This window comes from Oncorhynchus nerka, linkage group LG9a (genome assembly GCF_034236695.1).
Source record: "Oncorhynchus nerka isolate Pitt River linkage group LG9a, Oner_Uvic_2.0, whole genome shotgun sequence".
NCBI lineage: Eukaryota > Metazoa > Chordata > Actinopteri > Salmoniformes > Salmonidae > Oncorhynchus > Oncorhynchus nerka.
In genome coordinates, this window is record NC_088404.1 from 54,437,094 (window position 1) to 54,725,451 (window position 288,358).

Below are 288,358 nucleotides of genomic sequence, written 5' to 3' on the forward strand. Positions count from 1 at the left end.
TGTCCGTGTAGACCAATTTTGGTTTCCAATCTCTCCAAAAGAATGTCATGATCGATGGTGTCAAAAGCAGCACTAAGGTCTAGGAGCACGGGGACAAATGCTGAGCCTTGGTCTGACACCATTAAAAGGTAATTTACCACCTTCACGAGTGCAGTCTCAGTGCTATGATGGGGTCTAAAACCAGACTGAAGCATTTGGTAAATATTGTTGGTCTTCAGGAAGGCAGTGAGAGGAATGGGAGATTTCATATAGGCCGTTAGTTTTTTATATTTTCTTGGTCAAGGTTTGGCTTTTTCAAGAGAGGCTTTATTACTGACACTTTTAGTGAGTTTGGTACACATCCGGTGGATAGGGAGCCGTTTATTATGTAGGTGTATTAAAATAGGTGGGCCAAGCACAGGAAGTAGCTCTTTCAGTAGTTTAGTTGGAATAGGGTGCTGTATGCAGCTTGATGGCTTCGAGGCCATTTTCATTTGAAAAAATAACATTTTCATTCATTAGTGTCAAGAGATATACGATTTAAAAAAACTTGAGTGTCTCCCTTGATCCTAGGTCCTGGCAGTGTTGTGCAGACTCAGGTCAACTGAGCTTTGGAGAAATATGCAGATTTAAAGAGCTGTCCGTAATTTGCTTTCTAATGATGATGATCTTTTCGTCAAAGAAGTGAATGAATTTATCACTGCAGAATTGAAAGCCATCCTCTCTTGGGGAATGCTTTTTAGTTATATTTGCGACAGTATCAAAAATAGCAGTGGAGGCTCTTCGATATTGTACGGTACTGTGTTTCCAAGCTAGTTGGTAGACTTCCAGTTTGGTGTAGCACTATTTCCGTTCCAATTTTCTGGAAGCTTTCTTCAAGGCTCCTGTTTTTTTCTGTATTCCAGGGAGCTAGTTTCTTATGATAAATGTTTTTTTGTTTTTAGGGGTGAGACTGAATCTAGGGTTTTACGCAAGGTAAAATTGAGTTCCTCAGTTAGGGGTTAACCAATTTTTGTACTCCGGCGTCCTTGAGTAGGTGAAGGGAGTCTGGAAGGGCATCCAGGAATCTTTGGGTTGTCCAGGAATTTATAGACGGCTTTTGATGATCCTTGGTTGGGCTCTAAGCAGATTATTTGTTGCGATTGCAAACTTAAAAAATTGGTGGTCCGATAGGCCAGGACTATGAGGAAAAACGTTAAGATCCACAATATTTATTCCACGGGACAAATCTAGGTCCAGAGTATGACTGTGGCAATGAGTAGGTCAGGAGACATGTTGGACAAAACCCACTGAGTCGACCATGACTCCGAAAGCCTTTGGAGTGGGTGTGTAGACTTTTCCATGTGAATATTAAAATTTCCAAAAATGTGAATATTATCTGCCTTAACTACAAGGTCCGATGGGAATTCAGGGAACTCAGTGAGGAACACTGTATACCAAGGCATGAAGCCTGTAAACAGTAGCTATAAAAATGTATTGAGTAGGCTGCATAGATTTCATGACTAGAAGCTCAAAAGAAGAAAAACTGTCTTTTTTTTTTGTAAATTGAAATTTGCTATCGTAAATGTTCGCAACACTAGTATCACTAGTGTAACCAGGAGAAGACGCCTCATTTCACTTGTAAATTCATCAGGCTTAGGCCATGTTTCAGTCAGGCCAGTCAAATCAAGATTATGATCAGTGATTAGTTCATTGACTATAACTGCCTTGGAAGTGAGGGATCTTTTTTGATTGAGTCGCCCTATATTGAGATGTGAGATATCACAATCTCTTTCAATAATGACAACCTATTGAAACATTCTGGTAACCTTAAAAGAAAATATTAAATGTGTTCTGGGAATGTTTTTGTGACATCAGGCAAAAATTTTATACAAACATTGTATAATCATCAGCACGACTTGACAGTTGTTGTGTTACGAGAACATTTGACCGCAACCTAACAAATGTTCTGGGAACAGTGACTATCTGAAGAAGTTCACAGTCCGTATGTTTACGTTCAATGTGATGTCTCGGTCTATTTGTTGAGGCGGTGGGTTCACATCAATCAACATGTTGGACTTTTTATTCTTCATATAAGCATCCTCCTAGGACACACACGGGTTTCTAGGGTTTGCTTTTCAAGGAACAGCCAACAATTATCTCTCTCTTCCATTCGGGCTAGCACTAGCTCCCTGAAAGTTCAGCAATGTGAAGAGGCAGCTTTCACACCCCTGAGACACAACTTCCCTTTTAACCTCACCTCTCCAATCTAGGGTTTAAGCTCAATCAGATGAAGTGCTTTTTGGTGCCAACTCAGAGAATAGAATAGACGTATATGTAATGCTTTATTCTTTCTCTTATGAGGCAACACTCTCAGGCAACCGCATAGCGTGGGTGTTTGCCCAACGGCTGTGTACATGGCGTCACCTCAATCGTCAGATACTAGCTGTTAGATATGCTATTGACTCTGTACTGTGTGTGGGAGGGCTCAGAGGCCGCCGTGGGATCGCCATGCATATTTAACCGGAGGATGAGTACATACACTGGAACCATACCAGACTACTAGTATGACAACGACATATCCTGCATCATATAATACTTTTAGCGGCTTGTAATACGAAGTTCGTCTTAGACAAAGGTAGACAAAGGTACAGTGCCTTCAGAAAGTATTCCTACCCCTTGACTTATTTCACATTTTGTTGTGCTACAGCCTGAATTCTAAATATATTTTTTTCTCACCCACCTACACACAATACCCCATAATGACAAAGTGAAAACATGTATTTGGAAATGTTTGCCAATCAAATGAAAATGAAATGCACAAAGATGTAATTTATGTAAGTATTCACAACTCTGAGTAAATACATGTTAAATTCACAGTTGGCTGCGATTATAGCTGTGATTCTTTCTGGCTAAGTCTCTAAGAGCTTTGCACACCTGGATTGTACATTATTATTTTCAAAATTCTTCAAGCTCTGTCAAATTGGTTGTTGATCATTGCTAGACAACCATTTTCAAGTCTTGCCACATACAGTGGGGCAAAAAAGTATTTGGTCAGCCACCAATTGTGCAAGTTCTCCCACTTAAAAAGATGAGTGAGGCCTGTAATTTTCATCATAGGTACACTTCAACTGTGACAGACAAAATGAGAATTTTTTTTTTCCAGAAGATGACATTGTATGATTTTTTAATGAATTTATTTGCAAACTATGGTGAAAAATAAGTATTTGGTCACCTACAAACAAGCAAGATTTCTGGCTCTCACAGACCTGTAACTTCTTCTTTAAGAGGCTCCTCTGTCCTCCACTCGTTACCTGTATTAATGGCACCTGTTTGAACTTTTTTTATTTTCACCTTTTTTTAACCAGGTAGGCTAGTTGAGAACAAGTTCTCATTTGCAACTGCGACCTGGACAAGATAAAGCATAACAGTGTGAACAGACAACACAGAGTTACACATGGAGTAAACAATTAACAAGTCAATAACACAGTAGAAAAAAAGAGAGTCTATATATATTGTGTGCAAAAGGCATGAGGAGGTAGGCGGATAATTACAATTTTGCAGATTAACACTGGAGTGATAAATGATCAGATGGTCATGTACAGGTAGAGACATTGGTGTGCAAAAGAGCAGAAAAGTAAATAAATATAAACAGTATGGGAATGAGGTAGGTCAAATTGGGTGGGCTATTTACCGATAGACTATGTACAGCTGCAGCAATCGGTTAGCTGCTCAGATAGCAGATGTTTGAAGTTGGTGAGGGAGATAAAAGTCACCAACTTCAGCAATTTTTGCAATTCGTTCCAGTCACAGGCAGCAGAGAACTGGAACAAAAGGCGGCCAAATGATGTGTTGGCTTTAGGGATGATCAGTGAGATACACCTGCTGGAGCGTGTGCTACGGGTGGGTGTTGCCATCGTGACCAGTGAACTGAGAATAAGGCGGAGCTTTACCTAGCATGGACTTGTAGATGACCTGGAGCCAGTGGGTCTGGCGACGAATATGTAGCGAGGGCCAGCTGACTAGAGCATACAGGTCACAGTGGTGGGTGGTATAAGGTGCTTTAGTAACAAAACGGATGGCACTGTGATAAACTGCATCCAGTTTCCTGAGTAGAGTGTTGTAAGCTATTTTGTAGATGACATCGCCGAAGTCGAGGATTGGTAGGATAGTCAGTTTTACTAGGGTAAGTTTGGCGGCATGAGTGAAGGAGGCTTTGTTGCGGAATAGAAAGCCGACTCTAGATTTGATTTTAGATTGGAGATGTTTGATATGAGTCTGGAAGGAGAGTTTACAGTCTAGCCAGACACCTAGGTACTTATAGATGTCCACATATTCTAGGTCGGAACCATCCAGCGAACGGTTGAAAAGCATGCATTTGGTTTTACTAGCGTTTTAAGAGCAGTTGGAGGCCATGGAAGGAGAGTTGTATGGCATTGAAGCTCGTTTGGAGGTTAGATAGCACAGTGTCCAAGGACGTGCCGGAAGTATACAGAATGGTGTCGTCTGCGTACAGGTGGATCAGGGAATCGCCCGCAGCAAGAGCAAAATCATTGATATATACAGAGAAAAGAGTCGGCCCGATAATTGAACCCTGTGGCACCCCCATAGAGACTGCCAGAGGACCGGACAGCATGCCCTCCGATTTGACACACTGAACTCTGTCTGCAAAGTAGTTGGTGAACCAGGCAAGGCAGTCATCAGAAAAACTGAGGCTACTGAGTCTGCAGATAAGAATATGGTGATTGACAGAGTTGAAAGCCTTGGCAAGGTCGATGAAGACGGCTGCACAGTACTGTCTTTTATAGATGGCAGTTATGATATCGTTTAGTACCTTGAGCGTGGCTGAGGTGCACCCGTGACCGGCTCGGAAACCAGATTGCACAGCGGAGAAGGTACGGTGGGATTCGAGATGGTCAGTGACCTGTTTGTTGACTTGGCTTTCGAATACCTTAGATAGGCAGGGCAGGATGGATATGGTCTGTAACAGTTTGGGTCCAGGGTGTCTCCCCCTTTGAAGAGGGTGATGACTGCGGCAGCTTTCCAATCCTTGGGGATCTCAGACGATATGAAAGAGAGGTTGAACAGGCTGGTAATAGGGGTTGCGACAATGGCGGCGGATAGTTTCAGAAATAGAGGGTCCAGATTGTCAAGCCCAGCTGATTTGTACGGGTCCAGGTTTTGCAGCTCTTTCAGAACATCTGCTATCTGGATTTGGGTAAAGGAGAACCTGGAGAGGCTTGGGCGAGCAGCTGCGGGTGGGGGGGGGGGGCGGAGCTGTTGGCCGAGGTTGGAGTAGCCAGGAGGAAGGCATGGCCAGCTGTTGAGAAATGCTTGTTGAAGTTTTCGATAATCATGGATTTATCAGTGGTGACCGTGTTACCTAGCCTCAGTGCAGTGGGCAGCTGGGAGGAGGTGCTCTTGTTCTCCATGGACTTCACAGTGTCCCAGAACTTTTTGGAGTTAGAGCTACAGGATGCAAATTTCTGCCTGAAGAAGCTGGCCTTTGCTTTCCTGACTGACTGCGTGTATTGGTTCCTGACTTCCCCGAACAGTTGCATATCGCGGGGACTATTCGATGCTATTGCAGTCCGCCACAGGATGTTTTTGTGCTGGTCGAGGGCAGTCAGGTCTGGAGTGAACCAAGGGCTATATCTGTTCTTAGTTCTGCATTTTTTTGAACGGAGCATGCTTATCTAAAATGGTGAGGAAGATACTTTTAAAGAATGACCAGGCATCCTCAACTGACGGGATGAGGTCAATATCATTCCAGGATACCCGGGCCAGGTCGATTAGAAAGGCCTGCTCACATAAGTGTTTTAGGGAGCGTTTGACAGTGATGAGGGGTGGTCGTTTGACTGTGGATCCGTAACGGATACAGGCAAAATGAGGCAGTGATCGCTGAGATCCTGGTTGAAGACAGCGGATGTGTATTTGGAGGGCCAGTTGGTCAGGATGACGTCTATGAGGGTGCCCTTGTTTACAGATTTAGGGTTGTACTTGGTGGGTTCCTTGATGATTTGTGTGAGATTGAGGGCATCTAGCTTAGATTGTAGGACTGCCGGGGTGTTAAGCATATCCCAGTTTAGGTCACCTAACAGAACAAACTCTGAAGCTAGATGGGGGGCGATCAATTCACAAATGGTGTCCAGGGCACAGCTGGGAGCTGAGGGGGGTCGGTAGCAGGCAGCAACAGTGAGAGACTTATTTCTGGAGAGAGTAATTTTTTTAATTAGTAGTTTTTATCAGTATAAAAGACACCTGTCCACAACCTCAAACAGTCACACTCCAAACTCGACTATGGCCAAGACCAAAGAGCTGTCAAAGGACACCAGAAACAAAATTGTAGACCTGCACCAGGCTGGGAAGACTGAATCTGCAATAGGTAAGCAGCTTGGTTTGAAAAAATCAACTGTGGGAGCAATTATTAGGAAATGAAAGACATACAAGACCACTGATAATCTCCCTCGATCTGGGGCTCCACGCAAGATCTCACCCCGTGGGGTCAAAATGATCACAAGAACGGTGAGCAAAAATCCCAAAACCACACGGGAGGACCTAGTGAATGACCTGCAGAGAGCTGGGACCAAAGTAACAAAGCCTACCATCAGTAATACATTATGCCGCCAGGGACTCAAATCCTGCAGTGCCAGACGTGTCTCCCTGCTTAAGCCAGAACATGTCTAGGCCCGTCTGAAGTTTGCTAGAGAGCATTTGGATGATCCAGAAGAAGATTGGGAGAATGTCATATGGTCAGATGAAACCAAAATATAACTTTTTGGTAAAAACTCAACTCGTCGTGTTTGGAGGACAAAGAATGCTGAGTTGCATCCAAAGAACACCATACCTACTGTGAAGCATGGGGGTGGAAACATCATGCTTTGGGGCTGTTTTTCTGCAAAGGGACGAGGACGACTGATCCGTGTAAAGGAAAGAATGAATGGGGCCATGTATCGTGAGATTTTGAGTGAAAACCTCCTTCCATCAGCAAGGGCATTGAAGATGAAACGTGGCTGGGTCTTTCAGCATGACAGTGATCCCAAACACACCGCCCGGGCAACGAAGTAGTGGCTTCGTAAGAAGCATTTCAAGGTCCTGGAGTGGCCTAGCCAGTCTCCAGATCTCAACCCCATAGAAAATCTTTGGAGGGAGTCCCAAAAAAAACAGCCCCAAAACATCACTGCTCTAGAGGAGATCTGCAGGAGATCTGAGGAATGGGCCAAAATACCAGCAACAGTGTGTGAAAACCTTGTGAAGACTTACAGAAAACGTTTGACCTCTGTCATTGCCAAATATATAACAAAGTATTGAGATAAACTTTTGTTATTGACTAAATACTTATTTTCCACCATAATTTGCAAATAAATTCATAAAAAATCCTACAATGTGATTTTCTGGATATTTTTTCTCATTTTGTCTGTCATAGTTGAAGTGTACCTATGATGAAAATTACAGTTCTTTCTCATCTTTTTAAGTGGGAGAACTTGCACAATTGGTGGCTGACTAAATACTTTTTTGCCCCACTGTATTTTCATGCAGATTTAAGTCAAAACTGTAACTCGGCCACTCAGGAACATTCACTGTCTTCTTGGTAAGCAACTCCAGTGTAGATTTGGCCTTGTCTTTTAGGTTATTGTCCTGCTGAAGTGTGAATTAATCGCTGTGTCTAGTGGAAAGCAGACTGAACCAGGTTTTCCTCTAGGGTTTTTCCTGTGCCTTGCTCCATTCGGTTTCTTCTTTATCCAGAAAAACATCCCAGTCCTTAACAACTACAAGCATACCCATAACATGATGCCACCAATCTGCTTGCAAATATGGAGAGTGGTACTCCGTGACTCTGTATTGGATTTGCCCCAAACATTTGTATTCAGGACAATAAGTGAATTGCTTTGCCACTTTTTTTGCAGTATTATTTAGTACCTTGTTACATTATACAGGCTTCCTTCTTTTCACTCTGTCAGCTAGGTTAGTATTGTAGAGTAACTACAATGTTGTTGATCCATCCTCAGTTTTCTCCTATCACAGCCATTCAATTTTGTAACTGTTTTAAAGTCACCATTGGCCTCATGGTGAAATCCCTGAAGAGTCATTCAAAAATCATGTTAAACGCTATTATTATAGCACACAGTGAGTCTATGAAACTTATTATGTGACTTGTTAAAAAACCCTAAGGTTGATGTCCGCGCCCCTGTGGAAATCAATTGGCATAATAAAACAATCCCCATACAAATCGGTCAGTTTTGGTATTTGGTATTTTATTAGGATCCCTATTAGCTGTTGCAAAAGCAGCAGCTACTCTTCCTGGAGTCCACACAAAACATGAAACATAATACAGAATTAGACAAGAACAGCTCAAGGACAGACCTACGTACATTTTTAAAAAGCATACACACAAACTATCTAGGTCAAATAGGGGAGAGGCGTTGTTATTTGAGCAATATGAAATGGAACGGAGTTCCATACAACAATGGCTATATAATACTGTACGTTTTCTTGAATTTGTTCTGGATTTGGGGACTATGAAAAGACGCCTGGTGGCATGTTTGGTGGGATAAATGTGTCTATCAGAGCTGTGTGTAAATTGACTATGCAAACAATTTGGGATTTTCAACACATTCATGTTTCTTATTAAAAGAGTGATGCAGTCAGTCTCTCCTCAACTCTTAGTCAAGAGAGACTGGCATGCATAGTGTCGTGACGTTGTATTAGCTGATGTGACGACTGTTGCTCATCGAATGATTACAAGTTTCTAATTGCGGGATTAACTGAATCAAGCAATTATTAACTCATTAACCTGGGGCACCATGGGAAAACCAGTTTTAATTGAGTTTCTATTTCCCAAATTAACTCAAAGAATATCAGAATATCGATTTTACAACAACCGCTAATTAACCAGTTGCCTCTACCAATCTCGTTCTGAACGTCGTATAGCCCGTGAATCTGCAAGGACCCGGGTCCCACCAATGAATTCGTACCACACCAATCTTAGTTGAATATTTATTCACTAAAAATCTAAAATGATGATAAAAGATACACATAGACAAAACACATTATAGGTTATTAATTAGAACTTAGTATAACGGGCCAACACACTATGGCGCGTGTTACCCACAATGAGGATTTCAAAAGAGAGAGAAAAAAGAAAGTACACAAGAGAAATATATATTTGGGTGAATTTGTCAGCTATGCTATTCTAACCCTAGCCTTGCCCCAAACTGCCGCTCTTATGGGTCAGAATATAATGATGTAGTTACGTGGGGATGATCTCCGAGGATTCTTTGCGCGGACTGTTCTGCTGTTCGATGACGCACTTCTCCTGCGCACCTCCCTGCTCGTCCTCCCGATGTCAGTATCCTTTTTGGCTTAGGAGTCTGTTCCCTCACCCTTTGCTCTGGAAGGGGTCTTCTGAGGACAGACAGCTGTAGCTCAGAGCTCACAGCATAGGAATGAAACCCTTTAGATACCACAATTCTATGGGAGATGGAGGCTAGATGGTTCGACTTGAATTCGCCCCCTTAGACACAGCTACTCATCCGTAGCTTGGGTAGAAAAGGTTTTCTTTGTCCTCAAACTTGAGTTGCGTTCTGGGTTCGTTTACTTTTTTAGACCTTGCTGCAGCTGGGGTCACGTAGTCCTCCTGTAAATTCTATACTCACAGGTTTTATACCCTTGGGTCAGAAGTGGGCACAGCCGCATTTAGGGCACTTCTCTGGGCGTACCAAGTTAAGAGCAAGGTCTAGGTTTTATTCAAATACAATTTTAGACAACTAACTTAACATTTCATCTTCCCCAAAACATTCTCTTTGATTTGGATATTTTCCATACAACGTACAATGTATAAACATCAAACATCTACTAGGAAAACTCTTCACGTTACAATGTTTTCGTAATAACGTCATCTATTAACCTTTAATAACAAAACAAAAATGACATACATTTTCATATTCCATCTATCGTCATGACCACCATTGTGGCTGACGGAAACCATTGTTCCAAAGTCCCTGTATTCATGTTTAATGTTCTGAGGTTGGTTCTCCATAGTAACAGGACAAAGGAATTTGTCTGTGGCCTGAGATTTACCAGGGGCGTGAGGGGCCATAAAACCCCCCACATCTTCAGACCCCTAGATCTCTCCTCCTCTGTTGGGGTTGAGAGATAATCTGTAGGGTTGTGGTCTCCTGTAACCTGACCTGGTCAGGACAGTCATGACAATAGTATTTATATTAGACTTCTGATTACAATTAAGAGCAAAACATGCTGCTCTGTTCTGGGCCAGCTGCAGCTTGACTGGACAATAGACAATAGACTGGATTAGACAAAACAAGAGCCTGCAGAACTTGCTTTTTGGAGTGTGGTGTCAAAAAAGCAGATATTATTACGGCTAGACCTCTCCCCATCTTTGCAACCATTGAATCTATATGTTTTGACCATGACAGTATACAATCTAAGGTAACGCCGGTCACAACTTGCCCTCCTATGTTGAACATAATAAACGGCTCTCTATCCACCGGATGTGTACCAAACTCACTAAAAGTGGCAGTAATAAAGCCTCTCTTGAAAAAGCCAAACCTTGACCCATAAAAAAAAAAAACGAATTGCCTATATCGAATCTTCCATTCCTCTCAAAAATTGTAGAAAAGGCTGTTGCGCAGCAACTCACTGCCATCCTGAAGACAAACAATGTTTACGAAATGCTTCAGTCTGGTTTTAGACCCCATCATAGCACTGAGACTGCACTTGTGAAGGTGGTAAATTACCTTTAAATGGCATCAGACCGAGGCTCTGCATCTGTCCTCGTGCTCCTAGACCTTAGTGCTGTTTTTGATACCATCAATCACCACATTCTTTTGGAGAGATTGGAAACCCAAATTGGTATACACGGACAAGTTCTGGCCTGGTTTAGATCTTATCTGTCGGAAAGATATCAGTTTGTCTCTGTGAATGGTTTGTCCTCTGACAAATCAACTGTAAATTTCGGTGTTCCTCAAGGTTCCGTTTTAGGACCACTATTGTTTTCACTATATATTTTACCTCTTGGGGATGTCATTTGAAAACATAATGTTAACTTTCACTGCTATGCGGATGACACACAGCTGTACATTTTAATGAAACATGGTGAAGCCCCAAAATTGCCCTCGCTAGAAGTCTGTGTTTCAGACATAAGGAAGTGGATTGCTGCAAACGTTCTACTTTTAAACTCGGACAAAACAGAGATGCTTGTTCTAGGTCCCAAGAAACAAAGAGATCTTCTGTTGAATCTGACAATTCATCTTAATGGTTGTACAGTCGTCTCAAATAAAACTGTGAAGGACATCGGTATTATTCTGGACCCTGATCTCTCTTTTGACGAACATATCAAGACCGTTTCAAGGGCAGCTTTTTTCCATCTACGTAACGTCCAAAAATTATGCAGAAAAATTGATCCATGCTTTTGTTTACTTCTAGGTTAGACTACTGCAATGCTCTACTTTCCGGCTACCCGGATAAAGCACTAAATAAACTTCAGTTAGTGCTAAATACGGCTGCTAGAATCCTGACTAGAACCAAAAAATGTGATCATATTACTCCAGTGCTAGGCTCCCTACACTGTCAAGGCAATTGCTGATTTCAAGGTTTTACTGCTAATCTACAAAGCATTACATGGGCTTGCTCCTACCTATCTTTCTGATTTGATCCTGCCGTACATACCTACACATACACTATGGTCACAAGACACAGGCCTCCTAATTGTCCCTAGAATTTCTAAGCAAACAGTTGGAGGCAGGGCTTTCTCCTATAGAGCTCAATTTTTATGGAATGGTCTGCCTACCCATGTCAGAGACGCAAACTCGGTCTCAACCTTTAAGTCTTTACTGAAGACTCATCTCTTCAGTGGGTCATATGATTGAGTGTAGTCTGGCCCAGGAGTGGGAAGGTGAACGGAAAGGCTCTGGAGCAACGAACCGCCCTTGCTGTCTCTGCCTGGCCGGTTCCCCTCTTTCCACTGGGATTCTCTGCCTCTAACCCTATTACAGGGGCTGAGTCACTGACTTACTGGGGCTCTCTCATGCCGTCCCTGGAGGGGGTGCATCACTTGAGTGGGTTGAGTCACTGATCTTCCTGTCTGGGTTGGCGCCCCCCCTTGGGTTGTGCCGCTTTGGCAAAGTGGGTGGAGTTATTTACATTTTTACATTTAAGTCATTTAGCAGACGCTCTTATCCAGAGCGACTTACAAATTGGTGCGTTCACCTTAAGACATCCAGTGGAACAGCCACTTTACAATAGTGCATCTAAATCTTTTAAGGGGGGTGAGAAGGATTACTTTATCCTATCCTAGGTATTCCTGAAAGAGGTGGGGTTTCAGGTGTCTCCGGAAGGTGGTGATTGACTCCGCTGTCCTGGCGTCGTGAGGGAGTTTGTTCCACCATTGGGGGGCCAGAGCAGCGAACAGTTTTGACTGGGCTGCGCGGGAACTGTACTTCCTCAGTGGTAGGGAGGCGAGCAGGCCAGAGGTGGATGAACGCAGTGCCCTTGTTTGGGTGTAGGGCCTGATCAGAGCCTGGAGGTACTGAGGTGCCGTTCCCCTCACAGCTCCGTAGGCAAGCACCATGGTCTTGTAGCGGATGCGAGCTTCAACTGGAAGCCAGTGGAGAGAGCGGAGGAGCGGGGTGACGTGAGAGAACTTGGGAAGGTTGAACACCAGACGGGCTGCGGCGTTCTGGATGAGTTGTAGGGGTTTAATGGCACAGGCAGGGAGCCCAGCCAACAGCGAGTTGCAGTAATCCAGACGGGAGATGACAAGTGCCTGGATTAGGACCTGCGCTGCTTCCTGTGTGAGGCAGGGTCGTACTCTGCGGATGTTGTAGAGCATGAACCTACAAGAACGGGCCACCGCCTTGATGTTAGTTGAGAACGACAGGGTGTTGTCCAGGATCACGCCAAGGTTCTTAGCGCTCTGGGAGGAGGACACAATGGAGTTGTCAACCGTGATGGCGAGATCATGGAATGGGCAGTCCTTCCCCGGGAGGAAGAGCAGCTCCGTCTTGCCGAGGTTCAGCTTGAGGTGGTGATCCGTCATCCACACTGATATGTCTGCCAGACATGCAGAGATGCGATTCGCCACCTGGTCATCAGAAGGGGGAAAGGAGAAGATTAATTGTGTGTCGTCTGCATAGCAATGATAGGAGAGACCATGTGAGGTTATGACAGAGCCAAGTGACTTGGTGTATAGCGAGAATAGGAGAGGGCCTAGAACAGAGCCCTGGGGACGCCAGTGGTGAGAGCGCGTGGTGAGGAGACAGATTCTCGCCACGCCACCTGGTAGGAGCGACCTGTCAGGTAGGACGCAATCCAAGCGTGGGCCGCGCCGAGATGCCCAACTCGGAGAGGGTGGAGAGGAGGATCTGATGGTTCAGTATCGAAGGCAGCCGATAGGTCTAGAAGGATGAGAGCAGAGGAGAGAGAGTTAGCTTTAGCAGTGCGGAGGGCCTCCGTGATACAGAGAAGAGCAGTCTCAGTTGAATGACTAGTCTTGAAACCTGACTGATTTGGATCAAGAAGGTCATTCTGAGAGAGATAGCGGGAGAGCTGGCCAAGGACGGCACGTTCGAGAGTTTTGGAGAGAAAAGAAAGAAGGGATACTGGTCTGTAGTTGTTGACATCGGAGGGATCGAGTGTAGGTTTTTTCAGAAGGGTGCAACTCTCGCTCTCTTGAAGACAGAAGGGACGTAGCCAGCGGTCAGGGATGAGTTGATGAGCGAGGTGAGGTAAGGGAGAAGGTCTCCGGAAATGGTCTGGAGAAGAGAGGAGGGAATAGGGTCAAGCGGGCAGGTTGTTGGGCGGCCGGCCGTCACAAGACGCGAGATTTCATCTGGAGAGAGAGGGGAGAAAGAGGTCAGAGCACAGGGTAGGGCAGTGTGAGCAGAACCAGCGGTGTCGTTTGACTTAGCAAACGAGGATCGGATGTCGTCGACCTTCTTTTCAAAATGGTTGACGAAGTCATCTGCAGAGAGGGAGGAGGGGGGAGGGGAGGAGGATTCAGGAGGGAGGAGAAGGTGGCAAAGAGCTTCCTAGGGTTAGAGGCAGATGCTTGGAATTTAGAGTGGTAGAAAGTGGCTTTAGCAGCAGAGACAGAAGAGGAAAATGTAGAGAGGAGGGAGTGAAAGGATGCCAGGTCCGCAGGGAGGCGAGTTTTCCTCCATTTCCGCTCGGCTGCCCGGAGCCCTGTTCTGTGAGCTCGCAATGATTCGTCGAGCCACGGAGCAGGAGGGGAGGACCGAGCCGGCCTGGAGGATAGGGGACATAGAGAATCAAGGGATGCAGAAAGGGAGGAGAGGAGGGTTGAGGAGGCAGAATCAGGAGATAGGTTGGAGAAGGTTTGAGCAGAGGGAAGAGATGATAGGATGGAAGAGGAGAGAGTAGCGGGGGAGAGAGAGCGAAGATTGGGACGGCGCGATACCATCCGAGTAGGTTATATCCTTCCTGTTTGGCCCTGTCCGGGGGTGTCCTCGGATGGGGCCACAGTGTCTCCTGACCCCTCCTGTCTCAGCCTCCAGTATTTATGCTGCAGTAGTTTATGTGTCGGGGGCTGGGGTCAGTTTGTTATATCTGGAGTACTTCTCCTGTCCTATTCGGTGTCCTGTGTGAATCTAAGTGTGCGTTCTCTAATTCTCTCTTTCTTTCTCTCTCTCGGAGGACCTGAGCCCTAGGACCATGCCCCAGGACTACCTGACATGATGACTCCTTGCTGTCCCCAGTCCACCTGGCCATGCTGCTGTTCCAGTTTCAACTGACCTGAGCCCTAGGACCATGCCCCAGGACTACCTGACATGATGACTCCTTGCTGTCCCCAGTCCGCCTGGCCATGCTGCTGCTCCAGTTTCAACTGTTCTGCCTTACTATTATTCGACCATGCTGGTCATTTATGAACATTTGAACATCTTGGCCATGTTCTGTTATAATCTCCACCCGGCACAGCCAGAAGAGGACTGGCCACCCCACATAGCCTGGTTCCTCTCTAGGTTTCTTCCTAGGTTTTGGCCTTTCTAGGGAGTTTTTCCTAGCCACCGTGCTTCTACACCTGCATTGCTTGCTGTTTGGGGTTTTAGGCTGGGTTTCTGTACAGCACTTTGAGATATCAGCTGATGTACGAAGGGCTATATAAATAAATTTGATTTGATTTGATGTTGTCGCAGGTGGACCGCTAGCGATCCGTAATCCCTAAGAGGTTTAAAGTCCCCAGCTATAATACATTTGGCCTCAGGATATGCAGTTTCCAGTTTGCACAAGGTCCAGTGTAGTTCCTTGAGAGTCATCGTGGTTTCGGTTTAAGGGAGAATGTGCACGACTGTGACGATAACCAAAGAAAATGATCTAGGGCGGTAATGCGGTCAGCATTTGATTGTGAAGTATTCTAGGTTGGGTGAGCCAAAGCACTTGAGTTCCTGTACGTTACCACAATATCACCATGAAAAGTTCATCATGAAACATACAGCTCCGCCTTTCTTCTTCACAGAGAGTTCTTTATTTCCTATCTGCACAATGTATTGAAAACCCAGCTAATCCCCCTCGATTGCCAGGCAAGCTCTGGATAGCAGAGATCATTATCCTTCTGTATGACAAACCCTGGCAACTCCCGTTACTCAGGGATCTTCTGACCAAAGCAAACAGACATACTTTCCACCCTTACCCAGAAACTATGGCCCTCTGGGCCTGGTCTGTGAAAAGTTCAATCTGGATGTGACAGGCGTGCCTCTTGGAGTCATTGAGACTATACAGAGTGCCAGGGCTCCTTCTACATGCTCACTGTATGGAATCAGGTGGTGCATTTTTTGAGAAGTGGTGTGACCAAAAACAGATTATTCCTTACCAATGCTCTGTATCAGATTTTTTTTTTGTGCTTTTTGTAGGACCTGATGGACAGAGGGAAGGCTTCTTACACCCCTTGTTATGTTGTTTCATGAAGGGGGTGAGTTGCTGAGTTGCTTAGGTCCAGTTTTCAAGCCTTTAGTCTCGTCTTGGGATTTGTCTATTGTGCTTGAGGCTATTTCACAGCAGCCGTTTGAGCCCCTGGAAAAATGTGGAGATTAAATACATATCCGTTAAGATCGCTTTACTGGTCGCACTTAAGTCCCCGCAAAACGAGTGAGTGAGCTGCATTCATTGTCAGTTCAGCATTCATGCCTACAGTTTGTCCAGGGTTTTTCCAAGGTTTCCTTGTTGCACAACCTCCGCCTTCATGCCTACGGTCAGCAGCAATTACAATTGTATCGCCCTGGAGCTTGTGGCTTCCCATCTACGGCTCTTCCCTTTTATGGAAGAAGAGCGTTTCCATCGTTTATGTCCAGTATGCACATTACACATATACTTGGATAGAACTTGAGATTTGTGCAAGAGCGACCAACTCTGTGTCCTGGGCACCTCCCTGCGAGGGGAGGCCCCTCTCCTGTCAATGGTTTTCACATTGGATTGTGGAAGATATTATATTGGCCTATAATAGCAAGGGGGTCCTTCCTAACTCAGGTGTCGGAGAGGAAGGAAACCGCTCAGAGATTTCACAATGGGGCCAATGGTAACTTTAAAGCAGTTACAGTGTTTATTGGCTGTGATAGGAGAAAACTGAGAATGGATCTGTAATTGCTGCCAAAGGTGCTTCTACAAAATATTGCCTCAAGGGTGTGAATACGTACGTACATTTCTTCTGTATTACATTTTTTTTAAAATGTGCAACAATTTCAAAAATCGTGTTTTCATTTCGTCATTATGGGGTATTGTGTGAGAGAAAAAAAGTATGTGTGAGAAAAAAAAGTATATTTAATCCATTTTGAATTCAGGCTGTAATACTTAAGTCACGGGGTATGAATACTTTCTGAAGGCACTGTAGTCACGGGGTAAGTTGACTAGTCATCAGGATATATGATAAACAGTGAAGCAGCAACAGTGCATTCGCAAAGTATTCAAACTCCTTCCCTTTTCCCACATTTTGTTACGTCCAGCCTTATTCTAAAACTTTTCAAAATAAAGCATATCCCTCATCAATCTACACACAATACCCAATAATGACAAAGCGAAAACATGTTTTTAGACATTTTTGTAAATGTATTGAAAATGAAAAACAGAAATATTAGATTAACATAAGTATTCAGACCCTTTGCTATGAGACTTGAGCTCAGGTGCATCATGTTTCCATTGATCATCCTTAAGATGTTTCTATAACTTGATTGGAGTCCACCTGTGGTAAATTCAATTGATTGGACATGATTTGGAAAGGCACAAACTTGTCTATATAAGGTCCCACAGTTGACAGAGCAAAAACCAAGCAATGAGGTCAAAATAATTGTCTGTAGAGCGCCGAGACAGGATTGTGTTGAGGCACAGATCTGGGGAAGGGTAACAAAAAAAGTCTGCAGCATTGAAGGTCCCCAAGAACACTGTGGCCTCCATCATTCTTAAATTGAAGAAGTTTGGAACCACCAAGACTCTTCATGAAGCTGGTCGCCCAGCCAAACTGAGCGATTGGGTGAGAAGGGTCTTGGTCAGAGAAGTGAACAGGAACCTGATGGTCACTCTGACAGAGCTCCAGAGTTCCTCTATGGAGAAGGGAGGACAACCATCTCCGTGAAGCATGAGTGGCTTCAGGACAAGTCTCTGAATGTCCTTGAGTGGCCCAGCCAGAGCCCGAACTTTAACCCGATCTAACATCTCTGGAGAGACCTGAAAATAGCTGTGCAGCAACGGATGGCACTGTGATAGACTGCGTCCAATTTGCTGAGTAGAGTGTTGGAGGGTATTTTGTAAATGACATCGCCGAAGTCAAGGATCGGTAGGATAGTCCGTTTTACCAGGATATGTTTGGCAGCATGAGTGAATGAGGCTTTGTTGCGAAATAGGAAGCCGATCATAGATTGAATTTTGGATTGGAGATGTTAATATGAGTCTGGAAGGAGAATTTACGGTCTAGCCAGAAACTTAAGTATTTGTAGTTGTCCACATATTCTAAGTCAGAACTGTCAAGAGTAGTGATGCTAGGTGGGCGGGCGGGTGAGGGCAGCAATTGGTTGAAGAGCATGCATTTAGTTTTACTAGTGTTTAAGAGCAGTTGGAGGCCACAGAAGGAGTGTTGTTTGGCATTGAAGCTCGTTTGGAGGTTTGTTAACACAGCATCCAAAGAAGGGCCAGATGTATACAGAATGGTGTCGTCTGCGTACAGGTGGATGAAAGAATCATCCGTAGCAAGAGCGACATCATTGATATATACAGAGAAAAAAGTTGGCCCATAGAGACTGCCAGAGGTCTGGACAACAGGCCCTCCGATTTGACACACTGAACTCTATCTGAGATGTAGTTAGTGAACCAGGGGAGGCAGTCATTAGAGAAACCAAGACTGTTGAGTCTGCCGATAAGAATACGGTGATTGACAGAGTCGAAAGCCTTGGCCAGGTCGATGAAGACAGCTGCACAATACTGTTTTTTTTATTGATGGTGGTTATGATATAGTTTAGGACCTTAGGACCTTGAGCGTGGCTGAGGTGCACCTGTGAACGACTCGGAAACCGGATTGCATAGCGGAGAAGGTACGGTGGGATTAGAGATGGCCGGTGATCTGTTTGTTCACTTGGCTTTCGAAGAAAGGCAGGGCAGGATGGATATAGGTCTGTAACAGTTTGGGTCTAGAGTGTCTCCCCCTTTGAAGAGGGGGATGACCGCGGCCACTTTCCAATCTTTAGGAATCTCAGATGATATGAAAGAGAGGTTGAACAGACTAGTAATAGGGGTTGGCGGGTGTTCATTTTAGGAAGAGAGGGTCCAGATTGTCTGGACAAGGGAGCTAACCGAGTGATGTAGAGCGGGACTCGGGTCTCCGCAGTAAAACAAAACAATGAGAGCTACCCTAAACAACCGTATACAAGGCATATTGACATTAGAAGCATAAAGCAATCACAGGTGTTGATTGGTAAGGCTAAGACAATAACGGGTAAACAGCTAAGACAACAACAATGGGTAAATGGTGATGAATGGGCAGAGAGGGGTCAGTTAGCTACACATAGGGCCTGAGTTCGAGACTGGCGCCGACAGATAAACAAAATGAAGTACCGTGTTAATGAACAGTCAAGTAGGCCTCAGCTGTGTAGCCGAGTGATCATAGGGTCCAATAAGCAGCAATGGATGAAACAGGGAGCCGCTCGGCAGTCGTCACTACGCTTGGCGAGCGGGAGACACGACGCTCAGAGAGTTAGAGGGCCGGGGCTAGTAGCTGGGTCCTTATCAACATCAACGACGCAGAGGCCGGTTGAGAGCACATCTGTCGAATTACGTCGGGGCTCCGTGTCGACAAAGGGTCCAGGCCAATTGGCAAAAGAGGTATTGTAGTTGGTGTACATCGTTTGCTAGCCCGGGGGAATGGGCCTAGCTCGAGGCTAACTGGTGCTTGCTTCTGGACAAAGGTGACAGTCACTCGGTAGCAGCTAGCTAGCTGCGATGATCCGGTGTAATGGTCCAGAGCTTGTGGCAGGAATCCGGTGATGTAGTGGGGGAAAAAGCAGTCCAATATGCTCAGGGCTGATATCGCTCTGTGCAGACTGGCAGATATTATCCGGGCTATCCAGGCTAAATCAGCTGGTGTCTGTGCTAAAGGTAAAGACTGCTAGCAGTGGCTAACAATGACTAAATAGCTAGAAGCTAATTAGCTGGCTAACTTCTGATGGAGGTCCAGTTATAAGGTCTAAAAACCACGTTGGGTGAGGCGGGTTGCAGGAAGGCATATTTCATTTGAAAATGGAAAAAGAGATTGAAATGTTTGCAGAAAAAACGAAAAAACTGAATATTTACATGGGACAAAAACGGGAAAGAAACAAACACGTCTTGCTGCTACGTCATCTTGGAGAATACTTCAAGATGCCCAATGTCTAAAAAACAGTTTTTGCTTTTTCATTATCGGGTATTGTGTGTAGATTGATGAGGGAAAAAAACGATTTAATCCATTTTTAGAATAAGGCTGTAACGTAACAAAATGTAGAAATAGTCAAAGGGTCTGAATATTTTCCGAATAGACTGTATATGACGATTGTATGGAAGTGTGTGTGTGTGCGTGTGCATGTGCGTGTGTGTGTATGTCAGTATAAATGTGTTGCAGGTTATGTGCGTGTGAGCAAATTAAGTGAGTGTGTGTGTGTCGGAGTGTCAGTGTCCGTGAGTGTGTAGAGTCCTGTGAGTGTGCATAGAGACAGCGCAAAAATACAAACAAAATACAAGAGTCAACTCAGATAGTCTGTATAGCCATTTTATTAGCTATTTAGCAGTCTTATGGCTTGGGAACAGAAGCTGTTCAGGAGCCTGTTGATGTCAGACTTGATGCACCGGTAACGCTTGCCATGAAGAAGTAGAGAGAACAGTCTATGGGCTTCGGTGGCTGATGTCTTTTTCACACCGCCTGATATAGATGTCCTGGATGGCAGGGAGCTCGCCCCAGTCACTGGACTGTCCACACCACCATCTGTCGTACCATGCGATTGAGGGCGGTGCTGTTACCAAATCAAGCAGTGATGCAGCCTGTCAACATCCTCTCAGTTGCGTAGCTGTGGAAGTTTTTGAGGATTTGAGGGCCCCTGCCAAACCTTTTCAACCTCCTGAGGGGGAAGAGGCACAGGCATACTTCTTCACGACTGTGCGCTCGTGTGGACGATTTTAAGTCCTTAGTGATTTAGACACAGAGGAACTTGAAGCTCTAGGCCCGTTCCACTGCAGCCCTGTCGATGTGGATGGGGGTGTGACAAGCTTGGAGGGGACAATGGTGATGAACGATGAGTGGTAGTCAATGAACAGCATTCTCACATAGGTATTTCTATAGGTAGGTGAGGGCAGTTTGGAGTGCAATTGAGATTGTGTCGTCTATAGATCTGATGGGGCAGATTGGAGTGGCTCTAGGGTGCCTGGAATGATGGAGTTGATGTGTGCCATAACCAGGCATTCAATTCATTTAGCACTCACATCTGTAATCATGAAATTATTTGAAAGCCTGGTTATGGCACACATCAACTCCATCATTCCAGGCACTCTAGTGCCACTCCAATTTGTCATTGTGGCATGAAGCCTCAGAGTCCTTGGGAACAGGAATGATAGTGGTCAGTTTAAATGTGGGGATTACAGACTGGGACAAGGGGAGGTTGAAAATGACTGTGAACGTGCCTGCCAGCTGTTCTGCGCATGCTCTGAGAACATGCCGTGGAATACCATCGAGCCTCGCGGCCTTGTGAGTGTTGATCTGAATGTTGACCTTATTCACATCGGCCTCTGAGAGCGAGATCATCCAGTCCTCTGGACCGGTGGGGGCTCTCAAGCACGGCACAGTGTTGTTATTGTCGAAGCGTACATAACATTGAGTTTGTCTGGTAGAGAGGCGTCATTGGGCAGATCACGGCTGGGTCTTCCTTTGTAATCCGTAATGGACTGTAGCCCCTGCCACATGCGGCGGACGATGGTGCCTGTGTAATATGATTCCACATTATTCCTATATTGTCCTTTTTCTCGTTTGATGACTTTGCGTAGGTCGATGCAGGACTTCTTGTCTTGTTGCTGTCCTCAGCCGTAGCCTCAGGGTTGTCTGCAATAGCCCTGTGTGCGGTAGCCCAGTCCTTTATTTTAGCGTCAACCTCTGTGTTAATCCAGGGCTTTCGATTGGGGAAGCAGCGAACCTTCGCTATGGGGACAACATCGCCAATGCATTTCCTAATGAAGCCAAGGAGGGAGGTGGTGAGCTCGTCGATGTTATCAGAACTAGCAAAGCAGTCCTTAGCATTATCTCTGATTCTGATGAGCATTTATTGCAGTTACCGTTGGTAGGAAACCCGCGATCAGAGGTCATCCATTTTATTTGTATCATCAAATTACTATACATTGGCCAATAGAATGGAGGGAAGCTGTGGCCGGTTTTCCCTTCGCCTTAATCTCGCCAGGACTCCCTCTCTCTTGCCTCCGTAATGCCGTCGAAAATTTGGGTAATTACAGAACGAGCCCAGGGCAGATGATTCATAGTTGAAGTCGGAATTGAGGTAAGTAACTGACAATCTGTTCAAACGTTTTTACCGGTTATAAGAAATAATAGCAGATACATTTTGTGAAAATAAAGTACAAATAAACGCCAAAAGAATCACCAAAAAATAAAAGTAGGGTATGAGCTCGGAAAAACGGCGGTCATACAATATGGCGCCATCTAACGTTGATATGTTGATAGAACGTAGTGCCTCTGAAAATGACCCACCATTGCACTAACTTTACTAGTCTTTAATTAGTAAAGATGTTAGCATAGAAGGACAAGATGCTAGCATAGAAGGACAAGATGCTAGCATAGAAGGACAAGATGCTAGCATAGAAGGACAAGATGCTAGCATAGAAGTACAAGATGTTAGCACAGAAGGACAAGATGTTAGCACAGAAGGACGATATGCTAGCACAGAAGGACAATATGCTAGCATAGAAGGACAAGATGCTAGCATAGAAGGACAAGATGCTAGCATAGAAGGACAAGATGCCAGCATAGAAGGATCTAACATTCAGTAAGGCATGTGATGGCATTGTCAATCAATCAATCAATCAAATGTATTTATAAAGCCCTTCTTACATCAGCTGATGTCACAAAGTGCTGTACAGAAACCCAGCCTAAAACCCCCAACAGCAATGCAATGCGGTGTAGAAGCACGGTGGCTTGGAAGAACTCCCTAGAAAGGCCGGAACCTAGGAAGAAACCTAGAGAGGAACCAGGCTATGAGGGGTGGCCAGGCCTCTTCTGGCTGTGTCGAGTGGAGATTATAACAGAACATGACCAAGATGTTCAAATGTTCATCGATGACCAGCAGGGTCAGATAATAATAATCACAGTGGTTGTAGAGAGTGCCACAGGTCAGCACAGGAGTAAATGTCAGTTCATTCATTCATGATTATTCAGAGTATCTCTACCTCTGGGACCTCTGGTCTGGACAAGGTAGCACATCTGGTGAACAGATCAGGGTTCCATAGACACAGGCAGAACAGTTGAAACTGGAGCCGCAGCACGACTAGGTGGACTGGGGACAGCAAGGAGTCATCAGGCCAGGTAGTCCTGAGGCATGGTCCTAGGGCTCAGGTCCTCAGAGAGAAAGAGAGAGAAAGAGGGAGAAAAAAAGAGAGAGAGAATTAGAGAGAGCATACTTAGAGAGAGCATACTTAAATTCACACAGGACACCGGATAAGACAGGATAAATACTCCAGATATAACAGACTGACACTAGCCCCCCGACACATAAACTATTGCAGCATAAATTCTGGAGAATGAGACAGGAGGGTTCGGGTCAATTGAGTTAACTTCCAAGAACTCCTGAGAGTTTTCAAGGAAAGTAAAAGATTCTCAAACAGTAAGTGCAGTGAACAAAAATGCTAAAACATTTCCCAGGAGAGGATAATGGCAGGTCAAGCACAGCAATGACACTGGAGAGAAACAGTATCAGAAAAATGACACAAAGCAAGAGAATGCTGGTCAGCAACCATGCTACAGGGGCGATGGAAAACATTCTGCTTGTGACTGCAGATTCAAAAATGAGAAATGCTGTGTCTGTTCTAAAGTTGGACACATAGCCTGTGCATGTAGGAAACGCAGAGCTGGATAGACACCGTATGTTGAAACTACTGAGATTCATAGCTGTTTTGGGGTGTATACAGTTTACACTACCTCCAATGGGAAAAAGGACATTACAGTGAATGTCACTAGATGGAAAGTACTTGGACATGCAGTTAGACACTAAGAGGGGCTGCTGTCTCTCTGGTCTCAGAAGTGTGTTTCCAAGTGCTCTGTCTCAACTCAAATCAAATCAAATTTATTTATATAGCCCTTCGTACATCAGCTGATATCTCAAAGTGCTGTACAGAAACCCAGCCTAAAACCCCAAACAGCAAGCAATGCACGTGTAGAAGCACGGTGGCTAGGAAAAACACTCTAGAAAGGCAGAACATGGCCAAGATGTTCAAATGTTCATAAATGACCAGCATGGTCCAATAACAATAAGGCAGAACAGTTGAAACTGGAGCAGCAGCACGGCCAGGTGGACCTGGGACAGCAAGAAGTCATCATGTCAGGTAGTCCTGAGGCATGGTCCTAGGGCTCAGGTCCTCCGAGAGAGAGAAAGAAAGAGAGAGAAAGAGAGAATTAGAGAGCACACTTAAATTCACACAGGACACCGAATAGGACAGGAGAAGTACTCCAGATATAACAAACTGACCCTAGCCCCCAGACACATAAACTACTGCAGCATAAATACTGGAGGCTGAGACAGGAGGGGTCAGGAGACACTGTGGCCCCATCCGAGGACACCCCCGGACAGGGCCAAACAGGAAGGATATAACCCACCCACTTTGCCAAAGCACAGCCCCCACACCACTAGAGGGATATCTTCAACCACCAACTTACCATCCTGAGACAAGGCCGAGTATAGCCCACAAAGATCTCCGCCACGGCACAACCCAAGGGGGGGCGCCAACCCAGATAGGAAGATCGCATCAGTGACTCAACCCACTCAGGTGAAGCACCCCTCACTCAATCATATGACCTACTGAAGAGATGAGTCTTCAGTAAGGACTTAAAGGTTGAGACCGAGTTTGCGTCTCTTACATGGGTAGGCAGACCATTCCATAAAAATTGAGCTCTATAGGAGAAAGCCCTGCCTCCAGCTGTTTGCTTAGAAATTCTAGGGACAATTAGGAGGCCTGCGTCTTGTGACCGTAGTGTAAGTGTAGGTATGTACAGCAGGACCAAATCAGAGAGATAGGTAGGAGGAAGCCCATGTAATGCTTTGTAGGTTAGCAGTAAAACCTTGAAATCAGCCCTTGCCTTGACAGGAAGCCAGTGTAGGGAGGCTAGCACTGGAGTAATATGATCAAATTTTGGGGTTCTAGTCAGGATTCTAGCAGCCGTATTTAGCACTAACTGAAGTTTATTTAGTGCTTTATCCGGGTAGCCGGAAAGTAGAGCATTGCAGTAGTCTAACCTAGAAGTGACAAAAGCATGGATAAATTTTTCTGCATCATTTTTGGACAGAAAGTTTCTGATTTTTGCAATGTCACGTAGATGGAAAAAAGCTGTCCTTGAAGTGGTCTTGATATGTTCTTCAAAAGAGAGATCAGGGTCCAGAGTAACGCCAAGGTCCTTCACAGTTTTATTTGAGACGACTGTACAACCATTAAGATTAATTGTCAGATTCAACAGAAGATCTCTTTGTTTCTTGGGACCTAGAACAAGCATCTCTGTTTTGTCCGAGTTTAAAAGTAGAAAGTTTGCAGCCATCCACTTCCTTATGTCTGAAACACATGCTTCTAGCGAGGGCAATTTTGTGGCTTTACCATGTTTCATTGAAATGTACAGCTGTGTGTCATCCGCATAGCAGTGAAAGTTAACATTATGTTTTCGAATGACATCCCCAAGTGGTAAAATATATAGTGAAAACAATAGTGGTCCTAAAACGGAACCTTGAGGAACACCTACATTTACAGTTGATTTGTCAGAGGACAAACCATATGTCAACAGCCACTAAAGAAAACGCAGTTACAGCTATTACCCACTTGGGTGAGAAAATCCCTTTGCTAGGTTATGTTAACCCTTGTGTTGTCTTAAGGGTAAAAAATGATATGCCACTATGTTTAACATCAGAGAAACCCCCTAATTTATATTTTTTCAGCTTGAAATTGAATTACTTTTCCTAGAGTGACCCCAACATTGGAAAAAGTGAAACATCGCCTTTGTTCATATTTCCATGAAAGCTATACATCACCAGGGTACAAAGATTCTCTTAGGGTCACTTTTGACCCGGCAGATATAAAATCACACACACACACACACACACACACACACACACACACACACACACACACGCACACGCACGCACGCACGCACGCACGCACGCACGCACGCACGCACGCGCACGCACGCACGCACGCACGCACGCACGCGCACGCACGCACGCAGCTGCACGCCACACGCAGCACGATTCTGGGTTCAAATGCCACCAGAGCTCTGGGTTCAAATCCAGGCTCTGTCGCAGCCGGCCACGACCGAGAGGCCCATTGGGCGGTGAACAATTGGTCCAGCGTCGTCTGGGTTTGGGGGGGGGTTGGCCGGCAAGGATATTCTTGTCTCATCGTGCACTAGTGACTCCTGTGGCGGGCTGGGCGCAATGCACGCTGACCTGGTCGCGTGGCTTCCGGGTTGGATGGGCATTGTGTCAAGAAGCAGTGTGGCTCGCCTCTCCCGAGTCCATACGGGAGTTGTAGCGATGAGACAAGACTGTACCTACTACCAATTTGGGAGAGAAAAAGGGGTGACAAATACAACAACTTTTTTTTTTACCCTTAGGACAAGGGGAGTACACAGAATGTTAACACTACACAAGGGTTAAAGTGCTAATGCAGTGCGGAAAACAAAATGTGACTTTGCCATGGCCATGGTGGACTAAACTTGCACGCTTTCCAGGTTGAAGAACAAGTGCTAGGTTACAACTTCAGAGGGAAAGAGAAATGGATACAGGCGACAGTAATCTGGAGACAGGGAACTGTGACTTATCACATTTAAGACCGACGGAGAAAACGCACTGTTCATGTGGACCACATGTTGCCGTGGAAAGGTGCAACAAGACTACTTACCTGAGGACAGAGAACTGGCGTCCCACGATATCCAACCTCCCAGCCCCTCAGTAACCCGACTGTTAGCAGCGCCATCACCCCAGTTTCCCGGGAATCCCGCTTACCTCCCCCAGAGCGCTTCGATGGATCGCTCTAAGATAGCGTACCTCATCACGGCAGTTGGGGAACAACAGTCGGCCGTATGCTCCAGTCTGGAGGAGTTTCTGGCAGAGGTAAAGAAGGTTTAAGATGCTCCATTGTCTGGGAGAGAGGCTGCCCGGAAGTTACTCCAGCTTCGGCAAGGCTCCTGCATTGTGGCAGACTACGCAGTGGATTTCAGCACATTGGCAGCTGAGAGTGCCTGGAACCCAGAATAACTGTTCGACATGGTTCTGCATGGAGTTTTGAAGGAAGTAAAGGATGAGTTGCTGCCCAGGAACTATCAACAGATCTTGACTTGCTCATCGAATTGACCATTCAGATTGATGGGTGACTATGGGAATGAAAGAGGAGTGGAGATTAGATTTCCCTCACCCGTCCAAAGATTCCACCTCACCTCAGAGGTATACCAGAAGTCCCCGACAGTTCCATTGCCGAAAGAACCAGAGGCTACCTGAGTTCCCCCCGAGAGTCTCCGAAGGCTGCCGATTCACCTCTTCCCTAGCCCATGCAACTAGGCAGAGCTAGGCTGTCTCCAGCTGAACTGCTATATAGGCTTCACACTAAGAGCTGCCTGTATTGCGGAAATACTGGTCATTTTGTCTCCACCTGTCCACTAAAAGACCAGGCTCACCGGTAGGAGTGAGTACCCTAGTGGGCCATACAGATAACTTTTCCTCTCCCCTTACTCTCATCCCTTTTCATGCCATGTTGCTGTGGGGGAACCAGCAGAAATCTCTCCGGGTCTTCATCGACTCTGGGGCCAATGAGAGCTTTATGGACGGTACCCTGGCCCCTTTCTATTCCAATGGACGTTAGGGCACTGGACGGGCACTCTATAGGCTGGGTCACCCGCCGTCGATAAGAGACAATACTGTGCAGCTGTATTCATCGACCTGGCCAAGGCTTTTGACTCTGTCAATCACCACATTCTTATCGGCAGACTCAACAGCCTTGGTTTCTCAAATGACTGCTTTGCCTGATTCACCAACTACTTCTTAGACAGAGTTCAGTTTATCAAATCGGAGGGCCTGTTGTCCGGACCTCTGGCAGTCTCTATGGGGGTGCCACGGGGTTCAATTCTCTGGCCGACTCTTTCCTCTGTATACATCAATGATGTTGCTCATGCTGCTGGTGATTCTCTGATCCACCTCTATGCAGACAATACCATTCTGTATACTGGCCCTTCGTTGGACACTGTGTTAACTAACATTCAGACGAGCTTCAATGCCATACAACACTCCTTCCGTGGCCTCCAACTCCTCTTAAACGCTAGTAAAACTAAATGTATGCTCTTCAACCGGTTGCTGCCAGCACCTGCCCGCCCGTCCAGCATCACTACTCTGGACGGTTCTTATTTGGAATATGTGGACATCTACAAATACCTAGGTGTCTGGTTAGACTGTAAACTCTCCTTCCAGACTCACATTAAGCATCTCCAATCCAAAATTAAATCTTGAATCGGCTTCCTATTTCACAACAAAGCATCCTTCACACATGCTGCCAAACATAGCCTCGTAAAACGATCCTTGACTTCGGTGATGCCATTTACAAAATATCCTCCAACACTCTACTCAGCAAATTGTATGCAGTCTATTCACAGTGCCATCCGTTTTGACACTAAAGTCCCACATACTACCACCACATACAACCTGTATGCTCTCGTTGGTTGGCCCTCGCTTCATGTTCGTCGCCAAACCCACTGGCTCCATGTCATCTACAAGTCTTTGCTAGGTAAAGCCCCGCCATATCTCAGCTCACTGGTCACCATAGCAGCACCCACCCGTAGCACGCGTTCCAGCAGGTATATTTCACGGGTCACTCCCAAAGCCAATTCCTCCTTTGGCCACTTTTCCTTCCAGTTCTCTGCTGCCAATGACTGTAACAAACTGCAAAAATCACTGAAGCTGGAGACTCATATCTCCCTCACTAATGTCAAGCATCAGCTGTCAGAGCAGCTCACAAATCACTGCACCTGTACATTGCCCATCTGTAAATAGCCCATCCAACTACCTCATCCCCATACTGTTATTTATTCTGCTCCTTTGCACCACAGTATCTGTACTTGCACACTCATCTTCTGCACATATGTCACTCCAGTGTTTAATTGCTATATTGTAATTATTTCGCCACTACAGCCTATTTATTGCCTTACCTCTCTTATCCTACCTCATTTGCACACACTCTATATAGACTATTGTATTATTGACTGTACGTTTGTTTATTCCATGTGTAACTTTGTTGTTGTTTGTGTCGCACTGCTTTGCTTTATCTTGGCCAGGTCGCAGTTGTAAATGAGAACTTGTTCTCAACTAGCCTTCCTGGTTAAATAAAGGTGAAATAAAAATAAATAACTAAAAATACCATGCCCCATGAACCTACGTGTGTCAGGGAACTACAGCGAGACGATCCAGTTCCTGCTTATTAAGTCTCCTCAGATTCCCGTGGTATTGGGATTCTAATGGCTCCAGCGACTCAATCCCTCATTGACTGGTCTGCCGGTGCCATCATGGGCTGGATCCTGTTCTGCCACGCCCGTTGCCTGAAGTCAGCGCGGCCTGTCCCGGGACGTCTTCCTGGGGCCTCGGAGGTTGCCCCAGACCTCTCCACCATTCCCTTAGAGTACCAGGACCTCCGGGGGGTGTTCAGAAAGGCCGGGCTCCCTTTCCTGCCGCCGCACCGACTATATGACTGCGGGATTGATCTTCTCCCAGGCACCACTCCGCCCCGGGGATGAATATACTCTCTGTCGTTTCCAGAGACCAAGGATATGGAGACCTACATTGAGGACTCCCTAGCTGCTGGGTTCATCCATATTTCTGCCTCCCCCACCGGCGCAGGGTTATTCTTTGTGTAGAAGAAGGACAAAACCCTACGCCCGTGCATCGACTACGGTGGTCTCAACGACATCATGTGAAGATGCGCTACACGCTAATTCTCATCTCTTCAGCCTTCGAGACGCTCCAGGGGTCCACCGTGTTCTCCAAGCTGGACCTACGGAACACCTACCACCTGGTGCGGATACGGGAAGGGGACGAGTGGAACACTGCCTTCAACGCGGCCACTACGAGTACCTGGTCATGCCCTTTGGCCTTACCAATGCCCCTGCTGTGTTCCTGGCTCTGGATAATGATGTTCTCCATGACATGTTGAGCCGGTTCATCTTCGTCTACCTCGATGACATCCTCGTCTTCTCCTGATCCACCCAAGAACACATGCTCCACGTCCGACAGGTTCTCCACGCCCCTGGAGGACTACATTTTTGTAAAAGCAAAGAAGTGTGAATTATATCGCTCCACCATCCCCTTTCTGGTTTACATCATCGCTGCAGGGAGCATACAGATGGAACCCGGGAAGGTGAGAGCGGTGGTGGATTGACCCCTGCCTACGTCCAGAGTACAGCTGCAGCGGTTCCTGGGTTTCAGCAACTTTTATCACCACTTTATCCGGGGCTACAACACCCTGGCTTCACCGCTTTCTGCACTTACCTCTCCCAAGATTCCGTTCATTCAGGCTTGCCTGCCACCCGGGCTCCCGGTGGACCCTGGCTTTTGTGCGACAACTCTTTTTTTGTCGCCACTTGCACGGTCTGTGCACAGAACAAAACTCCTCGGCAAGCTCCGGCGGGTCTCCTCCAGCCTCTGCCTGTCCCTCACCATCCCTGGTCTCACCTTGTCACGGGTCTCCCTCCGCCTGATGGCAACACCGCCATCCTTACCGTTGTGGATCGGTTTTCCAAAGCCGCCCACTTCATTCCTCTCCTCAAGCTACCCTCTGCCAAGGAGACGGCCCAGCTCATGGTGCAGCACGTCTTCCGAATCCATGGACTGCCCATTGACATGGTTCTGAAAGGCGATCTGCACCCTCATTGGGTCGTCGACCAGCCTGTCCTCCGGGTTCCACCCCCAGTCCAACAGCTAGTCGGAGTGAGCCAACCAGGACCTTGAGACTACTCTGCGCTGCCTGGTCTCCGTCAACCCAACCACCGGGAGCCAGCAGCTTGTGTGGGGTGAATACGCCCACAACACCCTTCCCTGCTCTGCCAGGGGCCTATCACTGTTTTAGTGTTCCCTGGGGTATCAGCCGCTCTTCCCTGAGCAGAAAGAAGAGGTCGGAATACCTTCTTCCCAGATGTTTGTCCACCTCTGTCGTCGTATCTGGAGGAGAGCCTGGTCGGCCCTCCTCCAGACCACCTCCAGGTATCGATGACAAGCAGATCGCCACTGGACCCTGGCTCCTCCGGTATTGTCTCGGGCAACCCGGGGTCTGCCCCTCCGTGTGGAATCCCACAAACTATCCCACCGGTTTATCGGCCCGTTTCCCATCTCCAAAATCATTAGCCCCTCTGCTGTTCGTCTTCTGTTGCCCCGTTCCCTTCGTATAAATCCCATCTTTCAAGTGCCCAGAATGAAACGCATGTTTCACAGCCCTTTGTCTCCTGGTAAAAACAAACAATGTATAATGTGGAGATACATTGTACCATTGAACCCGATGTGACATTTTCTTTTCAATAACCAGAAATATATATTTTTCTGCTGGTTGAAGCTGATGTACAAAACAGAAAGTAAAAGACACAAAAACAAAACTTAAGAACAGGAAGCATAGAAATAATGCACATAGAACAGATTTGCCGCTTCTTATACTTGCTTTCAGTGAGAATGACAGATCTATAACTCACATCTATGCATTTGGTAAGGGTCGCCCAAAAAGTTACATATTGTAGCTTTAAGGGGAAGGAGTGTAATAGATTGGTCTAATAACTATTATTAATTACCTGATTGGTTAATCTTGTGACCTCTTACCTTTGATATGTTGATGAAAAAAACTGTGATGGGTGGTGGTAAAAAGTGGCAATATTTCGAGAATAAACTCAATTTAATTTAGAGAAAATCAACATTTAGAGAATAAAATTGCAATTATATTTCAAGGTTAACGTGGGGGATATGGTTAAATCCATGTCTCTCACCCTCTCCACAATTGAAATACCTGAGTTAGATGACCTCGTGAAACTATACTTTAGAATTGGCTTTAGTAACAAGGAAATCCTATAGCACATAGCCCTATTATTATAAGTAGGTCTATTAGGACCTGGAAGAGGTTGTGCCACAGATTATTTTCAGAAGGAGGAACTGTGGTTACATACATACTGTAGGTAGAGACGGGTGGGTTGTGTGGGCGGTAAAAGTTAGGGGCAAAACAAATAAATGGCCATCAATCAAATGATCTAATACACTCGTTCAAACAGGCGTCACTGTGCACTCACACTTATCATCTTAATGATCTAATAACTCGCACACACACACACACACACGCACCAAGTTCTTCCCTGGCAATTTCAGACTACAGGCATACACTCTTCTAACGGTACGTTATGAGCACAAACAAGAAAACGCCACTGGCACTGTCACTGAATGTGAAGAGAACTGGGATTGAGTCCCTGTCAGTCTGCCCTCCGAATTCACTACAACGTTCTGCTGCTGTGTAGCCAAGGGGAACACCTGCAAAAAATCTTTGCATAATGGAAACATTATCCATGCTGCTTTGCTAACAGTAGTATTTCCCCCTTATGGCAACTATCCTTCTAAAGAATATAGTCTCGTAGGCCAACACTGCTTAGGCTACGTGAGCACACCCGATAAAACAAATTATCTTGGGATCCTGGAGACCAGGGGCTATGAGTCAAGCTGCTCTCCAAATTTGCTACAACACCGCTATTGTGCAGCCCATTTATAAACCTATAGCGGACCACTAGATTGAGTACCCTAACTTCTTGGTGAATTGGGGAGGCAGGTAGCCTAGTGGTTAGTGCGTTGGGCCAGTAACCAAAAGGTTGCTGGATCAAATCCCTTAGCTGACAAGGTAAAAATCTGTCATTCCCTGGTAGGCTGTCATTGTAAAAAAGAATTTGCTCTTAACTGATTTGCCTAGTTAAATAAAGGTTCATTTTACTTTACAGTAAGTGAAAGTAAATTATAGGCCTATTCAATGACTGGGGGAGGAAGGAACAATGAAGCAGGGGTTTTACGCAAGTGTCTGTGGGATGAGAGGCAACTCAAGGACCACTCCTGCATGCACAAACCAGCTAATTTGAGGCACTGCTTGAATATATTGTAGCGAATTCAGGGTTAGCCATGACCAAGACTTGAACCCGGGTCCAGTGACTGTCAAGCCAAAACCTTAACGCCAAGAGGTCCAAACCCCCTGACGCGGTCGCTAGGTGTTGGGTTAAGGTCGCTCATTACCTCCTTCCTTCGGGTGAGCGTGTCCCCACGGTTCTCTACACCAAGTCCCTCAAGTGGACATTCCTCTCTGATTGTCCCACATCCACTTTCTCACTTCTGACACCAATGTAGCGAACTCAGGAGTAGCCCCAGTCTGGACTCGAACCCGATCCAGAAACTGCCAAGCCAACACCTTAAACCGTTACACCAAGAGGTTTGAACCCCTTGACGAGGTTGCTAGGTGATAGGTTAAGGTCACTACAATATTCATGGATAGATTCTCCCTTGAAATAACAATTGATCTAAGATGATTAGATGATGATTGCTGATCTGACATAAATTGGTTGGTAGCCTAGTGTTACACACCTAGTACTGAGACGTGATCAGCAGACAAAAAACCTGTCATATTGCACTTTTGCACATTATATACCTGAATTAACAGGGTAAAATGATGAGACGGAGAAACGTTAGTACTATTCAGTAGTTTTTAAAACATTGTTGGAGGGTTGGTGGCCTGGCGGTTGGGAGCTTGGGCCGGTGGCCGATAGGTCGCTGGTTCGGGTCCCCGTTTTGACTTGGTGGGAGACCTGTCGACATGCCCTTGGGCAGGGCGTTGACCCTGATTGCTTCTGTGGGTTGCTCTGGATAGGAGTCTGTTAGATGACTGAATGTAACGTAAATTGAGCAGCTTCACTTCAGGTAGATTGTATGTTTTAATATTCAATAAAAATCTAATAAAACACAAATAAACAAATGTGCTCCTTTAATGAAAGGGGATGGGGCTAGGTTTGTGTGGAAAGCCCCATGGAGAGCAGAGAGAGATGACTCAAAGTTAACTATACACACTGCGTATCACATTTAAAACTTCTTAAGGCTGCCTCCCGGGTGGCGCAGTGGTCTAGGGCACTGCAACACAGTGCTATCTGTGCCACCAGAGACTCTGGGCTCTGTCGCAGCCGGTCGCGACTGGGAGGTCCATAAGGCGATGTACAATTGGCCTAGTGTCGTCCGGGTTAGGCCGGTAGGGATATCCTTGTCTCATCGCGCACTAGCGGCTCCTGTGGCGGGCGGGGTGCAGTGCACGCTAACCAGGTCGCTAGGTGCACGGTGTTTCCTCCGACACATTGGTGCGGCTGGCTTCCCGGGTTGGATGCGCGCTGTGTTAAGAAGCAGTGCGGCTTGGTTGGGTTGTGTTTCGGAGGACGCATGGCTTTCAACCTTTGTCTCTCCCGAGCCCGTAAGGGAGTTGTAGCGATGAGACAAGATAGTAACTACTAGCAATTGGATACCATGAAAAAGGGGTACAATTTAAAAAACACAAAAACAACTTCTTAGGGCTAGGCCCCTTTTTCTCCACTTCCTGTTTGAATGACGTGTCCAAAGTGAACTGCCTGTTGCTCAGGCCCTGAAGCCAGGATATGCATATAATTGGTACCATTGGAAAGAAAACACTTTGAAGTTTGTAGAAAGGTTAAAATAATGAATATTGAAAATTAGCTCCCTGGATGCAATTCCTAAGGCTTCCACAGGGTGTCAAGTCTATGTTCAATGTTTCAGGCTTGTAACTTTGAAATTCATATCTGCGCGCACCATGAAGACATTACGCACCTCCTAAAATCGGTTTCCTATTGAACATACTTCCTTCCGAAATAAATATTATAGTTTGATTACATTTTAGTGTATCTGAGGAGTAAATAGAAACATATTTTGACTTGTTGAAACAAATTTTAGGGGTAGATTTTCAGAGTCCTTTCTCTGCAGGTTGAACGAGTGGATTACTCAAATCGATGGCGCCAACTAAACAGACTTTTTGGGATATAAAGAAAGATTTTATCTAACAAAACGACACTTCATGTTATAGCTGGGACCCTTTGGATGACAAATCAGAGGAAGATTTTCAAAAATTAAGTGAATATTTTATCGTTATATGTGAATGTATGAAATCTGTGCCGGTGGAAAAACATTTGATGTGGGACACCGTCCTCAAACAATCGCATGGGATGTTTTCGCTGTAATAGCTACTGTAAATCGGACAGTGCAGTTAGATTAACAATAATTTACGCTTTCAGACGATATAAGACACTTCTATGTACCAAAATGTTTAAAATCTATAATATTTATGATTATTTATTTGAATTGCGCGCCCTACAGTTTCACTGGAAGTTGTCCGGCTAGCGGGAAACCAATCCTTAATTAACAAACCAAACATTTAATACCACCATAGAACCAGTCTGTGCATCAATACTACCCAGCCCTAGTTAAAACTCCCTTCAATTGCCTTCAAACATCACAAAACTCATGGACTATTTAGTTAACCATGTTATATCAATATTTCATGAGTCATATTACACTTGTGCACATTTGTAAGTTAACCTTTCGTTTCGACACACAGTACCAGTCAAAAGTTTGGACACACCTACTCATTCAATGGTTTTCTTTATTTTTACTATTTTCTACATTGCAGAATAATAGTCAAGACATCAATAACACATATGGAATCATGTAGTAACCACAAAAGTGTTAGACAAATCAATATGTATTTTATATTTGAGATTCTTCAAAATAGCCACCCTTTGCCTTGGTGACAGCTTTGCACACTCTTGGCATTCTCTCAACCAGCTTCATGAGGAATGCTTTTCCAACTGTCTTGAAGGAGTTCCCACATGCTGAGCACTTGTTGGCTGCTTTTCCTTCACTCTGGAATGTGTACACACACCTGCATACACACCTGCATACACACACAACCCACCTGTCTCTACCTATGTATATAACCACACAGACAGATGAAATCGTACCTCATCGGAGTCCATTTCGTTGGTTATTCCTCCTGAAAATAATCTGTGGTACAACCTCTTCCAGGTCCTAATAGGCCTACTTATAATAATAGGGTTATTATGTGCCAAAAAAGAAAGAATTTCCTTGTTACCAAAGCCATTTCTAAAATATAGTTTCACCAGGTCATCTAACTGCAGGCATTCCAACGGTGGCGCACAGTAACAGGGGGCCAGGAAGTCATGCAGTTAACCAAATCACAGAGTTTATTCTCAAAATATTGCCACTTTATTCTCGAATCATTGCCACTTCATTCACTATTTTTGGGGGAAGACTTTGTTCCATGAAATATTGTCACTTTATTCTTGAAATATTGTCACTTTTTTAAAGTACTATCATGCAACAACAACAAATATTAAAGTACCACCACCCTTCACTGTTTACTTTTGTTTCACTTGGCCTTAATACTCTTCCATAAAAATATCACAAGGATTTGAGTGCACAACAAATGATCAAACTGTGGAGCAACATCATTTACATTTACATTTAAGTCATTTAGCAGACGCTCTTATCCAGAGCGACTTACATACAGTATAAGCATGTTTTCATTGATAAAGCAGAGCCATACTATATTTCTATATAGTATGAACAAGCCTGTGGGGTGTTACAACCCCGCCTGGAAACACCCTCCATTCATCTTTTATGGTAACAAAAACACCCTCATTTGCTGTACACTCTAAAAAGAAAAGGTTCCTAGAGTATCCATTAATGGGTTCTTCAAATGTAAAGTGCTGGGAACCTCTATAAGTTCTTCGAAGAACCCCTTTTAATGGATCCTCAAAGAACCGTTTTAACTACCCCTCTCCTATTATTATAATTAATATCATTAATAATGCGCATAACAATAACACAATATTTTAGTTGTCAGTGTTTATTATGATTTTAATGGCAAAGCAGAATAACATATCCAAATATGAGGTAAACTCTCAGCAGAGCCCTAAGTCCAATGGGTATATCTTCTGGCGTAATGATGTTAATGTGTTGATGTTCTCCGTATCCATAGCCAGAATGATTTTGCAGTGCAGGGTGATCGAACAGGTTTCCTGGTATATTCATCAGATGTGTAGGGAGGGTGAAACCTGTGAATCTAAAGAAATAGTAATTATACAGATGCTTAATAAAACAAACACACGGAAGTATTCATACATAGTTTTTTTGTGGTAAATGTGAATGAAAAAAACTGTCATACACATACCTTGTCCATAATGTAGAGGCCTATGTGATTTTCATTGAAGAGGTAAGGGAGGATGTCACACGTGATCTGCATAACATACCAATTAACATACCTTTGTATGCCTCCTCGTCTGTATACCTGCAGACACAGACACAAAAGTGAGCAATTCAGTCATCTGCACCCAATTCAGCTAGCCTTCAACATATTATTTTAGCATATATACTCTTACCTCTGTTGATTGCTATCCAGTCAATTGTGTCCATTTTCTGTTTTACAGAGATTTGCACGAATATGAAATGATAGATGGTATCATCATAAAACAATATCAATTTAGATCATATAAGGGACAAACCTTACCTTAAATTGAGGAGATCTCTCCTCGGTGCGCGGTGCAGGATGCCATCAAAGGGGATGAACCCGGGGATCAGGAGCGAACCGGTCACGCCAGCTGATGCACGGGAACCTGTCACGCCAGCTGAGGCGCGGGAGCCTGCCGATCCGGCGGAGGCATGAAAGCCTGACGAGCCTCCTGAGGCAGGGGAGCCTGGCAATCCGGCTGAGGCATGAAAGCCCAACGAGCCTCCTGAGGCAGGGGAGCCTGGCGATCTGATCTGGTTGAGGCATGAGAGTCTGTAGCAGTTCCCGGATCCGACGTCATTTACTCTGACACGAAAAACAACAACAAAAACACTCCCTGATGCTTCCCTTAGGTGAGGTGTTATTCTGTAACAAGTGTGCCAAGAGTTGGGAAGCAAGTTCAGGGAGTGAGTGTTTTAATAAAATAAACGGAACATAATACAAAACAAGAAACACTAACAGCACACAGACATGAAACAGAAACAATGGCCTGGGGAAGGAACCAAGGGGAGTGACAGATACAGGGAAGATAATCAAGGAGGTGATGGAGTCCAGGTGAGTGTCATGAGGCCCTGGTGAGCGAGACGATGGTGGCAGGTGTGCCTGATAATCTGCAGCCTGATGACCAAGAGACCAGAGGGGGAGTATGCGTGACACTCTGTGTGTGGAGTAAAGGTGGTCTAGAGTTTTTTCCCCTCTGGCTGCACGTTTAACATGCTGGTTGAAATTTGATTAAAAAGGATTTACATTACCCTGCATTAAATTGTTTGCTTATGGCCGTATACAGCTCATTGAGTGTGGTCTTAGTGCCAGCATCGGTTTGTGGTGGTAAATAGACAGTGCCAAACAACAGATGAAAACTCTTGAGGTAGATAGTGTGGTCTACAGCTCATCATGAGATACTCTACGTCATGCGAGAAAAACCTAGAGATATCGTGCACCAGCTGTTGTTTCCAAATATACATAGACTGACACCCCTTGTATTACCAGAGGCTGCTGTTCCATCCTGCCGATACAGTGTATAACCCACCAGCTGTATGTTATTCATGTTGTCATACAGTTTTTAATGTCCCGTTGGTAGGATATACGTGCTTTTAGTTCATCCGCTTTATTATCCAGTGATTGCCATCGGTACTATTGGCCAGCGTACAAAGGCAGATTAGCCACTCGTCGCTGGATCCTCACAAGGTACCCCAATCTCTTCAGCCCACAGTTCTATGCAAAAGACAAATTGCTGTTCAATATTTTGTTTATCAATACATGATTGAGCTTCTGTTTTGGGACCCACCTGTTTGGCATAGACATTTTTATATATATATAATTATAAAAAAGTGCCCGCTTTGCATGTTTTTCTGGCATTAATACATGTTACATATCAGTTTGCAAACAATGTAAAACTAAATCATTGAGTTAATAAAGCTGCATCAAAAATGCAGGTGTTTCAGCCTAGCTCAGTTTTTTTCTGTGGTGGTGAGGCAGCCAGCAGAAAATACGGAGCGTAGGGGTTGGTAATGTTCTCTAGTTGCACCGTGATTGGCTCCATGTTCTGTCGCTCATGGGGACACTACGTCACCGTAAAGTCTACGGGTAGAGATCAAAAGTTCAAGTCCCTTGGGTGCTGCCATAGACTTCAACGCTGTTTCCTTCCTTGGTGCGGCTGGCTTCCAGGTTAAAGCGAGCAGTGTCAAGAAACAGTGCGGCTTGGCTCTCGACCTTCACCGAGTCCATAGGGGAGTTGAAGCATTGAGACAAGATAGTCATTTCTGGCCCATGGCGTGTAACTGTTTATCCTTTTAAATTATTCTTTTTTTTTTACCCCCTTTTGCTCCCCAATTTCATGATATCCAATTGGTAAAGTGTGATTACATTGGCCATTCTGTCAATCCAGCATGACTTCTGCCGCATTCACAACAACTGGAAACTCGAACTGGGAAATCTCAGACTTCTTTGAGTTCAAGACAACTGAGATTTTTTTTTTTTGCTCTGACTGGTAAAATACGGAAAATTATTCATCCAACTCGTAAATTCCAAGTCGGGAACTCGGGCCTCTTTCTAGAGCCCAAAAGAAGGACCTTCCTGTTGAAGTGAGCACAGCTTAACAAGATGAGTCCAAATATGTCTTGTATGCTGCTGCATAATATTATGCAATATGCCAGGGAGATACAGTGGGGAGATACAGTGGGGAGAACAAGTATTTGATACACTGCCAATTTTGCTGGTTTTCCTACTTACAAAGCATGTAGAGGTCTGTAATTTTTGTCATAGGTACACTTCAACTGTGAGAGACGGAATCAAAAACAAAAATCCAGAAAATCACATGATTTTTAATTAATTAATTAGCATTTTATTGCATGACTTAAGTATTTGATACATCAGAAAAGCAGAACTTCCGTCTCTCACAGTTGAAGTGTTCCTATGATACAAATTACAGACCTCTACATGCTTTGTAAGTAGGAAAACCTGCAAAATCGGCAGTGTATCAAATACTTGTTCTCCCCACTGTATGTAAAATCGCAAGAATAAGTATGTGAACCCTTTGCAATTACCTGGATTTCTGCATAAATTGGTCAAAACATTTGATCCGATCTTCATCTAAGTCACAACAATAGGCAAACACAGTGTGCTTAAACTAATAACACAAAAGTTATTGTATTTTTGTTGTCTATATTGAATACATAATTTAAACATTCACCGTGTTGGTTGGAACCCTTAACACAGTCAGTGTTGTCAGCATAGTCAACTCAGCTAGTCAATGTAGTCAGCTCAGCTATCCCCATTGAGACCGTGTCTGTGCCTCGATCTAGGTTGGGCAAAATGGTGTTCGCTTTAGCATTCTCACTGGAATAAAGACCTCCTCCATTCCTGTCATTATTGAAAGAGATTGTGATATTTCACATCTCAAAATAGGGCAACTCAATGTTAGATTGCTCGCCTCCAGTATTTATGCTGCAGTAGTTTATGTGTCGGGGGGCTAGGGTCAGTTTGTTATATCTGGAGTACTTCTCCTGTCCTATTCGGTGTCCTGTGTGAATCTAAGTGTGCGTTCTCTAATTCTCTCCTTCTCTCTTTCTTTCTCTCTCTCGGAGGACCTGAGCCCTAGGACCATGCCCCAGGACTACCTGACACTCCTTGCTGTCCCCAGTCCACCTGGCCATGCTGCTGCTCCAGTTTCAACTGTTCTGCCTTACTATTATTCAACCATGCTGGTCATTTATGAACATTTGAACATCTTGGCCACGTTCTGTTATAATCTCCACCCGGCACAGCCAGAAGGGGACTGGCCACCCCACATATGCTCTCTCTAATTCTCTCTTTCTTTCTCTCTCTCGGAGGACCTGAGCCCTAGGACCGTGCCCCAGGACTACCTGACATGATGACTCCTTGCTGTCCCCAGTCCACCTGACTGTGCTGCTGCTCCGGTTTCAACTGTTCTGCCTTACTATTATTCAACCATGCTGGTCATTTATGAACATTTGAACATCTTGGTCATGTTCTGTTATAATCTCTACCCGGCACAGCCAGAAGAGGACTGGCCACCCCACATAACCTGGTTCCTCTCTAGGTTTCTTCCTAGGTTTTGGCCTTTCTAGGGAGTTTTTCCTAGCCACCGTGCTTTTACACCTGCATTGTTTGCTGTTTTAGGCTGGGTTTCTGTACAGCACTTTGAGATATCAGCTGATGTACGAAGGGCTATATAAATAAATTTGATTTGATTTATAATCAATTAACTACTCACTGATCATAATCTTGATGTGATTGGCCTGACTGAAACATGGCGTAGGCCTGATAAATTTACTGTGTTAAATGAGGCCTCTTTTCCTGGTTACACTAGTGACCAAATCATCTGCGCATCCCGCAAAGGCGGAGGTGTTGCGAACATTTACGACAGCAGATTTCAATTTACAAAAAAATACTTCTTCTTTTGAGCTTCTAGTCATGAAATCTATGCAGCCTACTCAATACATTTTTATAGCTACTGTTTACAGGCCTCCTGGGCCGTATACAGTGTTCCTCATTGAGTTCCCTGAATTCCTATCAGACCTTGTAGTCATGGCAGATAATATTCACATTTTTGGTGACTTTAATATTCACATGGAAAAGTGCACACACCCACTCCAAAGGCTTTCGGAGCCATCATCGACTCAGTGGGTTTTGTCCAACATGTCTTCTGACCTACTCACTGCCACAGTCATACTCTGGACCTAGTTTTGTCCTGTGGAATAAGTATTGTGGATCTTAAAAGTTGTTATGGCTGCAATCCCGTTAACGGGATAAGTGTCAACAACCGTTGAATAGCATAGCGCTACATTCAATGAGTATTACTAAAAATATTTATATTCATGAAATCACAAGTGCAATATAGGAAAACACAGCTTTTGTTAATCCACCTGTCATGTCAGATTTTGAAATTATGCTTTACAGCGAAAACAATCCAAGCGTTTGTGTAAGTTTATCGATCGCACGACAAAACATTAAGTACACTTAGCATTAAGTAGCTTGGTCACGAAAATCAGAAAAGCAATCAAATTAATCGTTTACCTTTGATGATCTTCGGATGTTTTCACTCACGAGACTCCCAGTTACACAACAAATCTTCCTTTTGTTCCATAAAGATTATTTTTATATCCAAAATACCTTCGTTTGTTTGGCGCGTTATGTTCAGTAGTTTCCATAATGTCCACAGAAACATGTCAAACGTTTTTTATAATCAATCCTCGGGTTGTTTTTAAAATATATAATCGATAATATATCAACCGCAAATGTCTTTCACAGTAGAGGAGGGGAACACAATAGCTGTCCAAACTCTGTTGCGCGGGCAAAACTCATGTGACCACTTGACGCAATGTTATCTTTCTGGCTCATTTTTCAAAATAAAAGCCTGAAACTATGTTTGAAGACTGTTGACACCTTGAGGAAGCGATAGGAAAAGGAATCTGGTTGATATCCCTTTAAAAGGATCAATGGGAGGCTATGGAACATGGAGTTTTCAAAATAGAAGCCACTTCCTGTTTTGATTTTCCTCAGGGTTTCACCTGCAATATCAGTTCTGTTATACTCACAGACAATATTTTGACAGTTTTGGAAACTTTAGAGTGTTTTCTATCCAATATTAATAATAATATGCAGATATTAGCAAAATCTGCTCAATACTGCCCCTGCAGCCATATGAAGTTAATGTCTTTCCTTATAATCCTGGACTATCGGACCATCCAATTCTTTACGTTTGCAATTGCAACAAATAATCTCAGTAGACCCCAACCAAGGATCATCAAAAGCCGTGCTCTAAATTCCCGGACAACCCAAAGATTCCTGGATGCCCTTCCAGACTCCCTTCACCTACCCAAGGATGTCAGAGTACAAAAATCAGTTAAACCCTAACCGATGAACTCAATTTTACCTTGCGTAATACTCTAGATGCAGTCGTACCCCTAAAAACTAAAAACATTTGTCATAAGAAACTAACTCCCTGGAATACAGAAAATATCAGAGCCTTGAAGCAAGCTTCAAAATTGGAACGGAAATGGTGCTCCACCAAACTGGAAGTCTTCTGACTAGTTTGGAAAGACATGCATATCATATACATACCATACAATATCGAAGAGCCTCCACTGCTATTTTTGATACTGTCACAAAGATAACTAAAAAGCATTCCCCAAGAGAGGATTTCTTTCATTTCAGCAGTGATAAATTATTTTTTGAAGTTCTTTGACGAAAAGATAATGATTATGGAATCCTCTTTAAATCTGCATATTTCTCCAAAGCTCAGTTGTCCTGAGTCTACACAACACTGCCATTTCATAGGATCAAGGGAGACACTCAAGTTTTTTAATCCTATATCTCTTGACACTTATAGTGTAATGGTAGTAATGGCCTCTAAACCTCCAAGCTGCATACTGCACCCTATTCCAACTAAACTACTGAAAGAGTTGCTTCCTGTTGTCACGAACCGGCTCAAAGCCCGTAACAAAAGGGAGACAACATGGAGATAAGGAGTAATAAAATATATATTTATTAAATAGGTAACTAAGTATAATATACAATGGTGTCTGTAATCAGTAGTGTGAGTGTTTTGCATGCATGAATGTGATAATGCAGGGTGTTGAAAGATGCTAAAGCAAACAACCAAAAAACCACCAAGAAAACAACCAAATCCATAAAGGTGTCTGCATGGAGAGAGTCTCGTCCATGAATGGGGAAGTGGTGTATTTATCCTGGGAGACACCGGGCCCAGGTGTTTCCCATGTAGCTGACGACCCTCCCAACTCTGCCCACCAGCATCCTAATAAGGAAATAACAGAGAGAATACGGCAGACAGAGTGGGAGGGTCGTCACACTGTGCTTGGCCCATCTATGTTGAACATAATAAATGGCTCTCTATCCACCGGATGTGTACCAAACTCACTAAAAGTGGCAGTAATAAAGCCTCTCTTGAAAAAGCCAAACCTTGACCCAGAAAATATAAAAACTTTTCGGCCTATATCGGATCTCGCATTCCTCTCAAAAATGAAAAAAAAAGCTGTTGCACGGCAACTCACTGCCTTCCTGAAGACAAACAATGTTTACCAAATGCTTCAGTCTGGTTTTAGACCCCATCATAGCACTGAGACTGCACTTGTGAAGGTGGTAAATGACCTTTTAATGTTGTCAGACCAAGGCTCAGCATTTGTCCCCGTGCTCCTAGACCTTTGTGCTGCTTTTGACACCATCGATCATGACATTCTTTTGGAGAGATTGGTCTACACGGACAAGTTCTGGCCTGGTTTAGATCTTATCTGTTGGAAAGATATCAGTTTGTCTCTGTGGATGGTTTATCCTCTGACAAATCAACCGTAAGTTTCTGTTCCTCAAGGTTCTGTTTTAGGACCAGTATTGTTTTCACTATATATTTTACCTCTAGACGATGTCATTTGGAAACATAATGTTAACTTTCACTGCTATGCGGATGATACACAGCTGTACATTTCGATGAAACATGGAGAAGTCCCAAAATTGCCCAGTCTGGAGGCCTGTGTTTCAGACACAAGGACATTTTTTACTTTTAAACTTGGACAAAACAGAGATGCCAGTTTTAGGTCACAAGAAACAAAGAAATCTTCTGTTGGATCTGACAATCTTGATGGTTGTACAGTCGTTGCAAATAAAACTGTGAAGAACCTCTGCGTTACTCTGGACACTGATCTCTCTTTTGACAAACATATCAAGACTGTTTCAAGGACAGCTTTTTTCCATCTTCGTAACATTGCAAAAATCAGAAACTTTGTTAAAAAATGATGCATGCTTTGTCACTTTGAGATTAGACTACTGCAATTCTATACTTTCCGGCTACCTGGATAAAGCACTAAATAAACTTCAGTTAGTGCTAAACGGCTGCTGGAATCTTGACTAGAACCAAAAAATGTGATCAGCGTTAGGCTCAACACCCTGACCTTGACTACATGTCTCTACACTGACTTCCTGTAAAGGCTGGGGTTGATTTCAAGGTTCTACTGATAACCCACAAAGCATTACATGGGCTTGCTCCTACTTATCTTTCTGATTTTGTCCTGCCGTACATACCTACACGTACACTACGGTCACAAGACGCAGGCCTCCTTGTTGTCTCTAGAATTTCTAAGCAAACAGCTGGAGGCAGGGTTTTCTCCTATAGAGCTCCATTTTTATGGAATGGTCTGCCTGTGAGAGATGCAGACTCGGTCTCAACATTTAAGTCTTTATTGAGGACTCATCTCTTCAGTAGGTCCTATGATTGAGTGTAGTCTGGCCCAGGGGTGTGAAGGTGAACGGAAAGGCACTGGAGCAACGAACTGCCTTTGCTGTCTCTGCCTGGCTGGTTCCCCTCTCTCCACCAGGATTCTCTGCCTCTAACCCTATTATGGGGCTGATTCACTGGCTTACTGTTGCTCTTCCATCCTGTCCCTAGGAGAGGTGCATCACTTGAGTGGGTTGAGTCACTGACATGATCTTCCTGTCCGGGTTTGGCGCCCCCATCGGGTTTGTGCCGTGGGGGAGATCTTTCCGGGCTGTACTCAGTCTCGTCTCAGGGTAGTAAGTTGTTGGTTGAAGATATCCCTCTAGTGGTGTGGGGGCTGTGCTTTGGCAAAGTGGGTGGGGTTATATCCTGCCTGGTTGGCCCTGTCCAGGGGTATCGTCGGACGGAGTCACAGTGTTTACCGACCCCTCCTGTCTCAGCCTCCAGTATTTATGCTGCAATAGTTTATGTGTTGGGGGGCTAGGGTCAGTCTGTTATATCTGGAGTATTTCTCCTGTCTTATCCGGTGTCCTGTATGAATTTAAGTGTGCTCCCTCTAATTCTCTCGCCCTCCCTTCCCAGAGGACCTGAGCCCTGGGACCATGCCTCAGGATTACCTGGCCTGATGACTCCTTGCTGTCCCCAGTCCACGTGGTCGTGCTGCTGCTCCAGTTTCAACTGTTCTGCCTGCGGCTATGGAACCCTGACCTGTTCACCGGATGTGCAACCTGTCTCAGACCTGCTGTTTGGGACTCTCTCTCTCTACCGCACCTGCTGTCTCTAACTCTGAATGATCGGCTATGAAAAACCAACTGACATTTACTCTTGAGGTGCTGACCAACAGTTGGCACCTTCTTCAACCACTGTGATTATGTTTATTATTTGACACTGCTGGTCATCTACGAACGTTTGAACATCTTGGCCATGTACTGTTATAATCTCAATCCGGTACAGCCAGAAGAGGACTGGCCATCCTTTAGACCCTGGTTCCTCTAGGTTTCTTCCTAGGTTCCTGCCTTTCTACAGAGTTTTTCCTAGCCACCGCGCTTCTACATCTCCATTGTTTGGGGTTTTAGGTTGGGTTTCTGTATAGCAGTTTGTAACATAGGCTGATGTAAAAAGGGCTTTATAAATACATTTGATTTGAGGGAACAGTCTGGTGGGAACATTGTGGGGACAAAATATATGTTCCAAAAACACAAAAAAATGCTAAGTTGTGCGGATGATTATGCAAAGTTATTTTCAGGGTGAAAAATCTTTAAAAGTTCTTTATACATTTCTTTACATTGTGGGAACATTGGGGGGATATGACAAGAGATAGGTCCCCAAAACACAAAAACTGTCCAATGCTAACATCCAGATAATGTTTGTATCAGGGTGCACAAAACGTTCCTTGTATTTTTTTATTTCACCTTTATTTAACCAGGTAGGCTAGTTGAGAACAAGTTCTTATTTACAACTGCGACCTGGCCAAGATTAAGCAAAGCAGTGAGACACAAACAACACAGAGTTACACATGGAATATCAAAACATACAGTCAATAACACAATAGAAAAAAAGTCTGTATACAGTGTGAGCAAATGAGGTAAGATTAGGGAGGTAAGGCAATGAATAGGCCATAGTGGCAAAATAATAACTATTTAGAAATTAAACACTGGAGTGATAGATATGCAGAAGATGAATGTGCAAGTAGAGATACTGGTGTGCAAAGGAGCAAAAATAAATAAATAACAGTATGGGGATGAGATAGTTGGATGGGCTATTTACAGATGGGCTATGTACAGCTGCAGTGATCTTTCAGCTGCTCTGACAGCTGGTGCTTAAAGTTAGTGAGGACGATATGAGTCTCCAGCTTCAGTGATTTTTGCAATTCGTTCCAGTCATTAGCAGCAGAGAACTGGAAGGAAAGGCAGCCAAATGAGGAATTGGCTTTCGGGGTGACCAGTGAAATATACCTGCTGGAGCGCATGCTACGGGTGAGTGCTGCTATGGTGACCAGTGAGCTGAGATAAGGTGGGGCTTTACCTAGCAAAGACTTGTAGATGACCTGGAGCCAGTGAGTTTGGCAACGAATATGAAGCGAGGACCAGCCAGCAAGAGCATACAGGTCGCAGTGGTGGGTAGTATATGGGGCATATTTTGTGTTTTGGGAATCTCTCTCTTGTAATGTACCCACACTGGAACCTTTAAGAACTCATAAAGGCTTTTCTGTTAACATTCTTGGAACATGAAAGGGATTTTTTGTGCACCTCGATACAAACAATACCCTGAATGTCAGCACTGGACAGTTTTAGTGTCATATCCACAAAATGTTCCTACAACCTAAAGATACATTCTGGAAACCTTGAAAGAACAGATGAAATGTGTTATGGGAACATTCTTGTAACATCAGGTGAATGTTTTTTGCACTCTAAAAGAAACATTGTAGAATCATCCCCACAACTGGACCGTTTTTGTGTTTTGAGAAAACATCTTTTGTGATGTTCCCACAACCTAATGAAACATTCTGGGAACCGTTCAAGAAAGTTCTAGAAACTTTCTTGCAACATGAGGAGAATGTTTTATACAAACATTATATAGTCATCAGCGAGACTGGACAGTTTTCGTGTTATGAGAACATTTTCCTTGACGTAACAAAACATAGCTAGATGATGCATCTATAGTATCAAATTGGCATGGTAAGCCAACTGTAGGGAGGTAACGATCCACTCTCGTACAGAAAGGTATGGGCAGGCATAAGCTACGGACACAATTGCATTTTATCCATGGCAATTTGAATGCAGAGATACTGTGACGAGATCCTGAGGCCCATTGTCGTGCTATTCATCCATCGCCAACAGCTCATGTTTCAGCATGATAATGCACGGCCCATTTCGGAAGGATCTGTACACAATTCCTGGAAGCTGAAAATGTCCCAGTTCTTCAATGACCTAAATACTCACCAGACATGTCACCCATTGAGCATGTTTGGGATGCTCTGGATTGAGGTGTACAAAAGCGTGTTCCAGTTCCCGCCAATATCCAGCAACTTCAAACAGCCATTGAAGAGTGGGACAACATCCCACAGGCCATAATCAACAGCCTGATCAACTCTATGGGAAGGAGATGTCGCGCTGCATGAGGCAAATGGTGGTCACACCAGATACTGACTGGTTTTCTGATCTACGCCCCTACCTTTGTTTTATGCATCTGAACAACAGATGCATATCTGTATTCCCAGTCATGTGAAATGTATAGATTATGGCCCAATTCAATTATTTCAATTGGCTGATATTGACTGTAACTCAGCAGAATCTTTGAAATTGTTACATGTTGTGTTTATATTTTTGTTCAGTGTAGCTCCTACACACCTTCAGCATTTTTCACTCCCTCAGCTTTGGGACACTTGTGCAAATGGAGAGTCGAGTGCGTGATTTTGGAATTAGCTAGCGACTCTTTGCGAGGAAGAGGTAAGAATGACCAGAGGGCGGGCGAGTGGCTCCTTATGAGGGGTGGGGCTCACCTCATTCGCCACTCGGCCCGTCTGTCTCCGACAGACCTGTGTGATTGGTTCTTCGAGCTTATGAGATTCTGCTGAATCAAAACAAATCCTTTTAAGAACCATGCCTACATTAATGATGCATCTGTGGAAATGCATCTATATACTATAAATATACAAACCAGTCATTCTTATTTTGTTTAAATCACACATTTCCTTCTCGGTTACGCATGAGGGAAAAAAAAACGCTAAATATTTATTGGCAAGTAAAACACCACAGCCGGAGGCAAAGACTCCAGTAGCCTACAGTAGGGGTATTCTCTTGAGACTGTGCTCAGGGTAGGTCATTCATTCAGGTACAGGGCTTCCTTCATCCCATCGACTTTCAACAGTGTCTCCATAGCAACCGCTGCGCACCAGGCTGGAGTGTTTGTAAGGCGCTTTTATCTCGAGCCAGTCAGGCTTGGTCACCTGATTTCTCAAAAAGCTGAGAAGAAGCCTGGTATTGAGCTGACAAATCCCCAACTAGACTAAGAAAACAGTGTGGCCCATATCCTTCCATATCCTGGATAGCGTTCCTTTCAAAGCAAACCACTAGCGTGCAGTTCGTCGAATGCCCGAGAAACAGCTCTTACAACTTGGATGGAGAGGAGAATACTGCCGGTAAGCCAGAGCCCCTCTGTGGTCAATGTGCCCTACTGCATCACAAAATGTAAATCACCAGTGCCCAATTGAATAACAATGAAGTTAAAAATGGATAAACGTAGTGGAATTCGGGTAACGCTTTCGATGATGCACACACGCCTTGAAAGTGCATTTACAATGCCTTGTAGTGCATGATAAAAACCTGCTTCATAACAACTCAGAATTAGTAACATCTTGATAATACATCATCCCTATGGTGCATCATAGCTCTACCGGATACATGTATAGGGTAACCAACCCACTGAGTTGGGTAATACAACATTGCAATTGTATGCGTTCACCTATAACAGTATTTTTAAGTTGGATCTATGATGCATTATGCACTTTGGTCCTATAATACATCATAGTGATGTATTGTAAGGAAGTTAGAACTATTTATGAATTATGACAACTTATAAAAAGCGTTAAAATGCACTATAAGTGTGCCTGTAGTTAGTAAGTGTCAGCGAAATGTTTTGGCATGGTGAACAATTTTTTAACACAAGCAAGTACCAGAATGTTGAAAAATAACCTTATAATCTGATAGGTTGGTGCACCTGTGTTTCCCAATAGCAAAACCTATGGTGATCCATGCCCTTTACTTTCCTGTGGGGGGAGACAAGACAGACGGGACAGGAGTGATTGTCTCATAGAAAGGTTTATTTTTTTGCCTAAATGTACAAAGGCAAGTTACAGTATTGTATATAAAAAAAAAGAAGAAATGTGGCAATGTACACTTTACATAAGAGAGAAACCCTTGGGGAAAGGACAGCGGGGGAGGAGAAGAGGTGGGGGATGAACCAAAACAAAACATAGCAATAAAAAAAGAAGAAGCTGTAAACATCTTTCTTTCAAGTACCGATGACTGATACCGAGCCACTGCTCTGGGGGCGGGGCTGAGTGTGATAGAGCAGGGGAGGTTTAGAAGGGTTATGAATAGAGAACAGGAAGAGAACATCCCACACAAGAACATTCCCTCCTCCCCAGGCGGGAGGAACACAAGGATCGACTACCCAAGCACCAGACGACGCCTCAACCATGGCTGCCTGTGGGAGTATGATCAACAAGTCATTTCTCTGGCTGGCGGGTGTCAACGTGCTAAAAAAAAAAAGATCCGCAAAACTAGATTCTCGAAAAATAAAATCAAGTGCTTTTTTCCCCTTCCCCTCATCATTTTTAACAGCCTGCCACCAGCACAGGGTATCTGGTTTAACAATGAGACGTAAACCAGCAGAAAATGACATTATTACTATATGACCTCACCCACCTTCCGTCTCACTCTGTACAGACGGATTAAAACCAAAACACTAACTCCTCCCCCATTGTATTATGGACACATGTCACAACAGAAAAATCTGTGCCAGTATTAATCTGTGCCAGTATCCAATCATGGCTGAGCATTAACAGTCATGTGGTGAGAGAAAATTGCACCTCCCCCCCCCCCCCCCACGTAAAAAAAAAAAAAACTTTTCACGACACTCACCTTGTACTTTAGAAAAAAATGCGCACACCCTTGAAATAACACCCCCATTAAAAGATTACAACCACAAATAATAATAACTGTAGCGACCCGTCTTTATAAACGGGGATATCGACTTCACCACGTTTGCGTCACAGTCGATGTCACGCAGGGCTACGGGCCAGAAGGTTCAGGGTTTTTCCGACCACCACGGACGAGATTCTCCCTGCCGGTCTCATTACACTACAATCAGAGTCCGGCAGACAATGATCAGCTCGGGGGAAATCAGATTTTCAACATTTTGATGCTATAGTTATAGAAAATATATGCAACTAATTTTCCAACAACAGGTTTCTGTGCCAATGCAACCAATAAGCAAAGCATAACTGCACACGGATTACCAATTTCGGGCCCTTCAACATCATGTTTCGTGTTTTCAACACCAAAATGAAATGGATTATGTCAATCTCGACAAATGGAAAACACATCCCTCCCTACGTTGTACCCAGTATCGAAGGCTTGGCTTGACAATCTCCCAATGTTATTAAACATTTGGGTGTTTTGTAACAGATGGCTCTTTCTAGTCCTCAAATGGCCTCCTGAGTGGCGCAGGGGTCTAAGGCACTGCATCTCAGTGCTAGAGGCGTCACTACAGACCCTGGTTCGATTCCAGGGTGTATCACAACCGGCCGTGATTGAGAGTCCAATGGGGCGGCGCACAATTGGCCCAGCATCGTCCGGTTCGGGGGTAGGCCGTCATTGTAAATAAGAATTTGTTCTTACCTGACTTGCCTAGTTAAAGAAAAGGTTCAATTAAATCAAAAATAGCCAGTGCACAGTTCGGATGCCGGAATTATATCAGAGTGGACCGATGTGCAAAGGCAGCCTACGGGAGACCTTTGATGTAGCCTAATCAGATTAAAACTTTGTGACTGGTTGTGTTCATGCCATACATAAAAATGAAATGACAAATATTTAGGCTATATTGAAGCGCTATGGTTTTAGTTGCACGAGGAATAGCCGTTCGGATCAGAGAGGAGGCAGAACGCAGGTTAATCTTTCCGGAATCACTGGGCCTGCTGGGAGCATAGGCCTATGTGGCTACATTATTATAGGACCACTTGGGAGAATGATGATCCGCAACAGACAGCCCATTCGGTATCAGAAGGAAAATGTATAGCTAGACTGGCCTGCTACTGTGCTTTTCTAGATCCACAACTGATCCAAATGGAATGAAAACATTCATATAAATAGGGATTTTGAATAACAGGGTTATTGAAATGACATTTCCACTACAGTTTACAGCCTAGAGTAGAATGGTGTAGTCACTTGAAAACATTAATGCAATTATTCAATGCATTGTGGCGTTGTAGGCTAGTCTAGGGTAGAATCATTGTATTGTTCCTAAACAAGATCTATAGGGGAGCTTCATGTGCTCACTGTTCTTTCATGCACAATGACACACCTGGCCTCTCCACTGCCTATCAGCTATTCCTTTATGTTCTTGTGGATTTATATAGAAAATTGGTGCAGCTCTGAATGATTTTTTTTGGTGTGATATGATTGCTAGTTAACCTATTGCAGATCTGGACAAACAATCCACCTACCACTATTGTCACTATGAATGGTGAATAGAGGGAAGGATCTACTATTAGACTATACCGACCTGTGGTACAGTAGGAAGTTAGCACATGGAAAAACATAGTGTATAAAGGAAGTACCAAAACACCTTGATATAGGGGAGGAGCATGCAAGCAGATGAGGACAATTGGCTCGGATGGAAGAAATGATATAGTAAAACCTGCTAAATGGTCAATGTAAAATACTGTGCCCAGTAAAAAAAAACAATACAAAAACCACTAATCAAATTGATTATTTCAGACTTTCCGTGCTGCGCTCCCGAGCAAGCCGGATCCATGAAGGGTAATAAAAGCATCAGAGCGAATCAGATTGACTGTTTCTAGCGGGCGGGGTGGGCGCTGTGCGGCGGTGTTGGGATCGATGGGCACCATTAAACGGGAGAGGGGTGGACCGGGTGGGAGAATCTGCTGTGTTTTTACCTCTCTATCAAACCTTCTGGACAGCAGCTCTGCTCTCAGCCTGTCTCGCTCCCGTCCTCTACTTCGTCTGTCGCGGCAGAAAGTAATCATGTGCAAACTTCCCCAGCCAACAAACTGCATTCACCATCGGCATCTCGTGGAACCCGAAAAAACAACGACAACAAAGGAGTGAAGGTTACAATGACATGTGACATTGTTTTCCTTGAGGCGGCTTGGGAACGTGCGCGAAGAAGGGATTAAATGGCGTCGTGGGCTTCGAGGGGGGACAACAAGCTTCTGAAGGGGTGAGGTCCAGGGAGGGAGGGGAAAAAATGATCACAACACTTCAATTCTAAAGCTGTTACGTCAGCTACAGTTTGTCATATTATATCAAGAATGTTAGGGAAAAAAAGAGAAGGCTAACAGACCAAAAAAAAAAGAAAAAAGTAGGAAGGACATTTTTTCAATAGCATCGAACAAACCTTTTTAAAATAATTCCTCTGTACACTATATACAGAAAACCACAATAGTGAGTGCGTGTGGGGAAAAAGAGAGAGAGAGAGAGAAGGGCGGGAGGGAGCTGAGCAAACGTGCACACGGCTTGCTCCGCTGGGAAGGACTATGTGTTGGGCTAACGCGTTACAGTGCCGTCTTACACCATGCAGGCACACACACACGACAGAGATAGTTGGAAAGGAGAGAGAGATATGATGGGAGGGGATGTGGGCCCGTAGGAGAGATTCCATTTTGCAATTGCTTTCATTCTCCAAATATAGTACAGGGGCATGTGCCAACTCCCAGTAACACAGCACTCCGTGACTATGAGTATTCTAATAAATATACAGGAGTGAGCTGCCCGTCTCTCCAGCACTACACACTAGATCAGAGGGAGAGCGAGTGCAGCAGCTGCCATATCCACTGAGCATCCATTGACAGCTCTGGAGAGAGCATCCCTCTGTGTTCTTCGATGTCCACTGATGAGGGAGGACTGCAGCCATCCCATGATGCAGTTTGGTGAGAGACTAGCAGCAGTAGCCAGATTGTGGCTTGCAGACAGTTGCCAACTGTTAACATACAAAGTCCTGTGGGTCCCAGACAGCTTCTATGTCCATAAACTGACACTTGGGGCCCACAACAGCCAAAACAAATGCCATATGTACTGTAAGAGCTGGATGGATGGCTCTATGGACCCTCTCTCCTCTTCCAGCCTCTGCAGTGTCCAGTGAGGATGGATGGCTCTATGGACCCTCTCTCCTCTTCCAGCCTCTGCAGTGTCCAGTGAGGATGGATGGCTTGGATAGATGGTTCTATAGAACCAGAGGCCGCATCTGAAGAATCCAGACGGCCTTTCCGATCAGTGCATCTTTCTCCTTCCCTTTCCGGGTCACAGAGCTTGGAGAGCCCCTGAATGGTGCATCTGTACTCCTCTCCTCCCCCTCCGTTCCTCTTCTCTCTCGGAGCCAAAATACCTTCTGGCACAGATATGTCCTCTCCCTCTAAGGCGGGGCCCTCGCTGAGCAGCTGGGAGCTGTAGCCGTAGCGGATGCATTGGTGCTGCTTTGTAAACTGGATGACCCTTTGGAAAAGGAAAACCGCGACACAGCTGCCGCCTCCGACGCCACTGAGAGGCCAGTAGTGTTCGAAGCAGCGGCAAACAGCCAAGGGAGTTTCCTTACTGGGTCAGAGTGAGATGGAAACAAGGTAGTCAAGCCAAGACGTGGAACGAACGCCGCACAAAAGCCTCATACAAAAAAAAAAAGCACAAAAAAAAAACCGAACACGGATATCGTTTACGCTCTGAACAAACTCAAGTAGGCGGATGATGACTTTTCACAAAAAAACAAAAACGTTGTGAACTTGAAAGTTCCTCCCCCTGAAACTGAACAGACAGAGAGGAGGACTGTTTCTGTCAGTGTATGGAGATGAGCAGCTTCGGCTTGCATAGAAAGCCCAGAGTGGTGGAGAGGGATGGGGACACCAGTAGGTCCCTCCTCTGGCCCAAACAACAACCCCCCAATAAAAGACACAACCGAAAAATAAATGGGTCCATTGCAATGAAGGTCTCAAGATGTCCTCAGGGTCAGTGGGTAGGTTGATGGGTGGACGAAACAACCCACTTCCTCAAGTTAAGCTGCAACTCTACTACGCTAAGGCCCAGGATCCGTGAACAATCCATTAAGTCCATATTTCCATGTAGTGATTTCAAACTTAATCCTGTTTGTTTCTGATCAACCTCCTCTCCCTTTTGCACTCTCTAGTTCCAAAATGGCCGTCGATGGGCCTCACCCCATCAGAACGTGCCAGTCTCATCAGGCCTTATTCCGGGCCTTTTAGTCCTTCCTGTGAATGTCTCAGCAGTGCAAAGGAGTCAATGGACTGGCTGGCTGGCTGGTTGGTTGGCCGTGCGGTACCAGAGGAGGTGGGCTCGGTGAGCCCTCAACCAAGCCACAGGAAGCCTTGCTGTGGGGGTGGCCTTCAATGAAGCTGAGGGAGGAGGAACCAGATCAGCCGGAACAACCAGGCAAAATCAACTAAAAGTACAACAAACACCATTGAACTGATGTTTAAAAAACGAGCGCCGCAGCACGCTTCCTTATGTGATCCAGTCACATGGCTCCAGGCAAGGTTGAGGTCAGCCAATCAGGTCTCCCTGTGTGGGGAAAAAAAAGACACAGGGAGAGTTATACAAACAGCAACGGCAAGGATTTAAAAATCCACATTCAACAAGATGATTGGCCTGTATTTAGCATTGCTTAATCAAGCCTATATTGTAGTGTAACGCCCTACAGAGAATCACACATTCTGTTTTCTCGAATGACGCTTGGAATAAAAATGTAGTTGATGTTCGTTCATATTGTGTCCAGCAGAGGGCACCATAGAATGCAATGTATGTTTGTCATCAAACAACTGGAAATCCTTCTAGTAGTCAGTAGCAGCTTTGACTAAGGTACTAGCTTCAGAAAAATGACCATGTTTAAACACCAGGAAGAAGTGTGTGTGTGTGTATGCAGCATTTTTTGTCCTCAGGAGCTGTGAAGGGGAACTGGTTCTTGCTTACCATTCTCACCTCCGTGTAGGGGGGTACATGGAGGGGGCGGAGGCTTGCTGACTGGCAACAATGGCTGATGAGGAGAGACCTGTGAAGGAAGAGCCCAACGTTAGATACGCCTCCATATACTAATAATAACTCAAACTTTTGTCAATACACTCCTACACCAAGTTTGGCTACTCATGGATTGCATGTTATTACTGTACCTATTCTATAGTACCTTAGGTGGGAGAAAAGGGCCTTGCAAAGTTATATAATTTGACAGTGATGTGATTACCATAGAAAAGCGTTCCATTTGAGCAGTTAGCTAATTGAACGCCAAAGGCAGAGAGAGAGATGTGTTCCGTGTGCTTGAGCCCGTTTGTGGGCGTCCATCCGTCCACTCACCTGTGGCATAGGACAGGTCGTACTGCCCCGAGAGAAGCGGGTAGCCCAGGTGGTGATGGGAAGGCAGGATGCGCTGCGAGGTAGAGGAGCGCGGCCGGTCTATGTCTCGGTCTCGTTCGGAAGCGGCACGCTCCCGTTCCCGTTCGTGCAAGGGGGTCTTGTCGCTGACTGTCGGCGACTTGCTCTTGTACTGGCTGGCATGCTGGTGAAGGATGTCCAGGGCCTTGGCCTCTGAGGCGGACTTGCCGCTGACCGTGGGGCTGGCGCGCGACGCCTTCTCACCGCCCTCTTCGCCTGGCCCCATTTTACTGCCGTAGGGAGAGAAGGAGAAGTAGGAACCTGGGGGTGACAGGTGGTTAGACACCATGACATGAGTCGATTCCGAGTTTCCATTTACAATCAAAGCAGGAAATGTCAGGAATTAATACACCAAGTCATTTTTGTACATATCATAGTACAGACTGAAAATACTATTCCATTGGAAGAGTTGTATGTATCCCAAGGCATTAATTCTTACCAGGGTAGTTCTGCATCATGACCGAGGGCATCCCGCGGTAGCCCGGGTGGCTGGGGTCATAGCCCTGGCCGTAGCCGTAGGCTCCGTGCATGTAGGGAATGTAGCCCTGGTGCTGGGCCAGGGGAGAGGAGAACTGCATGTGGGCAGCAGTGGCCCTCGGGTCCTTCACCATCCCCCGGTGCTCCTCAGAGGCCGCCAACGACGACCGGGGCTCAGCCCCCTCTTTGCTCTCCTCCTTGGGGGTGGCGTCTTTGGACCGAGCCCTCTCATCCCTGCCCTCCTTGCCCTTTCGGTCTCTGTCTCGGTCCCGTTCCCTGTCTCGGTTGTCTCGGTCCCTGTCCCTCTCTCGGTCTGCTCGATCTCGGTCTCTTTCCCGTTCCCTGTCGCGTTCCTCTTTCCACCGCTCCTCGTCCTGTGGTTTCTGGGCCTCAGGGTACTTGCTGGGGTAAACGTAAGGCCACAGCCTCGAGTCAGGCTCCTGAAAACACCACAACATATATCTCATTACAGACAATATCTCAACAGTTGTCTTACACATTTAACAAAAATCCACTTTAACATTTCCCAAAATACACAACAACAACAAAATGTATACTGCTAATTTTGAATGGGTGGCTCATTACGTTAAACATCCAATCAAAATCAACAGATTCAAACACAGTTGGGTCATGTTACCTGTCTGTACCACATGCCCTGCTCCATAGCCGAGGGCCTGCCCGACTCCATGCCCGCCTTGAGCTCCTCCCTCTTCCCATGGTGCCCTCCCTCGCTCAGCTTCATCTTCAGCCCCTCGGCCTGCTGGGCCGGCGCCTTGGCATCCTCACCCTTGGGCATGATGACCGATGACTTGGCCTGCTCCAAAGAAGACGGGGGATCTTTGGACAGCTTGCCCTGGGGTGGCCCTCCTTTGCCCAAATCTGTGAGACTGGGGGCCTTGGAGAGGGTGGGGGGCACCGAAGCCTTCTGCTTCCATTCCTCACTCTGCTCCTTCCCCGAGGAGCCCTCTCGATCCCTGTCCTTTCCAGCAGCGTCCGATTTCTTCTCGGCGGCGCGGTGCTGCTCGGCTGCTGCCTGCCGCTGCCTCTCGTCGTACTGCTGCCGGTAGGCTGGGTTGGTGTTCATCAGGTGGTTGTGGTAGGCCTGGTCCGGGTGGTAGGCGTACGGGGGAACGTAGGCATACTGGTTGTAGTAGAGAGGCTGCATGTACATGTTGGAGCGCTGCTGGATGACTGAGGCCTGCTGCTGTTGCCCCGGTCCAGAGGCACCCATCTCGGGCTTACGGTCCTCCTGCAGCTCCTGCTTGACCTTACGGTCCTCATCGCCTGGCTCCTCCTGCTCCTCTTTCTTTACCTTGACCTGGGCCCCCTCCTGCAGTGTGGCCCCACTGACAGACACCCCCGGGCTAGGGTTGGGATTGGCGTAGTTCGGGGAGTAGTAGGTCTCGTAGCCGGGGTAGTAGGGGGACTCCTTGCTGGGCGTTTGGGCGGGGAACAGGGCCTTCTTGGCACTCTCTCGGATAGCCTGCTCCTCGGACTTGATGCCTTTGGCGCCCTCCACCCGACCTTCGCCGTCCTCGCCCGCGTCTGAGATGTCCGAGTAGGCCGGGCTATTGGTCTTCACTGAGGAATTGTCTGCTCCGTTCTGCGTGACCACGTGGAGCGGGGTGAGGGGTTGGGCCATGCCTCCAGCCTCTATCCTGCTGGCCACACCGATGGATGGACTGGGGGCGTTGTCAGTGAAGCTGTAGATCTTGTCCGCCTCTGCCTTGATGCTGGCCAGCCGGCTCTGGTGGGGGTCCGATGAGCCATTCAGGAGTCCATCACCTTTGCTCCCCGGGTCCGAGGATTCAGAGTATGGGCTCTTGCCTTCTTCCGGCTTCCCCCCTTTCCCTAGCCCTTTGGGGCTGTCTCCCTCCTTTCCCGCCTCTTTCTTCTTCTTGTCTTTCTTCTTCTTGTCCTTCGAGCCGCTCAGAGCTGGGTTCACAGACGAGGGGTCTCCCGGGGCCGAGGGCTTGGGCTGGATGGCTTTCAGCTGCGGGCTCTTGGGAATGGACTGAACCACTGAGCCCAAGGCAGGGGTGGAGCCGGGGCTGGCTGCAGGGAAGCCACCGGCCGTCTGTAGGGAGTACAGCTGCTGAGGCGGTATGGCAATGGCGATGGGCCGCGCTGACTTCATGCCCTTCTGGGCCAGCTTGTCCACCTTGGAGCCGCTACCCGTCTTCTTGGCCCTGTCTTTCTTGTCGTCCATGCCGTCATTGCTGGCCTCATCTGTTAGGCAGGGCCCGTCTTCGCAGCCGTCTATGGCCATACCAACTGCCTCCGGGTCGGCCTCGCAGGGCTTCTTTTTACTCTGCTTGGAGCCAAATTTCCCAGAGGAGGGCGATGGAGTCTGGGCCTCGAAGCCCCTGCCCTTGGGTGTGACTGAGCGGGCCGGGGACAAGCAGCCCTTCTGAGAGATGGAGGCACCGTTGCAGCTGCCCGGATCGGGGTGGAGAGTGGAGTCCTCTCCGTACTCACTGTCCCCATCCATGTCCAACTTCATGTCATCGTCGTTGTGGGCGCGGGCCTGGTGGTACTTGAGGCCGTTAATGTGCTTGTATTTCTTGTTGCAGTTGGGGTGCGGGCAGTCGATGAGCACTGGCGAAGGGCAGTTGCGGTCGAGTTGTGGCGGGGGAAGGGGCTCTGCCTTAATGGTGGGAATGCTGGGGAGGACGGTGTGGGGCACTCCTCTGGGGCCGCTGTTGGAGTTGGTGCGCATGCGCTTGCTGCCCTTGGTGTCCTCAGAGCTGGAGTTTGGCTCCATGTCCGAGGCGGGCTTGTTCTTGCGCTTGTTGGCCGACGACGAGCTGGCCTTGACATCCTCCGTGTTGCTGTTGGGCGGTGTGCGGCGCTCCGACGACGTCTGGCTGCCCCGCCGGCTCTTGCTGCTGTTATTGGCGGCGCGCGTCTTGCTGGTGCCGCTGCCCTTGTTGTCTGAGGAGTTGCTGTTCTCATTGACAGGCGTGTTGCCGTTAGGCCTCATCCTCTTCCCCCGGCCCCGGCCGTTCCTCATCTCCAAGTCGCTGGTGGGGGACTCACAGAACCTAAGAGAACCGAAACCAGAGAATTAGACCTATTGGCCCCCCCCTTCCTCCTCCAACCAGAGAACTCACTGCCATCCTGAAATCCCCACCAACAGCCATAAGGAACTGTCACAGTGGATAGTGGATATGAAACAACACAAGCCAAAGGTGTTGAACCAGCGCTCTCAATCCCGTTGCCATTCTCGGTCAGCAGAGAGACACTCAGATGGGAATGCCTCTCTTTCTCTCTCTCGCCCTTTCACTTTTCATGTCCAAACTCAGAATCAAATAGGCTTCCCAAAAATAACATGGTGAATGTTTATTTTGATTGACAATTTCGTGCATTTATCAAAATACCATTAGGTAGCCTGATTTCAGATGTGTCACGTAAACAAGATTATTAGGGAAATCATTATTCTTTAAAAGCTTGTAAACATTGTCAAACTATTACATTAATCTGACTATTCACAATAATCATATTAATGTATGCATACTCAGTACCAGCAGTCTCTATTGGTCAGTTACCGGGAACGGCTCGTAATACCAGCTACAGTACACGATAAAGGCTCAACATTTCTGATACTGACAGAACTTAATCGTCAGACCTAGACCCTGTCACAACGAACGAGCCAAGACGTCCGACAATCATTTACGACCTAAGCATTTGCCCAAGATGCAGAAATGTTGTCTGGGACCGCAAAATCGTGGCATAAGAAAGTCTCTCTCTCACATAAAAAAAAACTATACAGTCAAAAGGTGGTGAACCTGGACGTGTGCCGGATTCTGATCCTCTCGTTATCACCCCCCCCCCCCCCCCCAATCTCGACAGCCCAATGTGTTCTGACAGATGGCCAAGCGCCACGGGGGCACGGACAGATTAGGCCAGGGTGACGAGGCAGCTGATCAGATAGGAAGAGATAACATCCCCCCCTTTACACACCAGCCAACAGGGAACAGAGCGGCAGAGACGGAGAGAGGGAAGAGTCACAGAGCTCTATCAAAAAGACGCGTTGCACGGCAAGAAAAGTGGCTGCAGTGTAGATCTGATCTGGAACGATGGCACGTGAGGCTGTTTTTTTCCCTACATGAACCACTGACAAATCGCAACCTGGATTATGGATGAATACACAGTTAAATGGCACGAGAAGATTACTGCGTGGCACACAAAGCTATGGAGATGAAGGACGATTGCTTACAGCACTATAGCAATTGTTAATCTTACTTAGCAACACATGCTGAAACAATTACCTATCAACTCTTTATATTCCCATATTCACTGTAGGGTTGGGGAATATTATGATAGCATCGTCTATTGACGATGACTGACAGGCATCGTCGATCGTGACGACATCGTGATGCGACAGATGTTGGTTCAGCATTTTGCCCATTCGCTATAGCCTATTTCTTTAAATATGGTATATACAGAACTCAAGAGAGGATTGTAGGCCAGACAGAGTGGAGAATTCCACCAAAGCAGCACAAAATGTCCAGTCCATAAAATATTGTTTCGCTCGCTCTCTGCCGGAGAGAGAGCATCTTGGGCAAATCCTTAGGTCGTAAACGATTGTCGGACGTCTTGGCTCGTTCATTGTGACAGGGTCTAAGGTCTGACGCTTAAGTTCTGGCAGTGTCAGAAATGCTTTGCAAGAAGAACGATTTCCCTAATAACCTGGTTTACATGACACGTCTGAAATCAGGTCACCTGACGGGATTCTGATGAACCCACAAAAATAAACGATCACCGTGTTATTTTTTGGGAAGCTTATTTGATTCGGAGAGATAAAAAGTTGCGCATGGGGAAACTATTTATGAGATGCATATTTGACATGTTCCTCGAACTCACTTCACTCGTGCATAAGCATAGAAGGAGCCTTGCGCTGCTGCTGCTGCTGCTGGCACACAGTCATTGCACGTGTTTAGTCGAAGTCTATGAAAGACTCAGCCAGCAGTATGGTGCCTCTTGACAGGATCGATGGCAGAGGAGAAAAATCTATCCAACCCCTGATGTTGCATTTCAAAACTCCTGTGTCAGCGGGGAGGGGGGGGGGGTTCTGAGACGTTACCCTATGATTCTTCATTCATAACGGCTGACACCCGAGGATAAGAAAAGCTATGGGGGAAAATCTGCCCCCGAGGCCCTTCATACCAATATCTGTCTATTTTCAAGTGTCTGACAGACTGCATGTTCTGTTTGAACGTGTGTGTGTGCACGCGTGGGTTCGTACGTTTTGAGTGAGTGTGTGTGTATTTGAGTTACTGTATGCTTACCTTGGCGGGGCCCAGTCGTGCCTTGTGCAGTCAAGGAGGGTTCCCACATAGGTCTTGTTTCTCCAGGTCACGTTTACCACCAGCATACCTAGGAGGAGGAGGAGGAGAGCACGATGAGTAATGACGATTACAGAGGAATTGCCATCTCATGTCCTCCTCCATCAGCCAAGAGTCTAAACCACCACGCAACACACACACAATAAAACAGGTCATACAAATCGAACCGCTAATTATTAGAAAAAATGCGTATATATTGTACACAGTATAGACTGGTAAACATACAACACCGTACTAAAAATCTGTCATACTAATCATTGGTTTCATATCAACTCCTAAAGCGAAAAAGACGGCACTAAGCAACATTCAGGTCAATCTGAAATGAATGGCATCTCAGAGTATTGAATAAAATAGTGGGGACTGTTTAGCATTCAGCATGCTGCATGCTGGTTTCCCTGTCGGAACTGCTAACCAACACACCTCCCCCCTCCATTAGAACAGAGCAGTTCCTGATTACAACCTAAGAGCAGCACAGTACACTGACAGACGGCCATCCATTTGTATGCAGCTGAGCGAGGGACGAATGAGGAGGGGAAAAAAACAGGGGCATGGTGTCCTCCATCTGACATTACTGCCTGCAGACTGCAGAGGCTCCACAGGAAAAAACAAAAAAAAACAAAAAAAAAAACAACGTATTTTCGTGGCGGGGAAGGAAACAGCCGAGGCATATAAAAGAGTTCCCTGGTCATGAGAGCCCAGGTCTGTCGCCTTCAATTTGTCTCTAGAATGGTTTGCGCATTGGATGGCAGACACTTTGATACTAGAAGAGTGAGGGGGAGTGGAGGGTTGAAGCTCGGCTCATCTGTGCGCTTGGCTGCTGAGAGAAACTGCCATGCTCTCTTGGACCACTAGGGGGCAGTTGGTATCACAGGATGAGCTAACATTGAATCACTACCACACACACACACACTCCATTTCATTGAGACATTCCCCCGGGGCTTGTCTTTCATAATTGACCTGAACTCTGTCAGCCGACCGTTTTGCCTTTGCAGCGTCTCTCATAAATCTCAGTCACAATGATTGTGTTTACACAGGACATTCAAGATAATGTTGCTTAACTCAAGTGTACAATACTGTTTTGGTTTCAAGAAAGGGAATATGCACAATTAACTTGAATGGCTAAACGTTTTACAACCGTTCCGATAGATTTTCACTATTATGCGCCATGCATGGTTTTTGTCAGAGCAGCAAAACGCCAATAGAACAAAAGTTCACTACATTACAATGAGGAAAAACATTGATTTTCAACCAGACAAGCCGTTCAAACAAACAATGATAAATGTGCGCGAGTTTATGTCCAGGCAGACGTTACGCAGAACCGCCTTAGTAGCAATTATCCCATCTGCGATCAGTTAGCATGACATCAGCGCGTTGCTGGAAAGGTAACCATGCAAGACAAACAAAGGCCTCTGTCAATTCCATGTCATTTACTCTGGCGCGCAAATGTTATTTCAAATGGCCTGCAACGCTGATGTGCAACACCGGAGCCTTGTAAAGAAAGTCTGAGCCAAGGAATAGAAAAAATAGAAAATCAGATTCGGTCCATTTCTGAGCTTATTACACACACCATTCATGTAGTCCCTGAAATCACATAAGTGCTTTAAGCAGGTGAGGGAAGTCCCTAAATTCACATACACAATTGTAAAAACACAGGTGTGGGTTGAAGTGTGTGAGTTGCGTGTGTGTGTGTATATGAATAAGTAGAACCTAGCCTATGTTCTTGTAGCCACAGCGTGAGGGAGGAACAAGTGGTAAAAAAGCCCAGACAGCGCTGCTTTTCAGGCCTGAAAGCCTGCAGCTCACGTCGATCCTCTCCCCTGATAGTGACCTCTGTGTGCCAGATTAATCGTCGGTGGTAACCCGAGTCTGCCAGCATTAAAGCTACATGTCTGACAGCGTCTTGAAGACTAATTCCGTTTTTTAAGAAGCTCAGAGAGCTCTCGGCCCCTGCCTCAGTCTCCTTTTTACATTTTTTTTTTAGCTTGGAATGCAGTAGTTGTTGCTGGAAATACTGCCGGTTTCTCGACCTGCAAAGCCATTGTTCTTACCCTGGTCTTTCACTTTAGTGAAGATAGAAACTCATTAGTGTGAAACTGATAAGACACACAAAGCAAAGATGTAAACAAAGTGATCTCCGTACTTCCGCATGTTGAGCTTCGAGGGCTGCTAGGGTTTAGACCGACAGATAATGAGTTTATTCCTCACTGAAGAGATAAGGGCGGGGTTGCGGTGGGGGGGGGGGGGGGCTGGCTGGCGCACTGGACAATGAGAAAATTCAGAAATGACTCGTCTCCATCTGTTGTAGCGTTAGCCTAGCTTTAGTATAATATGCCATTTAGCAAGCGCTTTTACACAAAGCAACATACAGTCATGCGTGCATACATTTGACGTATGGGCAGTCCCAGGGAATGAACCCACTAGCCTGGCGTTATTGGCGCCATGCGCTACCAACTGAGCTATAACGGACCAGGTGACCCACCACACAAGCACTGGGGAGTGTTTCGAATAGAAAACAACAAACAAAAAAAATCACTCACTTCCACACTACACATAACCCCCCCAGGCACTGAACCTTCCCAGAACAGAACAGAGTCTGAACATGGAGGGAGACTACGCAACATTAAGTCTTCTCAGGCTAAACAATACAAATGTGTGTAAGTCTCTCTCTTTCTCTCCGTGTGCAGATGTGTTTCCCCTCCCAGCGAGTCTGCCTGGGGTGTTTAGGGCTTGAATAAGTGAGATAGTCCTGTTGGAGAGTTGCTCATTGTAGAGAGAGAGAGAGAGAGAACGCCTGGCTGTTTTTTTTCATACTTGCGGTGTGGGACTGTCAGAGGCTGTTTTGCATACCTCTCAGCAGACTGCGCCTGCCAAGAGCAGCAAACTGGAGCGGCAGACAAGCCCAAACTCAGACAAAAAGCTCAGCTTGCTGGGGTTTTCACTCATCCAGAGCATGAAGAGCAGATCTCCGGATAGGGTTGGATGATTTGGGGGCAATTCCTTTTCCTTCTTCATGGCTGAGTTGCAAATCTTTCAGGACTTTATAAGGGTGTGTGCGAGTGGATGTGTGAAGGAGTCAAGTAGTCTCTGTGAACTAGGCAACCAACCCCCACTCTGAAATCTCTAAATCCCCCACCTGCTCCATCTTGGTATATCCCCTTCTCACTGTTTGCTAAAAACATCTGCGTTAGCCTGGCACATTTGTATCAAACTGAGGAACCAGAAAGGTCCAGAAAGAGTAAGTAGACTAGAGCAAAAGAGAAAGAGACAAGAGAGATGTAGACAGAAAAGAGCACAAACAAAGTGAAATGGCGAGATGCACTGAGTGAGAAAGAAGCTAGGAGAGACATGAACCGGTTGCCCCCATGTTGATTCTTAAGTGCAGCAGCTAGGAACCTTGTCATTTCACATCCCTTCCCTCCCACTACCCCCGCAGAGCAACAAAGACCACCTCCACCACCACCTCCAGCCCTGCTCCCCTAACCCCTCCTCGCCTCCCCCATCAAAGGCCTCCCTAATGGCAACAAAGAGCTGACAAGCTCCCAGAGGGAGCCTGGAGGTCCGGGGGCCTCTCCTGACTGGGTCACCAGTTTAATAATCTTTACCCCAGTGGACGCCCTTCCATTAATGGGTGGGCATGGCCCCCGTAATCCTCCTCCCTTGAACCCTTGAACCCTTGAGGCCCCCCGGACCCCACGGTGGGTCAAGTCTACAGGTCCTCGGAGGCCCCCAGGGCACTGTGACCCCTGCTACCGGGGGCACCGTTCTCATTTAACTTGTCGTATTATACTTTACCCATTCATCCAACTGCAGGTCAAATAGACTACAGTGGACAAAAGCCATCTATGTAAATGGAGGAAGGGCGAGAAAAGGGCCTGTGTTATTGTCACCCCGCTAGTGCACAGTCCTAGCCAGCCTGAGAGACAATGTTCCCAATGGCTGTCTAAAAGGCATTGTAATGACGGGAGCTGTGTGGGATTATGTAATATCTTTGACAGTGCTGACAAGAGTGGGACAGGATTATGAGTGTTTGATAAAAGGCCTTAATCTCTTTGCTCAAGTGAGGAGGGGAGAAGGAACAGTGGCGATCAACTGCAGGGATAAATGAATAAAATCCCTTTCCTGTTAAATGGTAACTGATAAACTCCACCATCGTGACTCAGCCTTTCTGTGGCATTGGATTACACTCTCCCACACACAAAGCTAGCTGGAACATTATAGCTTTGACTTTGGTGCTTAGAGCTGAAATCTGTGGTGGTGCTGGTCTTTCAAAAGTGTTCATGTTCTCATCTTGTTCCAATAAGGACAAAGCCTTCCCTTACGAAAAAAGATTGAAGTCAGAGTGCAGTTGAACTGCAGTACAATGCAGTATAACTGCAGTTATTCCACAATTACTTTGACCAAAATACCACAGTCGACTGCAGTTACTGCACTTTCCAAACTGCTATATTTTTTTTGTAAGGTTTAACACAATATGGCACTTCAATTAAATGTGTCTCTGTAAACGTGCCAATATGGATACCTCAGGCCACATAGGTGCTTCTCCTATTTTTGTTCAAATAATTGGACGTAGCCTAACAACTGACATTTGGGTAGGTAGACGACGTAAACTTGTTTACCTCAGGAACAAATTCAAATACACCACCTCAGCAAGCGTCGGCAAATGGACGGGGTGAAGTTGCCATACACAACATATGTGACGTCGATAAGGTCTTGATCCTGTGGCGCGGCGGCTACGGCCACTGCCTCCTCTGACGAGCGGGATCACATGACCAGGGTGTGGGGGTCTCCCACTGGAGAGAGCTCTTCTTTTGTAATCACCCCACTAGTCATTCAGCACAACTGAGTGACCCGCTCAATGGGAAGAGGAGAGTGAGAGAAGACCCTTTTTCCCCCCAGGTTCCTTTTGATGGCCTGACCGTCTCCCGCCCGTTCCCCTGTTGTACTAGTCCTTATGAACTGTTCTCATGTGTCTGGCCATTGACCACACACGCGCTGTGTACCTTTAATCTCCATCTCAAAATGTCAACATCTAACTAACACATAAGCCACTGTATTCGCAGAGTTGACCTCCCCACCCCATCTAGCTTTTTTAGTATGCGTATGAAAATCATTTGAGTTGTCAACAATGGAGAGGGGGAGGGGAAATTGTCATCCGGCCAGTGTCAAGTTTGCTTCAAAAACTGTCTAGTGCAGCGGGGCTGGGTTGGAGCTGTGCTGGACTAGGCTGAATATACACTAGGGCTGGCTAGCTGCCTCGCTGCGGGTTGGTCCGAACCCAAGAACGAGTGAGAAAGACCATTGATGGAATGAAGGGAGGTCTAACTGGACAGATGGGGAAGACTGATTGAAAAGGAAAGAGAGAGCTGAGAACGGAGGCCAAAACCACAGCTCTGGGAGAGGCAGAGTGAAAGACTGAGGGGTGTAGTGGATGAGTAGCGAGCACGCTCCGAGCGGGCTTCACTGACACACGAACCACTGAGTGAATAAATGCCAGGGAAACTGCAGAATCCCCTCAGGGCTCCTAGCAGTGTGTGTGTGTGTGCGTGTGCATTTGTCTGTTCAGACCGGCTCGCCTACATAGACAAACTAGACATTCCCAGTTTCCATCATCATTACATTCTTAGTGGACAGGGACAATAGCAAGCAGCGGTACCAGCTGTTCTCTCTGCAGTAACATCTCATGGGACTTTCTGACAAGCCAGGTTGGACCGAGTGACAAGGCTGAATTTTGAGCTCTGAGCTAGAAGGGCTTTCTCAGTTGTGAGGCCCAGAGCCGCCTCTTAGCGGGCTTCGCAACCAATTGTTTCAAACAGCGTGGCAGTGCTCCAACCATAAATATTTCACTCCCCACAGCTCTCTCCACTGCTCAACTCTCCGTTCCCTCCTCCTGCACATTTTTTCACCATTCTTTATCCAAACAACACGAAATTCTTCAGCAAAAAAAAGCTGGCGTGCTTTCAATGTTGACTTAATCCCCAAATCATAACACATTAAATAAAAAATATGGCCGGGTGCAGACGCTCGTAGCCATGGCAATCCCACAGCGGGGGCGTGAGCGTGGGTCTTGGCAGTTTCTCTTAGTTGCTCTCAAACCTCTGACAGAGGTCTGCTGCCGGGTCATTGGTGTGGGCACTGCCTGCACTGTGTTGGCACACTGTCTGCCTGACTTCTCCCTGGCATGTAGCGCCAGCCGGCCCTGCCGTGAGGGGAGTGCTGGTGGGGTGGGAGCTTTTCTGGGCGGCACTTTAAGGGCACTAAACTTTTAGAGCAGTGGTTCCCAAACATTCCCGTACCCCTTCAAACATTCAACCTCGAGCTGCGTACCCCCTCTAGCATCAGGTTCAGCGCACTCTCAAATGTTATTTTTTTGCCATCGTTGTTAGCTTGCTACAAACACACTATACAATACATTTATTAAACATAAGAATGAGGGTGAGTTTTTGTCACAACCCGGCTCGTGGGAAGTGACAAAGAGCTCTTATGGGACCAGGGCACAAATAATAATAATCAATCATTTTGCTCTTTATTTAACCATCGTACATATAAAATCATATTTGTTAATCGAAAATTGTGAATAATTCACCACAGGTTAATAAGAAGGGTGTGCTTGAAATGATGCACATAACTGTGCAATGTTTGGTTGTATTGGAGAGAGTCTCAGTCTTAAATCATTTTCCACAAAGTCTGTGCCTTTATTTAGTTTTAGTGACGGCCGAGAATCCACTCTCACATTGGTACGTGGTTGCAAAGGGCATCAGTGTCTTAACAGCGCGATTTGCCAAGGCAGGATACTCTGAGCGCAGCCCAATCCAGAAATCTGGCAGTGGCTTCTAATTAAATTAAATTTTCATAGACCCGCTTGTCGCAATTTCGACGAGGCTCTCTTGTTCAGATATCGGTAAGTGGACTAGAGGCAGGGCATGGAAGGGATAACGAATCCAGTTGTTTTTGTCATCCGTTTTGGGAAAGTACCTGCGTAATTGCGCACCCAACTCACACAGGTGCTTCGCTATATCACATTTGACATTGTCCGTAAGCTTGAGTTAATTTGCACACAAAACATAATACAATGATGGAAAGACCTGTGTGTTGTCCTTGTTAGTGCAGACAGAGAAGAGCTCCAACTTCTTAATCATAGCCTCAATTTTGTCCCGCACATTGAATATAGTTGCGGAGAGTCCCTGTAATCTTAGAATCAGATCATTCAGGCGAGAAAAAACATCACTCAGATAGGGCAGTCGTGTGAGAAACTGTGAAAATTATGGTCAGTAAAGAAAACTTTAAGCTTGTCTCTCAATGTAAAAAAACGTGTCAATATTTTGCCCATTGATAATCAGCTCACTTCTGTATGTTGTAAAAGTGTGACATGGTCACTGCCCATATCATTGCATAATGCAGGAGGTACACGAGAGTTCAGGGGCCTTACTTTAACAAAGTAAACCATTTTCACTGTACTGTCCAAAACGTCTTTCAAGCTGTCAGGCATTCCCTTGGCAACAAGAGCCTCTCGGTGGATGCTGCAGTGTACGTACCCAAGTGGCGTCGGTAGCAACTGCTTGCACACGCGTTACCACTCCACTATGTCTCCGTGTCATGGCTTTTGCGCCATCAGTACAGATAGCAACATGAGCAGCAGCTACGTTTGGCTACATACGGACCGTTAGTGGAATTCCTGAGTGAGAGTAACGGTTAATGTGATTGGTTGTTAATTATTTGACTAGGCTACCTGTATTTGACATTGTGTTGGTTATTTCGTTGGGCACTAGATGGTTTCATTTTATTTTTGGAAGTGAAACAAGACAACTCAGGCGAGAGAAAAACCTCACCCAAATGTATAGCCCCGTTGGGAAATATAAACGGACTGTTTGAAAATGTGAAGAAAAACCCCTGACATTTTAGAATCATCAGCAGCAGTATGTGGGGGGACTGGAATGGGCTGACGACACTACAACAGCGAGCATGACCCCCGGTGGTCAGGGTCCAATCCCAGCAGGATTTTCATTATTTCCGTCCCAGCATTGCCGCCAAATGCCACACCTCTCTACCTGCCGAATTTCTCGCTCTTCCCAGCAAGCAGAGATGTGTGAGTGTGGAATCCCTGGCTGCTTTGACTGACGGTGTGTCTGTGTGTTTGTGCTTAACCCATAAGAGTCTAAGCTGCGGGAAGGGGGGGGAGGATCTACTAAGCTCTATGAAATTGTTTTAAGAAGGACATACCAAGTATCATTTTGCTATTTGATAAAACATTAAGAGCCCTTGAAGTACCCCCCCCCAAAAAAAAAATTATGATTTTTTTTTATTTTGGCCTTAGTCTCTATGAACGCATTGAATAACAGATCCAAAGGAATTTTGTTCTGAAGTTATACATTTTAGTGTGTAGCCATAACTGTTTGGGAGCTACAGACAAAAGTTGGCAGATCGGCTGTACCGACTTCAGACGAGTCGCAAAATGGAGAACACCGTCGTGTTTGTGAGAGTCTCATCTTTCCATAAGGGCCATAATAGTTTTGTAGGCCAAACCGTTCAGACGCTGCAGACGATTTTGTGAGAAAAGCGATTTTCGGGATGTCTCATGGTCTGACAAACACGCTCTAACTCTTCTTTCACTGCAGGGAAGTGTGACATAGAAGGATTGATATGCATTTTTGGTATGCCAAAAATACTGATATCTCCAGCTTATTATCTATCCGTGGAAGACCATTTCCAATGAACTGCCAGCTGCCTGAATTGTTCCGTTTTTTTGTTGTTCTTCTTAAAGCGACTTGGAGATTCTGTATTAGAAATGCTAGCTATATAAAGCAAATCTATTATTGTTATTATTAGTCATATGAATGTGTTTTGCTATTTTTATGATAAATAATATGAAAAACAAGGTAGTGTTAGAGGGCGCTTCTCGTCTAAGGTCATTTTAATGGCATGAGCTATTTTTTTATTACGCAAATTAGATTTCCAAGGGGGCACAAACATCGACCTTAGGGGGTTAAACGAGCATGTGTGGGCTGGCTGCTCATTGATCTACATGGCAAAATAAAATAAATACTGCACAGCTAAGAAGGTCAGCATTCAGTAATCAAATATCCCTAGCAAAGGTTGGTGTCCTTTATTAGAGAACGAATAAAACAAGGCGACCCACTTTAATTAAGGAAGCTGGGGATATGGAGCTGACGAGCTGAGCGATGTGCAATTGCACCAACAAGGGGGAAAATACGCAGAATATATTGACTAACAACGCGTATTAAATCGGCAGCCTCTAGCGTCTTAGAAATCCGTAAAGAGGCAGATGACGTCACAGAGTGGGAGGGGGGGTAACCTTGCCTTGCCTGCTCTCCTTCCACACTCCTTGCGTCTCTCTCCTGCTCTAAAGCAGATGCTGTTGAGCCTCTGATGTCGATGGCCTATTGTTTATCCGAGAGGCTGCTCCCAGTGCTTACTCTCTGCGTTCGTCGGGCGGGGGGGGGCTGCTGCTGCGGTAGGAAGAGTCCTGGGGGGGGCAGCTAACGCCGCATGAGCCACACGGCGACCGCCTCAAACGAACCACTGAATAAATACTAGAGGGAGAGGAGGAAGAAGGGCGGGAGACATAGGAGAGAGGGGAGGATGGGATGAGGAGGAGAGTCGCTCTCTCTCAGCAACCGCCACAGGGTGAACTGTGAGTTAAGCCGAAATCGCACAGAGAAAAGCTGTCAACTGCGTCAAAATGTGTATGCGCGAGTCAACCGACGTACACTGCCTCGCGCGTGCCAATGTTATTGTCATGCCAATCCATAATAAACCGTTGTATTTGTTTTGTTCGCTATGTAGCCCTTGTGAATTATTGTTGTGTGTTCCTTTTGACTCACCTTGTACGTCCTACGGGAGCGTCCGTACCTGCCTGTGTGAGGAGATTTGTAGCTAAGACACCCGAGCAGTTTAATAAAGAATTTAGCGAGTCTCGTTCTTTCTACATAACAGTATTCTCTTTTGAAAGCGGGAGTTTCTCCAGTCTCCCAGCCGTGAAAGATATGCCTGTGATCAAAATCCACACAGATGGGCAGAGCGTCCCCCAAAAAAAAACATGTATTGTTGGCACTGGCAGTTAAACTTATCAACACTAAATAGTCACTTTTTAACTATACATGTCACAATTCCAGATGTAACAATGCATAGTCTATTTTATGGCAATTTATTTGCTCATTTGACCAGCATTGCTTTATAAACAACCAAGTCTCGTTCTTCTACATACAGTAAACAGTATTCTCTTGAGTCCTTGAGTTTTCCAGCCGTTGAAATCAACACAGGTCGGATGCAATTGTTTTCAAATATACATAGCCTATTTGACTGATAAACCTTAGCTTACAGCCCAATACATTTGAAACTACATCTTTAGTCTACTTCGTATAGGGAAGATCATAACGATTCCTCTAATTCCTTTTCTACAAACGACACATGCAATTGATCAGCTCATTTGACCAGCATTGCTCTGCGTAGAAGTGAGGAAAATAGACTTGCTTTCTAATTTGACACGCTATGATGCCATAGACGCTCACTGCCCGTCTGTCTTCTCTCATTCAGTCAGATGCATTCTATGTCCGGCGTGAGCACGGGTCATTCGCGTACTGTGTTGTCACACCATGGCAGCGGGGGTGATGGAATGCGCGAGAGAATGCGGGCGAAGTGCCTCCTGACAACGTTCCGCTTGCCGGTAAATCACGGCCATTTGAATACGCTGCTGCGAGTCTGACCAGGGCCATTAGCGGGGGAATAAACGACCGGCCCGACGCTAGCCACCCTCGGGATCCTCTCTGTTGATGCATTTCCCGATAAAGCTCCAGATACTCCGGAGCCCTGATTTATTCATGGCCCTTAAAGAGGTTGGGAGTAAGTGGCTTGCAGATAGCACCACCTCACTCAGTATCAAGATGGGGGGTGCGTTGCTTTTTCCCCCTTCCTCCGGAATCGGATAGGTTTGTAAGCGACTGTAAACAACACTGTGGATGCGCCATGTGTTCTACCACCCCTGCGCTGAATCATTAAAAGGCAGTCTGGTGTGCTGAGTAGTCCTTCACTTTAAACACATTAGCGGCCCTGTGGGGGAAGAGCATGTCGGAGAAGGCGTGCTAGCTGTTCCTGCGCCCGGGGAATTGCTCCCCGACGAGAGACCTGAAGCTTTTGTGAAATGAGGTTTCAAATCTGTAACGGCTAAGTGCTGCCGTGGTGATGAAAAAGAGGAGGCGGCTGAGGCAATTTCTCGTCGAGTCGTCGACTGCCTCTGCTTCCTTTCTCCATTACCAAGCGAGGGAAGAGGAGCAAAGTACTGAGAGTAGACCGGCTCACTGGGAGAACACACAATAAAGCAGACAAGACCCTTGGCCCTCAGAATGCTGATAAGCTAGCTCCAATTGTAGGTGATGGTGTAACTACAATAACCGCCTAATGCACCTCTTTGAAGAATGTCTCTTCTGCATTAATCAATGAATTATTCATCCAAAGAGGGCTTACAGTTATCATACCAGATGAAGCCTATTTATGGCAGAGGACAAACGAAAACATCTTGCTTTTCCCCTCCATCTTGGACCTTTAATCGGGACGTCCTACATAAAATATAGGCCGAAGGATTTCAGTGGGTGAGCACACACTTAAACCACTGAACTAGGGTTCATCATTCAATAAATCCCAGCCAACACTTCCTTTTTCCACAAAAAAATAAAAATAATCCATACACATTGTTTATCCCTGTATTCCCTTTGCCCGGAGATCAGTCCTTACCGTCCTCGGTCTCCTGCCAGACAATGCCCTCCAGGTTGACGCTGGTCCCGGGCTCGCAGGGCCCCAGGCACTCGGGATCAGTGGCCAGGGCCACGTCCGTCGTGTTGGACGCCACTGAGCGAGTGCGCACCATGATCTGCTCACAGGGCGAGGCGATGCTTTCGTTGCGGTTGCCCACCGGCGCCAGGAGATGGAGGGGTGGAGGGCTGGGTGTGGAGACCAGAGACTCCATCTGCACCGGGAGAAAGGAGAAATTTTGATTAGAGATAAAATGATAAACAAAGCTGACATCGATATGCTTAACGTGGGCTATGTCCACACAAAGGAGGCCGGCCTACATTACGATAGGCACAACGAAATGTGTAGGGTGGCAAGAAATGATTAGGCTAGATGCTCTGATACAGTGGTAGTCAGTAGCAGTCATTGCTTGTTGTTGGCAGCAGCTGCTGCGTCTCCCCTGCTGTGTCAATGTTGCCCATTGAAGATGAGGGTCATAGAGATTGAAACCCCCCTGCGGAGCCTCCCCCCCCCCCCTTCTCTTCTGCATACTGGCTCAGCTGCAGCACTGACAGTGCTGCTTCCCCTTCAGACCTGAGCTCTCAGCCTCTCCCAAACCCACTGAAACCCGCCTGGATGCCTGGGTTATTTGAAAGGGAAATTTCATCCTGGGGGAATCTGGATGTTTTGATCATGTCCATGGGTCACTCATTGCAACCCGCTATTGGGACAAGAGAATCGGCTAGAGTCACCTCATCTAAAGAGTTGGCTTTATGGGGGTCTAGCTAGGATGCCTTCTCTCCTGCTGTGTGAGCTAGTCAGCCATATTCAGAGAGCCGTGGTGGAAGTAGTACTCCGCTAGCTTATTTAACCTTGACGGTGGGGATCATTACCATCCTCCATGATTATTATTCATGGCTGAGGACATTTAAGTGCACCGAATCATTAAAACATAAGCTACGGCTGTAATAAAGCACCCTTTTCCCCGTTTCTTTTTCTCAGCTGTAGCTTCTGAAGCCATTTGATTTCGAAAATGTTATTGCTAGTTCTCGCTCAGGGTTGAGCGGGAGGGGGGGGGCAACTTGGCAATCTAATTAGTGGTGTTTATTGACTCGCCCCACACATGAAAGTGCAGCATTTAGTAAGAGATCTCTTTTACCGTGAAATCAAACCCAAGCATAGCGGGGGAGAACAACAGACTGACATAGCGGTACTAGGCTTGTGTTCCAAACAGCGACATTACCAAAACCAAACACCAAAGAAAACAGAAAACAGTGCAGTAGATCAATCCGTACGTTGTTAGAAACGTCAACAATGAGGCCATACTTTATGTAATGAGGTCTTTCCTATTTACTTAACAGTAGCTGCCATTCCGTGAGGTAAGGGAAAATATGTACAAGTAAGACTACACCTAAAACTACACTCATCATATAATTGCTATTTCAACAAGAGTATTGATGGGACTTTAGGGAGAATTGTTTAAGACATCGCAATTGCTTGGTTTTTACTTACAATGCAGAGAGAAAGGTGCATGTACGGTGGCAGGTAGCCTAGCGGTTAGAGCATTGTGCCAGTAACCGAAAGGTTGGCTAGTTCGAATCCCGAGCCGACAAAAAGGTGAAACATCTGCTGGTGTGGCCTTGAGCGAGGCACTTAACCCTAATTTCGCCAGGGTCACCGGTGACAATGGCTGAACCTGGCCGTGACACCACTCTCCGAGGGTGTCTTAGTGGGAGTTGGATATGCAAAACACATTTCCAATTCACACGTGTATAACACACACTTGTACATGTGTGAAATAAGACAAATATAAGCACCCACCAAATGATTATGATCACAAGCGGAGACTCCCTGATCCACTTCAGTCAACCTGGTTTCAATTTACAGCCTTTGGGAAAAGCCTGTGTGTTAAGCGCTTCAAGAGAAAGGTTGAACACACGATAATACTACTTGGAGAAACCAGGCGAAGGTCGAGCTGTGACAGATTCCTGATTCCAGACGCCAACATAATAAATCCTGGAGCCGTTTCACACCGCTGAAAAGCAGGGCTAATCAACGAGGATGTGTTCAATCAAGGCCAATCTGCAGATGGCCTCCCTCGCACCACTGTAGAGAGAAAATAGGGCTTGCCCTTTGTTCCCACCACTATCCCAGGGGGGCAACGACCTGTGAACAAACATTGCAATAAGCCCTGGAGCTAGTGGAGCAGGGTGCTGAAAACTACTGGGGCAGTCAGTCAACCGAACCGCTAGTAAATATACCAGTGTGTATTAATGGAAACCATAGCCAGTATCCCACAGCACTCATTTCTCGAGAATGTACGCCCTTATCGTAGGCAAACCCCTGTGACGGCACTACTTACGTTGTCAACTTCTCAGAGCACACCTGGGATTGTGGAGTACTGTTTGTACTCTAGAGGCTAAAGCGATGTGAAGGTTGACTTGTATGTTTGGAAGGTGGCGTGTAGGCTACAGTGAGTTGTCATGAGCTTCGGCCTAATTTACACAACAACAGATGTGCTGCGAGTATGAGAGTACTGATGAGCTTGACTCTACATCATACCCTCATTAGGCTACAAACAAACCCCCATGACAGCGTTGCTTACTGACTGACGAGCCTAATTCATTTGAATAAAAACCAACCCAGGTCAAATAAAACACAATTGAAGAAGAGGCAAACACTGACTCCACAAGAATTGAAGCGTCTTAAAGCTTTGTATTAAAGGAGATTTTGTGAATACAAGCCATTATTTGAGCGACAGAAAAGTCCTACGTTGAAAAGAACACTTCACACCAACGTGGGGGATGTTTGAAACGCTGCCACCACGGACGGGGCAACAACGCGATAAAACCACCATTAATGACTTCCACACCTAGGTGGTGGATGACACGAGGTATTTACATAACCGCTTCTGCTTGACTCTCGCAGGTGGCAGCCCACTCGGCAAAGAGGCTCTATTGTGAGCGAGCATACGAGAAAGGGGAGTTGTCGAAACTAGAGAGAGAGGGGTGTAGCCGAGGACGGTCACAAAAGGACTTTTTAGGGGCCGTTTGTTGGGATTGTTGCTCTCGCCGCGTGTTTCGGCGGTAAGCAACAAGCTCCCTAATGAATTGAGCCGAGAAAAGTGGAGCCTTTAATTGGAGCGCCAGGCAGCGGCAGCTGGTGCCTTCAGCAGCCCAGGGAGCTCTGGGACCGCCTCTTAAAGGCCCTTGTCGTCAAGGATATCATTGAGCCCTCTGAATATCAGAGATGGCGCTGCAGATGACTGCGGAGTGCATCATATAGACTGGAGGGGAGGGGGGGGGCATTTGAAATGCATTTGGATAGGCTTGTCTTTTCAGAATTTAGATAGTGATTGTTGCTGTGGCGCTACTGTAATTGAGCCAGTCGTGAATGTTGTTGCAGCAAGGCTGGCAGGCTGACACACAAGAAGGGCTCGTCTATGATTAGCATCCAAGAGAGCACAACTTCATCAGTCAAAGCCAAATCCTCCAGTCTGGGGAAACTCCTGTGGTTGTGTGATCACTCACTCAGTGGTTGTCCTTCGATGCTAAATTCAATGTCTCTCTCTCATTCGCTCCATCACCGTGCTGGTCACGACTGCAGCTCCCTGGATTTACAGTCTGGCTGCTAAAAAAAAAAATCAGACGACCACACTGTTTGCGAGGGCTCTGTGCGAAGTCACGCTCTCCCATTCCTGGGGTCTGGCGAGAACCGTACCGTCTGAGTGACTCATCACCCCACACCTTGCAGGGGAAGAGTTCATTCTGCCAATTCTGAGATGAAACTTCATTTTATACTCTGGCATGAGGCAAGACTTCACTCTCTCCACCTTTATAAAGACTACAGAATCACAGGGCGAATCGCTCAAACCTAAACCTGTTGCCCTTCAGAACCTGAAGACTGAGCCCACTTGCAAAGCGGCAGCCCGTCTGCAGGACGTGAACCTCAGTCATATCTCCCTGTTTAATCAGGCTGGGGAGAAGTAAGTGAGCCCATGGCCTTAGACAGGATTACTGGGGGATTACAGTCAGGGCATCATGCTCAGCCACCTGTCCTCCTCGTGCTGCTCTCATGAAACTGATGCTTGTAAAGACAAACCACATTTTTCAATGCCAGAGGCTCAGAACACAGTCAAGTATTTATTTGCTGTTGTCGGCTAACAAGACGATGCGTATGGAAAAACAAGTGACGCTTTATCATAAGCTAACGGCTAACGCTTATTTGCAAGTGTAGGCTCCATAGAGACGAAAGTGAACCTGAAAACAGCAGTGGTCGAAGAGGAATTCTTCCAACCGTCGACCAAAAGCATGCTTACATACCCTAGCGTCAGATCCTTCCAAACCAAAGATGCTTACGACTGGCTCGAGAGACCACCAAACACAAACCGAAAGCTTAAGTGGAGACACCAGGAAAAGACGGCCAAACAGAAACCCTGCCTATGCATACACTATTTCTTTGCAGAAAAAAAAGAAGGGAGGCCCAGTCTCTAGCCCGGGGGAAGCAGAAATCTAAATGGATACAAAACCTCAGTGGCAGCTCCAGCCCGAAGCCTACAACAAAAACATCCAGTATTCCTGGACCGGTTTCTCCTTTTGGGGGCTGAAGTGCACTATTAGTGGTCGTTTGTCTCTGCAAAAGTTTTCACTTCGCCAAGCCTGAGCACGGACACACACAAACACAACACACACACGCAAACACAACACACACACACACGCAAACACACACACACACACACACACACACACCCACACACACCCACACACACACACAATGTGCTTTGCCCACACCCTGCAACCGGCACTCGGAAGATGTAAACGGATTGCGTCTGTCCAACGACAGTTTAATCCCAAACATAAACCGTTTATGGGCTTCTTTTTACTGTTCAGCATATGATTTAAGTATTGCAAATGCAAATTGTTGCAGTGTGCCATGTTTACGAAAAGACTGCTGTGGAGATGTGGGGCTACTAGGTAAAAAGCATTTGAGATTGATCGACAAGGGACATCATTTACGTGCCCATAATAGGCATAGGTTCCAATAGAACCACATCGCTGTTCAGTCGATAAATATAGTCTTTATATCAATATACAGCTTCACGAAGCTAATAAGGCCATATACCAAAATGGAAAAAAGTGACCGGTCCTTTACTTTATAAGCCTTTTAAGGGGTAACACCCCTGCTCATGACTGTTTTTCCACATGTCATTTTGCTGGCTGCAAAAGACCAGACCCTTGGTCTGCTAAGCCCCTGGGCATTATCTTAAGGGTCCCCACAATCCAGTGGTCTGGAAAGCATCAAACAACCATATCCACTTTCACCCTGGCAGAGTGAGGAGAATCAATGTTCCCTTAGACAGCCTTTCAGAGGCGGAAAACAATCACTTAAAAACAAGGGGAAGGGGGGAAAAGAGGTATGGAAAAGGTCTGTGGCAAACGACGACTGGTATAATAGGAATGGAATCCCCCCTCTCCACGGAACAAAAAATTAGGTTTTGGCAGGCGAGTGTGTTACAGCCTCAATTCCATCGAGTTCCCAGAACATTCCTCTGCGCCCCCACGCCCTCCTTTCCGCTGCCGGGTAAGTGTTTCAGGTTCAGGAACAGATCCCCGAGGCCCCCGGGTGGGTGATGTCACCTTCCCAACATCCCTCTCAGAGGGGGGTGACCCGTCCCTGCTGGGGAGGTCGGAGTCAGGCAGTGGTGAGGGAGCAGAGTTCAGGCCGTGTCAAGAGTCTCCAGTAACATCAGGAGAGGGGAAATACATCTGCCATACAAGTCCCCCTTCCTTCATAACGACAGGGGAGAGAAGTGCCCTCTGCCTAGAAACAAAAACAGAGAGAGCGATGGGGGAAAACGATAGGGATGGGGGGAGGGTTGATGCCACAATATTATTTTGGACAATATTATATAGATGGCCAATTGAGATATTACACAAAGACTGCGTCAACATTATTCTAAGTATTAGAAACTAAATAAAAAAAGGAAAATATATGACTTGACGCAAATTAGAAGTGAACAAGAATAGGAAATTAAGCAACAATTCTCAATCATTTCTTTGAGAGTACATTTGTCTTGGTCCACTGGCCTCTAGGCTAATTTGAACTGATTGGAGACATTCTCGTGTTTCTACAGGCTTAAATTAAAATCAGTGTCACCCACTCACCTTCCACTGACCTTCCCCTTCTCTGACCCCACCATTGACTGATGCAGGTAGTAAAACACCTGTTGACATAAACGTGGCAACGTGCCTGGGATGCCTTACTACCAGAATGTTAAGCAACACTAATATATTCAAGGACCTTACTCCTCCCACCCACCCTCGAGGACAGTATTTTAAACACCTAACTGAAACGAGACACCCCGCTTAATCTTCGCAAAGGTGTAGAAATAGCACTGGCATTGAGAGATCAAAGTGCATCTTTCATCAATCACTCGCAACCTTTCAACTGAACCCTGTTGGTGTTGACAAAGTTGAACTAATGTCACGCTATGTTTAGATGGACCTCTCTCTGAGCAGCCTTTCAGGTTAGGAGCTCTAATCCCAACTGTGTAAACAAGCAGGCAGTGAGGACTTAAAAAGCAATTCAAAAGAGGACGACTTCCAGGCATTTCTCTTTGGATCTAGACATCCCCAAAACGGCCCTTGTCACTTTGATGCAGATCATAAAAAGGCTTGATAACGTTCCCATTTCGGAAACTGGCAGGAAAAGGAAGACTTCTCTTCAACAAGTTTAACAGTCAAGGCATTAAAAAAATGAAATAAAGACCTTGGACTATAACTTCTCGCCATAAAAGCAATACTTTCACACCACCAGTCATAACAGTCATTGGCCTAATGGGGGGAGGGGAGGGGGGGGTTATTGACTTAGCAGACGCCCTTGGTTAACTAAGTGTGTCAATTGACTTCAGCTTCGTAGCCTAAAGTCCACCATTGAACCAAAACCCGGGAACACCGTGCAAAGAACATGGAGTGTGTTCGAGTTGGCATGCCGAACGGCTTCCCTGTGCATGTCAAACATTATAAATGTAGGTTACATCATTTTAACGAGCTTGCCTCCAGATCAAAGGTTACCACAATTTATTCACTGCACTAGCAGTACCAGAGAGTTTTGAAAATCTGGTGGTGGTGGGGGGGGGATGGATGGGGCGGCCATTTCACACAGAAGCTGTCCTTTGCAGGACACAGTGCAATTAATCACCGTGCTGTGGTGATACTGTGTAAATCTGTGCCCATTACCCAACACGCCTCCCTTCACCCACACTGGGTCCACTGAGCATGCCCGCACCAGCACTTGGGGGAGAAGTGATGAGTCATGCACAGATGATAGGGCTAGAGGGCTGCTCAACACCTGACACACTGACATAGCTCCTATTAGACACGATTCACACAGCCACTCAACATGACTCGGAATAGCATATGACAAACACACAACCCAGAGATCTGGACAGGACAGATTCAAACTAATATCGTGGGGGTGTCCGATCTCTAAAACAGACCTCGACCACGGAACGTAACCAGAAGTAGCACATTTTGCATTTCTCATATGCCCAGAAACAACAGTCAATACTGTTACCGCCATTGTTCCTCCGATAAGAAGAGTCTAAATATTGATCTCTCAGTGTCAGAGGAATCAATACGGTCAGTAGCCTTAGAAAGTGGTCTGTAAAAACCCACTACTTTCCCAACAAGTCTGCGCAGAAAGGGGAATAAGTAGTCCGTGTTAATGTTGTGAGTGGTTACACAGTTTATGTTGAGCTAGCCGGCACCGGGCCAGAACATTCTGAAGAAGGCCATACCACGGGGCCCGTAAAACAAATCGGGCACTAACTGCCCATGCCTATAATTAGGGAGGAGGATTGATTGAAAATCTGATTCGTGGAAACACAAGGCTGCCTGTAATTTGAGTTTCCCTGGGCCCTGGTAGCCGCTCTGGTGACCACACTGGAGGCACCAAATTGAGTGGTCGGGAGAGTCTTCTCCAGGCACTTTCAACCAGCCTTCCAAGACACTCTCAGCCAGCTCTGCCCCCTCCCTAGTCTCTCATGGAACAGGCCTAACAGCACTGTCAAAACAAAACGACACAGGAGAACGCCTGCCAGTTTCCTGTGACCAAATGTGGTCTTTTAAATGACATGCTGCGTTGTCTGGGCTGAAAACCTCAGAGAGACAGAGAAGTGGAAAATGACTAAACGCTAGCATGAGAAAAAAACTTCATGAAAAAAAGAAAGAAAACCAGCAAAAGCCCACAGAGTCGAAAGTGAAAAGCAGCGATGGGGTGGGGGTTCTGTTTCTTGTCTCCAAGCAACTCTCTAAGCCCGAGAACAAGCCTCCAACTGAAGAGCGAGAAAGAGAGAGGGGAGAAGAAGAAAAACAACAAAAGACAGCCACCACTTTAATAGCCCCACTGAGTAGACCAGGCATGGCTACACTGAACCCTCCCCCTTGTAACCTAGATTCATGGAGGAGGCAGTTTGTTCATAATTGCCCGGTGTCTCATTAGAGGACAGAAAACATCTTCAAGAGAAGACGCTGCTTGCCAGCATCTGGCTGCCAGCTAAAAGTACGTCTCCTCAAACATGCATCCCACAATTACATACAACAGGCCTTTGACCATTTTGTCTCCCTCCTTCCCCTTTGAGAGGAATGAAACCAAACGGACATGTTTTCCCGGGCACTCTACAACGGATGATGAAAGTGACTTAAAATGGGACTGCAGACACAGCAGAGAGACTGCCATGTAAAAAAAAAAAAAGGCACGGTTTAACAGAAACAACGTTATCCCACAAAAGACTTGAAGCCCCATTTGTTGAACAACCCACTTCTTTAAAATACCATATAAGGTTTGTATAATTGGCTAGGCCTTTTTTTTGTGAGGTAGTGATCGAGACTCCCCAGTTGGTGTTTAGCATGTGAGCGTGGGAGGGCTTACTGCGGGTGACAGCAGACACACCACAGAAAGTGACAGGTAAAAGGAAGGTGTGAGAGAACTGCGGGCAGAAATGGCTGACGGAGTCGTGCAAGTCCAGGGCACTACAGAAACCTTTGTTTTACAGTTCACACGCAGAGCCTCGTGCTAGTCAACAGCAAGAGCTGAGCCCTGGCTAATTCAAATCACACCACCTCCCACATTGAAAGACAAAGGGTCAACATCCACCTCAACAGACCCCTTTAACCATTATTGACACAACTCAAAGAGAAGTCTAATGAGAGCGTTGGACATCAATTAAAACTGCCCAGCAAAATAGATTTCAACAGGCAAACGGCATCACAATAAGTCCGACTCTGAATACCTTGCCATCGGGTATTCTTTCCAATATGTAGCAAAGTATTATTTCTACAATGCACAAAAGGGCGGCAGGTAACTTAGCGGTTAGAGCGTTGGGCCTGTAACCCGAAAGGTGAAAAATATGTCGATGTGCTCTTGAGCAAGGCACTTAACCCTAACTTGCTCCAGGGGTGCCATACTACTACGGCTGACACTAGAAAATTTCACTGTGACAATAAAACATTTATTTTTATTTTTTAAAGGACCAAGCAGCATGTTCAATGACTAGGAAGAACTGGTATTCTTCGGTGACCCATTTTATGCTGAGGGGAGGAGGGTGGGTTTGCCAAACAGCCCCCCCACCACCACCAAGGGAGAGGCAGATTGAGGCGGTGCCTTCAGAACAGCTCAGAGAATCCAGCCTCCCTCCCTCATCTCCGGGCCCTTAGCAACAGCCTCAGCCAGCTATTCACCTGTTGCTAAGAGGAAAGAGACTACGCCAAGCCCTCTCACATCCTAACAACGTCAACGAGGCAGTGAAACCAAAATAGAACCGTTACTGTACCGAACTAAATGAAACACAATCAAATCAAAGTCTCCAGCCTTTTAAATCAAGCAGCTCTTGAGAAAGGGAAACTAGAACAGACAATAAAAATAAGAAAATTCAATAAAGAGGTCAAGTTGATATTCGCTATGATTCTATGGTAAACGAAAGCAGCTTTGATTTAAAAGAGAATAATTGTTGGCAAGGCCTTACCTGAAGAGGCCATTCACTGGATTCCTGCTGCCACAGAAGGTGCTTAACAAAAGAGATGCCTTTCTTTGACAATTCAATTGTAGTTGTGTATGTGTGTGTGTGTGTGTGTATGTGCGTACACGAAAGAGCGAGACAGGGAGAGTGTGAGAGAGATAGTGGCTGTGAGGAAGCAAGGACTGGTGGTAACCCCGACAACACCTGTACTTTGCAAGCAGCCAATAGCCTGGTCTCGACAATTCAGCAGAGGCCTTGACTGAGTAGGAGGCACTTGACAACAGAGCAGAGGGGGGGCATTGTTCAATGTTGAGCTACAGAAGGCCTATAGCCAATGGCTGAACAAAAATGACTGTCAATTATAGATCACATGGCAAATTACTGGTTCAACAAAACAGTTGAACGCAGCGGCTTGTTAGTGAGAGAACGCTAGCCCTAGACGTTATGCAATTAAACCGTTATTGTCACTGCGGCTAGGAATAGTCATTACGACAGCTCTCGTTTGCTCTGATGCATTCAACTGTATGAAGCTACCTTCGTCAATTTCCGCTACTCTTGGGTGTCTCTGTGGTTAGGCGGCTAGGCATTTTAGCCTCTTCTCTGTGGGTTGAGGCTGCATGATTGGAGACACAGCCTAGAAGCACACTCGGCTAACACAGACATCAGACAACAATGGGCTCTGTTCAGAGTTGAAAGCCGAGGCACCGAAGCACGGCGCAGGCTGCCTGATTACGAGTGTGCACTCAGGCAACAACCAGAAACAACAACAACAACAAAAACAAGGAAATGGAAGCAAACCCTTGATTTAATGCTCTCGGCCCCCCGGCTAAACGGCGTTGTTGCAGGACTCGAGTTTTCACGAGACATTGTCGACGCCTACATTATGCCCGTTTAGAAATGAACGTGGAAAAGGCGCTGTGTGTGCAGGGCAGGGGAGTCACCAGCTACTCCGCCGAGCGTACAAAGGCAGTGTCTCTACTTACTGAGAGGCTGTGCTCTTTGGTTTAGCCTGCCGTTTAGGTTACATTTCCCTTTGCTCGCCCTAGTTTCAGCATTGATGGATCACTGCCAGCTCCACCTCCGATGCCTCTTTGCTTTTGAGCCCATGCGTGAAAACAGAATCTGAGAAAGGGAGAGAGGACAGAGTACAAGAGAGAGAGAGAGCGAGTAGACACACTGAGAAGTGTTTGTGTTCCCTGAGAACACAGCCCGGACTACTGGGTGTAATATGACCAGAGACAGCGGGGAGGAAAAGCTTTTCTACCGACGGCATAACAAGCAAAATAGTGTTTCACAGAGAGAGGGGAGAGAGAGGGGGGGGGAGAGAGAGAGGGGGAGAGAGAGAGAGAGAGGGGGAGCGAGAGAGAGAGAGAGAGAGAGAGGGGGAGATAGGTAGGGAGAAAGAGAGGGGGAGAGAGAGAGAGGGGGGAGAGAGAGGGGGGAGAGAGAGAGAGAGAGGGATAGGGAGGGAGGAGGGGAGGGAGGAGGGGGGGGAGAGAGAGGGAGGGAGAGAGGGAGGGAGAGAGAGAGAGGTAGAGAGGGAAGGAGGGGGAAAGAGGGAATGGGAGCGAGAGAGTGAGAAAGAGCCAGAGTGAGTGAGCGAGAGAGGGGGAGAGAGAAAGCCTTCCGGCTTATCAGTATTCAGGGACAGGAGCCTGCATGAAACCAGAAGGTAGCAAAGCAAGCTGAAAAAGACCTTAGATTGCCTGATAACTGAACTAGAGTTTCACGAATGGCTTGACGTCTTTATTCAGTTCACACGGAAGGGCATACAAGGCTTTGTGCACAGCAACTCTGACTACATATGCAGAGAGAGGAAAAAAATAGTTGACACCCCTTCTGCCTCCCACTTGCCTGTCTCTTTCCTCTTGCGGAGAGCCAATTGAGAATTTGCTGCTACCTGAGAGAGTTAGTACTTGGGGGAACTGGCAGCTCAGTGGTGTATTAAGAAAAGGGACACGGTTGACTACAGCAGTACCTTCCTGTCTGAGAACTGTCTGGCTGGCTGGAACCCAGCAGGTTTTTGCTCCTCTTTTCTCTCAGTCTAGCTGATGACCTTCCCCCCCTCCCCGCCTGCCTGTTGCCCTACCCCTCCCCCTTCAACTAGGACGGTGGCTGGCTGGCTTGGGGCCTCTGCCTGTAATTGTGTGCTGGTGGTAATGGGAGGAGACTAAACTCAAAAGCCCCCCCCCCCCCCCCAAAGCATGGCCACTTGAAATCTTCACACATCCCGTTCACAAGGGTGTAATTTCACATTAGTTCCGATCTCCGTACTGTACAACATCCCCACCGAGTAACAAAATGAACAGAGCACTTACATTTTGAGATGAGCTGGAGATTCTTGATAAAAAATAAAAAAACCTGTTTGAAAGGGTTGTTAGCTTTGTTGCCGGGGAGTTAATTAAGCCAAAGGAATGCCAGTCACACACAGTGCGCCTCAGTCAAGCCCCATCCCAAAAACACAACTCCCAGGCTTTCCTTGAACAAATCCAGATGGTAGACTGGGTAGACTGGGAAAAACAACATGGCTGTTGCTGGAGCGGTGAAGTAGTAGTAGTAGTAAACAGTTCTGGGACACCAAACTGAGAGGCCAATCTGCTGCTCTCACCCGACCGGTCTCCCCGCGACATGTTTCAACAAAGTCCCATCTGTGCTATGGAAAATACCGGAAATCCCCCTTGCACCCTCCCTTCCCTCCCTCTTCCCTCTCTCCCTACTTCCCGCCTCCTCCCTACCTCCCTCCCCTCCTGACCTCCGGCCATTCCACCAGAGCGGTATTTATTACAATAATAATCCAACATTCTTGTCAAGGTCACCCACCGGAGAGCTCAGTCAGAGGGGCGGGCCGGGCCTTGGAGCACAAAGATCCAGATAAGCAGTGCAGGGCCTCTGACGATCCCCCCCCCCCCCCCCTCTCTTCTCTCGCTCTGTCCACTGCTTAGTCATGCCCTTATCTCTGCAGTCCTGAGACAGCCCGCTGAGCCCTCGACAAACAACAGCTCAGCACCTCTTCACCTCCGTCAGGGGAGAACACACGGTAAACAACGCCCTGCTGGGATTACTTACCCACACAACAACAGCCACGGCAGTACACAGCGCTGGGCTGGGCCAGAGGGTTTCATACAGATACGATTACCAAACACATCACAGCCAAGGTAACATGCTTTCAGCAGCCAATGTTGAAATGAAAAACCCTACCAGAAGGGGTGGGAACAAAGCGAGAGTGCTGAATGCAAAAATAAAGAAAATATGCAGGCATTTGATTCAAGAACACTCCCAACGTTGACTGTTAGAACTGTACACAAAGTTATGAAAAGATCCAAAAGTAATTGTGTAACAGACTCTTACCTTGGGGCTCCAGTTCAAATGACATCTAGCCTAATTAAATACATGTTTCTCTCAATTCTAGAGGACACAATTATATTTGTAGTTTGGGAGTGAAAATGGGCATGGGAGGAGAAAACAGAGAAGACAGTAGTGGGGAAGAGAGGGACAAAGAGTTAGAGAAGGGGATAGCAGGGAAGAACGACTGCCCCCTCTTATTAAAGCCACGCAGTTCAAGGCCGACCGTAGTACTGCAGGCATTGTTTGTTAAAAACAGGATCCCCCATTGTAGTGAATGGGAAAATGGCAATCTTCGTGGTCAATCTTTGTGTAAATAAAATACAAATTCTTAGACAATCGGGGTACCTATAATTGCTTCTATTACACCAGATGCACGTCCTTGAACCGATTATTTTATAAATCGCACATAGAAAAAATTACAATGTAAATGTAAAATTGAGTTGCTATTCAGCCTGCAGTACCCCGGTCGGCCTTCAGCTGGAGTTACTTAATGAGAGGGGGCAGCACTGAGCTAGCCTGCAACGCCACTTCCTGGTGTAGCTCAAACTGTGCATGTTATGTCTCCATGAGATGACATCTGACTTATTTTTGCGCTATTGAGTCTTCACATAGGAATGAATGGTGTTACGTGATAGATGGCTTTGTCCATTCGTATACAGTCATTGGGGGACTGAGAGAGGGGCCCAGAGTGGAGGAGAAAAGAGGACTGTCTCGCATTCCAAGCTGTGGCGAGACGACGGCCATCATGCTCCACTGCAGTCCCTGTCCAACTGTAAGACCTTACATCACGCTAGCACTGCACTGCAATCAGACACACAGCCAGCCATTTATCGGTCTCCTGAATTCCTCTCAGCTCTGCACATCACGAAGCCCCCAAAACACACGTTTCTTTCCCTCCTCTCCTCTCTCTCGTTTACTCCAGCTACCTTTTGGAGGGTCACCGAAGGCCGTTTGGCTGGCTGGCTGATACCGCTCTTCTCGTGTAAAGGGAGATGCCACTATAGTACACAATAAAGTAGACAGGCGACACTCCTCCGACAAGTCCATTTTCATTGCATATCGAGTCCAATGCCATAAAAAGATGCTTTCTCAAGGTGAGTCCTGTTCATCACTGAGCTCCTTGTGTGAACTGAACCCATCCAGCCTCTTGTCACTGCCCTCTCCCAGAGATGGAAGAGGAGGAGGAGGAGGAGAGAAGAGAGCAGGGAGGCCCGTGGGCCCTGGCGACAGGACAAAAGCGGTTTTAACTGCATGTTCGAATCAAGAGAACGTGCTGCCTCTCTTGCCTGTGCCACCTCCCAGGAGAGCCCCAGATGCCCGCCACCTGGTTATTTATAGACGGCATGGGTTTGTTCAGTCTTCGCCTGCGGTTCCTGTTGTTGCAGCAAGCCCCTGGAGGGAGGGGCTGCCCGACAGAGTCAAAACCTCCCCCAGCCCCTTGTGAAACACCCCCTCCTCACCTCGCAGTTTCAAACCGCAAGAGAGATTCTTCTGAAAGGGTAGCCAGGCGGCGGCCATCTTTGAAATGTGTGAAGCCAAGAGAGCACAGTCAAGAATATAGTTATATGGACTGGCAGTCTGGTACTTAAAAAAAACATTTGTGAAATCAGTGAAATCAATAAAACGAATTAGCTTCTGTAAAAAACAAAACAAAGGATGTCATATTAACCGAGTATCATATTATCCAAAGTGGCTTTGGTCATTCTTCAGTGTAAGCAGTCTTACCACAGATAAAGCGCTCTATGCATTCCAAGACTTACACAGCCACTACGACAGCATTACGGCACAAAATGTCCACCAGCTCATGAAAACTCACTCATGAGGACGGGGACTGGGGAATGCATAAAGCTGACGCTAATCATTTATCTACGGTCTCCATTTCCACAGGGAGTCAGTGAGCCCAGGGGCTGTAAGGAGAGCTGCCGGTCCATGCAATGCCAGGGCCAGGGTCAGACGGGGGGCTGGCACGGGGCCACCTTATTTCAGTGTCTGTCAGGTTGATACCAGCCAGCCAGAGCCGCCGCTCCCCAGCTCCCTTTTAATGACCTGGCGTATCCATGGAGACTACCTGGCTATCAAGCAGGGGGTTGTCACTCAACGTTAACCATGGCAATGCGCTCCACAGCATGGCTCAGAAAGGGGAGGGGGGAGGCTAGTGGGAAATGGGAACACTGGGGCCCAACAGCATTAGTTTAGCTGCTCCTCTTGCTCTTTGATATTCCGGCTCTTCCGACGCCTTGTCTACAACAAAAGCCAGGCACAGCCACTAATAAACACTGCACACACCGGGGGACATAATTCTAATGAACTTTGTTCATACATAGCTGTGTTAAATAGCTAGCTATGATGAGCTGTTTGGGTGAGCCGGGCGAGGACGACAGCGGACTAAATGGGATGTAGTTTAAAATATTGATGCACCGATATGACATTTTTGGCCGATACCGATATCCGATATTTTCCTTGCCAAAAAAACAAACACACCATCGATCGACCGATATTTAACATTTTAGCTGCCTTTTAAGCATTCTAGTACAGATAAATAGTTAACACACACACATGGACGCAGCGGTCTAAGGCACTGCATCTCAATGCAAGAGGCGTCACTACAGTCCCTGGTTCGAATCCAGGCTGTATCACATCCGGCCGTGTTTGGGAGTCCCATAGGGGGGCGGTGCACAATTGTCTAGGGTAGGCCTTCATTGTAAATAAGAATTTGTTCTTAACTGACTTGCCTACTTAAATAAAGGTCACACACACACACACACACACACAAAAAGTTATTTTGTTGGCATTTACGTATGTCCCCATTACCAGTAAAACATCATCAAAACCTATTTCTTTCACTTACTTGCTGTGCTGTTTCATTGTTCAGTAGTTTCATTCTTAACCAGAATTTCATCATACATGTCAAACAGTGAAGTTTCAGCTCTGTCTCTTCGTGGTCGCTCTTCCTCAGTGCGAAATGTCACTGTGTTCGTTTCCGTCTTATCCAGCTGTGTATGTAACATTTCACGTAAACCCTGTTTCTTGTCTGCATCGACGTAGCGGTCCTTTTACATTGCATCGAGCATGGTGGCGACACATTAAAGAGAGAATGCCACCGAATCGCTTGTTCACAACCTGTATCAGCAGTGTTGTTGAGCAGGCGTTTCAATGCCATGACCGAGGGTATCATGTCTGCTGCAGACGCAGTTGATGAGCTTATTTCTCCAGTCAGTTGTTCGAATGGAGCTAGCTAGTGAGTTCATGTTACCAAGTTTCAAACATGTTCTCAAATGCCATTGAAATGGCAGCAGCGGTATGACAACCAGCACATTCATGAGCATGAAATGACTTTCTTCAGTACGAAATCCTCGAGGGCTGATATCGCTGGTCCAAATGTCAGTCGTGAAGCTAATAGCAGTGACGATATTACTGTGTGACTCCGGTAAGGCAACATCTGAAAAATAGCGCACTTCGTAGTGTGTATCGGTGCTCGACCAGTCGGCGAAAGCCAACATCACCCACTACAGAGAGCGGTTGATTGTCAAGGACAATGAATTCCATTATCTTGGCGTTGAGTTGTCTCGCTGAAATGTTCTTAGTCTTTCAAATGACCAGCTCGACTTGTTGACTGCTCGATCCACACAGCAGACATTGTGGGCCAGGTTAGGAATGCTGTGTTGCATGTGTTGCACGTGTGCATTTTAATGTGGCGCCATTACGTCATCTACCTTATAAAGGTGTGCACGTCAGCTTTGACATCGGTTTTGCACATCGGCGTTAAACTAGACACCGGGGTCGATGTCGGCATGGTCCGATTCCGATATCTCACCGATATCTCATGCATCCCTAGTTTAAAATGAGAGTGGACAAGAATAGGGGCTGAAATGGACAACTGCGGAGCAGAAATGAAAAGACCTTAAGATTCCAGCCAGCCTCTCTCCTCTGTGCTGCTGCTGTGATGGCGATGACAAGTCGACTGCTCATACTCACTATGCAAGTCCCCGCTGTCTATCAGGCTTTAACGTGTCACTCCAGCCTCCTTTTCATCTAATTTAGCACCTGATTTACTTAACAAAAAAGGCACATCTCAATAGGAGGCCCAGGTAAGTCATGACATAGCACAAGTAGGGGGGTGGGTCTTTGCTCTTTTGTTCTCTATTGCTCCTCCATTGTTACTCAAACAAGGGGGAGGGACGATGACATCACGACTTCCTATCAGACCTATCCTATCAGGCCTACCACTTCAATTTCACAGTTGTCTTTTTTAAAAATATATATATATTTTTTAACCTTTTAGTGTGTGTACTTTAACGTATTTATATTTGGGATATCGCTTTTCAACAGTAAAATAAATACAAAAAATTGCTGGAGGATGACTAAGGACAGCGGCACTTTTTCTCTCTCTCCCCCTTGCTCTCACCCACTGAGTGACAGGTGAGAACAGGGGAGGATGGAGGAACGGAAGGAGCGAAAGAGAGGAGACCCACGGTAACTGTCTGATTAAAACACGAGACGTGACCGAGATACAGTAAGCAGACAGCGGGAGCCGAGGAGCCCCCTCCCCCTTCCTAAAACCCACAAAGCCTCTCTCCTGAGTGTCCTTCAGCATATGGGGCTACACAATGAGAATGGGGTGGAGGGAGGGATGGCGGTAGGGAGATGGAGAGGAATTCTAAACTCTTCCCTTCCTTTTTCTCTTCCTTCCTTAGCCTCTGGCAGTCCTGGCCCTCTCCTTGCCTGAGTGTAGCATCATACTTTGATGACCTCGTTAGTTCAAGCACAAAAAACGGCTAATGTCCAGATACAAATAAACAGTGCAGTGGGGGCAGGGATGTGTGTCTGGCTATGGTGGGCACTCAGAAAGGCTTGTTGGCCTGGTAACATTACAGCATAGTTGTACATTACACTGAACATGGCCAAGACATAGGCTAAATGGAACTTACACTAGATTATTTCTAACATATTTTGCCTATTTATTTGATGATCAAGAAGAAGAAAAAAAACCTGTGCTATGTTCACCATTTAGGGTAGCCAAAACAACTAAGGCCCTTAGGACAGAAGTAGTCTTCACGTGGTTGGACACGGGAGTGGTCGGGTCACCTTGCATCAAACTGCGGGCCCCACTGTGGTATTCAGCGTAACCCAAGATCCTCAAAAAGCTCAGCGCTCAGTCTTGCTTTTCTTCTCCACTTCCTGTTTTTGATTCATGTTAGCTAATCGAATCCCATTGGGGCTCATGTTTCCAGCACGCTGCGTTTTCAACACCCACCATCTCAGATTGTTCTAAAATAGTAACTGATACGATTAGCATTCCTGAATTTTTGGGGGGTTGAAGTATAATTTTATCTGAGAAATGTAGCTAATTGATTAAGACAAAATTTGACATTTTTTGACAAAATTTGAAAATATTTTACCCAACATCCAACGTGGACCAAACTTCTTCCTACGAATTAGTAAAACGTGATGAATCCCCCCCCCCCCCCAAAAAAAAATCTAAAGACACCCACGGCCCCTCCCACCCCAACAACCAATATACAGTATCAGAACTCTATGTCTGACATAGTAATGCATAGTATTAAGCTGCGGCTTGGAGTATTGCTTCTTCATACATGCAATGTATTCCCTGTGAATCTGATGGTTATTTTCCCCTGTTCAGAAATTTGTCATTGGAGTCGCTTGCATTATTTACCATAAATGAGTGTGAAAGTACCAAGTTTTGCTTCATGATATTTTCTTCATTTTGCTGGTCTTTTGTGTTTATTCAACAGATCACAAGATTTCCTTTGCAATTTTAGGTAGAGACCAATAGCTTTTGCTCATGATGAAAATACATTGTGTGGTCGTCCTCACAATTCAAACCAGTCCACCATGAAAGCAATTCAGTTTGTCTTTCTCTTACACTTAATCTGTGTTCAGGAAATGGCCCCTTTGTGTGTGGTTTATTCCCTACAAAAAAAGATCTGGATTAGTTACTGTTAGACCATTCCTGGTGAACAAGCAAACCAAAAGGCTATAGTAGTTCTAATGGTTTCAATGATAAAAGTCCCAAAACGCACCCTAGATAGTGTTTTACAATGGTACATTTATTGGGTTGGGTTTAATGGTAAATGTCACTAATCACATTAAATAGAGCTGTTTTATAATAATTTTATTGACAAACATAAGACTGTCATGTAATGGTTTATAATATAATTGTATTATGGTTTCCACAACACTTTATTCCTTTAGGTCACTTTAGGTCCTGACATGATGACTCCTTGCTGTCCCCAGTCCACCTGGCCATGCTGCTGCTCCAGTTTCAACTGTTCTGCCTTACTATTATTCAACCATGCTGGTCATTTATGAACATTTGAACATCTTGGCCACGTTCTGTTATAATTCACAGCCAGAAGAGGACTGGCCACATATGCTCTTCTAATTCTCTTTCATTTTTCTCTCTCTCGGAAAATTATTAATAGGACCTGAGCCCTAGGACCGTGCCCCAGGACTACCTGACATGATGACTCCTTGCTGTCCCCAGTCCACCTGACTGTGCTGCTGCTCCAGTTTCAACTGTTCTGCCTTATTATTATTCGACCATGCTGGTCATTTATGAACATTTTAACATCTTGGTCATGTTCTGTTATAATCTCTACCCGGCACAGCCAGAAGAGGACTGGCCACCCCACATAGCCTGGTTCCTCTCTAGGTTTCTTCCTAGGTTTTGGCCTTTCTAGGGAGTTTTTCCTAGCCACCGTGCTTTTACACCTGCATTGTTTGCTGTTTGGGGTTTTAGGCTGGGTTTCTGTACAGCACTTTGAGATATCAGCTGATGTACGAAGGGCTATATAAATAAATTTGATTTGATTTGATTTATTCCCTAGCCCATTTTTCCATCAAGTTTTGGGCTTGTAGGAAAATTATTAATATGAGAATTGCACCATAGGGATAGCCCTCTCAGCGAGCTGCCACTTTATGGACTATTCAGGGAGAGTTGGGCTGAAGCATTAGGTTGCTAAGAGGAGGACAAACTGAATGGCTTGGCCACAATAATAAAAAAATAATGCAAGCAACTTCAATGCCAAAATTCTCTGAATAGGGGATACTAACTATCACCAGATTCACAGGGAATAAATGACATAGGCTGAAGAAGCAATACTCCAAGCCGCAGCGCCATACTACTTGTCAGACTTAGAGAACTGCTAATGTATACTGATTGTTGGGGTGGGATCAGCGTATAGTGGCTTTTCACCATTTTATTGGATTCCTCATGTCTCATTGGTAGGAAAATGTTTGGTCCAAATTTGATGTTGGGTACAATATTTATTGAACATTAAATGAATCGTATGAATTAAAATGGCCAATTTGGGTGCACCAACATGCTCAATTATCTCAGAGATCGATATAAATTACAACAAAGTAATTCAGGACTGCCAATCTTTACCTGTTTCAAACTACAGAAATTATTTCAGAACAATCAGATGGTGAGTGTCATGGCTTTCTGAAATGATATGGAACGACTAATCACGCTTACCTAAGACCCATCAAACACACACACAGTTACACACACACTTGCACCCACCAGCGTAATCAGCGACTGCTCTCTGTGAGAAATGGCCGCCGCCTCTGGAGCTGATGACCTCTGGTATTAGTCACGCTGGGAGCGCAGGCGCGTCGGCTGCAGTGAGTGCGTGGGTTTAAACACTGCTCTTCTGCCCATGCTTTCTCTCTCTCTCTCGCTCCCGACACCGCCAATTTCCTCTAATGCTAGTCCTTATGAGGAACAGCGGCAGTCTGTTTATACTGCAGTTAAGCCATTTCACTTTGAGCCAGAGGATCAATTTGCAGGGCGCAGAGACAAAAGGAAATGAGAACCTGCTTTCTCTCTCTCTCACTCCCTCCCCCCTCTTTCTTTCTCTTTTCTTTCTCTTCTTTCTGCAGAGAAGGGGCCAGTGAGTGAGCACAAGATTGAGAGAGAGAGGGCGGTCACTTATCCTTGTTCGGGCCTTGTCCAGACAGCCCCTTTAACACCGCCTGCTTTGATGGAGCTCTCCTAAGCCCAGAGTTCAGCAGTGGCCATGGAATGCTCTTCAGCGCTGGTTGTTTTAAAGCCCCGCTGTGCTGTTCACACCGTCGCTCCACTCACACCGAGTTCCATTTCTGTAGGCCCTGTTAGAAGGCAAGCCTCAGCTTCTCCAACATGTACTAGGCTCTGTTGAACTCATTACTAATCACAGAGCACACATATTCTAAACGCTTTCTCACAAACTGCTCGGTTGTTTTTCCTCCCAGTGATGGTGACAACAATGAAGATAGTTATGACGTCACTCTGACTCAGGCATAGGGTTGTCAAATTCCGGTAATCTTCCCAAAAATGCCCTGGTTTTCCAGAAATTCGGGATGGGATATTCCAGATGTACTGCTTGTTCCCTCCTGATTTCAGGGAACCTTCCAAACAGGATTTCTGGAAAACTAGGGATTTTTGGGAAAGTTACCCAAATGTTGCAACCCTACTCAGGCATTACGCATGCCCAGCAAGGTAATGAGAAAACAGTCTGTGATTGAAGGGGTGGGTTTTGACTGGTCCCAAGTCCTTTTTGCCTTGAAAATTCGGCCACTCAAAGTACAGGGAACAAAGACCGAAGAGGAGGGCCAGAGTTCATCGTTTGCAGAAGCCTTTCAGCCTGTTTACTGAAAGGACTAATTGGATGGGCAACTGCCTGGAGGCCTAGCTAGTCCCCCCCTCCCTCCCACACACACACACACACACACACACACACACACACACACACACACACACACACACACACACACACACACGAAGCAGCAACTAACTGGCAGTCGAGCTCGGTGGGCCATTAGCCGCCCCTGTGAGGGCGATTCGCAAAAGGGCGATAAATCTGTCGAAGGGGATCCTAGCGACAGCTGAAACTCTGCACGGAAACAGGCACCGCGCTGCTCCAACCAAGCACTTTTCAAAGGCCTCGGCAAAGAAAGAGAAAAAAAAAAGGAAAGGCGAGAGGAAGAAAAATAAAGACGACCTCTCTGCCAGTCAGTTCATCCATCCTCTCCTCACTCCCACCGTTCCCCTCCTTTCCTCTCATGGCAGGTAGTGTAGTCGGAGAATGTGAGTCATGGGATGATTTAGGCGCGGAGCCTCAGACAATGTCGGCAAGGATGGCGTGCTGATGTAAGAGCCACTCGTGGCACTTCTCTGTGCCAATGACGAGCCGGGACAAATCAGGCAGGCAGGGGCCCTCTCCTTTTGATTAATCACCGGATTTATACCGCCACCGCCGTGCTGGAGAGAAGAGGAGCGGGATAGGGGGAAGAGAGGAGGGTGGGGAGGGGAGTTCAATCCATCAGTAGAGAAAAAAAGGGGGGGTGGAGAAGAGAGAGAGCTCCTCTGGTCAAGTCAGAGTCTTTATTAGGAGAGAGTATCCAGCAGAAGTGGAGATCATAAAGTGATGGAGACGCCCTTATGACGCTTCAGGGAAAATGGAACACCCAGCCTTTCCTCAAGGGACAGACGGTGAAACATCATCGCTGAAATAAATCATGTGTTTGTCAAATTCGGCATCTTAGACATATTTGTAATTAATCCCGGATAAAGCGAGATGACAGATATAAAAAAATCCATTGATTTCCCTTTTGCTCCGGTTTGTGCTTTGTGTTTGTTAAAACTGCACGATTACGCGCAAAGCGGTCGGCGTGGTGAAATGACCCTGAACTTCTGTCAAACGCAAGTGCCTGTCAAGACCTTCACATTGCCAGAGGAACGAAGGGAAAATTGGAAAAACAGTAGGCCTACATATAGACGCACTCAAAAAAACATGTCTCCTCTCCCAGGCCTTTGGCTTTCTACACCAAGTGCAGTCCACCAGAGGGATACAAGCTGCCTGGCCTCGCCGATGAAACTGAGGAATGCTCAAAATGAGCAGGAGGTGACCCTTTTATTTTTTTCCATAACCATCCAAAATACACTCTCCAAATATCTGGGAATTGTGTCTTCCTTCAAGGCAGAGAGAAGAAGGTTTAGTAATTTGTGAGTTGACCCCGACCCCCCCTCCCCCTCCCACTCTCTTCCTTGGAATGAGGCCCAGGCTATGCTTCCTAGAATGGCTCTGTGGTCTGAACTGTGGAGGGAAGGAGAAAGGGGGAGGGGTGGGTCTTCCCCAGAAATCCACAACAAGTCATGCTCTGTGCCAGTCAAGAGGGGCTACACACCAGGAGATAGGAGGGGGCAGAAGGAAAGGGAGGTCTACCCTCCTTTCTCTCTCTCTGTACCATTTGGCTGAGTTGTAACACTGGGGGAATTAGCCCTTTCTCCCACTTATGCGGGCCCTGATGGTAACCATGGCTACTGCAGCTCAATAGAGGCTCTTCAAAGCAAAGGTTTTCGCTGTTTCAACATCCTCCGACTGGAGTCAAGACTATTCTCAAAATTGCTCCAAGAGCCCCGGAAAAAAAAGGCAGTCAATTATGAAGCCGCTTACTTTGGCTAATGAACAGGTCATGCTTGGAACTCAAGTAGATTTTTCCCCCCTCACTCACTCACTCTCTCCCTTTCTACTCCATCTCATTTTTCGCTCTCGCTCTCTCCGAGGTCTGTTGAATCACAGCTCGTTTTTCCCAAAGCCCCTGATAGAGTGGACTGACGGATGGCTGAATGAACATGTCACGTTTTAAAGGACGGGGAGAAAGCTGCTTCCAGGAAACCCCTGTGAATTCCAGTGTGCTCAGCCTGGGTGCCAGAGGGACCCTTCTCCATCCCACATGATGTCCAACAAGCTCCCCCACTCCAAACAGCTACAATCCCACATTGTGCCCTCCCTTCCACTTCCTCGGTGGCTGCCACCAGTCTGGATCATTAGGAATGTTGGCCATCACCCCCCCCCCAAGGACGACAGTGTTCCCTGTGATTTCCCTTCACAGTGAAGTAATCCCCTCTTTGGAAAGAAGTCCTTTTAGGGTGAATTAGAGAGGGCTCTATTCAAAGGGGTGAGTGTCAGGGCGGTGGTGGAGAGGGGGGGGTAACACCAGTCACATGGGCCATAGCTGTCCGTGTGGATTAGCCTGGAAACGAGGAGGTGCCTTTCATCTCCGACCCAGCCTTGCAGTGTTAAAACACAAGCCATGTTGCCAGTACTAACGTGCGGCTGTGTGTCTTACAGACCGCGGCCCTTCATAAACGCTAATATCGAAGTATTGGCTTCTTCAAAAGGTTCAAAAGGCACTGCAACATATGTGGCAACTTTAGGGAAGGGCGTAAGAGGCCATAAAAAAAATGTGCCGGCTTGCGGGAGGGCATGCTGCATATTGAACAGAACACACGCCGGCAAACTCTCTCACACCATTAAGATAGGCCGGTATCAGGCGTAGATGCTGGGAGGGGGCAGTCGGCATAGCGTAATACAACACACAGTCGCAGAACTGCTACATCGTGAAGTGCTTTAGGAAGAGCGTATGATCGTAGCATCAAAATGTGGCCTACGCACTGACAGCAAGGCTATAAAATGAACCAAGTCAAGAGTAGGTATGAATACACACAGGCTATTGGCTCTATCTAAGCAGTCCTTAGATGAGCACCACACACCCTGTGACAGTAACATCCAGGATACGGATCAACTCTGACCCATAAACACATTCCACACCTAATGAGGCTCCAGTCAGGCCCTGAGACAGGATGAGTTTACAACAAGTCGACCTCACTCGGAGGGAGAGGGAGGGAGCGGAGGGAGGCCAGAGGGGGGGCGTTTGGACAAACATCTAATAAATCTACAGTACCTCTACCACCCTCCTCCCTCTCTCCCCTTTCCTCCCAGTAGCCTTGACCCTCTCCGGCACCTGGATTTGTGCTGACAAAATACTGCAAAATAGACACTGTCGAACAGACCAGCAGAGGAGGAAATAGTTGGACATGGTTCAATAGATTTGCTCCAGTGACTAATTTGGAGTATGCGAAGGACCCATGGCTCACACACACGCCAATGTACTCGGATTTCAATACCTCACCCTCTCACACATGTTCACATCGACACACACACACACACACACACACACACACACACACACACACACACACACACACACACACACATCCATCTGTTGTCAGAAAAGCTCCTTCACATGCCAGAGTGCTTAAGATGACAAGTAGCTTGCTATTTACCATACACACACACACTCAACACCGATAGCAAACATATTTGTCCGAATATATCTGAAAGGAAGATTAAGAGAGAAAAGGAACACAGAGAGAGAGGGCCGTTTTTAAATTAGGGCTGTCAAAGTTCCCGCGTTCGGTCTTGGTGGGGCTGTCTCTATTGTGGTGCACTGTGCGCACAGCTTTGAGCAACAATTAAGGAAAACACATATACATTTTACAGTTCCAATGCGAATTTCCTGCAATTCTACACGTTGCCAAGACTTATGCCTTAGTTATAATGCTATTTGAGTGACTCAAACACTAGAACAAAAACAAAATGGGGGCCACATGCAATGACATTTTTGGAATTTCAGTTTCTCCCCGACCGTCTAGTTTTTATTTTGGTGATTGTTAGTTCTCAAAGATGATCTTTATAAAAAAGATATAATCTCCATGATCTTTTCTACATACTTTATTTGGTTTTAGTAGTTTAAGGTTACACCGAAAATGGTTTTACTATCACAAAAAAATTATGTTTTTGTTCCTACAGTCAACTGTCCAATCAGAAATTGGGAGAACAATCTCTTAGCATGCCTGAAGATTTAACAGTACTTGAGTGAATGTGTGTGTGCGATTCATCACAATGAACTAATGTCATTAACTCGATAAATTTTAAATCGTTTGACAGCCCTAGTTTAAATAAATACATATGGTGTAGAAACAGGGGAGGTTGAAGCCAAACCACCCAGAGAATACCTTCTGTAACCAGAGAGAGGGGCCTGTAGAGGAAGCAGAACCTGATTAGTTCACCAGTCCCCTCTAACTATCCCTCCTGTGTGTACTACACATGGGTTGTGTTCATTAGGGCATACAACGGAAAACATTTTACAATGTTTTGCTACGAAAAAATGTAATGGGATTTTCTTATTCAGGAAGTACAGGAAGTTCTTCCCTGTTTCGGCCTGTTTTCTTCCATTTGGTACCTAATGAACACCAAACCCAGGCCTAGGTCTATGTAATGCAGTGCAACAGCAAAGTGCTCTAAGGCCTCAGTCAAATAAAACCCTCAGAGCATGCTGTTAATACACAAACAGACAGGCAGGTCTATGTTTACAGTGCCCTACTGTACTTTGGGTGGAAAATGTTCTCCTCACAGCAATAGCCTTTACAGTGCCTTCAGAAACAATTAAAGCCCACTGAATTTTTCCACATTTTGTTGTTACAAACCCTGAATTTAAAATAGATGAAATGTCAATTAAATGTCAATTTCTTTGTCACACCCCATAATGTCAAAGTGGAATAATATATATATATATATATATTTTTTTAACAATTTAATACAAAATGAAGAGCTGAAATGTCTTATGTTGATAAGTATTCAACCCCTTTATTATGGCAAGCCTAAATAAGTTCAGAAGTACAAATGTGCTTAACAAGTCACATAAGTTATATGGACTTACTTTGTATGCAATAATAGTGTTTAACGCAATCTTTTTTATGACATCCCTGTACCCCACACATACAATTATTTGTAAGGTCCCTCACTCTTAGCAGTGAATTTCAAACAAAGATTCAACCACAAAGACCAAGGAGGTTTTCCAATGCCTCGCAAAAAGGGCACCAATTGGTAGATGGGTAAAAAAAAAAAAAATGTAATACAAAAATGAAAGGAGACATTGAATATCCCTTTGAGCATGGTGAAGTTATTAACTACACTTTGGATGGTGTATCAATACACCCAGTCACTACAAAAGATAAAGGAGTCCTTCCTAACTCCGGAAACCGCTCAGGGGTTTCACCATGAGGCCAATGGTGACTTTAAAACAGTTACAGAGTTGAATGGCTGTGATAGGAGAAAACTGAGGATTGATCAACAACATTATAGTTACTCCACAATACTAACCTAAATGACAGAGTGAAAAGAAGGAAGCCTGTACAGGACAATAATATTCTAAAACATGCATTCAGTTTGCAACAAGGCACTAAAGTAAAAAATGAACTTTGTCCTGAATACAAAGTGTTATGTGCATATCCAATACAACACATTACTGAGTACTACTCTCCATACTTTCAAGCATAATGGTGGCTGCATCATGTTATGGATATGCTTGTAATCATCAAGGACTGGGGAGTTTTTCAGGATAAAGAAGAAATGGAATGAAGTTGAGCACAGGCAAAATTCTAGAGGAAAATCTGGTTGAGTCTGCTTTCCACCAGACACTGGGTGATCAATTCACCTTTCAGCAGGACAATAACCTAAAGCATAAGGCCAAATCTATGCTGGAGTTGTGTTTTATTAGATTTATTTAACAAAAACAATGTTTACCTTTATTTAACTATTTTCAATGACGTCCTAGGAACAGTGGGTTAACTGCCTTGTTCAGGGGTAGAACGACAGATTTTTACCTTGTCAGCTCAGGGATTTGATCTTGTAACCTTTCGGTTACTAGTCCAATGCTCCCACTACTAGGCTACCTGCCGCCCCAGTGAATGTTCCCGAGTGGCCGAGTTACAGTTGACTTAAATCTGCTTGAAAATCTATGGCAAGATCTGAAAATTCGCCACTATTGGCCTATTTATTGCCTTACCTCCTTACTTCATTTGCACACACTGTATACAGATTTTTCAATTGTGTTATTGACTCTACATTTGTTTAGCCCACGTGTAACTCTGTGTTGTTTTTGTTGCACTGCTTTGCTTTATCTTGGCCAGGTCGCAGCTGTAAATGAGAACTTGTTCTCAACTGGCCTACCTGGTTAAATAAATCAATTTTAAAAAAGTAAATAAAAAGATGGGCGAGAAAAACCCCAATTCTATTTAATCCATTTTAAATTCAGGCTGTAACAAAATGTGGATCAAATCAAGGCAGAATGAATACTTTCTGAAGGCACTGCGTCTTTATTTATTCTGTCCGTCCTCCGTGGTTGGTAAGATGAGCTTCGTATACTGTGCGATGCAGAGTGACGTTTTAATACTAGTAGCCTGGTATGGTTCCAGTGGATGTACTCATCCTCCGGTTAAATATGCATGGCGATCCCCCGGCGGCCTATGAGCCCTCCTACACACAGTACAGAGTCAATAGCATATCTAACAGATACTACCAATGGCAAGATTCTTCTTCTTTTTTTTTTTTTTGTAAAAGCAGTACGTTGCTCTCTCTGGCTTGGGATTGTTCTGTGTGCGTTGTCGAGATCTACTAAAGTTTCAGATGCGGTGATGTCGTGAGAGGTCAGGAGCAACACATAACCAACCCTCTTGAAGCTCTAACCCGAAAAAGGCACGCACTTTAAAATGTACGGCTGGTGCATTTTTAACGGCTCCGATATAAAATAGAAATGACTCACTTGTTTTCCCTCTCTCACTTTCTCTTGCTTTCTGGGAGGCTGAAAAGGGGTCAGGCTGAGCACACCTGGGGAAGGCCCTCCACAGTGTGCAGTGAAACGAGATTAGGACGGGAACAACAGTTGGCCGGTCAGCTCTCTCAACATGACAAGAGGGGTTTCTCCTTCCCTCATTCTCTGTTCATCTGACTCACTCTCCCCCTCTCTGTATTTCTCTACAACCACATTTCTCTATACTTTTTCCACATACATTATTTTCCCCTCCCTCCCTCCCTCCCTCCCTCGGTCCCGGAGGTGTTGTGCAGCTGCAGCGCTCTCCTAATCTCATTAAAAAGGCGCCCTTCCATGTGACACTGACCTCATCAGAGTGGGACCAACTCGGACCACAAAGCCACCCTGCATGCCTGTTAACCTGTCACCTTTCTGACACGGCCACAAGAGAACCTGCTCACCCCCCTCATTCCTCCCCACGCAGCAGCTGTCGCGTTCACTCGCTGCCGCAAAGAGCCAGAGTAACAAGAGCACAATTTGCAATCACACAAACACCACTTAGAAAATTGTCCTTGAGTGATACAAGTAGTTATCACTTTACGCAGGTCTGTGCCACTAAGAAAACAATCCTTGACCAGATACAAGTGGCTATATTATCACCTTACATAGGTCTGCAGCACAAACACTACTAAGAAAGGGTCTTGGAGTGTTATCAGTAGCTACATTAGGGTTGGGCGATATTACAATAGTATCGGATATCGAAGATGGACAGCCATCGCCAATGGTGACGACGTCGTGATATGACAGACGATGTATAGCCTATTTAAACTTGACTGGCACCGCGCAGTAAAGAGCTGACCCGGGCAGCCCACAGCAGAGCCATGCCAAGTGGCCTGTTCCTTTGCTATAACCTGCATAATCTATTGAAATAAATATGTTATAAACAATTTACAGAATGCAAGAGAATAAATGTCGACAGAGCTAAGATTTCCGCCAAAGCAGCACAAAATATCCAGTCAGAAAATATATATATTTTCTCTCATTGTCGGATGACCTGGGCCATATAGCTGAACACTCCAGTGTCTGCTATTATTTTAAAGGCCTCATTTTGTCTTTCCTCTCCATTTGATATGAATACGACTTTTGTTTTTATGCTGGCTTTCCCCTGACGTGATACCTCATGATCAAACAATGAATTTAACTAACAGAGTTCTCCGAAAGTTTGAAGTTGTTTTTGAATATCCTAAAAACATGATAGGTCTAAGGTAATAATGAGAGAGGTAGAATTAACAACAGCGAGGTAGAAAAATCCAACAAGTAAATTTGAACAAACCTTACCGTTGAGCAGAGCTTCGTGTAAAAAAAAAATGACGCATGCATCCCTCCTTGCCGTTGCGAACCAAATAGCCAAAAGCCAAACACTCCTAATTAAAATAGCCTATCAAAAGCACTAAGACAAGTTAAAGTTATGAAGAGTATTTCCCAAATAAGCTATTCTAATAAAGTGTTTGACCTAAAGACGCAGCTTTCAAATGGGAACAAGTGTGAACGTCAGAGTCTAGAGGCTATTCTCTACCACAGCTTTATTCTGAAAGAGAACAAAATACAGGCAACAAGAAGTGAATTTGAGCAAACAATATCATGATGGAAAAATCCAATGAGAAGTCAAAGGAAAAAACGTACAACGGAGCAAAGCTTATGAAATAAATGATGTGTAGAGTAGGCCTAAACGATGCCATCGTATATCACACTGTTTAATGGGTACTTAATACGATAGGAGGAATGTCTGGAGTCAAGAAGTATTCAACACCTTTGTTATGGGAAGCCTAAATAACTTCAGGTAATAAGTTGCATGAACTAACTCAGTGTGCAATAATGGTTAACATATATATTTTTTTTTTGACTACCTCATCTCTGTACCCCACACATACAATTATCTGTAAGGTTCCTCAGTCGAGCATGGTGATGTTATTAATTACACTTTGGATGGTGTATCAATACACCCAGTCACTACAAAGACACAGGCGTCCTTCCTAACTCAGTTGACGGAGAGGAAGGAAACCGCTCAGGGATTTCACCATGACTAATGGTGATTTTTAAACCAGAGTTAAATGGCTTTGATAGGAGAAAACTGAGGATGGATCAACAACATTGTAGCTACTCCACAATGCTAACCTAAATGACAGAGTGCACCCTGTTTGCAATAAGGCACTAAAGCAATACTGCAAATAAATGAACTGAATACATAGCATTATGTTGGGGGCAAGTACAACACAACACTCACTGAGTATCTTTCTTCATAATTCCAAGCATGGTGGTGGCAGGATCATGTTATGGGTATGCTTGTCATCGGCAAGGACTAGGGAGTGTTGGGGGGGGGAAAAAAGAAAAGGAAGAAAATTCTAGAGGAAAACCTGATTCAGTCTGCTTTCAAACAGACACAAATCCACTTTTCAGCAGGACAACAACCTAAAGTGCACGGCCAATTATACACTGGAGTTACTTACCAAGATGGCATTGCATGTTCCTGAGTGGCCTCGTTACAGTTTTGAGTTAAATCGTCTTGAAAATCTATTGCAAGACTTGAAAATGGCTGTCCAGCAAAGACCAACAACCAACTTGACAGAGCTGGAAGAATTGAAAAAAAGAATCAAATGGGCAAATATTTCACAATCCAGGTTTGCAAAGCTCTTATAGACTTACCCCAGAAAGACTCAAATAGGTGTAATCGCTGCCAAAGGGGATTTTAACGTGTATTGACTCAGGGCGTTGAATACTTATCTAATCAAAATGCATGATATATGTAGATCATTGACAAAAAAAAAACAGACAATTAAAATCCCTTTTAATCACACCTTGAGACAACAAAATGTGGGAAAAGTCAAGGGGAGTGAATTCATTCTGAAGGCACTGCAGAAGGATGGTGATAATCGTCGCTGCTCAGCAATCATCACTGCAGGCTTGGGCTAAAAGGAAGGGATCAGGAAGAGATACTACCAACTGCTAGCCAAGGGCCTTGGAGCTATTTTAAGACCATTGTGCTGGCTCTACTCTGGTTGACGAGTATTACTCCATTATAGGGGCAATAACACTATCCTTCTACACAGCCAAATTGGATAATAGAATCAGATAGATACATGACTGAATAAAGAGCACTGTGGTTTGCTACAGCCTTGACCTTGCTTAACGCCACAGGCCACTGTTTACACACAACAGTAGCGTGAGGGTTGAAAGAAGAGGAGAAGAGGATAGGATAGGACAAAGGCGAGACAGTAGACCTGGCAAGGGGATTCACATCTCAACTAGGCGACAAAAAACGTTCACTCAAAAGAAAGGCCAGCTATTCAGCTCACAGAATCATATGGCAATCTTGTACACTTGTCTCCAGTCTCGAGTCGACAGTCAGGCTAACCGTTAACTGAATAATAGCCTGAGTGAGTGAGATATTTATTCCACTGTTGTTGTAGCTTAGCGCAGAGGCAGGTCTTGAAAGACTGCAGGTAAACCATCAGTTTGATGTTTCCGGCCTAACTGCCACTTCCTTGGCTCTCACCAGACACCCTGTAATACCAGCTATTTCTCTAGACAAAACCTCAATAGAGCTCAGGAGAGGCTCATAAAATTAGATCCACAGCACATAGCTGTCAAGATGCCGGACTGTTTTCTAGCTAAGTAGTCGGCGAAGCAGTCGTCCAACGCAATGAATAGCAGAGCGTTTCTCTTCACCTTATGTCTTTTTCACTCACAGTTGATAAAACAGAGAGTGAAAAAACAGGGAACATTTAATGGCTGCTCTTGGGTCAGAGGTCCTTTCAAGCTCGGACCAGATCCTCTCCAATATCCCATCTTTAAGGTCTGATCCCAGGTCAGTTGAAGTTAAATCCGCCCCAAAAAGAGAAAGAGCCGTGTGAGACTGTGGAACTTGTTTTGAGAATGGGTCAACATTCCTTAAAGGAAAACTTCACTCAAAAACAACATTTTGGTATTTGTTTCATTAGTCCATTGTTGACATAGTCCCTAAACGTTTTGCTTGTCAGCAATCAAGTTTTCACGATATCTAACTTTCAAAATACAGAAATCAGCCCCGTATGATGCATTTTGGAATCACACTGTAGGTCTAAGGAATGTGATTTCACCCAATAGTATGGTCATATATGAGCAAATTAACCCTGACACTGTATGTATCAAATTACATTTTAACACAGTTTAGATGTAATTGTACAATTATTTTGCATGCTCCGAGTCTCAGATGTGGTTTTACATAAGGACAATTTAAGACAGTCTTCTCTTAGACTGAAAAACAGATTCTTATCTCCAGGCCATCAGACTTAAATACTCACCGTTTGCCAGCCTCCGCCCAGTGCCCTGCCCTGAACTTTAGTCACTATTACTTGCCGGCTACCACCCGGTACTCAACCCTGCACCTTAAGAGACTGGTGTCCTATGTATTGGTCACTTTAATAATAATGTTTACATACTTTATTCCTATATAACTACATCCCCACACATCTTTTCATATACTGTCCATAATGTCTATACACACACACATCATCATTGCTCGTTCTAATAGTTCTATATCTCTTAATTCCTTTCTTTTACTTTTTGGGATATGGGTGTATTGTTTTGTATTACTGTACTGTTAGAGCTAAGAACATACGCATATCGCTACACCTGCGATAACATCTGCAAAATATGTGTATGTGAGCAAAACATGGTGCTTTATTGTTCTTTTGTTTTTTTTAATATAGATATTTCATTACTTGTTATTTTAGTTGTTCTACCAGTTAGCAACATATTCTTCAATTAAAAATGTAGCCAAGTGGTTATTCTGTGACTTTAGCTAATTAGCTTTCTTTTCTTTGCCGTAGTATTGTTTTGGTATCGGGTATTGTTTTGGTATCGGGTATTGTTTTGGTATGGTATCGGGTATTGTTTTGGTATCGGGTATTGTTTTGGTATGGTATCGGGTATTGTTTTGGTATCGGGTATTGTTTTGGTATCGGGTATTGTTTTGGTATCGGGTATTGTTTTGGTATCGGGTATTGTTTTGGTGTTGAGTGTCGTGAAACTAAATGTGCTATCAAAGTCAACATTCTGACAACACTTGTATGTTTCGAAGTTTGGATAGCACAGTACAGCGAGTAAAGCACAGTAGAGTATAGTGCAATACAGTACTGAGTACAGTAATAGTACAGCACTGTACAGTGAGTAGAGCACAGTAGATTACATATTTGTACTGCACTGTACTCTACTGAGTCCAAACTTGTGAAACATGGGGAGAATGACATCAATATCCATATTTATGCATTTCTGTACAGATCAGGAATCCATGATGTAATTCCGTTATCAATATCCACTTCACTTACTGGAAAATGTGGTCGCATAAAAACCTGAGGGAGATTTTACCGTAACTCCGTTACCAAAGTTTGAATCAACACAGTTTTCCCACTATATTTGTTTTAGTACATTTTTCAGTAGAAATTGTTAAAAGTTTTCGTTGTGCGTATGGTTTGTTAAACTTTGAAATCATAGTTTTTTGTTTGGCATACATTTTAAAGTAAAGAATCTGAGTCAAAGCGTAATTCTGTTAGTGTGGAATTGCCCACAGCAGGCTGGAAAAGCTAACATTAGTAGGCTAGTCTGGCTAACGTTAGCATGCTACTTGGCTAGCATCCTTGCAAGCCGATTTGTCCCAAACTCATAATGTATTTGCTTGTAGGTTGGCTGACATTTTAACTGAACGAATTGGTTTAATTTGAAGTTACACTTTTGAAGTTATTTCTGTTGGTGTTTACATTATAGGGAATATGCTGGCTTGCCGGGTCCTCCGTATAACGTCACACCCAGCAAAAAACATTTTTTTCCGACATATCTTCCGCATTCTTTAGAATTCTGATTTGTTTTATGTATGTAGAAAAATGTTAAAGTGAGGCATAATTTGCATTGGGACTTTTGATCCATATACTAATGCAAATCCATATGTTACATGTGGTTACGTTTATGCTACCTACCCTTTAAAATACCCTCAGGCCTCCAGTGTTCACAAACTGAGGTGGTGAGAGCAAATTAACTGCCTGACATTTCCTGGGCTGAAAACGTTATGGGCCGGACAACATTAGTCTACTGTACATTCAGGAACAAAGGGACACCGAGGAGGTGGCAAACAAATCACTGCCTCAGCCCTCGTGTAAACATGAGGGAGAAAACGATCCACACGCACACACACAACCTGGAACATCTCCTTCCTGTGTCAGAGCAACAGCAGGGAGGAAATGTTTGGGCTGTCCCAAATGGAGAGCTGATCAAGGGGGAAGCGTCACAGAAACCCTTCACAGAAACTCTCCATGAAGCTCCCTTCTCCGGTTCACCCCAGCCAGATACCAGGAAAAAGGAGGGAACTCGACCACCCCTCTCAGGTAAAAAGCCCCCCCCCTACACTTCCTTATCTTCTTACTGTGATAGCTTTAATCTGACAATGCACACGCTCTGAGGGTTCAGTCAGCATTTGAACTGCCTCACTGCGCTGCGAGTCGATTGGACTGGCTTTGTTACGTTTGAAGCTCCAGTTTTTCTATCCGTGTCTGTCTGTCTTGTCTGTCTGTCTGTCTGTCTGTCTGGGTCTCTAGCACTATCAATGCTATTTCCCTGTTCCAATATCAATCTCTCCCTCTTTCGATAAACCAGTACTTATTTTTCAGAGGCAGAAAGGGAGAGATGAATAAAGGAACAGAGGGCTCTTTCTATCCCCCCTTCTCTTTCCATCTACACCTCTCCTGCTGCTTCTAAAGTCTCTTCTTTCCTACAGCTGAGAAAGCTTTGAGCAAAGCACAGGCAGCTTCAAACGTCTCATCCATTTATACACAGAGCTCTGGCATCCCTCTCGCCTCCTCCTTTCCCTCAGCTGCCTGCCCCCCCTCTCCTTCCTTCCTTTCCCCCTCAAGTGCTCTCTCCTTCAGGCAGAGGCTGCAACAGCATGGCTGCCTCTCTCACAGGCAGGCAAATCAGACACACACACACACACACACACACACACACACACACACACACACGTTATATACTGACCCCCTCTGCCCATTGCAGGCCCACTGTAGTAGCCCGAGCTCTCACTGATAGTCAGTCCCAGATCCAGGCCTTCCTCTCCTCTCCTATGTAGGGTTGTTCAGTCCTGTTTTCCTCTCCTCCCCCACCTCCTCCACTTTCTTGCTACTCACGCGTCGAGGCGAAATGAGGCGCGCTGGAAATGTGCTGGGGCTGACAATGGAATATGGCTGCTCTGAATGCACAAGACTTTAATGGGCTGAATTAGCAGTGCGAGTGAGTCTCTCCCTTTCGCTCCCTCCCTTTCTCTCGATCTCTCTGCCTAGCTCGGTCGTCCCCTCCCCCACGCCTTGCTGCACAGCCATTCCAGACACACACGCTGCTTACAAAGCTGAGAGACAGAGAGGGAAGGGCCAGCCGGCCATGAAAGTGCTTTGTTTCTCCCAGCTCTGGGATCGTTTCCACAGGCCTGCTCTGCTGTGCCCCCTCAGGATTCCTCCCTGTTACACATACTGACTCACAGTCTTTCCACAGGGCTTTAGGGGGTGCACTTGTGTACACTAAACATTTATTCATCCCAATCGCTTCGATTACAGACATTATTATGAGGTAGTCATTTCACAGTTCAAGCTCGTGAACAAAGATTGAGATTTTTTTTAAAGAAAAAAAAGCCTGATAAAAAATGATGGGGATGGGGATAGTAAAATACCCAGCATGCAATTAATTTCCCTGCTGTGTTAACAAATCAAAGTAGATCAGAGAAAAACACGATTTAAATGAATTAATGTTGTCACATTAAGTGAGCGTATGCTTTGACTGACTACATTAGCCCCTATACCCACGTCGGCCATTACAAAAACGAAGAACGTTTTCAGAGGCGAGTCGCTCGTGGCTGCCTGGTCTTCTCCCAACCCAAACCCACACACACCCACACTGCTAAATAGAGACAGAGCTAATCCTGTTTCAGCATGGCAGGACGGGATTATAACATACTAGGAGTTTATACAGCCCCGGCGATGGCTCTGTGCGATGAGGAAGAGATGACCTCTGGGAAGAACGTGTTCCTTCAAATAATTAAGTGTTATGTGAGAAATGACATCTTACAGCACAGCTGTTTACCAGAGATCGGCCCCCCAGGAGGAAATGTGTGAAGCCACCGCGGCGAGCTCAAATAAGGACGCGAGCGGGCCGTAGAATTCCGCAATCATCTCAGCTAGCTGGCTGCCTATATTGCTTCTCTGTCTTAACCAGTGTTGCAACACGCTGCAGGCGTCCCTCGAAGGTGGGTAATCCGTACAAAGCCCTGTACTGGATGAAGGAAACAGACCAAGGACTTGTGTAGTACTTTTTCATCTGTTGAAAAGAAAAAAACACAAACACCTACAGGGCTAGGCAATTTGTTATTGTGCATTTAAATCGCTATGGTAATATGGACGTGTACGACATCAACATCACCACGTTTCAGCATCCTGTACAGGTCTAGCCTATTTGTCCACATGGTACAGCCCTGACAGCCCGTCGCAGTCTTTTGGTCAGACGGGATTCCAGAAATGGCTGCACCTGCCCGAAAGATACACTGAACACTACCTAGGTGACGAAGTGAGCCCACCACATTATCATAAAAACTGAAGAGACAGGAGGACACATGGCGTATCCTACGGCCAATTCCAAGGTCATTGGCTTTAATCATATACGTGGTCATAAGTAATCTTCCTGTCAAAAACAAGTGCTCCGCAGTGGAAGACAGAGCCCTGAGAAAACCACTATGTAAAGTCCATACCAAAACAGTAAACAAGTGTTATGTCCGCGTAAGTGCAGCAACTAGACGTAAATCCCCCCCCCCCGGGTCACGCACCACAATAGCTCCTTTGATGCTTAACAAATGTTTGGGAAATGGGGGGGCTAACCAGAGCCAGCAGCACACTGAAGGTCAAGGAGACGACCAGATGTTGGAAAACAGAGTTTATGTGGCCAGCATGGATCCCGATATGAAATATTTCCACAAGGCACAACCACAGCTCTCGACAGGGTTTTCCTGTATCGCCGTCCAACAGGACTATAAACTTAGCAGCTCTCGCCACTGTGACCCATAAGCCTGCACACTACGCTGACCTCCGGACAACATGCGCTCGCGTCTATAATGTGTACGCCCTACATAGGCCTGCTGTGAGTGACTGTACATAGATCTGTAAACAGAAAATGGCGTTCTGAACTAAGGAATCAGCGTACCTCCTCCCCATACTTCTATTTAATTCCAATATCAATATGCCTTTTACTACCTTCCACACAAGACGGACGGAAAACAAGGAGGCTTTTAAAGAAGGAATGATTTCGAAACGCTTTGCAGTATGCCATCTTGATTCATGGTACTCTACGCTCCATCTGTCAGGAGGCAGAAGGCATTGTGTGTGTGTGTGTGTGTGTGTGTGGGGGGGGGGGCTGTCTAGAACAAACAAACAAGCCCAGTCGTCTAAAAAAAAGTGGTCTTCTGAAACCGAGGGAAATGTGGAGAGAGAGAACAAGCTCTCGCCACCACAGCCAATGTGTTCGGCGAGCACGAGGGCAGTGGTAAGACTGAAACACAATACCCACCCCACACAGCTGTGTATTGCGTCCAGCCTGCAGTAAACATAGGCCTACATTTAAGAAATTGACCGGACCCATATGCCTTGGGTGCGTAACCTGATTAGGACGTCAAGGATAGAACGGTGTGTCCTTCTTACGAAACTCAAATGTGCAATTTGAACTTGTTTAAATAACTGTCCACATTTACTTTTCCTCAGCCAACAAGACGATTAATAAACTGCAAAATCACTAGCCTATGTCAATCTACTATACCCCATAGTACTATACTATACCCCATAGTAGAAAAGTTTCCTATTCTATTGGTCAGCTTGTCGTTCTGTGCGAGAAAGAAATCCCCTATTCCAAAACAGACTCTGGGACAGTTGTGGGAAGATAGATCCTAAATTCATACAAACGGTAGGCCTACGCTACACCCGAAAAACTTAAAAAGCAACAAGTCTGATGCACCATGTCAACACATTTAGCTTAAAATGTTGATCATCTATTATTTCTACAAATGTTAAGTGCAGCAATGAACGCACAAGGCACCTTTTGACAACGGTGTTTTCCCAATAATTGCATTATGTAACAAACGTTTGCGTAGCCTACTGCCTTGTGCGTTCATTGCTGCACTTAACATTTGTAGAAATAATAGATGATCAACATTTCATGAAATAGAGAGGGAAGATCTAAAGATGCAACAATTAGCATGGGTTACTAATAGACTAGGATTGTGCCTTTGGCTACTGGACAGAAAAAAAGGTGATTTGAAAACCAATAGAACATGAGAAAAAAAGGCTACTTGTTTCAATGGCATATGGAAGTCTTTATAATTGCCTGCATGTCTGGTTGGATTTTGGCAGGGCTCATTTGAAGCATGGTAAGACATGCCTCATATGTAGTAAAATGTAAAGGGTTGAAACAATTCAGTATATGCTTTAAAAATGCTTACTGCCTCCAGCTCATTGCAAAGTGGCGTGTTATGCACTGAAGCCTGCCCAGTTGCCTATGCACTTGAATGGCGAATGGAAAGTGCACTTCAATTACCAGGTGAGAAATAAAAATAGTAGCTCTTTAATCGTGGCCATCAAAACTATTTATGATTTTTCTATTCAGATTGCAATTAGATGCAGAAAAAGCAGCAGCTACTCTTCTTGGGGTCCACACAAAACACAGAAAAGGACAAAATACAGAACACCAATGGACAGGAACAGCGACACAAATCCAAACTAAGAACACCACGGCCAAAGAGCAAGACGACAACTTAACAAAAATAATAATAAATTAAAAATACCAAAATATGATGGGTGTGTTTAGAGTTCGTCAAATTAAATTAAATGGTATTAATCACATGCTTAATAGACAACAGGTGTAGACTAACAGTGAAATGCTTACTTAAGGCTCCTTCTCAATACACAATGATTGCATGTCTTTTGGGGTATATATGGGTTTTTGGGCTGTGCTTTAACTGGCTGAATAGAGAATTTGGTACTTTCAGCACGTCAATACTTCTTACAAAGACCAGTGGTGACGCAGTCAATCTCTCCTCAAATTTGAACCAGGAGAGACTGACATGCATTTTAAATGACATTGGCCCTCTGTGTACATTTGAGGGTCAGACATGCTGCTCTATTATGGTCCAGCTGCAGCTTTTTTTTATGTCATTGTTTTTGCTGCACCTGACCATACAACTGGGCAATAGCCAAGATTTGGGCATGTTCAGAACCAGCTCATTCCTCAGAATCAACCGCGAGAGCCACTGCGTTTTCAAGGAAACAGACAGCGGTGCTCTCAATAGGGAGTCCGGTGAATAGATAAGTAGCAAATTAATTCAGAATAACGGCACAGAGACATACGAACACTACATAGACAACATCAGCGAGTAAACAGAACACACTTTCAACAACACTCTTCAGACTCTCGAGACAAGAACAATGGCTGGCAACTACCAGCACCTAAAAAGAAAAACAACTAAATCAACGCAGTGAAGTCTTCAGTCTTAACTGCCGACACAACAGGGTTATGGCAGAATCGAGGCTACCTTTTTCTTAGAAACACACGCGATAGATAGGTAGACTGAGCTAAGCATTCCCCTTGCTTTGTTCCCTTGATTTTGGTTCACTATAGAGTGGAGGCAGAGGGGGGGACAGAGGGGCAGACATGTGGAAAACAATTAGTGTGGAGTGTTTTTACTGGAGTCCTGCGGGGCAGGGGTGCTTCAAAAGGGCCCAGCGGCAGCAACCCAGGAACTAGAGCCTGGACAAAAACACGGCCGACCGACACTTCGCCAGCTAACCCCTCCAACCTAACAAAACACATCTCTCTCTGCTCAGACAATCCCAGGCGTTCAGCTATGTGAGCTATCCACCAGAGTAAACTCTGGGCTGGGAGAAGAATTCCACTCTGGCGAAAGCAGCGGACAGCCGTAATGCTGCAAAATGACTAGATAATTCACTGCCCTCATGGAAGCTTACCAGCGGTGCACTCCTCTTGGCACATTTCCCAAGATGGCATCTAAAAAGGTAAATATTGTGTTGCCATCTGGTGTATATTTACATTTTTGACCTGGTCAAGAACACTGACAGTGAACTACCTAAATAAGAGGCCTTATCACTCCAGAGATATCAATAGAAGCAGTGCCGTGATCCCGGCTCAGTTGGTAGAGCAGGGCGCTTGCAACGGCAGGGTTGTGGATTCGTTTCCCACGGGGGACCAGTACAAAAAACTCAATACTGTGAGTTTCTCTGGATAAAAACATCTGCTAAATTACCAAAATGTAAGGCCCTAATTTCTCATACTCAACACAACCTAAGATAAGACATTAGGAGCTCAGCAGAAAGATAGGAATGAGGAGTGAGATTAAGATGCTGCAAATCGGCATGTGGAAACTGTTTATTACTGTTAGCAAAACAATGTCCACACAGGGTAGAACGCTTTTACAATACAAGATGAAACCAGTAGCTTCAAGCTTTAATTTTATTTTAACTTTCCTTGCTACCGTACAGCTGAATTCACTACCCGAGTACTTTGTTTGTGATAATATGCTAACCATAACGCAAAATATGCGAATACCAAAGCTGATTTTCACCAAAAACATTATTAATTCACTCTGTCTCCCTTGCCAAAAACAAATGAACTTAGTCTCCCTCGCCTCCCATCTGGTTTCCACTAGATTCCCATAGGCACATTCTGTGTCACGGATGACATCATTACTTTCTTAAAGAGACGGCGCAAATTTTTATAAAATAAGAAATTGCTTCTTCTATGCAAACGTTGTTGATCAGTAAATTGAAATATGTTCTCCTAGCAGTTGCCAATAAAATACGTTCTAAATGGAAGGTATTGTTTGTCATCTGTAGCCTAATGAAATCGGCAACAAAAACAACAACTCAATGCATGCACGCGCAAACACAAACACCGACACACACACACCTATTGAATAAAACGGATTCACCTGGAATTTGAATAGAATAGACCTAGGCTACATCTTGATTTACACAGTTTATCAATAGAAATGTACCATTCAAATACAGTTGAAGTCAGAAGTTTACATACACTTAGGTTGGTGTCATTAAAACTTGTTTTTCAACCACTCCACACATTTCTTGTTAACAAACTATAGTTTTGGCAAGTCGGTTAGGACATCTACTTTGTGCATGACACAAGTCATTTTTCCAACAATTGTTTACAGATTATTTCACTTATAATTCACTGTATCACAATTCCAGTGGGTCAGAAGTTTACATATACTAATTTGACTGAGCCTTTAAACAGCATGGAAAATTCCAGAAAATCATATTATGGCTTTAGAAGCTTCTGATAGGCTAATTGACATCATTTGAGCCAATTAGAGGTGTCCCTGTGGATGTATTTCAAGGCCTACCTTCAAACTCAGTGCTTCTTTGCTTGACATCATGGGAATATTTAAAGAAATCAGCCAAGACCTCAGAAAAAAAATTGTAGACCACAAGTCTGGTTCATCTTTGGGAGCAATTTCCAAACGCCTGAAGGTACCACATTCATTCTGTACAAACAATAGTAGGCAAGTATAAAGACCATGGGACCACGCAGCCACCATACCGCTCAGGAAGGAGACACGTTCTGTCTCCTAGAGATGAACATACTTTGGTGCGAAAAGTGCAAATCAATCCTAGAACAGCAGCAAAGGACCTTGTGAAGATGCTGAAGGAAACAGGTACAAAAGTATCTATATCCACAGTAAAACGAGTCCTATATCGACATAACCTGAAAGGCCGCTCAGCAAGGAAGAAGCCCCTGCTCCTAAACCGCCATAAAAAAGCCAGAATACGGTTTGCAACTGCACATGGAGATCGTACTTTTTGGAGAAATGTCCTCTGGTCTGATGACACAAAAATAGAACTGTTTGGCCATAATGACCATCTTTATGTTTGGAGGAAAAAGGGGGATGCTTGCAAGCCGAAGAACACCATCCCAACCGTTAAGCACAGGGGTGGCAGCATCATGTTGTGGGGGTGCTTTGCTGCACGAGGGACTGGTGCACTTCACAAAATATATGGCATCATGAGGTTGGAAAATTATGTGGATATATTGAAGCAACATCAAGACAGGAAGTTAAAGCTTGGTTGCAAATGGGTTTTCCAAATGGACAATGACCCCAAGCATACTTACAAAGTTGTGTCAAAATGGCTTAAGGACAACAAAGTCAAGGTATTGGAGTGGCCATCACAAAGCCCTGACCTCAGTTCTATGGAGAATTTGTGACCAGAACTGAAAAGCGTGTGCGAGTAAGGAGGCCTACAAACCTACATCAGCTCTGAATGTCAGGAGGAATGGGCCAAAATTCTCCCAATTTATTGTGGGAAGCTTGTGGAAGGCTACCCAAAACATTTGACCCAAGTTAAACAATTTAAAGGCAATGCTACCAAATACAAACTGAGTGTATGTAAACTTCTGACCCACTGGGAATGTGATGAAAAAAATAAAAGCTGAAATAAAATCACTCTACTATTATTCTGACAATTCACATTCTTAAAATAAAGCGGTGATCCTAACCGACCTAAGACAGGGAATTTGTACGAGGATTAAATGTCAGTAATTGTGAAAAACTGAGTTTAAATGTATTTGGCTATGTAAACTTCCGACTTCAACTGTAAATGATTACCATTTTGTTGTTAGATTGTTTTTAGCAAAGTCAAATCGATTGTATGATTGTATAATGGAGTCATAATGCATACATTGTGGTCTGTAAAAAATTGACAAACATTTTCAAATTTAATGATATTGAACTCAAAATATGCCCAACAATTGAACTGAAGCAAAACTTACAGTACCTTCAGAAAGTATTCACACCCTTTTCCTTTTTTCCATATTTCGTTGCATTACACCCTGAATTTAAAATGGATTAAATTGAGATTTTTGAATCACTGGCCTACACACAATAATACCCCATAATGTTAAAGTGGAATTGTGTTTTTCAATTTTTTTAAAATAATTGTATTCATGCCATTTTTGATGGAAAGCCTAAATAAGTTCAGGAGAAAAAAATTGCAAGGACTCACTATGTCAAATAATAGTGTTTAACATCTCTGTACCCCCCCCCCCACACACACACTCCCTCAGTCGAGCAGTGAATTTCAAACAGATTCAACCACAAAGACCAGGGAGGTTTTCCAATGCCTCTCAAAGAAGGGCACCGATTGGTAGATGGGTACAAAAAAAAAGTAAAAAGCAGACACTGAATATCCTTTTTGAGTATGGTGAAGTTATTAATTACACTTTGGATGGTGTATCAATACAGCCAGTCTGCAACGTTACAGGCCTCCTTCCTAACTCAGATGCCGGAGAAAAAGGAAACCACTCAGGGATTTTACCATGAGGCCAATGGTGAAATGTGGGTGTATGCTATACTGCTTCTCATGGCCCCTTGAAAGTTTCCACAAATTGTGTGAGGGGTAGGAATGGGCGTATTTCTCCATCCCCTGCTCCATCCATTGTATTGGGCAGTACAATGGAGAGAAATGGCTCAGTCCCTGGAGCACAAACCTTGTGATATCCAGGAGCACGAGTATAGGAATAAGCTCCTCCCAAACGTTTTAAACCTGCATCTTTCATTGTTAATGTGGGATTCAATGACTTTATGAAGAGCAGCTCAGAACAGCTGAAGATGGATTTTAAAGAACTTATTGGGGCTCTACTCGACACCTACAAACTCCCCATAATATCTGGCCCTGTGCACTCCCTAAATCGTAGCATTGAACGTCAGCAAACTCTTAGCCCTCTATAACTGGCTACATGATCATTGTAACATTTACTGACAATAGCTTGTTTTATAAGGAGGATGGGATCCACCCAAATAATCTGGGTTCCTGCATTGTGTCGCTGAGTTGTCATAATGCTTCAGCAAATGTACACTAATGTTAAAAAGTTTGGGATCACTTAGAAATGTCCTTGTTTTTGAAAGAAAAGCACATTTTCTGTCCATTAAAATAACATCAAATTGATCAGAAATACAGTGTAGACATTGTTAATGTTGTAAAAGACTACTGTAGCTGGAAACGGCAGATTTTTTTATGGAATATCTACAAAGGCGTACAGAGGCCCATTATCAGCAACCGTCACTCCTGTGTTCTAATGTCACGTTGTGTTAGCGAATCCAAGTTTATCATTTTAAAAGGCTAATTGATCATTAGAAAACATTTTTGCAACCATGTTAGCACAGCTGAAAAGTGTTGTGCTGATTAAAGAAGCAATTAAACTGGCCTTCTTTAGACTAGTTGAGTATCTGGAGCATCAGCATTTGTGGGTTCAATTACAAGCTCAAAATGGCCAGAAATAAAGAATTTTCTTCTGGCACTCGTCAGTCTATTCTTGTTCTTTGAAATGAAGGCTATTCCATGCGAGAAATTGCCAAGAAACTGAAGATCTCGTACAACGCTGGGTACTACTCCCTTCAAAGAACAGTGCAAACTAGCTTTAAACAGAATAGAAAGAGGAGTGGGAGGCCCCGGTGCACAACTAAGTAAGAGGACAAGTACATTAGTGTCTAGTTTGAGAAACAGACTGTCGTCAACTGGCAGCTTCATTAAATAGTATCTGCAAAACACCAGTCTCAACGTCAACAGTGAAGAGGCGACTCCGGGATGCTGGCCTTCTAGGCAGAGTTGCAAAGAAAATGTAATATCTCAGACTGGCCAATAAAAATTAAAAAATGGGCAAAAGAACAGACACTAGACAGAGGAACTATGCCTTGAAGGCCAGTATCCCGGAGTCACCTATTCACTGTTGACGTTGACACTGAGTTTGCTTTAAAGCGGCATCCAAATCCATCGAATGTATTGATCACAAAACAGTAGCCATATCTAGGAATACCAACGTTCCAAAGATTGGGCCTCATATTGTGGATGAGAGGTCATACAATAAGTTTTGTAGTGATTCCTATGTTGTTGATGGAAAGAATATTTGTTGGTCTGTGGTGTGTAATGAGGAGCAACCAGACGCTGCACTTGACACATTTATGAAATTGCTTATTCCAGTTACTTATAAGCATGCACCCAATATGAAAATGACTGTAAAAACAGTTAAATCCCCGTGGATTGATGATGAATTTAAAAAATGTATGGTTGAAAGGGATGAGACGAAAGGAATGGCAAATAAGTCTGGCTGCACAACCGATTGGCAAACGTACTGCACATTGAGAAACCATGTGACTAAACGGAATAAAAACAAAGATAAACTATACTATGAAACAAAAATAAATTATATAAAGAACGACAGTAAAAAGCTTTGGAGCACCTTCAATTATTATAAAAAAAATTTTTTTTTACAAAAAGGTAAACTCAGCTCTATCATTGATTGAATCAGATGGCCCATTGATCACAAAAGCCACTGATTTTTTCATTGGCAAGATTAGCAAATTTAGGCATGACATGCAAGCAACAAACGCTGAAACTACACATCCAAGTATAAAGACAAGCATTGTAATTTTGAATTCCGTAAAGTGAGTGTGGAGGATGTGAAAAAAATGTGTTCTCTATCAACAAGCCACCGGGGTCTGACAACTTGGATGGAAAATGACTGCGGATAATAGAGGATGATATTGCCACATCTTCAATCTAAACCTAATAGAAAGTGAGTGCCCTCAGGCCTGGATGGAAGAAAAAGTAATTCCACTACCCTAGAATAGTAAATCCCCCTTTACTGGCTCAAATAGCCAACCAATCAGCCTGTTTAAAATAAAAAATGAAGTTGTCAACCAAAAATTGCATTTGACCAGACACAATGATATTTTACTGTAAACTAATTGACAGACTTTCAGCACGCTTATAGGGAAGGACATTCAACAAGCACAGCACTTACACAAATGACTTCAGTGTGACTTTTGACATTATCGATCATAGTCTGCTGATGAAAAAACTTGTGTTACGGCTTTACACCCCCTGCTATATTGTGGATAAAGAGTTACCTGTCTAACAGAACAAATAAAGTGTTCTTTACCTCTCCAACATAATCCAGGTAGAATCAGGACTTCCCCAGGGTAGCCGTCTAGGCCCCTTACTTCTTAAAATATTTTCATGCCGCTTGCCTTGAGTAAACCCAGTGTGTCAATGTTTGCGGATGACTCAACACTAAACATGTCAGCTACCACAGCGAGTGAAATCCCTGCAACACTTAAAGAGCTGCATTTAGTTTGAGAATGGGTGGCAAGGAATAAGTTAGTCCTAAAGTCCTAAATATTTCAAAAACTAAAAGCATTGTATTTGAGACAAATCTTTCACTGAACCCTAAACCTCAACTACATATTGTAATGAATATTGTGGAAATTGTCCACCAGACACTGGGAGATTAATGAACCTTTCAGCCAGGGTTTCCGTTAGCCGGTCAGATGGATTTTGGCCTATAGAGAAATTGAAAAGCCTATAAATAAAATTGGTAACGGCCAATTGTCTTGGAGAAGACGCTTTTTTGCCTATTCATTGATGGAAATACCAGGTCGATGAAAATACATTTGACTGGTACTGCTTATCGGTCTATAGGTTAATTTGCATTATTTAGTTGATTTCAATCGGTCGGCTACAGTATATTCATTATGCATCTTACTTATCACATGCATACAGCATACAGAAACAGTCTGAGCAAAACATCTGTCAGACAGCTCGAAAGAAGCTACCGCTGTAGCATCTAAAACGGCAACGGAAGATAGGCTTCATCAGCGCTTCACACACCAATTTGCAATGAGCTGGTGGCTGTAGGCTACAATTTTGGAAAAGTCTACTTAATTGTTTGAAACCTTGACATTTGAATACATATTTTTTTATGTAGCCTTAATGGGCTAGGCTACTTCTTCCTCGACAAGCTGACCAATAGAATAGGTCAACTTCTCTACTATGCAGGATAGTAGTTTGACATATGGAGGACCAAACCTGCCATAATTTGAATTAAATGACTGAATAAATAAATGCACCTATAAATAGATGAATAAATCCAAACATAAATAAATATACGAGCAGGAAAATACAAAAACACTGACAAATTCATTTATTTTCTCTACATATTCATTTATTTTCTCTACATATTCATTTATTTTCTCTACATGGCGGCTGGTAGCTTAGTGGTTAGAGCGTTGGGACTTAAAAATGTTGTTCTGCCCCTGAACAAGGCAGTTAACCCACTATTCCTAGGCCGTCAATGAAAATAAGAATTTGTTAGGCTGATACCCCATTTCATGGACCCAAGATCCATTGGTAAGGCTGTACATTGCAATATGAATGATCAATACACATAGGCTTACTGGTGAGCTAATGTGGCTCATTTCACAGTGGTGTCAAGGTCCTGCAATATGGGCTATGATGCTAATATTTGTGTAAACTCTTCACGGCTGTGTTCTGTGGGTGTCAGTGAGGAGGCTGATACCCAATTTAAATGGACCCAAGATCCATAGGTGTACAACAAAATAATAATTTAAAAAATGCCTGTACATGTGACTTTACCCACAGTCCCCTTAGACAACTGAAAAGGGGAGAAAGCTATCACAGCTTCCTGGTTTCCACCAATCAGAGTGCCTGAAAGCACATTTGGACTCTGACCCCCTCCCACTGCAGGTCAGAGTGGCTATCTTTGTCGGCAGATAAAGATGCAAGTTGTCTGTGTGATTAATGTTTAGTGGAGGAAACAGTGGAGCATGTGTAGATTTTTTGTGAACTGCATGACGTAGATAGGGAGAGATTTTGTGAAAGGGTTAGAGAGGCTTGGACGGGGTTGAGGTTTGTTGGTGTAGTGGGGGGAGGAAAGGGAAAGTTAGTGGTGTCTAGGGCTTTATTTCACTTTCTTAGAGGAACAGGACAAATGAAGAGAATTTAATCTGGGTAGGCCATGACAGCCTCACATCTGTAGCTGTATAGTACTGCTGCAGTTTACGTATATTTCAGACACGTTTATAAGTGCCTGTATTGCATTAGGTGTTATTGTTTAGAGATGGTTCATTCCTATAGCCTGTACGCGCACTTTACCGCTGCATTTATTATGATCATATATGAAAAATGATGATGGCACCGGAGAGGATGGCTACTGTTGGCTCTTAACCAACCGTGCTAGTTTTTCCGCATTGTTTGTAACTTATTTTGTACATAATGTTGTTGCTACTGTCTCCTATGACTGAAAGGATCTTCAGGACAGCGATTAACTCACCTCGAATTAGACAAATCATTTTAATTTAATGAGTCGGACGGGAAGGATATACTCCATACAGCTGAACAGGTCGTCATCCCTGTCATTCACAGGAGAAAGAAACTGAGATTTTGCGAAAGGAGATCGGGGTGCCTTGTGAGGATCAGACGACGATTGGCTAATCTGCCTTTGCCATCCGTACTATTAGCCAACCTTTAATCGCTGGAAAATAAACGGGACGAAATAAAAGCACGTATATCCTACCAATGGGACATTAATAACTGTAACATATGTTTCACAGAGTCGTGGGTGAGTGATGACATTAATAACACATTAATAACTTGCAGCTGGCGGGTTATACACTATCCGCAGAACAGAACAGCAGCCTCTAGTAAGACACGGGGTGGCGGCCTATGTACATTTGTAAACAGCTGTTGCACGATATCCAAGGAAGTCTCTAGGTTTTGCTCACCTGAGGTAGAGTATATCATGATAAGCTGTAGACCACCACAGAGTACCAAGAGAGTTGTCATCTGTATCTTTTCGTAGCAGTCTACACACCACCACAGACTGATGCTGGAACTAAGACCACACTTGATGAGCTGTAAACCGCCATAAGCAAACAGGAAAACACTCATACAGAGGTGGCGCTCCTAGTGGCCGGGGACTTTAATGCAGGGAAACTTAAATCAGTTTAACTGATTTCCATCAGCATGTTAAAATGTGCAAGCAGAGAAAAAAAAAAGTTGAGACCATCTTACTCCACACACAGAGACGAGTACAAAGCTCTCCCTCGCCCACCATTTGACATATGTGACCATAATTATATTCTCCTGATTCTCTGCTTACAAGCCAAAATTAAAGCAGAAAGGACCAGTGACTCGGTCTATAAAGAAGTGGTGAGATGAAGCAAATGCTGAACTACAGGACTGATTTGTTAGCACAGACTGGAATATGTTCCAGAAATCTTCTGATGGCATTGAGGAGTACACCACATCAGTCACTCTCTTCATCAATGATGACGTCGTCCCCACAATGACTGTACGTACATACCCCAACCAAAAGCTATGGATTACAGGCAACATTCGCACTGAGCTAAAGGTAAGAGCTGCCACTATCAAGGAGCAGGACTCTAACCTGGAAGCTTATGAGAAATCCCGCTATGCCCTCAGACAAAACATCAAACAGGACTAAGACCGAATTGTACGACACCGGCTCCAACGCTTGTCGGATGTGGCGGGGCTTGCAAACTACTACAGACTACAAAAGGAAGCACAACTGAGAGCTGCCCAGTAACACAAGCCTATCAGACGAGCTAAATCATTTCTATGCTCGCTTCGAGGCAAGTAACACTGAAACATGCATGAGAGCATCAGCTGTTCCGGACAACTGTGTGATCACGCACTCCGCAGCCGATATGAGTGAGACCTTTAAACAGGTCAGCATTCACAAGGCTGCAGGGCCAGACAGATTACCAGGACATGTACTCAACCTCTCCCGGTCTGAATCTGTAATTCCAACATGTTTCAAGCAGACCACCATAGTCCCTGTGCTCAAGAACACTAAGGTAACCTGCCCAAATGACTACCGACCCATAGCACTCACATCTGTAGCCATGAAATGCTTTGAAAGGCTGGTCATGGCTCACATCAACACCATTATCCCAGAAACCTTTGACCCACTTAAATTTGCATACAGATCCACAAATGATGCAATCTCTATTGCACTCCACACTGCCCTTTCACACCTGGACAAAAGGAACACCTATGTGAGAATGCTATTCATTGACTACAGCTCAGTGTTCAATACCATAAAGCCCTCAAAGCTCATCACTAAGCTAAGGACCCTGGGACTAAACACCTCTGTCTGCAACTGGATCTTGGACTTCCCGACAGGCCGCCCCCAGTTGGTAAGGGTAGGTAACAACACATCCGCCACGCTGATCCCCAACACGGGGGCCCCTCAGGGGTGCGTGCACAGTCCTCTTCTGTACTCCCTGTTCTCTCAGGACTGCCAGGCAAGACTACAACACGATCATTAAGTTTGCCGATGACACAACAGTGATAGGCCTGATCACCGACAACGATGAGACAGCCTATAGGGAGGTCAGACATCTGACCGTGTGGTGCAAGGACAACAAACTCTCCCTCAACGTGATCAAGACAAAGGAGATGATTGTGGACTCCAGGAAAAAAAGAGGACCGAGCACGCCCCCATTCTCATCGACGGGGCTGCAGTGGAGCAGGTTGGAAGCTTCAAGTTCCTTGTTGTCCATATCACCAACAAACTAACATAGTCCAAGCACACCAAGACATTCGTAAAGAGGGCATGACAAAACCTATTCCCCCTCGGGACACTGAAAAGATTTGACAAGGGTCCTCACATCCTCAAAAGGTTTACAGCTGCACCATCGAGAGCATCCTGACGGGTTGCATCACTGCCTGGTATGGCAACTGCTCGGCCTCCGACCGCAAGGCACTACAGAGGGTAGTGCGTATGGCCCGGTACATCACCAACAACAAGCTTCCTGCCACCCAGGACCTCTATACCAGGCGGTGTCAGAGGAAGGCCCTAACAATTGTCAAAGACTCCAGGCACCCTCGTCATAAGACTGTTCTCTCTGCTACCGTACAGCAAGCGGTACCGGAGCACCAAGTCTAGGTCAAACAGGCTTCTAAACAGCTTCTACCCCCGAGCCATAAGACTCATGAACATCTAATCAAATGGCTACCCAGACTATTTGCATTGCCCACCCCTTCTATGCTACTGCTACTCTCTGTTATTATCTATGCATAGTCACTTTAATAACTCTACCTACATGTACATATTACCTCGACTAACCGGTGCCCCCGCACATAGACTCTGTACAGGTACCCCCTGTATATTTTACTGCTGCTCTTTAATTATTTGTTACTTTTATCTCTTACTTTTTTGATATTTACTTAAACTGCATTGTTGGTTAAGGGCTTGTAAGTAAGCATTTCACTGTAAGGTCTACTACACCTGTTGTATTCGGCGCGTGTGACAAATACAATTTGATGTGATTTTCATAGTTCACGCTACTGTTAAGCCATGGCGAGAGATTCTAGATGTTTCATAGATGGTCCTCAGCGCTCCCGCCTGCCCCCGCAGTACAATTTATGACTCTGTGGCACTAGACACAGATCAGATATCCACCAGTTCTGAGAGAGGGCCATAAATCTTGCCTGTCTTGATTAGTTCTCTCTCTCTCCATGATTTGTTTATACATATAGTGCTCTAAATGTGTATGCTGTAATTTGAATATCCCTGTATAGATGCTATGCCATTCTTTCCTGTGTAGATATTCCTATTGGATAGCTTACAACATTGTAGATTTGTTCTTACCTTTCAGAACCTCATCCTATGCAAACTGGAGATGTCTGTGTGAGTGTGAATACTATAGTGTGTGGTGGTGATGGTGATAATAAAAGTCCTGGACTAACAAGCATCTGTACTGTTCTTGCCGGACAGCCTGTAGCGAGTCAGAACCAATTGCATCACATGAATTACTAGCGGGTGAGGGCATTCCCAACCGACCGCTCAGACAGCTCCAGCTAGCCATTTTTTACAATAGGTAAGGCTGTACATTGCATTGTACGGGGCCTTTATTTTAAAGGTGAACCGCAAAAATGTGTGTGCTTAGCTTTACATACAGTGCCGGCCGATACTGAAAACAGATTACCTGCTTTCCGTGTGGAGGTATGCATCGAAAACTTGGGTCAGCTAGCTGCTAGCTATTCATCTTATTGATAAAGTTCCATTAAGCAGCTATCTTGAAATGGCTGGGGGAAAACTAGCTAACGTTAGCTTACCCCCACCAACTGAGTTCACCGTAGATAGCAAGCTAAGTGGACTCAAGCTAGGTTTCTAGAAAATAACTAGCTATATAATTGCTAGCTTTATTGGTAGCTAGTTACTGACTATTTTAACAGTTTTTGTCAAACTACTTTGTTCCCCTGCCTGTTTGTTTATGCTTTAATGACTGAAAGTTGGCAGGAGAAATGCTCCTCCTAAATTTTACTGTTGTTTTCATATAATTTGACTGATTAGGGGGCTTGTGCATATTTAAAATGACTAAATTACTGACTGAGCTAATTCTTGTTCATGTTTTTGTTGTTGCATTTCAGGTGGAGTGGCATTGCTGACAGGCCAGGGACCATAATCACAAAGAATCTCACGAGTAGTACTGATTTTAGGATACGTATTGCCTTCACATTGACAAGGGGGAGGTTATCCTAGACCACTATCCCTAGGAGGGAGACGCTTTGTGAATATAGGCCCTGGAAGAAAGCTGTTACACAATATCTTGCACAGCAGTCATTTTACAGGCAATTTAGTTTAAACTCGGCACAACAACAGGCTCAGTTCAGCCACTTTTTCTCAAAACATTCTTGAACCGACAGATACTTTTGCTCCAATCGGTGGGTGTGCTGGGGTGTGGCTTGAAGCAATGAGTTTAGTATTTAAAGGGCAGCGGTGCATTTTGAACACACAACCCAACCCCTCCCCATTTTTCAACGAGTCGTTCAGTACAGCACCGTTTCTGTTCAATTGAACATTCTTTTACATTTGTATGTACTGAATACAGCCCTGAACTAATTGATCAGTTGAGTGATTGCCTAAATTCAAAACAACCAGTTTTCTAGGTCGGTTAAATCAAAAACATGAAGTGCCTGCGGCACTCCAGGACCAGGGTTGCCTATCCCTGCCCTAGAGGTATTAGTCAATGCTTATTAACTGAATATTGTACGTGAATTTCCATAAATCAATGACACTAACAAAAGGGTTGAATTGTTCAGCGACATTTGCAATAAATGCTAACACGACTTCGGTGATGAAAGGTACATAATGCATTTATTGTCATTTCCCTATCAGGCCACTGCATGCTGTGACATGGGCCTGGATGGTGACACATCTTCAAGCTGCCGGACTGAAGACTGTGGCCTTCATTTGTACCAGAAGCAAGGGCCTTACCTGGGAATACAGCAACAGTCTCCCTCTCGATCTCACAGCCTTTCTGTCAACAAGTATGTAACCACTCAAATTCATACCAACAGCTACGGACACAAGCACAGACTTTTATTCACTTGTTTTTACTTGTCGCAGTCTTCAATCTTGTCTGGGATATATATTTTAGTTGCCAAACCTGTGTGATGTCTGATATACATAAACAATGTATTCACCCTGGACATGAGAATTGTATTTACTTTAGACCTTTTGAATCATCAAGTGTCGTCTTTGTGTTTAAGCTACAACAGAAGTTAGTCAAAGCTGATGTGACAAACATGCATGTAAAAATTGTTTTGTAATCTAACAATACAATTAAATTGAGTTTATACAAATCTATATTGCATTTGGTCACCACCTAAATGTGGGTTAGGGCTAGGGTTAGGGTTAAAGCCTTGATAGTTGCATCCTTCCTCAGTGAACTGTCTGCGGATAGCAGACAAACTCACCTGGGGATAGGGGGATGGACGTGTTAGTTTTGTCTGGGAGACTGCGAGTCTTTTACAGGGAGAAGATAGCATGAGTTTTGGCATAAGTACAGTGAACCCAATGCAACCAGTGGCTCTGGATAATATGTGACCCACCACCTGGTTTCGGTCCTATGAAGCAAAATCTGAAATGGTGTTGTTTACATTGGATAAAAGTAAAGACTCAGAGCTAGAAAATTGTATATCATGCACTGCAGTTGAGGAACAATGGGAAAGTAATTCTGCTTTGAAAGTTGATAAACTTCTAACGCCACTTTTGAGAAAATGGCCTGTGAACGTGTTGGTACACGTACTGGAGAGCTCTTCTTTGTCTACACCCATTCAGCATCGTTCACACCCTCTTAAGCATTAGCCCCACCCATCTCTAAGGATTCGCAGTGTAGCAAACAACCAAAGATTAAGATTAAAAGTAGTAGCAAAAAGTAGTAGTACAAATGAACTTTATCTAGTCCCTGGCCTATCTCCTAATTTGATTTTGGTGCAGGTCATGTTGTTCTTCTCATTACCATCTCTGGTAAACACACACACTATATTAAATAAAATCAAAGTTTATTTTTCACATGCACAGGATACAGAAGGTGTAAACGGTACAGTGAAATAAATGGTTACTTGCATAGTGGATTATTTTGTTTAGACGTGTAGCTAGCTAGCTAAACAATGAACCAAAATCCCAACTCTAATGCCGCGTTTAAAACAACAGGGAACTCGGAAATCTCAGACTTCAGTGCGTTCAAAACAACGCAAAAAAAAAAAAAAGGAGCTCGGAATGGGGAATTTTCTTAAATATTTTTTTAATTTTTTTAAATCGGTCATCCAACTCAGAATTCCAACTCATCAACTTGGGCATCTTTCTAAAGCTACGACTTTCCAACTTAAAGATCACTGATGTCATGATTTGACCTCGTATTCTTCAGAGTTCTCAGTTGTTTTGACTGCGGCAATACTACCATGCATGAATCCGCAGGTAGTTAGAGCTAACCAACTAGGTTCAATGTTAGCTAGCTAGCTAACATTAGGCTATTACTAGCAATGCAAATGGTTTCTGATATACAAATATTATTACTACACAGATCATCTGTAACGTTAGCTAGCTAGCCAGCTAACTTTAGCTAGCTAACAGTACGCTTTAACATGCAATGAAAGCAACCTTCTGACAAAATTTGAAATGTATAATATCTGAAAATGTAGCTAGTCTCTTACCTGTATAACATGGATGAACGCTTCTCCCTCTGTCATGTATACAATGTTTGCCCATAGTTTGAATATGTAGAAAGCACCTGTCTCCGGATTACAACAGCCTTCTGTGTTCTATTTAGGACTCTTCGCATTTGGCAACCATCTCTCTGCTTCCACTGTGCATTCTACTGATTTCAAAACTCTCAACTTCTTCGATGACACCCCCACCACTGTCATCAGAAGCCTCTACAATGTCTGGTTCAATTAACATGTTTTTACCTAAATCAGGGATTTCCTCATTGTCTGATTCATTTTCAGAATCAGAGAGTCAGCGTGGCACGATCGTTCTCCAGAAAGTAGTCCAGGAACACGTTTTCAGTGCTTCATGATATCAAAAAAAAAAGCCTTGGTAGAAAGGATTAATCCACACATACTAAGCAGCTTATGTTATAGACAGAAGCATGCTACATGGCAGACCAATCCAAACTCATTTGTCGGCATGTCCAGCCCATTATCTCTGCCAATCATGGCTAGTGGGAAGGCTCCTGTATTTTTCCGTGGCTAAACCAACTGGGCTCATAATTTAAGAATTTTATTTGTATTTACAGATGGCATACAAGTTTGTTATTAAGGTGCATGAAAGATCACATTTTCCAGAAGACATTTCTGGCAAAAATGCCTCTCCTGTGAAATAGTGACGTGAGACATACGCCTAGCTTCTTAAAATGGGTCACATATGCCATGTCATCAAACAGGTAGACTGCCATAGTGAAGGAGGTTTACATGGTGCATCAAGTATTCTATTATGAGTGTAGCTTACTGCTCTGGAGAGATTGCAGGTAGTTGGTCAGAAGGCTCTGGAGGTCCTTGGCCCATTCTGTCTCTGCAGCAGTTGTAGAGAGATGGATAGAGGTAGTGAGCACTAGAATGAGAGAGCACCCTCACCCCTGACCTCCCACTGGCCTCCTGCCTAGTATCATGTAAAGGAAAACAATAATATCATGACTTACTGACAGAGTGCTCCATATTCCTGCTGGTAGCAAGCCTCAACCTGGATGCAGAGAAATGTCCTGCCTTGTAGTATGGTTGCATCCATCTCCGCCAGGCTCCAATAAATCGGATGACAAACCTGCAGTGATTAACACGAAAATGGTACCTGTACTTAGGATTCCTATATTAGTACGACTATTTCACATTAATGTCTGTAAATGACAATAGATCTGATTATAAGTATGCATGCCATTTTGTGATAATGGCTATGACAAATTACATGGCATACATGTGAATTTATAGCTACCTAAGATATTATTTATATTTTATTGCACCATCTCACTAACAATTGCTAAGGCGACCAGTAAATTCCACTATCGTGGCTAAACCGTACTGTGGCAAGCTTCTCATAGGTGATTTACTCCATCATGACAACATGCTCCTCTTTACTTGGCTGTAGTTAGCTAGCTGCTAGCTTATTAATTAAGTATCCACTCTATTGCTTAATGAGTGATCTAGTTAACGTGAGCTAGCCAACATGCATTGCTTCTGACATGTCACGATTCTGCTTGCTTTACATCCGACAGATAATTATCTACCAAGATAATAATGGTTTCTGATAATTGCAATTAGTTCATTATCTAGCTAGTTAACTACGTGTAAAACCAAGTCTGGCTGTAAAACGCAGCTAAGCTAGCCAACTCGACTTTATAGCCAAGCTAGCTAGCTTGATACTCGGTAACTTACCATGCTTTTCTGGACAACTGGACATTTCTCTCGCCGATCCCAGTCGACTCCTTCTTGCAACTCCTTGTCCCTTGGTCTTCTTCTAGGTTCAAAACTATATGGCTGTCCGATGCCTTATTGTCAAAAGCAACCCACTCGTAACACAGCCAAAACTGTTCACCACTATCTACGTCAAGCAAGGACAATGTTCCATTTGTTCTTTTTATGGTACACGTGAGGCACATTTATTTTGAAATGTAATATTTATTTAACTAGGCAAGTCAGTTTAGAACAAATTCTTATATACAATGACGGCCTAAACACAGGGACAAACCCGGACAACGCTGGGTCAACTGTGCGCCGCCCTATGGGACTCCCAATGATGCAGCCTGGATCCGAACCAGGTACTACAGTGATTCCTCTTGCACTGAGATGCAGTGTCTTAGACCACTGCGCCACTCAGGAGACCAGCATATAATAGTTTTGATAAAAAATTTGCCACAAAAAAAAAAAAAGATACATCGTATTGAGACATATGTGCTAGACATTATTGTTTGGGGGGGGGGGTCAATGTGAAATAATGTCCTTTAAACACGTTCTGTCATACGGAACGCAGCCCAGGCAAATGCAAACGATCAACCAATGGTGTGTTAGATAGCACCCACATACGTTTGACACCTCAAGATTATTGGAGGAAGAAATACAGAAATAAATATTAGAAATAGCAATGCATGGAATGAAAAGTGGGATTAATCATTTAATAATCATCTACTTCTGTGCAATCATTTATCCATTTATTTTTCTATTTGTGCATTCATTTATCCATTTACACTGCATTCGGAAAGTATTCAGACCCCTTCACTTTTTTCACATTTTGTTTAGTTACAGCCTTATTCTAAAATTCATTAAATAGTTTTTTCCACTCAATCTACACACAATACCCCATAATGACAAAATACATGAAAAAAAAACATTTACATAAGTATTCAGACCCTTTACTCAGTACTTTCTTGAAGCACCTTTGGCAGCTATTACAGTCTTCTTGGGTTTGACGCTACAAGCTTAGAGCACCTGTATTTGGGGAGTTTCTCCCATTCTTCTCTGCAGATCCTCTCAAGCTGTCAGGTTGGATGGGGTCGCGACACTGCACATCTATTTTTGATGTTCAATAGGGTTCAAGTCTGGACTCTGGCTGGGTCACTCAAGGACATTCAGAGACTTGTCCCGAAGTCACTCCTGCGTTGTCTTGGCTGTGTGCTTAGGGTCGTTGTCCCATTGGAAGGTGAACCTTCAACCTGATCTGTGGTCCTGAGCTTTCTGGAGCAGGTTTTCATCAAGGATCTCTCTGTACTTTGCTTCACTCAGCTTTTCCTTGATCCTGACTAGTCTCCCAGTCCCTGAAAAACATCCCCACAGAATGATGGGCGGCCAGCTCCAGGAAGAGTCTTGGTGGTTCCACTCTTCTTCCATTAAAGAATGCTGGAGGCCCCTGTGTTCTTGGGGACCAATCAAATCATGTCCAATGAATTGAATTTACCACAGGTGGACTCCAATCAAGTTCTAAAAACATCAAGGATGATCAATTGAACAGGATGCACCAGACCTCAATTTCGAGACTCATAGCATGAATACTTATGTAAATAAGATATGTATTTTTTTTTAAATATATATACATTTCCAAAATAAAATAAAACATTTATATAATGTTCAGTTTGTCATTATGGGGTATTGTGTGTAGATTGAGGGAAAAAATGTGTTTTTATCTATTTTAGAATATGGCTGTAATGTAGCAAAATTTGGAAAAAGTCAAGGTGTCTGAATACTTTCCGAATGCACTGTATGTGTGCATTTATGTATTTATTCATTTAATTCTAATTATGGCAGCTTTGTTCCTCCATATTGATATAGGCCAGTGATTTTGTTGTTCGTTATTCTAACTAGGCTTGGGCGGTGTACCGTATATACAGTATACAGGGGTATTTAGAAAAGGCCAGGGGACAACTGCGAGAGACCGGAGCCTTGTGAGTCACTCACTGTTGTGCAGCACGCGCCAGGTGATCTAATTACAGTATGGAATTCACAAATGTTTGCTAGCTAGTTCCTTGTAACTATTAAGTTAACTGTTTAAAATGTGCTAAATGCATTGCAGTTGTGCATTTGGTTTGCTAATTTAGTAGCTAGTTCTTTATCTAGCGAAATGGTTGGCTTATTCCAATATCAAGCATTCACTATGTAGCATTTTTTTGTTACTTTTATAGTTCAGGTCAGACACCGTCTAAAATGTTCACAATGTGATCATTAACATTTAGTTAGCATTCTCTATGGGATTTTACATGTGCTTATTAGCATTGCTCACCTCCGGTTTTACACAGTACCAGTGGGGATTGAAAACGGCGCCCTTGAGTTCAGTGCCGGTATTACCGAATATCCCAGTGTGGCACAATTCTACCATCTTTTTCAAAGTGCTAATGAGAATTCAGTAAGAAGGACCGCACATTGTTGCATCCTTGACTTGCATGTTCTTTTAATATTAATTACCATAATCTAAATGAGATTTCTGTCATTCTGAGCACCGTGGGTGCCCGCCCTAATCAGGTTACGAACCCAATGCATATGGGTCCGGTAGATTTCTCAAATGTCCGTTAAATTAAAATGTTGCCGGTAAAATGTACGGGCCACATTTTCCTAATGGAAACCCTGCTTTCAGCAGCACAATAACCGAAAATACAAGGCCAAATCTACACTGTACTTGCTTACCAAGAAGACAGGGAATGTTCCTGAGTGGCCGAGTTTTACTTAAATCTACTTGACAGTCTATTGTAAGACCTGAAAATGGTTGTCTAGCAATGATCAACAACCATTTTGACAGAGCTTGAAGTATTATGAAAATAATAAAATGGGCAAATGTTGCACAATCCAGGTGCAACATCTTAGAGACTTTCCCAGAAAGAATCACAGCTATAAATCATCCCAACTGTGCTTCTACAAAAATACTGACTCAGGGCGGTGAATATTTATGTAAATTAGATATTTGATATAATGAGATATTTCATTTTCAATAAATTAGCAAAACATGTTTTCACTTTGTCATTATGGGATGTTGTGTGTAGATGGGTGAGAAAAAAATGAATGTTATCAATTTTGAATTCAGGCTGTAATACAACACAATGTGAAATAAGTCAAGGGGTATGAATACTTTCTGAAGGCACTGTATCTGTCTGGATCAAGTGTCATTCTGTGACTTTTTTTAGTTCTGGTATCATTTTGGTATTGAGTATCGTGATTGTAATTGAGTATTGTGATACTAAACCTGGTATCGTTATTGAAGTAAAAAATTCTGGCATCGTGACAACACTAAGTCTGTCTTGGCAGCATCTTGTAGATACTGCACAGCCAAACTCATTTTCAAATAGACAAAAAGAAACACTGCTCTAAAACAAGCAACTACTTCTCCTTGGGGCAGAGAGCTAGCTTTGGTGTTTTCCCATTTCTTTTTTCAGAAAGGCTGTTTGATGAAATCAATCTAGAATCCATTTTAAGCTGCAAAGGCCAACTGAGGCAAGTATTTGTTTTTATCTGGCAGACTTAAAATGCTAACGTTATTTTGACCAAAACGACTGATGTGTAGAAATGACGAAATGCTGAAAGAATCGCAGCTATGGATGTGATCCATGTCTAATGCAGAGCAGCTGACTGCTGGTTCGATCTTGAGTGGACCATGGCATGGTTGGAAAGTTGATTGAAACGGTTCCATCAACGAGAGCAGCTCGCCAGAAAAGGAGAACTTGGCACAGGCCCTGCTTTTTCTTTATGTGTTTTCAATTATCCGCCACCCCGTTTCAAAGGAAGTCACAAACACTCAACTTCAAGACAGGCATCCACTTCAATGATTCCGATTTGGGGCTGAACTGTGTTACACAAAAAAGGGAGACAGCCTGCACCGATCACAATGAGGCCGTTTTACATTCTCTGAAAAGGGACTGCGATGGTGGTGGCACTATAGCTTGTGATCTGTGGGTAGGAAAGGCTGCTTATCGTCTTAAAATGACACTGAACATGACAAACGGAAACGTCTCCCATGGAGTCTGACGAGAGAAATGTGCGTCTACTTCTCCCGTTTGACTTCGACAGCTATGAATGCAAGGCTGTATAAAAGCCCGATGTGAGAGCCGGAGCTAGCCGTTAGCTGATGGAGAGGAATCGCTGTTCCACTACAGCCAGACAGGGGGAAGGCACTGCCCTTCCAGTAGACGCGTGGGGTGGCCATTTGAGAGCTCAACGAGATTGGAACATAAGAGGCGAGCTTTGTCTGCCCAGTTTGCTGCCTAGTTTTCTGCAGTAATCAGAATGTTACTCAGGCATCTCGGGAACAGATGGCTGGAAAACGAATGGTGGGTCTGATCTCTAGACACAACCCCCGTCTTTGGGATTTACACACCTTGACAGAGGAGCGGAGGAGAGGGAGTCTGGACTGGAAGAGAAACACGAGTCAGAGGCTGTTCTAATGTGAGGGCTAACCCTACTAGATCACAAGGGAGATTTCAGAACAAAAAGGGTTCATTTGCTCTGAGGGCGTGTGCGTGAATGAGAGAGATAGTGTGTCCCTGCTACGCTGAGTTCAAGTGTACTAGTGCTGGTGGGTGTGTGCCTAGGTTTATACTATTTTTGTCTGTCTCCCTGCTCCTCCGTGAGCAAAAATACAATTTCAGTTGGTGTTAGTTATTAGTTAAGCTAGTTATTGTTCGGCTCTGTTCTCAAAGCTATGGCTGTGGCTCTGTCTGATGGTGCAGGCCAGAGGTCTGTGCGGGACTGATTTATTCATGCCGCATCCCGCAGCTTCTCATAACGCACCCGCTCACACTTGCTGGCTTTCTGTCAGACTCTCACCCGCTACTGCAAGAACCGGTCCTGAACACCAGTCCCACAATGTTATTTTAGGCATTCAGTACAAGTCAAAAGTTGACACACCTTTTTTTTGACTATTTTCAACATTGTATAATAATAATGAAGACATCCCAACTATGAAATAACACATATGGAATAATGTAGCAACCAAGTGTTATACAAATCAAAATATATTTGACAATTCTTCAAAGTAGCCACCCTTTGCCTTGATGACAGCTTTGCAAACTCAACCAGCTTCGTGAGGTAGTCACTGGGAATGCATTTCAATTAACATGTGTGCCTTGTTAAAAGTACATTTGTGGCATTTCTTTTCTTAATGTGTTAGAGTCAATCAGTTGTGACAAGTTAGGGGTGGTATTACAAAAGATGGCCCTATTTGGTAAAAGACCAAGTCCATATTATGGCAAGAACAGCTCAAATAAGCAAAGAGAAACAACAGTCCATCATTACTTTAAGACATGAAGGTCAGTCAATGCGGAACATGTCAAGAAATTTGAAAGTTTCTTCAAGAGCAGTTGCAAAAACCATCAAGTGCTATGATGAAAATGGCTCTCATGAGGACCGCCACAGGAAAGGGAGACCCAGAGTTACCTCTGCTGCAGAGGATATGTTCATTAGACTTACCAGCCTCAGACATTACAGCCCAAATAAATGCTTCACAGAGTTCAAGTAACAGGCACATCTCAACATCAACTGTTCAGAGGAAACTGCATGAATCAGGCCTTCATGATCGGATTGCTGCAAAGAAACCACTACTAAAGGACGTCATTATGAATAACAGACTTGCTTGGGCCAAGAAACACAAGCAGTGGACATTAAATCAGTGGAAATCTGTCCTTTGGTATGATCAGTCCAAATTTGAGATTTTTGGTTTCAACCGCCATGCCTTTGTGAGACGCAGAGTAGATGAACGGATGATCTCTGCATGTGTGGTTCCCACCGTGAAGCATGGAGGTGGTGGTGTGATGGTGCTTTGCTAGTGACACTGTCTGTGACTTATTTAGAATTCAAGGCACACTTAGCCAGCATGGCTGCCACAACATAAAAAGCGGAGAAAGCGGACACGTTTTGCATATAGGATATATCCTACTTTTTAGGAGGACGATTAGCAGACAGAGACAAATAAATGGGTCATCAATATTTATTGAAAATCAAAAATGCGCAAAGCTCCCTCACCATGGTAGCCTATTCACGCGGTACGCCTTTACCTTTTCAATTACGATTTTTGATTGCACCTCGACGAATGCTGGTTGACCTCACTCCACTTTCCATTATCAATATTTATTGACAGGCACTGTAGTATAGTTTACAGTTGAATCATATTTACTTTCATTTCCTTGGAAAGATAACGGACACGTGATTCTCCAACCACGTATGGGCAGCCTACTCTATTTAATTGAGACCGCACATATACTAGGCACACTTGTTCTCACACGCCCAACGAGGAAGAGAGCTAGGCAACCGAACGTAAAGCAGCGAATTCTGAGTGTGTGTCAATAACGCAACAAAGGTGTGCTTTTAATACAATAGGTAGGCTAACGCCATACAAAGCAGAAAGATGGCCGTTCACAAATAATCTGCCGAACAACAAACATTTTAAATCACAAAATTGTCTGCCTGACCACCCACTCCCAAACGCATCATGAAACATGTCAACCCCATCGCAATGATCTCTGTTCAGTCCCAAAAGAGATCATTGCGGTGGGGTTGACATTTTTCATGATGCAGGCCTCTAGTGCAGGCATGCACTCCACTGGAGCTCTGCTATATGCCGTTACTGTGGAGAAGGAAACAAGGGTTGTGGTACAGCACCACCATTCCCCGTCTGGGTAGCATAGAAAATACACACACGTACACAATGGCTGAAAACTAGGGTTTAACTTCTTATGGCAGGGGGCAGTATTGAGTAGCTTGAATGAATAAGGTGCCCAGAGGTGCCCAGAGTAAACTGCCTGCTACTCAGTCCCAGTTGCTAATATATGCATATTATTATTATATTTGGATATAAAACTCTGACGTTTCTAAAACTGTTTGAATGATGTCTGTGAGTATAACAGAACTCATATGGCAGGCAAAAAAACGGAGAAAAAATCCAACCAGGAAGTGGGAAATCTGAGGTTGGTCGTTGTTCCAACTCATTCCCTATTGAAGATACAATGGGATATTGGTCATGTTGCACTTCTAAGGCTTCCACTAGATGTCAACAGTCTTCAGAACCTTGTTTGATGCTTCTACTGTAAAGGAGGGGCTCATAAGGGCTCTTTGAGTCAGTGGTCTGGCAGAGTGCCACAAGTATGTGACACTCATTCACATGAGAGTTAGCTCACGTTCCATTGCATTTCTGAAGACAATTGAAGATTTATGTTAAAATCATCCTAAACATTGATTCTATACATCGTTTGATAAGTTTCTACAGACTATAACGGAACTTTTTGACATTTCGTCTGCTCCTAGTGAACGCGCTTCGTGAGTTTGGATTTGTTTACAAAAAGTAGCTATTTGGACATAAATTATGGACATTATCGAACACATCAAACATTTATTGTGGAACTGGGATTCCTGGGAGTGCATTCTGATGAAGATCATCAAAGATAAGTGAATATTTCTAATGTTATTTCTGACTTCTGTTGACTGCACAATATGGCAGATATATTTTTGGCTTGTTTGGTCTCTGAGCGCCGTACTCAGATTATTGCATGGTTTGCTTTTTCCGTAAAGCTTTTTTGAAATCTGACACAGCGGTTGCATTAAGGAGAAGTGTATCTAAAGTTCTATGCATAACACTTGTATTTTCATCAACATTTCTGTAAATTCATGTGGCTCTCTGCAAAATCACTGGATGTTTTTGAACTACTGAACATAACGCGTATACTGAGATTTAAAAAAATATAAATATGAACTTTATAGAACAAAACATACATGTATTGTGTAACATGAAGTCCTATGAGTGTCATCTGATGAAGATCATCAAAGGTTAGTGATTAAACCCAGAACCCGTATTCCGATAAGGTCGCCGGGATGCAGAGAAAACAGAAAGATTGCAAAACCAGTCCCCCCGGCCACCTGATAGGAGGGATCCAGAGAAACCGACACGGAAATGGGAGAGAGTCCAAGTTGTGTCTCTCCCTGTGCCACCCCTCCTCCCCGTTTGCACAGCCCTGACTAACCCTGAGTTGTAATACAATAGCACCAGTCATAAGTCACCATGGGCAGTGAGAGAGTGAAAGAGAAAAAAATAAATATGAAACTATCGAGAAGAGAAGGGCTGCTCCCAGGTGCACAGGAGACCTCCCGTCACGCTATAAGGCCCTGGATTTGACTGTGAGAGCGCTGGAGCCTGACATTTCACAGGCGCTGCTTACACCCAGACACATTCCCTACAGAATACTCCACACTCGAGAGAAAGAAGTGGGAAAAGAGAGAGAAAGAGATCCAAAAATACCTATTCATTAAAACCACTGCTCCAGGAGTTAATTCAAGGAGTGAAAATATAGACAGTCTAATAAAGACTGGATGAGAAACCTGAGCCCTGACTGACTATCAATCAAACTTTGCAGCGGAATAAGAAAGTAAAATTGTTTGAAATTTGTCTAAATAAATCATGTCTGGATTCAATGCTGAGAGAGGAATGCTAGAAAGCTTTAAACCCCTTGTGCATACAGCACTTTCGCTACAGTAGAGTCCATTGATCTCTATGCAGGTTACGGTAACTGGCAGTGAGGAAGGTGACTGGTGCTGATTCAAAATGAAGGCTCATTCTTTGTGAGCTTGGCATTTAGCTGGGAAATTACAGAAACCGCTTGCATTTGCTAATTAATGAGGAGGTAGCCTATTGGCAACAGAAGCTCACTTGACTTCCAGAAATCAAACTTCAACTCCTGAACTTTAAGGAAAGGCCAACTAGCACGGGCCACAGTCAATTTTAAATGCCCTGTTTAGAGCATGGTGCAAGCAAATGCAGAACTTTTTGTGGTAGAATGAACCTCATTTTACAGCAGGGCGCTTAGTAGGAAAAAGGACAAAGAACAGTTTCTAAAACTGCATATCTAAGGCTCTGGTCTGTCCAAGAAGTAAGGGTAGACAGTTCTCTGCTATCCACTTAACATATTAATTATTATTTTGGGGTATAGGGAAGGGTCAGTTGGGGAGGGACAGTTGTCTTTTTTGCATGCATTTAGGGAGGGTTCAGAAAAAAAAAAAAAAATGGAGGGCCATCCATTTTAATTTCAGACAGGTCCGATTTTCTCCATCTCACCCTTATTATAAATAATGCTCACTCTCTTATACGAGTATGATTATGCCTTTGACTGCAGTACAATACAATAATTGATTTTTTAAAACCAAGGTAAGACATGCTTCATCAAATGACATAAAACGTCTGAGTTTTAAACAATTAAATGTATGGTTGAATAGTTTCAAAATGCTGACCACCGCCGCTCAGATTCAAGGTCGGTGATGTGCGGTGCGCAATATTTCTGTAATTAAAAAAGTCTAATTAAAGTTTGTCTACATTTTCGGTTTGGACATGAGTCTGTAATATGCAGAACTTTTTGTGGTAGAATGATTCCCATTTTACAGCAGGGCGCTTAGTAGGAAAAAGTGTAATCACGTAAGTGATGAGGTTTTTATGACAGCCTATATTGTCTAAAGAGATGAGACAGACTGTAGACAACCAGGAGACATTAAAATAATCGTCAAAAGCGGATTACGAGGGATTTCAAAAAGAGAGTCTCTCATTCACCTCAAGTAATTCCATCTCTGACACAGTGGAAACATGCAATCACCATCACTGAGGTTAATGCCTGTACAGGGCACTGCAAATTCCCTGTGTTGTCCAAACAGGAAAGGCATGTGAAGGTCATGTAGAATGGGTGCCGTTAGCCAGTGTCAGCTGCTGACAACTACATAATGTCAGAAATGGCCTATTGATGAGATCTTAAGGGCCACACAGGATGATACCATGTTTTTTTTGCTAAAGAATAGTGTAATTTTAATGCGACCAAGCCTTTAATGTGTCTAAACAAAGGATTACTTATTGACCCTAGACAGACGACAGAGATATCTTGTCCTTTAGTCGCAGGATTTCCTGGCCTGCCGGCATGATCCTCACAGAGGGAGTAAACTGCTTCCTCTCCTCCTCCCCCACCCAAGACAGACACAGCGAGAATGAGTTGAACTGAATGTCCCCTACCATTGAATGATAGAGGTTTAAAATGGAGCAAGATGACACATGAAACCTCCCGCCACAGAGTTCAGCACTCCCCAAGCTCCGGAGATAAGCAGAAAACCCTCTCAATGGAATACGGATGGATGTCCTATTCTATACAGCAGAAGCAGCTATCACACAGCTCATAGCGAAAGAAACTTTGATACCTTTTCCTGACGATCTTACAAAGTTCCATCCGATGAAGACTTTGAAAAGCATACTATCAAGATGACATGGAGAAGAGTAGCCAGTAATTATGTCTAATGGGTAACTCTACCCTGAAAGTGTCCCCCAGCTAACTAACTGCAGGCTGGAAAATGCAGAGGCTATTCAACCCCCCCCCCCCCCACACCCCCAAAAAATCTGCTGCCAGAACATGACGTCCAACACTGCCCCTGGAGCTTCACTTTTGTCTCAGCGTATGGCGGTGACATATGGCTGACAATTGTAACTGATCTCCTGGTGCAAAGCCTCTTCTAGAGATGGCTTGTCAATACTCTCCAGCGTCTCTGTCAGAAACCTTATCAGAGAGCAGCAGCACTCAGGTTTGTCACATCTTTGGCATCCGACACGCTGAAGCCTTCCACCACCACCCTCTCCTCCCCCCACTATGTCGACAAGCAACTTGTGTAAAAACAAGACTGCCCATTTGAGTGCCTGAGAACATCTTCTAGAAGGTTCGAAAACGGGTGCCTGTGTTACTGCTCAGGCCTTTTACTAATGGCAGTGAAGGGTCTGAGCAGTAACCCATTGTTGAAATGACTGGCATACATAAAAGGACAGGCATCTGCAATATGTAGTGGTACAGACTGACGCTTATGTTGGGTCTTGCATAACATACTTCACTTGTTTCTGGGCTATGGGGTGAGTACAGCAGTGTGAAAGTCCCCTGAGGAGCCATTAGTGTTAAGATGGAGCCTCATGCACTACTTAACACACCCATCAAATTCAGTGATTACATGAGAGGTTTCGAGACAGTACAAAGCTCTTATCCCCCACACAGAGAACCAGATTACGTCTGTAGCTCACTCAATTTGAAAGCAAAGTGCTACATTAAAATGTAATAAATCACTTGTCAAGGCGAGCTAGATATGCTAATATTCCAGCAGCAAACAAACAGACAGCATCTGCTATAGTTCAAAGCAGTTGATTTAACAGCAGCCAAGCACAAAATCGAAGACAAGACAGCTTGTTACTTACCTTTTCACTTTTCACTTTCTTCAGGTTTCTGCATTCACTGTTGTCCATCTCTTCTGGATCACTTTTAATGGCTAACGGTGGTACAGCAATCCCTGTGGAATCCAGGGCGATATTCCCAAGTGGTTCGGCCACAGCCAAGTCTGTATTTTGCGTACCATCAAATGGGACGCTACGAGGGCCCCCCAAAGGCAGATTTGGGGCACCTATCTCCTTCTCAGTATTAGCCACTCCTGTAGCAACAACTTCACTTTTCTCCTTCTTACTTTTCCCAGAGCCCACCTCCTTGTCTTTCTTTCCACTAGGAACATTACGGGAGGCTTTGCTGCTCTTCTCAGCACCCTTTCCAGAGTTGGTGTTTGTTGTGGGACCTGTGCCAATGCCAGATCCCATAACCTCGCCCTGGGTTCGCACCTGGGCGTCTTTCTTGGCCCCGTCTGTAACCGAGGCCTTGCCACTTTCCTTTGAGTTCTTACTTCGCTTGGATTTGGGTTTACTCTCTTTGCCTTGAGCAGCGGGTACGGGGCTAACAAATTTGATGTTGTCGGGTAGAGCTGCTACAGCGCTGGGAGGGGCAGCCATGCCCCCACCGTCTTTAGTGCCAGACATCTCAAGTTTGTCCTTTTCTAGGTCTGCGTCAAGGTCAATGATCAGATTGCCAACACCTATATCCCATTCATCACCGCTGTCATAAGTGTCCACCGCATTAGAGTCCACACCTTTCCCGCCTGCAGTGCCACTGCTTAGGGACATCTTAGTGCCAGCGGCCCAGGCGCACCACAGTTAAGTCTGACCTTCTCAGACTACTGGAGGCAGTGGGAGAAGGGTTACAGCAGCTTTAGGGTCTTCTCGGTATCCCCTTCCCAGTAACCCACATTGTTGCCCTGTAAAGAGAAGAGAAAATGTGTGAAAATCCTGCAGTCAGAAGCTCTTAACATACCAGGATAAACTATAATGAGATCATTAGAGATTTGAATCTTGCCACACAGGAAAGTATAGCAGGAAAGAAATCAGGGCTTGACATTAACTTTTGAGAGGCCATTTGCCCCCCCCCCCCCTAAAAAAGGTCTGCGACACCATTATTACAACATTGTACGATGCCACTTCACAACATAAAATGCATTACTATGTTTTTTACCATAGAGAATCAGAAGAACATGTAGGCTACACTGTCTGTTCGCTTCTTTGCATATTCAAGCCAGTCTCAAAATACAACACTCCTTTTTAGGCTCTCTTGGTAGGATGGTTGCCCCCCCCTTGATAGCCTATAAAGTTTTGCAACACGACTAAATACTTTTTATGTCTTTATAAAACAATTCCCTACAGTTCTCGAAATTAAGGGCGTCCCGTCGTCCCAGGGACGATAAAAAATATTTATGCGGTTCAAAACCGACAGTTCTAGGACCACAGACCAAAACTCATACAACCACTGCACATTCAAAAATGTTTTTAAAAAAGCAAAGAGGCCGATGCAACAGATCTGACCATTTATCTTAAAAATGTTGACAACGTTTTATTTCTTCATATTATAAGCTCAACAATGCGCATATGGCTGAAGGCTACACACGAATGTTTCAAATTGCAATTAGCGGTAAAACGCCGTTCTCAAAAGCACACCGCACGTGTGACATAGATGAAAATATCCATTAGATATTAAGAAAAAGCAGCACTCTAAAGATGCATCAACTTGCATGGGTTAGGCATGGATTGAAATGTACACAATGGATACCTGCAGGAAAATGGGGGTCATGTTTTTTAAATTCCAGTCCAGGGCAAGGTTTAATATTGTTTCAATCTAGTCCAAGGGAGGGTCATGTAATTTGTAATTGATGAAATGTCAATATTTTCCAGTGTTTCAGAATGAGTTGCTCATTAGGCTACATATCGATGTGTGCCCGCTGCCGACCCTCATCTCTGATTCTCAATACCAAGTGCACCTATAGGCTATTTAGTGGGGTCTCAATCAAATAATCCATAACCTATAGGCTAGAGTTTCTCAAACTCAGTCCTCGGACCACAAGGGGTGCACGTTTTGTTTTTCGTCCTAGCAGTACACAGCTGATTCCAATAATGAACTCCTCAACAAGCGTGGATTATTTGAATCAGCTGTGTAGTGTTAGGGCAAAATACAAAACGTGCCCCCATTGAGATCCCCAGAACAGAGTTTGGAGAAACGCTGCTATAGGCTTCGAAGCACAGAGCAAAGTCATATTTTCTAAGATAGCTTTATTTACACCATCCCAGCAGCTAAGCTTCATTACATACCACAATGGATATTGCAACCCTGAGCCCTGGCCTGCTCTTGCTGATCAAATACTTTTATTGTGTGCTGCCTAACCAATGGCCGTGGTACAATCGATCGGATATGGTGCTGAAAGTAAGCAAATTCGAGTAGGCATAAATCATTAAAAACTGTCTTCATTTGAATTAGACTTTACGAAACAACAAGAGGGCTTTGTGTTGGAGCCTATTTGTCCCCATTTAAGAACTAAGGTAGTAAGTAGGCTAACCTGTTTGACAGACAAAATGAGGCTATAGGCTGCTATATCCATAGATTTGTCAGTCAATTCCTCAATTTGCACTGTTTTGATGGGGTATGCCATAGGCCTACTTTTTTATTAACCTACCCCTTATTAGCTTAAGTTAAGAAAATAAAACAGATCTGATTATATAAGGTGAACTATAAAGAGCGCTTTGGCACGTAATGCTTTATGATAGAAACAAGTTGTAAAATGATCGGGAAAGAAGTGGCTCCCGATGCATATGGGGGTTTCATTGTTTAATTTACATGACATTCAGAGGCTGAGCTACAACCCACTATAGCAGGGAAACAAAAAATGGACTTTGCTTGGGATGTAGTCGAATTCTTTCACTATCAATTGATTAAGCTATTCACTTTCTGTACAATAGAAAATGTTTAAACCCAGACAGCTTTTAGGGAAACAATTGTGACCGTCTCTCGTTGGATTAAGCCACGGAAGAAGAGTAGCCATTAGTTAAAGCTTACATTTTAATGTGTCGGTAGGCCTTCTCTCTCTGGGGTGGAAAGGTAGGCCTAATATTTGAAAGTACCATGATCAGATTCCTAATGACGTCTCGGATTAAATTATTTGTAAACAGGGACAGCTTCGTTGCAAACAAGACAGACTGATTTGACAAATATGATAAGATGAGCACATAGGCCTCTCTGTCCATTTTTAGCCAGTAATTTGTGTGGTATAAAAAATTACTCAGGTAAAATGACGTTGAATTGAATTACATATTTTATAAAAGGCTATTTTTTTCTCGGCCCTGCAAATACGATGATAGATTTATGCTTTTTCTATAAATTATATATTTCCAACCATACTCGTCCACAGTGGACTGCGAACGCACAACCTTGTGGCCTGTAGCCTTTTGCAATACCAAAATTCCTGCGTTGCCATGTAATGCTTACAGGACGAAGAACCGTTTCTGAAACTGCATATCTAAGGCTCTGGTCTGTCCAAGAAGTGAGGGTAGACAGTTCTCTGCTATCCACTTTACATATTAATTATTATTTTGAGGTATAGGGAAGGGTCAGTTGGGGAGGGACAGTTGTCTTTTTTCAAGCATTTAGGGAGGGTTCAGGTAAAAAAAAAAAAAAAAAATGGAGGGCCATCCATTTTCATTTCAGACAGGTCCGATTTTCTCCATCTCACCCTTATTATAAATAATGTTCACTCTCTTATATGAGTACGATTATGCCTTTGGCTGCAGTACAATACAATAATAGATTTTTTAAAACCAAGGTAAGACATGCTTCATCGAATGACATAAAACGTCTGAGTTTTAAACAATTAAATGTATGGTTGAATAGTTTCAAAATGCTGACCACCGCCGCTCAGATTCAAGGTCGGTGATGTGCGGTGCGCAATATTTCTGTAATTAAAAAAGTCTCATTAAAGTTTGTCTACATTTTCTGGCGCATCCCTCATGTTAGGATCGGTTTGGACATGAGTCTGTAATATGCAAGTGGGCTTTTTCATTTATGTAGCCTACATGATAAAAATAGATTTTAATATTATTCCATGTTAACCACTCGGATCCAATTCTTATCAGAAGAATTGTTTGATATTGTGACGTGATGATTTATTTTTTAACTTATCCATTCATAAAACTTAAATCTATATTCTTCTTGACCGACTTTTTCTTGCCCGAGACATCAGGACAAGCATTCATTTCGAGCCCTGGAAAGTATCCACTTTCAGAAAGTATTGTAGACATTTGCCAAACCTCCAAATCAAATTCAGACAATGTTAACATACAGAGAATCTGTAGAAACTAGGAGAATAGAAAGATTCAAAACTTTTGTGAAACATCACAGCACAGTTGAAAAATATATGGCAGAGCTAGAAATCAAAACTGGATGGTCCTCAGAGATAGATGGGAGGGGTTGAGGGTAGCTGAAGGCTGGGACCAAAAATAAACACAAGATAACTAATGTAAAATATACTGTGTCTGTAAAAAGTATGAAATATGTATAAGCTGGAAGTAGAAGACTAAGTATTGTTTGCCATTAGTTTACTCCAATTAGGGAAGGGGTGGTAAGGTTAGGGGAAAAGAATAAAGAAAGAAAATACATAAACAATATATACAGTCAAAAGTTTGGACACACCTACTTATTCAAGGGTCTTTATTTTTACTATGTTCTACATTGTAGAATAATAGTGAAGACAAAACTATGAAATAACATATGGAATCATGTTGCAACCACAAAAGTGTTAAAACAAATCAAAATATTTTTTATATGAGATTCTTAAAAGTAGCCCCCCCTTTGCCTTGATGACAGCTTTGTACACTCTTGGCATTCTCTCAACCAGCTTCATGAGGTAAACACCTGGAATGCATTTCAATTAACAGGTGTGCCTTGTTAAAAATTATTTTGTGGAATTTATTTCCTTAATGCATTTCATACAATCAGTTGTGTTGTGACAAGATAGGAGTGGTATACAGAAGATAGCCCTATTTGGTAAAAGACCAAGTCCATATTATGGCAAAAACAGCTCAAATAAGCATCATTAATTTAAGACATGAAGGTCAGTCAATTAGGAACATTTCAAGAACTTTGAAAGTTTCTTCAAGTGCAGTTGCAAAAACCATCAAGCGCTATGATGAAACTGGTTCTCATGAGGACCGTCACAGGAAAGGAAGACCCCGAGTTACCTCTGCTGCAGAGGATAAGTTCATTAGACTTACCAGCCCCAGAAATTGCAGCCCAAATAAATGCTTCAGAGTTCAAGTAACAGACATCTCAACATCAACTGTTCAGAGGAGACTGTGTGAATCAGGCTGAATCATACTAAAAGAACACCAATAACAACAAGAGACTTGCTTCGGCCAATGGACATTAGACTGGTGGAAATCTGTTGTTTGGTCTGATGACTCCAAATGTGATATTTTTGGTTCCAACTGCTGTGTCTTTGTGAGACGCAGAGTAGGTGAATGGATGATCTCTGCATGTGTCAACAAGTGCTCAGCATATGTGGGAAGAGAAAGCCAAGAGTGTGCAAAGCTGTCTTCAAGGCAAAGGGTGGCTACTTTGAAGAATCTAAAATATATTTTGATTTAACACTTTTTTGGTTAGTACATGATTCCATATGTGTTATTTCATAGTTTTGATGTCTTCACTATTATTCTACAATGTAGAAAGGAGTCAAAATAAAGAAAAACCCTTGAGTGAGTAGGTATGCCCAAACTTTTGACTGGTACTGTATATATTTACAAAAAAATGTAATATTGGAAATGATGCAGTTGCATTGATAGAAGCCAAAATCTGCTATATTAAAGCTGATGTACAGAGAATACTTTCTAAACAGTCTCGTTGACTTAAAGGGTCGCACACAACCCACCGAACGTGGATCTCCGGTTGGTCTACAGATCGTTCCGAGCACTGTTGACGTCTGACTGTCAACATTTTCACATGATTCTACGTGTAAAGTGTACGGTCTTTGCAACAGCTTTGCTCATCATAAACTGTACCATTCCTGACAAAGAAAAAACAAAAAAACAAGCTTTCTCGATGCACTCAAGTTCAAGGAGAAAGCTGCCTTTGGGTTTATAAGCCACATGTATGCCAACAGTGAGCTGGGCTTTGCCAGGGAGGGTGAGGTTTCCACAAACCCCAAACACATATGGAGTCCATTTCCTCTTTCACCAGCAGGTTGACGTCAGGCAGGACTAAAGAGACCTCTGAAATCAAAGCCACAAGCCCTGACCCAGAGATCAATCTCCTTTCTCCTCACCAGAGCTCCCCCGCCACAGGATATTTAGTCTAATTAACACCCTGACATATCAATCCAAAGAGGTCAACAACAGCACGAAAACAAGGTTGACTTCTACTGCTGGCGTCAAAGCCTGCAAGCCCTCTTCGCTCTCGATCTCGAGTCTGAATGAGCCATAGCCCTAAGACTTAAGCTAATGGAAGAGAATGAACAATATGTCAACATTAATGAAGGTCTTAATGGAGGCAACCACGCTCTTATTAGGCCTACTTCTCCATTGTGAGACATGTAATGTAACACAAAGAGATTTGCACTCATATCAGTAGGGGTGGGAGGTCCTGACTTACAAAGGACACACTAACACTGACATTGTTCTTGGTTAGGAAGTTCTGGTTGATCTTAGTCAGCCTGTGCCATCAAACAGAAAGACACAGTCTTCATAACCAGTTTGCTCTGAGCTATTGGTATTCCTCACCCTAGCCTGTTTACATGTGACAGACCCATAAAGAGCGAAACAAGACCCAGGCGTTTTATGGGCCCTGACACAAAGCCTCCATTGAGGCAAATCACAGCCCTTTGCCGCTTTCGCTTTCCTAACACTGGGTCAAAAACAACTTGTGTGCAGGAATAGGAGCATCTCTTTCACAAGCCTCCTTTTCAAGGCACTTATCATATGAAAGCATTGGTGTAACCGCTTCGCCCCCCCATGACAATGGAAGGCTTTTCACACACACAGAGAGAGAGAGAGACCGAGAGAGAGAGACAGAGAGAGAGCTGTCTCTCTGGATGAGGGGCCAGATTCCCCACCATAGCCTACAGTTTAGGGCTACTGTAAGGATTAAAAGTAGGGCCCTATAAAATCAGCGTTGCAGAGGACACGGACGGAATCAAGACTATAAAACGGAATTCAACAATAGATATATTTTTTATTGAACTTGATAGAAAATTCATGAACTTGCCTAAGTTTATCATCAGACATGAACCAAACGCATCACTGATTTGTATTTTCCTTGAACTTTCTGAAATGGGACAGGAATGCCCCTGTCTGTGTTTGCGGTGCGCGCATATGTTTACACTTTGTATAGCCGTTAAAGATGATGCTAATGATAACCGTCTTCTGGTAGAGATGGAAAGGCTTTCCCAAATGAAATGTTTAACTACAAAGTAGAATATGCCTACCCCTAATGCCATCATGATTATTTGCATCAATCCAGTGGTCATTTGTTTTGCACGAGTGCAACAGAAACATCACTAACGAAACAGGTCTCTTGGTGGTGCACACTTGGATTAAAGGGTAACTACACCCCAAAATCCAAATTTCTTCTATTTTTCCGAGACCTCAAAAGTGGTCTCCTGATGTGGTTTAAGCATTGTTGTGGATTTTGAACAGGGATGGTAAACTCCAATCCTCGGGGGGGCCTGATCGGTGTCACACTTTGTCCCAGCCCCAGCTAACACACCTGACACCAATAATCACTAATCATTATCTTCAGTTTAGAATGCAATTAGTTTAAAATCAGCAGTGTTTGCTAAGGATGGGGGAAAGTGTGACATCACTCCATCCCCCGAGGTCTGGAGTTGCCCATCCCTGATTCAGAGCATCGGTTGTTGTTGTTTTTCCTATTAAAAGGTGTGATTTGAGAGTGAAAACCTGGGTGGGGGATGGAAAAACTGAAACCTGGGAAAATAAAACAGATTTTATAGGACCCTATAAAAAGTATGTCATGCCATTATTGACTTATCACAGATGCTAATTAAACCCCTGGCTATGTGTCAGAAAATAAAGCTCAGATTCACTTCTCCTTCTCGCACTTGGGATGTTTGTATAGAATGATAGAGATGCATGCCGCATACTGAAAAGAAAGTCGATTTGTCAAAGGCTGACAATTGAATCATAACACACAAAATCCTCCAGGGATCCTACAGGAAAAATAAGATAGTCAGTGGATAGGTATCCATCCATATAGCCACTATTTGCAGCTAGGTCAGCATTGGATCCTTGCTCTATCTAGCTCTGGCTGTGTTGCCGAGTGCTCAGCTGAACTCTGACACGCTTGGTCAGAGGCAGGTTCAAATGCTCTGTTGGAGCTTGATTGGCTGTGTGGCTAGATGGTCAGACAGGGGCGATAAAAACTCTCAAATAGTCTGGTCTAATCCTTTAGTCACAGGGCTTGAGCCTGATGAGAGCTGCTAGCATTCAAATAAAATAAAATCCCAACACAAAGACCTAAGAGGCCACAAGAACCAGGAGGAATCTTGTCACAAAAAAGACAGCAAAACATAACTGCACAAATTGATGGGTTCTATTTGATTAACACGTAGGCCACAAACTGCAGTCAGTTAAGAAAACATTCTTATTTACAATGACGGCCAAGGAACAGTAGGTTAACTGCCTTGTTAAATGGGCAGAACGACAGATTTTTACCTTGTCAGCTCGGGGATTCTATCCTGCAACCTTTCGGGTTACTGGCCCAACGCTCTACCAACTAGGCTACCTGCCACCCCAGTTGCCAAATCTTTTTGCCCATATCGTGGCAGTGCGGATAATATGTGTGAAATGCTTGATATTGTATGTGATATCAACAGAGAGGTATATTTTCTGGGTGATATAAATATTGACTGGCTTTCATAAAGCTGCCCACTCAAGCAAAAGCTTCAAACTATAACCAGTGACTGCAACCTGGTTCAGGTTATCAGTCAACCAACCAGGGTAATTACAAACAGCACAGGAATGACATCAGCAACATGTATTGATCACATCTTTACTAATGCTGCAGAAATTTGCTTTAATGTAGTTTCCAAATCCATCGGATGTAGTGATCACAAAACAGTAGCCATATCTAGGAAAACCAAAGTTCCAAAGACTGGGCCTCATATTGTGTATGAGAGGTCATACAATAAGTTTTGTTGTGATTCCTATGTTGACGATGTAAATATTTGCCGGTCTGTGGTGTGTAAAGAGGAGCAAACAGACGCTGCACTTGACACATTTATAAAATTGCTTAATCCAGTTACTAATAAGCATGCACCTATTAAGAAAATGATTGTAAAAGTATTACATTCCGGTGGATTGATGAGAAATTAACATTTGTATGATTGAGAGGGATGAGGCAAAAGAAATGGCAAATAAGTCTGGCTGCACAACCGATTGGCAAACATACTGCAAATTGAGAAATTATGTGACTAAACTGAACAAAGAAGAACAAGAAACTGTACTATGAAACAATGATAAATTATATAAAGAATTATGCTAAAAAGGCTTAGGAGCACCTCAAATGAAATTTTGGGCAACAAGGCAAACTCTGCTCCATCATTTATTTAATCAGATGGCTAATTAAATCACTAAATCACAAAAATATTGCCAATTACTTTACCGATTTTGTCATTGGCAAGACACGGCAGCAACAAAAGCTGACATTACACATTCAATTGACAACTGACTTTCACCATACTAATAGTTGAAGGACATTCAAGAAGTACAGCAAATTACTGACAATTGGCTGAGAGAAACTGATGACAAAAAAGATTGTGGAAGCTGTTTTGTTAGGCTTCAGTGCGGCTTTTGACATTATCGATCATAGATCACGCTGCTGGAAAAACTTGTGTTATGGCTTTACACCTCCTGCTATATTGTGGATAAAGAGTTACCTGTCTAACAGAAGACAGAGGGTGTTATTTAATGGAAGCCTCTCTAACATAATCCAGGGAGAATCAGGAATTCCCCTGGGCAGCTGTCTAGGCCACTTACTTTTTTCAATCTTTACTAACAATTATTGTAGATATGTAGTGGTGTAGTAATATTATATGATGTACTGCTAATGGGGATCAGTAATGAATACAAATGCCCCACAATTAGGAAGTGAAAACATTTTAGCAAATGTTTTGAAAATTAAATAGAGAAATACCTAATTTACATGAGTATTCACACCCGAATCAGTACTTTGTAGAAGTATCTTTGGCAGCGATGACAGCTGAGCCTTTCTGGGTTAGTCTCTAAGATATTTCCACACCTAGATTATGCAACATTTGCCCATTATTCTTTTCAAAATTCTTCAAGCTCTGTCAAGTTGGTTGCTGATCATTGCAAGACAACCATTTGCAGGTCTTGCCATAGATTTCCAAGTAGACTTAAAAACCGTAACTCAGGCACTCAGGAACATTCACTGTTGTCTTAGTAAGCCAATGAAGTGTAGATTTTGCCTTGTGTTTTAGGTTATTGTCCTGCTAAAAGGTGAATTCCTCTTCCAGTGTCTAGTGGAAAGCAGTTTTGATGTCTTCACTATTATTGTACAATGTAGAAATGAGTAAAAATAAAGAAAAACCCTTACATGAGTAGGTGTTCCCAAACTTTTGACTGGTACTTTATATAAAAGGAGTATACCTGCAAGAGTGGTGTTAAATAAAGGACTGTTTGAAACGGGGTCATGTAAACATTACTGTATGCTCTTTTACAGGTAATACAACATTTTCTGTCTGAAATGGGTAATAGCTTGATAGTAGTGATGTGGAGGGAAAAAAAACTATAGTTACATCGCAATATTGTTTTGGACGATATTCTATCGATACTTGCGCTTTTACGTATCAAGCATCAAATCGATATCTGTACGACTTTTCTTTCTTTTTCTGTTCCTGACGAGAAAAAACATTTGTCGGGAGAGATTTTCTTCTGCACTGTTAAACCAATCCAGTAAAGATGGAGCATTGCCTTGTTAACGTCCAGGGGCTTTTTTAATTTCCCCTGAAAACGCAAAGGGTGGCTACCGCTCGTCGGCTGTACCTGCACACCTCCAGGCTGTGTAAGGGCTATTTGACCAAGGAGAGTGATGAGTGCTGCATCATATGACCTGGCCTTCACAATCACCTGACCTCAACCCAATTTAGATGGTTTGGGATGAGTGAACCACAGAGTGAAGGAAAAGCAGCCAACAATTGCTCAGCATATGTCGGACAACCTTCAAGACTGTTGGAAAAGCATTCCAAGTGAAGCTTGTTGAGAGAACGCCAAGAGTGTGCAAAGCTGTCAAAGGGTGGCTACTTTGAATAATCTAAAATATATTGTGATTTGTTTAACACTTTTTTAGTTACTACATGATTCCATGTGTGTTATTTCATAGTTTTGATGTCTTCACTATTATTCTACAATGTAGAAAATATAAAAACATCTAGAAAAACCCTGGAATGAGTAGGTGTGTTTAAACTTTTGATTGGTACTGTATCAGTGGGTAACTGGCAAATTGGAAGTGGTGGGGGTTGGAGGGTGTTGTTAAACCATTGGCTTGTTTGCATTTCAAATTAGGGAGGTGTTAAATAATGGAAGTGTTAAAGGGATACTTCTAGATTTTTCAGCATGCTAGCTAATACCCATAGACTTCAGGTCATTATGCTAATGCAAAACTATCTCCAAATTCCTTCATACTGGAGACACAGTATCTCATAGAAAATAGCCTACGTGGCATTGAGTCAGAAACATCTATTCTAGTGTCAAAATGTACTACGAAGTGTAAATAGGATAATTTTGATCGTAAAGTCAGTCTCGTCCAAAATTGAGTTTTGCAAGTGAGTTCGTCACAACATGTAGCCTACACCTTAGTAGTAGAGGTCGACCGATTATGATTTTTCCACGCCGATACCGTTTATTGGAGAACCCAAAAAAAGCAGATGTCGATTAATCGGCCGATTTAAGGTTTTAGGTTGTAGTTAATATAGTATTTATAGGACTATTTCTCTCTATACCATTTGTATTTCATATACCTTTGACTATTGGATGTTCTTATACGCACTATAGTATTGCCAGTGTAACAGTATAGCTTCCGTCCCCCTCCTCGCCCCTCCCTGGGCTCGAACCAGGAACACATCGACAACAGCCACACTCGAAGCATCGTTACCCATCGCTCCACAAAAGCCGCGGCCCTTGCAGCGCAAGGGGAATAACTACTCCAAATCTAAAAGCGAGTGACGTTTGAAACAGTATTAGCACACACCCAGCTAACTAGCTAGCCATTTCACATTGGATACACCCAGCCATTAGGCTGATAGGCTTGAAGTAATAAACAGCGCTGTGCTTGCGAAGAGCTGCTGGCAAAACGCACGAAAGTGCTGTTTGAATGAATGATTACGGGCCTGCTGCTGCTTAGTCAGACTGCTCTATCAAATCAGACTTAATTATAACATAATAACACACAGAAATACGAGCCTTTGGTCATTAATATGATCGAATCCGGAAACTATCATTTCGAAAACAAAACGTTTATTATTTAGGTGAAATACGGAACCGTTCGGTATTTCATCTAACGGGTGGCATCCCGAAGTCTAAATATTCTTGTTACATTGCACAACCTTCAATCTATGTCATAATTATGTAAAATTCTGGCAAATTAGTTCGCAATGAGCCAGGCAGCCCAAACTTGCAAATACCCTGACTCTGCGTGCAATGAACGCAAGAGAAATGACACAATTTCACCTGGTTAATATTGCCTGCTAAACTGGATTAGTAGTTATAACTAGTGATTATGATTGATTGTTTTTTATAAGATAAGTTTAATGCTAGCTAGAAATTTACCTTGGCTTCTACTGCATTCGCGTAACTGGCAGATTACTCGTGGAGTGCAATGGTTAGAGCGTTGGACTAGTTAACTGTGCAAGATTGGAACCACTGAGCTGACAAGGTGAAAATCTGTCGTTCTGCCCCTGAACAAGGCAGTTAACCCACAGTTCCTAGGCAGTCATTGAAAATAAGAATGTGTTCTTAACTGACTTGTCTAGTTAAATAAAAGGTATCAAATAAAAAATTAATTAAATTTAAATTAAAAAAATAATCTGAAATCGGCACCCAAAAATACTGATTTACGATTGTTATGAAAACTTGAAATCGGCCCTAATTAATTGGCCATTCCGATTAATCGGTCGACCTCTAATTAGTAGTTCTGGGATTTGTCCCCTGGGAAATATCTAACAGCGGACATAAGGAGAGACGAAACTACCCAGTTATAGAATAATGTGTTGTAGGACAGCTGAGCTGACTCAAGACCGGGCATTCAACTCAGTTTATAACATTTCCATGGTAACATGTAAACCCAAAGACAACTTTCATTCACATTAACAACTGACTGCAGCGGCAATGACAACACTCACCTACGCATCAGCCGGGCAGCCTCAACCATGGCCAGCCTAAATATAATTTGGAAACAACTCTATAATCTGAAAACAAAATTTAGCATGATCATCTCCATCCTGATGTACGGATCAGTCATGGACCCTCACCCTGGACTTCATGTCATCTGGATGCCTTTGACTCCAAGTGCCTCCGCCACATAATGGCATCATAGGGCACGGCCACATCCCAAACTCCACAATACTGCAAAACACGGAACAACTCCATCTCCTCCCTGGTCAGAGCCTCCTGACACTGACTGTCAACCGGTCCAATCAAACCCACCTCTGGAGGCTGCCCTTATCCTCTGGAGGCTGCCCTTAATTGAGCCCTTAATTGAGCCCAACTGGCCATGCCCAAGAGGAAGACTGAGGGCCAGGTGGTCCGACCTACACAACCTGGGACTCAACACCACATCAGCCTGGGACCTGGCCCAGAATAGGAAAGTACCTATGCTCCAAGGAGCGAGTGAAGATGAGTGAGTGAGAGAGAGGGCCTCTGTCATTTCTTAATGACCACGCATCAAAACAAAGCCAAATCAGGAAGCTCAGTCCACATTTAATGAATTTACCTTAAAAAAAAAAGCAGAGAACTATTCACACAGACCTACTACCTGTAGTTTGGTAATTTTTCCACGCCGATACAGATTATTGGAGGACCAAAAAAATCTGATAATTACACGAAATAAACACTTATTTTAACTTAATACAATACAACAATAAAAATCGATTTAGTCTCAAATAAATAATGAAACAATTCAATTTCAATTTGTTCAATTTGGTTTAAATAATGCAAAAGCAAAGTGTTGGAGAAGAAAGTAAAAGTGCAATATGTGCCATGTAAAAAAGCTCATGTTTAAGTTCCTTGCTCAGAACATGAGAACATATGAAAGCTGGTGGTTCCTTTTACCATGAATCTTCAATATTCCCAGTTAAGACGTTTTAGTTTGTAATTATTATAGGACTATTTCTCTCTATACCATTTGTATTTCATATACCTTTGACTATTGGATGTTCTTATAGGCACTATGGTATTGCCGGCATAATCTCGGGAATTGATAGGCTTGAAGTCATAAACAGCTCTGGGCTTCAAGCATTGCGAAGAGCTGCTGGCAAACGCAGGAAAGTGCTGTTTGAATGAATGCTTACGAGCCTGCTGCAGCCTACCGCTCAGTCAGACTGCTCTATCAAATATCAAATCATAGACTTAGCTATAATAAACACACAGAAATACAAGCCTTTGGTCATTAATATGGTCAGATCCGGAAACTATAATTTAGAAAACAAAACGTTTATTCTTTCAGTGAAATACGGAACCGTTCCGTATTTTATCGAACGGGTGGCATCCATAAGTCTACATATTGCTGTTACATTGCACAACCTTTAATGTTATGTCATAATTATGTAAAATTCTGGCGAATTAATTACGTTTTTTGTTAGGAAGAAATGGTCTTCACATAGTTCGCAACGAGCCAGGCAGCCCAAAAAGAGAAGTGACACAATTTCCCTAGTTAATATTCCATGCTAGCATTAATTTATTTTAACTAAATATGCAAAAAAACAATATACTTGTGTATTCATTTTAAGAAAGGCATTGATGTTTATGGTTAGGTACATTGGTGCAACAACAGTGTTTGTTTCGCGAATGCGCATGTTAAATCACCCATTTGGCAAAGTAGGATGTTGATGATAAATTAACAGCCACCGCATTGATTATATGCAACGCAGGACAAGCTAGTTGAAGTAGTAATATCATCAACCAGTGTTAACTAGTGATTATGTTAAGATTGATTGTTTTTTATAAGATAAATTTAATCCTAGCTAGCAATTTACCTTGGCTCCTTGCTGCACTCGTGTAACAGGTTGTCAGCCTGCCACACAGTCTCCTCGTGGAGTGCAATGTCGATTAATCGGTCGACCTCTATTCCAGGGTCTGTTAAAATGCAGGACTCATGTCTAGGTATTTGGTGGGTTTTAATTTACCATGTTTTTTTTACAGCCCAACTCTTTCAGATAAACAGAAATGCAGGCAAAAAAAAAACAGGCATGGTAAATTAGTGGGAATATTGTGTGAGAAAGAGTAATACCATTCTAAGAACTCCATTATGCAAGGTCAGGATTTTGAAAATACAGTATTCAGAAGGTAACAAAATCTAAAAACTATTTGTGCTGCTTGAAATGACCCAGTAGATTATCCCGTGGCATGCAGAATGCCAGAGCTATTCTAAGAACTGCCTTTCGGGTGAACTGCCTCTAATTCCACGCTTACAGTAATTAAACTAACCATAGTGTCAGGCCTTCAGCAGGATGACACATGATTACAAAAAGTCCACTCACCGCACTCTCTTCATTGTCATTCAGTAACACTCTCTTCATATGGAAAGTGTTCCAAAAGAATCCCACAGTGAACCCGGTTATTTCCATGTAAAAGGACCATGAACACCAACATGTCAAATTGGGTGTCAAATGAAAGCTAAGAGTCTATATAACCAACATTGACAGACAAGCGGTCTTCATCAGGTTATTCAATTATTGCATCTGAGCTCCTAGAGCATTTTTTTTTTCTCTCCTTTTCTTTTTCAAGTGTTCTACTCTGCTAGCCAGCACTTCGCCTAAACAGGTGTGCGTTTCTTTCGCCTCCAGAAGACCGTTGCCAACTAATAAACACATATTTATACTGAACAAAAATATAAAAACGCAACATGCAACTATTTCAATGATTTTACTGAGTTACAGTTCATATAAGGAAATCTGTCAATTAAAATACTTTCAACTAGGCCCTAATCTATGGATTTCTCATGACTGGGCAGTGGGTCAGTCATGGGTGGGTCTGGGAGGGCATAGGCCAACACACTTGGGAGCCAGACGCAGCCAATCAGAATGAGTTTTTCCCCACGAAAAGGGCTTTATTACAGACAGGTTGCTGGTCTCAGACGATCCCGCAGGTGAAGAAGCCGTACGTGGAGGCCCTGGGCTGCTGTGGTTACATGTGGTCTGCGATTGTGAGGCCGGTTGGAGGTACAGTCAAATTCTCTAAAACAACGTTGGATGCAGATTATGGTAGAGAAATGAACATCGAATTATTTGGCAACAGCTCTGTTGGACATTCATGCAGTCAGCATGCCAATTTTGTATTTTTATTTAACCATTATTTAAAATAGGCAAGTTAGTTAAGAACAAATTCTTATTTACAATGACGGCCAAGGAACAGTGTGTTAACTGCCTTGTTAAGGGGCAGAACGACAGATTTTTACCTTGTCAGCTTGAGGATTTAATCCACCAACCTTTCGGTTACTGGCTCAATGCTCTAACCACTAGGCTATCTGTCGCCCCAATTGCACGCTCACTCAGAACTTGAGACATTTGTGGCATTGTGTTGTGTGACAAAACTGCACATTTAGAGTGGCCTTTTATTGTCCCCTGCACAAGGTGCACCTGTGCAATGATCATTCAGTTTAATCAGCTTCTTGATATGCCACATCTGTCATCTGTGCATATGGAACATTTCTGGGATCTTTTATTTCAGCTCATGAAACATGGGACCAACACTTTACATGCTGTGTTTATATTTTTGTTCAGTATAGTTTTGGAGAAAAGATTTGCCTTCTGTAAGTTTAAGAAACATTGCTTTGTGCCTTGTAACTCTGTTAAAAAACCCCCACATCTTTTAAGATATTTTCACATTTCTCTCCCTCGTGAGGGAGAATAATGAAAGTTCACAGAAGTAACAAGTAAAGGTGGACCTACTAATTAGGAATGTTGTACTAATATACATTTTAATTAATTATCGTTTGATTAAAATTGGCAAAATAATTATCTTTTTTCCTCAAAATCTGTAATGGAATTACTGCAATTGAATTGGTTACATACAATGGGAAAGTATTCAGAAACCACAGTTGGGTCACCTGCTACTGTCCTTCCTTCCAGCTCATAACAGTTTTATTTTAATTACGTCGTCTGGTGGCCAAAGCGAGTGAGAAAACAATCTGGACTACATCAAAGCAAACATACATTTTCTTATCACTCCACTATCAAACAAACCCATTGTAGCCCATTAAAGCCAGACTCAGTAACTGTCAGTTTGGTCATTTAGTTTACATTTTATATATATTTTTTGCCGAGTCAACAAAACAAACCCAGGCAATACTTCATAACATGCTCTAGAGTCTAGGCAGGGTAGCCTAGTGGTTAGAGTGTTGGACTAGTAACCGAAAGGTTGCAAGTTTGAATCCCCGAGCTGACATGGTACAAATCTGTCGTTCTGCCCCTGACCAGGCAGTTAACCCACTGTTCCTATGCAGTCATTGAAAATAAGAATTTGTTCTTAACTGACTTGCCTAGTTAAATAAAGGTAACTAGGCCCTGCTACGAATCATCAGCTAACAGACTGACTACTTCTCTGTGGATTTTATCACAGATTACATTTCAAAAAGGTGTAGACAGAAAATAGTGATATATACGAACCGTTACCAGACGAATTTGTCAGATAAATTGCACTTGTATTCTGTACCCCAACTCTAATTTATAATTAGTTATTTATTATCAGAGGGATATAGATAGGCTTAATTGTATTGTTGATGTGTTGCTGTAGTCGTGGATGGATCAGAACAGATTCTATTGATAGAATGTGCCTGAGAAACGGTGTCATCATTTTCTGGAGAAATCTGACCTGCAATTTGTAAACAAAGCTTATTTTATCACTTTGAAGTGACCCAAATGGTAAATTAAGATATATTAAACTAAATGAAATAGTGATATTTATTTGGCACTTACTCGGTCTGGCTTAGAGGCTACTACCTCAGATTTGATAAAACAAGGCTAGTTAATCAACATTCATAAAGACCATGCCCTTTCCCGAACAGTCACCTGAAAGCATTCCTATTATTGTGTACATGGGGGTTGAGGGGGATGTCTTAAATAATATACATTTTTCATCCCTTGCCAGATACCTCGATTTTCCCCACCCAATCCATTACGTTTTGTATTTGCGGTCATTACTGTGGCAACATGGGAAGATCCTGATTGACAGACACGGGGGCAAACTGTTCCAAGTGATTCTCTCGCTCTCGCCACTTCTCTCTCCGTTGGGGATTGTGAGCAGCAACAGTTAGCCATTTCAAAACCACAGGGTCATGGTAAGGAGAGACACAGCTTGCCGTCACATAACTCTAATGCGCCATCGTTTCCAAAGGCTTAGAATTCCACAGGCTATCATTCTGCTGGAAATGCTCCTTCAATTTGAGATAATGGCTTCATACTAGTCCTGAACTATCTGAAGTCAAGTCCAATACCATAGCAACTTAGTAGACTACTCCCACGGTTTCCCAGAAGACTAAGATTCAGGATATGAGGTGAAAATCTGACAGACAGATGTTGTTCTTGGCAATAGAAAGGGGGGGAAAGGAATACTCTTTACTCAACTGTCAGTGGACTGGTGACTGCTTGGAGATAGACTGTTGACTACAGCAGTGTGGAGAGGGTTGGCTTCTAACACTCCATGAACATGCCATCTCTATTTTACTACAAGGTCCATGTTCATGTGCGCTGGTGCAAACATTAAAATTGGGCTATGCTCAAGAGTTTTCACAAGCATATGGCGCGCACACGCGCTTCATTCCACTGATCGTGCCACATCAAACATATTCCTTGTTTAATACGTCCCTATTCAGAGAAATCATTCCTGTTTCGATTTCGCAGCACCTCCATGGAAAGTATTATTCCAGTAAACATCTTGATGTGGCAAAAGCAAGGCTCCCATTAAATAGAGACGCAGTTGCTGCGATTGCTTCCCTGCTCGATGGTTAGCCTAGCTAGCTCCGGCACACTGTGTACTGAGTGTACTCTCATGGCTCTGCAGTGCTCTACTGTTAGCCCCAGAAAAGGTTGTCCTCTCCCCTCCAGTCAGTCACACATAAACCCTTGTGGCTCGTTCTGCTGCAACTGGTGCCCTTCCAGCGGCTGTAAATAACGTCTCTAAACTAATTTTGCTTTCCCTGCCACATGCCAGTGAGCCTTGGGAGTGCGCAGGGAGGAGAGGCACCAGTGAATCTGGGCAGACAAGCCAGCCCCTCCTGCCGCACTACAAGGGCCTGATTAATACAGGCATTTGTAACGGACGCCTCTGCTGATGAGAAACGTGAAGGGAAAATGAAGCAGGCACAGGGCAGGGACGCCTCTCACAGCGCGATGACAGACTGAGGGATCAGATCGATTCCAACCGCGGTTCTGTCAGGGCCCTCTTTGGTGCTTTCAACGCGGGGGAGGAAACATCCAACACGGCGGATGACAAAAAAAAAAAAAAAAAAAAGAGCGAGGAGGAAAACAAGGGCACGAGATTACATAACAGAACCTCTGACCTGATTGTGGAGAGCTCTGCCTCCATCTGCAGTGCCGCCTTTCATTTTTAATTCCCCCTTCCCTGCAGAGTAAATGAGGATCTCTAATAAAGAATGGGTCTCAAAGCCTGCTGGCGCAGAAAGAAAGTGACAGGCTCTGTGTGAATCACAGAGAGTTCTCTGAAGAGGTTCGGGCGGGAGGTGGTGGGGGGGGAGAGAAGAAGTGCAGTGCAGGCAGAAGCACTTCCCCTTGGTTAGATTAGGTGCGTTGCATCAGATGAAAGAGCCGCTCTGGTTTTCATCTTCCTTTTTGTTTCACTCGTTAAAGCTAGTGTAGAGATCACTAGAAGATAGAGCCTCTCCAATGTGACAGGCCGGGGGTGGATTTATCGAGCCTTTGCTCAAAGATGACACAATGAGCGATTCAGACGGACCTATTGCTTTTGCAGACCCGGAACCTGCTCTGCTCAGCTCTCAGTCAGCTCTGCACTAGGCAGGCATTGATTACTCGGCTATTGACGGGCTTGCTAGCTGAGCGTGCTCGGCAGCTTGCTGCTGCCGCCCCGACCTGGGAGCCTCGCCTGCCTGCATTATTCAGCTCTCATTAACAGGGACATGCGGATCCCCAATGTCCGCCGGGCTTCGTCTGCCAGGCTCATAACTCACCGGTTTCACATTCAGCCCTTTACAGACAGTGGCCACCACCAGAAGCCACATTAGTACCATCACCCACGAGAGGATACTCACTGAGGAAGAGGGCACGGGGTTGTCCTGTCTGGTAGGGTTGAGAGGGGGCTGGAAACCCAGTGTGTACTCGACTTACCGCGTTGCCCTTACCAGTAAAGCACTGTAAGCGGTTTTAACATCCCACGCCAGGTTAAATACAGTCCAATCGGATGAAAGTCGCTCATCAAATCAATCTCCTGGGGTTAAAACACAAAGATTATTCCTACCTGCCAAAGGGAATCTGTCAATTCGCATGACCTCATTCGCAAATTATTTTGTAGTCTACCATCTTGGCCTAAAGCTTTTTCACCTCAAGTGTTTTCATATCTTAATAATGGGTTTGTATTTACTGAGCCAGTGTGCATTTCCTCCCACTGTAGTGTAGTTAAGTACTGAGGGATTAAAGGAAAAATCTGAAAAGGCAATGTTCCAGTATATAATTTTCCAATCCATCCACAACATTCTGTTTTCACCATTCTCAAACATCTCTCATTTAATCAATATTTCCTGAATAAAAGAGCAGCAGACCATTTCCCTCAGGGTTGGAGAGTGGGTTCCAACTGCAATTTGTCATTTCAATAACGCTCGGCAACCCCCCGTTTGCACAGCGTATCCATGGCAACAGGTGAATGAAAAATTCCATTTTTGATACCAATTTCACAACATGCCAGTGGTGATGAAAGCCGGCACGATAGAGGGTGGATAAAAATTGACCCGGTCTTGATAACACAGCCCCTGGATCAGAGAGCTTTCACCTCTGTGGCTGGCACCTTTAGCCCAAATTTTTTTAACACTGAGGAATAACAACTCAATAAGGACTTCAATTACATGTGCAGGACCTGGCTAATGAGTCATTTCAGTGGGCCCGCTGGTGAGGGACAGGTATTCCGTGCAGGGATCCACGCCGAGGCTGGCCCGTGTAATTGGATTGTGTGCTTGAGCTGCTGACTAAAATAGAAATGTCCCGGCCAGCCTCCAGGTGATGGGAATCATCAGTACCCAGGGAGGTCAGCCAAGCTCCATCTCAGCTAAATGTCAGAAGGGTGGCTTCAGCCACCTCAGAGAGTGCAGGACTTAAAAGGTACTCAGTCCCTCATGCGTACTGTTTGGGTGCCGTGTCTAAGACGGTGTTGAAATCGGTCAGCCCTAAACGTATAAGTACGAGTCTCTATTTTCTGGTTGTGGCTTTTTAGTTCAGCTGGACCACTCTGCTCTAGTCGCTGCACATTGTGTGAAGTCTCCACAGAGAAACACTTTGACAATACCCTTTGTGCTTCCAGATAAGCCACGGCAGAAGCAGAAATGAAACATTTCCTATTGCTTTCATCTCCATTCCTATGGCACATACATATGAATAAAGCAGGGCAGTCTGGCTGCATCAGATTTCACTCCATCATGATCGGTGGCTGAATCCAAAGAAGAGTGGAGAGAGAGAAAAAACGATTTGGCAGGCAGGGGGATGAGAGCTCCTCTGGGTAATAGGTTCACAGAGGGAGCGCGTGCCGCCCCAGCCACCATGTCACAGATCACTTCCAGGCCATTTACACACGGCCCAGAAACCATGCACTGCCGATGCCTCTGGCCAAACAGAGGTCCCCCACCTTCACAGACCTGACAAGTTGCCAGATTGATAACCCCCAGAAGTGTGAAGTGCAGCTATGGAGTATGTGTAGGAGGCTCCATTAGAGATCACTAAAATGTCCCCGTATCAACCCAGTGACCAGAAGGGTCCAGGTGGACACGGAGACAATCCTCAACCTCAAGGACAGTGGGCCATTTTCTCCTGTGAGTTCAGACAGCCTCCAACAGCTCCATTGATCATTACACGACAGCGGAGAGTCCCACTGTGCAACTTATCAGTAGCCTAGTGACACTTCTGGGATCTCTGAAGCACAATGCAATCAAGTGTGTCATGTTTTACTAGTCTCCGAGACTTGACTCGAGCAGTGTTGATTACAATTAAGTCTGAACGTGCAGCTAGCCGAGACAGGGCTGCATTTCTGCACCAGTTGTATATCACCAGATTTATTACGCAGGCTAATTTGTCAGTTGAAATAAAAATGTTACAGCACTAGAAGCAGACTAGAACGTTCCTGACACTAGCTATCAACCACACAGCTACCACTGCAAAGCTTCAGATGTAGGCCAAGGAGTGGTGAGATAAGTGGCCTTACAATTTTCTTTTACCCCTCACATGTTCAGGTATAATTCTTCTTCCATGTTCTATTAAATTGCCATATTGTGAATTCCGATCTGTCAGAGGTTGAAAAGCCATAACACATACTTTTTTATCAACCTTAGGTTATGGTCAATAATATCAAAGGCTGCACTGAAATCTAACAGTACAGCTCCCAGAATCTTATTACTATCAATTTCTTTTAACCAATCATCAGTCATTTGTGTCAGTGCAGTACCAGTTAATTGCTCTTCTCTATAAGCATGCTGAAAGTATGTTGTTAATTTGTTTACACATCTTTTCCTACAGTTTGCTAAGGACCTGGCAGCAAGCTTATAGGTCTACTGTTAGAACCAGTAAAGGCCGCTTTACCACACTTGGGTAGCAGAATTACTTTGGCTTCCCTCCAGGCCGGAAGACAAACACCTTCGAGACTCAAACTAAAGATATGACAGAGGATTGTGGCCATAGAGTCAGCTATGAACCTCAGTATCTTTCCATCTAAATGGTCAATGCCAGGCAGTTTGTCATTATCGATCGATAACGATAATTTCTCCACCTCTCCCTCACTAACTTTACAAAAATCAAACTGACATTGCTTTTCTTTATTTGTTTTTTTAATGCATGATGAAGTTTGCCCACTTTGCCAATGAAGTAACCATTAAAGTAACCATTAAAATAATTGGCAACGTCAAATAGTTTTGTGACGAATAAGCCATCTGATTCAATAGAAGATGGAGGTGAATGTCTTTCTGCCTACAATGTCATTTAAAGTACTCACGTTTTTTCCATCATTCTTTCCATCATTGATCTTGGCTTCATAATACAGTTTCTTCGTCTTTTTGTTGAGTTTAGTCACATAATTTCTCAATTTGCAGTAAGTCAGTCAGATGTGCAGCAAGACTTGTGAACCACACCCTTTGCCCCATCTCTTTCAACCATAGAGTTTTTCAATTCCTCATCTATGGAGCCTTATCAGTTCTAACAGTCAGTATGTGACCCCCCCAAAAAAATCTAGAATAAATTATAACACACACATTTAAGCCATCTCTAATTATACACTGTTCTGTAGTTTTTTTTTTGTCTGCCTGACTTAATATTTTTATAGTTTACATTTATTGTTAGCAGAATTACAAGTACGTTAAAGGAAACTAGTATTTAAAATAACAGGCCTAACCATCCCCTTTCTTAGCACTGAAATTGCATCGGGCAAGTTTCAGGTAGTCAAACTGTGCCAATGGATGTACAGAATGATTGGATTGTGCAAAAGTGTCATATTGTTACAACTCAATAAAAATAAGATACTGCTAATGGGGAATGAAGTGGCTGCTTCCCATAGAGACCGTGATATTAAACTTGCAGTGCTGCCATGGAGAGTTAAGACAATTGTAAAATATGCATTGATACATATGCAAATATGTTGCTGCTGTAAACCTTATATCGTGAGATAGTTAAATTACAAACAAATTGAGGACTAGAGTGCTATGCAATTTTTTTTATGGCAGTTCGGAAATCATTATGATAAAGATCCCTCTTCTCTTTATCTAAACAGTGCATTAGCCTATCCATTACATTTGGCCGGGGCAAACTCCCTAGTTTCCCAGGCATGCAGGGAATGACCAAAGTACTTTAATATTTAAGAGGCAAATTCCTCTGATGAGATTAGGGGTTCGTTAATGGTGCTTTTCTTAGGGCCTCCCGAGTGGATGGCGCTGTGTTAAGAGGCTTGGTTGGGTTGTGTATCGGAGGACGCAACCCAACCTTCATCTCCCCCGAGTCCATACGGGAGTTGTAGCGATGAGACAAGATAGTAGCTACTAAACAACTGGATACCACGAATTTGGGAAGAAAAGGGGGTAAATGTATTTATTTTTTAAATATTTTTAAAATGCTGCTTTTCTTAACAGGCCCCCTCTCAACTATGACTTTTGTACCTCCCATGTGAGAGTTTCCAAAGGCATTGGACTGTACAGGGCATTTCCATGTGAAAAGCCCCATGAGCACCAACATCTGTAGTTAATAGGAGCAAATCAAATTTGGTGTAAAATGAAAGCAAAGAGTCTTTATTCTAGAGAAATAAGGCATATATATATTATTCAACCAAAGCAAAGGCTTTGATCTCTGGTCAAACAGATGGGAAAGCACTAAGAAAACATCTAGCAGAAAAAAAATAATCTTAAAAAGTAGCCTATAAGAGGGGCCTCCCAAGTGGCACAGTGGTCTAAGGCACTGCCTTGCAGTGCTGATGCGCCACTATAGCATGCGGTTCGATTGATGCGGCTGTGACCGGGAGCCCATAACCCCTAATTATTTAACACACAAGAACACACATACACACAAAATTTACAATTTTCTACATTGTAGAATAATAGTGAAGACATCAAAACAATGAAACAATAACAAATAATCATGTAGTAAGCAACTCTTGGCTGTCTCTCAACCAGCGTCACCTGGAATGCTTTTCCAACAGTCTTGAAGGAGTTCCCATATACGCGGAGCACTTGTTGCTTGTTGGCTGCTTTTAGTTCACTCTGCAGTCCAATTCATCCCAAACCATCTCAATTGGGTTGAGTTTGGGTGAATGTGGAGGCCAGGTCATCTGATGCAGCACTCCATCACTCTCCTTCTTGGGAGGTGTGTTGGGTCATTGTCCTGTTGAAAAAGAAATGATAGTGGGACTAAGTGCAAACCAGATGGGATGGCAAATCGCTGCAGAATGCTGTGGTAGCCATGCTGGTTAAGTGTTCCTTGTCACCAGCACCACACCATCACACCTCCTGCTTCACGTTGGGAATCACACATGCCGAGATCATTCGTTCACCTACTCTGCGTCTCACAATGACACAGCGATTGAAATCAAAAATCTCTAATTTGGACTGATCAGACCAAAGGAGAGATTTCCATCGGTCTAATGTCCATTGATCATTTTCCTTGACCCAAACAATCTCTTCTTATTTTTGGTGTCCTTTAATAGTGGTTTCTTTGCAGCAAATCGACCATGAAGGCCTGATTCACGCAGTCTCCTCTGAACAGTTGATGTTGAGATGTGTCTGTTACTGTTACTCTGTGAAGCATTTATTATTTGGGCTGAGGTGCAGTTAACTCTAATGAAATCATCCTCTGCAGCAGAGGTAACTCTGGGTCTTCCATTCCTGTGACGTTTCTCATGAGAGCCAGTTTCATCATAGCGCTTGATGGTTTTTGTGACTGCACTTGAAGAAACTTTCAAAGTTCTTGACATTTTCTAGATTGACTGACCTTCATGTCTTAAAAGTAATGATGGACGGTTATTTCTCTTTGCTTATTTGAGCTGTTCTTGCCATGATATGGACTTATTTACAGTTTTGATGTCGTCAGTATTATTCTTCAATGTAGAAAATAGTTTTTTTTTTAAAGAAAAACCCTGGAATGAGTAGGTGTCCAAACTTTTGACTGGTACTGTATATACGGTGCCTTCGGAAAGTAATCAGCCTTATTCTAAAATGGATTAAATTGTTTTTACACACATCATCCCACAATGACAAAGCAAAAACAGGTTAAGAAATGTTTCCAAATGTATTAAAAATAAAAAAACTAATATTAAAGAAGTATTCAGACCCTTTACTCACTACTTCGTTGAAGCACCTTTGGCAGCGATTACAGCATTCAGTCTTCTTGGGTATGGCACTACAAGCTTGGCACATGCGTATTTGGGGACTTTCTCCCATTCTTCTCTGCAGATCCTCTCAAGCGCTGTCGGTTTGGATGGGGAGCGTTGCTGCACAGCTATTTTCAGGTCTCTCCAGAGATTTTCGGGCTCTGGCAGCCCCACCCGAGGACACCCCACTCGAAGCCACTCCCGCGTTGTCTTGGCTGTGTGCTTAAGGTTGTTGTCCTGTTGGAAGGTGAACCTTCACCCCTAGTCTGAGGACCTGAGCACTCTGGATTAGGTTTTCATCAAGGATCTCTGTACTTTGCGCCGTTCAACTTTGCCTCGATCCTGACTAGCCTCCCAGTCCCTGCTACTGAAAAACATCCCCACAGCATGATGCTGCCACCACCATGCTTCACCGTAGGGATGGTGCCATGTTTTCTCCAGATGTGACACTTGGCAATCAGGACAAAGACTTCAATCTTGGTTTCATCAGACCAGAGAATCTTGTTTCTCTAGTCTTTAGGTGCCTTTTGGCAAACTGCAGGCTGTCATGTGCCTTTTACTGAGGAGTGGCTTCCGCCTGGCCATTCTACCATAACGGCCTGATTGGTGGAGTGCTGCAGTTCCTCTGTTGTGTTACCTTCGGTACCTCTGTCAAATATGTCTCACGGATCAAGTCTGTATACCAGCGCAGTCAATGTCCCACGGAGCGCACCATGCCTGCTCCACATACTCACTGCTAGCCTGCACTGAGAGTCTGGGCTGTATCATGTTTAGCTCCCCACTCATGCTGCACAGGAGTTAACACACTTGATAATATGACACGACATGTAGATATATTGAAACGGTTAATTACCGTTTGTGAAACAATGTCCATACAGGCTACAATTTACAATGCAAGAAGATACCTGTAGCTTCCAGCTTTGTTGGCTAAATTCCTTGCTAGCTTACAGCTGAAACTAACATCAATTCACTACTAACGAGTATCGTGATGATACAGTTTTTTTGATACAAAACCTGGTATCGAAGTCAAAATTCTGGTCTTGTGAAAACACTCATCTTTAAGATATGTTCTCATTTCTGTCTCTAAATGAGGGAGGATAATGTAAGTTCACATTAGTAACAAGTAAATATAGACCTACCAATAAATAAGTTAGTGAGTTTACTGATACATTTCGTTTATGATTTATTAAGTGATTAAAACATGTCATTCTGCTACCAAATCGGAACACAATGACCAAAAAATCTTTTAACGGAACGACTGCAGCTGAATTGGCTACAAATAGGACTATCACAAACCAGTTGGATCACCTGTTACTTTCCTCCCTTCCACTGGCATACTGTTATGTTCAGCTCATTCTGTTTTATTTCTCTTTCTGTTCCGTGGATGGTGAAAGGAAGAGCGTGAAAAGAGTCTGGACAACCCCTTCCTCTCCCTCTCCCGGTCTCTCTCATCTCTCTACAGTTAAATGTCAACTCTCCCGGTTTACGGACACCTACCCATGATCACCCCTCCCTTTCCATTTACTGTAACCAGCCCACTGAGCACCAGCACAGTACAGTAAAGGAAAGTAGAGTTTAGTTCAGTTTAATAATGTACAGAGTAGAGTTTAGAACAGTACAGTAGAGCACACTAGAATAGAGTACAGTATAATTGAACTACTGAACTATACTCTACAGTGCTGTACTGTACTCTGTGTTGTGCTGTACTGTGATCTCCAAACTTGTGAAACATAAACGCACGCCTATGATTGGTACAGATTTGGTCCGGTCTGGACCAACCCAATTCGGTCTTGTTGGCACATGCGTATTTTTTCTACATTTGTGTACATATTCAGGATACATCACCGTGAAGAGAATGACATTTATAATTATGCATTTCTGTATAGTACAGATCAGGGACCCATTATGACATTCTGTTATCATTCTGTTACCGGGTGTTAATCCACTTCACCGTGTCATATAATAGCGGACAAACCATTCTTTCTGCAGACATATTCTAATCTTAATTCAGAGTAGACATTTAACAGAGTTTTGGGAAAACATGGTCATATAAACTGAGGGAGATTTTACTGTCATTCTGTTACCAAACTTTACATCTGCACACTGCACTGTTCTTCGATTAAAGGTGTGTTTAACATGTTCAGGGAAAATTGTTAAAACAGTACATGCATAGAGTTGAATGGTTTGTTTAACTTGGCAATCAATGGTTTTTGTTTGGCATACTTCTAAAGTGAAATCTCAGCGTCATTGTGTTACCGTGGAATTGCCCTACACCAACCTAGGTTAATCAAGGCACGACAGCTATGAAGGATGTGTCATGGATGCGCTGGGGAGTTCAATGCACTCCTAAGACAACAGTTATTAATAGACCCGGGGTCAATGTTCAACAACTTACCTTCAGTCATAAACTTAAGACTAGAGAACTATTTTTCTTACCTACATAAGAGTAGCCAGCCAAATAGAAAAAGTAGCTAGGCCTTTCCGGGCTCCAATTTTATTTTGCCAAACAAGCTCTATTTTGGGTGTCTCTGGTACATTCTAATGCCTTGATTCCATCCGAAATACACAGCGAAATCATTTAATACTTTATCGAGTTTACCTCCTAGATTGGTCAAATTTGTTGTAGTATTGTGTAGGGATGGGTATTTGAAATCATTTCACTATTCAAATGATATATCATTCTATTTTTTGGGATATCCGGATAATGGAAATACACTAAGTGTCCAAAACATTAAGAACACCTGCTCTTTCCATCACATAGACTGATCAGGGTTAAGGCTATGATCTCGTATTGATGTCAGTTGTTAAATCCACTTCAAATCAGTTTAAGTGAAGGGGAGGAGACAGGTTCAAGAATGATTTTTAAGCCTCGGGACAATTGAGACATGGGTTGTGTACATGTTCCATTCAGAGGGTGAATGTGCAAGACAGAAGATTGAAGTGCCTTAGAACAGTAGTAGGGGCCAGGCGCACCGGTTTGTCTATCATAACATCTGGTATTGCCGGTCTTGACTGCCTCACATCATTGTAAAGAAGCTAGCTAGCTGCAGTAGGTAGCTAAGTTAGCCAGCTTGCTAGCTAACGTAGCAAGGCTAAATGAGGCTAGATTGAGGTGTCCTTGTCTACAACTCCATTGATATGAAACAACAGTTTACCTGACGGTTGATCATTGTATTCCACTCATCATTTAGCTGAATTAATTCAGTCATTTTTATTGCATTCATTATAAATCTCTCAATTCACTTGCTAAACATAGAGCCTCTAGCACTGCTTTGATTGACCGACAACAGCAAGCTACACTTGTGAAATGTGTGTAAGCTACTGGTGTGTCTTTATGGGGCGCACCAGTAATGTCATAAAACTGTTGTTTTATAAACATTTCAAATATAAATGGTCCATCATTGTAGGCTATGTAGCGATATTAAAATATAAAAAAATAAAAAATGTTTTGATAAAGCCTCCCCCATTCTCAAAAAGAATACTCTCCTAAGTAATTGAATATTAACGTCCATGTGCATATTCGAATAACCGTGCCCATCCCTAGTATTATGTAGAATGACATGATTTTACAATTTAAGTTATCGAAAATGTATTTTGGATAATGTCTTGGCATATATGATCAGGACTATATGTGGAGAACATCAAACCTTTAACAGTAAACATGAAGTCTTATTTACAGTTTTACAGTAAAATATGAATTACCACAATGTTTGTTCTTCAAATTATATATTTAATAAATAAAAAAATAAGAAAAGGTCAAATATTATAGCTATGTTACTGATTTTACATACATTAATTTAAAATTATTATCAGAGCAGAATTGTCTATCTATTGTTCCTGCAGTGTGGATTCACAATCTTCATTGAATGATTTCATAATTTATCTGCAGATAATTGCCCAAAAGCCTGAACGGCTCCCTGACGAGTCACTCGCACGTCACTGTATGGCAAGTCCTGATTTGGACTTCATATTCTAGGAAAATACAAACGGGATCTTTGGTTTAAATACTTGTCCCGGTGCGATACCATGCACATATAAGTATGTTATATGACTTATGAATTGCAAAGGGATACAGTCAATTTGACACCTTTTACAAAACACTTGCTGTTCGGCTGTCAATCAAAGCACAGTAAACAGCCTAAGCGCCGCGTCACACCTCTGTGGCTGGCTATAGGAGACACGCAAAATAAAATAAATGAATGTGCCAGAAAACAATAATTCGGCTAAGTGTATTTTGACAGTTACCACTTACTCAACATTGGATGATTAGCGAACTGAACATTTTATGAATAGCGAATTGAAACTTTTAAATAAAAAGTAGCAGTTAATTTGAGGTGGAAAAAGTAGCCGGCTTAAAATAAGTCTGTCACCGGCTGTTTAGCCAAGGGCCGGTGCTGAGGAAAAACACTGCTAGGGTCTACGTTTCTCTAACATATTCACTCCACGACTGTCCAGCCAGACCTATTGCTAAACACGGGATTTTGCCAAACGGATCCAGAGCAAAGATCTATCAGTTAGGCCTAAGTGAGAGATTCCAGTAATTGGTTATATAAAGAACAAGCGGCAGTTGTCGGGGGGGAATTAAGACAGTCAGTCAACATGAGAGGTGCGCTTTACACTCCGATACACACGATTAGGAGTGCAGGAGGCAGACAGAGAGACGGCCTTCCCATAGATCCTGTTAGCCTGGCTTCCTCCACTGTAAATCTACTGGTCTGCAGCTCACACTTCAGTTCACTTTAACCCCAGCTCTCTAAATCACTAGGCTCGGTTTTGTTTTGCTTGCAAACATTATTAAGCAATTAAACACTTAAATGAAGTCAAGTGCAGCATGCCTCGGTCCTAAAGGACCAGTTTAGGCCGCCACTGATTTCCAAAAGACCGTAATTCAATAAATCACCTTTAATAACTAGGGCCCATCCCCCGCACACCAGCTGTTGCTGTAGGAACAGCATAGAGCACAGCTCCTCTTGGCTGGCTCGCACTGGGAAAGCTTAGCATTTAAGTCACACCCAGGAGAGAGAGTTAAGTTCAGAAGTGGTTTCTTGTGGAATTTCTGGCATTTAAAATCAGCACAAAACTGCCTCCTTGTCTTGATTGCATGTTATTGATGCAAGCTAAAGTCAACCATGAGCAGGTGTTGAAATCATGCTGTGAACTTAGTCCTGTGCAATGATTTTCCAGTGCCTGATGACAAGGACAAGGGATGAACTGACAAGGATGTTGTCACAATGGTGAAGTTGCCAGCCTTAATGAATAAACTGAAAGAAATGTCCACAAATACCCCGTTGAACAGTGAAGTCAAACATTCCAAACGGCCAAGAAATGACATCCCTGACAACAAAAACCACCCAGTTCTAATCACGTTGGATTATGACTTGGCTAGTATACTGTAATTGCAACCACAATTATTTATTTGGCGATTCCCCACTCAAAAATACCCTGAAGTCAAGTTGCCTTCCAGGTGGTGATTTTATTGAAGTTCATCTAAATTTGTACACTTTTCCCCAAACCCAAAAAAATCCACCATGAATATTAATCTACCACCAGCGATATTCATACGCTCTCCAACCCCGATCCCCGCTATAATGCTTTACACGCCTGATCATGTAACAATGGGTGGTTTCCAGACGTGCAAGACATGAAAATGAGAGCCAGCTGCCTGCATACCCAGCCTCGTCCAAGCCAGTCTTTCCATGACCAAATGGCACAGGAGAACATACAGGCCCATGTCTGAGAGCATACGGCACTCATTAACCCAGCAAGCCTCCCTGCTGAACCGACCCATTCCAAACACTTCTCGTCATTGCTTAAAAACGTCCCTTTTGGTCCAACGGAGGCCCACAAAGTCAGTTTGGAGGCATGAGAGCATGAGCTCTGAATGCAGTTATTCTCCAAGTACAACAGAAATCTGATCCCAGTCATTGACAACAACAAAAAATGTTTAAAAAAAATATTAATAATAAAAATTGCCTAATAGAAACACATTAGGTATAACGGTTGAAACTATAATTCTCGATCAACAAAACATTGTATCCAACTGTCAAAATAAATGTCAGAAATAAAGTTGAAAGGCACCCAAATATTTTCTCCTCCATCAAACTCTGGAAACAATATTAAGATCGCTAAGTAAACCTACACTCTGCTATTAAAAACACACAATTAAACTGTTTTGTAGAGGTCTGTTGTATGAACCTAGGTTGCTAGGACACAAATGTATATTAGCTAGTAAGTTACATACCTAGCATCATCAGGTTCCAAGAAAATCAACTGTTGGCTAAGGATCATGAATTCCACCAATTCATGGAAATATGACTTGACTAGCTACTACCATCCACTTTGTTTGACAAGGGTGATGGAATGGAACTGAAGTGACATATGAAGAGGGTAATATACTTTTTGTTGACAGAGGGTGGAAGTGGAGACTTATGTGAATAACCAGTCATTCAAAACACATCTATTGTCAACTCAGAGTCATAAGGTTGACCACACATTACAAGTACATTTACTTTACAGATGTATTAAATGACATGTTTATCGTGTTTGTGCACACTGAACAAGAATATAAACGTAACGTGTAAAAAGAGTTGGTCCCATGTTTCATGAGCTGAAATAAATGATCCTACAAATGTTCCATACACACAAGAAGCTTATTTCTCTCAAATTCAGTGCACACCTTTGTTTACATCCCTGTGATTGAGTATTTCTCCTTTGCCAAGATAATCCATCCACCTGACAGGTGTGGCATATCATTACACAGGTGCACCTTGTGATGGGGACAATAAAAGGCCACTCTTAAATGTGGAGTTTAGTCACACAACACAATGCTACAGATGTCTCAAGTTGAGGGAGCACACAATGGGCATAGTGACTGCACGAATGTCCACCAGAGCTGTTGCCAGAAAATGGAATGTTAATTTCTCTACCATAATCCACCTCCAACGTTGTTTTAGAGAATTTGCCAGCACGTCCAACTAGCCTCACACCTACAGACCACATGCATGGCATCATGTGGGCGAGCGGTTTGCTGATGTCAACGATGTGAACAGAGTGCCCCATGGTGGTGGTGGGGTTAGGGTATTGGTAGGCATAAGCTATGGACAATGAAAACAATTACATTTTATCGATGACAATTTGAATGCACAGAGATACTATGACGAGACCCTGAGGCCCATTGTCGTGCCATTCATCACCCCATCTTACACCATGATAAATATATTGACACGTCGCAAGGATATGTACACATTTTCTGGAAGTTGAACATGTCCCAGTTCTTCCATGGCCTGCATACTCACCAGACATGTCACCCTTTGAGCATGTTTGGGATGCTCTGGACCGTCGGGTACGCCAGCGTGTTCCAGTTCCCGCCAATATCCAGCAACTTCACACAGCCATTGAAGAGGAGTGGGACAACATTCCACAGGCCACAATCAACAGCCTGATCAACTTTATACAAAGGAGATGTGAATTGCTGCGTGAGGCAAATGATGGTCACATCAAATGACTGGTTTTCTGATCCACACCCCTACCTTTTTTTCAATGTATATGTGACCAACAGATGCATATCTGTATTCCCAGTCATGTGAAATCCATTGATTAGGGCCCAATTTATTTATTTCAATTGACTGATTTTCTTATATGAACTGTAACTCAGCAGAATCTTTGAAATTGTTGCATGTTGCATTTATTTTTTTGTTTAGCATAGTTATCTAAATCCTTTGTTAATGTTTTCAGAAAACTAAAAACAATCAATGCTCCATAATTGGTTGCCCATTACTACCATCCCAAACATCAGCCAGGTCAATAAAATAAGTGTGCACGTACCAAGTTCCCTTACATGTTCTTCTAAAAACTGTTTCAATGAGAGAATATAGTTTGTAGGGTGAGAACTTAAACATTTGTACAAAAACATTTTTCAAATCGTACGTGAAAAGTTTTAGACTTGCATTTAATTAGGCTGCATTTGAAATTGAGCATTATTTTATAACAACTGTGAAATGTCGGCTAAGCAGTAAATAGCTAAGCAACTTGAACAGATTCAGTAAGATAATTTGAAAGCAAAGTCTGATTGTTTAACTTCACATCATTCACATAATAATTTTGGGCCTAATGCATTGGCAATCCTCATCGTTTCACCCAATAACAATAATGTGATAAATCGGATGACTTTGCATGCCAGGTTGCTAATATTTAAGCATCAAATAGGCTAACAAGTTAATCTGAAATGATAGCTTGGCAATCATGTAAAAAACCTGAACCAAAAGCATCAAAGAAACTCTCAATGGAATATCAGTAACCCTTTCAGATATCAAAATGTGCCACTGAACAAATTCGGTTTGGTGTAAATGTATGAAATTTGGTGTTAAAATAATTAGTACAAGTGTCTACACAGGCCACATTGAAATTTTACCATTGACACTGGAAGTATGATAGATAATGACGAGAAAATGTGGATAATTATTTTTATTAAAATGACTTCAACATATGTGTCATGACGTTGCCCTCTTTGGGTATAGCAAGCCCCATCCCCCTCCCCCTTGCCTCTTTCAACTAGGCTGCTGTGGTCAGAGAGAGGTCGTAAATTCCTGAGAAGACCCTGCCACATGGCCACATAGTATAAGAGGCAGAGTAAATTTTCATAGAGCACAAAGGAATTTCTTCCACCTCACAGAACTTGAAGTACGAACAAATGTCATGTTCCGGAGAAAGTATAAAAGATCGGCGAAGGATACAGCTACGAACTGGTCCGTTTGTTACAACTTGGGGAAGCTCATGGAAGATGGTGTGGCCACATTACCATAACGCTGTTTATATAATAGCCTCAGATATTAGGTTTACATCTAATTGTTGTATAAGATGAATGAGTGAGTATGATACTGTTTGTAAAATTATGTAATATGATTTTGGACTGTTTAATGAAGGAAAATACAATTCCCTTTAAATTTGAACTAAATCAGAGGACCGCCCCTGAGCCCAGTTAGAGTCAGGCATCCTGGGACAGCCCCTTTTCTGCAATTCCGAATAAAACCCAACATTGGGAAATTATCACCAGACCATGTTTTCTCCATTAGGAGAGGACAAAGGTTGTAGACCATTGCTAAATCTTTTAACCATACCACATGGTTAAACTCTTAGACTATCGATACCGACAGAATAAGAACAAGTCTTTGATATTAATTACTAGTCTGCAGCTAGGAATTCGGTATCATTGAACGCGAAGAACGACAACTGCCGAAACATCCATTCTATGACAAATGAATGAATGTCACTCTGAACGAACCCCTCTAACCAAGACAGAGAGAGAGGACGAAACTCTCCAACAGAAACAAACTTTTCACCAGCGATCAAGACGACACACTGAGCGTAAATATATTGATTGATTGCAATTGTTCCCGAATGAATGATCGTTCATGTGCAAAGGATTAGCATTTCAATTGTTATAATTATCACTCTGTAGTGACTTCTTAGTCGACCCCCACTTCCCCTTTTGTCTAACAAGCCGCCATGCCGGTTTAACCCACTTGGGCACATTCTCCTATCATTTCTTGTAACCACATTTACCTTGTTTGTTTGTTTATGCATTCCTGTGAATTACCTAGTAAGTAATAAATAAATGATTTAAGACAATTGATGTATGGGTGACTCCTAGTGAAGACTGGGTTCGTGCAGATAACCAACCATTTACGACGTTTGGAATGAGACTCACGTGAGGTAAAGTAAATAATTCATTAATTCGAAGACTAATTGATCAGATAAAATATCTGAAAAGTTATTTTAGGAAATTATAACTTTGTAATCTGAATATTTTTCCTAGTTAATTACAGTTACATGATTAAGCAGTTGATCACGTAATACTAATTACAGAGACTCTTTGATAAAAACTATAAGTCTTCAATTAAATGATAGTGAAGACACGACATGTGTATTTTGAAATACTTTTCACAATTACATTGTTTAAGCATAAAGTATTGTTATTTGACCTGTTCAAATATATGATGCAACTCATAATCGTTTGAACTACAGCCGTTGCTGTATCGTACGATATTTAGTCTATGGACACATGGGGTTCGTTTCTTCCGCATTTCACAAATCAAGTCATGTAAATACACAGTGCATTTGGAAAGTATTTGAGACACGTTCACGTTTTCCACTCTGTTGCATTACAGCATTGTTCTAAAATGGATTCAATTGTTTTTTTCCCCTCCTCAATCTACACACAATACCCCATAATGACAAAGCAAAACAGCCTGGAGTGTTCTTGGGTACGACTCTACAAACTTGGTGCACCTGTATTTTTTGGGAGTTTCTCCCATTGTTCTCTGCAGATCAAGCTCTGTCAGGTTGGATGGGGAGCGTTGCTGCACAGCTATTTTCAAGTCTCTCCAGATATGTTGGATCGTGTTCAAGTCCGGGCTACGGCTGGCCCACTCAAGGACATTCAGAGACTTGTCCCAAAGCCATTCCTGCGTTGTCTTTGCTGTGTGCTTAGGGTCATTGTTCTGTTGGAAGGAGAACCTTAGGTCCTGAGCGCTCTGGAGAAGGTTTTCATCAATGATCTCATTTTACTTTACTCTGTTCATCTTTTCTCTCAATCCTGACTAGTCTCCCAGTCCCTGCCGCTGAAAAACATCCCCTCAGCATGATGCTGCCATCACCATGCTTCACCGTAGGGATGGTGCTAGTGTTCCTCCAGACGTGAAGTTTGGAATTCAGTGCAAAGAGTTCAGTCTTGGTTTCATCAGACCATACTGTGTTGTTGGGGACCTTGAATGCTGCAGACATTTTTTGGGTCCCTTCCCCAGATCTGTGCCTTGACACAATCCTGTGCCTCGACACAAATCTTTGCTCGGACATGCATTGTCAACTGTGGGAACTTACATAGACATTTGTGTGCCTTTCCAAATCATGGCCACTCAATTTAATTCACCACGTGGACTCCAATCAATTTGTAGAAACATCAAGGATGATCAATGGAAACAGGATGCACCGGAGCTCAATTTCGAGTCTCATAGCAATGGGTCTGAATACTTATGTAAATAAGGTATTTCTGTTTTTTATTTGTTACAAATTTGCTAAAATGTCTAAAAATCTATTTTCACTTCATCATTATGGGTTATTGTCTGCAGATTGCTGAAGATATTTTGAAATTATTGAATCCATTTTAGAATAAGGCTGTAATGTAACAAAATGTGGAAAAGATCAATGGGTCTGAATACTTACTAATGAAAGCACTGTATATATTGTTCTGGACAATCTATAAACAAAATGTATTAAGATCTGATCGTTTGAACATGTATTTACAAGACTTGATTCATGATATGTAAATAAAAAATTTAAAAATACAGTAAACCTGTGTCCAAAGACACAGATAGTACAATATCAAAAACTCACATTGTAGACAAACGCTTTGGCCGATTAAAACATTATCTTCACATTTGTCCATCAGTAAGCTCAAAGAACAAGTGTACTAAAGGAAATTATACATTTCCGTTAGAGACAGGAATGGGTTAAGGTTCAAAATGATTTTAGATTCAGAAATTCCAATAAAATTGTCCACATACACAGTCATAGGCAAGACTGGTAGGCTGCCAGTCAAGATTGCCATGTCAAGAGAAGAATGGATCCAATAACAGGAGTAACTCTTGACATTAGCCACACATGTCAACCAGGGGCACACAGCACAGGGTGCATTAGGCCTCAGTGCAAGAGGCAGTCCTGTTCAAAGGCCTCCTGGTCTTTCACGTCTCCCCAGAGTAGTTGAAAAAATCACAGCGGTCTCGGCCTTCCCAACACCACATTATCCCAGCATGAGCTGCTTTCACAAAATGCAACAGAAAAAAAGGTCAGTGCTGAAAGCTTTCTAAGCTGCTTGGCAAGACTGTTGAGGGACAAGCGGGTTTCCAAAGAAATGCAAACAAGTCACTAGTATGGAGTAGAAATGTTGGAATTTACTCTAACTTGCTATTCATCATTAGCCAGGGTTTATTCAATATAAAACGCAAAGTAAAGTGTTGGTTACAAGTGGTGCACTTTGTGCTGGGGTCAATAAAAATCACTCAAATGTGCAATTTTGTCACACCCCACAAGGCCACGTCTCAAGTTGAGGGAGCGTGCAAGTGGCATGCTAACTACAGGAATTTCCACGAGAGCTGTTGCCAGAGAATTTAATACTAATTTCTCCAACATACGCCACCTCCAACATTGTTTTAGAGAATTTGGCAGTATGTCCAACCAGCCTCAAAAACAGCATGACCGTGTGTTACCACCCAGGCACATGACTTCCAGATCCGGCTTCTTCACCTGCGGGATCGCCTGAGACCAGCAAGCTGGACAGCTTATGAAACTGTGGGTTACCATGATGAGATCCTGAGGCCCATTGTCATGCCATTCATCCGCCACCTCATGTTTCAGCATGAAAATGCACAGCCCCAATTCACAAGGATCTGTACACAATTCCTGGAAGCTGAAAATGTCCCACTTCTTCCATGGCTTTCTTCCTCACCAGATATGTCACCCATTGAGCATGTTTGGGATGCTCTGGATAGACGGGTACGACAGCGTGTTCCAGTTCCCACCAATATCCCGTCAATTCGCACAGCTATTGAAGAGGAGTGGGACAACATTCCACAAGACACAATCAACAGCCTGATCTGATGTGAAGGAGATGGGTCTCGCCGAATGAGACAAATGGTGGGTTTCTAATCCACACCCCTACCTTTTTTGGGGCATATGTGAACAACAGATGCATATCTGTATTCCCAGTCATGTGAAATGTATAGATTAGGGCCTAATGAATTAATTTAAATTGACTGATTTCCTTATATGAACTGTAACTCAAATATCTTTGAACAAAAATATAAACGCAACATGCAACTATTTCATTGTAGATGAGACCGTTCAAGATCCCTGTTCTGCTCTGTGAGCGTCAATATTTTGAAGGGTCTTTGCAGAGGCCATTATGATAAGCTGCAAAATTGGTTTGAATCAAACAAAACAAATTGGAGTTACTACAACTTTAGAAAAAGGCCATGTTCATTTGAGAACACAGACAAATTACAGGCATATCCCCTTCCCCTCTTTAGTGTAGAATTGTGATCTGTGATTACTCAACATAGATACCAGTTCATCTTGAATAATAGTTTCAAGTTAAAAACAAGTTGAAATACTTCACTTCAGGTATTTGAGGGCGATGGCATTGTGGACAGCCCAGACACCATAATGAGCCCCAAGGACCCATCATCTCTGTCTCAGAGCCCTCCGTCTCACCCCAAATAACTGGTGTTGTTCAGATGTTGGAAAACATGTTTTCTTTCTTTGCTTTTGTTCTTATTCACATGTTAGGGTGGTGAGTAATTTACTTGGGGGGGGTTCTCGCAAAAGGTCTGCAAATTTCTGTCTGGTTATTTGTACTTGTGGCAGAAAATATTACTGTTCTTAAATCAGTCACTCAGTAAACTTGCACTGCTTTGTACATGAGATTGTCATCTTGGGGGTATGCCCTTATTGTCTACAACTAGACAGTTATTCTCACCCATGTACCATTGCAGGAAGGTCCTCATTGAAATGTTGAAAGGCCACTACACAACACAAGATTGTATATGGACATGTAGATTAGTTGTGAAATGTAAAATAAAAAAGATCAAACTAAAACACCACAAGGATGAAGAGAGTGTCATTATGGTACTCCTTATATGGGCTCTGTGTTTTGGTCCCCGGCCAGCACTCCAGCCTTGGTAGCCGAACTTGCTGCGCGAAAAGATGTTCCGCATCTTCCTCCTAACCATATGCGCCCACATCGATCATAGTGAAGCGCTTACTTTGCATCACAAACTGCCACCAGGCCCATTGAGAAAAGGCCTGTGTAATTGTAGTACTCCCTGCAAGAGTTTGAAGGAGATCAGATCTGACTATGTTTTCCATCAACAGTATCTGCACAAAACTGATAATTCCAAGGATACCAAAACTCTGGCAATTTCGGCCCATTTTGCTACAAAGGGTTACACAATGAATTCTTCCTTCAGGACAAGCCTGGCACACTTCTGTGACAATGGCACAAACTGTAGAGTTCCCTTGTTCATAACTTGCAGTGATACTTTGGTGTGTGCTGCCACTGGCCAAAAACCGATAGGGTCGAAGTCAGCCAGCCTTTTGGCAAGCTCATCCCTCTTGTAATGTTTGTTTGTTTTTATTTCTCTTCCTGAGTACTAAGAGCAGTTCAAAGTCTTCCAATTCGCAGAGACATGTTTGCTTCTGCAGCTAGTTAAATCCTTAAAAAGTAGCATTGAAAAGCATAGAACACCATACTAGCCAGACATGTAGCTAGCTAGCTAGTATTTGCAAACAAAAGGTGTGCAATACAGGATCCAAAAGTTAAAATGTCGTCACTAGTTACAGTCAGAGTGCCTCTGACCCTCTTGCTTGGTAAGCTAATCTGACACCTCAAGCCCCTTAGTGGATATACTACAAGGCGGAACGCAATGACAACGTGGACAAAAGCACGCACTGCTCCCCCCAAAAAGTCTGATTCTGCCCATGCACCCACGTCGATTGACGGCATGATGTCTGTAGAGCCCGTTGACCCACCCATATCTTAAGAATTCACGTGAACCCGTGTGACTGTGACCATGTACTAAAGCAGTGAGGAAGCTCTTAAAAAAACACAGAAAGCATTTCTAGATTAAAATATTTTATTAACTTCAAGTGCTAGCCCACAAGTAGGAAAAACTTAACACACACAAACAAATTAAGGCTTGGGTAAAAACATGACCTAGACCTATGCTTATGAGATCCTTTGAGTGACTTTGGTTCAGGTTATGTTATGATATGAACAAAGGAATCTACCCTGGCAGCCTATTTATTTCCTGCCCTTTTGGACCAGGACATGGAATGTTCATGGCCTTTTTATTGCAAAAGTAATGATCTTCTCAAAAATATGTGCTTGCCAGATTGTGTCCAGTCCAGTGGATGCTTGCACATATCTGGGAGAAAGGACATCAACACTGCAAAGCAGCTGAAATCTGGTTCCATCTGAGTGAAAGCTCCTTGGCCACAACAACTAGTCTGTTGACTCGCACTAAATTATACAGACAAAATACCTGAAAGTAGGATAGGGAAATTAATTCTAGCCACCAGCCAAATGCTAGTAGATTTTGGCATCTGTTGTCACACAGAGCATTTGGGAGCATTTTCTTTCTCTTTAGTATACTGTAAATGAATGGTATCCTTTCAGTTGAGCGTACTCTGTCTACCGGAAGTTGATGCTGCTGCTATGCAACCTCTTGCTAGCTTGTTAGCATAACAATAATTACTAGCTAAACTTCGGGTGTGTTCGTAAATTCAATCTGGAGTGGAGCGTTCGTAAATTCAGGGCGTGGTCAGATTATCTGTTTGTAAATTAAGAGCGCACAGTGGACACTCTGGCCGAGGAATAGGGTTGATCCGAGCGTTCTGACCCCATAACGGCAGTCAAGCACCCAAGTTAACTGGCTAACTACTTCCAGACACAAATGAGACACCTCACTGACCATTTTACTTGCCCTAGCAGAGCTGGTTAGGCAGTGTTCATGTTATCCAGAGCATTAGTAACTGTAACTGTGCTGCTGGCAACAACTTAATTACACTTTTTATGCCGACGTTTACTGACACCGGCCACATTCAACGGGTGTCGAGTGTTCGTAAATTCATCAGTTAGTCTGCGCTCTGGCACAGTCAGACGAGTGTCTTCTGAAATCAGAGTAGATAGCCCGTGCAAATTTACGAACACACCCGAAACAACTACACCACTTAGCTAAGCTATGAATGACGTGAATAATCAAGTAAATAAACGTTGGGTAGTTAGATAGCATAAAGTAAATATACTGGCAAGTTCTATGTATTAGTAGCCAACTAAAGTTACAGTAGGTAGCTAACATACCTGGTATGTTATGCGGTATGTTATGCTATGCGGTTCGTAAGGATAACGTTGCTAACAAATTGTCAGCCAACATAACGTATAAAGTAACTTATTTGAAGTCATTACTTTATTACATTGCTTAACATTTTCTAAACATTTGTCATAATTAGTTAATGCAACGAATTTGTATCCACTCTCGGACTTCGGCTGCATATTTTCTGCCTTTTTCTTCAAATCTGAAAACGTGAAGCCACTCACATTTTATGAAGAATTGCATTATGGGCCTAAAACCATGGAAATAGTGTCCATTGCTTGTATACATTGTATTTTGGCGAATATAGTATGACATCCGGGAACTTTTGGCATAGTAACTATATCCATACTATGACTAATAAGCATACTACATACTCAATTTATGTCACAAATAGTATGGTTCGTGCGGTTAGTATGAGTATTCAAACACAGCGCATGTATCAATTGTCTCGAGGCTTAAAAATGATTTTTTAACCTGTCTCCCCTTCACTTACACTGATTGAAGTGGATTTAACAAGTGACATCAATAAGGGATCATAGTTAAACCAAATCACTCGCACATTCAAAAAACGCAATTTAGGGCAGAAAATGGTTGACATGCCAAGAGATTGAAAGGCCTTGTGGGATAATTCTAACACAATCTGAGTCATTACAGGTCATCATAACAGCCTGATTAAGCCATTAGTAAGACAAACGATACTGACAAAAGCTATCCCTAAATAAACACTGTCATCTTTTTTCCCCTCCATTGACGACCTTCTGAAATCGACACCTTTTGAGATAAATATGCATTTCACAAAACAATCCCCCCTGCTAAGTGTAAAGGTGTAAATCATGAGAAGATCCCGGTCTGTAGAGTACAACGGAGGCAGATCAATGGGGAAAGGAGCGCAGTGTGGCGCCATTACACTTGCCTTTTTGTCTGCCTGGTTAGTCATTCAAAGTGTGTTTGCTGCTAGAGATCTCCAAGACAGCTGTGTGCCATTAGTAATGGAGAGAAAAGCACCTTATGATGACATCGTATTATCATGATAGAATAGCCTATATCATCAGGAAGGTAAATAAAGACAGTTGACACAGGTGATTCTCTGCATTGATAGAATATGTTATTAGCCTAGGCTTATTGATGTCAAAATAAAGGTTTCCTGTTTGAAAGATGGAAAAGTTTCAAATTACATTGCAAACTATAAACAGAAGGCAAAGTTGATCATGCTTAGACTACTTCGCTTCACACTGCCGGAGCTATTTTCAATCTCATTCAGCAATTCTATTAAGAAGCAGTGTTTTTCCCCTATAGGGTAATTCCATTTGAATTCAATCACTTTTTGACAGCATCCCTTACGATTTAAAAAAACTTTCCATACATGTTTGCCCATGGAAAAAGTGGTCAAAGTATAGTTTTGGAGATAAAGTTAACCCATTTTGTATACCCCACCATACCATGAGAGATCCATGTCTTCATCACTGGAAAAGATAAACTGTTGAGTTGGATGTCATTTAAAAGCTTACAAACATTGTTGTCAAACTACTTCATCTTTGAATGTATTAAAATGCCCAAAATATATATTTTTAAAACTTTAACGTCAATTATAAACATGTGAACTCCAATTCTTTTCATTTCACATCAAGGTTGTGTTGTGACAGCCATCGGTTGAGACATAACATGCTCTAGAATTCTATTTCTATTAATTTCAATAATAGAAAAATAGAATTCATAGACTGGATCCATCCCTTCAGACCACTGCAATTTAGCTAGTAAACCATTGGCATTTTCATTGAATGTTTACTACTAATTACTACCACAAAGATGATTGCCGGTCCACCCATCGTCAAATGTCATCTTAAAATGGTCATTTCTATTCTATACAGTGCCTTCAGAAAGTACTCACACCCAGCCTGAATTTAAAATTGATTACATGTAGAATACCCCACAATGACAGTGTGGAATTGTTTTTTATTATTTATTTATTTTATAAATTAGTAAAAAATGAAAAGCTGAAATGTCTTGAGTCAATAAGTATTCAACCCCTTTGTTATGGGAAGCCTAAATACCTTCAGGTAATAAGTTGCATGAACTAACTCTGTGTGCAATAATGGTGTTTAACATTCATCTCTGTACCCCACACATACAATTATCTGTAAGGTCCCTCTGTCAAGCAGTTAATTTCAAACACAGATTCAACTACAAAGACCAGGGAGGTTTTCCAATGCCTCGCAAAGGGCACATATTGGTAAGATGTGTAAAAATAAAAGCAAACAGTGAATATCCCATTGAGCATGGTTATTAATTACACTTTGAATGGTGTATCAATACACCCAGTCACTACAAAGATACAGGCGTCCTTCCTAACTCAGTTGACGGAGAGGAAGGAAACCACTCGTGGTTTTCACCATGAGGCCAATGGTGATTTTAAACCAGTTACAGAGTTAAATGGCTGTGATAGGAGAAAACTGAGAATGGATCAACAACAACATTGTAGTTACTCCACAATACTAACCTAAATGGCAGAGTTAAGCGGAGGAAGTCTGTACAGAATAAAAATATTCCAAAACAATCATCCTGTTTGCAATTAAGGCACTAAATTAATACTGCAAAAAAATGTGGCAAAGAAATACTTTTTTTTATCCTGAATAGAAAGCATTATGTTAGGGGCAAATCCAACACATCACTGAGTACCACTCTTCATATTTTCAAGCATGATGGTGGCAGCATCATGTTATGGGTATGCTTGTCATGGGCAAGGAACTAGGGTGTTTTGTAGGATAAAAAGAAAAGGAATAGAGCTAAGCACAAAGTCCTAGAGGAAAACATGATTTCAATAGGTTTCCTATAGAGGATTGACAGTACAATTTAAAACAGATATTCCCATTCACGTCAACATTCTCTGAAGTGTGTACCTCCAACCATCTTTCTGGTACCATTTGAAAGGTGAAATGTATTCCCTCCCATTCCAGTACATTTATCAGTGGGAATGCACAAACATTTTTGTGCAGGACACCTCGTTTCCATATGTCGGGTTCATTTGTAATCCATTCTTTTTCTGGGTGGGTGAGTAACATGGGTCTGAATTTGATAAGAACCATCTCCTTTTTGGCGATGCAATAAGTGGTGTTAAATTTCATTACCTCTAGCTCAGTTAGCTCAGCCTGTTGACCGGCTTGGGCTGGCACCAGTTGCCTGTCAAATGCGTCTGCGTCTGGTAGTACACTAGTGGTGTTGCTCCAGCCCCGATTCATTTGTCCTGGCACTTGTGCTTTTGGCTTAAATTATGTTTTAGAAACGACTCGTGCTTTAGGAGGCTTCAGCCAGAAGCAAAATAAGTCTTCCCTGCTGCCATTACTACACTTTCAACAGTTCTCACAGAACATTGTGTTCCTAGTTTTGTCTTCTCTGGTTCTGAAATTGAGATCTGTGACATTCCAGCCAACACAGACAGGACCTGGGAATATTTTTGAAAATCAATACCCAATCTGATTCAGATCCCAGGTGGACTTGATTCTGACCCAAAATATGTCTGAGACGAGGGAGAATCAGATCCAAATTAGGTTGTGTCTGTATTGGACCCAAATGCATCAGAAAAAAAAATAATAATAATAATGCAGCTGTATTGCTAAAAGTAAAATTGTTTTAACTTGTCGGGATGGTAGTAAATGTTAACGTTTCACATGCATTTCCTGATGTAGGCCTAGCTAAAATAATTGAGTTATGCAACTTAGTATTATCCTAAAAGACATCCCTAATTAAAAATGTTGACACAAGAAGAAGGGAATTGTGTGACACCAGAATGAGCCCTCTCTCCTGCGAATTCATGCACATTCATGGTGTGAATAGTTTGCCTCAGATTTTTTTTTTATAGTTGGCTAGAGGACACATAGTACCTGGCCTGTGCATAAATGTAGGCCTATACAAGTTCCCAATTTGGGATGTCTGATAGTAAGCCCATTTCTGATTGTCTTAACCCACCAACTCTCTCTATTTTCTTCGTCACCTCACACAAAAAGTCAAGAGTGTTTTACATCCTTTGCGAATGACAATAGTTCCTCACTGTATTTGAAAATCTTTCCAAGACTACTTTTCCATAGGCCTAAGTAACCACCACACATTGCTGATCCCATATCTCATAAATTAGGCTACCTGAACACTTCTCCCTTGTGCAAAGTGCAGCGGTGTCTGTTCAGAGCTCATTGGCGCAAGAAACGAGTTGAAACAATGTTGCAAGCTCACTATAAGGAGAGCTCAACCCAGACAGAAAGAGGCAGACAGAGAGATGAATGCTATTGACTGAACCAACTGCCATTCGTAGGCAAATGTGACTAATAGGGGATATTTATATTCATCCGGATATTTTCTCCAAATATGCTATAATTTTTGATCCGATCGGTATTTCACATACTTTCAGACAGATCCTAGGTCCATGGCCACCGAGTGTGATCTGATCAGGGATCTGAGGGTCAACTACAGAATTTTGGATCCAACCCATTCGGATACCTGGTCAGATCGCGGGTAATCGAGTTTGGGTCGATCTGTGAAGACCTCTACTCCTTAGCCCCTTCAATTTGCAAAGTAACCCCTCTCGAAATAACCCTTTCTTTTTCTGAGAAGGTGGATCGGTAGCAGCATCTCTGACATTGTCCTCATATTCCTCAGGTTGATCATTTTAGTTTTTTTGTTGTTAAAGAAAGCTTAAAATTCCACCGTGTTTCGTTGTCATTCTAGCTAGCTCGCTAGCTAATGCCATATAGCTGACAGGAAGGGGGAACGTTTCACAGTACCGAGGGAAAGTTTACACAAAAAGGGATCGGTCGTGCCTGGTTTAATTAGATATTTAAAAAAAAACATTTGTCACATTATGATTGGTTATGATTTGTAAACAAAGTACACGTGCTTCCAAAATAATAGTACTGGTCACACAGCAAAATGTTAAGCTATACATTACAGCCCTGATTACAAGGTGAAAGCTGTCAAAGTGAGTCAAATTATTGGGATATGTTAATTTCACGTTTTCTCATTTTGGAAAGGATCGACAGTTTCTATACGGGCATTTCTAACTAAAACGTTGCATGAGCACCGACAAGAAGTTCATAGGAGCATGTCAAATTTCGGGTCAAATTAACCTCTTGCTCCTACCTGAGACGCTTGTGTCCCATCCAGAGCTCTGGAAATGCAAATGCGCTACGCTAAATGCTAATAATATTAGTTAAAACTCAAACGTTCATTAAAATACACATGCAGGGTATTGAATTAAAGCTACACTCGTTGTGAATCCAGGCAACAAGTCAGATTTTTAAAATGCTTTTCGGCGAAAGCATGAGAAGCTATTATCTGATAGCATGTAACACCACAAAAGACCCGCAGGGGACGTAAACAAAATAATTAGCATATTCGGCGCTACACAAACCGCACAATAAAATAGAAAACATTCATTACCTTTGAGCATCTTCTTTGTTGGCACTCCTAGATGTCCCATAATCACTATTGGGTCTTTTTTTCGATTAAATCGGTCCATATATAGCCTAGATATCGTTATATGTAGACTGTGTGATCAACGAAAAAAAACAGCGTTTCATAACGTAACGTCATTTTTTTAAATTCAAAAAGTCGACGATAAACTTTCACAAAACACTTCGAAATACTTTTGTAATGCAACTTTAGGTATTAGTAAACGTTAATAAGCGATCAAATTAATCACAAGACGAAGTATATTCTATAGCTGTCCGTCTGGAAAAATGTTCGGCTGGAAACTCAACCAAAATATCCGGTCCTAGACCTGAAGAACTGCGCTGCCTTGAATCTGTTTGACCAAGAAACAAATCGTAGGCAAATGACAAGACTCTAGACACCGTGTGGAAGCTGTAGGTACTGCAACCTCAGCCTCATTAATTGTGGTTCACCTTTATCAATGGGTTCAAGTCGCGCAGCAATATATTTTTCCATTTTCAGTGATCAGGTTTTCCTGCGCTTTCCGATGAAACGCACGTTATGTTATAGCCACAGCCGTGATTTAACCAGTTTTATAAACGTCTGAGTGTTTTCTATCCACACATACTAATCATATGCATATACTATATTCCTGGCATGAGTAGCAGGGCGCTGAAATGTTGCGCGATTTTTAACAGAATGTTCAAAAAAGTAGGGGGTAGGAAGGAGTAACAGGTTAAAGCCAAAAGTCTGTATTTTTTAAATAAGAAAAGGCTTTGATTTCTGAGATAGAAATAGGGAACTTAGAAAACATCTACCAGAAAAAGTCTTAAAAAGGTATTAGAAATACATCAAAACACAATAATGTTTAAGACCCCAACCAACTAATATCAACACTTATATTTATATTTTGAGAAATTATTGCCTTCTGTAAATTTAAAAGCATTGCCTTATAATTCTGTTACCAAAACACACATACTGTATCTTTAAGTTAAGATATTTTCTCTCCCTCATGAGGGAGGATAAGGAAAGTTCACAGTAAGTTAAGGTAGACTTACTAATTAGGCCTAGTTAGTGTTTTTTCTGATATCAAGATTAGGATTTATTAAGTGATTAAACTCGTAATCAGTACCATCTTTACATTTACTATAACAAGCATCCTCACCTACTGAGCACCGACCGACACCGGACAGCCATTGACACTGAAATTTGGTCAGTCCGCCCTGGCTGGACCAAATCTAAACCAATCATAGATGTCTATGTTTCACAAGTTTGGACAGCACATTAGAGAACAGAGCAGTACAGTGCAGTGAAGTAAAGAAAAGTAGAGTACAGTAGAGTTCAGTACTGTACAGTATAATGCACTGTATTTTACTATACACCTACTGTCAAAAATATTTCTATGATTGTTTCAGATTTGGTCTGGATCAACCAACTGTGGTCTTGTTTGGGGACAGAGATCATTACAATAATAGCCAGTGTGTAGAACAATACCCAAATATGCAAAATAAGGATATTGTACACTTCTACCTTTGTATTCATGAATATCACTCTCTTCGTTGTGATATCCTATCTATAATTATGCATTTCTGTATAGTACAGATCAGAGACCCATGATGTAATTCCGTTACCGAATGTAAATCCATTTCACATACTGTAGTACAACAGCCCAAATATTTTATTTTCAAACTCGAGGTGTAATTGTCATAGCTAACACCCAATTCTTTCTGCAGATATATTTGAAGCAGATATTTAACTTCTTCGGGGTAGGGGTCAGTATTCGGAAGTTTGGATGACTGAGGTGCCCAAAGTAAACTGCCTGCTACTCAGGCCTAGAAGCTAGGATATGCATATAATTGGTAGTATTTGATAGGAAACACTCTGAAGTTTCTAGAACTGTTTGAATGATGTCTGAGTATAACATAACTTATTTGGCAGGTGAAACCCCGAGCACAATCCATCCAGGGAAATAGTTTTTGAGGTAAATCTGTTTTCCATTAGTTTTCTATGGCAAGCCCATTTTAATAGAAACATGCTTGCAGTTCCTATAGCTTCTACTGGATGTCAACAGTCTTTAGAAATTGGTTGAGGTTTTTCCTTTGCGTAATGAAGAAGTAGCCCTGTTCCGAACGAGGGTAGAGTGAAGTGTACTGTTTGATAGAGGCGCATGACCTGAAAGCTCGCTAGACTTTGTTTTCCAACCTGGATTTAACACAGTTTATCCCGTCTTAAATTTTATAGATTATTTACGTAAAAAAATAACTAAAGTTTTATTAGGAAAGTTGTTTGAAATGTTTGGACAAAGATTACAGGTAACTTATTAGGTATTTTGTAGTTATGTTGCGTGAGTTGGAACCGGTGTTTTTCTGGATCAAACGTGTCAAATAAATGGACATTTAACGACAGGAATTAATCGAAAGGGCTAGCCCTGAATACTGCCCCTTCTGGAGGAATTCGGCACCCATATAAACCATGATAAATTTTTGTCAAAAGTTGCTAATATATGCAATTAAAAATTGTTATCGAATAGGAAACACTCTAAAGCTTATAAAACCGTTTAAATTTTGTCTCTAGCTAAAGCAGAACTCTCAGGGCATGCATTCTCCCAAAGTCTCTCTTGTAATGGGAAAAGTTGCCCTCACTTTGACGTCATTGTTTACACACTTCCCAAAGAGCTATAACCATGGAAACACGTTCTATGTCTTCAGCGTGAAGCCTGCTTTCGATGGGAGGCCTGTAACTGCGAGAATCACGTGCTCACGAGACGTTCAGCGTGACCAAACGTCCCGGTGACGCACAAAAATTCACCAATGGGAGACTGAAGATTTCTCTCTTTCTTCAACGTGTGCTAATCTGTTCGCCCTCACGATTGCTGTAGACCTTTATAACATGCTAAGGCTTAATTATAAACATAGTTTGATAAGTTTACTCGAAATATAATGTATACTGACGTTTTGGTGCGCAGCCACTTGAAATTTGCATACATTTCGACCGAAAAGTGTCTAGTTTGAGAACGGAAAGACACAGACTTGCAAACTGAACGCTAACTTGGTGAGTATTAACCCTTCCACGTCTTCTGAAGCAAGAACAGCCATGGTAAGGGAATATTTACGTCTTCATTTTGGGTTTCTGCCGACTCCATGATAGAGGAGTCAGCATGCTAACTGAGAGCGCCGACTCTCTATTATAGCCTAGTAAACGCCAAATGTAACGTTAAAAATAATTGTAACATAGCAATTGCATTTAGAAGAAGTTTATCTTGCCATACATATGTAAAACATGCATATTTAGTCAAAGTTTATGATGTGTATTCCTTGTTTGCTGACGTTATCTGCCGGAGCTATTTATTTCTCCTGACATTGGAGTAGCATTTTTGAACGATGCATAATTGTAAACAGATATTTATGGATATATATTGCATATTATTGAAAAAAAATGAATGTACTGTGTAACATGTTATATTACTGTCATCTGATGAAGATTTCAAAAGGTTAGTGAAATTATTTTTCTTTTAATCCTGCGTTTGTTGATTGCATATTTTTTCCTACTTGGCTAAGCTAATGAAGTATGTATGCAGTGGTGGTTGGACATAAATATGTGCTATGTTTTCGCCGTAAAACATTTTAGAAATCTGACTTGCTGGGTAGATAAATAACTTCTTTATCTTTCATTTGAGCCATTTTTCAAGCGATTCTGTGGAGGTTAAATATTTTTAGGATTATTTCTTGCGTTCCCTGCGCCACATTACAGCTCAGGGGGGGTGGGGTGAGTTCCCAAAGGGGAACTAGTAGCCCTAACAGGTTTTAACAAGAAGTCACGCTTTAATTTGACATGTGTATTTTCAAGTATGTTAAATATTTACAATGCTGTAGTTTGAATTTCGTGCTCTGCAATTTCACTGAATGTTGGCCAGGGGGGACGCTACCGTCCCACGTACCCTAGAGAGGTTAAGCGAGTTTTTGGAAAATGTGGTTGCATAAAAAAAAACTTACTTCTGTTATCAAACTTTTACATCGGCACAGTTCTTCCAGTAAATGTGTTTTTGTACGTTATGTTTAAATTAAATGCAGTCGTTGTGCATAGAGTTGTATAGTTTGCTAAACTTTGAAATCTTCGGTTTTTGTTTGGCATACATTTTAAAGTGAAAGATCAAAGTCAAAGTGTAATTCTGTTGCTGTGGAATTGCCCTTGTGTAATTTCACTTGGGGTAACTATAAGTACTCCTTTATATCACTATGTCAAGTGAAGTACAAGCATCGACTCCAGTACTTAATTGGCTCATGACGTCCTCAAGTGTCTCATCTCATTGTAGAACTAAGATCCTCCAATTAGCACTGAGTACACATGATGTTTACACCTTTTTTAACAAGATGGCGGTATCGTGACGCGACACTTCCCAATACAAAATATCCCATTCATTGGAATCCATTCAAAACTGACAAGATAATTTTACGTCAATGACTTTAGCTAACTAGCATCAGGCCTATTAGCATAGTTTGTTAGGCCTGGTTTAACAAATGCACACTAATTGTTAGCTGATGGGGTTGACTAGTCAGTAAATAATGCACCTGAACAAACTCCATAGAAGGTACAAAAGTATTTTTTTTTAAATACAAAATACAAAAATTACATTTTAAAAGGAAAAGGTGAATTGCAGAGGGGTCGGACATTTTCCAAATGCGAATATTCCTCAGAAGAAATGTATATAAAAGCAACGCACGCACCAATAAAGCACTTTGAGGTGCAGCAAAAACAATTGATAACTGAAAAGGAAAACTAAGCATCTAAATATATTACAAAGATATGTCAAATCAGGTAATGCCAAATTCCAGTCTGAAGGATGTATGCTTTGAATTAATTTCCCTCAATCATTAGTTGCTTTTTACGTCACATTCCCTTCTAACGAGTTCTTGTGAGCATCGGAGTAAAACAGAAGGCATACTCGTGTTCCTGAGAAGCTTTCAGGAATGGGGTCATAATATTTTGAAGCTGAAACCATTCAAACGCCAAAGCCAAATTCAAATGAAGAAAAAAATGATCAACAGGTCACAGAGGCACTAGAAACTGCTTAAACCCACTCAAATCACAATAGTGCTTGTCATTTTGCCACTGAACGTCAGATTTTGGCAGGGACTTTTTCCCCCGATCTTTTAGTAAAATGTTAAGAATGGATCAAAGGGCCATTCTAAATTAATAAAACAGGCCAGTTCTGGCCATCAGGCCACCAGTTGAATAGCCCTGCTCTATAGCCTAGCTCTTTTCTACTGCTATCATTTGCAGGCCATATGTTATCCTTCAGACACTTGTGTAATTGTTCAGTGAGTGTGTGTAAACGCCATGGGGACTAGAATTTGGTTAACCCATACTTTTGAATGCAAATGAGTAGACTGAAAAGACACTGTTTGCACAATTGCAATTTTGCCTAGCACGAAAAAGTTTTGTTCTATCGATCAAAGTCATCCTAGCCAGGGACATTACCAAAATAATCCAGAGTCCCAAATTAAACTGTAAACAAAGCTACTTCTCTGTCTAGAGGGCACTCAATCTTATTGATTCATTCAGCTGCCTGATCGCTCTCTCAGTATCTTCGGGGTGTCTAACTCAAAAACACTTTATCACATCAGCCTAAGGAACAAAGCTGCTTATTATGGAGAAACTGTATTAACGGGGGAGAGCAGGACAATATTTATTGCCACAGTGCTGATGTGCACTAAAAAGGAACATCGGTCTGACAAACTCTTAAAAAGACAAGTAATCTAGGGGAGAAATAGCCTACAGTCCAACGCTGTCAAACGCTCAAGGGTGAACACACTGGAGGGTGAACACACGGGAGGGTGAACAGAAAATGAGAGCGGTCAGTTCCGTGGATTGTCAATCAAAAATGAAAAAAGGTCATGACTCCCAGTGTTAACCACAGACCAGAATAACATCATAGGGCCTGGGCTTACATCATCACCCACCTGCCAGCCATCACAGAAAATCCCAGAAGGGTCTTGCTTGGCTACGGCGATGAAACCGCAGCATTGTGACATACCCTACGCGGACCATTGTTGATGGGACTGCAAGGTGGCAGATGAGATACTGCAAGTGTCCGGACTCCTGTCACAGGTCTGTACTGTCACAGAAAGGCTTGGCATCTCGCTTTCATTCTCTCTCCCCATCTCCCTTCTTCCTCAACACTGTATTCTCCAAAAGAAGATGCAGGGTTCAGCAGGCAGGCAGGCAGGAGAAGTAGAAGAACACTTTCAATTAATTCCCCAGGAGCTGAGGAGTACAGCCAGCCTTCAAAACGCAACTCTATTTAAAAGGCTTAAAACAGATATAAATGAGTGGGTGGAGGAGAAAACCAAATAAGTCCTCCGGTTATGCTCAGAGAGTTACAGTAAGGCAGACAAGCAATATTGTAGAATTTGTAGACTGGTCTACCAAGGCAAGCAGAATAATGAGTGCTCTTAATTTCCTAGCATTACCAGGGATGGGTAAAAGTGTCCATCACGGACAGCTTTAATAGTTGAACCAGAAGTATCAGACAGACCTCACATTTTTTTTTGTCACTTGCACAGTAGTACCATTATGCTTTCAGAAAGGACTCTTAAAGCTCTCCTAGGCCACTTTAGAAGGTTATGTTAGGGACACTGAATAGATTGAAACACAACGCTTCATTAGGGGCCAATTTATTCAAAGGCTGTTCTTACCAGACCCCTGAGGATGAACACAATCATTATGTGATTGTCCCGTGAGCTCAAGACCAATTGTTTGGCAAATTATTTCAATGTGTAGGCAAAAGGAAGTCCCGTGCTAGCCGACAAGCGATTCACCCCCACCTATTCCGGACTATGAAAACCTATTGGTTTTGTCAAGAGCTGTGCTATGCAAAGGTATGTTGCAAGCAGGGATCTACACACATTTTTTCCACTAGTGATTTGGTTGGACCAATTAAAAAATATATATATTGATAATGACCTGGCCTGTCCCATAATCTGCCTGCATTCCATACAGAACCAGGCTAGTAATGATTTTTATTACTATTTATTACAAAAAAATACAAAAAACACAAGGAAGTGGTAGGGGGCAGCATTCTGAATTTTGGATGAAAAGCATGCCCAAATTAAACGGCCTGCTACTCGGGCCCAGAAGATATGATATGCATATAACTGGTAGATTTGGATCGAAAACACTCTAAATTTCCGAAACTGTTAAAATAGTGTCTGTGAGTATAACAGAACTGTTTTGGCTGGCGAAAACCTGAGAAAAATCCATTCAGGAAGTAGGTTTTTTGGGGGGTTTTCTAGTCAATGCCATTACAGTATCCATGGACTTAGGACTCAAATTGCAGTTCCTATGCCTTCCACTATATGTCAACAGTCTTTAGAAATTGTTTCAGGCTTGTATTCTGATAAATGAGGGAGTAAGACCAGTCTGAATGAGTGGACCCTGACGTGTCACAGAGCTTTTTCATGCGTGCGACCAGAGAGAGTGCCTTTCTTGTTTACCTTTCATATTGACGATGTTATTGTCCGGTTGAAATATTATAGATAATTTAAGCTAAAAACAACCTGAGGCTTTAATACAAACGTCGTTTGACATGTTTCTATGAACTTTACGGATACAATTGGGATTTTTTTGTCTGCCTGTTTTGACTGCGTTTGAGCCTGTGGATTTCTGAAGAAAATGTGCAAACAAAAGAGGTTTTTGGATATAAAGAGACTTTATCGAACAAAAGGAACATTTATTGAGTAAATGAATGTCTTCTGAGTGCAACCATATGAAGATCATCAAAGATAAGGGATTAATTTTATCTATATGTCTGACTTGTGTAACTCTTCTACTTGGCTGGTTACTGTTTGTAATGATTTGTCTGCTGGGCTATGTTCTCAAATAATTGTACGGTATGTTTTCGCCGTAATGCCTTTTTAAAATCTGACACCGTGGCTGGATTCACAAGAAGTTCATCTTTAAACCTATGTAAAATATGTTTTGTTTTCTTAATTCTGTATTTGAATTTGGCGCTCTGCAATCTCACTGGATGTTGGCCAGGTGGGACGCTAGCTTCCCACATACCCTAGAGAGATTACAGTATTAGAAGATGAAGGACAAACAATACAGCATCAAGACACTATCAAACATGGATCAGTCTTTCCGCAACAGAGCCATCCTTGTGTGGGAGGGTGCTTGTGCATGATAGTGATATAAAATATGTCATTAGTTTCCATTTTCATGATCACAATCTTGTGAAACCCGAACCCTCCAAGATCCACCCACAGTTCCCCAATAGCTGTCCCTCAACCATTCGAGACCCTTCGCACAGCCCCCCCCCCCCCCCGAGGAAAACAATTACAAATACAATCAATTCCATTCCCCACCCCCAAGAACCCCCCAATGCACCAACAACCAAGATAATTAACTAAAGAGAAAAAGGGAAAAGACCGGAAAAAAAAAGCAAACAACAATGCAACATTTAGTCTTTAACCTCTTCAGTCGACCCTCTACTTTTTTGAACATTTTGTTAAAAATCGCGCAACATTTCAGCGCCCTGCTACTCATGCCAGGAATATAGTACGTTCATATGGTTAGAATGTGTGGATAGGAAACCCTCGGACGTTTTTAAAACTGGTTAAATCACGACTGTGGCTATTACATAACGTGCGTTACATCGGAAAGCGCAGGAAAACCTGATCACAGAAAATGGAAATAAATATCCTTGCGCCACTTCCAGCAATTGTTAACAGTGAGCCGAATTAGATAAGACCGAGCATTCAACTCCCACAGCATCCCCATGTTGTCGAGTATCTTGTGAATTTAATCATCTTTGATTCTTGGTTGAACCGAAAGAGGGGCACCGCTTACCTCCGGTCTCCGCCCAGATCATTCCGGAAGAGCTCTCTCCTGAAATTTTTTCCAAGACGACAGCTAATGATATTTACATCGCCTACGGATGATTTTTATCGCTTATTAACGTTTACTAATACCTAAAGTAGCATTACAAACGTATTTCGAAGTGTTTTGTGAAAGTTTATCGTCTACTTTTTGAATTTTAAAAATGACGTTACGTTGTGAAATCGCTTTTTTTTTTCGTTTATCACACAGTCTACATATAACGATATCTTGGCTTTATATGGCCCGATTTAATCGAAATAAAGACCCAATAGTGTTTATGGGACATCTAGGAGTGCCAACAAAGAAGATGGTGAAAGGTAATGACTGTTTTCTATTTTATTGTGCGGTTTGTGTAACGCCGAAATGCTAATTATTTTGTTTACATCCCCTGCTGTGCTTTTCTGTTGTAGTGTATTGGTGCATGCTATCAGATAATAGCTTCTCATGCTGTCGCCGAAAAGCATTTTAAAAATCGGACTTGTTGCCTGGATTCACAACGAGTGTAGCTTTAATTTGATACCCTGCATGTGTATTTTAATGAACTTTTGAGTTTTAACTAATACTATTAGCATTTAGCGTAGCGCATTTGCATTTCCAGAGCTCTAGTTGGGACGCAAGCGTCCCAAGTAGAGGCAACAGGTTAAATAATACATTTAAAACAAAGGACATCAAAGACAACTGCAATCATAACAGCAATGCCTACTTTATATGTTTGTGTGCATGTCTGGCACTATTACATGTATAGTGTGTTCTAAAGCAGTTATTTTGACTGCTCACAATTATTATTTTTTTACATGCCCCCCCCTCCGTCCTTGGCTTTTCCTAATTATGTCGGTGTTCAAATTTTAATATCAACAGAATTGGAGTTATAACCAGTTTTAGGAGGGCATGTCATTTTTTAAACGGTTTTCCCCCCGTTGCACCTCCTCCCAACAGTAGGGTCTGCGGCACTCCTTCTGACAGTTGAAAGTGCAGTGCCCAGCTGATAATTACCCCAATAATTGCCTCAAAACTGAACTTAAACTATACTGACACTAATTTCACACATATAACAGATGAGATAAATTAAGTAAAGTATGATGGGGAGAAATGGGTGAACGGGGGAATTGATTAGTGAGGGGAAGCGAACGATGCATAATTATGTAATCACCAATTGTGAATGAAGAACAGGGCCAGCCATTCTATTGTATTGGTATATTCTAATTATAATCTCAAAATCGTATGTACCATATATCAATCCACCTAATCCAAACAGTTTTATCAGTCTACGATGGCCTACTTGAAGTAGGTAACAAAGTGAAAGCGTGCGTAATTGTAATGCTGAACGACTGTCAATATCTGGGAAAAGATCCACATCGGGCAGCAGGTGAGCAAGTGTCAGAATGTGGTGATGAGGCTTGTGGAACCTTCAATTGGCAAGGGGAGAATTGTCACCATGGACAATTTCTTCACCGTCATTAGCCTACACCATGAACAAAGTGAGACGGAAGCTCCCTCCCTCTGTGCAAAATAAGGCACCTGCACAGCCGTTGTACTCCACAATGGTGCTGAAGAATGATAAGAAGACAGGGACACAATAAAAGGGAAACCGGAGACTATTGCGCACTACAACCAATCAAAACTATGTCAAAGTGCGTCAATCAAGTGCAGGTTAAAGATTTGTGTCAGCTAAATTAAATCCAACTGATAGCATTATGTGAAGATGCATACAATGTAAGCACGAGCTGACAATAAATTTACTATTTGCCTGATGTCACATAAACACATTTAATTATAATGCCATTATTGCTTTTTTGTGCTGATTTGTATTATTTATCAAGGCCACGTGGCACTTATAATGATGTTTAGGCTACTGATGTTTTCATAATTTGAATGTCTTGCTGACTGTGCATCTTGGTGGTTGGGGGGATATTGATTTTTATGTCATTATAAAAAAGAAACTGTTACCGTGTTACAACTATGAAACATAAAGCATGTGTTGAAACAAAGGCACTCCACGAATAAAAGATATTGAATACTTGAATGTGCTTTTGTTTTTACATATAGCCTACAGTAACAAACTAATGAAAATGCTATTGTGTTATTTGAAATAAAATAAAAATCATATTGTAATGTCACCCAATGCCTTTATAAACACAACCAAATGATTGTTTTTGCAACAGCATATAGGCAATTTATTAATTACAATGTTGCAGTCAGAATGACTGCTCATTAGCTTGAAGAGGTGTCCCTCGAGGCCCAGAGGTTCTAGTGTTAAACCACATGAGGAGAACATTTTTGAGGTCTGGGAACAATAATTTAAAAAACTGTGGAGGGTGTAGTTGCCTTTAAATTCAAGTAGTCACCTATCAAGAGCTCGTTGTTTGGCTCGCAGTGTTTTTGTACTGTACAATGTAGGCTCCATGTGATTGCAGTTACAAAACAGCCCTATGGGACTCCTATTCATGGCTGGAAGTCATACAGCCTGAAATCGAAACCAGCAACTGTAGTGACACCTCTTGCACTGAGATGCAGTGCCTTAGACCTCTGCGCCACTCGGGAGCCCTTAATGACATATCATCCCTCCCAAAAAATCTGTTCTGACTTCAGAAATCTGATCGGTTCCGATCAGATTTACGTAATAAATACAAAAATAGAAAAGTAAGTTTTAACTTTGCATTGGTACTTTTGATGCATTAACTAACGCAAATCCATATGTTATAACTGGTTATGTTAATGTTACCTTCCCTTCAAGCGCAGGGGCATACAGGTCAGCACTGCTAAGGCAAGAGCGAGAGAGCTCCAGACTAAAATAGTGGGCTATTTAAAGCACAAAGGAAACAAGTTTCAGACACCTAGATGGCAAGGATGTAATTGTGATATAGTTTAGTAAAACGTTACAAAAATGGTTTGTCCAAAGTACTCAAACAAGAACAACCACAGAATATGGGGAAATAGCCTAGGCCTAAATGACCCAGAAAGTTTCATCCATTCCATAAAAAGAAAGCCTTGCCAAGTCCTTAAAATCAATAGGCGTTTGCAGCTTTAAGATAAAAGCATAAGTCTGTTTTCACAAAGTCCTCTTTAAAGGACCGGTTTCAGTCCTCTTTAAAGTGAACTCTGAGGTAAAAAAATCAAATCAAATAAAATAAAAAGTTAAATAACTTTGTTCTCTTTGTATTCACACTTGAATTTAACACAGGTGGACTCCAAGTTGTAGAAACATCTCAAGGATGATCAATGGAAACAGGATTCACCTGAGCTCAATTTCGAGTCTCATAGCAAAGGGTCTGAATACTTATGTAAATAAGGTATTTCTGTTATTTATTGTTAATAAATTAGCCTTTTTTTAAACTATTGTTTTTGCTTTGTTGTTATGGGGTATTGTGTATAGCCTGATGAGTGAAAAAATTGATTCAATCAATTTTAGAATAAGACTGTAACGTAACAAAATGTGGAAAAGAGGAAGGGGTCTGAATACTTTCCGAATGCAATGTAGTCTACTGTCCCTTTAGGAGCTAGAATTGATTTTGTACCATATGTTGTGTTTCTCATCAAATATGTTGTCTTTAACACTATTCAAACCCCACAATGGAATAAACATCTTATGAAGCTCTCTTAGCCTATAGATCACATATTGCAAACAAATAATCTGAACTAAAACCTGCACACATATTTTGGCATTTCTGTGCATCCTTTACAATCGCTAATCAATATCCAAAAACAGTACACATTTTTCCATTAACTTGCACATTATCATCTTCTCTATTTTGTGGCACCAATTTGACAGTTTATGGCAGGGGAAACAATGTTGCAGTAGTCTAGTATGTGGTAAGGGAATAATGACAAGCGAACCTGGGGAACATTGGTTTCACATTGCCCTAAAAAAAAGGGAACTGGACGGCGGAATTCAAGTGAATCGAAGTCAGGGTGTTTTCACATATAGTCCTCTTTAAAAAGAAGCACTCTCAGTCAGTGAACACTGGGGTGAACAAAAAGCAAAAACTCAGGTCTCTTTGTATTCACACTGCTCTAGCCTTTGAATCAGGACTCAGCTCTATTGCCAGTTCACTTTAAAATGTTTGTGGTCCGAGTTGTCTTTGCATCCACATTGCCATGTTTAGAAAATAACCAATATCCTTTTTCCAACATTTACTCAATGCACTTCGGGTAAATACATGCACATTGCAGGACAAGCCATACTATCAGAACCGGTTATCGGACAGCCAGGGATGTCACGACATACATTTTGACAGCTAATAGTTAGCATTTTGTTACAAAATAAGATATTAATTATAAATCAAATATAATATTTACATGTAAAAAAAATAAATAAAAAAAAGGAAAAAAAGGAAAACAGGATAAATGGCTAAATAATAATTGCAGATTAAATAATGCTTTAATTATACTCAAAATTGTACCGCCAACCTGCACATCATCTTTTTTTAGTTCATGGCTACGGCAAGGGAAGCGGTGTTAGAGTAGCTTATAGTACTTGGTGTGGAAATAATGATAAAAAGAACCTGGAGAGCAGTGTTCTCATTGCACTAAAAAAGGGAAACGAATCACAGACTCCTGAGATGTCTCAGTTCGGGTTCGTGTCGGTACTCGAGGGGTCCGAGTCCCTTTGGCGTGTTCACACTACACAAACAATTAAGCGACCTGCAAAAATTGGCTGAAAGGGAACAAGTGTGAAAACACCCTGAAAACACAGAAAGAACACACAACTATGTGTTCATTTGGCATTGCAGCATCTCTTTAGTCTTCTAAATTACTAATCTAAAGCCTGGTAAGAACAAAAATGAACAATAATGCTATTTCGAATGTGTGCAATGTATAATCTTACCGTAACCTTTTAATACACGTAAGAAACCAGACTGAAATAAGACCTAGCTTAAATTATGAATGAATGCACAGGCCTAGCCAAATTAATAATGACACAGAAAGCCGACGCATCCTATAGGCTACTGCTCAACGGGCTCTCTTTTCTTTATGGCTCAGATATTACATCAAAATGTCACCGCCTTGCACACGTCATAACACATGATTTGTTCTACATCATGCAGAACACATCATGAAATCATGTCATAATTATGCCTCAGCTTTATATCCGCTTTAGGGATGCTTTATGAACTGTCACACTTAACGGGCATCGTGAACATTCCGAGTTGGGTTTAAGTTGTGGCTCGCTTTAAGTACTACCTCAGCTCTTGCCCTTTCTGGGATCTCAGGCAGTCAGTCGCCCTGTGCACATAGATCCTATCTTGTTTGATGGCTCATTCCAGTGCAACTGATCTTCTGTGAAGGTATACTGGTCAGTAGCACAGTTTAGTACTCAGTACCAACGACATGTAGAGGCACGACACTTAATACATTCCTGATTATGTCCTTCTCGATCTACGTCTATGTAGGGGCGTAGCATGGGGTTAAAAAGAGCCATGTTCAAATCAACAACATAAAAATTATTCAATTTGTGACCAAGACAGAACATACCACTTGGCAAATTTATCAGAAGGGAAACCGTTAGGGGACCAGCATTCTACCATCCTCTTAAAGCCCTAGTTAAACCTTATTTAGCCTACTGAATCAATTCAAACATCCAAAAATGTCTCCATCATTTAGCCTCAAGCATTTTCTAGGTTAGGACTTGGCCTAGACAGAAAACCTTGTAGGCCTAAGACAGGACTGAAAATTCCCATAAAAACACTTCCTCTTTGTAGGCCTACATAGCCTATAGTAGACAAAATACCAATTTTATTGGTCCATATTATTGAAAAATATTGATTATTGTCTCGTTCTTTTTATTGGTGAGAAAGGGTTTTGGAGCTGGGAGGCCATGGAGGTGTTGAGGTGCAAAACTGCTGGCGCACCTCAACCTTTTTTATAACCCATATAGACCTAATGCTTCTTTGAGTGTAAACTTCTATCAAAGTCAAATGGCAAATACAATAAAATGGTGAGGCCCATACAAAAAAATAACCACAGTCCCATGGGCCATTAGCATACAATGTAATGCACGGCTGTCATAACAAGTAGAGAACTTTTAATGCTGTTAGCGTGAGGCAAGGCCTACATTCTGTCATGTAAACAACGTTTTAAATTCTCTGTTCACTGGGGAAGTCCTGTGGGAAATGGAAGCTTGCTTTTTGTTCAAGTGTTTGTAAATGAAAGCTTCACAAATAGAATTGTTTATCCTCAATCCTAGGTTGTATAGGAATTGCCAGTCTGATTGCATGCACTGGATGATTTCTCAACTAGGTTTGCGGTGAGAAAATGTGTCACGCCATGGGAATGCCAGTTTCTAGGCTTTTTAAGAGTCAACAACTCCTTCCAGTATGCTGCTTTGCAAATCATCTGGAAATTTATCTGCAATTGATTGCATATCAGCCTACATATCCTAGTCACTTCAATAGAGCTTCATCTAGGCTTTCTCAACAGCCTTTTTCCTTTCTGTAGCCTACTCCAATAGAGGCTCAGAGAAAAGAGTATGCAGAATTTAGGCTGCACCCCACTCTCCAGTTAGCTCGGCTCTGCAGTGAAAACAACTTAGTCTTTCAAATAAGGTCTTCTGAAAAAGGCCTTTGTGGCATTGGCAATTGAAATGCTAGTCTGATTACACAGATATATGTATCCTTCTCATCCTAAATTCAATTTGCTGTGACTAATGGATTGGAGATACACAAGCCCGGGGTTGCTTTTTTCAGAGCCGTTTTCTACCTCAGGTAACCCAAAAGGGAACGGATATCTGGTACAATCTCCTTGCCTCGTTCAGAGCCAGTCAGGGAATTGTTTTTGACAAGAGAACAGAATTTCAGAGCTAAGAACACCAGGGCTTAGCAGGGAAATTTGGGTAGCAGAAGCCCTTATGGACCCACTAAAACTTTGAGCTGACAGGCAGATCCCAGATAACAAAACTAGAGACAAAAGGAGGCTCAGCACTGGCCCGCCATTCCAAAACATTAGTGGCTTGTTCTTTGGTCTCCCTATCAGAATGGGGGCCAACAGATATGCCCTGATATTGGGCAAATTCAGTTTCCTTGTTCCTCTGTCAACAAATCTCCTCTTCCAGAGGCCACTTGGGTCTTAGCCAAGAGGCAGCATGTCAAAGGGAGTGACTTAGCAGACCTTCATCCTAACATCACCTCAGGCATCAGAGGCCTCGTTTTCCACGACTTGAGTGATTTAATCAGATCATAGGCCTCAACTCAAATAAATGAGGTCATGAACTGCCACAATAATAACAGAACATGATAACAGCGTAATGTAGCCCATCATATGTCTGGTGACACCTCAAGACTTAATTTTCAACATCTCCAATGCCCAATGTTGATCATGATATTTTTACTCATGCAATCAATCAATGTTGCATGCAATGGTCATGGCTTAGCCACATGAAAATGCATGTATTAAGGATTTTTCTACCTGGATATGAGTCAGGAGGTAGAGCTGGGAATTGCAAGGGACCTCACGATACGACATTAGGGTCAGTTTGTTATATCTGGAGTACTTCTCCTGTCCTATTCAGTGTCCTGTGTGAATTTAAGTGTGCTCTCTCTAATTCTCTCTTGCTCTCTTTCTTTCTCTCTCTCGGAGGACCTGAGCCCTAGGACCATGCCTCAGGACTACCTGACATGATGACTCCTTGAAAATAAGAACAATCCGAAATTCCTTTTTGATACTGTCGCAAAGCTAACTAAAAAGCAGCATTCCCCAAGAGAGGATGACTTTCACTTTAGCAGTGATAAATTCATGAACTTCTTTGAGGAAAAGATTATGATTATTAGAAAGCAAATTACGGACTCCTCTTTAAACCTGCGTATTCCTCCAAACCTCAGTTGTCCTGAGTCTGCACAACTCTGCCAGGACCTAGGATCAAGAGAGACGCTCAAGTCTTTTAGTACTATATCTCTTGACACAATGATGAAAATAATCATGGCCTCTAAACCTTCAAGCTGCATACTGGACCCTATTCCAACTAAACTACTGAAAGAGCTGCTTCCTGTGCTTGGCCCTCCTATGTTGAACATAATAAACGGCTCTCTATCCACTGGATGTGTACCAAACTCACTAAAAGTGGCAGTAATAAAGCCTCTCTTGAAAAAGCCAAACCTTGACCCAGAAAATATAAAAAACTATCGGCCTATATCGAATCTTCCATTCCTCTCAAAAATTTTAGAGAAGTCTGTTGCGCAGCAACTCACTGCCTTCCTGAAGACAAACAATGTATACGAAATGCTTCAGTCTGGTTTTAGACCCCATCATAGCACTGAGACGGCACTTGTGAAGGTGGTAAATGACATTTTAATGGCAACGGACCGAGGCTCTGCATCTGTCCTCGTGCTCCTAGACCTTAGTGCTGCTTTTGATACCATCGATCACCACATTCTTTTGGAGAGATTGGAAACCCAAATTGGTCTACACGGACATGTTCTGGCCTGGTTTAGATCTTATCTGTCGGAAAGATATCAGTTTGTCTCTGTGAATGGTTTGTCCTCTGACAAATCAACTGTAAATTTCGGTGTTCCTCAAGGTTCTGTTTTAGGACCACTATTGTTTTCACTATATATTTTACCTCTTGGGGATGTTATTCGAAAACATAATGTTAACTTTCACTGCTATGCGGATGACACACAGCTGTACATTTCAATGAAACATGGTGAAGCCCCAAAATTGCCCTCGCTAGAAGCATGTGTTTCAGACATAAGGAAGTGGATGGCTGCAAACTTTCTACTATTAAACTCGGACAAAACAGAGATGCTTGTTCTAGGTCCCAAGAAACAAAGAGATCTTCTGTTGAATCTGACAATTAATCTTAATGGTTGTACAGTCGTCTCAAATAAAACTGAAGGACCTCGGCGTTACTCTGGACCCTGATCTCTCTTTTGAAGAACATATCAAGACCATTTCGAGGACAGCTTTTTTCCATCTACGTAACATTGCAAAAATCAGAAACTTTCTGTCCAAAAATGATGCAGAAAAATTAATCCATGCGTTTGTCACTTCTAGGTTAGACTACTGCAATGCTCTATTTTCCGGCTACCCGGATAAAGCACTAAATAAACTTCAGTTAGTGCTGAATACGGCTGCTAGAATCCTGACTAGAACCAAAAAATTTGATCATATTACTCCAGTGCTAGCCTCTCTACACTGGCTTCCTGTCAAAGCAAGGGCTGATTTCAAGGTTTTACTGCTAACCTACAAAGCATTACATGGGCTTGCTCCTACCTATCTCTCTGATTTGGTCCTGCCGTACATACCTACACGTACGCTACGGTCACAAGACGAGGCCTCCTAATTGTCCCTAGAATTTCTAAGCAAACAGCTGGAGGCAGGGCTTTCTCCTATAGAGCTCCATTTTTATGGAACGGTCTGCCTACCCATGTCAGAGACGCAAACTCGGTCTCAACCTTTAAGTCTTTACTGAAGACTCATCTCTTCAGTGGGTCATATGATTGAGTGTAGTCTGGCCCAGGAGTGGGAAGGTGAACGGAAAGGCTCTGGAGCAACGAACCGCCCTTGCTGTCTCTGCCTGGCCGATTCCCCTCTTTCCACTGGGATTCTCTGCCTCTACCCTGTTACGGGGCTGAGTCACTGGCTTACTGGGGCTCTCTCATGCCGTCCCTGGGGGGTGCGTCACCTGGGTGGGTTGATTCACTGTTGTGGTCGGCCTGTCTGGGTTGGCGCCCCCCTTGGGTTGTGCCGTGGCGGAGATCTTTGTGGGCTATACTCGGCCTTGTCTCAGGATGGTAAGTTGGTGGTTGAAGATATCCCTCTAGTGGTGTGGGGGCTGTGCTTTGGCAAAGTGGGTGGGGTTATATCCTTCCTGTTTGGCCCTGTCCGGGGTGTCCTCGGATGGGGCCACAGTGTCTCCTGACCCCTCCTGTCTCAGCCTCCAGTATTTATGCTGCATTAGTTTATGTGTCGGGGGCTAGGGTCAGTTTGTTATATCTGGAGTACTTCTCCTGTCCTATTCGGTGTCCTGTGTGAATCTAAGTGTGCGTTCTCTAATTCTCTCCTTCTCTCTTTCTTTCTCTCTCTCGGAGGACCTGAGCCCTAGGACCATGCCCCAGGACTACCTGACATGATGACTCCTTGCTGTCCCCAGTCCACCTGGCCATGCTGCTGCTCCAGTTTCAACTGGCCTGGGCCCTAGGACCATGTCCCAGGACTACCTGACATGATGACTCCTTGCTGTCCCCAGTCCACCTGGCCATGCTGCTGCTCCAGTTTCAACTGTTCTGCCTTACTATTATTCAACCATGCTGGTCATTTATGAACATTTGAACATCTTGGCCACGTTCTGTTATAATCTCCACCCGGCACAGCCAGAAGAGGACTGGCCACCCCACATATGCTCTCTCTAATTCTCTCTTTCTTTTCTCTCTCGGAGGACCTGAGCCCTAGGACCGTGCCCCAGGACTACCTGACATGATGACTCCTTGCTGTCCCCAGTCCACCTGACTGTGCTGCTGCTCCAGTTTCAACTGTTCTGCCTTATTATTATTCGACCATGCTGGTCATTTATGAACATTTGAACATCTTGGTCATGTTCTGTTATAATCTCTACCCGGCACAGCCAGAAGAGGACTGGCCACCCCACATAGCCTGGTTCCTCTCTAGGTTTCTTCCTAGGTTTTGGCCTTTCTAGGGAGTTTTTCCTAGCCACCGTGCTTTTACACCTGCATTGTTTGCTGTTTGGGGTTTTAGGCTGGGTTTCTGTACAGCACTTTGAGATATCAGCTGATGTACGAAGGGCTATATAAATAAATTTGATTTGATTTGATTTGATTTGCTGTCCCCAGTCCACCTGGTCATGCTGCTGCCTTATTGTGCTGCTGGCCGTGCTGCTGCCTTATTACTATTGGACCATGCTGGTCATTTATGAACATTTGAACATCTTGGCCATGTTCTGTTATCCACCCGGCACAGCCAGAAGAGGACTGGCCACCCCACATAGCCTGGTTCCTCTCTAGGTTTCTTCCTATGTTTTGGCCTTTCTAGGGAGTTTTTCCTAGCCACCATGCTTCTACACCTGCATTGCTTGCTGTTTGGGATTTTAGGCTGGGTTTCTGTACAGCACTTTGAGATATCAGCTGATGTACGAAGGGCTATATAAAAAAATATTTGATGATTAGCACAACACTTAGGTCCTGATGCAATATGGTTTACAATTCTCACGATTCTATATGTATTGCGATTCGATAATGCGATTTTATAGCAATTTGATGTTCCAAACAGTAAAAGTTCTGAAAACATGTTGGATCACTATTTAAAAAGAAGATGTACCAGCTATAGGATGAAAAATACTGGAGTTTTGGCACAGGTACTAGCGCTAGTTAACACTACCTACAGTAGAAAAATACAATTATACAAATCGATACTTTGATTCAAATATCGATATATATCGTGCAAAAATAATATTGCAATATGTAACTGCACATTTCTCTCCCATTACTATCTAGGGGGTGAACAAATATTAGCCAAACGATATTTACTTTAACTTCTTGGTGAGAGGGGGACAGTATTAAGTAGCTTGAATGAATAAGGTGCCCAGAGTAAACTGCCTGCTACTCTGTCCCAGATGCTAATATATGCATATTATTAGTAGTATTGGATAGAAAACACTCTGAAGTTTCTAAAACTATTTGAATGATGTCTGTGAGTATAACAGAACTCATATGGCAGGCGAAAACCTGAGAAAAATCCAACCAGGAAGTGGGAAATCTGAGGTTTGTAGCTTTTCAAAGCTTGGCCTATACATTGAGATATGGATGAAGTTGCACTTCCTACGGCTTCCACGAGATGTCAACCGCCTTTTGAAACTTGAATGAGGATTCTACTGTAAATGAGGGGCTCATGAGACCTATGAGTCAGTGGTCTGGCAGAGAGCCTTGGTCTAATGACATGCGCTCCCAACAGAATTACTTGGCGATCCAGTGCTTTTTCTGAGGACAAAAGAATTCTCCGGGTTGGAACATTATTGATGTTTTATGTTAAAAACACCCTAACGATTGATTCCATACATCCTTTGACATGTTTCTAAAGGACTGTAACGGACTGTAACGGAACTTTGAGTTTTTGTCTGGATGAAATGCTCGCGCCTCATGAAGATGAGTGATTACTGGGCTGAACACGCTAACAACAAGTGGCTATTTGGACATAAATGATGGAACTTTATGGAACAAATCAGTCATTTATTGTCAAACTGGGATTCCCGGGAGTGCCTTCTGATGAAGATCATCAAAGGTAAGTGAATATTTATGGTGTTGTTTCTAACTTTGTTGATTCGAAAATGGCGGACATTCCTCTGGCTGTTTTGGGCTCTGCGCCGTTCTCAGATTATGCTTTTTCCGTTATGTTTTTTTTAAATCTGACACAGCGGTTACATTAAGAAGTCTCTTTAATTCTGTGAATAACACTAGTATCTTTTATCAATGTTTATTATGAGTATTTCTGCAAAATCACCGGATGTTTTAGAATCAAAACATTACTGCACGTAAAAATGGCTGTGTGTTTTTTCAACTTGTCGTTGAACTAACAATCATATGTTGTGCTTTAGCTGTAAAGCATTTTTTTTAATCGGACACGATGGGTAGAATAACAAGATGTTTCTTTCATTTGCTGTATTGGACTTGTTAAAGTGTGAAAGTTACACATTTCTCAAAAATATTTTTTAATTTCGCACGCTGCCTTTTGAGCGGAATGTTGTCGAGGGTTCCGCTAGAAAGGTTAAAAACACAAGTGTCATTGTTCGGTGATGATTCATGTTTTCTTTTAAATCCACACTTAGAATCCCTCCACAGCCTCAGAGGATCGAGATACCAAATTATGTGTACTATATTACGTATTGCATCACAAAAAAATACAACTTTCACATTATCGTGTAGTTTACCAATAAAATGGTCTGACAAGGATGTGGACATACTCGGTATACGTATCCCGAAAGAAAGCAATTCTCTCACTCCAATACATTTTTATTTTAGATTTAGCAAAAATAAATAAGAACTTGCTACCATGGAAAGGAAAATACCTGTCTTTTTGTGGAAAAATCACCCTGATTAACTCTTTAGTCATATCACAGTTGACCTATTTGCTTATGGTTTTGCCTACACTCAGCGACCAGTTATTGTAATTATATGAGCAAAAATATAATATTTTTTATTTGGAATGGCAAGCCAGACAAGATTAAAAGGGCCTATTTATATAATGAATATGAATTTGGAGTGCGGAAATTAACGAAATATTAAAGCATTAGACCTATCACTAAAAGGCATCAGTCATTCAAAAAAGTTACCCTAAAATTCAAAATGGTTCTCTAGTAAATTAGTAGGAATGTCTCACCTCCATGTTCAAGAATTTCCCTTTATACCGATTACAAAACGCACAATTTTGGTTATTTGAAAACGAAATCTCAAAAAGAGCATTCTTTTTTAAACAAGCCATAGAAAGTTGGTTACAATTTCAGTTTAATCCACCTGAAAAGACAGAACAAAATAGTGGATAAACAAAAAAAAAAAACTATTTTTCGATAACATTTTTTTTAAGGGATAATCTTTGTAAATGATATCACAAATAGGATTGGTGGAGTTATGTCACACATATGGAAATGTTGAACTGTCTGCTCTACCCAAAATTACAACCAACTAACTGCAGCATTACCGCAAAAATGGAAGAGGTAAGTGGAAGGGACATGTCTGTCGGCCCTGCATTAAAGACAAAAAATGGTTAAAAGAAAATTGTGATCAATAAAAATATATACCAGTTTCATTTAAGGACCAAAAAATGACAGCTGTGCCATATAAATTGCAAAATAGTTGGGTAGAGATTTTTTATTTACTTTTGTGAAATAGCAGTTACAAATATATGGCAAATAAAAATACATACATACTGATAACAAGTTCAAACAGGTGCCATTAATACAGGTAACGAGTGGAGGACAGAGGAGCCTCTTAACCTCATAGTCCGCCCCATCCCGCATGCGGTATCGTTACTACAGCCTCAAGCTCATTACCATAACGCAACGTTAGCGATTTCTAAAAATCGCAAATGAAATGAAATAAATATGCCTGCTCTCAAGCTTATCCTTTTCTTAACAATCCTGTCGTCTCAGATTTTCAAAATATGCTTTTGAACCAGAGAAAATCAATAATTTGTGTAAGAGTGGTGATAGCTAGCTTAGCATTTAGCGTTAGCATTTAGCACGCAACATATTCACAAAAACCAGCCAAGGAATCAAATAAAATAATTTACCTTTGAAGAACTTCAGATGTTTCAATGAGGAGACTCTCAGTTACATAGCAGATGTCCAGTTTTTCCTGAAAGATTCTTGTGTAGGACACATCGTTCCGTTTTGTTACTATGCATTTGGCTACCGAAACTAACCGAAAATTCAGTCACCTACACGTCAAACTTTTTTCCGAAATAACTCCATAATATCGACTGAAACATGGAAAACGTTGTTTGAATCAATCCTGAAGGTGGTTTGTCATATATCTCTCCATTGAAACCCCAGTCCTTGAAGCAAGCTTTGTTCTCTGATTCGAATGGAAAAATACTGGGAGCTGACTTTTGAGCACCAATTGCCACGCAGACACCAAGCGGGACACTTGGCAATTGTAGTCTCTTATGGTCAATCTTCCAATGATATGCCTACAAATACGTCACAATGCTGCAGAGACCTTGGGGAAACAAGAGAAAGTGTCCGTTCATTCCTGTCGCATTCACAGCCATATAAGGCGATCATGGAAAACGTAGCCTCAGAAATCCTGTTCATTTCCTGGTCGGTCAAACATCTTGGTTTTGCCTGAAGCATTTGTTCTAGGGGACTCACAGTGAAAATCTTTGCAGTTCTGGAAACGTAAGAGTGTCTTCTTTCCAAAACTATCAATTCCAAGCATATTCGAGCATCTTTTCGTGACAAAATATTGCGCTTAAAACGGGCACGTCTTTTTATCCAAAAATGAAATACTGCCCCTATAGGACTAACAGGTTAAAGAAGAAGTTACAGGTCTGTGAGAGCCAGAAATCTTGCTTGGTTTGTAGGTGACCAAATACTTATTTTCCACCATAATTTGCAAATAAATTCATTAAAAATCCTACAAATGTGATTTTCTGGATTTTTTTCCCTCATTTTGTCTGTCATAGTTGAAGTGTACCTATGATGAAAATGACAGGCCTCTCTCATCTTTTTAAGTGGGAGAACTTGCACAATTGGTGGCTGACTAAATACTTTTTTGCCCCACTGTATGTCATGCAATAAAATGCTAATTAATTAATGGATTTTTGTTTTAGATTCCGTCTCTCACAGTTGAAGTGTACCTATGATAACAATGACAGACCTCTACATGCTTTGTAAGTAGGAAAACCTGCAAAAACAGCAGTGTATCAAATACTTGTTCTCCCCACTGTATGTATGTATGTATGTATGTATGTATGTATGTAAATATATATTTACCCCAAAAATATATGGGGGATTGGAAATGCAGAAAATTACATTATAATTTATTTGTATAAAAAAAATATACAAACATTAGGCTGTGTTCGTGAATTATTGTGCTGTTGCAATGGTTCCATTTGTAAGTGAGAAGTGTTTAGACCCTTTGACAAAGACCATCATAAACAAGAGGAAAAAGAGTGAAAACATAGGCAACTATGATGTACTTTCATAAATGTCTTGAATTCAAAGTGTCTCTGAAATGGTTTTCAAACAACAGCAAGGCGAGGAGCCTAGGGAAATAGGCTACTCCTGCATTACTTTGAAATCTATTCAGCTTAGGGCCTACATCTAGGTATAGGCCTAAGGGTTGCGGTTCACCCTCTGAGAATAAAGTCTGCTTTCACTTTGAGGATGGATACGGTGGAGAATACATTTCTACAATGACAGAAATAGCCCTAAAGGACTTAAGTTACTCTCTTTTCACTGATGATCTCCGACTACAACAAATAAGTTAATATCCATGTCCAAGAATAATAATTAGGAAATGGTTTAGAACTCAATACCTACATGTGTGGGCCCTCATACCTACACATGTGGGCTTTTTATTCTCCATTCAAACAGGATTGCAAACTCACAGCAACATCTCAACAATGAGAGGTGTGAGTGGGCGGTATCACACTTCACGGTAAACAAATAGACAAGTCGCCTAGTAAGCAAACATCTGCCTTTTCCTTCAACTCCACTTAGCACAGATGATCCAGGAGGTAATTGGACATACATCAGTTCAAAGACAAATACTTTTGGAAGTTTTTATTTAGTCTGGAACTTGATCTGCCATTGCAAGCAATTGAGCATAACAATGTTTTAAAGGTCATTATGGTGATGTTATTTTGCATCAACAAAATATGCCTCGTGTCACTTCATTCAAACATTGTTTGACTTGGGAAATAACAAATTGCAACATGAAGAACAAATCAAGTTTTTCTCAAAACTTTACAATAATTGTATTGAATTGTGTGTCTGCTGTTGATGTCGACTAGGCTGAATGGATTCTCCACACATATGTAGTAAAAAATAAGAAATAAATGAATATCCTAGAATTACCAGCTCAGAGCCATTGAACAGCTGCAGGGAGAATGAAAATAACAGAGTGGGCCAAGAGAGCAAACAAAACATTTCACTTTTTATATAGTGATATGTCATTTAGAAGACTTATCCGAAGCGACTTACAGTCACGTGTGCATATATTTTACATACGGGTGGTCCCGGGAATCGAACCCACTATTGTGGCATTGCAAGCGCCATGCTCTACCAACTGAGCTACAGAAGACCACAAGTAGACAATACTCAGTGATGTGTATTCATGGATGCCAGGCTTCCCCCAAAAGAAATGACCAAGAATAAAGGAAAACATTTGTCTCTGTATATGTAGTCAATCCATCTCATGCTGTCTGATCAAAAAGAGTAAGACATTGTTGCCCGCCCGTAGCATTAAATGAAAAGACAGCGAGCATTTGGCCTGCCTTGATAAAAATATAGAAAAAATAAATAGCTAAACTGAGTTAGCTAAACTGAGTTAGCGCAACTGCGAATGGTCCAAGAGCACCAATAAAAAAGGGTCAATGGAAGCCAGTTTGGATTTGGCTTCACACCAATCGCATCAAAAGCAAAACATAATTGACATAATTGCATCCCGTTGTGTGGTTGTCCTCTGGTGGATAGCTTCTTTTTTTTTAAATACAATCTACCTGCAGTAAAGCCACTCAACATGTACATTACATTCAGTCATCTAGCAGACACTCCGATCCAGAGCGACCTACAAGAGCAACCAGGGCACAAACAGATCTCCCACCAAGTTAAAGCGACCTCTCGGCCACCGGTCCAAGCTTACAACCACCAACCATCCAGACCCATTTACTTTTTCCACATTTTGTTACATTACAGCCTTATTCTAAAATAAAGCTGTAATGTGCGTGCATATAAATCAACATAATGAAAAAGCGAAAACAGATTTTAAATTTTTGCAAATGTATGAAAAATAAAAACAGATACCTTTTGCTATGGACTCGAAATTGAGCTCAGGTGCATCCTGTTTCCACTGACCATCCTTGAGATGTTTCTACAACTTGGAGTCCACCTGTGGTAAATTCAATTGATTGGACACAATTTGGATAGGCACACACCTGTATATATAAGCTCTGCATTGCTTGTTTGAAAACTAGATACTTTGAACAAGATTTCATTTTCAATTAACCAGTTATGCATTAGGGGGCGCTATTAAAATTTTGGGATGAAAAACGCTCCTGTTTTAACCTCTTGCTTCTACCCTCTACTTTTTTGAACATTCTGTTAAAAATCGCGCAACATTTCAGCGCCCTGCTACTCATGCCAGGAATATAGTATTTGCATATGATTAGTATGTGTGGATAGAAAACACTCAGACGTTTATAAAACTGGTTAAATCACGGCTGTGGCTATAACATAACGTGCGTTTCATCGGAAAGCGCAGGAAAAACTGATCACTGAAAATGGAAAAATATATTGCTGCGCTACTTGAACCCATTGATAAAGGTGAACCACAATTAATGAGCTGAGGTTGCAGTACCTACAGCTTCCACACGGTGTCTAGAGTCTTGTCATTTGCCTACGAGTTGTTTCTTGGTCAAACACATGCAAGGCAGCGCATTTCTTCAGGTCTAGGACCGGATATTTTGGTTGAGTTTCTAGCCTGACATTTTTCCAGACGGACAGCTATAGAAGATACTTCGTCTTGTGATTAATTTGATCGCTTATTAACGTTTACTAATACCTAAAGTTGCATTACAAAAGTATTTCGAAGTGTTTTGTGAAAGTTTATCGTCGACTTTTTGAATTTTAAAAAATTACGTTACGTTATGAAACACTGTTTTTTTTCATTGATCACACAGTCTACATATAACGATATCTAGGCTATATATGGACCGATTTAATCGATAAAAAGACCCAATAGTGTTTATGGGACATCTAGGAGTGCCAACAAAGAAGATGCTCAAAGGTAATGAATGTTTTCTATTTTATTGTGCGGTTTTTGTGTAGCGCCGAATATGCTAATTATTTTGTTTACGTCCCATGCGGGTCTTTTGTGGTGTTACATGCTATCAGATAATAGCTTCTCATGCTTTCGCCGAAAAGCATTTTAAAAATCTGACTTGTTGCCTGGATTCACAACTAGTGTAGCTTTAATTCAATACCCTGCATGTGTATTTTAATGAACGTTTGAGTTTTAACTAATACTATTAGCATTTAGCGTAGCGCATTTGCATTTCCAGAGCTCTAGTTTGGACGCAAGCGTCCCGAGTAGAAGCAAGAGGTTAAACAAGATATTTTGTCACGAAAAGATGCTCGACTATGCATATAATTGACAGCTTTGGAAAGAAAACACTCTGACGTTTCCAAATCTGCAAAGATATTATCTGTGAGTGCCACAGAACTGATGCTACAGGCGAAACCAAGATGAAATTTCAAAACAGGAAATGCCCCAGATTTTGAATGCGCTTTGTTCCAATGTCTCCTTATATGGCTGTGAATGCGCAAGGAATGAGCCTACACTTTCTGTCGTTTCCCCAAGGTGTCTGCAGCATTGTGACGTATTTGTAGGCATATCATTGGAAGATTGACCATAAGAGACTACATTTACCAGGTGTCCGCTTGGTGTCCCCCGTCGAAATTATTGCGTAATCTCCAGCTGCATGCATTTTTCCATGTGGTTTAGAGGAGAAACCAAACTTCCACGAATGATATATCATCGAATAGATATGTGAAAAACACCTTGAGGATTGAGTCTAAACAACGTTTGCCATGTTTCTGTCGATATTATGGAGTTAATTTGGAAAAAAGTTTGGCGTTATAATGACTGAATTTTCAGGGTTTTTTCTTAGCCAAACGTGATGAACAAAACGGAGCGATTTCTCCTACACAAATAACCTTTTTGGAAAAACTGAACATTTGCTATCTAACTGGGAGTCTCCTCATTAAAAACATCTGAAGTTCTTCAAATGTAAATTATTTAATTTGAATGCTTTTCTTGTTTTTGTGAAAATGTTGCCTGCTGAATGCTAGGCTTAATGCTATGCTAGCTATCAATACTCTTACACAAATGCTTGTTTAGCTATGGTTGAAAAGCATATTTTGACAATCTGAGATGACAGTGTTGTTAACAAAAGGCTAAGCTTGAGAGCCAATATATTTATTTCATTTCATTTGCGATTTTCATGAATAGAAAAAGTTGCGTTATGCTAATGCATTATAGTTGAAGTATTTTTCTGTCGATTTCTCAGCCAAGCAGGATGAACAAACATGACGTTTTTCGCCTACAAAAATATTATTTTTGGGAAAAAGGAACATTTGCTATCTAACTGGGAGTCTCCTGAGTGAAAGCATCTGAAGTTCTTCAAAGGTAAATTATTTAATTTGGTTGCTTTTCTTATTTTTGTGAAAATGTTGCCTGCTACCAGCACAGCCTAGCATAGCATTATGCCATGCTAAACTTACACAAATGCTTGTCTAGCGTTGGCTGTAACGCATATTTTGAAACGTTGCGTTATGGTAATGTCCTTGAGGCTATGGTTACGCTCCCGGATACGTCATTGCTCGTCGCTAGAGGTTAAACAGGTCAACATTCACAAGGCCGCATGGACATACAGATTACCAGGACATGTACAGTGATCATGCGCTGACCAACTGGCAAGTGTCACTGACATTTTCAACCTCTCCCTGTCCGAGTCTGTAATACCAACATGTTATAAGCAGACCGCCATAGTGCCTGTGCCAAAGAACACCAAGGTAACCCGCCTAAATGACTACCGACCAGTAGCACTCACATCTGTAGCCATGAAATGCTTTGAAAAGGCTGGTCATGACTCACATCAACACCATTATCCCAGAAACCCTAGACCCACTCCAACTTGCATATCGCCCCAACAGATCCACAGATGATGGAATCTCTATTGCACTCCACACTGCCCTTTCGCACCTGGACAAAAGGAACACCTATGTGAGAACGCTATTCATTGATTACAGCTCAGCGTTCAACACCATAGTGCCCTCAAAGCTCATCACTAAGCTAAATACCCTGGGAACAAACGCCTCCCTCCGCAACTGAATCCTGGACTTCATGATGGGCCACCCCCAGGTGGTAAGGGTAGGTAACAACATATCTGTCACGCTGATCCTCAACACAGGGGCCCCTCAGGGGTGCGTGCTCAGTCCCCTCCTGCACTCCCTGCTCACTCATGACTGCACGGTCATGCACGACTCCAACACCATCATTAAGTTTGCTGATGACACAACAGTAGTAGGCCTGATCACTGACAACGATGAGACAGCCTATAGGGAAGAGGTCAGAGACCTGGCCGCGTGGTGCCAGGTCAACAAACTCTAACTCAACAAAGGAGAGGATTGTGGACTACAAGAAAAACAGGACCGAGCACACCCCCATTCTCATCGACGGGGCAGCAGTGGAGCAGGTTGAGAGCTTCAAGTTCCTTGGTTTCCATATCACCAACAAACTAACATGGTCCATGCACACCAAGACAGTCTTGAAGAGGGCACGACAAAACCTATTCCCCCTCAGGAGACTGAAAAGATTTGGCATGGGTCCTCAGATCCTCAAAAGGTTCTACAGCTGTACCCCCGAGAGCATCCTGGTGGCATCACTGCCTGGTATGGCAACTGCTTGGCCTCCAACCAAAAGGCACTACAGAGGGTGGCGCGAACAGCCCAGTACATCACTGGGGCCAAGCTTCCTGCCATCTAGGACCTCTATACCAGGCAGTGTCAGTGGAAGGCCCTAAACATTGTCCTAGACTCCAGCCACCCTAGTCATAGACTGTTTTCTCTGCTACCGCACGGCAAGCGGTACCTGAGCGCAAAGTCTAGGTCCAAGAGGCTTCTAAACAGCTGCAAACCCCAAAGCATAAGAGTCCTGAACATCTAATCAAATGGCTACCCAGACTATTTGCATTGCTCCCACCTCACCTCAACTAACCAGTGCTCCCGCATATTGACTCTGTACCGGTACCCCCCGGTATATAGTCTCGCTATTGATGTTTTACTGCTGCTCTTAAATTACCTATTACTTTCCTCTTATTCTTGTCCATATTTTTTGGAACTGCATTGTTGGTTGGGGGCTCGTAAGTAAGCATTTCACTGTTGTAATCGGCGTATGTGACTAATAAAATTGGATTTTCCAGACTGAAAGGATTTAATATCCTCAAAGTTATTCAGAGTCAGTATATGTGTAGTAGATCGGAGTAGGTTGATGTGTGTGATATTGGATGTGATTTAGTTCAAGTTTAGTGTCTGGATAAGAGCAAGACTATAATGTGCAAATAAATAAGAACCCAGACAATTTGCATGGTTGAGTGTCCGTATGTAACATGAAGGAGGTGTAGTCTTAATATTCAGGATGATAATTGTAATCCATATTGTATCAACATCATAGTTGCATTAAACATCATTATCATAGAAAAACACAACCCAGTATTTCCATAGTAATTGAGGTTTTACATGATTATGAAACTGAGATCCCGTAAGATGTTATTATTCCCCAACATCCCTGTTCTGCCATCTTCCTATTGCTTGTTGGAAACATAGATAAACATGTAGACCAAGATACACAAAAACATATTGAATTATAGGAAGTTCTTGACGGTAGAGAGATCTATTCTGTATGCGTGACTGTAAGTGAGTGTAATTGAGTGTGTGAGTGTCCGGTGGATAGCTAGCTAGTTAAATTGTTCCCTTTCCTAAATTAGCCATGTATGGATATGGGGATTTGGACTTGTGGTTTTACTTAATTCTCTGTGTTGGTCAAAGATTATAACAGTGATTCTGATCCAACCATAAATTCATACATTGTGCCCCTCCAACATGTAGCTAGATGTAGTATGCTAATGTTGACTAGCCGGCTCATCACTGACCATGACAGGAAGTTAGGCTAGCGAGCAAGCATTTTAACCAGGTAGCCTAGGACAACAAAAACTACAAGTGTGTACTGTATGAGAGTCACAGACCGTTTCGTCAACATGAAAGAGAGGAGGATGGCATTGGCGTTTCTCTACAAGTAGTCTACATGTTTTTTTTCTACTTGAACGAGAACACGCACACATAGAAATCAGAACCATGGACAGCCACATCATATTTTGCTTATGTTGATTGGACTAAATCGTTTTTGGTAGCTTTTAGTTGTCACTGTATTAGACAAGGCATAGGTGATTTTATGGTGTTGAAGTTGAAATGGTGCTGAAATAGTGGAGGCAGCTCCTGTTTTTGTTGTTGCTATAACTGTGGTTCTAAATCAATAGCTGTTTAGGAGTCTGAAAATGTCTGAAACGTTAACTTGCTTGACCATGCTGTGGAGGTCATATAACTGAGATATAAACATTTTGTGGACTTATAACCAGACAGATGTTGCTCTGTTTTTTTGATGAAATATAGGTGTGGTTTAATTTTTTCTGCCACTGTGTCTTCTTATTGTCTCAGCCTTAGGCCTATATATATCATAGTGGCAAGGCATATGAACTAACAGGTTCTAGAGCAAACACAATTACCACAACACATAGGTTGTGATATGGCATTTTCCCCCCTGGCTTCCCCAGTGATTCTACCCACGCACCGCTATACTGTAACAATCCAGGGGACACGGTGAGTGCCACGAACCCGAGCAGCCATGGCCAATGGTACAAAAAAAAACAGTCATATTATTGGGGGAACAGTCATTGGTCACTCTTATCGATGTCAGCTTTGTTACACTAACCCCACCAAAATACGTCTATGAGTGTGGCTCAAACTCAGGACAGCAAATCTGCAACCATAAACACTGCTTACAAGGAAGCTAGTTCCCTTGGGAGAGCCAGGACTGTAACAATAACCAGATTGCCTTGCATTGTTATCACAAAAATATAGCATTGAATAAAATGTGATGGTTAATTGCGATTTCACTACGCCTCTTGACTTGAGTCATCCAATCAAATATAGAGAAGTCTGAAGGCGACTAAAAGGAACATGTTAAGTAGTCTCGGAACCCACTTACCCTGGCCCTTCTAGCGTCAGGTGGCATGGCTGTCCAGGCAAATACTGTGACATATGCTCTCGCACACTGCATATCATTAAGTTCTTTGCAAAAGGCTGAGCTAACCTACTAAAAACACACACTAGCTTCGTTTATGACAGACACCCTGTTAGCCAACTAATGTTGGATAGCAATATCATCAAGTCACTTCCTAGGGAAACAGAGGACAAGTGTACAAGCATTGGCATAGAATAGCCATACTAGCAAATTGAAAGGATCAGGATATATGGTGCTAAAGTTAACAATTAACGTTACTCTTTAAAACGGCTTGTTAAATGGCTACGATGAAAATAGAAGGCGGTTAAACGTTATTCCCTAAAATGCACACATTGCATTAGGGCATTTCCTAAATGTCCACTTCTTATGATAATTTGCTAGCTATGGCTAACGTTAGCTAATACCATTTTAGGACAAGAGCCGAATAACTCATGGGTGCTTGTGTTGAAATAGCTGCTCCTCCTGGGTCTTCAGACAAAGAGGGGTTCGCGAAAGCAGTTGTTAGCCAGATAAGCTAAGTGTTAGCTAGCTATAGCGCCCTTTCCAGGTTAGCATTAGCTAAGGACGCTAGCTCGCGCGCTAGTTACGTCCCGCGTTTCTAAAGTAACGTTATCGAAAACATTCCTACACTCGTATAAACTTAATGTTGTTAACTTACCCCACTTGCCAACACCAATCCAACGAATGTTTATGTACACTCCATAGATCCTGATAGTAAAGGTAAAAGCACTTTGATGACCCCCAACGTGCTAAAATTCACAGACAAATCAATCAACGCGCTCCCAAGAAATCCCAACAGCAGAGAAAAGGAAATGCCAATTCACTGGACTGCAGCCATCACACACGTTGAGATCCTGTTAAAAAATTGAAATATACCGGTTACGATGGGCATTTCAAATTAAGTTTCAAGCCTGGTTGGAAATATAGCACATCCTTTCTGTAGTCCGAATTGTAAATTCCGATATTCCGGTGGTTTCCACCAGTTTTATTACTGGACTTGATTTCGCTGAATCTCTAATATCTTAATGGCTGTTTATCTTGCAATGCTGAGGGGAGCGAATACAATGTAACCAACAAGCAGAACGAGTCATTTGCAAATTCAGGAGTAAAAGAGCCTTTGTGGACTGAACCGCTAGGGGAGGTACACTACTAGCTGAGAAGAACCGGAACTGGATTTTAAAGGGGATTGGGGATGTTGGTGAATGACTCTCGATGCCTAGGATAATTTAATTATTGGCATGACCGGAACAAAATGGTTATATATATATGGTAAATACGTAGCAGCAAAAAGAGACACAGCTACATTATTGATATTTGGCTGTCAAAATGCACACGTGTATGTTGTGCTTGATATGAGATAACAAGGCAACTCCACTAAATATTTAGTTGAAATACAAATAACAAGAAATAAAATAAAAAAATATTGATGCCTGATTTTATATAACTTTATACAATATTATCCACATAGTTTGTTTCAAATAAATTCACAAAAAAAAAAAATCTGAATTCTGTTTCAACTTTATAGATTTTACTCAGAGTGCAATTGTGTCTTTATGTTTATTTCCTCGGGTTGATAGTACAACTATGGATACCAAGGATTGTGTAAAATACCAAAAACAGTACAAATCAAATCACATTTTATTTGTCACATGCGTTATAACAACAGGTGTAGACTAACAGTGAAATGCTTACTTAATTAAGGGACCCTTCCCAACAATGCAGAGACTGAAAAACAAGTGAAATAATAGAAAAATAATAACACAAGGAATAAATACACAATGAGTAACAACAACTTGGCTATATACAGGAGTACCAGTTCTGAGCCAAAGTGCAGGGTTGGGTATATGTAAACAGACCATAAATGTCTCCATTTTGGTTTTCTAGGAAAGCTGTGAGTTTTATTATATGATACAATATCAGTACTTGTTGCATTTAGATCTTGTCTAAGTCATATCATCAACTGATTTTAGCCAGTGTATGGCTGTGGATTTACTGCATTGTTTGAATGGAATGTTGGCATATTGGCAGTTAATTTGAAAAATGTATAATAATAATAATAATAATCATCATAATTGATTTAATTTGTAAAGCACTTTTCTTTACAGTTTCATTACAAAGCTCTACTGAGAAAAATATATATATATATACAATAAAAACAACATACATTTAGAATCAAGGCATGTAAAATAGCGGTAACACTCGACTTGACACCCAGCTTCATAACACGTTATGACACGGTCATAACCATGTCATAACATCTGACATAACTTGTCAGAGCCTGTCATAATATGCTCATAACACTGTCATGGCACATATATTTACACCTGTTGTGACATATATTGTTATTTTATGGCTGGTTATGACACCTACATAAGAGTGTCAAACCCATAATTTATTCAAATGTATTTTTTCCCTGCCTAGAAGTTTCTTAAGTCCTTTGTTGTTGAAATGAATTCTTTACAGTCATGTTTGTTTTCATCATAAATAACTTTATGACACTTTCAAGAAGCATTATGACCGTCCCATGTCATTATCACGTACTTACCCTTATGTCAGTCATCAGTCAAATAGAGGGTGTCTTGTCCTGCACCTGAAATCTGCTCCTCCATTCACCCAGTTATAAGAAACAAAGCATTTGAGGTAGGTGCATGTCTGACATAAATGTGTGCACAATTACAATGATAATTTAATATGGTCAATATCAGAAAATGTTATATAACATTAACATACTGTTGACAAATAGGCTATGGTGTAATTGAATGTTTTGCTTTGTGTGGTAGGTTTTGGGGGTTTTGACACTCTTATGTAGGTGTCATAACCAGCCATAAAATAACGCAATATATGTCACAACAGGTCTAAATATTTGTATCATGACAGTGTTATAACCATATTATGACCGTTATGACAAGTTATGTCAGCTGTTATGATATATTATGACATGGTTATGGCACTGGGTGTCAAGTAAAGGGTTACCAAAATAGCAATAGTGGGCTAGGTGCTAAATCCATTTTAGATTGGGGCTAGGACTACGAAAATTACAGTCTGTAGAAGTGGATTTTAAGGCCGGTTTTAAAAGTTCAATGTGGTGGAGCGGCTCTCAGATGGTCAGGAAGAGCATTCTATAGGCGAGTGGTAGAAGGCTCAGTCCCCCATAGTTTGGAGATGTGTCTTGGGGACTTGAAACAGTAGGGAGTGGCGAGCAGAGAGTGCGGGGTGGTTTGCTGATTGAGATTAAGTCGCTGATGTAGATGGGGCTCAATCCATTCCAGGCTTTAAATACAAGCATGAGAATTTTGAAGTTGATCCTGTAGTTGACCGGTAGCCAGTGGAGCTGGGCCTGGATCGGGGTGATGTGGTCTGGCCAAGACCCTAGCAGCACTGCTCTGGATTAGTTGGAGCCTCTATAGTGATTTGGCTGGGAGGCCCCCAAACAGGGCATTGCCATAGTCAATCCCAGAGGAGATGAGGGTGTGGATGAGTTTCTCTGCATATGGCTGGGAGAGTGATGGTATGACCCGGGCAATGTTAATAAGATGGAACAATTCTGTTTTAAATATTTGTTTTATTTGGGCATCGAAGGACAGAGAAGGATCCAACTTGACTCCTGGGTTGGAGATTAAACAGGACAGGTGGATGGCCTGGTTGTTGATTGTAGGGCAGATGTTTCCAGCACTGATTACCTGCTTGGGTGTCATACGAAACATAGCATTAGTCTTGCTGCTGTTCAACTAGAATTATCATTCAGCCATGCCTCGATGCCCTCCAGACAGCTACTGAGTTTTGCTAGGGCAGAGATAATGTCTGGATTGATGTTAATGTAGACATGGGTATCGTCAGCATAGCAGTGGAAATTTATGTTATAATCTCTGAGGATTTGGCCGAGAAGGAAGCATGCAAGTTTAAAACAGTATAGGCCCCAGCACTGACCCCTGTGGGACACCACATGTGACTGCAGACTCCTCCGATCTGGACTCTACAATAGTGATGTATTGCTTCCTGTTGGAGAGGTAGGAGGAGAACCAGTTTAGAGCTGTTCCAGAGACAACAGTGTGCTCTCTGAGACGCAGCAGGAGGATTATGTGGTTTACGGTGTCAAAGGCAGCACTGAGATCTAAGAGGAGGTGAATGCTAGAAGATCCTGACAAAGCAGCTATTTGTAGGTTGTTGGTAACTTTATCCAGAGCTGTTTTGGGGATGTGCAAGGGCCGGAAGCCAGACTGGAAAACCACGTACAACTTATTGGATAACAGATGCGATTGAAGCTGGTTTGCAACCACTTTCCCTTTTTTTATGAATGACAATGGATTCATTCCTCTGACTAGCTAGCTAACAAACATATAGTGCAGATACATTCTTAAAATAAATAATTATTATTACATAATATCTTTTCACAGCACTGGCAAACCATAGTTGACCAACTCCCTATCCAAAATGGCTGACCTTTATCCCATTATAAGAAGGTTCATGTGCATTCTAGTATTCAAATTCCTAATTCTATGGGGAATCATCTCTGCAGCTCTCCAAGGCAGAGGGCACAGGGAGGCCAGGCGAAACTGAATTAATGGGATAATTTTCACACAGTGAGGGCGGCAGTCAGGGCCGGCACTCCATCTTCTCATCGTCTCCTCCGCTCTGTGCACACTGCACTCATGCTGGTTTACGATTCATCTACACACACAGGAACAGCTTCCATTTTGAAGAAGGCAGGGCTAGTTTTTTTCTTTCTCTCGCATTCTGCCTTTTTTTCTCCTCTCTCATCATCACACCTTTCTCTCTCGCCTTTCTCTCTCCATCTCTCTCTCTCTCTCTCTCTCTCTCTCCCCCCATCTCTCCTCTTACCTTGGTTTGAGTGCTGAACAGCAGACTACACAGTAAGGGAACAGAGATCGGAGGCTTCAAGCCGCGCTGTCTGTCAGGCACACAGGGCTGCAGCACTAAATTAACTGGCTGTATCAGGAACACACATTTCCCTTGCTTACAGTTGTAAATCAGTCATTAGGATGACAGATCTATGAGCTTGATTCAAGACCACAACGGCTCAGATGCTTGAATGTGACACATTGTACCTGGTGGGGAGAACGGAATCAGATAAATCAACAAGCTTATCAAAGAAAAGCAGCCACTTGGATCACCTGTGTGTGTGCATGTGCAAGTAGATCAAACATGTTGACTCACCCTACTTGTAGAGAAACGTCAATGACATGCCCCTCTCTTTCATGTTGCCGAAATGGTCTGTGACTCTGTCGTATAGTACACGCTTTTACTTTTTGTTGTCCTAGGCTACCTGGCTAAAATGCTTGCTCGCAAGCCTAACTTCCTTTCATGGGCAACAATGTGCCGGACCAACTACTTAACATTAACCTAATACATCTAGCTACATATTGAACTTCCATCCTCTCAGGCCAGGGGCACAATGTATGAATTTATGATTGGATCAGAATCGCTGTTATAATCATTGGCCAGTATGGAGAATTAAGTAAAACCACAAGTCTGAATCCCTATCTCCATCATTGGTTAATTTAGGAAAGGGCCAATTTTAGCTAGCTAGCCATCCACTAGAGGACAAAGAGAAAAATATATTTTTTCTGTAAATTATGTTATTTATGTGATTGGTGTGAAGCCAAATCCAAACTGGCTTCCTTGAACACTTTTTTTGTTGTTGCACCAGGACCATTCACAGTTGAGTTCACTCAGTTTAGCTCAACGCAGATTGTCTATTATGTATTTATTTGTCATCAAGGGAGGCGAAAGAAATTGCGCCTCGTGCGAAATGAAGGAAAATTATGAAACATAAACCAAATTTTGTTTTGTGAAGATTGGCTTCCCTTGGCATATATGTATCACGTTTATGTAAGACGCAGATGCAGACGGTGTCGAAGTAACAACCACCTGGGCAGGCAAATGACAGGTCAAGGCAGGCAGGAGTCAGTAATCCAGAAGGGTGTAAAGGGTCCTGAACGTCAGGCAGTCTCAGGGCAGAGATGGATCAATAATCCAGAATGGCGGGGTAAGGTACAAAACGGCAGGCAGTCTCAGGGTCAGTGCAGGCTGAACGGTCAAAACCGGAAAACAGGACCAGGAAAACAGGCAGGAGCAGGGAAACAAACGTCGGTAGGTTTTATGATCAAAACGTATTGGCAACAGACAAACAAATAACACAGGTATGGTGTGACAATATGAGTACACACCACTGAAGGTTTCGGTAACAGTTTTCTCCATGAAGTTAAACTCAGACGTCTCAGAATTCACAAAGTCAAATACAGACGGCGCATCTCGCCCACTTGACACTTCAAAGTAGCCCAAGGAATGTTCCTGAATAAAGCCCTGATCATCCACATACATGATGTCTGTGGTTTCATCCATTTGCCATGCAGAAACATTTGCTGCGTCAACCTCTCTTTTAATCTAATTTTTAATGGATGATGGAATGGACGCTATCAAATCATTCTGAATTGATTTCGGCACCCCAGAGAAGACAGTAGAAACATCCATAAGTAAAGCATCGTAACGTGCAATTACCTCTGCAAGCTCCTGTAGTCGACCTTGTTAATTTTAAACAATGAGCCATTGTTAACAATTACAATTCTCAGGACGAAGCAACGTGCCCCCTAGTAAAAGCTCTTACATGCCCCAAAATGCAGTTTCCCTGTTTTTTCTTACCTTTTCGTTGTGTTGTGCAGTTTGAATAAGCAGACTGTTCGTCCATTATATGATCGATGTTGGCTTTTACCCAGACGTTTGTGCAATGAACGGGGTTATTCAACAAAAAAAATCACTATGTTGTTGTTAGCATTAGCTAGCAGTGTTGACAATTTAGCAACTTTGTTGCTATATTTAGCTATACTTAACAAAAATATAAATGAGCTGAAATAAAAAATACCAGAAATGTTCCAGATGCACAAAAAGCTTCTCACAAATTAGTTTACATCCCTCTCAGTGAGCATTTCTCCTTTGCAAAGATCCTACATCCACCTGACAGGTGTGGCATATCAAGAAGCTGATTTAACAGCATGATCATTACCACTCTAAAATGTGCAGTTTTGTTACACAACACAATGTGACAGATGTCTCAAGTTGAGGGAGCGTGCAATTGGCATGCTGACTACAGGAATGTCCACTAGAGCTGTTGCCAGATAATTTAAAATGAATTTCTCTACCATAAGCCACAACCAATGTCATTTTAGAAAAGGGGGTCAGTACGTCCAACTGGGTTCACAACCGCAGACCACGTGTGACCACGCCAGCCCCTCATGAGGCCCATTATTGTGCCAGTCATCTGCCACCATCACCTCATGATTCAGCATGATAATGCACGGCCCCATGTCGCAAGGACCTGTACACAATTCCTGGATGCTGAAAATGTCCCAGGTCTTCCATAGGCTGCATACTCACCAGACATGTCACCCATTGAGCATGTTTGGGATGCTCTGGACTGACGTGTACGACAGCGTGTTCCAGTTCCCGCCAATATCCAACAACTTCATACAGCCATGGAAGAGGAATGGGACAACATTCCACAGGCCACAATCAACAGCCTGATCAACTTAAAAACTTTATCAACCTTAAAAACTGTAAAAATGTTCTCTCAGTCCCATGACAAAATGTGTAAAATTGCAGGAAACTTTTAAAACAGAAAAATTATGTCTCTGAGGCCTAGAGGGCCTCTAAAACTGTGTCTTTGGCCACGCCTACTACCATCCTAGGGGAAACACTGTTCTGAGTATCATGGTTAGCTCTTTTCATCTCCTTTTCAATTCCCTCTTACCTATTCTACCCCATTCATTTAATCTAGCCTATAAGCGTAGTCTTGGAATTGTAGGCCTACCTCCAAGAACGTTCACCATTCCCAAGACGGACTAAAAGGAGCATCAAGGAGGGACAAGGCAGGGACATCATAAATCAAGTTGGGGGACAGGGTGGGGTGAGAAAAGTCTAAATCTATTCAAATGTAAATATGACTGAAGATGAGCCTCTGCTCTCAATACTCTGCTTTGCTCTAAGACACAACCACCCAAGATAGCTCTCAGTGATTTATTAGACATTATAAATCCCAATGGTCTCTACAGGTGTATGAAGTCTTTTGACTGTAATGACACTTTTGAAACGCAGTATATTTGTCCAACATGCCAGTATTTCTTTGGAAGGGAGGGAAGTGCCAGATCATTGCATATCATGTGCTTGCCTCCCTGGGGAAATGCCATCTCTTGTCAAGAGTTGATCAGTGTTCATGAAATTGTCAGTCAAAAAACAACTCGAGGAAATAGTTATCAGACCCCAAATTCTGCAAAGAACTTGAATATAAATATTCTAGGTCCAAGAGCAGCCCAGATAGTATAGATTACATTTACTGTATAATGGTGCACTATACAAGTCGATAGATGCCCGTAAGGACACTGATTTAATTAACCTTTCACTCTCATGGAATTTGGAAGGCGTTCCAATATTCAAGACCTCTCCCTTTCACATATTGCCCCTACAGGTCACAGTTAATGAACTGCCCCCGAACTTAAGAACGAAGCACATCCGTCTTGTGGGGCTGTGGTTTGGGCCAAAAAGCCCCGCAATGAATTATTTCCTTCAGCCCTTTGTGGATTGGTGTGTTTCACTTGAGGGGGAGGGCTTGACATGCCAGTTGAGAGGGACACCCACAAATGTACATGTGTACAGTTTACTATGTATTTGCAATTGCCCTGCTCGCTGCCAAGTACAGAATATCAAATAATTCAATGGTGACCATGGGTGCAACTGGTGTTATCACAAAGGAGAAGTGGTAGAAAAGGGTAATGGATTCAGTAGAGTGTATCCGCTTGAGAGCGAGCCAGAGCCACGTACAGACACTAAACACCACAGAGAGGTTGCCTAGTTGGTGGAGTCAGGGAATATCATACATGGTGTTAAGGATGCATCTTCTTTAATGTTGCAAGGTTTGCTTTTGATGACATGCACGGCATCTTACTTGGTCCAAATATCACCCTTTGAGTCCTGGAAGAGAAATAGAGCGCATGAAAAAAAGATCGCTTGCCACAAAACCACCTGTAAATATGACAAGACCAATTAATTTACTCAAATATTGGAAAGCCACAGAGTTCCCGACACTTCCTGCTGTTCTATAGCCTCTCTGTTTAAATGGGATTTTACCCAGGCAGTACTTACACCATTTGCTGCTACTGGTGCAGGGTACCTATTGTGTACTGAATGACACGGTTAGCTCTCATGACATTGATATGGCTTAGATGTTCTTTCAAGAATGTGTTATTATGTTTGAACAATTGTATGCGAAATGTCATGTCAGCTACAACGTCCCCATACTTTTGCATGTACCTACATTTGTCCGAAACTGGGGATCTGTGGGCTCAAAGTGCATTCATCTTTGAAAGTAGTTATTTGAGACTCGGTAAACTCTTCCATGGCACTCAAGGTTTACCAGGACAAATAGTGGAAATGTTCACTATCTACCAACACATCCCGAGACAACTCACTATTACATTCAGCACAGAATGAAACCAAGCTATAGCAAAAGGTTTGTTGAAGAAATGTTAAGGGGCTACAAACTAGCTAACGAATGTGAAAAAAGAAGAGTGTATTTTTAATAGGGTATCCTGTTGCATGGAACCCTACATCAAGGGAGGCTTTTCTCCTTGGAAAGTCAGACGTTACTTACAAAGAACCATGTCAATTTCACCATAGAGTGATCGTTAATGGGAATCGCATTCATCCCAAAACAGGAAGTACCTTATCGAAACGAGTAAACCATGTAGTGGTCACACAACATGAGTCAGTGAGGATGGTCAGGTCTTTTGTTGACGTTGGCAGTGAAGTCTGCTATAGACCCAGTGATGAGAACAAGATGCACAATAAGAGACCTAGAGACAGGAGGCACTGCCTCTGGGATTCTTAATGAGATTGGCATTTCAAATTAGGTTCAGTTAATCAAATGCACAGACATCCGTACCACCTGTGTTTACCTGAAAGACATCCCAGGTGTACAAGGGAACTACATATGTTTACAGCCCAACAAGTGGGAGGTAGACTGAGAAAAGGTTGAACAGTTTACTTAGTCATTTATTGCATTTCTCACATCTGCTGAGTTTAACTGTCTGATAATGAACTATATTTCAAAAGTCTATTTTCTCTGTTGTCACAACATACTATATCTCAAATCCTGCAGTTAGCTTGAAATTTCCGTATCCTGCAGGAATATCAAAATCCTGCAGGTTTTGGTCCTGCAGGATTCCTGCAGGAATGTACTTGGTCCTGCAGGCATTGCCATATCCTGTACGCAGTGGTGTAAAGTACTTAAGTAAAAACACTTGAAAGTACTACTTAAGAAGTTTTGGGGGGTATCTGTACTTTACTTTACTATTTATAATTTGGACAACTTTTACTTCACTACATTCCTAAAGAATATAATGTACTTTTTACTCCATACATTTTCCCTGACACCCAAAAGTACTCGTTACATTTTGAATGCTTAGCAGGACAGGAAAATGGTCCAATTCACTCGCTTATCAAGAGAACATCCCTGGTCATCCCTACCGCCTCTGATCTGGTGGACTTGTTAAACACACATGCTTCATTTGTAAATTATGTCTGAGCGTTGGAGTGTGCCCCTGGCTTTCCGAAAGAAAATGGGGGGAAAAATAGCACCATCTTTTTTTGCTTAATATAAGGAATTTTAAATTATTTGTACTTTTACTTTTGATACTTAAGTATATTTAAAACCAACATTTTTTAGACATTTACGCAAGTAATATTTTACTGGTTGACTTTCACTTTTACTTGAGTCATTTGATATTATAAGATATCTTTACTTTTATTCAAGTATGACAGTTTTCTGTTCGCAGGTACTGAAGAGGTTGCCACACGCAGAGTGGACACTGTGGTGACTGACAGGCCTCGACAGCCACTGAGCGTTTTGAAGCACCAACACCAGGAGATTTGGTTAAAAGGTTGCAGCCATTCTCATAATGCGGTGGCTAACAACTCGTACATAGGGTCCGACCTTTTTGTTTGTGACTCGGATACCAACATCAACCACTGGTGTGGGTGTCCCGAGCCACAAAAGGGGGGAATAGTAGCCCAGACCCATGATGAGCCTCATCGAGGCTGCTGGGGGGGTCGAGAGACTACATGCAACACCGTACGAGGCCGCCAGAGCAGAAAACAAATCTAGTTGTAAACTCCCCTATGAGAACAGAGTGAGGAGCAGACAGGCCCTTAGACGGGGATAATCTTAGAACACATCGAAGACATTACTGAGGTGTACCACACTGGTCGTAAAGGAAGTCCAGTGGACTTCCACCTCAAACAAATGGCAAAAATAGTCATGCCTTGCCATGTGTAGTTTTAACTACAATACAACTAGTAAAGTGCTCTAGTCATGTGTTCCGGTGTGTATGTATATACTATATATATATATATATAAATAATATTTGAGAATAAATAGGTAGGACAACTGGTCCCCTTGAGTACCAGTACCAATGCCAGCACAGTCAGTCCAGCAACAGTCAGTAAGCGGATTCGAGACGTCACAAGTCAAATCGCTATTGATAATAGAGACAGAGGAGTTAGTAGTCACTCAGATTTCAACACGTGTAGGGGAATCTCCAGAACACTCTTATGATGGTCAACACACATGCCACTAATAAATAGAACCCTCCATTCAGGGGGAAAGTTATTAGAAGTCATGAACCATAATCCTCCGCATACGACTGGTTTAGTGCTTCCGTCATGAGTACTTCCGTCATGAGGTTAGCTCCTCTGTGGATAACATAGCTATGAAATATACTCCTTCATACCTATAAACGCTACAATGGTGTAAGACACAGTGACGTGTAGTTAAACTACTGCAGGTCCCCTTAATACGTCTTGAGGTCGACATCAAGTCTTACTGACCTCCAGTCATCGACCTGGAAATGATCTGATGACGTCAAACTCATTCTAAACAAGTTGTAACCTACCAGGATACTTGGTTCTTTCCCTTGGCATGTGCGCTTATGTAAGCATAAGAACACACGTACAATGGAACATTTATGAGGATTTATGCTCGGATCACTTACGGGTCCGAACAAAATACCAGCCTTAGTAAAGTGGAACATTTACTCTTCGGCCTTTTTGACTCTACAGGTACAGTACTCACCAGTTTCTCCACAGAGGTCCATAGGTCATCCCTGTAGACTTCCCGAAGCTGGTGCCTTGCAGCTGTAGACTTATCATGTAGTTATCAACTTAGGATAGTGCCCGAAGCAACACACTGCAAAATTCAACTGCCTGCTACTCATCCCCAGAAGATAATATTAGCATATTATTAGTATATTTGGATAGAAAACACTCTGAAGTTTCTAAAACTGTTTGAATCATATCTGTGAGTATAACATAACTTATTTAGCAGGCGAAACCCTGAGGACAAACCATTCAGATTTTGTTTTGAGGTCACTCTCTTTTCAATTTGATTTCATTGAGAATCCAGATTTCTAAGGGACCTTCTTGCAGTTCCTACCGCTTCCACTGGATGTCACCAGTCTTTAGAAATTGGTTGAGGTTTTTACTTTGTGTGATGAAGAAGTATCTTGAACGAGGGTCACTTGAAGTGTACTGTTAGATAGAGACGCGTAACCAGAAAGCTAGCTAGTTTGTTTTCCTTCAGAATTGAACACAGATCATCCCGTCTTCAATTTTATCGATGATTTACATTAAAAAATACCTAAAGTTGTCTTACAAAAGTAGTTTGAAATGTTTTGGCAAAGTTTACAGGTAATTGTTGAGATACTTTGTAGTCACGTTGAGCAAGTTGGAACCGGTGTTATTTCTGGATCAAACGCGCCAAATAAATGGGCATTTTGGATGTATAGCGATGGAATTAATCGAACAAAAGGACCATGTGTGATGTTTATGGGACATATTGGAGTGCCAACAAATGAAGCTTGTCAAAGGTAAGGCATGAATTATATTTTTATTTCTGCGTTTTGTGTCGCGTCTGCAAGGTTGAAATACGCTTTCTCCCTTTGTTTACGGAGGTGCTACCCTCAGATAATAGCATCGTTTGCTTTTGCCGAAAAGCCTTTTTGAAATCTGTTGGCTGGATTCACAACAATAGCTGTAATTTGGTGTCTTACATGTGTGATTTCATGAAAGTTGGATTTTTTTCGTAATTTATTTAAATTTGGCGCTCTGTATTTTCACTGGCGTTTGGCCAGGTGCGTCCCACATATCCCAGAGAGGTTTAAGAGTGGATTCGGGAGATAGCCGCTCTATATAAACTAATGCTTCTGTGGTGCCCCAGGTTATTAATGGTTTAATTGTTGCATGGTTTAATTCAAACCCGTAATCAATTAAACATTAGGTAATCAATTTGAAAATAGCATGTCATCTCATTTAACCATATCAGAGACAAAACATCCTTCACAAAGGGTAAAATTCCTGCAGGATTACTGTAGGATTTTTTTGTAAGGGTATAGAAAACACTATATAAAGCTACTACATGTAAATGAATAAGGGAGTTCCAAATAGTTTTTTTTATAAGCCCTAATACAATGTATAAAATTAACAAAGAAATATCTGCTTCGTGTTGGAGGCAGTGTGGACAAATAGGTATACCCCCTTTTTCTCCCCAATTTTCGATCTTGTCTCATCACTGCAACTCCCCATCGGGCTCATGAGAAGCAAAGGTGGAATCATGCATCCTCCGAAACATGACCCGCCTAACTGCCCTCCAGCTTAACCCGGAAGCCAGTTTCACCAATGTGTCGGAGGAAACACCGTTCAACTGGAGAACGGGGTCAGCCCGCAGGCACCCAGCCCGCCACAAGGAGTGGCTAGAGCACGATGAGCCAAGTAAAGCCCCACCGGCCAAACTCTCCCCTAACCTGGATGACGCTGGGCCAATTGTGCACCGTCCTATGGGACTCCCAGCCACGGCTGGTTGTGGCACAGCCCGGGAATGAACCCGGGTCTGTAGTAACACCTCTAACACTGCAATGCAGTGCCTTAGACTGCTGTGACACTTTTTGGTCTGAAATTCTACATGTTATACATGACATCACAGGTATTATTATTCAACCAGAACCATGTCATCTCCTTATAAGTATTGTTCTTGTGGATACACTCCAATCCTCTCCACTGAAATTAATAGGTTATCTTTCAGCAGCAGCAAGGCAATGTGTAACAAAATGCCAGAAAAATGAACATACACCCTCAAAAGATATATGGTTAGGTCTATGCGGGGAGTTTGTTGACGTGGAGAGAATTACATCAATCTTGCAACATAGACGGCATAGGTATGAATATGTCTGGTCAGAGTTCCTGACATATCATACTATAGTCTTATTCTGTAACTTCTGGGTTTTGGTTTCTGTCATTTTTTTTATGTGGCCTTATCCATAGTATGTTTGCTCTATACCGTCAAAATATGCCCTTATGAGAATTGGGCAGGTGCAGATTATTATTTTTGACCCGTGCTACAGATAGCTATATCGGTCCACAAATACAGGACTAGTAAAGGCCCAGTGCATTACTCTAGTGAAGAAAATTCTTATGTTTTACCCTCAGCATCCCTACTTCAGCTATGTCTGCAACATCCTGGACTTCCTGACGGGACGCCTCCAGGTGGTGAGGGTAGGCAACAACACATTCACCACGCTGACCCTCAACATGGGGCCCCCTCAAGGGTGTGTGCTTAGTCCCCTCTTGTACTCCCTATTCACAGACGACTGCGTGGTCGTGCATGACTCCAACATCATCATTAAGTTTCCCGACGACATGGTGGGAGGCCTGATTACCGACGACGATTAGACAGCCTATAGGGAGGAAGTCAGTTACCTGGCAGTGTGGTGCCAGAACAACAATCTCCCCTTCAATGTCAGCAAGAAAAAGGAGCTGATCGTGGACTACAGGAAATGGAGGGCCGAGCACACCCCCAATCACATAGCCAGCGGTGTAGTGAAGTATCCACATCAGTTAGGATCTATCATGGTCCAAATATACCAATACAGTTGTTAAGAGAGCAAGACAACGCCTCTTTCCCTTCAGGGGGCTGAAAAGATTTGGCATGGGCCCTCAATCAGTTGCTCAAATATGGCAACTGCTTGGCATCCGACCGCAAGCCACTACAGAAGGAAGTGCAGACATCCCAGTACATCACTGTCAAAGACTCCAGCCACCCAAGTCATAGACTGTTCTTTCTGCTGCTGCACTGCAAGCGGTACCGATGCACCAAATCTGGAACCAACAGGACCCTGAACAGCTTCTACCCCCAAGCCATTAGAGTGCTAAATGGCTAGTTAAATAGTTCACCAAATAGCTACCCGAACTATCTGCATTGACCCTTTTTGACTCATTACATACGTTGCTGCTACTGTTTACTACCTGTCACATTAATCCTTGTTATATATGTACATATATACCTAAATTCCCTCGTACCCCTGCACATTGGCTCGGTACTGGTACCCCTTGTATATAGCCAAGTTATTGTTACTAATTGTGTATCTATTATCACTTACTATGTGTTTAACTTTTCTAATATTTCTCTATTTTCTTTCACTTTGCATTGTTGGGAAGGGCCCATAAGAAAGCAGACCACACCTGTTGTTTACGAAGCATGTGACAAACACAGTTTAATTTGATATCCCTTATTGGGACAGTGGTTACGGTGTTGGTTATTAGTGCTGGTGGCCTGGGTTCAACACAGGCTAAGGGAGTTACCCTACTCTCACACAGTGGATCAGTGGTTATCCAATCAGGGCCTTGATTGGGTTGGCAAGAGTTGTAATTAATTTTTCTTTTGACACAAATGTTCTTGCAGCGTTCCCATGAAAACGTGTCTAGAAAATGTATACCTTATATTTTGAGAACATGGCAACCATGTTCTGTGTATGTTTGGTGGGACGTTGATGGAATATTCTCCTAAACCCACAGAAAACTGGACACATGGATGTTCTTGCAACGTTCTTATTTATAGTGCCTAGAACATTAATATCTTATATTCTGAGAACATGGTAACCACATTCTGGGTAAATACTATTTGACATTAAGGGAATGGTCTCTTGGAAACATTCCCTGCACATCATAGGAACATTCTTTTGGAAACGCTAGTTAATGACCTAATGAGACTCTTAAGTCTCTTAAGAATTGGCCCCTTTCAATTTTTGCCTAAAATGACATACCCAAATCTAACTTCCTGCAGCTCAGGCCCTGAAGCAAGGATATGCATATTCTTGGTACAATTTGAAAGGAAACATTTTGAAGTTTGTGGAAATGTTAAATGAATGTAGGAGAATATAACACATTAGATATGGTGAAAAATAATACGAAGAAAAAAATAAAATAATAAATTATATTGTTTTTGTACCATAATCTTTGAAAGGCCACAATGTATTATGCCAGGCCAGATGCAATTTAGATTCTGGCCAATAGATGGCATCAGTATGTGTGCAAAGTGTTTGACTGTTCCAAGGAACCATTGCATTTCTGTTCAAAATGTTGTATCAAGACTGCCCAAAAGTGCCTAATTGGTTTATTAATAACTTGCCATGTTCAAAACTGTGCACTCTCCTCAAACAATAGCATGGCATTCTTTCACTGTAATAGCTACTGTAAATTGGACAGTGCAGTTAGATTAACAAGAATTAAATCTTTCTGCCAATATCAGATATGTCTATGTCCTGGGAAATTTTCTTGTTACTTACAACCTCATAATAACCGCATTAGCCTACATTAGCTCAACCGTCCCACAGGGAACCCACCAATCCTGAAGAAGTTTTAAGGGAACATTCTCTAAACGTTTGTAGTTAGCTGGGAACTCTCTCCTGATATGAAATTAAGCCATGTCTCATGTTCCCGCTCATCCCCTGGCACATTGAATGTTTCCTCTTCAAGCACTGTGAGTAGGCCTGTTAATTTTCTCTCATTACTGTATGTAGAGTCCATAGACTTCTGAATTAGAATACTAGATGGGACATTAACCTTTTTATGATGGAATAAAGGTCAGCCATTTTGGTCAGGGAGTTGGTCGACCATGGTTTGCCAGTGCTGTGATAAGATCAAATCAAATAATGAATTTGAAGAATTTATCTGCACTAATTTTAATTTAATAGGATCTCTATGGCAGAGTCAATTTGGACTAACTCATTCTCAGCTCTTTTGTATAACTGTGTAATTCTTTTTGTCTTCCCAGTCAAATCCTGTCCTGCCATCAGTGGAAGAGTTGTGCTCTTCTCCAACACATCCACCATGATGATTCTGTCCTGCACCGAAGCCTCTGAACACCTCAACCTCTTTCCTGCACTGAAGTCAAGCCTCTGAACACCTCAACTCATGCCTCATACCCTCATTCAATCGCTGTTGTGATCCCTTCTCAACACCATGCAAGTAGCCTTCCCCATAATATTTTACTATAAATGTCTTTATTAAATGTTTTAGGTTAAAATGATTTGTCCCTGATGATTTCTGAAACGCTTTGTCGTCTCTGTGCGGTCCGCACCTATAACGTAGGGTCGCCCAGTCACCAGCCTCCACGTGTCTGTGTGTGTGTGTGTATGTGCAGCCGCGGATTGGCTATCTGGCAATTCTGGCAAATGCCAGATGGGCTGGACCATTTTTTTAGTTGGGTGGGTTGGTCGAAATTGACACACACATAATAATCCTCTAACCTTCATTTTTACAGTTGACATAGCCGCTGAAGTGAGGGCAGATCTTGCCAGTTTTAATGCCAGCAGAAAAGCCTTATTAATGAGCAGGCTGTCCAAGGTCTACCCATGCCTCAGCGATAGTGTTAGTGCTCACTCAGTGTGTGTTAGAGGCTAATGGCGGGGGCAGCACACTGTTATTAGAGAGACCCCAACCAACAGCTGCAGGAAAGGGAGAACCAGTGCATATTACAGCAAACGTGTCATGCTATTTGTCACACAGCAGCGCAGAGATAACCTCTCGTGTTTACTCTCCTTCTGTAAGGTGGGAGGAAAAGCAGGAAGGAGGAGGGATGATACTCGCTCTTCCCACTCCACAGAGGCATTCTGAGCTGGTTATCCGGGCAACAAGGATATGATCATGTTGCCTTTAACATGACAGAGGGAATCATCTTGTCGGCTCTGCGAGGCAGTGGGCACAGGGAGGCCAGGGGAAACTGAATTAATGGGATCATTTTCACATAGTGAGGCCTGCAGTCAGGGTCAACACTCCATTTTCTCATCGCCTCTTCCGCTCTGTGCACACTGCACTCACACTGAGTTACGATTCGTCCACACACAGGAACAGCTTCCATTTTGAAGCAGGCAGGACTCGTTTTTTTCTTTCTCTCTCGTTCTGCCTTTCTGTCTGCTCTCTCTCATTCAAATGCTAAGCTATATCTGTCTGCTCTCTCTCTCTCGCTCCCTCTCGCTCTCTCTCGCTCTCTCTCTCGCGCTCTCTCTCGCGCTCTCTCGGTCTCTCCCCATGTCTCCTCTCCCTGGTTTGAGTGGTAAACAGCAGACGGCCCAGTGAGGGAACAGAGCACTGTTAATTTGCTCTCAGAGCCACGCTGTCTGTCATGCAAACATGGCTGCAGTCCTAAATTAACTGGCTGTATCAGGAACACACATTTCCCTTGCTTACAGTTGTAATTCAGTCATTATGATGACAGATCTATGAGCTTGACTCAAGACCACAACGGCTCAGATGCTTGAATGTATGTCACGACTTCCACCGAAGTCGGCTCCTCTCCTTGTTTGGGCGGCGTTCGGCGATCGACATCACCGGCCTTCTAGCCATCGCCGCTCCACTTTTCATTGTTCCATGTGTTTTGTCTTGTTCCCCCGCACACCTGGTTTACATTCCCTAATCACACTACATATATATTCCCTCTGTTCCCCCCATGTCTTTGTGTGGAATTGTTTGTGTTATGTATTTTGTGTGACGCGCCAGGCTGTTTTTTTCTCTGGGTACCATGTTCAACCAGTAGTATGTTTAATTGTTAAACATTTTGCATCTTTGTGACTTTGTTGAGCTTTTCACTTTTGCCTTTGGCTGGAGGTTTGTTGGACACTGTTGTGTCCGTCTGTTGTTTGCTTCTGCTAAATAAAGTGTGCGCCTGATCACAACTCTCTGCTCTCCTGCACCTGACTTCTACACCAGTGGCGCACAACCTGACAATGTGACACATTATGCCTAGTGGGGAGAACGGGATCAGATAAATCAACATGCTTATTAAAGAAAAGAAGCTTCTCGGATCACCTGTGTGGGAGAATGTGTGTGGTGTGTGTGTGTGTGTGTGTGTGTGTGTGTGTGTGTGTGTGTGTGTGTGTGTGTGTGTGTGTGTGTGTGTGTGTGTGTGTGTGTGTGTGTGTGTGTGTGCGTTGGGATCCGATATTATTGACACCCTTGATGAAGATTAGCAAAAATGATTGTATAAAATAAATAATTCAAATGCTAAGCTATATTGTATGCTCCGAAAAATGGGGAAATTATATTATTTAATAGTAATACTATTGCTCAAATAAACATTTTGTTAACAAGTAATATATATATATTTGTTAAGGTAGGTTTACAAAATGATTGACACCCCTGTTTTCAATACCTTTCAATAACTCACCTTTCGAGGAGAACGACACTGAACCTTTTTCTAAAATATTTTATGAGTTGGAGAAAACAACTCATAAAATTTACAGAATCCTTCCAGATCCTTGAAATCCTTCGTCTGCTCTTTTGGAATACCATCTTCAATTCAAACCACAGATTTTCAATGGGTTTCAAGTCGGGAAACTGAGATGGCCATTGCAAATAGTTTCTTTGTGTATTTTGATGGGTGATTGGGGTTATTGTCTTGCTGGAAGATCCACTTTTGGCCAAGTTTCAGCCTCCTGGCAGAGGCAACCAGGTTTTTGGCTATAATGTCCTGGTACTGGGTAAAATTCATGATGTCATTGACATGTTACTGGTGTGACGAATCCCCCTTGATTACTATGCATGCTTCAGACCAGACATGGCATCTCTGCTTCTAGCTCCTAAGCAACTTTGCAGTATATACAGTAGCAGTCAAAAGTTTGGACACACCTACTCATTCAAGGGTTTTTCTTTATTTTTTAAATGTTCTACATTGTAGAATAATAGTGAAGACATCAAAACTATTAGTAACCAAAAAAGTGTGAAATGTATTTTCTATTTGAGATTCTTCAAAGTAGCCACCCTTTGCCTTGATTACAGCTTTGCACACTCTTGGCATTCTCTCAACCAGCTTCACAAGGAATGCTTTTCCAAGGAGTTTCCACATATGCTTAGCACTTGTTGGCTGTTTTTCCTTCACTCTGCCGTCCAACTTATCCCAAAACCTAACAATTGGGTTGAGGTCGTGATTGAACTCCATTCTGCTCCTCTCTTCCTGTAGGCAGAAACTCAAACACGAAGGTCTATTCAATGCTGGTTTGACCAATCCATGCTTCACGATTGTTTGATCGCGCTGACTGGGATATGTTCCGGGTTGCGTCTGTGAATAACATTGACGTATACACTGACACGGTGACTGAGTTCATCAGGGAGACAATAGGGAATGTTGCTCTTATTGTGAATATTAACTCCTTAAGGATCCCGTAGGATCGGTGTCCCTATACCATGACGGTTCTTGCTAATGTGTGCTAATGTGACTAGAATGACATTGCAAGTAACAGCAAACTTTCCAGAACATAGACATGTCTTATATGGGCAGTAAGCTTAAATTATTTTAATCTAACTCCACTGTCCAATTTACAGTAGCTATTACAGTGGAAAAATACCATGCTAGTGTTTGAGGAGAGTACACAACACCCAAAAACTTTTATCACAGCAACTGGTTTGATACATTCCCCTGAAGGTAAATAAATAAAATAAAGTAAATTATTTGTGCGCCGAATACAACAGGTGCAAACCTTAAGTGGAATGCTTACTTACGATCCCCTAACCAATGCAAATGCAAATAGTCTGGGTAGCCATCTGATTAGGTGTTCAGGAGTCTTATAGGCTTGGGGGTAGAAGCTATTTAGAAGTCTCTTTGACCTAGACTTGATGCTCCGGTACTGCTTGCTGTGTGGTAGCTGAGAGAGCAGTCTATGACTAGGCTGGCTGGAGTCTTTGATCATTTCTAGGGCCTTCCTCTGACACCGCCTGGTATAGAGGTCCTGGATGGCGGGAAGCTTGGCCCCAGTGATGTATGGGGCCGTACGCACTACCCTATGTAGTGCAGTTTCCATTCCAGGCAGTGATGCAATCCGTCAATATGCTCTCGATGGTGCGGCTGTAAAACCTTTTGAGGATCTGAGGACCTATGCCAAATCTTTTCAGTCTCCTGAGGGGGAATAGGTTTTGTCGTGCCCTCTTCACAACTGTCTTGGTGTGCATGGACCATGTTAGTTTGTTGGTGAGGTGGACACTAGGGAACTTGAAGCTCTCAACCTGCTCCACTGCAGCCTGTCGATGAGAATGGGGTTGTGCTCGGTCCTCTTTTTCCTGTAGTCCACAATCATCTCCTTTGTCTTGATCATGCTGAGGGAGAGGTTGTTGTCCTGGCACCACAAGGCCAGGTCTCTGACCTCTTCCCTATATTCTATTTCTTCATTGTAGGTGATCAGGCCTACCACTGTTGTGTCATCAGTCAGGAACTCCAAGATCCAGTTGCAGAGGGAGAAGTTTAGTCCCAGGGTCCTTAGCTTATTGATGACCTTTGAGAGCACTATGGTGTTGAACACTGAGTTGTAGTCAATGAATAGCATTCTCACATAGGTGTTCCTTTTGGGAAAATGCAGTGTGGAGTATAATAGAGATTGCATCATCTGTGGATCTGTTGGGGCGGTATGCAAATTGGAGGGGGTCTAGGGTTTCTGGGATAATGGTGTTGATGTGAGCCATGGCCAGCCTTTCAAAGCACTTCACGGCTACAGACTTGAGTGCTACGGGTTGGTAGTCATTTAGGCAGGTTACCTTGGTGTTTGTGGGCACAAGCACTATGGTGGTCTGCTTAAAACATGTTGGTATTACAGATTCGGACAGGGAGAGGTTGAAAATGTCAGTGAAGAAACTTGCCAGTTGGTCAGCGCATGCTCGCAGTACACGTTTTGTTTATCCTTCTGGCCTCGTGGCCTTGTGAATGTTGACCTGTTTAAAGGTCTTACTCACATCGGCTGCAGAGAGCGTGATCACTCAGTCTTCCGGAACAGCTGGTGCTCTCATGCATGTTTCAGTGCTATTTGCCTCGAAGCGAGCATAGAAATTATTTAGCTCGTCTGGTAGGCTCGTGTCACTGGTCAACTCTCGGCCGTGCTTCCCTTTGTAGTCTGCAACGGTTTGCAAGCCCTGCCACATCCGACAAGAGTCAGAGCCGGTGTAGTACGATTCGATCTTAGTTCTGTATTGACGCTTTGCCTGTTTGATGGTTTGTCGGAGGGCATAGCGGGATTTCTTATAAGCTTCAGGGTTATACCCTGACTACTCCGCTCACGTCACGTGCTCGAGCATTGCAAAATACATATAGGAATCTATGTTATTCAATTATTGCACCCACACTGCTCGCGCGTGCCAATGAGTGTCTGCGTTGCCAAGGGCTAAAATAGAAGTCATTCCTATTTCTGACGCAGATCGCGCTGCAAGTCCTGCCTCTCCCATCTCCTCATTGGTTTATAGAAGCAAGTACCCACGTGCCATCTCCTCATTGGTTATACCCACTTGGGTGATTGAAAGACTAAATGTTTTGCCGGTTGTCGTGGTAATAATAGGAAAGTGTAGATGCCAAATACCATATAAGTTCAAAGATGAAAAAGACTGGAAGGAGGAGAGATGACTAGAAACGATTCGGCTGACCGTTTTATGTGTGGATGAATTGTAGAGGACCTTGTGCATTTCAGGTAAAATAACAACTCTATGTTTATATCCCAGGACAAATTAGCTAGCAACAGCAAGCTAGCTGAATATGACAAATTAGCTAGCAAGTGCAAGCTAACTAGCTATATTGCAATACATGTTTAATGCTTTTCGACCTGTCCCCAAGTTAATGTCATTGTTTCAGAGTTTGTTTTGATATTTTAACCTGCGTGGCGTGATCGCGTTTGGTGTAGGGGGACAAAATAAATGTATGCACGATAGCGCACAATGTCACACACGTGCAGCCGGTTTGGGTTCTGTCTTAGAGTCCCGCTACTTGAAAGCGGCAGCTCTAGGTTTTTAAAACCTATCCAAACCAAAAACCGTAGATCGATGGCAGCATTCGCACAAAACTGAAAGTGCAAACCACCTCATTTAACTACGGCAAGGTGACTGGGAGTATGGTTTAATACAAATAGTGCAGTTATACCCTCCATAAGGCAATCAAACAGACAAAACATCAGCACAGAGACAAAGTCACAATTCAATGGCTCAGACACGAGACGTATGTAGCAGGGACTGCAAGCAATCACAGATTACAAAGGGAAAACAATCCACGTCGCAGACACCAATATTTTTCTCCCGGACAAACTAAACACCTTCTTCGCCCGCTTTGAGGATAACACAGTGCCACAGATGCAAACTGCTCCTGAGGACAGTGGGCTCTAGTTCTCAGGAGGCTGAAGAAATTATGCTTGGCCCCTCAGACCCTCACAAACTTCTGTGTCGTCTGCCCAATGCATCACCGGGGGCGCACTGCCTGCCCTCCAGGACACCTACAGCACCCGATGTCACAGGAAGGCCAAAAAGATCATCAAGGACATCAACCACCCGAGCCACAGTCTGTTCACCCCTTTATCATCCAGAAGGCAAGGTCAGTACAGGTGCTTCACAGCTGGGACCGAGAAACTGAAAAACAGCTTCTATCTCAAGGCCATCAGACTGTTAAATAGCCATCACTCGCCGGCCTCCACCCAGTACCCTGCCCTGAACTTAGTCACAGTCGCTAGCCGGCTATAACCCGGTTACTCAACCCTGCACCTTAGAGGCTGCGGCCCTATGTACATAGACATGGAAACACCGGTCACTTTAATAATGGAAAACTGGTCACTTTAATAATGTTCACATACTGTTTTATTCATACAATATGTATATACTGTATTCTACTGTATTTTAATCAATGCCACACAGACATTGCTCTTCCTAATATTTATATATTTCTTAATTCCATTCTTTTACTTTGAGATATGTCTATTGTTGTGAATTGTTAGACATTACTGCACTGTTGGAGCTAGGAACACAATAATTTCTCTACACCCACAATCTGCTAAATATGTGTATTTGAGAAATAACATTTGATTTGAACAATTTAATGGCTTATTTGCTACATGTGGCTTATTTGATTGAGTAGACGTTTCGTAATGTTTAGGTTGTTACGAGTATACTGAAATATGTAGATGTTTTGTAATGTTTAGGTTGTTACGAGTGTACTGAAATAAGTAGATGTTTTGTAATGTTTAGGTTGTTACGAGTGTACTGAAATAAGTAGATGTTTTGTAAAGTTTAGGTTGTTACGAGTGTACTGAAATAAGTAGACATTTTGTCATGTTTAGGTTGTTACGAGTATACTGAAATAAGTAGATGTTTTGTAATGTTTAGGTTGTTACGAGTGTACTGAAATAAGTAGATGTTTTGTAATATTTAGGTTGTTACGAGTATACTGAGTGTACTGAAATAAGTAGATGTTTTGTAATGTTTAGGTTGTTACGAGTATACTGAAATAAGTAGATGTTTTGTAATGTTTAGGTTGTTACGAGTATACTGAAATAAGTAGATGTTTTGTAATGTTTAGGTTGTTACGAGTATACTGAGTGTACTGAAATATGTTGACATCCCGACAACTTTCCTGTCTAACGTTAGCTTGCTAGCATACAAACGGTGCTCAAATTCAAATCAACTTTGCTTACCTTATTAAATTGAAAAATAACATGTTTATTGGTAGGGTATTTGCAACCACGTACTCTTGCGTCTTCATGCTGGAATGGCAGTTGGTGCCTGGTGGACCTTTAGAATTTGAGAATTTGAATTGACCAAAAAGGCTTCTATCTAGCATTTATACTGAACAAAGGTGGACCAAGGTGCAGCGTTGTACGTGTTCATAATTCATTTATTAAATACGAAAATTACAAAAAGAATAACCGAAACAGTTCTGTCTGGTACAGATACGAAACAGAAAACAACTACCCACAAACACAGGTGGGAACAGGATACCTAAGTATGGTTCTCAATCAGAGACAACAATTGACAGCTGCTTCTGATTGGGAACCATACCAGGCCAAACACATAGAAGTACAAAACCTAGAACAAAACATGGAATGCCCACCCCAACTCACGCCCTGACCAAACAAAATAGAGACATAAAAAATAAACTTAGGTCAGGACGTGACACTAGTTAAGTTTCATTTAAGAGTTTGATGTGACTGTTAGCTTTATTTAGCTGTTGTTGGCTAAAATCCATTATACATTATACTCTGTGGTAGTGATAGAATCCACAAGGTTATTTGCCTTCATTAGATTAACATAGGGAACCCATCCAAAGTACAGAAAGGTTAAATATAGAAACCCAAATAACCCTTTTTTTAAGAGAGTAGGGTTGTGTAGTCAGATCTACAGTACTGAATTGTGTGTAGTCACAGCCACTATCGGCCAGAGTGTGACATTAGTATTAAATATAATTTCCAATTTTTTTGGTGCATACAATATAGCTCAGTATTTTCATTTTTTTTATATATATACAGTCATTTTTGCTAACCTTCATCAATGGTGTAAATAATTTCAGACCCCACCGTATGTGTGTACGTGTGTGTGCGAATACATGCATCCAAGGCAGCGTGTGTGTGTGTGTCTTACCCCTGATTACATGTTTAATCAATGCCCGTCTCATCGCGAGCTAGGGAAGTGAGGAGCGGAATTTACATTTTCATTTGATTCCCCTCTCTGGTCCGTCTGGCGCTCGCTATGCTAATTAATCAGTCATTCTAATGAGCTGTTAAAGGGAGATGGGGAAGAGTAATGAGGGGGGATAAAGGGAAAGCCAGCCTCTTGGTTTTCTCCCTGCCTTTGTGTCATCTGTGCCGCATTGTCATGGTAAACCGACATTGCAGTGTACGGAGCTAGCGCTTCCTTAGCTTGCTTCACATTGCAGATGTTCCTTTTCTCTTATCTCTGTGGACAGCCTAATTTCACAGAGAAGGGCAACAAAGAACAGGATGCGAGAAATGGCGTGTGATTTGCAATGGGGAAAGACAAGAAGGGCTGCGTTCCAAATGGCACTCCATTCTCTTTATAGTGCACTACATTTGACCAGGGCCCTAAGGCAAGAAGACAAGCATGAAGCCGTGCATCAAATGGGGGTCTCCGGCAGTGAGGGCTCTAGGCTTTGGTGTTGTTGTCATGCCTTTTGTCACGTATAAAAGAGAAACTGATGTCACAAACGAAAGAGGAGCTTCTCATACAACCTGTCTGCTGGAATAGATTGGCGCTACATACGCACCGTTATGCATAGTTTACACATTCACGTACTCTTCAGACATACGTACGTACGTACGTACACACACACACACACACACACACACACACACACACACACACACACACACACACACACACACACACACACACACACACACACACACACACACACACACACACACTAGTATGACAAAAACATAAACACCTCCTGGCACACACTGCCATTTTCTGCCCTCTCATGCATGTTAAATACAGTACCCCCCCCCCCCCCACACACACACACACACAGCTCCTCTGCTCCACCCCACCCCCCCTGTCACCATGATGCACTACCACTACCCCTTCAGGTCAGAGAGTGATGAGCGTAATGCGCCTGCAGCCGTTGTGGCAGAGGAGTGCTTACCATCCTGTTCCCTCGTTCATCATACTTGGAGTAAATCCCCTGTAATAAATGTCCACGGAAACGTGCAGGGAGCCCACTTAAGCGATTAGAAAGGTGGGTCTCCTACTTTATCTCTGCACGATGCACCAGGGTAGTGTCCCAAATGGCACCCTATAACCTCTTTGGTGCACTACTTTTGAGCAAGGCCAATAGGGCTCAAGTGCACTAAATGGGGCTCTGGTCAAAAGTGGGGAATAGGGTGCCATTTTGCGACGCAGCCCTGGTGTATCATGCTGAGCTAAAGTTGGAGACCCTCCTTGTGGACTTATCTGTGCCACCATGTAAAAAAATGAAGTTAAAATAAGTAACATACAGTATATATTTTTTAAACACACAATCACACACACACACCCAGTGAACACACACAACTGATCTGTTCACTATTGAAAATTCAATTACTAGGATAATTCTAGAAAAAAATACTGAAATGAAATAATTCATTTGCACTTTATCACTGGGTTTGCTACATTATTTGTTATCATTTAAGGTTTTTGATGGCAGAAAATGGCAGTTACAGCTGTTCAAAAACACACAAATCTCTGAGTCCGAAGGGGTGCACAGCCACACTCTTGGCCTTCCCATCAACTGACTCACCAGCATCACCTTGCAAAACTATTTTGGGGAGAACCATGTTTGTAGTGGGACCATGTGGTCTGTTTTAGCACTGGAGAGGGAGAGGAAGAGGAGGATAGGGGGGAGAGGAGGTGTATGAACACAGGCAGTGTTATTTTATCCCATTGATTTAATCACTTGACCTTTCTTATTCACTGTAAAGAGCGAGAGTCGTTTGGTCAAGGTAGTACGCCCGCAGCATGTAAACGTAGAGCGTTTGTTTTCCTTCTCCGGCTGTGGCAAGCAAGTCTAGCGTGAAGGGAAATGACTTTTGCCTGGTGCCTGCGGCCCCACAGTGTGGTGTCTCCTCCTTCCGGTGCAGTGTTTACAGTACCCTGGCCCACATGACCAATAGCAGCGCAGCGTTCTGCCCTGAAGTGATGACAGGCGGGCTCTCTGGTTTGACAAATAGCAGCTGCCCTTGACAGGCAGACCCGTCTACTCAACAGCTGGCGGCACTCAAAGCTAGCTCCACCGCCGAGGCCCTGAGTACAGGCTCACACTCACATATACACTATACACATGCGTGCGCGCACGCACACACACACACACACACACACACACACACACACACACACACACACACACACACACACACACACACACACACACACACACACACACACACACACACACACACACACACATTCAATAGTAAAACTTAGCAGAATGTCCCATACCCTGTCCCTGCTCTGAGAGAGCTGTCAACAGAGGTGTCCAAGTATGTCAACAGCACAGGTGTCTAATGGTCCTCTCTCTCCCACAACACACTCAGGCCATGGTCGGGAGTCCTAACAAGCATGAACATGTGCACTGACACACAAAGGAGTTTGTTGAATGTCTCTTCACCATAACATATGGATGGGGTGGCAGAGAGATAAAGAGAGAGAGAGAGAGATTGTGTGATATCCACACTAAAGCCACCAGCTTGGAGGAACGGGACATTCAAAAGTTCATGCACTTTCAGCTTCCCATCAGAGAGCCGCCAACATACCAACAGTCATCCACTAGCACAATAATAGCAAGACCAACCCAGGCGGTGAGGGTGGACACTCCCCTGTGGCAAGGGTCAGGCACGGTTGATAAACCCATGCTGTTGATTTGGTTGTTCCATACATTGGGAAGATAGGCTTGGGAAGTGGGAACAGCAGTTTGTGAAAAGTGAATGTTGTTTTTGTGTCATTCAATAAAAGCAAGGTCACAGGGATATGTTTCTGCCTCAAAGTGTTTGTTTCAATTAGATTACGCTATTATGTTATTACACTACTGCATCTGAACACATTATCAGTATTTGTCTGTTGAGAGTATGACATTGGCATACCATATTTATTCTGAATACAAATGAGGAATTTGTGGAATTGTGGAATGAGGAACAGCATGTGAAAACATTTTAATCTGCGTCCCAAATGAAACCCTATTCCCTTTATAGAGCACTACTTTTGACCCAAATATAGGGAATAGGGTGCCATTTGGGATGTAGAATATATATCAACGTGACAGTCATACAGGAGACTGAGAAGAAAAAGGAATCCTGAAAATGTGCCACATACAGTACTCAAACAGTGGGGAATCGAAAACAGATCAGCCAGTGTCTGTGTTTTCACTAGCCTCTCTGGACCTCCTCAGAGGCGGAAAATATTGGACATATGAGGAAGAGAGGAGAGCGACTTCATATCCTTTGAAGGATCCGATATTAACACATCAAACAGCTTCTCTCTTCTTCAAGCTCTCTTTTAGTAGCCTGGCAGCAAATGTTACGCAAGCTGTAAAACTATTTCCAATCGCAAATTCTACTCACTCTTTTCTTCCCCCACCAAGCTAACTCAATTTCCACATATTTAATGCTCGCAGTAGGAGGTGAAAATACCTTTTGGGATTTCTTCTCTCCCACTTCTTCCAAACCTAATCCCAGTGTATTGGAGACATTTCCTGCTGTACAACTCGGGTTGACATTTTGACCGCATACTTCAGGCCTCACTCTATCTCTCTCCCTCTGTCCCTCCCTCTTTCTCTCAGAATCTGGCTATAGCAGCACGGGGTAGGGGGTGGGCAGGAGAGCGGGGAGTGGAGCAGAGGGGGGTTGTCAGAAGCAGACTCGGTATGACTGAAGTAGAGTAGGGTTTCTTTTACCCCATCACTCGACAGAAGGTTATTTGAAAGCTGCAGGAGTGAGAGTAGACTGTGGCAGTGGAGCGGTGGTTGTTACCACAGATTGTCTGTTTCACTCGCTTGATGGATGGTCCCTGTTTGATCAATAATGTTCACCGGCCTCCAACATTTCTCCTCCTCACACACACACACTGTGGTGAGAGAGAGGGGGGTTCTCGTTCAAATGCTTATTTCGATGTATCACATGTGGGGTTTGCTAAGACCGCCTACTCTCTCGGAAGTACCTATCAAAAGCATATGTTGGAGAAAGACAGGTAGAGTGGAGAATGTGGTGAGACCCTCACTTCCATAAAAGGAGCCACTCTCCCGCCCTCTGGTTATTCTCGTTTCTCTTCCTCACAAAGAGTGTCACTCCTCTAGCTCTATATCGACTGGAAAGCTGTTTGCCTGCTTAATCTGCTCACAAGCAAACTTTGAAGGATATCGCTGCCGAGCGTAGGTCTTCAGACCCTGTTGAGAGGTTGAGTACTAACCGGAAGATTCGAGTAGCAATGTATTTTTACTTCTCAGGCTCCGTGTGTAGCTAGTTTCACTGCTAGCTATTGGGACTCAGTTAGCCCACGCTGCAAGGCTTAGGCTAACTTAGCTAGCTTGCTGAGAGGCTATCCTCACTAGCATACCCTACCTGCAACACGGTAGCATTGCTAGCTCCCTGCTCTAGTCTAGTTAACCAACGTTTACACATTGGGTTAACTAGACCGACCCTCTCAGTCTTCACGGCACCGTCTGTCACGGCAGCACTCTTTCTGAAGGCTAACTCGGCCACTCGGGTTTCCTTCAGCCAGCACTGAGCTAGCCATGGCACACATTAACCACAAGGTAGATTCTTGTTAGCTAAAGCCCAGGGCAATGTAATCAAACCAGCATTAGGACCTGCAACACAGTAATATTGCTATATCCTTTCTCTAGTCTCGTTTAACCTACGATACCAGTCAAAAGTTGACACACCTACTCATTCAAGGGTTATTCTTAATGTTTTACTATTTTATACATTGTAGAATAGTAGTGAAGACATCAACATCAGAACTATGAAATAACACATATGGAAGTAGTAACCAAAAAAGTGTAAAACATAACATATATTTTAGATTTTAGATTCTTCAAAGTAGCCACCCTTTGCCTTGATGACAGCTTTGCACACTCTTGGAATTCTCTAAACTAGCTTCACAAGGAATGCTTTTCCAACAGTGTTGAAGGAGTTCCCACATATGCTGAGCACTTGTTGGCTGCTTTTCCTTCAATCTGCGGTTCAACTCATCCCCAACCATCTCAATTGGGTTGAGGTCGGGAGATTGTGGAGGCCAGGTCATCTGATGCAACACTCCACCACTCTCCTTCTTGGTCAAATAGCCCTTGCACAGCCTGGAAGTGTGTTTTGGGTCTTTGTCCTCTTAAAAAATGTTTTTGTCCCACTGAGCACAAACCAGATGGGATGGTGTATCGCTGCAGAATGCTGTGGTAGCTATCCTGGTTAAGAGTGCTGTGAATTCTAAATAAATCACTGACAGTGTCACCAGCAAAGCACACCCACACCATCACACCTCGTTCTCCAATCCTCACGGTGGGAACAACACATGCGGAGATCATCCGTTCACCTACTCTGCGTCTCACAAAGACACGGCGGGTTGGAACCAAAAATCTCAAATTTGGACTCAGAACAAAGGACAGATTCCAACAGTCTAATGTCCATTGCTCATCTTCTTATTGGTGTCCTTTTAGTAGTGGTTTCTTTGCAACAATTTGACCACGAAGGCCTGATTCACGCAGTCTCCTTTGAACAGTTGATGTTGAGATGTGTCTGTTACTTGAACTCTGTGAAGCATTTATTTTGGCTGCAATCTGAGGTGCAGTTATCTCTAATGAACTTGTCCTCTGCAGCAGAGGTAACTCTGGGTCTTCCTTTCCTGTGGCGGTCCTCATGAGTGCAAGGTCCATCATAGCGCTTGATGGCTTTTGCGACTGCACTTGGAAAAATGTTCAAAGTCCTTGAAATGTTCCTAATTGACTGACCTTCATGTCTTAAAGTTTTCATGGACTGTCGTTTCTCTTTGCTTATTTGAGCTGTTCCATAATATGGACTTGGTCTTTTATCAAATAGGGCCATCTTCTGTGTACCACCCCTACCTTGTCACAACACAACTGACTGACTCAATCGCATTAAGAAGGAAAGAAATTCCACAAATTAACTTTTTACAAGGCACACCTGTTAATTGAAATGCATTCCCGGTGACTACCTCATGAAGCTGGTTGAGTGAATGCCACGAGTGTGCAAAGCTGTCATCATCTGTTTTTTGGTTTACTAGATCATCCCATATGTGCTATTTTGATCGTTTTTACAATGAAGAAAATAGTAAAAACAAAGAAAAAACCTGGAATGAGTAGGTGTGTGCAAACCTTTGACTGGTACTGTATGTTTATTCATTTCACGGCTCTGCAGTCCTGTGAGAATACCTACCCGAAGTCGAAATACCCCAACGCGATTCCCTTCAGCTAGCCCTATGCTAGCTACAGCATTCCTTAGCTATGAGGTAGCTGTTAGTGTAACCAACTCCATATAGCAACCCAGAAGAACGGCACACGGACACCAACATTTAAGGTTGACTTTGTTTTTATCTGCAGTAGAAGGTATCAAACAGTGATGAGAGGCATTGACAGGACGGCCACAGCCACACCTTTCACTGCTCTCAGAATGTCTCTCTCAAACTCAATGCACAAACTGATAATATATTAGAAATGCGTTGTGTTAAGAAAATAACAAAAATACAGTAAAACATACCTGCAGTAAAAGACATCAAACAGTGATGACAGGCATTGACAGGAACGTCACAGCCACACGTTCACTGGTTAGACACAAGACACAGGACACAAGATATATTTTATATAGGCGCTATGGTAATAATGCATGCCCTCAACATGAAGCGACATCAATCCATAAATGCAGAGCACAAGTAGAAACCTTTTTAGATTAACCTTTTAAGGTAGTGATACAATAACCATTCACTTATTAATATTTAATTAAAGAACCCTTGGATTACCAATTACCTGCTAACAATATCTAGAGTGATATTGCAGGGTACTGACTGATGGTGCTAGTTAGCTCGTTATTGACATGGCTAGCTAAGCCATGAAACACTCGGTTAACTCGCTAATGACTTTAGGATACAGTGTATGAACCCGTTTTCAAAAGACGCTATTGTGCTAAACATTTTAAAACAGTTTTTATGTACAGAGGAAGGAGACACGGACCTGCTTTCAGAATGTCTCTCTCAGACTGAAAAGCAGGCAGACCAACTTTCCAAAGCCCACTAGTTGTTCTTTCAAGGAAAATAATATAAAAAAGGCAAGTCAGAAGACACATCTAGTAAATGGTTTCACCCACTATTCTACCTACTACTCTGCCTGCAAACAGAGGTGTTCTTTGATTTTACATTGTGCATGGCGCAAGTGAGGAGGGTGGAAACTCAACATTTTCACAAGCAAGGAAAGAGACAGGCTCGTGACTCTTGGGAAAGAGTGCCAGCCCCTTATGCACGCTCTCTGTTTTCACAGTCTTAGGCACGCTCTCTGTTTTCACAGTCTTATGCACGCTCTCTGTTTTCACAGTCTTATGCACGCTCTCTGTTTTTACAGTCTTTTGCACTCTCTGTTTTCACAGTCTTATGCACGCTCTCTGTTTTCACAGTCTTATGCACGCTCTCTGTTTTCACAGTCTTATGCACGCTCTCTGTTTTCACAGTCTTATGCACACTCTCTGTTTTTACAGTCTTATGCACGCTCTCTGTTTTTAGTCTTATTCACATTCTCTGTTTTTACAGTCTTATGCACACTCTCTGTTTTCAGTCTTATGCACACTCTGTTTTTACAGTCTTATGCATGCTCTCTGTTTTTACAGTCTTATGCACGCTCTCTGTTTTCACAGTCTTATGCACGCTCTCTGTTTTCACAGTCTCATGCACGCTCTCTGTTTTTACAGTCTCATGCACACTCTCTGTTTTTTCATTTTTTGTCATGGAGAAGTGGTGTGAATATAAAGTTTGTTCCTCCCAACTCTGTTTTCCATAGTCCAATGCTCCTTAGAGGATCTTTTGGACGGTGACCAGGTACATTTTTGCCACTTTTTTGGCCTGCCAAGGCCCCGACAGTGATACAGTTTATCCTTAACTGTTGTGTAGTCTCTAAGAAGAGCACGTCGGCTACGCCCAGTCGCTAAGCTTTTAGCTCATCCTGGGACGTGTCTATTGTGATTAAAATTATTTCACAGATGCTATCTTCCTCCTTCTTTTGCTTCACTACTGCCCTTGGCGTCCCTAAGCATATAGATGGGCAGTGCTCTACCAGCTACTGTTCGCAGCTACTGTTCGCACCCACAGTCTGCCCAGCGGTTTTTAATATACCTGGCCCGGGTCGACTTTTTCCCCTTACAGGCTGACTACACCGCTCACTGCTCCCGCGCGCCAACGAGCGTCTTCGTTGCCAAGGGTTAAAATAGAAGTCAGTTCTATTTGTGACGCAGAGCGCTGCAAGTTCTGCCTCTCACCATCTCCTCATTGGTTTATAGAAGCAGGTACCCACATGCCATCTCCTCATTGGGTTATATCCCCGTGGGAGACTGAATGCCAATCGCAATACAAAGTTGAGAGAAGAAAAGCCTGGAAGGAGGAGAGATGACTTAGAAACAATTCAGTTGACCGTTTTATGTGTGTATTAATTTTCGGAGTAGAGGACCTTGTGCATTTCAGGCAAAATAACAACTCAATGTTTATATCCCAGGACAAATTAGCTAGCAACAGCAAGCTAGCTCAATAGGACAAATTAGCTAGCAAGTGCAAGCCAGCTAGCTATCTTGCCATAAATGTTTAATGCTTTTCGACCTGTCCCCAAATGAAAATAATTGGTTCAGAGTTTGTTTTGATATTTTAACCTGCGTGTCGTGATCCCGTTTGGTGTGGGGGGACAAAATAAATGCATGCACAATGGAGCACGATGGCGCAAGCTTGCAGCCGGTTTGGGTTCCTTTTAAGTCGCACCTTGGAGCCTATGGCTTTTCGCCTGTCAACTTTCCTGGAAGAGTGTCCCCATTGTTGTCTAATGTACACGGTTGCATCTACTTGGATTGCAGGAGAGCTCACAACGGTGTCGTGCTCTTCACTTATTGGGCAACCACCCTCGGTAGATTGATTTATAATGGCGAGGGTGATAGCCTTCGGAGGGGCCTGGAAGAACCCTGAGGGGTTTACCTATTGGGCACTGTTTTCAGGACATAGCTCATTTAACTGAGATTTTGTGCGCCATGTATTGGGCTTCCCTTCACTTTGTTATGAGGTTTTTACCGATGGGTTGTCTCCGCACTTCCTCTCTGCATATTCCCTTAGTTTTGGAACCTCTGAGAGTTGCTAATGTTCAAACTACCCTGGCTTCAGAGAGCGTGTTCTTCAATTCGGGAGTTAGACAAATCCTTAGTGATACATCGAAACAAGTATTTGAAAGAGAACTGAAGGTTGCTTGCGTAACCCCCCGGTTCTCTGATAATATGAGTGAGATGTATCACTGCATTCCCCTGCTCGCAAGAGCGTGAGGAAGAGAAACATGCTTGAGAATAACCAGGGGGCAGGAGAGTGACTCCTTTTTTGGAAGTGAGGGTCTCACCTTATATTTGCCACTCTTCATGTTTGTCTCCCACAGACACTTTTGATAGGCAACCTAGTGAACCCCACATGTGATACATATAACCCCCCCCCTATTCGCTCATTTCATAATTTTTTGCATTCTGTATCAGTAGTTTTTGTGTTTTAGCGATTGATGATTCCCTGTGTTGCATATTCATAAATTCATAGTCTTTGAAGAAGGGGGGGATTATTTAGTGACCGAAATGTGTGATTTAGATGTATTTTTTATATTTCTTTGCTGTTGATCTGTACTGGCAGGTAAGTGAGAGTAGCCGTTGACAGAGTATGTAAGTGCACGTTGTCTCCCACACACACACTCCCCCTTTTCTCCCCCACCCAGGTATTATTTGTACACCTTTCAAACAAAGGTGTTTTGTGGCCAAAAACGTCAGTCTGCCTGCAGCAGCCTGGTCCAAATAGGAACATTACCTGCTCTATCTTTTTGCACAAAAAAAACCATCCGTTTAAAAATGATTTTCTGATATGTAAAACTAGCAAGTCAGGCAACTAAAAGCAACTTTCTAGAGAATGTTTGGGTTTGTTGCTAGCTTGTTAGCTAACTTAGTTGTATAGCTGTCTGGCTAGCTAGCTCATATTATTACCAGAACATATCTGACAATGTTTTGAGTTTAACTGTAGCTAGCCATATTATTTACAAGTCTGGGAGGGGGGTGGGGGGGGAGGGTGACCACCCAGGGCTTACGCACCTAGGGGCCCTTAGATGTTTTAAAGAAAAACATTAGTCTACGATGTACCAAAAAAACAACTGAAAATCTTAATTTAACACAATAAAACATGGGCAAATTGATATACACTGCTCAAAACAATAAAGGGAACACTTAAATAACACAATGTAACTCCAAGTCAATCACACTTCTGTGAAATCAAACTGTCCACTTAGGAAGCAACACTGATTGACAATAAATTTCACATGCTGTTGTATAAATGGAATAGACAACAGGTGGAAATTATAGGCAATTAGCAAGACACCCCCAATAAAGGAGTGGTTCTGCAGGTGGTGACCACAGACCACTTCTCAGTTCCTATGCTTCCTGGCTGATGTTTTGGTCACTTTTGAATGCTGGCGGTGCTTTCACTCTAGTGGTAGCATGAGACGGAGTCTACAACCCACACAAGTGGCTCAGTTAGTGCAGCTCATCCAGGATGGCACATCAATGCGAGCTGTGGCAAGAAGGTTTGCTGTGTCTGTCAGCGTAGTGTCGAGAGCATGGAGGCGCTACCAGGAGACAGGCCAGTACATCAGGAGATGTGGAGGAGGCCGTAGGAGGGCAACAACCCAGCAGCAGGACCGCTACCTCTGCCTTTGTGCAAGGAGGAGCAGGAGGAGCACTGCCAGAGCCCTGCAAAATGACCTCCAGCAGGCCACAAATGTGCATGTGTCTCCTCAAACGGTCAGAAACAGACTCCATGAGGGTGGTATGAGGGCCCGACGTCCACAGGTGGGGGTTGTGCTTACAGCCCAACACCGTGCAGGACGTTTGGCATTTGCCAGAGAACACCAAGATTGGCAAATTCGCCACTGGCGCCCTGTGCTCTTCACAGATGAAAGCAGGTTCACACTGAGCACAAGTGACAGACGTGACAGAATCTGGAGACGCCGTGGAGAATGTTCTGCTGCCTGCAACATCCTCCAGCATGACCGGTTTGGCGGTGGTCAGTCATGGTGTGGGGTGGCATTTCTTTGGGGGGCCGCACAGCCCTCCATGTGCTCGCCAGAGGTAGCCGGACTGCCATTAGGTACCGAGATGAGATCCTCAGACCCCTTATGAGACCATATGCTGGTGCGGTTGGCCCTGGGTTCCTCCTAATGCAAGACAATGCTAGACCTCATGTGGCTGGAGTGTGTCAGCAGTTCCTGCAAGAGGAAGGCATTGATGCTATGGACTGGCCCCCCCGTTCCCCAGACCTGAATCCAATTGAGCACATCTGGGACATCATGTCTCGATCCATCCACCAACGCCACGTTGCACCACAGACTGTCCAGGAGTTGGCGGATGCTTTAGTCCAGGTCTGGGAGGTGATCCCTCAGGAGACCATCCGCCACCTCATCAGGAGCATACCCAGGCATTGTAGGGAGGTCATACAGGCACGTGGAGGCCACACACACTACCGAGCCTCATTTTGACTTGTTTTAAGGACATTACATCAAAGTTGGATCAGCCTGTAGTGTGGTTTTCCACTTTAATTTTGAGTGTGACTCCAAATCCAGACCTCCATGGGTTAATAAATTTGATTTCCATTGATAATTTTTGTGTGATTTTGTTGTCAGCTCATTCAACTATGTAAAGAAAAAAGTATTTAATAAGAATATTTCATTCAATCAGATGTAGGATGTGTTATTTTAGTGTTCCCTTTATTTTTTTGATCAGTGTATAATATCTTATATTACATAATTTCATTAAATCCTGGAATTGGTCAGTGCTGGTGTTGCTTATTTTGCTAAGCAATGCACATCTCTGTCTGTCGCTATACTCCCTTGAGGGGCCCCTGGCCTAGGACTTACGGCTGCGCTGCTGGTTGGCTGCTGGTGGGGTTGGGAGTCGGACTAGGCTCTTCAAAATGATTGTTCATGTATTTATTTAGTCATTTGTTAGTTTAAAACTACTTTTGGTATCTTACTTATAGCCTACTTCATACAGTACCAAAACAACATGAAAATGAAAACACTTTGTTTTTAGCCAAGTTTTTTCAATGTTCACAGTTAATTTTACCTGTGCCTGTCATATTTGATTGACGTGTAGCCTACCCGGTCTGTTGCACGTTCTCAATGTCATCAGATCACGTATAGCTAGCTAGCAAAGTTACATTCAGGTGAAAAATGTATAGAAAGTACAAGTTAGGTGCGCAAAAACGCAAGGAGCGAGAGAATAAGAAAAGTTTATCCTGTGCATCCTGTGTTCCACTTACAACTTACTTCTCGTCGTCGTCCTTGCAAAAACACATCCAACCACCACTGCTAGTGCTAGCGCTAGCTCTAGCTCTAGCCTGACAGTGTCTAATGAGGCAGGTGCCGATAGAAGCACGCCCCTTGAAAATAAATACTGTTCAATCAAGGCTTTCTATGTGCAGTTTTTTTTGTGGTAAACTGGAGACCCTCTAGACCTACTGCTTCTAGCCTCCCATGGTTTAAAATACTTGAGGAGTAACAGGAAAACCTGCAGCTGGAGAGAACCATTCTCACGCCGAAGAGCCTATGAAGCCGATTTATGTTGGTGTTTTGGAACAGTTTACTAAAGAATATGTTGATCTTTTCTAACTATCTGACACCTGTATGGCTGAGATCAGACAGATACGCACAGATGAGGTCTATGACAAGATGGAGAACACTGCGAAAGGGATGGCCTGACAAAACAACGCGACAACTGAGTTTGCAGAGGAGAGAGCGTGCAAGAGGAAGAGGTTTCATAACGAGGACGCAGAGGACGACAGAAGTGTAGAGCAGAAGGCATGTAAAAGCTGATGTAGCCCATACGTAGGCTACTATTACATACTTGTTTGAGAATCGATTTGCTGACTTCAGACCAATGGCTTAGGTGTTCTCTGTGCTCAATGGTTGCTAAGCGCTTTGAGTGCTCTGATCCAGAAAATAATATGCTTGATCTTGCAAGTTTCTACTCAGAAGACATTTACAAGCCTGAGGAAGTTTCTCTTTCTGCACAATGTATTTCCGAGTTAGCCATGGATCTCAACACTGACGCAGTCCTACCATTCATTCTTTATTGCCAACGACATGTACCGAGTATATCCAAATCTGACCCTTCTCCATAGAATCTACAAAACCATTCTAATCATTGTATTGGTCACATACACATATTTAGCAGATGTTATGACTGGTGTCGCAAAATGCTTGTGAAAATGCATTGTGAAATGCATTCCTATTAGCAGTGCCAGTGCCGAGCAAAGTTTCAGCCACCTGAAGCTCATCATGAGCTACTTGCGTGCATGCATGAATGAGGCCAGACCATCCAACTTCAATTGGCTTTGTACTGAGCGGGACATAGACATTGACAAAGTGGTTGGCAAGCCGACATGAAGGAGAGGAGGATGACGTTCTAAAAATATAACCTTGATTTGTACACAGTTCTTTCACCTGTTGGGATTATTATTTTGTTCTATGGAATGGATGATGGAATTAACAAATGAACTAGACTACATCAAACTACAACATGGCTATATCGGCTTTAGTCTTTGGTTAAGACATAACTGCACCACCTATCACACTTTCACAAAATGTATGACTACATGGCTAAAGGTCAATCAGATTTGTGATCATAATCCCTAGCTGTGTATTGCCGCTTTCCATGTTGTCTGTTGTCTGTAGCTTGTGAGGTGTGGAAACACTTTGTTGCTTTTATGAATTTTGTCTTGCTGCTTTTTGTTCTATGTTGCTCTGTCTGTATGCTACGTCTTGCTTGTCCTATGTTGCTCTGTCTGTATGCTATGTCTTGCTTGTCCTATGTTGCTCTGCGTGTGCTCACTGCTCTCAAGGATTGTCTATATTGTAATTGTTTTTAATGACCTGTCCAGGGACTGCGGTTGAAAATTAGCCGGTTGGCTAAAACCGGCACTTTTACTGAAACATTGATTAATGTGCAATGTCCCTGTAAAAATAAAATAAACTCAAACTCAAAAAGTCAAGGGGTCTGAATACTTTCCGAAGGCACTGTATACTGTATATAAATAGTGAAGAGAGCAGGTCCCAAAATTGATCCCTGTGGTACACCTTAATGTACTTCAAGAAATTCAGACTCAACCCAATCCATCACGATGGCCTGAGTTCGGTCACTAAGATAATCATGAAAAAGAACAGGTGTCGGAGCTCAGGACTATCGAGGACAACTTATTCAATAAAATAGCATGGTCAACAGTATCAAAAAGCTTTTGACAGGTCCACAAACAAAGCAGCACATTTCATTTGAGTGTCTAAAGCATTGACAAGATCATTAACAACTAAAGTGGTTGCTGTAATAGTACTATGCCCAGGCCTAAACTCTGATTTATATTCAAAATACATTTCTCAGATAAAAAAAAGAGCAAAGTTGTACATTTACCAAGGATTTGAGAATCTCAGCTAGACAAGGAATCCTTTGAAATGGGACTATAATTATTAAGATCACTACTATCCTTGCCCCTGAGGAGTGGCAGCACTATAGCTATTTCCTGATAACAATGTGGGTTATTATACCAACAATGATGTGCTCTGCACACTTAAGCAGACCAGGATAAAATTTGTCGGCCTCTGTGGATTTCTTGTTGTCTATTGCTAATAAAGCATCCAGGATGAATTTTTCTGTAAATAGCATAAAATAACGTTACTTAAATTGATCCATCAAGTCAAAGGGAGGGGCGAAAACATGCAGACACTCGGCCCTCTGTGGAAGTTTGACACGTGTGGTTTTGATGAATCTCTGCTTTGGTGCTGCTGTCCATGGTTCTGACTTCCTGTGGAGCTCTCCTGCCCGCTGTGCTTTGTAGAGCGACGTGCGCTGTCCCTGGTGCTGAAACATTGTATTGATATTCGGGCCGACTGGCAACCTGTTTTCTTTTTTTGTTTCATTTCAAAACACATGTCTGGCAAAGTGGTACACCATATCTATCTGTATCAGTGGAGGCTGCTGAGTGAAGGTCGGCTCATAATAACAGCTGGAACAAAGCTAATGGATTGGCTTCAAATGCATAGAAACCATGTGTTTGATACCATTCCACTGATTCCGCTCCAGCCGTTACCACGAGCAGGTCCTCCCCAATTAAGATGCCACCAAATTTCTGTGCCCTGTATGCTTTATTGGAAAAAGGCTTCCATGGCTCAATATATGATGATGCCTAATCAGCTATCCTTTTAAAAATGATTTGTGATGATACCCTGGCAAATGAATCTGAAACATTTGGCAATGTTCAACTTCAATGCACAGGCGCTATATAAAATAGCTTTGCCGTACTCATTGGTAGGCTAATCAATACCTGAATATACTTTTTGTTGAATTTACTAGGCATTGCAAGACAAGACATTGCGATAGGCTATAGACTACCAAGATATAGCATATGTGCATGGTACCAAATGTCTGTCTGCCTGCCCCTCCTCTCTCTCCCTTGCTGGTTCGCCTGCTGAGTTTGTTCAGTCCACGATCTGTTGTTGTCGAATAGCTAAGCCTACTCATTGCAAGGCAATACATTGTGAGATACAGCATTGTGGTATAGGTCTACAAATTTTGATTACCAATGGAAGGTTCTGACTCTGTCTGACTGGTGGGCGACCAGCCTACCTATACCTGGCTGTGCCCCTCCCTCGCTAGCCCGCTCTTTTTTTTGCTGTGAAAGTTGCAAGAGTTTGTGTTCTCTGAAGTAGACTACGGCAATTACTCAGTCTCCTCCAATGCAAAAATACTGGGGAGACAATTCCTAGTGGAATCTAAATTTGACACCCAGAAATGGGTGTCCACAGCGGGAGTCGATAGGGAAGGAGTTGAGGAATTAATTATTTTGGAGTCGACTCCCCACCACTAATTGTCTCAAGTGTTCATTCTGCGTCCCAAAGGCACCCTATTTTGACAACGGTAGTGCACTATGTAGTGAATAGGATGCCCTTTGGCATGCAGTCCTGGATGACATGACTCATCTGTGGATTAATCAGAATGTAGGCAGCTTAATTAATAAGAAAGTATGATATACAGTCAAAACCGATCCCATTTTACATGCAGGCTTAACAACCAAGAAGGAAAAAAGAAAAACTTCCAATCTTTGGTTATTTTAGATTTCAATCATACTTTATTCCTCACACTTATAGGCATAATGCATTTTGTGAGCTAGCTTCGAGTACACATTGGGAGGTTGGAGGGAGAGTGCTGGGAGGTAAAGGGAGTGGGTGCTTTACGGTTCTTCTACTCCTAAGCCTCTTGGTATGAAGGGGGTGTTGGGTGGAAGGGGCGGGAATGGTTCCCATGCCAGACTCATTCTGAACACAATCCTATTACAGACGACAATGCACACGAAAAAGAAAAAAACTCACTCTAGCATTAGCACCTTCAGCTTCCTCTCTGTGACTAAAGAACATGTCAAACTAACATCCGGGGTTCAATCGCCTCTTTCACCTTCAACTAGAACCTTTCAATTCCATTTTGACATAATTTCACCATCTCCCGTTTCTCATTGAAGTGGAAAAATGACCTTAATAAAAAGCAGACATATTGAGATGGTGATGTGGCTCCCGCAGGCTGGAAGCAGGAGGCCATGAAAGGATTTGAGAAGCCGAGTGCCTCTCGCTAGGTATTCACTCTGTCACACACACACACACACACACACACACACACACACACACACACACACACACACACACACACACACACACACACACACACACACACACACACACACCACACAGGGGGCTACCCACCCCGTTACACAGGGGCTGGGCTGACATAAATCGTGGTGCCAGCTGCATTTGGCAGCTCTCCTTGTGGCTCCAGATAATGGAGAGTGAAGAGAGTTAGATAATGGAGAGTGAAGAGAGTTACGGCCCTTTTGATCAGCAGATCTCACTGAACTGAGAGAATGCCCTAGGTCCTAAATGGCACCCTATTCCCTATATAGCACACTACTTTTGACCAGGGCACTGGTCAAAAAGTAGTGCACTGTGTAGGGAAAAGGGTGCAATTTGGGACTCGTCCTGTGAGAGTGGAGAAATTCCACACTTACATGGGCCCGACCAACTGCGGGATTCAATCTGGAACTGCTCTCAGATCAGTGTTATTTATAACCGGGTATAGCTTTTTGAGCTGGTTGAAATACAAGACAATCTTTTATATTCAGGATGGGAAGAAAAGTATGAATACAATATAATAGATTAAAAGACATTTTGTTCCCTATGAGTAAAATAAAGCTACAATTTGAATTATTCTGTTCAGTTTGTTGGGTTCTGTTCTATTATTTTCGGATGGCTTGAGTCACAAATTTCCATTCTAGAGCCTTGATCAGACCACCGAGACTGTCGGCTGCGGTGCTACTCTGCACCTATGTCCAGAATGTCCGCAGTCAATCTTTTTTTGCGGACACATAGCACATTGGAGACGTAGCACATACAGCATAGACAGGCCAGAAGTTGGTAGTGGCGTTGCTTTCTTAAGCTTTGCTTCCATTGGCAAGTCCATGCTAGATAGCCAAAGCTTGCTAGATAGCCAAAGCTTGCTAGCTGTGCTAATGTTGCAAGCTCGCCACAACTAGATAACTAGCTAGCAAGATGAAGAAATAGTTTAATTCACACTCCTTTATACCACAGAGATATCTGTTATACCATACTGCCAGTTTGCTTGCTAGGTAAACATTTAGCATCGTCATTCGCTATGACAGCCTTTCATTTGTGACTAGGTACTGCACTGACTTTCGGCAGAATAGTCAGCTTGCTTCATGAAATTCAATGTGATTTAATCATGTTATTAACAAAAGTGGCTAGATAGCTATAGGAGGAAGCATTTAGTATCCCATACATTTCTTATTTGGTGTGATGCTCAGCTAGCAAGCTAGTTAGCTAATAGACAATTTTCATTCACATTGTCACACTTGAGAAATATTGCTCCTTCAAGCACAAAACTCATTTGCTAGAAAAGATGCAACTAAGACTTGCTCTATAAAAAAAAGTCAAAATTAGTTGCATGTATTTTGTGGTTGTTAAAGTCCTACTCTAGTCTCCTTTTCAGATAATTTATCACCTGATTTATTTTACAAAAGGCAGTTTATTTTACAAAAGGAAGTCGAATGAATGGGCTGTCACTATGGGGAGCTTTTAATAGAGCGCCCGGTTCAATTGTGCATAAGAGCATTTTTAAAATCTCTAAATGGTTAAACCAGTGAGACATATACGTGATTATTGAAAACAATCTGTGAGTTTGCTTAATTTACTATCCTAAATGAATATATTTAATTATTTTGCCACATCTAATTCATGTATATTACTCTACTTTCCAGGATGTGGGCAGAATGTGTTATACTACGTTACACAAACTGACGTTTTGACCACATCGGATTGGTGGAAATTACACATCCTTTTAATTTTTTTTTACCTCAGATTGGTGATGTTAGTAAAACAGTTTATAGTCAACACGATGACACAATATCAATTGCTTAAAATGGGGGTCGCAGGACTTGAATGCAGTTATCATTTTTCTTCTCAAATGGCACGGATCATTCTAGGCGGTGGTCTCTCTATGAAAGTCGCTGGCCACACACCAAACACTGATTTTAAGGTCAAACTATCACTTAAATAGCAGCCAGCTGTTTACACTGTCGGTATCCTGTGGTGGGCCGTGATACGTTGAAGTTAACTAACAGGAAAAGTGGTTTGTTCCCTTTTCCTGTGATGGCAGCCTCCCAAAATCAACATCCACCATTCCAAAATATAGATATAAGCCCTCTACAGCTAACCAACCATGTGTAGGTTATTCAAGTTTCCATGTGCCCTTTGAATAGTGTTAGTTAAAAAAGTGCTACACCTCAAAAGTTTCCCCCTGTTCTATTGATTTCACTCTCATATCGATGGAAGTGATTAACAAAAAAAAGTGTTGCATTACATTTACTGCGTTGACGACCCACTTAATGAAAATGCAACAATTCAAAATGTAGCTAGACGTCTTCTACAAATAGTCCTCTAACCAGTTATGTACACATTATTCCCAGATTCAGTGTGGTTTTTGAGCTGTGTTAGTTTTAACAGGATGTGCAACCTCCTCTACCGCCTCTCGCGCAATTGATTTCAACGTGATAATCGATGAGTGATTGACAAAGAAGTGTTGCATTTCTCCCTCCGTTTTGGGGACCCCCATGTCAAAATGCAACATTCCAAAATGTAGCTGACTGTGGTCTGCAGGTTGTCCTCTAACCAGTGATGTAAAAAGATATCCAGTTTCCACGTGGTTTTTGAGTTGAGTGATTTATTGGCACAACAGAGTGTGCAATTTGTAAGGTTCTCATAAAAAATATACAAGTAATATGATTGCTATTGTTGCACATGTATATGTAGATAGTACATTTTATGTTAAGGTTTTCAATATATCACAAACTGTTTATGCATATTAGTTTGGCTATTTATCAATATGTCTTGTCAACAGGAAGCAGCGACAGCATCACTTCCGCCGAAGTCGGCCCCTCTCCTTGTTCGGGTGGCGTTTGGTGGTCGATGTCACCGGCCTTCAAGCCATGCCGATCCACTTTTCATTTACTATTTGTTTTGTCTTTGTCTTACACACCTGGTTTCAATCCTCCAATTACCTGTTCATTATTGAACCCTCTGTTCCCCCATGTTTGTTTGTGAGTGATTGTTTCTATGTAGGAAGGTCCGTTACTGTGGGCTCTGTTTTTGTATTGCATTTATTATATGTTGAGTAAAATACGTTTATTTACTCATAACTGCTGTCCTGTGCCTGACTCCTATACACCAGCTACACACAGACTTCCTTACATTCAGTTTTAGGAATATAAATGGATATTCTTTATTGGTATTGTACAGATGAAAGATCTTAATTTGAGCTAGTTTGCTACCGCAGGAAAATAATCCTGCAGCAACAAGACATGTGAATTATTACGTGTATTATAACAAATTTACATTTTTGTAGGGGTGATACATTTTTGGGTGATACATTTTTGCAAGAAAAATCAAGTCTGAAATTTCAAAGTGAAAATTACAAACTTCAGAAGCCATTTAAATCCTAAAATACACTACAAATGTTTACTTGCAACAGGGTGACTGTACTTAATCAGGTAAAAACTACTGAGTGAGTCAAAAAATGTGCAAAAACATGATGTGATTGATTCATTTTGATGATACACATTTTTGGGGGGATATACCAGATTTTTAAAAAAGAACCACTTTGAATGGACACGGTGACCTCATCATGGCTTGGGGTCAAGTGAGGGACGATGGGGGATGTCAGAAGACACGAGTCAGGCGGGAAAACGCCTGGAGGTGTGTGTGTGTGTGTGTGTGTGTGTGTGTGTGTGTGTGTGTGTGTGTGTGTGTGTGTGTGTGTGTGTGTGTGTGTGTGTGTGTGTGTGTGTGGGTGTGTGTGTGGGTGTGTGTGTGTGCGCGCTTCTGTAAGTGTGTTTACATGGTGGACGAGGTTTTTAATAAGGTGCTATACTCAGGGTAAAACATGACCTTCAGCTCACCACAAGCCTGCACAGACAAAGACTCTAATCTGGGTATTCTCTCTTCACCCAGGGGGATATCATATTGGCTCCTTAAAGGGAGGGGGAGGATTGTCTACAAACACACACACACGCACACCACCAGGCTTCATGTCCACCACCGGCCGAGATGAGAAATAGAAGATTTAATGAAAGCCTTCACTGTGGTTCTGACACCGCTGGGCACATTCAATTCAAGATCTGTCCAATAGCTCCTGCTTCTTGAAATATTTTTCACATGTGCCTGATTGCTTTGTGTGTGTGCGTGTGTGTGTGTGCATGTGTGTGTGTGTACATTCCTGAGTGTGTACACACACTCTTCTCCTCCCCCGATCCACTTACCAGTACTTTCTGCTCATTGACTCAGACATAGGGGAGCGATCCCACCAAACTCTGCCTGCACTGAGCCATTTGTTCTTGTTCCACTGTAATGCTAAACAAATACACACTCTCTCCTATGGGATAACACCCTGTAAAAGCTAGCACCACTAGCTACTTGTGACAGCATGTTGTGTAAATATGCTTTATCACAATTTTATTTTACTAGTCAGTTAAGAACAAATTCTTATGGTCAATGTAGGCCTAGGAACAGTGGGTTAATTGCCTTTTTCAGGGGCAGAACGACATAGTTATACCTTGTCAGCTCGGGGATTCGATTTTGCAATCTTTCGGTTGCTAGTCCAACACTCTAACCACTAGGCTACGCTGCCACCCCAATGGTTTGGGGTGAGTGGAAACTTGTAAAGTATGCACGAAGAGAGGTACTTGTAGTCTTTTTTCACTGTCTTTTATGACATAGCCAATTCCTGTGCCACTCCAAATACAATTACATGTTAGAACTCCGAGGAGCCAATCTCTAGAGATTAAGATTAAAGCATGGACACAGCGAGAATATGACTGCCGATGGGTAGTGTCATGACGTTGGCCTGTGGGTGAGGTTTATGACCCCTCCCATAAATACCTTTCTCCCTTCCCTCTCTCTTGACTCTACAGAGGGACTCTTGAATAGCCTTTGTTAAACAGAGAGTCATCAAACAAGTGGAGGGAAAGGAAGCATATTTCGGTAATAGAACCAGTTGAAAATATGCGTTGGTACTTAATGAATATGATGTCAGTTCAGTTGTCATCTGAGACATTATGACTGATGACAGGACAACCTAAACTGTATCTGGGAAAGTCTACACATTATAGTTATCAATTTCACATGGAATTGTTGTGCAATTCAAATGTTTAAATGTAAAATTATTGGTGAAAAAATTTAATGTAATTTCAGCTTCCAAATGAGAGATTTGGGTTTTCATAAGGATAGGGCTCTGTTCAATCAGTGGCCCACCCCTGTGAAGAGACTTGGGCTATAAACTATGAAACACACCCTTCTCCCTCCACTGTATAAAAACCCCTAACGAAAATGTAACATCCTGTTCCGAGGACGATAGGACGACGGTCCATACGTTGAAAAGGACTAACATGTCAACTACAGAAGTAAGCCAACCTCAGTGTGAGCTTTGGTTGCGAATGGTATGAATTTTGAACTCTTATTCACTACAGAAGTGATACCAGAAGGGCCGCTGTAAACGTGGCTAGGAGAGGACAGACAGAGTATCCCGTCTACCACACAACGACGACACCAGAACGTATCCCGTTCACCACCACAGACACTCTTCAAAGGACAAAGGACTCTGTTGGGCAACACAGCCTTCCATCTACCACCAACCTATTGAAGCGCAGCTCAGAGTAAATATTTATTGCATTTTCCTTTTCCAAATGGGAGGTCATTTAGAATGCATAAGATTCTGCATTTACGATAGAGTAGCTGCCTACGGCTCGATAGAGACATCGCTTCTCCCTTTGTTCTTCAGTCTTCCCGCTCTTTCACTCAAACCCAAGCCCTGTTCTTTGTGTAACCAGCTGTCATATCTGTTCCGTCCGCTAGGGACGTTTTCCTTTATGACAGAATTTGTAATCAATGTATGATTCATTCTGTGTATATGTAATTATGTGTGATTAGTTAGGTATCTAGTAAATAAATTATTTAACCCAATTTTGTATTGCTGATACAGAACCTGTTAGCCAGGGTTCGTGAAGATAACCAATAATTTACAACTTTCAGATGAGACTGAAATGATGAAACTGAAATAACGATCAATATTTACTGCTATTAATGTAAAATATTACTAGATCTTTAAGAGTTTATTCGGAAGATATTCTATAAATATTATTTCGTGGTGCCCTGACTTTCTAGTTAATTACATTTACATGATTAGCTCAATCAAGTAATACTAATTACAGAGGAAGGATTTTATAGAATAGCATGATATCATCATATCACTTAATCCAGCATAGCCAAAGACACAACAATAGTTATCACACTAGGAGGATGATCCTTCTCTTGCTTTTTTTTTTAACCTTTATTTAACTAGGCAAGTTAGTTAAGAACAAACTCTTATTTTCAATGATGGCCTAGGAACAGTGGGTTAACTGCCTGTTCAGGGGCAGAACGACAGATTTGTACCTTGTCAGCTTGGGGATTTGAATTTACAACCTTGCAGTTACTAGTCCAACGCTCTAACCGCCAGGCTACCCTGCCGCCCCAAACAAAAGACGTACCGACCTGGCACCGATGAAACCTGACGTTTTTACTTGTAGAATCGCAATGCTCAGCAGTGGCCGACAACTTGACTTTGAGCCAATTGAGAGAACAAAACTCCACGTGGGGAAATAGCCGTGGGAAATAGGGGTGTTGAAGGTGCTGCAGCACCCCCCTTATAAAAATGTATGTATGAAAAATCAACTAACAATGTGAATACAAATTATCACAAAATGAATGAACTAGGCCTTTATTGCTCCTGTATGAGCGGACAAAATTACTCCTCAGCAAGAGGCATTAGAAGAAGACAAAATTTGGTGTGTCATCAAAGTGGTCTCTGACTTGTGTCAGGCTCGTTCAGGTGTAACAAAATTATATTTGCTGGTTATTTCAACGCAGAATTTAATGTCATTTCTTACTGGTAACGTAACTGATTACAGTTAGTTATTTTGTAATCAGATTACACATTCTCCAACTCTGTGTGTGTGTGTGTGTGTGTGTGTCAGTGAGTGCATGTGTGTGTGTGTTTGTGTTACCTGCTCAGGTTGGTGTGAATTGTGACACCTTGTGTACGCTGCAGGGCAACACTGTGATGGGAACCCGCCTCGAATCTGATTGGTTGGCGTAAAGATCGTTCCGTCTGAGTGGCTGTGAGAGGCAGTGTGTAATCTCTCTTTGTGTGTGTGTGTGTGTGTGTGTGTGTGTGTGTGTTTCAGGGAGGTTGGAATGTGTGTGAAGGAGAGGGGAGAGAGAGTGAGAGAGAGCAGAGGGCCTGGCAAGCGTGTGAACTGTCAGTTAACACCCACGTTATTTGTCTATGGGATGGGAATTGTACTAGGCAAGGGAGATACAAGGCTCTTTATGGTTCACAGTCACAGCCCTCAGCTTATTTTAAGAGTAACTACAATGCAAGCTGGAACAGATATTTCCACCCAACAGTGGTTGCATCCCAAATGGCATCGTATTCCTTATGTAGAACCAAAAGTACTGCAGTATAGGGAAGTTAGTATCTGAGGAAAAACAGTCTTTGAATGTATGTTTTGTCTAAGATGTTATTATTTTTCACAGATCCTCACTATAGCGCTTTCAGTGTGTACATACACTACATGACCAAAGGTATGTGGACACCTGCTCATCGAACATCTCATTTTAAAATCATGGGCATTAGTATGGAGTTGGTCCTCCCTTTGCTGCTATAACAGCATCCACTGGGAAGGCTTTCCACTAAATGTTGGAACATTGCTGCGGGAACTTGCTTCCATTCAGCCACAAGAGCATTAGTGAAGTTGGGCACTGATGTTGGCCAATTTAGGCCTGGCTCGTAGTCGGTGTTCCAATTCATCCCAGAGATGTTCAATGGGGTTGAGGTCAGGGCTTTGTGCAGGCCAGTCAAGTTCTTACACACCGATCTCAACAAACCATTTCTGTATGGACCTTGTTTTTGAACGGGTGCATTGTCATGCTGAAATAGGAAAGGGCCTTCCCCAAATTGTTGCCACAAAGTTGGAAGCACAGAATCGTCTAGAATGTCATTGTAAACTGTAGTGGAAGCAATGTTAAGATTTTCCTTCACTGGAACTAAGGGGACTAGCTTGAACTATGAAAAACGGACACATACCATTATTCCTCACTCACCAAACTTTACAGTTGGCACAATACATTCGGGCAGGTAGCATTCTCCTGGCATCCACCGATCCCAGATTAGTCTGTTGGACTGCCAGATGGTGAAACGTGATTCATCACTCCAGAGACTGTGTTTCCACTGACATTGCTTCCAGAGGCAGTTTGGAACTCGGTAGTGAGTGTTGCAACCGAGGACAGATGATTTTTACGCACTTCAGCACTCGGTGGTCCCATTCTGTGAGCTTGTGTGGCCTACCACTTCACGGCTGAGCCATTGTTGCTCATAGACATTTCCACTTTGCAATAGCAGCCCTTACAGTTGACCGGGGCAGCTCTAGCAAGGCAGAAATGTGAAAAACTGACTTGATGAAAAGGTGGTATTCTATAACGGTGCCATGTTGAAAGTTACTGAGCTCTTCAGTAAGGCAATTCCACTGCCAGTGTTTGTCTATGGAGATTGCATGGCAGTGTGCTCAATTTTATACACCTGTCAGCCACAGGTGTGTTCAGGTGTGTCTGAAATAGCTGAATCCACTCATTTGAAGGGGTGTCCACATACTTTTGTATATATAGTGGAGATGATTTTGTCCTTGTTGAACATTTGGAAAGCAGATAACAAAAAATGTGCAAGGGGGTAGGTACACAGAGCCCCTGCCAGGCATCTCATGGTGCTTTACCATTTATGTTAATGCAGGCTCTAGTGTTATTTTCTTCCATCAGTAGTGTGACACTTAAGACGTGGGGCGAGCAGTATCAACAACCTCAGCTTCCTTCAAGACTGTTGCTTTGTGAGAAGGTGTTAAAGTTCACAGTTAGCCATTGTTATGTAAATGAAAGGTGACAAGCACTCAGGGCCTTCCCTTGGCTCCAAGTCAGAGCAGGTCCACCGGAGCCCTGGCCCAGTGAGACATGGGTTCTGGCCTGCGTAGATGGAAGCAGAGAAGTCTGAACCTTTTGTGTGAAACACAGCAGTAAATCCTCATTGGAAATGCTGCACCAGAGCCCAGAGAGAGAGAGAAAAAACGGGCTAATCTGGGCTGAAGCTGGGTTCAGGAGTCCTCAGGCTGACTATAGCTGCTGCACTGAGCCCCCCTGGGCCCAGCTAGTCTCTGCCTCTTTTTTGATCTCTCTCTCTCTCTCTCTCTCTCTCTCTCTCTCTCTCTCTCTCTCTCTCTCTCTGTCTCTCTCTGTCTCTGTCTCTGTCTCTCTCTTGTTTCTCTGTCTGCCTGGCCATTTCCTTCTCGTTGTCTTTCTGCCTCTCTCTTTATATTTCTCTCTGCTTTTATATTTCCCTCTCTATGGGAAATAAGGAAGCATTCCACACTCATACTCCCTCCTTCTGTCTGTCTCCCACCCCTCTCCTACTCTATTTCCCCCCCTCTCTCCCTGATGCTTTTTATATCTCGGGCAGCGCTGCAGTACTGTGGACCTTGCTGCCATGCTTACGTGGTCAGTGGTTAGGGGAGATTGAATCATTAACAAGGGAGATGGGCCCCGCTCGTTCTCTCATTAGTATTCTACTGTTGGCACGGCTCCACTGCTGCTGTGCTGCACGGAGAGGAGAGGCGCAGAGGGTCATGTGGTTATTTTCGTCTCTTCGAACACGGTACCTTTTTTTTTCTTGAGGCAAGCTGAAGTTCAGTAGCCAAAGTCTACACCCCTTCCTAGGTGATTGGTCAACCGTAGGGATTCTTCAATGAAGTGGTTGTTGTCGTTCAACAAGAGACGACAAGTTTTTATGTAAATTGTCACTTGAGAAATACTACACCGAACATCTTAGTTAGATGTAAAATTGAGCGACTAAGACCTCCTCGGCAAAAACGTCAACATTACTGATTTCTTGATGTATCTTTTTGAGGAGGTGTTATGGCTATGTTTTGTATGGCGTCGTAAAAGGGACAAACAGTAAAATTGATACTTTGTTTTCGTCTTTCAAGGAAATGCTTTTTTAAGGGAGTATGCGAGGCACAGACATTCGCTTCGCCTAGCCAAATTCTGCTAGGAGTAATGTGGACCACTTTATACATTCATAAACACACATGATACAGTGAGGCTCCAAAAGGATTGAGACAGTAACACATTTGTTGTTGTTTTAGCTCTGTACTCCAGCACTTTGGATTTGAAATGACACAATGACTATGAGGTTAGAGTGCAGACCGATTCATATCGGGTGAACCGTTTAGAAATTATAGCACTTTTTGTACATAGTCCCTTCATTTTAGGCGACCAAAAGTATTGGGACAAATTCACATATGTGTATTAAAGTAGTCAAAGGTTTAGTGTTTTGTCCCATATTCGTAGCACGCAATGATTACCTCGAGCTTGTATCTCTATGTTAGATGCATTTGCCGTTTATTTGGGTTGTGTTTCAGATTATTTTGTGCCCAATAGAATTGTGTATTGTATCATTTTGGAGTCACTTTTTATTGTAAATAAGAATAGAATAGAATATGTTTCTAAACATTTCTACATTAATGTGGATGCTACCATGATTATGGATAGTCCTAAATGAATCGTGAGTAATGATGAGTGACAAAGTTACATACGTACAAATATCATATCCCCAAGACATGTTAACCTCTCACCATTACAGTAACAGGAGAGGTTAGCATGTCTATGTTTATGCCTGTCTAACTTTCTCACTCAATATTATTCACGATTCATTCAGGATAATCTATACATTACTATACACTATACATTCTGTAATTTACCATTCATATCAATTGGGTAAAAACAATTTTGAAACACAATCAAAACAGCAAATGCATCCAACAAGTTTGTAGAAATATCGGACCAAATACTAAGCTTTTGACTACTTTAATACACGTATATGTGAATTTGTCCCAATATTTTTGGTCTCCTAAAATTGGGACAATGTACAAAAATGATTGTGATTTCTAAACTGTTCACCTGATGTGGATGAAAATACCCTCAAATTAAAGCTGACCGTCTGCACTTTAACCTCATAGCGATTACATCATCAGTACGAAGCCAAAACGTGTGTCACTGTCCCAATACCTTTGGAGCTCACTGTATATAACAGAAACATTCACATGTGCAGAAACAGACAAGCATACACACTCTCCCTCGCCATCTCCTCCCTCACTCTATTACCCCTCTCTCTCTTCTCCCCTCTCTATCTCTCTGCCCCCCCCCCTCTCTCTCACTCTCACTCTCTTTCAGGGCAGGAAATAGATAATGTAAGTCCCAGGTTGTAGCGCTTGTCGGCTGTGTTTGCTATCTGTCTTATCACATTAAGACACTGGAAGTATAAGCAGCACTCTCCCAGGCCCCTAGTTCTGAGCCCCTCCAGTCCTGCTAGACACACAAACATGCACGTACGTGCGCACCCACATGTATTTGTTATTTCACCTTTATTTTAACAGGGAGTCATATTGAGACCCGAGTCTCTTTTACAAATGAGCCCTGCAGTACATGTGCACATGGGTGTGGTGTCACGACGGCGCTCTTTTGGGGTGAGGATCACAGCCCTCTCTCTCACTCTCTCTCCCACCACAGGTTTATGACGGTCATAAATACCTAGAACTCTTTACCCCACTCGGCCAAAATGAAGGTTGAGAGTCCCTTTGTTACCACAGAGAAAGACTTTGCAGTACGGTAACCTCAAAAGGTTGAATAATGTAACAATATTTCTGTATTCCAACCAGTTGAAATTGTCCGTGGGTACTCAAAGAACAATCATGTCAAACTCCTTACTAATTTGTAATGCAACTACCACAGCAGAACAACATAACTGTTTCTCTGAATGTGTATATTTCCCAGGTTTACGTCTGAATGTTGTATAAAATGAATGATTGAGCATGTGACTACTTTTGAAAAGGTGAAATGTGATGCTATAGCCCTCTAAATGAGAGTAGGGTTTTTCATGTAAAGGTTCAACTAGTCAGTGACCACAACCCGTGTGCACAGACATTTACATCAGCGTCATGGAACGCCCCCTTTTCTACTCCAGACTAAAAGGACAAATATGTACATTTTGTCAAGATAACGCCGGGACGGGGTCCCCACATTGAAATGGAAACTACTCTCTAGAGACGCTGGTGTGTGTAGTGGTTTAACAAACTACAACTCTACAAAAGGACAAGACCAGAGAAAGTGGAGATCATCACCCACGCTGAAATGGTGAAGAAATCGACAAACTAAAGACCAATTATTCAGGCTGCAGCCGTTTAAATCCTTTAGTCTGGTAAACGCATCCGATCTAAGAACATTTCCGAATGGTACTCTGACGTATCCATAATAACAACCTCCAACTACGGAAGACTTTGATCTCTGGTGGATGCAACCAGACTCTCTAACTATTATCCAGCAGACGGACCTGCGATCACCGAGAGGGACAAAAAAAGGCCTACACTCGTAGATACGTAAATTGCTATTTATTTTCTAATGAGTGGCTGTTCATGCTCAAAGTATTAGCATTGACATGAGGGTAATTATGAACTATACTACAGTGGGTCCTCTCGGAGTTTCCCCGCTCTTGAGCTGTCCCCACCCTGTCACGACTTCCGCCGAAGTTGGTCCCTCTCCTTTTTCGGGCGGTGTTTGGCGGTCGACGTCGCCGACCTTCTAGCCATCGCTGATCCATTTTTTATTTTCCATTGGTTTCCAGCATAAGGCGCTCGTCGATTCAGGCGCGGCTGGGAATTTCATTAATATGAGCGGTAGCGGATAACTATACCTCACAGTGATCTGATTAAGACCCCTGGTCGTCAATACACGGGCGCAGACCTCCCTCCTTCTTCTTCACAAAAAATAAACTTGAGGAGGCTGTTGAAGTGGAGGACCGGATGTACCCCTGACGCAGGGATTCGGAGACATTGGCTTGAGGGGGCTAGACACCGTTTTCTCATCTGGACTGACCACCGCAATCTGAAGTACATCCGGCGGCGAGGAGACTGAACTCTCGCCAGGCAAGGAGGGCCATGTTTTTCACCCGTTTTGTGTTCACCCTTTCTTACAGACCAGGGTCCCAGAACGTTAAGGCAGACGCATTGTCCCGGCTGTATGACACAGAGGAGCGGCCCATGGATCCCACCCCCATACTCCCCGCCTCTTGCCTGGTGGCGCCGGTAGTGTGGGAGCTGGATGTGGACATTGAGCGGGCGTCACGTGCAGAGTCCGCTCCCCTCCAGTGTCCAGCTGGGCGTCTGTATGTTCCGTCTGCTATCCGCGACCGGCTGATCTATTGGGCCCACACGTCACCCTCCTTTGGTCATTCTGGCATCGGTCGGACGGTGCGCTGTCTTAGTGGGATGTACTGGTGGTCCACTTTGGCTAAGGATGTGAGGGTTTATGTTTCCTCCTGCTCAGTGTGCGCCCAGTGTAAGGCTCCTAGGCACCTTTCCCAGAGGTAAGTTACAACCCTTACCCGTTCCACAACGGCCGTGGTCGCACCTGTCGGTAGATTTCCTGACCGATCTTCCTCCTTCACTGGGTAACACCTCGATCCTAGTCGTTGTGGATCGTTTTTCCAAGTCCTGTCGTCTCCTTCCTTTGCCCGGTCTCCCTACGGCCTTACAAACTGCGGAGGCCCTGTTTACACACGTCTTCCGGCACTACGGGGTGCCTGAGGATATACTGTCTGATCGGGGTCCCCAGTTCACTTCGAGGGTCTGGAGGGCGTTCATGGAACGTCTGGGGGTCTCGGTCAGCCTTACCTCAGGTTTTCACCCCGAGAGTAATGGGCAGGTGGAGAGAGTTAACCAGGATGTGGGTAGGTTTCTGAGGTCTTATTGCCAGGACCGGCCGGGGGAGTGGGCAGCGTTTGTGCCCTGGGCAGTGATGGCCCAGAACTCGCTCCGCCACTCCTCCCCCGGACTCTCTCCCTTCCAGTGTGTATTGGGGTATCAGCTGGTTCTGGCTCCTTGGCATCAGAGTCAGACCGAGGCTCCTGCAGTGGATGACTAGTTCCAGCGCGTGGAGGAAACATGGGACGTCCACCTTCAGTGCGCCATGTCCACCTTCAGCGTGCCGTGCAGCACCAGAAAGTTGGCGCAGACTGTCACCGCAGTGAGGCCCCGGTGTTCGCACCGGGGGACCGGGTCTGACTCTCGACCCGAAACCTGCCCCTACGCCTGCCCTGTTGGAAGCTGGGTCCGCGGTTTGTGGGGCCATTTACAGGTTACAGATTCCCCCCGATTACCGCATTAACCTCTCGTTCCATGTGTCTCTCCTCAGGCCGGTGGTGGCTGGCCCGCTCCAGAAGGCTGAGGTGCGGGAGGTTCCTCTGCCCACCCTCTGGACATCGAGGGGGCCCCGGCGCACTCCGTTCGTTCCATACTGGATTCGAGACGTCGTCGGGCGAGGGGACTTCAGTACCTCGTGGACTGGGAGGGGTATGGTCCGGAGGAAAGATGCTGAGTTCCGGTGGAGGATGTGTTGGATCCTTCTATGCTGCGAGAGTTCCACCGTCTCCATCCGGATCGCCCTGCGCCTCGCCCTCCGGGTCGTCCCCGAGGTCGGTGTCAATGCACAGCTGGAGCCGCTCGTCAAGGGGGGGGGGGGGGGGGTACTGTCACGACTTCCGCGGAAGTTGGTCCCTCTCCTTGTTCGGGCGGTGTTCGGTGTTCGACGTCACCGACCTTCTAGCCATCGCTGATCTATTTTTCATTTTCCATTGGTTTTGTTTTGTCTTCCATCACACCTGGTTTCAATCCCATCAATTACATGTTTCCCCTCATGTCTTTGTCGGTGATTGTTTGTTATATGTTTTGTGCTAGTCATGTTCTGGTGTGCAACGTTTTTTATACCCTTTTATATGATTGGTTTTTAGAGTTTTTTTTAGCATTTATTAAACTGCTCCATTTATTCCAAGTTCACTCTCCTGCGCCTGACCCGAGCAGACACATCGATGGCTCTGAACGAACTTTATTTGACTCTTTGCAAACTGGAATCTATACATCCTGAGGCTGCATTCATTGTAGCTGGGGACTTTAACAAGGCTAATCTGAAAACAAGACTCCCTAAACTGTATCAGCATATCGACTGCGCAACCAGGGCTGGAAAAACATTGGATCATTGTTACTCTAACTTCCGCGACGCATATAAGGCCCTGCCCCGCCCTCCTTTCGGAAAAGCTGACCACGACTCCATTTTGTTGATCCCTGCCTGCAGACAGAAACTAAAACAAGAAGCTCCCACGCTGAGGTCTGTCCAACGCTGGTCCGACCAAGCTGATTCCACACTCCAAGACTGCTTCCATCACGTGGACTGGGATATGTTTCGTATTGCGTCAGATAACAACATTGACGAATACGCTGATTCGGTGTGCGAGTTCATTAGAACGTGCGTTGAAGATGCCATTCCCATAGCAACGATTAAAACATTCCCTAACCAGAAACCGTGGATTGATGGCATCATTCGCGTGAAACTGAAAGCGCGAACCACTGCTTTTAATCAAGGCAAGGTGACTGGTAACATGACCGAATACAAACAGTGCAGCTATTCCCTCAGCAAGGCTATCAAACAAGCAAAGCGTCAGTATAGAGACAAAGTAGAATCTCAATTCAACGGCTCAGACACAAGAGGTATGTGGCAGGGTCTACAGTCAATCACGGACAACAAGAAGAAAACCAGCTCAGTCATGGACCAGGATGTCTTGCTCCCAGGCAGACTAATGAACTTTTTTGCCCGCTTTGAGGACAATACAGTGCCACTGACACGGCCTGCAACGAAAACATGCGGACTCTTCTTCACTGCAGCCGAGGTGAGTAAAACATTTAAACGTGTTAACCCTCGCAAGGCTGCAGGCCCAGACGGCATCCCCAGCCGCGCCCTCAGAGCATGCGCAGACCAGCTGGCCGGTGTGTTTACAGACATATTCAATCAATCCATATACCAGTCTGCTGTTCCCACATGCTTCAAGAGGGCCACCATTGTTCCTGTTCCCAAGAAAGCCAAGGTAACTGAGCTAAACGACTACCGCCCCGTAGCACTCACTTCCGTCATCATGAAGTGCTTTGAGAGACTAGTCAAGGACCATATCACCTCCACCCTACCTGACACCCTAGACCCACTCCAATTTGCTTACCGCCCAAATAGGTCCACAGACGATGCAATCTCAACCACACTGCACACTGCCCTAACCCATCTGGACAAGAGGAATACCTATGTGAGAATGCTGTTCATCGACTACAGCTCGGCATTCAACACCATCGTACCCTTCAAGCTCGTCATCAAGCTCGAGACCCTGGGTCTCGACCCCGCCCTGTGCAACTGGGTACTGGACTTCCTGACGGGCCGCCCCCAGGTGGTGAGGGTAGGCAACAAATCTCCACCCCGCTGATCCTCAACACTGGGGCCCCACAAGGGTGCGTTCTGAGCCCTCTCCTGTACTCCCTGTTCACCCACGACTGCGTGGCCACGCACGCCTCCAACTCAATCATCAAGTTTGCGGACGACACAAGAGTGGTAGGCTTGATTACCAACAACGACGAGACGGCCTAAAGGGAGGAGGTGAGGGCCCTCGGAGTGTGGTGTCAGGAAAATAACCTCACACTCAACGTCAACAAAACTAAGAAGATGATTGTGGACTTCAGGAAACAGCAGAGGGAACACCCCCCTATCCACATCGATGGAACAGTAGTGGAGAGGGTAGTAAGTTTTAAGTTCCTCGGCATACACATCACAGACAAACTGAATTGGTCCACTCACACAGACAGCATCGTGAAGAAGGTGCAGCAGCGCCTCTTCAACCTCAGGAGGCTGAAGAAATTCGGCTTGTCACCAAAAGCACTCACAAACTTCTACAGATGCACAATCGATAGCATCCTGGCGGGCTGTATCACCGCCTGGTACGGCAACTGCTCCGCCCACAACCGTAAGGCTCTCCAGAGGGTAGTGAGGTCTGCACAACGCATCACCGGGGGCAAACGACCGAGAGACTGAAAAACAGCTTCTATCTCAAGGCCATCACTGTTAAACAGCCACCACTAACATTGAGTGGCTGCTGCCAACACACTGACACTGACTCTACTCCAGCCACTTTAATAATGGGAATTGATGGGAAATGATGTAAAATATATCACTAGCCACTTTAAACAATGCTACCTAATATAATGTTACATACCCTACATTATTCATCTCATATGCATACGTATATACTGTACTCTATATCATCGACTGCATCCTTATGTAATACATGTATCACTAGCCACTTTAACTATGCCACTTTGTTTACATACTCATCTCATATGTACAGTGCCTTGCGAAAGTATTCGGCCCCCTTGAACTTTGCGACCTTTTGCCACATTTCAGCCTTCAAACATAAAGATATAAAACTGTATTTTTTTGTGAAGAATCAACAACAAGTGGGACACAATCATGAAGTGGAACGACATTTATTGGATATTTCAAACTTTTTTAACAAATCAAAAACTGAAAAATTGGGCGTGCAAAATGTGTTTATGCAATACTGTGACTGATTAGTTAATTAGTAAATAAATAATTAAGCCAATTTGTATATCGCTGATTCATGATTTGATGCTAGGGTTCGTGCAGATATCCAAGGGTTTGCGACATTCAGGAATGAGATTGATGAGGTAATAATATGTTAATTGAAAACTGCAATCGGTAAGATAATAAAATATTAAAAGAGTTATATTCGGGAAATTGCAACTCTATAAACAACATTTTCCTATTGTTCCTGACTTCCTAGTTAATTACTATTCCGTGATTCGTTTTAATCACGGAATAATTACACATAGAGAATTGACTTCATAAATATAAGTCTTCACATTTACTGACAGTGGACACACACCCTTAGCTAGCAGGAGTTCTCTCAGACCCATAATGTCAGCCCAAGACAGCACAGAACAACATTGCATTTAATAATAATGACTGTGTTTCCTGGAGCCAGTGTTCAAACATGACTATGCCAACAGTTGTAAAATAAACGTGCCTCGTTGCCTAAAAGAACAAGGCAACACCCACAGATTGCTCATTAATGGGTATATTGAAAGAGCGAAATGGATCGGCAGGAGAGCAAAAACATATGTTTGTGGCCACAGCAACAAGCTGGCTTTATTAGTTCCATCACAGTGGGCTCTGATGAATAATGGGGGGAGCGGGTTGCCTGTGACCTAAAATGGCCACCAATTTGTCACTGCTGCTTACTGCCCTGGAACTGTTCACTCGGCAACTGTCTTTGTGCCCTTGTGTGAGGTTCTGCGGGACCCGACAGCAGGACAACATGGTCTAAAGAGGAAAAGGTCATACGTTATCCTTGAGAGACGCATGAAAAACAGCTTAAGATAAAAATACTGAAAAGACTGAAAAATACATACATTTACATGATTTTACAAGGTGACACTATCCCACCACATTTGATTTTGAATAAACAATGGAAACACTGGATAAACAACACAATACAATTACTGACACTATCATAACATCTACAGAGCCGTCAGAAAGTATTCATACCCCTTGACTTATTCCACATTTTGTTGTGTTACAGCCTGAATTCAAAATTGATCAAATTGATTTTTTTTCACCCATCTACAGTACTCACAATACCCCATAATGACAAAGTGATTTTTTGGCTGTTGACATTTTTGCTAATTTATTGAAAATGAGATACAGAAATATGTCATTTACATATGTATTCACACCCCTGAGTCAATACATATTAGAATCACCTTTGGCAGCGATTACAGCTGTGAGTCTTTCTGGGTAAGTCTCTAAGACCTATACAATTCTTCAAGCGCTGTCAAGTTGGTTGTTGATCATTGCTAGGCAGCCATTTACAAGTCTTGCCGCAGATTTTCAAACTGATTTAAGTCTAAACTCTAACTCGGCCACTCAGGAACAATCAATGTTGTCTTGGTAAGCAACTCCAGTGTATATTTGGCCTTTTGTTTTAGGCTATTGTCCTGCTGAAAGGTGAATTTGTTTCCAGTGTCTGTTGAAAAACAGACCGAACCAGGTTTTCCTCTAGGATTTTGCCTGTGCTTCGCTCTATTTCGTTTATTTTTATCCTAAAACCTCCCTAGTCCTTACCGATGACCAGCATACCGATAACACGATGCATGCTTGAAAATATAAGGAGCCATTCAACTCTGTAACTGTTTTAAAGCCACCATTGGACTGAGTGGTTTTCTTCCTCTCCAGGAACAGAGTTTTGAAGGACGCCTGTATCATTGTAGTGACTGGGTGTAGTTAATAACTTCACCATGCTCAAAGGGGTATTCAATGTCTGCTTTTTACATGTTTTTTACCCATCTACCAATAGGTTCCCTTCTTTGCAAAACATTGGAAAACCTCCCTGGTCTTTGTTGTTGAATCTGTCTTTGAAATTCAATGCTCGACTAAAGGACCTTACGATAATTGTATGTATGGGATACAGAGACGAGGTAGTCATTCAAAAATAATGTTAAACACTATTATTGCACACGGAGTGAGTCCATGCAACTTGTAAAGCACATATTTTCTCCTGAACTTATTTAGGTTCGCCATAACAAAGGGGTTGAATACTTATTGACTGAAGACATTTCAACTTTTCATTTTTTATTGATTTGTAAAAATGTCTAAAAACATAATTCCACTTTGATATGATGGGGTATTGTGTGTAGGCCAGTGACACAAAATCGAAATATTATCAATTTTAAATTTAGGCTCTAACACTAAGAAATTGAAAAAAGTAAAGGCGTGTGAATACTTTCTGAAGGCACTTATATATGAGATTTAAAGGGAACAATCTCCATAAGTGACTCAACAATCATTTTACTGTCCATTCACTGGCTTACACTGTGTTTTCACTTCTTCCCCAGAGAGGTTACGTTTACTTTCTCCTCTGACTGACCTTGAGTAAGTGGCTGCTCCACTTCCTGATAGCCTTGATGTCTTGAAAAATACCAGGGGCTACCGTGACCCTTGAGCCCAGCCACACAGAGGTGCACATGATGGACAGCTGCCTCACCCTGAGAGGAGGTAGAAAAATAACTAATGTGGATTCACTCTAAACATTCCACCCCAGCAGGGTAGTGCCGCCGTGAACCCGACTCTGACCTGAAAGCAACCTCACCATATGCTGAGCAGATTCAGAGAACAGAGAGAGATGGTATATATTATTATTGTTGCTCAAACATGTTTTTAATTTATATAATACTTCATACACATTGATTTGGCAACTGTGGCAAGCATCCATTTATGCCAATGAAGCATTTGTTGAATTGTATTGAGAGAAAGATAGGGGGAGTAATGGGATCAGTGCAATCTCTGTTTCTTCAACTCTGTTCAAGAGGCAAGGGGTTTCAGCATGTTGCATTGGGGGCTGGGGGAAGTGATATCCCCGAACTGCAAAGTGATTAATGCATAGGAATAATACCAAAGTGTTGTTGGGGAACGTTTTGTGGGGGACTCACCCTCACCTGATTTCACATGTGGAAAATTGCATGATTTCACGTGACATTTCCACATGTTTTGCACATGCGAATTCATGTGTAACCATGTGTTTTTGGAACACTTCACGTGATGATATTTCACATGAAGTATCACATGTGGATTTACATTTTTACGAGGTGATGCCCTGCAAACAAAAATCAGTCATTATGCTACACGCTCAATGCTTTTAACATGGTGTTTTCAACTCACACATTTACACAGTAATTATTATTCAACATGTCCTTACATGGTATTTGAACTCCACGACCTCTTGGTTCAGCATTCCGATCTTCCTGCTACGCCACCACGTCTGTGTCAGTAATTGATTTGCCCTGTACTTCTACACTTTGGACTTCAAAGTAAAGTTACCTTCAGAGGTACACATAAGAACTCACATGGTAATGGCTGGTACCTATTAGGGTACATGTGCGGATAACCTATTACAACGGTACATTTTTCTACGCAACATATTCAATATAAAGCTGTGTTCATAATCATGTGGGAGGTGGGAATTTGCCTGCTGTGAAGTCGTAAATACCAATTGGATGCATTCACATGCTTTAAAATCGTTGAGAAACACCAAACGTCTAATGGCCAAAAAGCTCATCAACCAAAATTAAAACTAAAAATACAGCTATCATGCTTGTAAACTAGTTCAAAAACCATATTGATAGATTTTTATAAATAATGTTTTGCTGTTACATTTAACTGAAAACAAATGCTGTTATCAAGGTATTTTCCTTAGTGGGGGACATCAGAGGTCAGCATGTGGGAGAAGTTGGAGCTGAGGGATGATAGATGCGTTTCCACTAGTAATTACCAGTTGGAGGGTGGTTCAAGTGGATTGTTCCCAGTTGTATGTGGTAAATTCCCACTTCCCACTTGGTTACGAATGCAGCATTAGGAAAACTCATTACTGCACTCAGATGGGGGCTCATTAGCATATTTGGGGGCTTGGTCTAAAATATGTTGTATTTGTGCCTAATTGTCAGTGGAAATGTTGTACCAGTTTATGTGGTTTTATCATTTGGTTGATGAAAACTTAACTTAAAACTCCTATTTTGACATTGTCAGTAGTGATGGGAAACTGAGGCGTTCTGAAGGCTTCTTCCAAATTGTGCCTGAATTGTTTTTGATACTCTGTGCTTCATTATGTGTCTAAAATGCACATTAGTGACATTTGCTGGTCAGCAATAAATATCTGTGTGTGATTATCAGATTATCAGATTTTTCCGATTTTTCATCAAAACTCTTTGACGGAGAGTTAAGTTGTTGGTAGCCTATAATCAGTTGGAATACCAGGTACATCATGCCTCCCTTTTTTTGCCTTAAAGTTGGCTACTTTTCAAAAACTGTAAGCGGGAATCAGGAGGATAGAATTATGGTCAGATTTGCCAAATGGAGGGAGAGCTTTGTATGTGTCTCTGTGTGCGGAGTAAAGGTGGTCTAGGTTTTTTTCCCTCTGGTTGCACATGTGACATGCAAACCTTTGGTCATGTAGTGTGAGTATATATACAGTATATATATATATACACTTATACTCCGGACTCCGATATTACTCATACGAATATTTCAATATTTCTTAATTCCATTTTTTACTTTTAGATGTGTGTGTATTGTTGTGTATTGTTAGATATTACTGAACTGTTGGAGCTTGGTACACAAGCATTTCGCTACACCGGCAATAAAATCTGCTAAATGTGTGTGTGTGTCCAATAGAATTTGATTTGGTTTGATAATAATTACAGTGCACGTTCCCATCAAAGTAAGTGCTTTATTACTTTATCATAATACAGTTTCTGTATATCGTTTTATGTCATTTCTACTGTAGCACACCGTATTTATGTATGGAGAATAATGTATTCTGTGTGTATTCCTTTATAACCGCGGACACGCAAAGTATTGATTTCATAACCTTTATGGTGTTATACTCCATTGTGCTTATGTATTTACATTTTTCTACTAGTTCTGTAAAACAATGCCAATGCTAAAGAAATATTAGCTTGTGCTGTATACTTTGAAGCTGCCCTGCCTTATCATGACCATTGCATTGGCCTGTGTATTCATTTGTTCTGTTTAGCATAGCTCTGCCCTGCCCTTGAGCCCTTGTGGAGTTTTTCAGTTACTGTTATTATTATATTCTTCATTGTTACTTCATCCTGATATTTTATTGTAAATACTAATAATTTATCTTTTTTCTGTACTTCCAGAAACCACACACACACTATTGAACATAACTTGCCAACATCATAAATAGAACTGGACATATTTCTTGTCGAAGATTGAGGACAGCTTTTGTATGCTAGCAACATACTGTCTGGAGAGGGAGTAGAGAGGACGAGGGAGTGGATAGGATGATGAGGGAGTGGGGAGGTGGGTGAGATATTGTCAATGTCATTGCATAATGAAACTGTACTTGATTTGTATGGGAACTTTAGGTGCTTCTACATCTGCATTGCTTGCTCTTTGGGGTTTAAAGGCTGGGTTTCTGTGCAAGCACTTTGTGACATCTGCTGCTGTATAAAGGGCTTTATAGTAATTGCTATTAGCTAATTCATATTGTGGTTCCTATCAGCCGAGAGATAGCTAAATAGGATATTTTGGGGGAGTAGGCGTGCTACTAACCTACTTATCTTTTAGGATGATGCCCAACGAAAAGGTAGATATCTCACCACTCACTGTGAATAAAATGAGGATGA

The 288,358-nt window shown here is 43.1% G+C and overlaps 1 protein-coding gene and 1 long non-coding RNA gene across 3 annotated transcripts; both read right to left on the minus strand.

Annotated features, from left to right (window-relative positions):
* Positions 1 to 36,641: 36,641 nt before the first annotated feature.
* Positions 36,642 to 39,358, minus strand: LOC115134803 (uncharacterized). The gene is made up of 3 exons (XR_010464647.1): positions 37,318 to 39,358; positions 36,982 to 37,098; positions 36,642 to 36,873 (listed from the first exon to the last, which is right to left on the minus strand). It is a non-coding gene; the product is annotated as an uncharacterized LOC115134803 (long non-coding RNA).
* A 15,384-nt stretch (positions 39,359 to 54,742) lies between these two features.
* Positions 54,743 to 223,634, minus strand: znf609a (zinc finger protein 609a). 2 transcript variants are annotated; one of them, XM_029668640.2, is made up of 9 exons: positions 223,242 to 223,634; positions 142,579 to 143,459; positions 73,812 to 74,043; positions 62,010 to 62,097; positions 57,356 to 59,762; positions 56,681 to 57,158; positions 56,164 to 56,502; positions 55,786 to 55,864; positions 54,743 to 55,377 (listed from the first exon to the last, which is right to left on the minus strand). In XM_029668640.2, the coding sequence occupies exons 2-8, from the start codon at positions 143,326 to 143,328 to the stop codon at positions 55,791 to 55,793; spliced, it is 4,368 nt and encodes a 1,455-aa protein (XP_029524500.1). In that variant the 5' UTR covers positions 143,329 to 143,459; positions 223,242 to 223,634; the 3' UTR covers positions 54,743 to 55,377; positions 55,786 to 55,790. The 2 variants fall into 2 exon arrangements, with proteins under 2 accessions (XP_029524500.1, XP_029524501.1); XM_029668641.2 differs by lacking the exons at positions 142,579 to 143,459; positions 223,242 to 223,634 and adding an exon at positions 86,145 to 86,460.
* Between the last annotated feature and the right edge of the window lie 64,724 nt (positions 223,635 to 288,358).

Coding starts and splice junctions, on each gene's coding strand:
- znf609a (XM_029668640.2), bottom strand. CDS start 143,328: ATGTCCCTAAGCAGTGGCACTGCAGGCGGGAAAGGTGTGGACTCTAAT. Junction 62,098..73,811: donor CTGGCAGGAGACCGAGGACG/GTAAGGACTGAT, acceptor TCCTCCTCCTAG/GTATGCTGGTGGTAAACGTG. Junction 56,503..56,680: donor CATGATGCAGAACTACCCTG/GTAAGAATTAAT, acceptor TGTCACCCCCAG/GTTCCTACTTCTCCTTCTCT.